This window comes from Mastigoproctus giganteus, chromosome 6 (assembly GCF_048544385.1).
Source record: "Mastigoproctus giganteus isolate SK-2022 chromosome 6, ASM4854438v1, whole genome shotgun sequence".
Classification (NCBI taxonomy): Eukaryota; Metazoa; Arthropoda; class Arachnida; order Uropygi; family Thelyphonidae; genus Mastigoproctus; species Mastigoproctus giganteus.
The window spans coordinates 162,711,060-162,999,417 of record NC_143580.1 but is presented as its reverse complement, the minus strand read 5'-3'; the positions used below and the strand labels follow the sequence as shown (position 1 = coordinate 162,999,417).

The 288,358-nt window shown below is 37.9% G+C and overlaps 2 protein-coding genes across 5 annotated transcripts; one reads left to right on the top strand and one right to left on the bottom strand.

Moving 5' to 3' along the window:
- Window positions 1–87,596: 87,596 nt before the first annotated feature.
- LOC150084711 (general transcription factor II-I repeat domain-containing protein 2B-like) lies at window positions 87,597–88,001 on the bottom strand. The gene has a single exon (XM_090376326.1). It carries the CDS (start codon window positions 87,999–88,001, stop codon window positions 87,597–87,599), a length of 405 nt encoding a protein of 134 aa, XP_090232452.1.
- Window positions 88,002–133,105: 45,104 nt separating this feature from the next.
- On the top strand, window positions 133,106–287,221 carry cni (protein cornichon). 4 transcript variants are annotated; one of them, XM_090375450.1, is made up of 6 exons: window positions 133,106–133,187; window positions 152,362–152,430; window positions 231,048–231,160; window positions 234,745–234,888; window positions 258,318–258,432; window positions 286,868–287,221. In XM_090375450.1, the coding sequence occupies exons 1-5, from the start codon at window positions 133,107–133,109 to the stop codon at window positions 258,346–258,348; spliced, it is 438 nt and encodes a 145-aa protein (XP_090231576.1). In that variant the 5' UTR covers window position 133,106; the 3' UTR covers window positions 258,349–258,432; window positions 286,868–287,221. The 4 variants fall into 4 exon arrangements, with proteins under 4 accessions (XP_090231576.1, XP_090231578.1, XP_090231577.1 ...); XM_090375452.1 differs by lacking the exon at window positions 286,868–287,221 and adding an exon at window positions 285,933–285,966; XM_090375451.1 differs by lacking the exon at window positions 286,868–287,221 and adding an exon at window positions 284,024–284,126.
- The last annotated feature ends 1,137 nt before the right edge of the window (window positions 287,222–288,358 follow it).

Below are 288,358 nucleotides of genomic sequence, written 5' to 3'. Positions count from 1 at the left end.
AGTTTATACATAATATATTATAATGAAACCCAACTGTTCCCTCTTGTTTTTTTATTAGGGACTTGGGATTTATTACAGGATGATTCTAAATTATTGTCGCGGTTTCCGTGGCCTATAATTTTCTAACCGGAAACAACAAAATAAAATTGCTTACCGAATATGAGAGTGTAACTCAAAAAGTTTTTTTATTACCTATAGAATCAATACTGCAGAATGCTAAACAACTTTAACTTGCGCCGCCCCTTTCGTGGCACATAAGATGTCCGAACGATATTCAGTTTCCCTCCAGCATTTGCAATGTAACTGTTTCGATCGCGGCAACAATTCTGAGCTTCAGTATATCGAGGGAGGTCACACGGGTCTTGAACACAATGTCCTTCACGTATCCCCACAGAAAGAAATCAAGCGGCGTAAGATAGGGTGAGCACGGAGGCCACGGAATCGGTCTACCACGCCCAACCCAGCGCCCAGGAAAATGCATGATAAGAAATTCTCGGACAATAAGAGCCCAATGTGGCGGTGCACCATGTTGCTAGAACACCACATTTGGCTGATGATTTTCCAACTGGGGTAACAGATATAGCTGTAGCATGTCCAGATAGGTCACCGCTGTTACTGTTTTTTCCATAAAGAAAAAGGGCCCCAAAACTTCTGAACATGACAAAGCGCACCAGACATTGAACTTTGGACTATCTCTTTCGAATTCTCGAATGGCGTGAGGGTTTTCTGATCCCCATATTCTGCAGTTATGACGATTTACCCTCCCTGATACGTAAAACGTTGCTTCATCACTAATCCATCTCCGAAGGTAATTTTCATCAGCTTCGACGTTTGACAAAATGCCTTGGGCAAATTGGAAACAGCGGGGTTTATCGTTCGGCTTTAAAGCCTGCACAATCTGTAGTTTGTAGGCATGGAGGTGAAGGCAGTCACGAACAACCCTCAAAACAGTCGTTTGTGGTATACTTAACTGCAAAGAAGCTCGTCTAGTTGATTTTTGTGGGCTTCGAGAAAACGCTTCGTAGATTCGATCAACATCTTCCTGCGAAGTGCTCGATCTTCCGCTCCTTTTCGGTATATATAAAAAAAAAAATTTGGTATAAAATTACCCTGCCTTTTCGGTGCAGAACACTACCAGTCTCTTGAAATTGCTTTAACCAACGTTGGATAGCATTATCTGAAGGTGGATCTTTTCCATACTGAGTTCTGTAACGACGTTGCGTTGTGATAACGGACTTTGTTTCGAAAAAACCGAAGTACGCACATTGCCTTCTCTTAAACAGTCGCCATTTTGAAGTAATGCCGTCAATATTTCCCAGACATCAATGCGGCGAGTACAGCGTTGCCAAATAAAATTTTTTGATACACTTTCATATTCCGTAAGCAGTTTTATTTTGTTGTTTCCGGTTTTAAACTTATAGGCTACGGAACCCTGACAATAATTTGGAATCACCCTGTATTATGTACTCACGCAGTATTTCTTATGTACAGTAATGGCAATAAAATTACTCCAGAATAATTTTAAAAGCTTTGTAAACAAAATACATTACATAGTAAAAAAGGCCTACGTGCTCTGGATTCATTACGAAAATTTTATTTTGTTTCTCAGAGCAAACTAAACTAGAATTACAATAAGCTTTCGGCTGGTAGGCAGCCTTCTTCAGATTGAATACATGAATGGCAGTTGGAATAGAGATGTGCACTGCCAGGATGGTGCGTGAGGCGCGTGGTTAATTGTTTGTTGACGTTTGTGGCTGTGACATATGTGGTGACGTGGCCAGCGTTTGTCTATGGATATTCTATCCATAGACAAACGTCTTTGGATAGAATCTATGGAGAATCTATGGACAAACGTCTATGGTTTGTCTATGGATATTCTATATTCTATCCATAGACAAACGCTGGCCACGTCACCACATATGTCACAGCCACAAACGTCAACAAACATGGATAGAATATCTATGGATAGATATTCTAACCATGATATCCATATCCATGGATATTCTATCCATAGACAAACGCTGGCCACGTCACCACCATATGTCACAGCCACAAACGTCAACAAACAATTAACCACGCGCCTCACGCACCATCCTGGCAGTGCACATCTCTATTCCAACTGCCATTCATGTATTCAATCTGAAGAAGGCTGCCTCCCAGCCGAAAGCTTATTGTAATTCTAGTTTAGTTTGCTCTGAGAAACAAAATAAAATTTTCGTAAAATACATTACAGTAATATACTTAATGTACAGAGTGATTATAAATAAAAGTATTTCTTAAAAAGGGAAAATTATAGAATATTCCTATGCTAGACATGCATTCAAGATATACAGTTGGATTTGCATAATCACATAGTTGAGTTTGTGTGGTTAGAGGATCACTATTATTACAGCAAATATAACAGAAAACATTATTCTTTGAAAAATTTTATTACTAGTGTAAACTTTTCAGCAATCTTTCGATATGATCCCCATTAACATCTACAGCACATTGCATCCCGCTGATCATCTGTGAAACAGCTAATGAAAGCTTTTTGATTTGGATGTTTGTTACTTCTTTAAATAAAGCTGCTTTTCAGTTCCGGTACAGTTATGGAAATCTCTGTATAAATTGTATATGTTAGGTATCGCCATAACCAGAAATCCTGGTGTTAAGTCTGGAGAACAAGTAAAGCCAAATACACTGAAATTGGTATAAAATTACCCTGCCAGAAAAGTGTTCCTTGAGGATCTATCCTTGTCTTTGGAAGAAAGTGTAGTGGAACACTTTCTTATCCTGTGCGAAGATAACCTCTCCCGTTTCCTGCCGTTCTTGTGGTGTGTTTGATGGGGCGAATAACAACCTGTGGCACTGTGTTATCATGAGGATTGCACGTTTCTGGTACGTGTGCCATTAGTTACATTAAAAGAGTACGGACTAAGTTTGAAATAAGCAGTGAACCAACATTAAACCTGTCACTTTCACGTCATGAAAAGGGAGGGTTCTGATGGAATCTGTTCCCCCCTTCCCACAATCAGACGATACAGTTTTGTCTGACCAGACCCCATGAAGCGAAGAGAGGGCGAAGTATGCCTCATTTGTACTCAAAATAGACTATGTTGGGCCATCCTCTTCCAATTTGGTATTGGAATATTCATGCTGTATTCACTGTTTGAACTTAGGAGATTTTCAAAAAATATTTGATATAGTGCATACCACGTGTTTTACGAAGAGCCACCTCCAGTTTACGCGAAACATCACGTCACTATCCAAATATTAACGTTCCGTTTATTAAATTTTTCAGATTCTAGGATTAGTTGAGCGTGGCATGACTCGTCGGCGCACTCACCATCACGTAGTCAGGGGCATCCAACCTCTTTTGGATACGAGCCAAAACCGATAATATGCTGAAGGTAGCATATAAATTTACAGTTTACTTACACTGAGCGGCATCAGTTTACTTACACTGAAATAATTCCGACAGATTCTCGTAGGAAATATATTCAAAAACTCATATATGCTTAAAAGGTTCTTATTACCCTCACTGAAATTGGTAGAAAATGTTTCTGCAAGGTGTAGGTTAATGACCGAAAACCAAGACCTGTAGTTGGTTTAATCACCTTTTCCACCTATTCTATTTATTTTTTATTTTTTTCCTAGAACATTCCAGAAATTTCTAGAGCATTGGGGAACTTCCTACAACATTCGAGAATGCTCCGGATCATCTTAGAAAACTGTTACTTAAAGGAAGAAAGGTCGGGATGTTTCTGGAAGGTTCTAGAACTTTCGACGAAGTTCTTTAGAAACATTGTAATTCTTCTAGAAACTTCTCTACCGGTATATAAATGAGTGGGTTTCACACCAAGCAAGCATTTTTGTATTTCAAAAAGTTTTGTGTTTCAGAGAGCGATTGGTGAACATATAATAAATAAATAAATTTTCTGTTTATACTCCGGGACGACCAAATGGTCAGAGGAGTTTACAAGATATCCAGAATACAAGAAACAGCACCGTATTCAGCAGTCACGGGCTTGAACCCCGGTCACTCAAGGCACGTGTGCTTATGCACCCGCGCGCCTGACCACTAGGCTACGGCGGCGTATTAGTGTAAATCGTAAACTGTGTTTAAATTAGAAATAAAAATCTACAATTCCTTAATTGTGTTCTTATGTGCACGTACCTCAACCGTACATGAAATATGTCGCGTTCTTGCCTAAAACTTCTGATAACCTTTGCTACATTTGCGGAGAAGTGGTATTAAAATGGCAGCGGAAGCCACTGTAACAACTTTGAGAACGCCTATGAACTCTATTTTGGATGTAAGGTCGGAGATCAAGATAAAGTATGGGTCCCAAAGATTTCCTGTAGCTCATGTTCAAGGACATTAATAGGCTGGCTTAGAGGTAGTCATAAATCGACGTATTTTTCTGTTTTAGTGATATTAGCAGGAACCTTAAGACCACATAAATGACTGTTACTTTTGCATGACCAATATTTCTGGTTTTTCTGGGAAATCCACGCATAAAGTAGAGCATACCAGCATACTTTCTGCTCCAAAGCCGGTTCCTTACAATAATACAATTCCAGTGGCAAAGCTACCAGAAACTTATGGACTTGACTTTAGTTCAGGAACCGAAAAGGAGTCTCCAGAAGATGCAGAAACCAGAAAGAGTACAGAACCAGACTTTTCAACTCTTGATACTGCAAAACCGCGTCTAATCACTCAGGCAGAATTGAACGATTTGTTCAGAGATTTGGACCTCTCCAAAACCAAGGCTCAATTATTAGGATCCCGGCTTCAGCAGTGGAGTCCTCTTGACAAGGATGTCAAGGTGTCTTTTTATAGGAAGAGGCAATCTAACATAACGACCTATTACTCCATGGATGGTGCTTGGTTTATTGTAACAATGTCCAGGAATTTATGGAAGTTATATCTGGAGCACGTCTCCGAACAGTGAAGGCTTTTCATTGATTCTTCCAGATCAGTTTGAAAGCAGTTTTACTCCGTAACACAAATAAGTATCTACCTATACCATTGGCCCATACAGTTCACATGATGGAAACGTACGAGAACCTACAGGTTATTTTGCATAAAATATGCTATCAAGAATACAAATGGATATTTATGCCGCCTAAAAGTGGTAGCTTTTCTGACTGGGTTGTAAAACAGATACACTAAATACTGTTGCTTTTTATGCGAGTGGGACAGCGAGCGATGGACTGCATTACGGGGTAAAAAAAAATGGCCAGACCTTTCAGAAACTACACTAGGCCAGAAATGTAGCACATCCTCCTTTGATGGATAAGTGTCAAAAATGCATTTACCTGCATTGCACATCAAGATAGGTTTGATAAAATATTTGTGAAAGCGACGGACAAAAAAGGAGAAGGATTTTTCCTTTTTGAGGCAAAAGTTTCCTTGGATCAAGATAAAAGAAGGAATTTTTGTTGGCCCTCAAATCAATCGGCTATTCTAAGATGAGGAATTCACAAAAAAAATTAAATGCTACAGAAATAAGAAAGAGCGTGTAACGCATTCGAAAACGTCTGCCAGAACTTTTTAGGCAATGAGAAATCACAAAATTACAGTGAAATTGTGGATGAGCTAATTTTAGCGTAGAGAGAGTGCGGATGCAACATGTCGTTAAAGCTTAATTTCCTACTTTCCCATTTAGACTTTTTTCCTGAAAACCTGGGAGCGGCCTCCGATGAACATGGGGAAAGGTTTTTGTCAAATGGGGGGATAGTTCCAGGGGGAAAGGAGTCCAAATACGTTGTCAGACTACTATTAGAATCTCGTACGGGAGATTCTAGCAGATAAACATTTTTGTAAATAAAATAAAGTTAACAGACCCCTTGTTCAGTATTTAGTACTGTATATAACATTTTCTTAAAATGTATGAAATCTTGTTTTACTAGAACCTTACTTTTGGTTTTAATCTCTTCTCCGTTAAAACACGCACTAATTAGTGCATGTTACAGCAACATGGTTGCCATATTTGAATTCAGCAACATCAAATCTATAAGATCACTTTGAATTTTAACAGGGAGCGAAAAGAAAAAGTATTTTTGCCGACCAGTGTTATATATATATATATATTTGCATTTAATAATTACATTACGAAAATCCAACAGTTTCTACATGACACTAATAATATTATGTGGTTATAATTATAACGAATAATAATGTTAAATATTGAGGGAGAAGATACCTGAAACATTATAAGAAAACAATACAGAAAATCAAATACTGTATAACTAAGCCCGCCTTTATGCATGCGTTTTGTCTCGCGCAACAGCCGACGTCAAAATGTCGTCCGTTTACGTTGCCGTCGCGTTCTGAAAGACATGCCGTCGTGTCCTACGGAACACCAGCGGCAAAAAGCCGCACGAATTTTCTAAGTACATGGTGTCTAATTGGTCCTTTTATGCAAACGCGCCACTTGTCTTTGGTGCGCTGTCTAGACATCACTGCTGCCAACCGCTCTGTCGGATCATTTCAGTCCAATTGCGTGGAGGTTTCCGTCCAAGTGGGGTTATTGTGTCAGTTGAAGTGATTTTTTTCTCTTATTATGCTAAAAAAAATGGAGGATTTAGATACTGAACGTTTTGTAGATGAGGATTAAGAAAAATAAAGTAATTTGGAATTCATCATCGAAGGAGCACAAAAACAGAAATCTAAAGAAAAGTCAATGGATAGAAGTGTGTACTGCATTTCACCCCGTCTTTTCACTGCAGTGAGCCGATACGTAAAATAGATCACGCACGGATCCATCTTTTACTCTCCAATGCATAAAGGCACTGGCAGCACTGATACGATTTGTCCACCCGCACCATTTTTTTTTTTTTTTTTTTTTTACGGACGACAAATGTTGCGTGCATAAAATAAACCTAGAAAACGCGCGGCAATCTACCGTCAGCTGTTCCGCGACAAAAAACGCATGCATAAAAGCGGGCTAATATACTAATATAACTAAACGAATGTCTTAAAAAAAATCAGTGCGAAACTGTAATTTATTACGCTTGTTTTAAACTTGTCTGATGCATAACACGTAGAGCTGCACAGTATGATGCAACCCAGTGACCACACGTGGTCACTGGTTTAGACATCTCTTGACGTGAACATTTCCGAGACGGGTACGTACTATTTGTTTGTTTAATGTATATTTAATTTATTTGCTTTGGTCGGACGGCTGAATTCTGGAATAATAAAGGTCCTCATATGTGTATACAGTAGTAGCAGTTGGTACTGCATAATGAAAGAATAACAAAATTTTAATTTTATTCTTATCATTTCCACAATATTCCTGCAGTACAGTAGTGTGTACATGTAAAATGACAACACTTGCCAGGGTGTTTTGCCACCCTTGGTTAATAAAAGTATTATACTCTATCTTTGCATCGCCAGCCATCGATAAACATGGTCGCCATAGTGACTAGTATTTTACAAGTACAGTGTACTGTAAGTCTAGTGGCTGTGAGGTTGAACTTTCAATTCTTTGTTTTTACGATAGGTGGTTGCGGTCTGTACCTTGCAAGGATTCGCACGACTTTCTACAAAAGTTACAGGACGATGTGCCCTTAGTACAGACGCTGAACTATTGACAGCATTATTTTATGGAATGAATCTTATTAGTTGAAGGAATGTGGAGAAGAATAATAGACAAACCTGTCATATACGGATTTCGTTTATAGGATAGTGTCAAATTAAAGCTACCAAAGAGCATTTCGAAATTAGTTACTTATTCGGTATACACAGAGCAAACTTTATTCCTTTTAATTGATCAGAAAGAGAAAAAATATATATATTCGAAGTCTGTTCATTCGTGAAAACATTGACTGAGCTTTGTTCACATGCAGGATAATCGTAAATTTGGGAGTGAACCGGTAGGTAATTTATCACCTCTTATGTTTATATTTTCGGTATGCTGGTAATACTCACTATATCATTTATAATTAATTTAACATATAGATAAAATGAACCACGTAAATAAATTTAAATGCTTTAATTGTCACATAATTAACAACGGAGCTTTCAATATCATAGCGTGAGGTTAATATGATGTTGGTTGCTTTGGAAAGCAACCAATTAATTAGCAAAGTATATTATTATTATTATTATTATTAATATCAATTTATTTCGGAAGAAATGTCCTTTTACAGCTATGCAGCTAGAGGACATGAGTTATATACAGAGAAAAAACATAAAATACAGACATATGCATTGCATACAGAGCCAGATACAATATACTGATTAATATGCTGATTAATTCTACAGTTGTATGATTAGTTAATTTCAAAAATGCTCATTTGTCAATTAAATACCTTTTAGATAATTTTTAATGATAGAGAAAGCCTCAGTATTATACCAAACAACTAATTTGATGCAGGATATTAGTACTCTGAATCTTGTTGAGAGTCGTTGAATGGAAACGTTTGTTGAAGGATTCTGAGTCTGTCAAGATTAAACAGTGGTTCCGGCTGCAAATTTTATATATTCTATTGCATGGATATGTCATAATGTTGGTTACATCTGGTGAATCTGTCCTGAATTTGAGAGGAATTTCGCCAAAATTAATGTTTGTCATGTAAATAGTTTTTTTTTTTTTTTTCATGGAATCTACACAAAACATGAATAGTGGGTACTCATAGCAATTGTAAAGCGCGACTTTGTTAAACCAACTAAGTATCCAATATTCGATTATTAGAAAGCATTTAAAATGTGATGTTGCTACAGATGGCCAAATGAGAGAGCCGAATATCGTCACTGAGGCGAGGCACCCTAAGACCTGTACAGGTGTTCAAAGAAAGTGTATGACCTAGGATTTCACATTTCTAACCATTTTTCGCTATGATATGTTACATTAATGACTAGCATCACAAATAAAAATATAAACAAAAGATATTTATTAATAGTTAAGGCAAAGCTAAGTAATATTTGACAGGTGCACTCAAAATATTCCAAAATGAGCATTTGCAACCTTTATACAACAGTTTTGGTAAACACGACAAGTATGGCTGAAATGTTATCAAAAGCCCTTACTTTGCTCCAGTTTATCGTTTTAAGTGGAAAACAAAATGAAAAGTTCACCAGCTGCAATGCAAACTAATATTTAGATGAACCGCCTGTGGCTCTGATGACAGCAGCACACCGTCGAGGCATTGACAAGATCAATTTTTTAAGATAATCAACTGATAGTTCGTGTTTCCAAACACGAATTCTGGCTTTATGGCTTGCTTCCTGGAGTTCACGAAGGGTCTTTTGTTTTCTTTCTGGCAACTGCAGATTCTACACGATGCCAACAGTTCTTATAGAATTCAGGTCCGGGCTGTTTCCTGGACAGCTAAGAGTTGTAATGGACCGTTCTTCCAACCATTTCTTCACCTGTAACAAATGTAAACACATTGATTGTCGAACTTCTGTAGACACTGGTCGTGGGAGAAGACAGAGGGTGGTAATGGGTGCTGCTCTTCGTGGACTAATGTTATTAGTGGAGTCCCACAGGGTTCGGTGTTGGGTCCGCTGTTGTTTTGTATATTTATCAATGATATTGATGAAGGTATATCAGGCTTATCGAGGTTGGCAGGGTTGTTAATGACAGTAATGGCAGTGTGCTACTGCAACAGAATCTAGAAAATTTGGGCAAATGGGCTGAGAAGTGGCAACTTAAATTTAATCTTGACAAATGCAAAGTACTGCATATAGGTAGAAGTAACACAAGAGAAACGCACCAACTGTGTGGTACTACACTTATGGTGGTAGAAAACGAAAAAAACCTGGGAGTAATTGTGCAGTCAGATATGAAGTTTTCTGAGCAATGCAGACAGGCTGCCAGGGCAGGTCATGGGGTGTTGTCAATGATATATAGGAATTTTGCTAGCAGGGAAAAGGAGGTGATTGTCCATCTCTATAAGGCAATGGTCAGGCCATGCCTTGAGTACTGCGTACAGGTCTGGAGGCCTCATTTTAGGAAGGATGTAGATTTGCTTGAGCGTGTACAGAGAAGGGCAACAAGATTGGTGAGGGGAATGAAGGGATCCTCTTACCAAGAGAGGCTTAAGTTCTGCAAATTGCAGCGGCTGGAGACTAGACACCTGTGAGGATCTGATTGAGGTCTACAAGGCCTTGAATGGGCTGTGCACGCTGAATTCTGATGGGATTCTTCCACTTGTTCAGATTACGAACTTAAGGGGGTATAAATTCAAATTAAGGAAAGACAGATGTGTGGAAATTTGCCTTTAGCCAGCGGGTGGTTAATTGCTGGAACAAGCTTCCATCTGTCGTGGAAGTTGATAGGTCAAATAAATTTAAGGAGGAACTGGACAAACATTTAGTGGGATTTGTTTTGTAATTTTTTTTTTTTTTTTTTTTGTGGCAGATGCTGCATAAGCTCATACACTTGCTTTCTTTTATCACATGCCACTACTACTACTCTAATGCAGAAATGAAGCTAAAGTAACTACAGAAGTGCCTACTTGCACTTTTCGCCCGATGACAAGGAGCAGAGTCGTCCTGAAAGATGGAGTTACTTGGCAGGTTGAAATGGTCTCTAATGGTTGGCAGCAATTTGCCTTCCAATATAGCCACATATCCATTGACATTTACGGAACCTTTTATAAACTGCAGGTGATCTATTCGGCGATACGAAATGCACCCCCATATCATTTGGCTGGTAGGGAATTTCACTGTAGACACCATACAGTCTGGATGGTATTCTTCACCACATATACGGCGAATCGTTTGTCTCCCATGAGAGCTATGCAGGTTGAATTTTATCTCATCCTAGAAAATAACTGATTTCCACTACTACGGGGTCCATTTGACATGCTCCTTATACCAAATTAATCGCGCCTTTTTCATTTTTGTGTGATGAGGGGCTTCTTAGGACGATGGGCTACGAGTCCATTTTTGAAGAGGCGTATTTTGGCTGCTACTGCAGTTGCTACCACTCCTGTATGTTCTTCCCATTCTTTTTTCAACTCAGACAAAGAAGCTTTACGGTTTTTAAGGCATAAGCGCTTCAAAACGCGCTTATGAAGAGAGAAAACGCAAAACGCGTTTTCACTACGCAAAAACAGGACCGTAGTCCTGTTTTTGCGTAGAGACTCGTTTGCGTCTGGTTCCTTTTTTCCTATCAGCAGAACCAATATTCTTGAGTTTGGAAAGAAATCTACTCATTGTCGACTGCTTACAAGACACTCTATAAGCAATATGACGTGAAGAACATCCTTCCTCACGTAAAGCAACAATAGCACTCTTTCTTCGTGGCGTCAACTGCACGTAACTCGCCACCCTGACACAAGCAAGGAATGAGTGTAACTCTTGCAGAGCGTGCTTATATAGCTGAAAGTAACAGCTGATGTAATATTTCGTCATCACCTTCGCGTGTCAATGTTATCTGATGCAATCTGTAAGAAATATTGCCATATACTTAGGTTATTCGGACGACAATTACAATTTTAAGGGGGTGATGCACTTTCTTTGAACACCAGTGCATTTTCCTCAAGTGTGTTAGATCGTTTACACAGTTAAGCTCTTGCCTAGTATATCAGTGTCGTCAGTATTTTAGTTTTTGCGTTTGTAAAGAAGCTTTTATAAAGGATTAAGAAAAACAATGTTCCTCTATAACACCTAGGTCCTTGAGTGGATTAAGGATTAAGAAAAACAATGTTCCTCTATAACACCTAGGTCCTTGAGTGTTTTTACTTGTTAATTAGCTGGCCGCTGAGGTATTTAGAAGTTAAAGACAATATGTATACCTTCACAGAAAGCATAATGGCTATGATCACTAGAAAAGGCTATAGTTCGAATAATACTTTGAACGTGAGTTTCTATATATATGTGTGTATATATATATATATATATATATATATATATTTTTTTTTTTTTTTTTTTTTATAAATACCATAGCTGATTTATTCATTCTCAGGCGACTGGTAGTATGATCCCCTCAACTTCCACTGCAACGGGAAACTTGGATTGTTATTCGTGTTAATCCAGCAAACTTGTAATAGAATACTTGCCTCAAACGCAGTCACAACAGTTTGACATAATAAATATCGGATTTAAATATTTTTGGCACTTAACCAAGAGTTTCATACCCACATGCGCCGTTTTTTAAATTTAAAATAAAATAATTTGTGTTTTAGGCAATGTTTACTTCTCCCTCAAGGTAAGTCTCGAACGTATGAATACGTTCGAGATCTGATTTTTGATTCTTGTTGCCGTCAGAAGTTAAAAAATACTTCGCGTCGGCATGGGAGGAATTTTAATGAGTTTTTTTTTTTTTTTTGTGTCATTTGTGGGTGAGGTTATGTCGTTCACCCTCCCCCCACAAACGGTTTTTTTTTTATCTCTAACAACAGACAGACCGATCTTATAGAGCACACACACACACACACACACACCACTCAATTATAACCCCATCCGTAATGGACTATGGCACATAGCTCACAGTATAATAATAAAAAAAAAAAAAAAAAACGAACAGCTTCCTTCGCTAGAGCAGTGGTAATTTGCATCTGTCGTTCAAGTCAAAGTGATAAAGTAGCAGTTATGGGACTAGTAAAGATGTCATCACGGAGTTTCAAAAGGGCATGATTGTGGGAGCTCGTGTGTCGGGTTCTTCCATATCAGAAACGGCACGTCTTGTCGGTTTCTCACGGCCCACTTTGGTTAAGATGTATAAAGGATAATATCAAAAGGGTTAAACCAGCTCCCTCAGACAGAACTGTAAAGGATTATGCAACGTGGATGTATGGTGAGCGAAGGGCGCAACGCGTTGTACGGGCTCACCGGCAGGTCACTGTGCGACAGTTGACATAGCAATTCAATAAAGGAAAGCAGAGCTATATTCCAAATGACTATGCGCCTCAAACTCAGACGTATGGGGTTCCACAGCAGACGGCTCAAGAAATATCCTCTCCTCACCGCTGATCATCGTTGAGGGTGAATGCCCTGGTGTCAATAGCATGCTGGTTAGACACTGGAGGACTAGAAACGAGTGTGCTTGTCGGACGAGCCCATATACCTGGTGTAACACGGTTACGGATGCCTTTTTGTGTGGCGCAAGCAACACGAGTCCATGGATCCATCGTTCATGGTGCTCACTATCAACGCAGATGACAGTGGTTATTATTATTATCTGTTTATTTCCATAAGGAAACCACCCCGGGACGGCAAAGTGCCAGGAGGGTGCTAAGTACATATCAGGGTACGAGATACTACGTGCAGTGGGTTACATATACTGAACACGTAGTCTCGTCCCGAAATATTATATACACATTTTATGTTTAATACATACAGTATTTACACATTTATGATTGTGTACAAACATTATACAGCTCATATATTTACAATTCATTAATAATTCCACATATAACTTACATATTAACATAACTGTTACAGAAGGTATATTTTTACAGTCAACAGATTATTATTGTTCTTAAAGCAGAAAGCTTCACTTTTATTCACAATTCTTTAGTACTTTGCAGCCGATTCATATTTCGGTAAGTCTGTACGAATCCTGGAAGATCTCTTTCCGGTATGTTGTATCCTCACACAGTTTTTCGGCATCTATGTGTAGTGAGTTAAATATTTTCGCTGCATTTGATGGGAAGAATCTTTGCAGGCTACTAAGATTGTTCAGGACTGGACGCAGTGGATTATTTACTTCTCCGCAACGTCTAGCAGTGGCACGCGGTTTGACTAGAATATTATCCAGGACTGGAGCATCCACTCTGCCTGTGAGCATTTGTGCGAGAGTGTGTATGTTCCTGTTAATTGTCCGCTGCATCCAGGGTGTGATGTTAAGGTTTGAGTAGAGAATGGCCCTTGAGATAGTAAAAGGGTGGCCAGCAACTCTGTTAAGCCATCGCAAGAACCAGTACTCGATCCCAAGGACGGACTTATAATGTGAATCTGGAGCTGAAGACCAGATTTGCGAGGCAAACATTGCAATTGGCAGGACACACATTAAAATGTACTTGGTCGCTAGCTGAGGATCCCTAATTCCTACCAGTTCTTGCCTAGTAGCCCATAAAGCGGCGAATATTTTTGTCTTCATATGGGCGAAGTGTTGAGCAAAGGTGAGTCTGTCATCCCACTTAAGACCCAGGTCCAGGTGAGAGTGCACTTTTTCCACACTAGACCCGTTCACAGAGATTGTGATGTCATTTTTATTCTGCTTGTAACTTATGGTCATTTGGGCAGACTTCTGTGCATTAATACGGAGCCCGATGCAATCCAGGTAGCTCTCAAATTCTCGGATTGTGCTATTTGCCATCTGACAAATACTTTCTGCTGATTCATGGTCTTTGGAAGTGATGAAGAATTTTACATCGTCAGCATATGTTATAAAATTGTAGTACCGTGCAAGAAACGGCTCCAGGACGGCCGCGAAGAGAGTAGCCGAAAGAACTCCCCCTTGAGGCACTCCTTGCTAGATGGTAAAGCAAGATTGTAGCTTTTGGTGCTTAACAATAAGTTTCCTATGTTCTAGCAGGCTGGTTATTATAGTTAACAGATTTCCTCTTACATTAAAATAATTCTTTAAAATCGCAATGAGCGCTGGAATTGAGACGTTGTCGTAGGCTGCGGAGATATCCAAAAAAATAATATCAATTTGCTTTTTCTCATTTAGTGCTTTCTGCACGTAAGTTTGTTATTGTTGATCTACCCGAAATAACTGAGTGCAAATGTGGTGGTCTATGGCTGAAGCAGTGTTGATTGATGGTGGGAAGAAGCGCTTTTTCGAATACCTTCTGTAGGGTGCAACTAACAGAAATTGGTCTGTAATCCTTAGCCAATTTTGGGTGTTTAATCTTTGGTATTGGGGTTGTTTAATATGGGGTATGTTTTTCTGGTAAGAACTAGGACTGCCGGTTCTTATCGACTAACGTTTCACTGGTAAGGTGTAATAGCACGTCTTACCTCTTAGGAGACATGTGCGACCTGGCACGTTGCATTTTTTTCCCGGACGAAATTTGATCTTCCAAGACGATAATGCCACGTGTAATCGACCCCGCGCTGTGCACTAGTGGTTCGAGGAACACAGTGAAGATATCCCTCACCTTGATTGGCCTCCAAATTCGCCTGACCTCAATCCAGTTGAATGTTTTGTGGGATGTTTGGGGTTCCACAGCAGACGGCTCAAGAAATAAGCTCAAGAAATAGAAAGAAATAAAGACTCACTTCCCGTTCCAAAACAACCTGTGGGATGTTTTGGAACGGGAAGTGAGTCGTATGGACACGCAACCGTCATCTGTTCTGACCCCCATAGAAAGCCTTGTAGGCAGCATATCTTTGCGGACGTTTTCAGATATATAGTGGAGTCAGTTTCTAGGCGAATTACGACTGTTATCCGTGTGAACGATGGCCCAAGAGGGTATTAGGTAGGTAGTCATGATTCAGTGATCACTCAGTGTGTGTGTATATATATATATGTTGTCTATCCACAATCTGGACGACTTCAACTGGGGCCAACCATCCAGACTGAAGGCAAAAAACGACAACGAGTTCTCTGTTTCTGTAATGATCAATATCTGCTAAGATTCCGAGATTAAGTAAATTAAGTAATTTGAATCTAAACCAATTAAAGATAGTTAAGTTAATTTTTTTTAGAATCAAAAGAAAGATATTATAAATGTAAGCATATATTGATCATTGTTGACCCGACAGAGAACGCAATTTAATAATTAAAATAAGAACAAATGCAAAGTATAAGGCATATCTACCGTATCCAGGACATAATGTAACAACTAGTCGTTATGAAATAATAATCCTTCTAGTGAGTTAATATATATGTGGTGACCCCTATGTGATGGATATGGTAAAAATAAATAATTAATCAATTAATTAAAGTTAACGCAAAGAGAAACATGCAGATAGTAAGAAGAATAAAAACTAATAGAGTAGGAATAATAGAACCTGAACTCCATAAAGACAAAAATATAGTAGTACAGATAAGAAATAGTTTCTCCTAAATGCTCGGATTACCCTAAATAGTTTCTCCTACATCCTCGGATTACCCTAATAATTTCGGAGAAATAAGAACAAAGAGTGTAGGACAGCTTAAAGACAATACAAGAGATAAGTTGTGTAGCTCGGGTATGCCCGGGATCGCAAACCCGTTCCTATAGTAGGACCCTGAGCTGAATTTGCATGTCACCTTAGCGTGAACTTAAGTATATACAGTGTGATTATAAAATAAGATAAGAAAATATCACATAAAATAAAATAAAATAAAATAAATGATACACTATAATTTGCAGGCCAGTGGGTACAAGTTTTCTAAGCCGTAAGACACCAAGAAAGCAAAGCGTATCCTATGTACATAATATACATGGCTCTAAATCAGTAATTATGGTAATTATAACGAAGCAATGGGTTCAGAAAATAAATTTTTGAAATTAATTATATTTATCGCCTCCTGAAGTGGTATTTCAGGTAAGCGATAGGGAAATTATTTATCAACTTATTGTACAATGCTATTATGTTTGCCGCACAGGTTGTGTTTTTATTGCAAATAGAAGCAATCCTCAGGCATTGGGATAAAATGATATTAGCATACACTGATTTCGATATATTAGATCTCCAGTTTGTAAGGCCGAATACATTGAAATTAAATGCGTTTCTTTTATTATATACGTTTACATCTATATTATTATGGAATATTATTATTATATTATGTATACGCTTTGCTTTCTTGGTGTCTTACGGCTTAGAAAACTTGTACCCACCGGCCTGAAATTATAGTGTATCATTTATTTTATTTTATGTGATATTTTCTTATCTTATTTTATAATCACACTGTATATACTTAAGTTCACGCTAAGGTGACATGCAAATTCAGCTCAGGGTCCTACTATAGGAACGGGTTTGCGATCCCGGGCATACCCGAGCTACACAACGTATCTCTTGTATTGTCTTTAAGCTGTCCTACACTTTTTGTTCTTATTTCTCCGAAATTATTAGGGTAATCCGAGGATGTAGGAGAAACTATTTCTTATCTGTACTACTATATTTTCGCCTTTATGGAGTTCAGGTTCTATTATTCCTACTCTATTAGTTTTTATTCTTCTTACTATCTGCATGTTTCTCTTTGCGTTAACTTTAATTAATTGATTAATTATTTATTTTTACCATATCCATCACATAGGGGTCACCACATATATATTAACTCACTAGAAGGATTATTATTTCATAACGACTAGTTGTTACATTATGTCCTGGATACGGTAGATATGCCTTATACTTTGCATTTGTTCTTATTTTAATTATTAAATTGCGTTCTCTGTCGGGTCAACAATGATCAATATATGCTTACATTTATAATATCTTTCTTTTGATTCTAAAAAAAATTAACTTAACTATCTTTAATTGGTTTAGATTCAAATTACTTAATTTACTTAATCTCGGAATCTTAGCAGATATTGATCATTACAGAAACAGAGAACTCGTTGTCGTTTTTTGCCTTCAGTCTGGGTGGTTGGCCCCAGTTGAAGTCGTCTAGATTGTGGGTAGACAACGATACGTTTTATGTGTGTGTGTGTATATATATATATATATTATATTCCTTGCGTTTCTTTAAATCCAACTTGGTATTGTCTGCTTGAATTAACTTCTATATTATTATCTTCAATATTATATAAAATATTTTATACACATTATGGTCGTAATGCATAATTGCTCTAGCAACTACATTGGACCATAAGTATTAGTTACAACTTGATACAATTTATTAACTTTCTTTCCATATTACTCATATATATATATATATATATTATTTAAATAATGGCTTAAAAGTTTAACATAAAATAAGAAAATAAACAAATATTATTATGTTATTATTATTTTTGTATGTTAATTTTCGCTCTACAGTTTTTGCCGTACTACTGGCTTTTGTTTTATTTTATTTTGAATTATTGTGTGGGCACACACACACACACACACACACACACACACACACACACACACACACACACACAATGTGTATATATGTATATATATATATATATATATATACTGTACTCGTGTTCAAAGAAAATGCATCACCCCCTTAAAATTGTAATTGTCGTCCGAATAACGTAAGTATATGGCAATATTTCTTACAGATTGCATCAGATAACCTTAATACGCGTAGATGATGACGTAATATTGCATTAGCTGTTACTTTCAGCTATATAAGCACGTTCTGCAAGAGTTACACTCATTCCTTGCTTGTGTCAGGGTGGCGAGTTACGTGCAGTTGACGCCACGAAGAAAGAGTGCTATTGTTGCTTTTCGTGAGAAAGCATGTTCTTCACGTCATATTGCTTATAGAGTGTCTTGTAAGCAGTCGACAATGAGTAGATTTCTTTCCAAACTCAAGAATATTGATTCTGCTGATAGGAAAAAAGGAACCGGACGCAAACGAGTCTCTACGCCAAAACAGGACCGCGTTTCGAAGCGCTTATGCCCTAAGAACCGTAAAACTTTGTCTGAGCTGAAAAGAGAATGGGAAGAACATACAGGAGTGGTAGCAAGTGCATTAGCAGCCAAAAGACGCCTCTTCAAAAATGGACTCGTAGCCCGTCGTCCTAAGAAGAGGCCCCTAATCATACAAAAAAATGAAAAAAGTCCGATTAAAGGACTTTTTTCACTGATTTAAGGAGCATGTCAAAAGTACCCCCTAGCAGTGGAAGTCAGTTATTTTCTCGGATGAGAAAAAATTCAACCTGCATGGCTCTGATGGGTGACAAACGATTCGATTCGCCGTAGACGTTGTGAAGAATACCATCCAGACTATATGGTGTCTACAGTGAAATTCCCTACCAGCCAAATGATATGGGGGTGCATTTCGTATCGCAGAGTAGGTCACCTGCAGTTTATAAAAGGTTCCGTAAATGTCAATGGATACATGGCTATATCGGAAGCAAATTGCTGCCAACCATTAGAGACCATTTCAACCTGCCAAGTAACTGCATCTTTCAGGACGACTCTGTTCCTTGTCATCGAGCGAAAAGTGAAAGTAGACACTTCTGTAGTTACTTAGCTTCATTTCTGCACTAGAGGTTGAATAGTAATGTGTTTACATATGTTACAGGTGAAAACATGGTTGGAAGAACTGTCCACCACAACTCTTGCTGGCCAGGAAACAGCCTGGACCTGAATCCTATAGAGAACTGTTTGCATCGTGTAGAATCTGCAGTTGCCAGAAAGAAACCAAAGGCTCTTCTTGAACTTCAGGAAGCAAGCCATAATTCGTGTTTGGAACCAGGAACTATTAGTTGATTATCTTCAGAAATTGATCTTGTCAATGCCTTTACGGTGTGCTGCTGTCATCAGAGCCACAGGTGGCTCAGCTAAATATTAGTTTGCATTGCACCTGGCGAACTTTTCATTTTGTTTTCCATTTAAAATGACAAACTGAGGGTATTGATAATATTTCAGCCATAATTGTCGCGTTTACCAAAACTGTTGTATAAAGGTTGCAAATGCTCAATTTGAAATATTTTGAGAGCAACTGTCAAATATTAGTTAGCTTTGCCTTAACTATTAATAAATATATTTTGTTTATATTTGTATTTGTGATGCTAATCATTCATGTAACATACCATCGCGAAAAAGGGTTAGAAATATGAAATTCCTAGGTTATGCACTTTCTTTGAACACCAGTGTATTGCGCAGTCGGTACCTAGGCGAATTACGATTGTTATCCATGTGAACGATGGCCCCACACGGTATTAGATAGATAGTCATAATTCAGTGATCGCTCAGTGTGCGTGTATATATATATATGCTGACGCCTCGGGGACTTGTTCCATTGGTGAACTCAAGTACAACTAGTGCACCATCACAAGTTTCGGTGTTTATCTGTATAGAAGTCATTCTTATAGCGATGTGTTGTAGTAAATTGGATGAAAACAGACTTTTGAGAACTCTATCAGAGAGAACAGAGTATCTCCACAAGCTTTTCGTCCAAAGAGTCAGAATCCTGTAAGTTTCTTTCAGCATGGCATCTTCTATGTCGAAAATAAGAAACTCTTTTATTTCTGCTTTAATATTTATGTCCCTTACTGAAAAGGATGCACAGTCCATGCAGTGGTTTCACGGAGTTGCTAGTCAAGAAAGTATCTACTAATTGACTCTTTTGTTGAATGATATAACATCAGCAAATGAACACTTCTCTTCGGTCACCTCAACTAGTGCTGTCAATTCGAAGAGCACAGCCTAGTTCGTACATCAACAGCTTCAAAATAAATAAATAAATTTTCTGTTTATACTCCGGCACGACAGCCAAGTCAGTAGAGTTTACAATAAATCGGCAATACAAATATTTATCGTATTTAGTAGTCACGGGCTTGAACCCCGGTCACTCAAGGAACGCGTGCTATGCATTCTCGCTCCTGACCACTCGGCTACGGCAGGCCTAAAAAGTCTGCATTGTTAAAGCTAACAATTTATGTGTTGAGTTTTGAAAATATTAACCATATTCCTTCGCAGTGAGAATTTTTGCTCATTAATCCCACAGGAATAAAAGAAAAAAAGATTCTGATAGGTCAGCTTTAGCAATGATATATGATTTCGCCCAGATAAATAACAAAACCTTAGTTTGGAACAGGAGTACGCTGGATTCGGCTCTAACCTCTATATTAAAACTTTGAATATTCGGAAGTTTGTAGCACTGTCATAGATATGATTATTATTAAATCAGTTTTATTAGCCATTTTGTTTAATAAAACTGATTTACACCGTTATAACATTATTAACTATGTTATTAACAACCTTACAGAATACACCGCTGAGATCACGGGAGCAAGTGAAAGCCAAATTACTAAAATTTCTCGGATCGCCCCACTTGCTTGTCGGTGAGGAAATTCTGCAGCGCTCCCCGCGGCGTGAATGGTATCGATATAAAGAATAGCTGTTTCTCTTTCATTACAGGTACTTATACAGAAGCAGTTTTGCACGAGGGGCATTATTTATTGCTTCATTCAAATGCAGCATAGATTATGGACTTTCTCTTATTTCGGCTACTGCTTAATGCAAAATATTCTCGCTCATTTTAAAGATATGGCTGTGCGAAAGTGATCCCACCTTAGTTGAGTATGCACCCCATGGAAAAACCTTACTAATGTTATCAGACATAGTTTAATGAGATCCTCTCTCATTTCTTACATTCAGCAACACGGCAAGCAACGCGTTAGGAGACTCATAAAAGCTTCACTTGTGTGAGCAAAGTGATAGTCGAATCCTCACGGACATAAGTGTTTTAGAATTTTCTCTTCATTTTTAAAGAATTTCTTTCCTTACAAACTCTGCGTGAATCCATTCGAAATTGGCTTTTAGTAGCCGATTTCTTTTGCTCTCTGCATTTAGATTTTTTTGTCTCAGAGAGCTCGTTGGGAATTTTCAGTTGACTTGTACAACGATACTAAAGAAGCCCAGGGTCGAAAACATTTTCTCTGTGTTATGCTTTTTTATTTCTTGAATTTATGCATCACAGAACTGGGTCAAAAAAGTGATTATTAGTTTATTAACGTCAAAATTCTCACAAAATGATTTTGAAAAGTGGAATGTTTTACAGCTCATAACTTTATAAGACTAAGAATACCTTTGAATGAGGGAGAAAACTAGAACGACTCTGTAGATAAATTGGTAGAAAAACATTAAGGTATAAGTGACAGCTGTGCAGTAATTCCCAAATTAAGTGATACAAGTGTCAATGAAATTTCCGTGGAATTGTAATTGTTATGATGCAATAGCACTGGTGCTTTGCCAGTGCTTTACTCAGAAATTAGGAAGAACTCATAAGTTTTTCCTATATTTCATATCTCAGATATGCAAATTAGCTCATGCTTAACAAAGGTAGACCTTAAAAATGAGTATGATTGCTCTGATAGTCAGTATTCAGATTGCTCTGATAGTCAGGCAGTACTCTCATATTATGACTGTTCAACAAACAGTCTTGGTGGTTTTGTTCGCAATTTTTCAAGAGAGCAGTGTTTCCGCTTGGAGCCCTAAAAATGTTAAATCTGCTCTCTGAACCTTATTGTTTAGTTCATTCATTTTAAACGTAATGATCCCCACTACCACGGCCGATCGGCCGATCTTGTGAATTTACAAATAAGACAAATATGTAGAGCGTATAATTTAACCAGGAAATTATTTCTCTTTTCATTATTTGAAAATTTTAACCCCCCCCCCACGCACACCGTTTGTATGGGATCCCTATATGGATATTTTATTGTTGTTCATTTCTATTTTATCTCGAAATTTTCAAAAATTTCTCCAGCTCGATACATAGAGAATACCCAAAGAAGCACGGTCCATTTTTGAACTCTAAAGAAATAGCAGTTAATTCGAGTACTTCACCTGTTCCAGCTTTTCGGCTATGCTGTCGTCATAGGCGTTTTCTCTTCACACAACTTATTTCCAGTCATAATGTGATAAAGTTAAATTTTATTGCATGTATACCCCCCCCCCCTTTTAACACACTGTAGCCTCGATCCCAGATCCTTAAGGAGTGATTTTGAGGATTTTTTTTTATTTAATATAGTAAACTGTAGTTAATATACAGGGTGTTTCAGTTAAACGTTTCAGAACTTCTAAGAGGGGTAGGGTACATCCTGACAACTCGAAATCATATAGCAATGTGGGGGTCGGAAATGCTTTCCTGAAGCGGTGTTGTACACAGAAGCACCATAAAAAGAAAAGAGACAGACCGTAAGTGAGAAATCGTTTTAATAATACATGAAAAGAAGCAAAAGGTACATGGATTAAAGTAAGTGTTCGAAGTTTCTTCAACCTCGTATTGCTTTCGCACAGTGGTACCTTGGAAAATGTGCCCTTTTTCCTGCTGAAGTGTTGTTTTCCGATGAGGCATCCTTCACAAGGGAAGGAATTTTCAACACGCATAACGACCATATCTGGGCGGTCGAGAACCCGCATGCAATACGACGTCGTGCAGCACAGATTCGATTTTCGGTCAATGTATGGGCCGGTATTATGGGAGATCACCTCATCGGACCTTACCTGTTACCGTGTCGTCTAACCGGACCTATCTACTTGATCTTTCTGCAGCAAGTATTGCCACAACTTTTGAGAGATGAACAGATTTCTGCATCGACGCAACAGACAATGTGGTTCCAACACGATGGAGCCCCTGCCCATTATAGCGGAGATGTTCGTAACTACCTGGATGTCACATTTGGTCAACAGTGGATCGGACGTGGTGGTCCCGTGCGTTGGCCTGCTCGGTCACCCGACCTATCATGTCTTGATTTTTATTTCTGGGGTCATATGAAATCGCTAGTTTAAGACACCCCTGTTGACAATGCTGAGGAGCTGGTTGCAAGAATCGCAGTAGCTGCCGAAGAAATTCGAAATTCGCCTGGAGTATTCCAGAATGTTCGGATGTCCATGCGTCGGAGATGTGAGGCATGCATTGTAGCCCGTGGAAGAAACTTCGAACACTTGCTTTAATCCATGTACCTTTTGCTTCTTTTCATGTATTATTAAAACGATTTCTCACTTACGGTCTTTTTTCTTTATGGTGCTTCTGTGTACAACACCGCTTCAGGAAAGCATTTCCGACCCCACATTGCTATATGATTTCGAGTTGTCAGGATGTACCCTACCCCTCTTAGAAGTTCTGAAACACCCTGTATACATGTAGTTTGAATTCCGATAGTCACGGAGGTTAGTTTACTTTTGTATTTGGATAAGTACTTGGAAAGCTACAGCTTAATATTCAGATAGCCTTTGTTATCGATATTTTGGCGGGAACTGCGTAACTGTCTTTCGATGATTTAAATTTAATTTTTCTAGTGGTTGAAGTTTGTTAACAGTTTAATTTCTATAATATATTGTAAATTTAAAATCTTTCTAAAGTTTAAATTTTACTTCAATAATAGTTGCTACAAGATCCACTTATCGTACAAAGTCTAAGGACATCGTGGCTCACACGGATATACCTGCTGGAATTCCCGGTGTGAGTGCGACTTCTTCGTTTGTATAGACTGCGGCATGTATTCTAAGGTTGGTCTAGTAGACAGGCTTGGCCCAACTGACGATTTTTTTCTTTGCACTTAATGTAAGTGCCTGTACCGATCTCAAATTAGAACTTCGTGCGTTACGAGAAGAATTTGAGTCACTGAAGAAACGAGTGCTTGCCCTAGAAACAAATGCAACTTGGAGTTCATCAAGGACTTAAGTATCTCATGACCTGCCAAGTGATGCACCCCTGAGTCGGGTTCCCAGAAAAGAATAGTCAAGTGCAGACTGCTCTGGTCGAAGGTATTTAGTTTTATTGAGAGACTACTGTCAGGGAAACGGATAACATTTTTTGTAATGAAGATAGGTGGACCAGAACCAGAGTGTGTTTGCCAGGAGAAACAGTTGATGATGTTACCAACCGATTGTCAGATTTTAAAGGAGGTAAAGGGAGCATTATTATTCATATGGGCATTAACGATATTAAAACGTACACGAACTGACTATCTGTTGGATAAATAACCATGCTGAAAAATGCCCAGAGTTAGGTCAGAATGTGTATGTGTCTGCAATTCTGCCCAGACACAATAGGAGAAATTATATGCTTCTGTGCCTTGTGGATTAACTCAAGGCTTGAGGGAATCTACAAGGCTCTTTGGGGGGGGGGTATCAGTGTGGACCGCATTTGTAGGTAGAAGGTACATATTTTGTACAGACAATATTCATTTGAACAAAGGTGGTGCAAAAGTTTTTGCAAGTATCATTGAGGATACCCCAAGCATTCAGGGAAACTGCTAATTAAGGAAGATTAAAGTACACTAATATAAACACACTTTTTTCTGATAATATGGGTCAAAGTAATGCTTGCACACAGATCGCAAGAATTCTTGTTTGTTGCCACAGCAACCAATATTGGCAAGATTTTCTGAGGGTGACAACATATCAAATGAGTGGAAAGATAATGCTGGGCAAACAAGCCTAAACTTCAAGTTATGTGTAAGAGTTGTAAGTTGTAGAAAAATACTTGGTCTTAACAGTGTCTACAGTAATGTTAGGAGTGTTTGCAATAAAATGTCTGAATTTCAACTCTGTTTAGGACAACTAATGCTGACATATTGGGACTCATAGAAACGTACTGCTACCCAGAAATTGGGGCTAACTAATTCCACTACGGTATGTATAATGTATTAAGGGAAGATAAAAGGGATGGTGGTGATGTTATGTTTCTTATCAAAAGCAGCCTGAGTGCGAAAATTCTTTTGCCGAGTCTGAAGTTATTTCTACCAACATAGAATTTATGTGGTGTGAGTTATGAGAGTGGAAATAATCTACAGACCTGAAGATTATGAAGAGTTTGACGAGAGTCTACATGTAGACGGAGTGAACAGGCAAACGCGAAAGACTTATTATGAGTGACTTACTTCAGTTTGGTTGGAGTAAGTGGAAGGGAAACTCACCATGGGGAAATTTTTTTTCAGATAAACTAGATGATTATTATATATACCAGCACGTTAGAGAAAGTACTAGGGGTGAGAATATTCTTGACCTCATGGTTACTCACGAATCAGATGACATTACGGGGCTTAAAGTATAGGAACAATTGTCAGGTAGTCATCACGCAATCGCCAGTTGGGAGATGAAGAAAGATGTTGCAGTGGTTAAAGGTAAAGGCACGAGTTTTAACTTCAGAACAGGGGATTTTGAGAGTTTAAGGCGTTACATGGCACCTGTTAATTGGGCAGATTACAGAATGAAGGCGATTACACTTGGATTATGGAATACTTTTAAAGCAAAAATCACAGAAGGCATGAACGCATACATGCCATTAAGAAAATATTGCAGGAGGAGGATACCGAAATGGATGACTATAGAGCTGGCCGGTCAAATAGAGCAGAAAAAGATAGCATGGGATAATTACAGAGCGACTAGAGGTACTGAAGCCTACAGCAGATCCAAGTTGATCTATAATATTACCAAAAATAAGATTAGGGAAGGAGGCCAAGGCTGTTTATGAGAAAGCATTGGCCAAGAGAGCAAAGAATATAGACAAGGAATTTTTCATGTAAGCGAATACAACGAAGAAGAAAGCTAATCAGATCGGAACTTTATGCACTGGGTGTGGGAAAGTCTTAGATAACCCAGCTGATGTTGCAGATGAATTGAACAGGTACCTTGCATTGGTCTTTACTGACTTAAGACTCTTCATGCTGAGTAGAGGTTGTACGAGTGAGGCGGAGCCATATGAAATTAGTGATTTCGTAATTACAGATAACTTCTTATTAAAAAAAATCTTTTGAGGATAAAAGCAAGTAAGGGTTCCAGGATTGATGGCATATACCTGGTAATTTTGAGGGAGACCGCCAGGGAGTGTATTGAACCATTGAGGTTAATTATGAGGGTATCTTTGGACTCAGGAGAGATTCCTTTGGAACTGTAGAAGTGCCAGCGTAGCGTAAATACATAAAAGTGGTTCTAAGGGTGAAACTGGTAACTACAGACCAGTTAGTCTGACTTCAGTGGTAGGGGAAAATCTTAGAGATAATAGTTAAGAGTGAAATCCAGGGACATTTAGATAGATATGGCATTCTGAAGTACAAACAACATGTGTTTGTTAAGGAAAAATCATGTTTAACTAACTTAGTAGGCTATTTTGGCACAGTTACGCATGAGTTGATGTAGGGAACAATTTCGACATAGTTTATTTGTATTTTAGCAAAGCATTAGACTTGGCCCCTCATGAGAGGTTACTGTATAAGCTGGAACAGGTTTGGATTACTGGAAAAATTCTAAGATGGATTGGTGGGTGGCTGCAGAGTAGGATTGTAATTAATGGATATTCGTCAGATTTGTATAACCTCAGCAGTAGGTCCCCCAAGCATGTTGGACCACTGTTGTTTGTCATTTTCATAAATGACATGGACATTATATCTCACAATATGAGATATAACTTAAAACGATGCCGTTTTATAAATAATCTGATTTATTCAGATACAGCTATGTATTCCTGATGCATTTGCACTATATTTATACATAGTCTAGACTCCTTCATAGCTTGAGGCTTATGCCCTAAACGCTTGAGTCTAAATACATGATACACCATCAGGCATCTCTCATATTGTGGAGTTATACTTCATAACTGTTTTGCCATCATTGCATCACTCGGGTACCTACCCACCCACCGAAGAAGGGCCAAATAGCCCTGAAACGGTGCCGTCTGGGTGGTGGTATCCATCTGAGAATAAGTAACACTAGTCTTCTCCTTAGGTGAAGCGTTACTTATTCGAAGTAGTGCAATATCATGGCAACTCGTTGTGAAGGTATTCACAATATGAGATATAACTTAAAACGATGCCGTTTTATTAATAATCTGATTTATTCAGATACAGCTATGTATTCCTGATGCATTTGCACTATATTTATACATAGTCTAGACTCCTTCATAGCTTGAGGCTTATGCCCTAAACGCTTGAGTCTAAATACATGATACACCATCAGGCATCTCTCATATTGTGGAGTTATACTTCATAACTGTTTTGCCATCATTGCATCACTCGGGTACCTACCCACCCACCGAAGAAGGGCCAAATAGCCCTGAAACGGTGCCGTCTGGGTGGTGGTATCCATCTGAGAATAAGTAACACTAGTCTTCTCCTTAGGTGAAGCGTTACTTATTCGAAGTAGTGCAATATCATGGCAACTCGTTGTGAAGGTATTCACAATATGAGATATAACTTAAAACGATGCCGTTTTATTAATAATCTGATTTATTCAGATACAGCTATGTATTCCTGATGCATTTGCACTATATTTATACATAGTCTAGAAGGGGATGTTAAAATTTGCAGATGACGTAAAGGTTAGTAGATCCGTTAATGATCAGTGCCAAGCAGCGGTGCTCCTTCAGGATGATTTGAATAGCTTCAAAAATGGTTAAAGAAGTTTTTTTTTTTTGGTTGTTTGGTAGTTGTTGGCGCATCAGCATCTGTGGCCATAATGCACCTCCCAAGGTTTTTGCAGTACTTTGATCCAAGCCCGAGGCGGGATTCGAACCCGCGACCTTTAGGTTGCCAGGCAGGCACTTTATCCACCCGGCTAGCCCGGTCGACGTTAAAGAAGTGACAGCTATCTTAATGCAGCAAAACGCAAGGTCTTACACTTGAGGAATAGCAACCCCAAAATAAATTATACACGGTTGTGGTAGAATTAAAAATAGTGGAGGAAGAGAGGGATCTGGGAGTTAGGATACGAGCAGATATGAAGTTTTCTGAGCTGTGTAAACAGGCAGTCAGGAAAGCCCATGGTGTCCTATCGATGATTTATCGAACGCTACGGACACAGTGGGATTATTACCTCCGTAACCTGTAGAGATATGGAGGTCATAATCCCACTGTATAAGGCAATAGTGAGACCACATTTGGAATACTGTGTTAAAGTATGGAGACCTCATCTGAAAAAAGACATTAAGCTATTTGAAAGGGTGGCAGAAGGATGGCTGTACGAGAAAAGACTCCGATTATGTGGGGCTGCAGAGCTTGTCAACCAGGCACCTCAGAGGTTATCTGATTGCGGTTTATCAGGTTTTGAGAGGGGTTAGTAAAATGATTTAAGGTGGAATTTTCGCTGTTTTAAAGAATTACAGAAATTCTTCTGTCATAAATTCTAATTACAGAGGATGAGGTTTAGAGTAGATTGTAGGAAGTTTTCATTTAGCCAGCGAGTCGTTTATTACTGAAACAAGTTGCCCTTGCAGGTAGTCGTGGCTTACAGAATAAATTCAAAGGTCAACTGGACAGTAACCTATGTGAGTAGGGAATCATATAATTTGTATTATATGTTTCCAGTGAGAGTAAGGCAGAATTGTTCAGAATGTCACAGTATAGTTGTTATTGGGTTTTAGGAGCATTGTCGACTAAGGCTATGTTACTCCGTGTATATTATCTGTATATCGTGTGTTTTGAGGGCGATTTTCTGTTTACTGGACGAAAAACCCGAGTTTCCGGGAGGGAAAAAACCACGATTTCCTCGCCTGAGACCAACTAACTCAGCCACGTTGTGAAAAAGATCCATAAAAATTTCTCTCGTCATCGACAGGATTCGAACTCGGGTCTTCCCAGTGTGGGGAGGATAGCGATCCTACCAAATGTGTTACGCACGAGGGCCGTCACAATCTATATATATGTGTATCTGTACACGAGGGCCGGCACAATAGAGAGCTGCATACCTGGTTTCATCGATGACAACCAGGCGATGAAATGGAAACCACTTAAAACAGGCCCATACCATCATATCACCACCACCACCACCAAAATTCATTGTTGATTCAGTACAATCTGGGTGAAACCATTCTTTGGCAGGGTTTCCGCAAGAAGAAGAAGAAGCGTATCTTCTGTCCTGCGAATCTCAGTAAACCCAAGTTGCTTGCCAGACCAGTCACTGGGATCGGTGTTTGGGCCACTAATGCGGAGCATAGTTCTGGAGGATCGGTTGTGTAAGGACTTTGAGCACATAGCGATGGTGGTATGTTGATGATCTTGCGTTGTTTATTGAAGGGAATTCACAGATGCAACTAGAAACTAGGTCACAACATATTTAACATGAGCTTAGGAAGTCGTGTTAGTTACACAAATTAACTGTGTCAGGAACTAAAACAAGGACAATAGTTTTTAAGGGCCATTTGTTAATAGAAGACCCATTGTGAGAATAAATGGGTTGAGTCTACCTTCGACAAGGCAATTAAAATATCTGGGAGATATGCTTCATGGTTCTTTAACGTTCAACTTTGACACTGCATATGTATCTGAGAAGGCAAGGAAATTTATTGGATGTATTGGGCTGGGGAATAAAAGGAGAGGCTTACTATACGAACGTGTGCTTATCCCCGTGGTAATGGTATGGTGTCCCAATTTGGTTTGAGGTAGTAAATCGAACAGTATTTCAGTTTGAAGGGTAATGCTACTCAGGGTGTGCATGGCATGTAGGAATTTTGTCTTTGGTGTATTATGTCAAGCTGCACCGGGGGTTCTCCCAACTCTGCGTTGTACCGATGTGATGCAATACAAACTCTGAACGCCAAATAGTGTGTATTGTGTGGTTTGCATCATGCAGTGTTAGGTTGTGTTGGCATATTGTTCATCTGTTCTCTTAGGCCAGGGGCCTATGGAACACCAGTCTCCTATATATGTTGTTCAGTACCACGTCGTGGGCCAGGGCAGTAGATTTGTCTCTGGCGGGGAAAACCCTGGTGTTGCCCGAGCTTACCCAAAGAGAGCCAAAAAAAAAAGAAAAGAAAAGAAAAAAAAAAAAAAAAAAGTTTTTGTTGGAAGGGGCATTGGGATGGGGGGGGGGTGACAGTTTAATTTTTGATAACAGGTGAGGGTGAAGAAGGTGGTCCATAAGAAAGGTTCTGCCAAGAATTGGAAGAATAGGAACAGAAGGGGCAGTTAAGAACAGTAAAATTATTTAAGGTGGTAGGACCACCAGATGAAAGTTTGTAGGGAGGTGAGGGAGATGGGCACTACTCTGGGAATGAAGTGAAGTGGGTGACTTAAAGTTAGAGGGGCCAGGGCGCCCTAGGCGAGGATCCAAGTTATCATCCCGGCTGGTTGGGTAAGAAAAGCCTGACAATCCCACACTAGTCAGACCAGCTGAAATCAGAGTCAACATCCCATACCATTCTGCCTAAGAGGAATCAGCAAGGGCTGTTTGGGAGCTTCCAAAATTTGGTTGCCCCAACTGCAGTCATCGGGAGAGAGAAGCACTTATCCTTCACAGGGGTGTTATTTTTCACATCACCTGCACTCCAATCAGTCATACTTTTATAATACGTACATTCCTGGCTAAAAGTTTGGAATCACATCTTATGACAACAGTTTTCGTTAATTTTTTTGGAATTTGCTGTGAAAAACAACACATTACAAAGTATTTTAAAATTTTTTTTATTAAGCATTGAAAACTTTACAGTAAAAATATTTAAATTATTAATATTAACAACTATACAGATTTTTCATCAAACTATCCTCCACGAGATTTTATCGCTGCCTTACTGTGACATGGCATTCTGGTTATTGATTTTATAATAGTGTCTTGGCTAAAATTATTCCAAGCGATCTACAGTGTTTCCCATAAATTTTGAAAAGATGGGCAGACTTCATGTATTCACGGTCTGTATGATCCCATAAAAACTCTATTGGGTTTAAGTCAGACGATTGGGGTGGCCACACCATAAGTCGTAATATCCATTCCTGTTGTTTAGTTGTTAGAAAGTCCCTGCGCAACTTATAGCTGTGCTTCGGGCCATTCTGTTGTTATTGTATAAAATTTCTTCCACAAAGTCGAAGTCCAGAGGATATTGCATTATCTTGCATCAAGAATGTTTTTATAGTCCTCTTTTCTTAAAATCCCTTCAATTCTGATATGTCACCCATTCCAGAAAATCAGAAGCAACCCCAGATTATGATGAAACCACTATCGTGCTTGACTACACTGAACAGCAAATTTTGGGTCATATCTTGTTACGGGCATGAAAGTAAGTTTACTTTATAGATTTCGGAATGCTAAACATCGAAATCGTGCTTAAAATGGCAGATTAGCTCTTGTTTTCGAAAAAAGTAGTTTTTTGATATTTATACAAGGAATGTATTTATATGGCAGTAAGATGTAGCTACGGACATACCTGTATCAAACACTGGACCTTTTCGCCTTTCACTTGTATTCAGCTTGGGGATCATCCCTTTTCAGCATCCAACAATAATCGCCTAACATGGCGGCTCTCCATTTGCTTTTGTATCTTTGTTCCATCGCTGCGATGTCTTGATAGAAGCGCTCACCATGTTCGTCGCTGACGGCACCACAGTTTGGCGGGAAGAAATCCAGATGTGAGTGCAAGAAATGCATCTTCAATAACTTGTTGCACCCCCAGTTTTTCACAATGAGATCTTCCACAAACTGCCTGTAGTTGCCGGCTTTAACATTTCCAATAAAACCAGTCGAAACATTTCTAAAGGGTTTTCATTCTGATTTATCACTATCATTAAGGGCACATTTGAACTGTTCGTCTTTGAAAAGTTGCCTTGTTTGTGGATCAATGGAAACGCCTGCCTTAATCTTTTTTGTACAAAGTTTTGGGAATTTCTCTTGCAATTATGTGAATGCAGGGGCCATTCACTTCCAAAGCTTTAACGAAATTTTCATGAACCCCAGTTTGATGTGGAGTGGTGGAAGCAAAACTTTATTTGGATCTACAAGAGGTCGAAATGCTACGTTCTTCATTTCAGGTGTTAATGATTTCCGTTGAGGCCAACTCCTCTTCTCGTATTGCCTATCCTTGGCACGACTATCCTACTCGCAGAGAAAGCAACCACATATCTGCCACTCATACTTCTGATAGTGTACACCTAAGAGAACGTTCTCCATATTTGTGTATGTTTCTTTTTTGTAGGCGGCATAAAAAAAAAAAATTCAAATTAATGTATTAGGGCCACCCGTAATTGCGCGCGTTCTCTGGTCGATTTGCCTGTTTGGCTGGACGAAAACACTCCAGTTTCTGGAAGGAAAAAAAAAGGGGGGGGGACAGCGTGTGTATACACGCTGCCTTTTTTTTTTTTTTTTTTTTGTACACACGAAAGATGTTTTATTTTATGTGAAAACATCCTTGGCTTGGGCGATTTGTGTATTTTTTTACGTTTGATGTGAACGTTAACGTAATAATCGTTGTCTATTAATAATTTTATAATTTACAGGAACATTTATAATTTGTCTCAAAATTCCGTATTGACCAAAACCATTTCTTAGTCTTCTAATTTGCATGAATGGTATACGAGGTGAAATGAGTTGCTCGGTTACTAAATCCAATCTAGGCAGATGAAGTGGAATAGCGGGATAAACGAAACCATTGCTCTTCGCAAATGTTGGAATGGAATCATTTTTGAGAGATGGTCAACAAGAATTCCAAGCCTTCGTAGTCGTTACGTCTGCAGTTGGAAATTGTGGATGCACCATTTTACATAATTTTCAAACCATAATCGATCGCAGATATCACAAATATCTCCAAATGTATTTTTCACAAATTTTCGTTCAAATTTGCTATAGGAGTTAAGGTCACGTTCGATGTTCTCGTAAATGATTTCATGCTCAACTACTGTTGAAACCTGTGGAGGTTTCAACAGTAGTTGAGCATGAAACATACAACAGGCGATTGAGCGGAAATATGATTTTGTTTCTTTTTGGATGATCCAATCGAAGCTGGTTGTTACAGTATACTGTGTCTAGCGGGTTAAGGACTCAATTGAAAATCCTCAGTTAATTCATTTGAACTCAAATCTTCTGGATTGAAATCTTCAGGAAGTTCTTGAATATAATTTCGTGATGTCGACGGTCCAGCTTCTTAATGAGAAGTCGATGTAGAAGGTTGATGTAGTAGTAGTGGCATGTGATGCAAGAAAGCAAGTGTTATGAGCTTATGCTGCATCAGCCAAAAAAAAAAAAAAAAAAAAAAAAAAAATTACAAAACAATCTCCTCTAAATATTTGTCCAGTTCCTTCTTAAATTTATTTAACCTATCAACTTCCACAACGGCAGATGGAAGTTTGTTCCAGCAATTAACCACCCACTGGCTAAAGGCAAATTTCCGCACATCTATTCTACATCTGTCCTTCCTCAATTTCAATTTACGCCCCCTTAGGTTCGTAATCTGAACAAGTGGAAGAATCCCATCAGAATTCAGCGTGCTCAACCCATTCAAGGTCTTATACACCTCAATCAGATCACCTCGCAGGTAGGTGCCTAGTCTCCAGCTGCTGCAATTTGCCGAACTTAAGCCTCTCCTGGTAAGAGGATCCCTTCATTCCCCTCACCAATCTTGTTGCGCTTCTCTGTACACGCTCAAGCAAATCTACATCCTTCTTAAAATGAGGCCTCCAGACCTGCACGCAGTACTCAAGGCTTGGCCTGACTATTGCCTTATACAGAGGGACAATCACCTCATTTTCCCTGCTAGCAAAATTCCTGTATATCATTGACAATACTCCATGACTTTCCCTGGCAGCCTGTCTGCATTGCTCAGAAAACTTCATATCTGACTGCACAATTACTCCCAGGTTTTTTTCATTTTCTACCACCTTAAGTGTAGTACCACACAATTGGTACGTTTCTCTGGGGTTACTTCTACCCATATGCAGTACTTTGCATTTTTCAATGTTAAACTTCAGTTGCCAATTCTTAGCCCATCTGCCCAAATTATCTAGATCCTGTTGCAGTAGCACACTGTCATTACTGTCGTTAACAACCCTGACAACCTTTGTATCATCTGCAAACTTCGACACTAAGCCTGATATACCTTCATCAATATCATTGATAAATATACAAAACAACAGTGGACCCAACACAGAACCCTGTGGGACTCCACTAATAACATTAGTCCAAGAAGAGCAGCACCCATTGATTACCACCCTCTATCTTCTCCCACTTAACCATCCTTTTATTCATTGTAGCAACTTACCCTTAATACCATTCTGCTCCAATTTGTACAATAGTCTTCCATGCGCAACAGTGTCAAAAGCTTTCCTGAAATCCAAATATATGATATCAAAATTATTTTTTGCATCCAGTTCCTTTGTAACCACATCATAATATCCTATCAGATTTGTCCGACAAGACTTTCCCTTAACAAACCCATGCTGTGTCCGAATTATTGCTGCAGTCTTGTCTAGATGATCCTGCAATGCATCTTTAACCAGTGACGCCATTATTTTACCCGGAACAGAAGTTAAACTAACTAGTCTGTAATTACTCGTGTCACCCTTCGATCCCCCTTTGTGAATTGGGAATACATTTGCACATCTCCAGTCCGTGGGGGCCTCCCCTGAGTCCAAGGATACTCTCATAATTATGGCTAAGGGTTTGCTTAGATGCTTTGCCGCCCCCTTTTAATATAACTGGAGAGATGCCATCCACTCCAGTTGCCTTTGTTATGTTTAACTTCAACAATTTTATATGTTGATGAGATGTTGTTGTTTTAGGATTTTATGGCGAATTAGCGTCATAAAATGCGCCAATGTTGATCAGAATCTTGAGAAGCAGATTTTATTAAAGTCTGTGTTGTTTCGTTGTCTATATTTTTGAATTTATTTCTTTTCGACACGAGATGCTTCTTCGGTGGCTTCCAAGATTTTATTCTTGCAGAAAGTAATGGCCGCTGCCTGCTCTACTGAATAAACGTTAGTGACTGAGTTGGCATCATTTCCGTATCTTAGTATGAACTAACTCTATGGAATCAACGTTAGTGACTGAGTTAGCATCGTTAGCGCCATTTAGGAAGTGACGTCATCTGCGTCATTTAAAATCTAACAGCCACCTAATAGGAAGTGACGTGAGTTGCGTCATTTCCGTAAGAAAATTTCGTTACCAATCGATTTTACTCCAGTGCCGCCATAGATGTTTTCACATAAAAAAACCTTGCTATCTACGCCTGAGACCGACTAACTCAGCCGCGGAGTGAAAAAAGCTCATTAAACTTCCTCGCGTCATCGACGAGATTCGAACCCGGGCCTTTTCCACCCGGTGTGAGGAGGACGGTGACGGTACCACTGTGCTACCGCGCAGACTGGACGGCATATACCAAGAGGTATTAAAGGCGGTATATTTCCATTGTGCAATAACAGAGTCTTAAGGCTAATCTTAGCAGCGTCTATAAATAGTCGCCATTCTTTGGGAACGTGCCTCATGTTCATTGCTGCCATTAGACCATCAACGTCCTTACAAACAGTGAGTTCTCCTTCAGTTTGATAGAATTTATCATAGTCTTTATTTCGAGTACGAAATTTTGTCACTTTCACAAAATGATCTAGAAGATTCCACTGTTGTAGCCTCGAGGCAAAAAGCTCTGCCTTATTCTTCGGCAGTTGGAGATCCCTGATGAGGTCATTAAACTTGCTTTTTGTGTCTTATGTGGTTCAGAAAGTTTGGACAAAGTGGTGAATCCCTTGACATAGACGGCTGCTGTACTTCTTTGTGTATATCAAGTTGATATTCATCAGTGTCTTCATCTTCATCAGAGTGTACAGAAAATCGGTCGGATGGTTCAGGAATAGGTAGTAAGTACTTCACCGTGAGGCACTGACGAATTGCAGATGGTATATTTGGGTATGTCACTGTCCACTTTTTATTCATTATCATCCCTTTTCTAATTGGAGGCACCATACAGAAGTAACAGTGTGTGACATGATTTGTTGGCTCCCTCTATATCATGGGCATTGCGAAAGGCATAAAATGTCCCCTTCGATTCACCCACGCGTTGAGTTTTGATGAACAGGTAGTGTGTGGAGCCCAGTTCTTGTCCTGGTCGCCTACTTTACACTCAAAGTACAAGAAATAGGCTTTTTTTATGGTTCGAGTTAAGGGACGCTTACACGACACAAATACTGCGCAAAAAGTAGGAATCTCACAGAGAACAATGGTTAATTGAGAGCAAATCACCTGTACCTAGCCGTATTTGAGGATTACTTCAACAGAGTTGAAGACATTTGAGGAGACAACATCACGTGATACAGAAAGAGAGGTGACTGTTGCCGATCACATGATAAGAGCGTGGTGGTTGAGTAATTCGCTAATATGAAACCCCAACTGTAATTTTAAAACAAGAGCCGTCGACAAATTTTAATGCGATTTTCGAGTTCAGCAGCATAAAATTAGTCAAGATTGGGAATTTTCCTTTTCATAACATTTTACATGTTGACCGGTGCTATAGACCCTAAACAGTGTGCCATCAATTTTTCTTCAGTTGGATCGTCTCACATTAACTATTCTTGGATCCAAAAATTTCAAATTTGGATTCATCTGTCCACAGTATGTTTTTTCTCTCTGCAATTGTCCAGTGTTGATGGTTTTTAGCCCAAGCCAACCGTTTCTTTCGATTTTCCGGTTTCAATAATGGTTTTTGGACCGCTACGTGACGACGAAGTCTTGCTAGTTTAAGACGATGTTTTACTGTGGATGTAGACACAGGAGGAGGTATTTCTGTTCGTATTGAATTCAGCTCCGATTTCAGGTGCAGTAAGCCGTTGATTGAGTTTAAAAATCAGTGTTAAAGGCTTATCTTGTGCTTCCGTTATTATTACACGCGTCGTCCTGATCGCGATTTGTCCTTGAATCGTTGTATGGTATGGTAGTTTATACTCCTTTAAATGAAACATCTAGTGTTTTACCAATACTTCTTATGGAATAACTTCCTTTATATAAAGTGCTATAAAAATAGCACTTTTTTTTTTTTTTTTTAATACTCAGTTTCTTATTTCTTGCCATGTTTATCATGAACCACAGAAAACTTACACCAAGCATTCTTTCTGAATGACGGGTTATTCAGAAAGAATGCTTGGTGTATTTCATTCAGCCCTTACTCATCAATTCACCGTATATTATTGCAAACCACTCTAGAATCATCTGAAAATCTTTTGTAATATTGAAACAATACTTACACTTCCAAGAGTATTCTAGAATCATCTACAGTTTCTTAAATATTATTTTAGTTTTTTGATTTTTATACGTAATTGAAAATGTTTTAATAAAAATTGGTAAACCAATTAGTCCTATTTTAATAAAAACTTTGAAAATTAAGAAAAATGAAACGTGATTTTGAACTTTTAGGCGGGAGTGTACATGCACACAAGACATTTTAGTTTTTTTTTTAATTAAAAAATATATTCAGAGTGTACATAAAATAATAGGACTGTTAGCAACACTTGTCTGCTTGGGTAACATAGTGATATCATCACCATCCTCCCCACAACGGGTGGAAAAGGCCCGAGTTCGAATCCCGTCGGTGACGCTAGGAACTTTGATGGATTTTTTTCATTCCGTAGCTGAGTTAGTCGGGCTCAGGCATAGATAGGAAGATTTTTTAGTCCAGCAAAACAGGCAAATCGACCAGAGAACACACGCAATTTACAAACACAAAATATGGAGATAAGTAATGAATTACGGGTTACCCTAATATAATAATAATAATTTTATTGACAACACTTAGCATTCACCCTCCATTTGCTCATTTTCCTCGTTCTTGCACACGGAATACATCGCAGCACCCTGAACTTTGGATGATGTGATGCAAAACTTTGGCAGGGATCGCCTAATACAAAAAAAAAAAAAAAAAAAAAAATCACTCCTCTTGTGAAAGGTGGCTCATTTGTTTTTCCATTCCGTTTCACCTAGTAGCTTTTTTGATGCACCTAATAGCTCTTAATATCTTAAATTTAACTGGTACTATCATTTACATAATTCTGGAATTACCCAGTACTTCTCCTGAGTGAGATGTTTCTGAAGGATAGCTTATTTAAATTCGTTGCATTTTCCATATTTAAGTTGTCTTTAAAAGAGCGTTTTTGATAATCATATTAACAAGGACAAGAATGGAATGAATCAAACTTGAATAAATCGGGTTTTTTTTTGGTTTTTTATACGCTAAAGTTTGCTTGCATTTATGGCAGATGATGGAATTGTTTTGGATTTTTATTAATGGACTTGAATTTTTATTGTCGCTAAACTAGGCTCCTCGACGACTTGCCATATTGAGCCATTATGGATATACCCACAAGTGTGGGTGGGTGTTCACGGACCGATATGTATGTTATGCGTGCTGAAAAACCTGGAATAACTCACGAGGAAAACCCCTACTCCTTTTGCCTGAGATTGGCTAGTTACAGCCTCGATTGAAGAGGACTTTAGAAATTCCTCCAGTCGTCGACGGGACTCGGACCCACCTATTTTGCATAGAACTTAGCTAAATATTTTGTCATCAGAAGGAGTCACAAAGAAAATATAGCTATAATGAGGTTGGGGGGCTTAACATGAGAATAAATGAAAATGTCGTTATTCGTCTGAGGAAATTCGACTCAGTAAGAAGGAAATGATAAGGTGCGCATTAATATATTTGTATTACATCTTGTTAAGGAAGGTTTTGTTTACTAATAACGAATTCATAATATTAATAATGATTTAAGTAACAAGAATTAATAATAGTAAGCCACTCTTGTAATACTGTGTCCAAGTATGGAAGCCTCATCTGAAGAAGACGTCTAGCTTCTTGAACAGGTACAAAGGCAGGGGACACTTCTGGCGAGATGGGCAAAAGGCTGTCCATATGAGGAATGGCTTTGAATATATACGCTACAGAATTTGGTAACTAGGCACCTTAATGGGGGTTAGGTTAAAAGAAAGTAAAATGAATGAGAGCGAAATTTTCCCTGTTATAAATGATTCCAGAATGCGAGGCCATAAATTCGAATTACAAGTAGTTTTATTTTAGTCAGCGAGTTGTTAATTATTGGAATAGTAGATAAACTACAAATTCTGATTCCCCGCGAGATTCGCGAAGAGGCCCCTCCCCTGTGTTAATCATCGAAACGAACTGTCCAGGCTTCCCCCATCCCCGGTGGGGGGGAGCCTGGACAGTTCCGGTGTGAGCCTGACAGCATGATAGTTTCGTAACTGTACTGGACTATTACATTAATATTACCTCGGTGGTTAATTGAACCGACAACTTGAGCAAATTGGAAGGGCAGTACCAATGTGTTGAGGGAAACGCGTAGCTATTTATTTTCTTTTTATTTTTTTTTTATATATATTATTATTTTTATTAAATTTATTTTTATTTAGTTATTTATTTTATTTTATTTTTTGGCCATTGCAGCGAAATCCTGGCTTCCTTGCACTATATGGCTAATACGAATACTAATTGCCCCATTGTGACTGCCTGCGATTTATAATCTCATGTGAGAAATATTCATTGTACGTGAATGCTGTTTTAGTCTCTAGTTTAAGGGGCCGAGAAATAGTGCTTGGCATCGGTTTTAGTACTTTAGAAGACGTTATGTTCGTTGCATGACAGAAAATAAGTAGCAAACAGAGCCTTCGACCTGCCCATTCACGCCTTCAAGGTCCGTCAACTGTACGTGAAGGTTATTTTACTTGACTCCAACAACGAAGCTCCAACAACGAAAACATTCAACTGTTTATAGACACGAGTGGTTCGACAGTCACCTCTGAAAGTCAAGAGGTTCACCATTCTAGGGACGTTAGTGTCAATAAACGTGACATTACATCACGTACAGCGTCATTCCCCTCCGCATCTGCAATTTCCTACATCAGCTTATTCACCCCAGACGCTCTACGACTTAAAGAGCATTAAGTTAATCCTCGAATGGTCATTTACTGCTTCTCTGCCATTATTAGCTAGCCAGACTGAAGTCATTAATTAGTAAAGTAGCGCGAGAGATGCCATGCTTATGCGGATGTTTTATGAACTAATATCTCCAGGAAACGTTGCCACGTTCTCTCTTCTCTGCATCTTGGCTTCCAGAAGCTGCCGAGATATAGCATGTTTTTTTTTCTCCTTTTTATATCGCACCCTTAAATCTCAGAGTGCAGTAAAATCTCCTCTTTCATAATGTTAAACCTTTAAAATGGAATAAAAAATCCGGAGTTCAGTCAGTTGGTATTATGATTCTGTTTATCTTTGCGTCTTTTGGTAATCCACAAAGTTTCAATAATACAGTACCAAAAAAAAAGTTTTTTTGGGTTTTTTATTATGAACTGTTTTTTTTTTTTCTACAGTAAATATAAATAATGATTTGTATTTATTGTAGACATCAAGTCATAGTAAATACGTCTTCAGTACATAGTTTTCTTATTGTATTAACACTATATCATAAGCTCCGCTGGCCGTACTGTAGTGTTAAGTTAAATCGGTATTTTTACTAATTGACTAAAGTTAGCAAACTCTATGGATCATATACTGTTAGATCACTTAATTTAATCACACTCTAATAACCTACCTAATCTTTGATAATAAGAGTAAATATTTTTAAACTTTATAATCACCTGCTCAGTATTATTATTTAATTTTTAATAGTATCGTGGATAGAGTTGCTACCTTCTCTGCTGTGGAAAGGGTCTAAATTGAGTCCCGTGCCGGGCAAATTTGAGAAATCTTTCCTTCAGCATAAGAGGGATTTATGGGCTGCTCTTTAAGGTCTCTTCTTCCAGAAATTCGGGGTTTTCATTCCGAAAAATAGGCAATGACTATAGAAAGCACTCGGATTATAAACACGACACACTGATGCTCGATACATAATATTATGTATTACACACCGATACATAATACTCCTTTCGGCAGCCATTCTAAACAACCCAACTCATTTAATCAGTAAATTTTAAAATTCTGGAGCCCAGATAATTACATAGTTAGAAAATAGTGGGTACCGAAAGACATTTTAATATCAGAACCAAAAGGGTTTTCAGGTATCGGCCGAGGTACAACAGTTAAAATACATTATAAAAAAAAAAAAAAAAAAAAAAAATTATGCACCTCTTTTATAGTAGAATTAAAGAATGAAACAGCATATCCATAGTTTACAGTTTTTTTTTTTAAAGCGTCCTTTAATAATAGATATTTAAGAAACCGTGAATTCCGAAAATTATAGACACGAGAAGTATTGCTAAATAATGCCATGAGCTACAGAACGCAGACAAACACGAATATCTTGAACAATCTCCCTTTCATGCGTTAAATATTGAAGTTATCAACACCGTTAAAAAACTAAAAGGGATGGGGGACAAAATCAGCAATAATTTCAAATGGGTGAAATATGTATTTTAATTATTTCTTTAGTTTTTATTCTTTTGATTTCGGTTCTCTTGATAGGTAGTCAATTTTGTCTTAAGGTATTTCTATTCAGTGAACATGAATCCGTCGGGGGCAGGGGAGAATCACCGTATCACCATTATTGCTGTGCATAAAACTGACTCGGGATACGTTTACGTTTCTGCCATTCGGTTTCTGTTATTTATTTATTTTTAAATGGGTTTAACCGTTACCAGTTTAACAACTGTAAATATTATGTCAAAACAGAAGTACAGTACATATATTATAGAACAGCGGTTTTTTGGAATATATTTTTGTCGCTTTTGATGTACAGTCGAAGCTTTATATAATGACACCCCATGGGACGGGAAAACAGTCGTTACATCGGACGGGTGTTATATCGATTGTTCATAACATAGCATTAGGTTAATAAGAAATTGGCCGAACCAACCACATAGGACGTTCATAACGTGCGAGACGTTAAAAAGAGGGTCGCCATAAAGAACTTCGACTGTACTAAGTAAATTTGTTTATTACTTTCTTTTACGAGAACCCCAAGCACGAGATGTATTAGAACCAGTAATACTTAGTACCGTGGATAGGTTGAAGGTTAAGAAGTTGAAAGAAGATACTTGATGGCATCAGACTTGAATTTTTGTACATTGTAATTTTAGGAAATACGTGTGAAGTCAGGTTGTTCCAGAAAACGAAACTTCAATTAATAAATGAGGAAGAAGAAAAGTTGGTTTTCTGTGAGTTTGAAGTTGGAGAGTAAAGGATGCTGACTGGTTGATGCACGTATTCCGACCGGTTTGGAAGAAAGAGGGGGAATTAGGGAAGCCAATTCAGAAGAACAGTGCCCATGAAAGAATCTATAGAAAAGGCATGCAGCAGAAACATTTGAGACAGAGTGAAAAGACTTTGTTATTGGTAGGTCATTAATTAACCTAACTGCCCTGTTTTGAATAGAATCTAGAAGATTGAGAGAGGTTTGGGGGCACCGCCCCAGATGTGTGAACAATGTTCAGTGGTAGGAACGTTGTTTCTACATCTAGGAACAATGTTCCTACCATGGGATTTGCGATTTGTACAGAGTGAAGTGCTGTTTGAAAGAAAACCCAGTTTTTTTTTATATCAGACGAAGCACTATTTGTTGTGTGTGTGTGTGTGTGTGAGAGAGAGAGAGAGAGAGAGAGAGAGAAAGAAAGAGAGAGATGGCTTCATCTCTCTCTCTCTCTCTCTTCTCTCTCAATGATAATAAGCTTTGAAGGCTCGAATAATGCTCAGCTCATCCTTCGGCTGATGTCCTGAAATCGAAAGATTGTAAGACCAGAGTCGCGTTTTTGCCAAGGAACACAACAGCAGTGATTCAGCCTTTGGAGCAGGGCATTATTCGAACCTTCAAAGCTTACTATCATTGTGAGCTACTTGCTGGTGCTGGTAACTCAAAAATTCAAGTTCTAGAATTTCCAGAAACATTAACACTGAAAGACGTTGCATAAAATATTGCATTAGTGTGGGAGAGTAAGCCTAACAGCAATTGAAAATTATTGGAAAAGAGGGAATTACTATTAATCACCTTGAATTAGCAGCATTTTCAAAACAAGAAACAAAGACTGTTTGTAATGTTACTTAGTGGAAGTCTTGGAGCAAATGATCTGACTGCATGGATTGAGGTGGATGCGGACATGTAGAATATCTTATGTAAGACTGCTCCCAAACGCTAGTTTAACTCCGCCGTGGTAAACTGTGATGAGAAAGGCCTGAAATGCGTGTAATGCTGTATTTGTGCAGTGCATATGTTGTTTCTGGCCACTTTGCTACCAGGAAGCAACAAGCATCAGGGAGGTGCGTCTTCGCCATCAGGATGCGGGCCGCAACTGAGCGCGAACCTCGAGTATCACGTACTGGATGTCTAAACCATTCCAAATATGAACAAATAAAGTAATAAAGACTCTTAAAAGTTTTTTTTTTTTTTTAAAACTTCGCGAAAATTGTGTATCAGTTTGTTTATCGGATTAATCTTTACCCAGATACCTCTCAAATACTAAATCGTACAAGCATTCATCTTCAGCTTGCCTTGCTGTTAGGCATCCACAAGCTTTTAAAACGGTGAGTAGCATAATTCACTGAAATACACTTAGAAAGCCGAAGATGATCAGAAAGATGGCCATCTCGGTTGATTTAATCCAATCCAAGGGTGAAGATTGTCATAAGAGATACATGCAATAAGCTATGTCTCTTAAGGAAATTCGGAGGTCTAGAGAAACAACTGCTTTACTGGATCACACACAGACAGACAGTTAATATTCATTTCTTTATGTGAAAAAAAAAATCTTTACTGCTGAAAGAACAGTTCAATTAATAATATGGCACATTTCTATGCACAGATCTCGTGAAGCTGGTAATGAAATGAAAAGAGGTTATTCTGCTTTAGTATTGGTTTGGAGTTTTGTGCGTTGGCTTCATTAAACAGCGTTCTAAAAAAGTGTGCTAAGAGAATTGCAAAGCCTTGTGGGTGACCTGGTGCATCTTGCGCTAATTCTGCAGAAGGACCAATTGGACCCTTTATAAAGAATATCGACTGGACTCCATCTTTAAATAGTGTTGATAAGAGAAAAACTTCATTTCTCTTACTGCCATTATGAATGCAATCCCTCTGGGCTATCCTAAATCAGCGAATTATCCGTCAAATTATGGTTTGACAAGCAAGCCATTATTTGGTGGACCAAAAAATAAGATGTGAGAAAAACGTGAATCCCATTTTTGTGTATTCTAATACGAGAATTAGGAAGTTTCCTCAGCTGCAAGGCTAAAATTATGAATGACTGTGCCGACCCGATCCGACCCCTCTCACTTTGTCTGTTTCATCTAAACTCTGATTGCCTTAAACCATATTGGAATTATTCCACATATTCCAACAAATTCCTAGACCAATATGGATTCGTTGTCTTCAGAATTAGAGCTGGTTTTCACTACTTTAAGAGGACCAAAGTTGGTCCGCATAAAGTATTGAGAAGAAATTATGTTGGTAATTGTATGTACCAAATTTGTAATAAGTGCGACGCTCGTTCGTACCTTGGCCTAATGATATCTTTCCCAATTTTGTGAAGGATTGCCAAGGCAAACTTCTCTCCTCATCGAATGTTGTTTAAAAAATCTCTTACAGATGATAATTTTCTGGAATCAACCAAGAAGATGAAGCTCACGCTCAGAATAAAAAGACCAGAATGCCACTGGCAACTTTAATAAAATCGCTGTCTTTTGAGTGTAGACAAAATCTTTCTAAATATTCATAAGTACCCCTATCATTGTCTCTATCCCGTTATCCGCATGGAACATAGTTTCTTCACCCGACGAATTTGTTCGTATGGGTACAGCCTTTTAATGCTCCATACCTAATACACGAATGGTTGCTAACGTTTAATACGAGAGATGCAATCAGAAAGTTTAAGGACTGTATTCAAAGAATGTTGTCGCTTGCTGAGTATTACATGTTATTACTCCTGAAATATTAACCTTCAGACAACGCGAGTCTCAGGACTGCTATATAACGGGCTCTGTAGCTATTGCTGCAGAGCACCTGTTTTGTGATATCCTTCAGTACCTGTAGATCTCTAGTCTCTGAAATGTATTATAGTCTCTGTCTTTGAGTACAAAAAATTAGGTTTGAAAACAAGATAACACAGGACCTGGATCTATTAAAGCAGATATGAGGGCGCAGTTATGTTACTGTTGTTCAGAAATTATCATACATTGAGCCTGGCATGAGCAGTGACCGCTCTCCAGGACGTCAATTTAAAACATTTGTGTAGCACATCTTCCAATATCAGCTGTAGAATAATTCGTAGCAATGCTGATTGGCAGTTTTATTAAATGGGATATATTCTGAATGCACAATTTCATCAATGTCACAAAATCACGAACACAGTTTATCTGAGGGCTATGATTTGGCTTTTTTTTTTTTTTTTCTTTTTTTTTTTTGTAGTGGCTTAAGTGTTCTGTCTAGAAATGTGCATGCCATTCACTGATCATCCCCCCCATACTATAACACCAAGTCCCCACTCTAGATTTGATCACATCAAGGACTTGGTGTTATTTTAGAGGCCAGTGATTCTTTTCACAAAGAGATAAACAGTATCAATAAATCAGTCCAGTAATGATGGAGGTCATCATTTTGCCATTTTAACTCTGTGGCCGAGTTATTTGGTCTCGAAAAAGGGTCGCATGGTTTAACCTGCCTAGAAATTTGGGTTTTGCATTCATAAAACAGACACGCCAACCATAGCATACACACAATTTACAGACACAGTATATAGATGCCTTGTGGTTTTAGTAAACCTTGGCACAAAATCAAACACATTAACGATTTATCTTAATAATTTTAATTTCTCTTAAATATTATACCTAATCTTAAAAAACTTTGCGATATTATACGTGATATTTCTTAAAGTATACTGTGGAAATAACATACATCACGACGAGGGGGCTCTTAATTCCATGTATTGTTCAAGTGCTTCTAGACGAGCTAGGAGTTTCATGGCCAGAACCAATAGCCCCTGAGCGCAACAACTTCTCAGGAAAGAGTTAAGACCCCGCCACATTTTTACTCATAAGCAGTTTGATAGTAGCGTGCCACATAACGGGCATTCCTATTTAGCCGAGTGGTTATACGCGCCGGTTCATAAGTACACGTGCCTTGAGTGACCGGGGTTCAAGCCCGTGACTGCTGAATACGGTGTTGTTTCTTGTATTCTCTCTACCTTGTGAACTCCTCTGACCGTGTGGTCGTCCCGGAGTATGAACAGAATTTATTTATTTATTCGCCAGATAGCAGAAAGAGTAGGAGACCCAAAATCTGCTGTTGAAAACATCGTAAGCTAATGGAAGAAAGAGGGTAGCACAACGATTCATCCTAAGTCAGGTAGACTACTAGTAATGATCCCCATAGCGTTTTTACAGTTGAAAGGGACAGTGCGAGGAAATAGCAAAGGCACCTTTCTTGTTGTAATAGGGTTTTAGGAGCATCAGCGACTAAGACCATATTGCTCCGTGTATTCTGTCTATAAATTTCGTTTGTGTTCTGTGGTCGATTTTCTGTTTTGATGGACGAAAAACCCGAGTTTCCGGAAGAAGAAAACCATGCTACCCTCGCCTGAGACCGACTAACTCAGCCACGTTGAATTAGTCGGTCAACTCACCCATAAAAATTCCTCACGTCATTGACGAAACTTGGACTCCGGTTTTTTCTTTCAATCTGGTGTGGGGGAAGACAGCAATTCTCCCAACTGGGCTACCCACGAGGGCAAGGCACCCTTAAGGAGCTGACTCGAGAGATAGTTTACAGAACTGGGATGAGTGTAGGATCAACAACCATCAGAAAAACACTTCATACAATGGGTTACGATTATCGCGCAGATGTCTGCCGGCAGTGCTTATCATCGACTCTCCTGTCGAGAGCAGAAACATTGTACATTACGGTAGTAATAGAATGTGATGTGGAGCGATGAATAACGTTACGCAATCTGGGTATTAAGGCGAACTACATGGATGTGGTATTGGCAAAAAGAACGGTTTCACCCATATTGTATTGAAGCAGTAATGTATTTCGGTGGTGATACGGGTCCACCTGTTGCCTTCTCTAAAACCACAACCTGAGCTGAATTGTGATATTCTGAACAATTCTGTTCTGCCTTAATAATATTGCGAAAATTCTTTGAAAAGACGCAATATCTCTATCGACGTGACAACGCACCAATTCACAAAATATGGCCAGCATGACAGTGGTTTGAGAAGACCAGTGAACCTGCCATTTCTATTTTAGATTTAAATCCAATAGAACACTTTTAAGATATTTCCAGCTCATATCTGAAAGTAGAACAGTCGATGTTTTGGAATAACAGCACTGCAACAGGCCATCGTAGTTCTTAGTATAGTATTAGTCAGGGTCTTACGGGTAGAGTGGCGCAAGATTCCAGTGTCCATATGTTGAAAATGTGTAAAGCCTGTAGAGATAACACTTAATGGGAACAATTTCTTGTTTCTAGTCATCTGGTCCCCCACCCCCGTTTCATTTAGTGATTCAATACGTATATACATAAACAAATAAATTTTCTATTTATACTCACTTCGGAATGGTCACATAGGGTCAGAGGAGTTCACAAGGCACAAAAACTATAGGAACATCACCGTATTTAGCAAGAACGCGGATTTACACTGCAGTCAATTCAAACGCTTGTATGTACTCTTGCGTTTGACCACTCGGTTACCTGTCAGAGATATAGTATGGACCATAGACCATATCAGAACAAATTAACCAATTTTGCCCATTTTGAGCAGCTTCTGTTTCTTAAATGATGCATATGAAAGTGTAGCAGCCAGTTTTTCTCCCCTATCTTCTCTCTTACGTGTTTGTACATCACAAACTTAAACACGTGTATGTTTAAATAAAGGATCTGACACTTTTTGGTTTACCTGTGCGTGTGTGTGTGTGTGCTAAAAATAGACTGGTTGCATGTGTTAAAGGTTTTCTAGGCATATTATGTTTTCTAAAAATATTCCTGTAAACTAATGAATGATTGTTTCCTGTGGTCGACAATCTTCTTTGTGAGTTTCATTTTTGTTTATTAGACTTATAAAAATCTTCACGTTCCACTTATATAGTTGCGTGAACACAGAAATAAGCAATTCGAATAAGTATTATATCATTGGTGTGTCGCAGCAAATCTTCCCTCGTGACACCAGTTGGTACGCGTACCTAGGGTTACCAATTTCCTTATTTGACAATTAAAGCATGGCGTTTTATTTGAATTTGTGGAAGCGTTTCTCCCAGCTGAGAAACTTTGTTCTGCCCACTTTGGTATAGAAAGAGCTAGGGCGAAAACACAGGGTGGGGGGCTATATAGGAGAATGGTGGAGTTCGCACCTGCCCAGAAAAAAGGCTGATTTCTAATACGCTAATATGGGTGTGCTACATTAGAGAGCTACATACACTCCCGATCTGATAAAATTGCTTCACACTGTCTGACTGGAAAACTGAGCAGGTTGTCCTAGTTATCGCAGCTTCCTACGTTCCTGAAGGGCAGATAGAAGCGTATATCATTCAAATGACATGCAGCTTTCTAAAGATGCATGATGTGTATTGCTGCAAGTGCTTCAGGAAAGATACGAAGTGCTTAGAATTACTCCTAAGCACTTCATGTGTTCGAAAAACATAATATAATTGAGAACCACCATCTTTGAACATCGTCAAAAGCTTTACTGAAACCTAAATATATGATGTCAGAATTTTTGCATCCAGTTGCTTTGTTACTGCGTCATAGTAACTATTCAGATTGGTCAGACAAGATCTGACCATTCATGTCAAAATGATTCTATCGGTTTTAACCATTGATTGCTTATTTTCTCTGGACACAAATGAAGTTTATAGGTCTGCAATTACTCACTTCGCCTTTTCAAAATCCAAGGATGCTTTCATATGGCCAAAGATTTGCTTACCTTACTGTTTCTTTTAATATAATTGGACAGATTCCATCAGTCCCAGAAGCTTTATTTGCTTTTAGTTTCTCCTCCATTTTATTTTCAAATGTCACAAAATAATTTAGTTTCCATTATAACTTGGTATACTTCTGGTATTCTCATCTCTAAAAGACTTCTCCGCGCGTGAATGTACATGCAAAATATTTATTGTTTGTCAGCAATGTGAATAGGATCATCAATAGTTATGCCATTCATATACAGTAGGCCAATGTGGTTCATCCATTTCCTTTTAGTGTTAATGTAAGTATGGAATTTTCGTACAGTTGCCAACGAACCATCCGTCCCCCTGGTGCTGGTGGTATTGGTAGTATCGCCACTGCCTCCATCTCTACTGCAGCCTGCATGCTTTGCATCATTCAGCTTTATGAAGTTCTTTCCAAACTGTTTTCCTAGAAACTGGATTGGTATGACTCACATTAAGTTCTGCAGTTATTTTTGAGGCAGTAGTTTTATGTTTTCGGGCTACAATCCTTTTCACTGTCTGGCAGTCTCTTTCAGTTAGTCGATTTTCTACCACATTTCGTTCTATCAGACTGTTTTTTCATACTTGGTAAATGCAGATTTCATTTTGGATAAAGTTGCTTTGTATACATTAAACAAATCACAGTTTTAGTCACCGATGCTCCTGCTAAACCAACAATTTGGCCTCTGGAAATCAGACAGATCTGTCATTTTCTTCATGTACTTTGTACTGTTTTATATCATCTCTGAATAACCCCAGGGGCTCACATCTGGTGAGTATGGGCTTCGCAAACTCAGGGTCCTGAGCTGGATATCATCATTCTTCTCTCTCTCTCTCTCTCTCTCTCTCTCTCTCTCGGGAATTCTTTTTTGGCTGGTGCAACATAAGCCTTAGGCTTCCTCGCACCATATGGCTAATAATAATAATAATAATAATAATCATCATCATCTTTTATTTTCTATCTTCCACAATACTACCCTATCTGCGAGATATAAATAAAAATCAGGTTTTATATCAGGTGTTTCCATTATTTTGTCCCACCCACCCCTTATTACCTAAAAGTTTTCCGGTTGTAAATATTTTTTTTTATTTAACACATGATTTCATTTATCGACATCTTATGGCGTCGTTCCTACGAGGTAGTACTTGTACAGCGATTCTATCCCTGCTGGAAGCATTTTTGAGCCCGTTTATCTCTTACAGTGTCACTTTACGTTTTGTTAGATATTTAAAATGTCATTAATGCCACTGTGCTCAGTGCACCTGACAGATTTTTCCTCGATCCATGAGACATTCTGATTTCCGCTAAAATTCATTAGTGTGTTCCTTTAGGAGAGTCCGGTTGTTCCGCGAAGTCATTGATGGTGAAATTCTTGTTTTCGTGAATTAATTCTTTTGTTTTGGTGAAAAGCTAATTCGGTTTTTTTGGGGGGGAGGGTGGATCTACTTTTAACAGCACATTTACTTTTTTTTTAACAGACGAAATTTATCTATTTTGTTAAAGCAAGCCTACGTTATACCGACTCACAAAAAAAAAAAAAAAAAAAGAAATTACTAATTCAGAATTACAGGCCAATAGTTATGTTGTTAAATCCTGTAGCCAAAATTTTTGATCCTCTTGTAAAATGAAATCTTTTCTCTAATTACTAATTGGTGCCAGTTCTGGCACTGTACCACTGTGAGAATGGATGAAAGAAAACTGATGAAAGTTCGTTGATCTCGTGCATTTGATTCTGTTTGTCTCTTCATGATAGACTTAACCAAACTGGCAGTCAAGACACGTTTCTTAGTTGTTTGAAACTGTATTTTGTAGATCGTACCAATTTTTCTTAAACTGATTCACTTTCAATTTTTTCGTTATCAAGGGGTGTCCCAAAGTGGTCCGCCTTTGACATTAATGATACCACCATACCTCCAGATTCGCCACGGCATGGATCTGACGACTAATTTCGTATGGCCGTTTAAGATCACGTGGTGTCTTTCGGAAACCTCACTGTGGGGATCCCATAAATTATAGTTTCACCCCTGGCCCTCGGTCCGTTGCTTTTCAATATGTACATTAATGATTTTGCAGATTCTCCGATTAAGTTCTCTCATTGCTTTTTAATAAATCGGGCCCTGTCTGAGCTACCAGATTCATTATGTCCATGCAGACATGTATAGTATCTTATGTAAGATGGCACCTGAATGAAAGTTCAACTCCGCCTGGTACTCTGTGATGAATACAGAACTCTGTAAAAGGCCAGAAGTAGGTGTAGTGTTATGTTTGTTCAATAATAATTTATTTTTCCCTATTTTATGTTACACTTTTTTGGGAGATAACAGCAAAAAGGGAGGGAGAACACGTAAGCCAATGGCTTTTTAGGGGGGTGTTCCCTTAAAAAATTGCGCCTCCGTAGCCAGGTGGGAAGGAGCAGCAGTGCGTAGCACACGCTTCTTTATTAGACCGGGGTTCGAGCCCGTCACCACCAAATACGGAGGATGCGGAAAGGTCAGGGAATGACCACCGCATATCCCCGGAGCAACATGGCCTTAGTTGCTAATGCTCCTAAAAACCAAATAACAAACAAACAACTTAAAAAATTATAAATATACAATTGAAAAATGGTACAGTTCTGAAATTGTACAGGTAATGTTCAACAGGAAAGACATAAATAAATTGGAGTTTTTTGTACATTTCTTTACAGAAGACTTCGAAAAGCATCACTACTTATAACATCATTGTGAACATTTTTACAATTAAATGAGGAGACAAAAGAAAAATGATGAGATACATGTACAGAAATTTGCAAGCTATTTGCCAACTGCTTCCTTTAGCATTTGTACATTATTTCCATGTTGGTGTTTTTAAAATCCAGGAGTTGAATGGAAGGTAGTTTGAATCAGACATCCCTAGTTATGTGTTCAATTAGTAGTTTCTTGAATTGATTTAGTGAAGTGACATTTTTGATTTTTGCAGGAAGTTTGTTCCAGGTTTTAGCACCTCTGTATCTTATACTTTTCTGAACAGCGGAATCTTCAGGTTGTCTTCATTTCTTAGATTGTATGATATATCTTCTTCATCTGTGGTTATGAAAATGGATCTGAAGAGAGGGGGAAAGTCTGCTGTCTTTATATCATTGTAAACAAGGATCGCCTCGGCTTTCTGCAATAGCTGGTAGATGCTTAGGAGTCTCACTTCCTTGTATCTCGAACTAACCGATGCGTTCCAGAGAAGGCCCAAAATTGAACGAACGCATCGATTGAGAATGGAGTTGATTCTCGCAAGGTTTTCTTGGCTGGTGGTACCCCATGAGATGATTCCATAGGTGAGGTGCTGCTGAATTAAAGAAAGGAATACTTGTCCGAGAAGAGAAGGAGACACCCAGGCAGAGGCCCTGGCGAGTATTCCCGCTAGTGACGAAGTTTTCTTTCGTAGGGTTATCATTTGTTTTGTCCAACTTAGCTTATCATCTAGCTAGATTCCGAGAAACTTGGTTTCATTCACCCTTTCAAGTTGTTTTTCTTTGTATGTTACGTCTAAATCAATATTTAGTGGTTTGTTTTTCGTTCTAAACACCATATATTTTGATTTTTTCTGGATTCAGTATAAGCTGATTCTTTTGAAGCCAATTATGCATCACAGAAAGCAAGGCAGAGATTTTGAGTTGAAGCTCATTAGGGTCTTTATTTGTGATTAGGATTGGAAATATCATCGGCATACGCTACTAGGCGAGAAGATGGAAGAAGAGAGAAATTCATCGATGTAAAGAACAAATAAAATAGGTCCAAGAAGTGAGCCTTGAGGTACTCCCCTGGAGAAATATCAGATGTCGGAGTATGATTGATTTGTTCTTACGACAAACGGCCGATCGGTAAGGTAGTCTTCAAGAAGGTTAATTTTCCCTCTCAAGCCAAGGTTATTGAGTTTGTTAAGTAGAATAGTATGATTTATGCAATCAAAAGCTTTAGATAAGTCAAGAAACAGTGCTATAGCATAGTGACCTTTTTCAAGACTATTAATGATCCTTGAGTGGAAGTCAACAATTGCAAGATCAGTGGATCTTTTAGAGCGATAAGCACACTGTTGTTGATGGATGAGCTGATTTTCTTCAAGAAAACCCATGAGTTTGCTATGAAGAATTTTTTCGAATAATTTTGCAAACACAGAGTAGAGCTACTGGGCGAAAGTTGTTGATGGAATTACAGCAGTTTTCCTTTGGAACAGGGATGATTATTGCTTTTTTGAATTGAGAAGGGCATTTACCAGATTGAAAGGAGAGATTGAATATATACTTCAGTGGCGTAAGAATTGAACTAGGAATCTTTTTCAGCAGAGACGGAGATATTTCATCAAAACCAGGGGCTCCCTTTTCTTTCAATTGATTCCCTGCTTCTAAAATCTCTTGATCGGAGAGAGGAACGAAAAAAAAAAAAAAAGAGTTTCTGATTGAGTACTTGGCAGATTCTCTCATTTCATTGTCTCTGAAGTCAAGTTCGTCTTTGAAAGAGGTTATTCACACTTGAATTAAAGTGGTTACAGAAGGCAGTAGCTTTTAGCTCGTCATCTGAAATGAAATGAGTACCTCGTTTTCAACTACATCTCCAACGTAGCTCCATGATTTCAGTTTCCTTCCCGGTAATAGTTTGTTCAAAACTGTCCATTTTTTCTTGCTTGTTATGATACCTGTAAGTTGAGAACTATAATATTTTCTTTTTTCTGACCGAATGCAGTTAGTGACTTTGTTTCTGTACGTTGTGTATTTAATTTTATCTGCCTCGATTTCTGTTGCTCTCGCAATTCTTGCGAGGTTTTCTCTTTTCTTTAACATATTACAAATCTTGTTTGAGATAAACGGGCATATTTTCCCTCTTGTCCTGGTGGCCTTTTTTATTCCCTGGGCTCCTGATATATGACACGTATTTTTCATAGCTATTTAGGATATGCTTAAAAAAGCAGTTAGTTGCAATTTCAGAATCACTTGTAGCAAGCACTCCAATCCCACGTTGACTTCTGCAGGTCGTGACAAAGCTGATTGAGAGAGTCTGGAGTGACAGATTTGAAAGTGTGCATGATCTCTGCTTCATTTATTTCATTTTCGATTACCATTAAGATGGGACGATAATCCGAAATAGTTGTATCAAGTATTGCGTACGTGAGAGAACATTCCCCAATTGCGAAGTCAAGAAGGGAATTGTGGGACTCTCCCTTTCTAGTCGGGGTATCTCCATCAGTAAGAACAGAGAAACCATTTGAAGTAATGACATCTAGGAGGTCTTGCACCTGAGAGGATGAGCTTTGAAGATTGTTAATATTAAAGTCACCAATCAGTAGAAGGCTTAGGGATTTGCTTGTGAAATGAGATAGAGTTACAAGGAAGCTGTTAACTGAAGCTGAGGAGGTCGGTATAGACGCCCCGATCACCAAAGAGGCAATGCGGATAAAAGTGAGTTCACAAGCTTGATCAGGCAGATTTGAGATAGGAAAGGCAGAGCATCGCAGATGACTATGAACATAAATAGCAACTCCACCACCTTTTGAATCACCTCTGCAACTTTGAAAAAGAGAGTAGTCTGGAATTTGGATAGAAACCTCAGGAGAGAACCAGGTCTCAGTAAAAACCATCAGGTCTGGATGCAGATTCCATGATGTCAGTTGAGTGAGGATTATATCATTATGTTTTACAAGACTGCGTGCGTTCATATAGAATACAGTAATTGCATCTTTTGATGCTGCAGTAAGGCATAAATTGTTTGGCTTAATTGTTGGCAAGTGACAGGTCATTGAAATTCTGGTAGGCTGAAGAGACAGATGAATCATTTGTAGACGTTATTTCCTAGATATTCAGAGATTCCTGAATATCTGAAAAACGCACGGATTGTCATTCATGCTCTTGTTTCGATAGCTAAGTCAATAGCTGGTAACCTAGGGCCAGGAACAGGGGATCGTCCGTAGAAAGGCCGAATGACAGTTCCCACAGGCCAACAGTGGTCCTTCAGTAATTCATCAAAGTCTGTTTGCTGGCATTGAATGTAGAAAGATCTGTACGTTGTGTGTTGTTGTTATTTAGTTGTTTCTGGCCATTTTGTCACCAGGAAGGCGATCACATGGAAAGCGTGCCCAGTGTCCGTTTACATTACAGGCGGTAGCAACTATGCATGTATCATGGCCAACCTCAACATGCACGCACTGAATGTCCAAAGTGAATTTGGAACCATTCAAAACAACCCCGCAAGCCGGAAATAGAGCGCGCACACACACACAGGAGACCGAACAGCAGAAGACGAAGAAATAAAGAAGAAAATAGCATAAAATGGGGGGGGGGGGAAATAGATGTCTATCCATCATGTCTTTATCCAGTGCTGCTCAAAGCAGCCCACAAAGAGAAAAGGCCTTCAGTCAAACTCAGTCTTCAGCAAGGCAGGAACAAGTTCTCGATGTAAATCTATTAATCTGGAGTGGTATCAGAAGTCACTGGTTGATGGTGGTATCACTATGCAAAGGAAGGATTTAGTTGTGGAGAGTCTTGATAAAGGATGAGCCAGAAAAATGCAATATCTGTTAAAACCGTGTTCTTGAATAACTAGCAATATTTTGTGCATGTCGTCATCAGGACAACAGGTTGTATTTTTATTTATGATGTGTTTTCAGTTTGATTTCTTGCATTAATATTGTGGTTGAAAGTGTTCCCACGATTAAAAGCAGCATTGCAGAAGGTTTAATGGGCCTGAAATCATTGATAGATATGAGTAGCTCCTCACATCCTGGAGACAAATTTGGAACTGTTGTCTTAAGAGCCAGTCTTAGGCCCTCGTAAATGGAGCATTCAAAAAAGGACGTGAGAAGAGTCTTCCGGTAGCCCACATAGACAGGAGACCGTATTAGAAAGTCTGAACTGGCAAAGTTTTGCGTTAAGCGAACTACGTCCAGTTAGTATGTAGGAGGTGAGGGTGAAAACCGTTTTCTGGTGGATGACGGAAGTAGTGTAGTTACGTCAGGAACGAAGTTTTTGGTAATGTATCCTTTTTCGGTAGGATTCCATCTATTCTGCCAAGTGTTGACTAATAAATTCCTGCATCGGGTTCGTTCAGTTTTGGGATCAGCCTGAGAATTCATAATGATCCCCTGAAATTCCGTAGAAATGCCTCGGCGGATGTAAAAGCAAAGACCTCTAAATACAACATGAGGTCAACTGGTATAGTGCTCGCAAGAGTCTGTAGAGCTGGAGTTGATGTGGGGATGCTGTATAAGCTTAGCAGAGGAAAGTGTACCACCTTTATTGATTTTACCACAGATCCTGCTAACACCTATTCCGGGGAAAAAAGCCGATTCCTAACCGACTTGGCAAGCCAGATGATCTGAATCCATCAAAGGGGCCGTCACCCGCAAATTTATACCGGACATAGACAAAGTATATCCTAAATCACCATCCTGGTTCTCCGCAGGCCTTCTAACCACGTACCTCCTAACAGGGCATAGTGCTTTTCGCAGCAGACTGAATCTTCTTGGACTCACCAACAGTTTCCTTTGCACCTCCGGCGCCCAGGAGACATGGGACCACTTGATGTATGACTACCTACTATATGGTGACCTTAGATCTTCTCTCATCCCACAAATCCATTTCATCCCGAGAGACCAGAAGCAACATCTCCTGGAAGACCACCACACCTATACACCTATACAGCCTTTTCTAACTTTGCCCAGGGCCTCTTCACAAGGGGGAAAACCCTGCCATAACATCAGAATCAACCAGGCAATGATACGGTCTAATTAGCCATGTGTCAAGACCATTACTTGCTTCAGCGTACTGCAATCCCTGTGAAGACTTTTAGTCTGCACAATAATCGTGCCTTTACAATGCAGCCTCAACATCACTTCCATTTACTATGACTGCCAGTCCGGCTTCGCCTCCCACCAAGTTGACTCTCCACTGAAATGACCCCACTACCTGGACGGGACCTGTCTGTCCCAGGATTGACACTACTCCAATTTGACCTTCTCAGACTGGACTCTACCAACTATGACTTCACGCAGCATTGCTGCCAACGCCATGTGGCGATCCTGAACCCGTGGTCTCTTGTACGGCCCTATTTCTCCCCTTTTCCCCTGGCGGGGGGGAGGTGACGGTCTCCTTGTCCCCTCTTTCCTTCTACTAGGACACGGGTCTGCCTCACTGATTTTGGGGTCATCTACTCTATTGACCCTATACTTCTGTCTCCCCTTCCCCCTCTAGCTTAGTAGAAGTATTATACTTCTGCCCTAGTAGAAGTATTATAAGATCCCAACATTTAACTTTTAATAGAATTATTGATCGCGGTTGTCCACAAGGATCTGTGTTGGGTCCTATTTTATGGAATCTGGTCTTAAACCAGTGGTTAAGTAGAACAGTCCCTAATTGTTATAAGGTGGCTTATGCTGATGATTTGGTTTTGTGCGTGACAGGAAGATCTAGAGCAGTATTAGAAAGTAGAATGGAGGTTATTGTTCAGGATTTGACTGATTGGGCTACATTAAATAAACTAAAAATTTCATCTTCTAAAACTGTCATGATGTTATTAAAAGGAAAATTAGACTACAACAGACCACCTCGATTATTAGTAAACAGTAAACAAATTCCTCTTGTTTCCCAGGTAAAATATTTAGGGGTTATCTTGGATGACAAGTTATTATTTTCCCAACATTTGAATTATTTAAGTAGGAAAATAAAAAATTACACTGCTTCTATAGTTAGGGTTACCAGAAAAGATTGGGGATTAGGTAAACGCATTTTGTATCTATATTATAAAGCTATTTTTATTCCGATTGTGTCGTATGCTGCATCAATTTGGTATGTTCGTACTGTCAATGTAAAATTTAAACAAAAACTATTATCAATACAAAGAATAATGTTGTTAACTATTTTGCGTGTTTGTAAGACTGTTTCGACTAATGCTCTACAGGTGATTGCGGGGGTATTGCCTTTGGATTTAACAGTCGTGTATAGAGCTTTTTGTTATTTTATAAGAAAAGGAATACAAATTACATTTCTGGGGATTACTAATGAAGTTTCTTCTGCAGTCAGCAAACAGAAGAAAGAAATTTTGGTGAATTTAATTAAATTATGGCAGGTCCGTTGGGATTCCAGTAGTACTGGTAGAGTAACTTATTTATTTATACCTAGTGTTGAATTTAATTTTAATAACAAATTGCATCGCTGGTTTTATCCAAGTATGGAATGCTCATATTTGATTACGGGGCATGGTTCCTTAAAAAGTAAGTTGCATCAGTTTAGTTTAGTGGAAGATCCTTACTGTGTTTGTGGAAGGTTGGAAACATGGGATCATATCTTATATGAATGCAATTTGTATGATGAATTTAGATTAGACTTATTTAATTTGGTACCTAATTTTATTAGGGGTTCTGAATTAATTTGGCTGTCTAATGAAAGGAATTTTGTAGAATTTCAACGGTTTTGCAGGTTGGCATTTAATAAAAGGAGGAGTATACATGTTGTTACTAATACTGACTAAAGACCTGTTTTTTTTTTTTTTGTTTTTTTTTCCCTCCTCTGGATGGATAGGCATTCTGTCTTGGAAGCGGGGAGAAAATTTTTTTTTTTTTTGGCTGGCCTTGAGGAATGACCATGAGGTGGGATTGTTGCACTCACTAGTAAGATGTATTCTCCTAGTTGGTGCATTTTTTTTTTTTTTTTTTTTTTTTTTTGCTGACTCTTGGGTGTGGGCACCCCAGGAGCGGGACTGCTGGCACCCACCAGTCTTACACCCTTACTGGTGGGTGCGGGATTTAGGTGCAATATGCACAGCCAGAACTAATAGATCCAGGCATAGCTCCTTGTGCCAGGGATGGGCACCAGGTGGTAATTGCCCAATGGACTATCACCTGGTGGCAGAGTAGCCTGTTTGACTTATAACACATTACACACACGTGCACACACACTTACACTAACAGGCCATTATGAGAATATGTTATATGATAAATTGGTGGAGATGGATGTATGTCCGGGTGCCACCCTTCGACAGTTAAATACATACATACATACTTCCCTGCCGTCCCCTCTTTCCTTCTACTAGGGCATGGGTCTGCCTCACTGATTTTGGGGTCATCTACTCTATTGACCCTATACTTCTGTCTCCCCTTCCCCCTCTAGCTTTCCAACTCTCATTTATCCCACGTCAAAATTATCCTAGCCTTACACCCAAAATTCTTAATTCCACACTGTATAACTTAAACCTGCTTTGGTCTGACCCAACCTCTATTGCTCCCCCCCCCCCTTTCAATAGGTTCTAACCACTGAAATCTCAGGAAATTAGGTGGCAGGACCTGCCAGAGTACTTATTTAAAAATACTGGTTAGAAAAGGTACATGGCCGGTTTGGTTGATTCAGGACAGTAAGCTGATGGTATCCTCAAGCAGTATCCCCGAGCATCAGTGAAAGAACTATGCCACAATGCGGACGTGGAGTTTTGAGTCAAGTAAAATTAACAGTGGAACAGGGCCTCATAAACTGAATACGGAATCGATGTAGTGAAAGTGAGAAATTATGTCAGATGACGGAGGGAAATACAATTCATTATGTACAGAATACCATATGATTAAGTATCATATGATACTACGATAGCCCTAAGATAGCCCTCGTTGGTAGCGCAGTTGCTGTAATCACCATCCTCCTCACACCGGTTGGAAACGACCCGATTTCGAATCAAATTAATGACGCAAGGAATTTGTGGGCTTTTTCAAAACTTGGCTGAGTTAGTCGGGGCTCAGGCAAGAGTACATACTGTTTTCTACCGGAGACCAGCAAACAGAAAATTAAATACAGAACACACACAATTTACAGATGATACATACGGTGCAGTATGGCCTAAGTTGCTGATGCGCCTTAAACCCTACAACAACCACATAAGATACCATGTTTATTGTGGTCTAAGATTATTTTTCTTCTAAATATCTCAAAGTGCAAAATCATGACCCGCTTAATCAGCATTGCAAAGTGCAAAATCATGCCCAGTGTGCAGGTTCGGGGTTTTTTTTTTTTTTTTTTTTTAATTCAGGAAAGGGCCCATTGTAAAATTTCTCAGGGTCGGAGGGTTCATTATCTTTCTGATCATGTCCCCTTCTACATTTAACTTCTCTATAAATCAGCGTTAAACTGGGAGCGCTTGTGTTAACTATTCATTAACTAAACACTGAAAGGGAAACTGTAACAGAAGCAAAATCCACCAGCAGTCTAAGACCACAATGAGGGGGGGGGACACACATTTTAAGTGACTATAACGGACGGATCAGGTTATCAAAAACAAAGTACAAAACTAAATTGTTCTATGCAGTAATTCCTTGAATATGTAAACAAATTAAATGAATTGTAGCTTTGACCAACTAATGCTGATGATGTAGTGAAGCTTACTGAAACATGGTGTAACTCAGTAATTCGAGGTGGAGAATTTCATTTCAGTGAATATTGTGTATTTAGGAGAAATGGAGGGGTAAGGGAATAATTCTTTCGTTTGCAGTCGAAAGAATCCTGTAAGGGAGGTATTGTTCTACGCTTGGCGAAACAGTGAGATGTTTGTCTTAATTTTAAGTCTTATTTTGTGTGAATCAGTCTAACAGATTAAAGGAATTGCGTGAGGTAGGTTCACTAGAAACTTGAATCGGTTTCCAATTTTCGGTTACCGCAAACAACAAACTTTTGAAGCATTTTATAGCATAAAAGTTTCATTTAATCTGACTTTAGTAGAATAATTTTCTTTCTACTTAATATTTACCATACTTTTTAATGCTGACCACTCGTCTTCCTCTTCCTGGTGTGATTTCTCATTGAAAAGTTACAGATCTCACCCCAAGCAATTATTTGATTATAGTATAACCAGAGAGAGAGGTTTAAGATGTCATGGTCCCCAAGTACAAAGTCGGTTAAGTGCCCTCCTCCCTCATCTTCCCAAGAGAAGTTGCTCTCAGAATCAGCTTTTGCCCCCCCCCCCCGCCATTTAGCCCTTCTTGCACCTATGCATAAATTTACCCTTAAGTCTAACGGCATTCCTCCCTTCCTTATTTTTACCTCAGTATCAAAAAGTCAGATGACTGGCTCCGTTTTTATTGTAGCTGTCTTGAATGAGCTTCAGCATTCTCCTTCAAAACCTAGCTTTTCAATCTTAACTTCTACAGAGCAGTTATCTTTACATATAATTCATATTACTGGTAGCCCTGCTCCTGGGTAATTAAGTTTTTAAATTCAAAATATTATGTCTCCTATTGCATAACTACTTTTTTATTAAATATTCCTACCTTCTACTCCAGCATTACGGATGTTCTGGGGACAAACTGGCAACTTTCGCAGAGCCGAGTACGTTGCTAGAATATCTGAAGCGGTTGGCAACCAGCGTACGTACGGGTTGTCTGAGCAGACGGCCGAGTAGCACAGAGGAGCAAACGGTACACCACACTCAGGTAAAGATGTGTCGAAAGAAGCAAGTCCAGTAACAGTAGTATTTGGGGATGTCTCTGAAGCGCTGCAATTTTCTTTGACCTCCGGCAATTCCAGAATGTCTTTCACACTGAAGCTTGACTTGGAGCTCGTGCTTACAGACATCTCACTTTTAGCAAGTGTCCGATTAATGATCACCTGTGCGGTCAAAGTTCATCCATGAAATCAATATTCAATTAAGAGTCGAAACCTCCCTTTTCTCAAATTAACCGTTACCCGATCTGAAGCATCTCGACTGTCGCGCGTATACACAAGGACTCTGAGTTCGGCCCCGTGTGTTGTCCGCCAGTAGGTCATATGTATGCATCCCTTTGTTTAAACAGTACACACGCGCAGCACGTGCCTCAAAGTCACAAACCGCGAAATCAAAAATTGCCGGACCGAGTTCTCTGCGCACGCGGAGAAGGAGGAGTCGAGGCTGAGGGACAGGCGCCGTGCAAGGATGCGATCAATTTGTCACTCCATTTGCCTCCTCCTCAGTGATTGGAGGTGCAACAAGCCGGCATCTCTCTGAGGTGGAGTCGTCGGACGCTGCAACTACAACCAGGTAAGACACTTGTTTCCAGCTGTATTAGCGCTTACCAATTCCTGCCGAGCACTTTTAATAAGTAGGCAAGGTTTGGATAAGCAATGGAGCATAAATGGAAATGCGATGAGAAGACGTCTTGTCATCATTGATATGATAATCCTGAGTCATCCGGATTACGGTGATTCAAGGTGTTCGTTTTAACATGACTCTTGAACAGCGAATGAACATTTAGTACTAAAATATTATTGCACGAATAGTATTTCACCAACCACAACACAAAATGCTGTGTTGTGTAGTTTAAAGAACATCTGCAGCGGTTCACTTTCTTCTGCCTGTTAAACCTTTTTTTGTCTCATATTTCTTAGTGTTATTCTTTATTTTAATGCCAATCGTAAAGGTGACAGACTTTCTACAAGAAAAGAAAAAGATTTTTTTAAAACATTTATCATGTATTGAATTTGTAAGTTTACGTTAGGACTCAATGCAGATATATCCATTCTGAAAAAAACCCAAAAAACCCAGATATATTTGTATTTTTAATACAACTTGGGACTTTTAGACACTTCAGGAGTTAAAATGCTGTTCTATCAGGAAGTTGGTTGGGAATTTCTTGGCGCAAGGACACTTTTTTCTGGCCATAGTGTGCCTCTATGAATAAGTACGTTGACGTGGTTTGCGTTGTCCAGTCATCTGTTTTGCATGTTGGCAGATGAAAATCGTGGAATAACTTGCTGATTAAACCGTATTTTTATTCCTGCGATCTGTTGACTACGGTCCCCATTGGAGAGGCTTTTAAGATTTCCTCCTGACTGATGTGATTTCAACTTAGACTACTCCAATTAGTGGCAAGTGATGATCACAATACTCTTTCACAAATGATTCAACAGAAAGCTTCTTAACTAGTGGAAAAATTATCTCATTAGCTGTCTGATTTCCACTAGACTGCAATAGCCATCAAATACGATATGGGCTACAAGCTCCAGTGCTGTAAGCAAATAATTTGAATTTGTCAATTCGCAGTTAGCATAACGGAACATCGCTACCCCTTTCCTCTCCGTATGGAAAAAAAAAAAAAAAAAGCTTAGGTTCGAATGTCATGACATATTATTCAGGGAGAGGTTAGCATTGTTCTACTTGCCACCTCTGGGAACTCGGGTTTTTCTTTCGGCAAACCGACAGTAGCATAGACTACCTGCAGTTTATACACACAATTCACTTTGGGTGTATGATATGAGCTGAGGAAATTCTTTAACCTGAAAACCTTTGTTTCTCAGTGGAGATTGCCGAAGTGTAACACTTTCTTTTTTAATGCTGGTGTAATAATGCTTAACGAAGATAAGGTGCACTTCGGAATCATTGTAAGATACAAACACTGGACAAAATATTTGTCATCTGTGTAATTTTTAACTTAATAATGTGTAACCCCCTACTTTAGCACGAATCACTTCATGAATTCTCGCTGGTAGGGATTCAGCTACATCCCTTAAGTAGTTATCACCATTAAATTTTGTGGACGCTGTTGTGTTTTCGCTTTCTGTTCAAGATAGTCCCATGCCTTCTCTATAGGATATAAATCTGGCTGGCCAATTTAAATGCCCTGCTATTCCTTCGTGTTCCTCGTGCCAGTTTAAAACAGTAATAGTTATTTTAAACTGGCACGAGGATCAGAAGAGATCAAAATCATGAGAATCCCTCAAATTTTCAACAAAAGGCACATCCTCTTAATCATTTAAAATTTTTGTATGGCCAGCCTGATTCATCCTGGCTAGCATTCCAATTGAGGCACCCAGTTCATAATAATCAAAACATTCCCAAAGCATAATTGACTTATATCAGCTTGCGACACCTTGAAAACAGACTATATAAAATGCCTCATTGCTGTTCCTATGAACGTTGCGCCTTGCATAGCTAAGAGTATCGGCAAAATTTGGATTCTTCAGGCCACATTACAGCTTTCCGTTCATCAGCAGTCTAGTTTTTATGCCCTTCATCCCATATTAGCCGAGTTGTTTTTATGCTTATCTGTTAGCATTGGTCTTTTTCTGGGTCCCTCCAGATATCTGTGTTATGCTATCTTCACAATGTTCTCTCAGAAATCGGCTGATGAGGTCCTTGGTTAACTGTTTATAGCATTGTCTTGTCTGAACTCGTTTTTCGTTTACTAGATGCAGTATTCGCGCCTGTCACGAACACTTAGCATAGACTTTCAACCACAGTTCTGCCACTGATTTCTGATTGATTTACATCATTCCTTAAAACTTATTACTGCTCTTTCTGAAAAACCTGAAAATTAAGTTGTTTCTTTAACAGATGTGCTTTAGACCCATTCGAATGTTATCACTCCCTTTTGCCATTCACTGACATCTTTTCTGCCTCCCCCCATCTTTCATAATGAAAATCCTTGATTCTTTACAGCTGCTGTAAATAAGTAAAACGGGTTAACCGTATACTCATATTTTAGTGCAGTAAGTAAACAAGCGTAGAAGATACACACATTAAATCTGTTATACGTCCTAAATATCACAAGTGACTAATTTTGTCCAATGTTTGTATGTAAAAAAGTCAGTTTTTTAATTTGTTTCTAATAGTTTGTGCATGATTAGTTGGAGAATTTTTGTTGTCTTTAATTGTACAACACTCCTGAAGAAATGGAAATCCAGACGCAACTCAAAAAACTACCACGTAGGTAAAATATTGAGGCAGGAACCGATGCTCGTAAAACTGGGGGTTACCTCATATCGCCATCAGCCCTAGAGAATTTCAGTTTGGAGCTACGAGAAACCACAGACAATCTTCTAAGTATTTCTAACAAATAGAGAGCCGTATGCCATGAATATTTATGAAGTGCTTGCAGCCCACAAGCTTCTGATAGCAAAAACAAATGCATATAGTCGATTGGCATAGTATAAGGCATAATGAACTTGGATTGTGGATCAATATAAATCGTCCATTGGAGTGATGCTATACCTGTTGCAGTCTGGCAGATGTGCTTGAGTATGAAGGTGTGTTGAGGGAGGAAGTGGCTTTGTACGGATTAGTACAGTTGGTAGGAACGCCATCCTCCCTACACCGGGTGGAAAAGATCAGAGTTCGAATCCCGTCAATGACGGGAGAAATTTTTATGTGCCTTTTCACAACGTGGCTGAGTTAATCGGACTCAGGCGAGTGTAGCACTGTTTTTTCTCCCGGAAATTCGGGTTTTTGGTCCAGCAAACAGAAAATCGATCTCAGAACACAAGCAATTTACAGACATTATACATGGAGTAACATGGCCTTAGTAACTGATGCTCCTAAAACCCAGCCACCACCAAAAACGGATTAGTTCCACTGGTAGAAGTGCATTCAACCATGAATGCTGCAACTGATGTCGGGACAGGTTTGTGTACCATACACTGCGAGATTGTGTGTCCCTTGGTTCTTCTTGCCTGCCTGACATTTTATGTCACAGGTCCACTCAGTAGCAGAGCTTGTGACTCGTGCGGTTATAATTATTGTTCTCCCACGCTGGCTGGAAAGGCCTAAGTGGAATCCCGTCAATGACATGAATTTTTTTGGACATTTCCCGTAATGTGGCTAAGTTAGTTGGTCCCAGGTAAGGATTGCATGGTTTTTATCTCTCGGCGAGTCGTGTGCTTCGGCCAACAAACCACAAACCGACCTAAAGACACACAATTACAGACAATACACTGACGCCTTATAGCATTAGTAGCTGTGGCGCTTAACACACACGAATCGAATCACAAATCTGTTGCTCCTTATTTTTTATAAATATTTCACTTTGGGACTTTGTGTGGGGTGTGCACTCTGCATGTCACCGATTTATACTGAGTGCTCGCCGCCTTATTAGGTACTTCTAGCCATTTTCAGGAAATAGACTGTACCTTCGGTAATAGCATCACTTGTTTGTAACATGCCATATAAAGCAAAGTGTGCAGGTATGTAGGGATGCGGTATGTGAGCATTTCAGTGGGAGAATGGGCATGACGAAAGATTTAAATGACTTTGCATGGTAGTCAGCGCTAGTCGGCCAGTGCAAGCACTCGGAAACTGTAAACCTGCAGGAATTTTCATGTACGGCTGGAATGGTCCAACCATGACAAAGTATGACGAGTTGTGCATTTTGAAATGCCTCTTTAGTTGCAACTGTTATTTGACTCACTTTGTCCTTTTTGTTATTCTGGACAGCTTCCTTTCGCTTCTCTTATCAGCAGTCTGTTTCCGACCATAGAATCGCTGTTGGAGGGATGTTATTTGGTTATTGGACCAATCTCGATACACTAGTAGTGTCTTGGGGACCATTGATGCTTTTAAAGCAATATTCGACATCATAAGTTATCTAGAAATTGTTTTCGACCAGGCGCGCATTCCTTCATGGCTGTAGCGTATCTATTTGCGAATGAGTTCTTCCAAAATGATAATCGCCATGTCAAATAGCCAGAATTGTGCAGAACTGTTTCCTGAAAAATGTGAATGGATTCTGCCTACTGTAGTGATCCTCCCAGTCGCCATAACTCAATCCAATAGAGAACTTTTGGGATGAAGTTGAACTAACTCTTCGTAGTAGAGATCCACAACCGTCCAGTTTGCAATAATTATATGCAAAGTAATTGAGTTAATATGGACCAACATCGTTCCCCACCCCACAAAACACACACGCTAATGAATCTCTTTGGTAACAAAATGGAAATGATGGGGGTTTTGAAGTAAAGGTAACTTCCTTCTCATAAAATATTGGAAGTAAATATGGGAGCAAATTGAAATTCTTTTATCAGTTAAAAATACTTCAGCTCTGCCATCAAACTGTAGCACAGAGATTTGAAAAATTTCTAAGACTCACATTTGACAACTGATATTTATTCAAAGGCGTGAAACTGTTCTTTGCAATGAATCAAATAAATAAAAATTTCAGTTGTATGACTCTAGACACACGTCGAATACTTCACGTCCAGCAGTTTTTCATAAAATGATCATCAGTAATTTTTCTGTAAAAGAATTTAAGCTATTTTGTCTTCTTGAGCGAACAAGAGACAAAAATATTTTCCAGACTGTTAAGAGTTACAGTGCTAAAATGAATATCTTTGAATACTCTATTCTGGTTGACGTAGCCCTCGGGCTACCTTACCAGTTCTTCTTGTAATGGTTCCTGTCTCCTGAAACCTCCGCCTACGAAATGCCCGGCTTCAAGTGGTCCAAAGAATCATCTAAACGACGATGACTTGCCATCCTGAGTACTGCAGATGTGGCTATCCCACTGAGCAAGCAAAAAAAAAAAAAAAAAAAAAGAGGGAAGGGAGTGATGTGGTCGCAACCCGCGTTTTTATAAGCTTGAATAATTTGCATAATGTGCGACTCTCTAAGGTGGTAGGTCGATTTCTATTGGATACTCGGAATTTGCATGCCAGTATGCCTATTATATCAAATATTCGCCTTTGGCGACACACAATAAAATATTCATGAAAAACATTTTGTTCTATTAATTTTGTCGAGCAGTGTAATAATAAACTAACCATGAATGAACTAGTTAGATAGCAGAGGGCACACACTAATGTCATCTTGTCAGTTATGTACCCCCAAGATGGCATTAGTGGATGCAAACAAGTTGTTTAATGGACTCAGTGCGTTGCATGATTGATAACACGGTATATGTTCTTGGAATCTACCGAATTGCTGGTTTGTCGATCTCTGTGTGTGCCGTTTATTTCCCTCCACCGGTTTCTGAGGATTCTGTCCTTAATCTGACAGCATGGCTGTCATCCATAATCATTCATCGGCAAAAGCTCATCATCCTCGGAGACTTTAATCTTCCACTCTCAGCCACAAAGAAGCTCCTAACTACACTGTCATTGAACATGTCCGAAATGGCATTGGTCTTATTCATGTTCCTCCCTCACATGGCGATGCCACCCTGGAGCGCATCTTCTCAAACTGTTTAGTAAAGGAAACACAGACCATAACTGAGAACTTCCTCTCATCCGATCACGTTCCGATTGCTGCTATGATATCTCTGCAGGCACCTAAGGATGAACGTACACAAGTACAAACTACAAACACTGTCAGGAGGGTATACAATCCAAAATACATCAACATTGGACAAGTTACTACCCTTTTCCAACTTTACCCATGGAACATACTGGCTTTGCTCAACATAAATGAGGCTGCCTACTGGCTTTCGAGATGGATGGAATTCATTGCAAGGTCCGCAATGTCCAAAACTTGCATCCTTAGTCCCCACTCAAAGCCATGGTGGAATGACCTCCTGACCACGGCTTTTAGGGAAAAACAGGCAGCCCATGCCTCTTACAAGAAGTTGCCTTCACAACAGTCATACGCCAAATTTTCCAAAGCAAGGATGGATTTCCAGAAGAGTAAACAATTTGCTATTGACAATTTCATGAACGGCTGGCTACCCAGGGGAAAACGTGTGTGGTCCACTAGTCATACTTGCACCCCTCTATCTTTAGATGTCCAGGAATGGTCTGAGCATGTGCTGCGTTTTAACCGAGATCACTGTGTGTCCGAAGCATATCCTTGGAACGAAGCGTTTAACGTTTCTTCACCTTCTAGTAATACAGAAATTTCCGAAGAACAACTAATAAAAATAATAAATTCACTACCTGACTCGTCCACCATAGGAATTGACGCAATACCTCTTTTAGTCTAAAAATTGCTTCTTATTTCATCAGCAAAGACCTCACTCAACTCTACAACAAAGTACTCAAATTTGCACAGGTGCCTTCAAGCTGGTTATCATATAGAGTCGTGGCAGTTCCGAAAAAGCCTTGTGCGAAAAGACCGGCTGACTTCAGGCCAATATCAATTGCCTCTCCCTTCCTTAAATGCCTCGAGAAGTGCATCTATAATGACGTAGCACTCGCAGTCTTTGCGTATAGGCCAGAATATACCCATTATGCCATGCCTAATAGATCTATGTAACCTGCCTACAGTCATTGTCACAGAAAATACTTCACGCCTGGAATGACAACGAAGATCTTCACACCATTTTTCTGGACATGAAATCTGCTTTCGACTCAGTCCAAATAACACCCTTTCTTGCCTTACTTGAGAGATTCTACGGGATATCCGGAAATATGCTCGAGATCCTCAATAATTTGCTATCTAGGAGAATGCTTCACTTCAAAGGCGATGGCATTACAGGCATTAGGGAAAAACAGGCACTAAAAGCGTCGAAGCAGGGATCCCACAAGGTGGTTCTCTCTCAGCCTTGTTATTTGCAGCAATATTCGTTCCACTAATGGATCAAATTCCAGCTTTCCTATCGTATGCTGATGATATTGTTTGCTACTTGCCATGTAAACACCATGTTGGTGATTCACAAGAAAGACAAACCGCCTCTGAATCTGTAAATAGCTACCTAAATACATTCTGTAAGTATGCTAAATTTTTTGGCCAGTCAGTCAATCCAGAGAAGTCAAACTATCTCATCTTTACGCCAAGTCGGATGACTTCTACTGTTACTGCATCTTCTCTACTTCTGGAATTGGCAGGAAATGTTCTGACTCCCACAGACAGTGTCAAATTCCTAGAAGTAATCCTTGATGTCAACCTCACCTATAAAAAACACAAATCCAAGCTCAGTATTCCAAAGCCCTGAGAGCGTTCTGGGGAATGAAAATTGATCTGTGCAAAACGCACAATAAGCAAATAATCAAGAAATATCTCGCAACTTACTTCTGTAGTGTACTCTCCTATGCCGTGGAAGTTTGGTCGGCAGCACCACCTACCAGACTCAGGAAACTATGGGGCCTCGAATTCTGGGTTCAGGAAATTATGGGGTCTCGAATTCTGCAGGTTGCAGCAGAGAGTAAATCTACTCTCTGCTGCAACCTGCAATATACGCCCATTGTCCACAGAGCCCATGTGCTAAAAATAAAATCATTCCTTCATCTGTGCTCAGCTAAGCAGGATCACATCAACATCTGGAACACGGTTGGATGGCGTTTGCCAGGCAGACATCTCCGTAGTGTCCCCTCCTTGTGCTCAAGGCTCCAGCGGTTACAGAATTTCAAGAGACACTTCTCTAATGTGACTCTGGACACTCTCAACTCGCTCAACATCGACATCGATCTGCGGACTATAGACAAGGCATATCGCGATGGTATCTTGCTGTTTGTAAATGACATTTGTGTAAGTGCTGATCTTAGTTAGTTACCCGATGTCATTTCATGTTCTGCTCAACTTGTAGTCCTTTTTCACTGTAATTACTACTTCATTTTTACACATTGATTATCATCTTTGCTTGATCTATTAATTATTATTTAGTTATTATTATTATTATTATTATTATTTATTTATTTATTTTATTTTATTTTATTATTATTTTTTTTATAAAACAAAATCACTTGTATAAACAACAAATTGTAAGATTCCTCTGGCTTTCTGTGTAAGGAATCACTATTGTATAAAATTTATGTTAATAAAGAATCCTATTATTATTATTATATGCGATATGTAATGGGTAAAAAAAAAAAAAAATAATAATAATAATAATGGAGAAGGAGAAATAATGTTGGATTTCTATTGGTCTCATTTTACTGAAATTGGGGATGGCCAGACAAATTATTCTAAAAGAGCAAATATAAAATTTCATGAAAATTCATCCCCTAGGAGCTGGTTGACCGACAAATAAATAATAACTATAATGGCCCTTATTTAGAGATCAAGAGTAAAATAAGATAAATATTTCTACTACACTTTCTGTTTATTGACACCGACAAGACAGAAAGTCCATCTATATAGAAAAAGAATAACAGGAAAAGAAGGAAAAGCCAAAAAAAAACAAAAAAAAAAAAAAAAAAAACTGCGCGCAAACGGTATGTTCCTTTGCAGGTTTTGTTGTTTCCAGAAATGAAAAATTAGATTGAATAGGAAAAAAAAAAAATTCAGAAGTGAAAACTCCGAAACACCAGTGAGACGATATTACTAGCAAAAGCTGTCACAGACAGAAGAAAAGTACTTTCATTCTTCATTAAATTAATGAAGAATAAAAGTACCCGAAAAAGTATAGAAGAGGAATTCAGCCGTCGATGCCCCATCTTTTCAAAGGGAAACTGCAGCGAATTGAACCGTGCGAAGGAAAAATGTAGTTTCGATAACCTCTTAATCCCAAAGAGTTGAGTTGAGCAGTTGTAGCCCCGACACTACGCAACCAATAAGCAGACACAGTCCTGAGCAAAGAAGGGGTTGAAGCGTCAAAAAAAAAAAAAAAAAAAAAAAAACCGCTAAAATAGTATAAATATTCAAAGACAACACCTCTAATCAAAATATTTACAAACTATAAAAATATTTACAAAATACTAAACTATTTACAAATATACAAACTATATCGAGTCCCTTCATCAGCTGACATTACAATGGAACATCAAATGATGCCGGGCGTGATCATGTATTAGCCAGTGAAGCACGTGCACGAGGTTGGTGAATGTTATGGAGGCAGTTGTCTTTCAGTGGAAGACAACAATGTAATTATTTATCTGCGTATTTCTAGTGACATAATTTCCCCTCCCTCTTCTCCCATTGGCCCGAATAAATATCACCAGGAGGAAAATTTAATGTGTATTGCATATTCTGTTTAGAAATATATTCTAAATTATATATCCATTTGGGTACTACATGGGGTAGAATTTTTCTCGGAATGGTTTGTGCATGTTAACAGAAGAGACTGCTTTTACAGGGATGGGATACAGTTAGATAAAAGGGATGTAGGATTACTTTCTGATGCTATCGTAGCAACGTTAGGTGGATCGGAAAATTGCTATTTTAGGGAGATATACAGACTAATAGTTTAACAGCAGCCTCAAGTAGAGGTGAAATTGATTCTTGCGCTGCCTCTATTGCGATATGCAGTAGTTTGAAAAACAAGCGTCGGGAAAATATTAGGCTATAAAGTTCTATCATAATGTGTTTTATTTAGTTTTCCCAAAACACTGCAAAATCGAGGGCATCAGAAATAAATACATGACAAAATTAGTAAATCAGTAGGACTGAAGCAATGGCCAGCAAAAGAAAAAAGTTATACAGATGAAGAAAAGTTGATGATTATCGAAAGAGTTAAGAGTGCAAAACAAAATACAGTATATTTCGCGATGGGGAATTCCAGAAGGAACGATCCGCAATTGAATGAAAGAGGAAGAAAAATTGTGCGTTCATTCGTAGACCACGGTGAAGATGAAGCAGGCCTCAAAAGGAAGAAAACTAGACTGTGAAAACACTGATGGGACCAATGCTTATATACTGTAAATGGTTTCTACATAAGCGTATTATAGGAGTATCGATAAATTGGGTAATATTGAAAGCAGACACTTAACTTTCATAAGTTACTCGGTGGAGGTGATGACACAAAAGCTTCTGAAGGGTGGCTTTGGAGATAGAAAGCTCGTCATGGGATATCCCAGGTTAGTCTTGTAGGCGAATTTGTATTTGGTGACATTATAATAGCAGAAGCGTTTCCTGAATTTCTGTGTAATGTGATTCAAGATGGCGAAATCACAGATGAAACAGTTGAACAACTCTGACGAAACAGCGCTCTACTACGAACTTCTCCCCGAAAAGTCAGTGAATATAAAAAAAAAATAAGGCACTCAACAAAGTGTGCAAGAAAACTAACAAAGAAAGAAAATTACTGTGTTACTGCGCGCAAACAAGACTACTGGAAACCACAAGCTAAAACCATTGTGCATCAGTAAAAGTCAAAGTCTCTGGTGTTTTAAGCATGTCATTATGCACTCTTTATTTGTGACTTATAAAAATAAATCCACGTTTGGATGACGAGTGATATTTTTGCCTCATGGTTTGAAAGTGAGTTTGTGTCGTCGTTGAGACGTCTCTTGCTTTCCAAAAAACTTGAAGGCTCTCTTACTGTTGGATCATTGCTCAGCTCATCCTTCGACTGATGTTCTGAAATGAAAAGATTGCAATATCAAAGTCACTTTTCTGCCAAGGAAACACAACTGCACTAATTTACCCCAGGATCAGGGCATTATTCGAGCCTTCAAAGCTTACTATCATTGTGAGCTACTTGCTGGTGTTGTGAACCCAGAAATTCAGGCTCTAGAATTTCTGAAACATTAATACTGAAAGAAGTTGCATACAATATTGCATTAGCATGGGAGAAAGTCAGCTCAACAGCAATTGAAAATTACTAGAAAAAATGTACTGGAAGAGTGGAGATTACTAATAATAACCTTGAATTAGCAGCATTTTCAAAACAATAAGCAAAGGTTGTCTGTAACTTAATTGGAGGCGGTCATGGAGCAAATAACCTGGCTGCTTGGATTGAGCTGGATGCGGACGCTCTAGTTGCACATTACTTAAGCAAAGAAGAAATCTCAGCCTCTGTGAACAATCTACAAAGAGGCCAGTGACATAGGGAGTTATTGTTGTTATAGGCACATCAGCAACTTAGGCCATATAGCGCCCGCCTTATGTTATACTACATGTGTATATATCTAAATTTCGTGTTTTCCGTGGTTGATTTGCTGTTTGCTAGAAGAAAAAATCAAGCTACCCTTTCCTCAGAGACCCGCTGACTCAGCCGTTGTCAAAAAGACTCATAAAAATTCCTTGCGTCATTGAAGGGATTTGAATTCGGGTCTTTCCCTCCAAGGGTGGAGAGGGCGGTGATTATACCAACTGGGCTACCCACAAGGGCGACATAGTAATGACTGGAGAAGATAATGTGCATGGCTCGTATAAGGAAAAAGCAACAGAAATTAACAGTACTTGAAAATGTAATGAGGTGATGGCGTGGTTAAAACGTCAGAGTGATAGCGAATATTTTAATTTATTGCATTCTGACCACTATTAAGAATTATGTACTTTAAAAAAAATGCCGTCATTAGTTCCGGTAAACTAATTTACACGACTACTTCAGAACGGATGCGTAAAATCTAAGTGCATAACAGCATTGTATATTTGTAGAATACGTGTATAAAGGAATGATATAACCTTTAGTACTTTGTCTTTTATTCTGTATGCTTATAAAACATTTGCAAATAAAGTATTTATTTATTAAGAAAAATGTATTTATGTTAAAAGAAACTGGGAAAAAAATGTTAAGATTTTTTTTTTTTTTTAGGCTATAACGCGGGATATATATATATATATATACTCTATACTGTATATATATTCTTGAACACTACTTTTAAGCCTATGTCCTATTTTTATTAAATTTTCAGTTGTGACTATGCGGCGTTAATGCTATTGTAGAATTAAACAATTAGACATTATACGCGCATTGATATACATAGGTCAAAGTCCCGATTGATTTTTGTTTTGCGATTGATGGTGAAAATTTTTATTGTTTTCGGCGGGAAGCATTTCCGGTAATTAAGGCCTAACTAAGGGCTAGCCATAGTTCTAGCAGTTGTTGGTTCTCCTATAGTTCCATGGTTAACAATTAACATGGAATCAAGTTTATAAATATAAAGTTTGGAAAGATTTAAAGTAAGAGGAGAGAGGAAATAAAGGGTATTATTAAAGATTGAGTCAAGAAATATTAGGAATAGAGCTCGGAAGAATTGAAGGTAACATTCCTTCACATTGCCATCTCTCTGCTACTTCCTCAGGGGCTTTGAGCAGACAGATAGCCATACTAAAGGAATGTCTAATGCACACCCGTTTCTGTAGTCTCAATAACAGTTTTGCTTAGTAAGTACAGTACTCATGTTTAGTTATAGATGTCCTAATGTAATAAGGCAAATAAAATTTAATTATTAATTTATTTTTAATTAATTTAGTTTTAAATTTTTGGATTATTATCTCCCATAACTACATAAGTATGTAGTTATGGGAGACAGCATCTACGTGAAAGGTAGGAGGGTGGCAATGGGAGCAAGCAGCTCGAGTTCCATTATCAACCTTTACTTACTTGCGCTGCTACGAAAACAAAATTAAAGACGACATAATTTTCTTCAGATACATTGTCGACTGACGATGTCTTAGTTGTCAATTGTGATAAATTCGACAGATTAGCACTGGAAATATATCCCACAGACCTGACCATCGAACGCACCAACCCTAAAAGCCACCTACAAGCCATATACCTCGACAGCGAAATAATTATCAAAGAAAATAAAGTCTGCACAGGACACTGACAAAAGAGACCATTTCAACTCCCAAGCTATTAGACTCACAAACTGGGAGACCAATTTAACAAAACAAATACGTGGTAAATGTAATCAGAAATCAAACTAACAGAATAATACACATCTGTAGTAACCAGGAAAACATACTGGACGCATAACAAAAACTGAAAACTAATTTAATCCAGAAAAAAAATGCCTGTTAAGTTCTTCAGATACCATATTAAAGCAGCCATCCAAGCCAATTTAATTCTACATCACTCCATCGCTAACCCTAATAGGGTCACAGAGCAACGGTTTGGGCCCCTATTAGAACCTCGGGTTCATTGCGCTCAGACAAGGCTCGTTGTCTGACCGCACTGCAACCCAGGCATCCAAATTTAACCTCTAATACAACAATAACTATAATAGAAGTTCTCATGCTGACCCTGGCTACATTAAACCCCATACCGATTCCAACCCTCTACAGTACTAACTTCACTGGATATTATAAACTATAAAAATGACAGCAAAGTGATATAAACGGCAACAAAAACAAACACACTACACCTCTCCTTCTGATTATAATAAAGTCCAAAGCACCACAAGGTTAAAATTACCGATGGGGGGTATGTAAATATGTATGTGGTTATCCTACTGGGCATACACGGGCTGTTAGGTTGTAGAAAGGTTATACCAGTCCTTGTCCATTGATACCAATTTGATTAAAAAAAAAAAAAGAAGAGAATTTTAAAATGTATTAACCCAAACATCTATATAGGTATTCGTCGTAATCCCTAACCATCGATTACAAATTTAACACAGGTCGCATAATCACTAACGAACAGATTAACCCATCCCTTAAACATATATAATTATTAATAACAGACTAACCAACAAATCAGAGCAGATGGCGCCCCGGCCTCCTATAAAGCGGCTCCCGGACATAGTAGTAGTAGTAGTAGTGGCACATGATGCAAGAAAGCAAGTGTAGGAGCTTATGCAGCATCAGCCAAAAAAAAATCACACCATTCCCTCCAAATGCCTGTCCAGTTCCTCCTTAAATTTATTTAACCTATCAACTTCTACAACGACAGATGGAAGTTTGTTCCAGCAATTAACCACCCGCTGGCTAAAGGCAAATTTCCGCACATCTATTCTACATCTGTCCTTTCTTAATTTGAACTTATGTCCCCGTAGGTTGGTAATCTGAACAAGTGGAAGGATCCCATCAGAATTCAGCGTGCTCAACCTATTCAAGGCCTTATAGACCTCAATCAGATCACCGCGCAGGTGCCTAGTCTCCAGCCACTGCAATTTGCAGAACTTAAGCCTCTCTTGGTAAGAGAATCCCTTCATTCCCCTCACCAATCGTGTTGCTCTTCTCTGTACACGCTCAAGCAAATCTACATCCTTCCTAAAATGAGGCCTCCAGACCTGTACGCAGTACTCAAGGCGTGGCCTGACCATTGCCTTATACAGAGGGACAATCACCTCCTTTTCCCTGCTAGCAAAATTCCTATATATCATTGACAAAACCCCATGACCCGCCCTAGCAGCCTGTCTGCACTGCTCAGAAAACTTCATATCTGACTGCACAATTACCCCCAGGTCTTTTTCATTTTCTACCACCTTAAGTGTAGTACCACACAGTTGGTACGTTTCTCTGGGGTTACTTCTACCCATATGCAGTACTTTGCATTTGTCAAGGTTGAACTTCAGTTGCCACTTCTTAGCCCATCTGCCCAAATTATCTAGATCCTGTTGCAGTAGCACACTGCCATTACTGTCATTAACAACCCTGCCAACCTTTGTGTCATCTGCAAACTTCGACATTAAGCCTGATATACCTTCATCAATATCATTGATAAATACACAAAACAACAGTGGACCCAACACCGAACTCTGTGGGACTCCACTAATAACATTAGTCCACGAAGAGCAGCAGCCATTGATTACCACCCTCTGTCTTCTCCCACTTAACCATCCTTTTATCCATTGTAGCAACTTACCCTTAATACCATTCTGCTCCAATTTGTGCAGTAGTCTTCCATGCGCAACAGTGTCAAAAGCTTTCCTGAAATCCAAGTATATGATATCAAAATTATTTTTTGCATCCAGTTCCTTTGTGACCACATCATAATAACCAATCAAATTTGTCAGACAAGACTTTCCCTTAACAAACCCATGCTGTGTTTGAATTATTGCTGCAGTCTTGTCTAGATGATCCTGCAATGCATCTTTAACCAGCGACTCCATTATTTTACCCGGAACAGAAGTTAAACTAACTGGTCTGTAATTACTCGTGTCGCCCTTCGATCCACCTTTGTGAATTGGGGACACATTTGCACATCTCCAGTCCGTGGGAACCTCCCCTGAGTCCAAGGATGCTCTCATAATTATGGCTAAGGGTTTGCTTAGTTGCTTTGCCGCCTCCTTTAAAATAACTGGATAGATCCCATCCACCCCAGGTGCCTTTCTTATGTTTAACTTCAACAATTTCTCCTCCACTTTGCTCTCAGTTATTACAAAATCATTAAGCACACTGCTACAATTTGATAACCTTCTTCCATTTTCAAATTGTAATAATTCCTCACGTGTGAATGTAGATGCAAAATACTCATTCAGTTTGTTTGCTATCTGAGCAGGATCATCAATAGTCGAACCATCGATGTCAAGTGGACCAATCATATTCATCCCCTTCCTTTTAGAGTTTATATAAGTAAAGAAATCCTTGCTGTTTTTCTTAGCATCTTTTGCCAAAGATTTCTCATAATCCGCCTTCGCCTGCCGAACCTACTTTGTGACCTGATTACAGACTAGCTTATATCTGCCACAGGCTTCTGCGTCACCTGATAATTTATATGCATCCCATGCATTTTTCTTCTCTGTCACGAGTCTCATTAGTTCATTTGATAACCATTTAGGCCTAAACCTTGAACGATATTTCTTAATCGGTATATAAAGTCTAGTCGCTTCCACGATTAATTCTTTGAATGCTTCCCACTTAGAATTTACTGTTTGTAACATCGTCAGTTGATCCCACTGTACAGAATTTAAAAACTGTCTGAGACCACTGTACTCCCCTTTACGGAAGCAAAAACCCTTTCCTTTACCCCTGACGGTAGTTACCTCTTTGAGTAAATCCCACTTCAGCACACTGTGATCACTGCCACCTAGTGGTTCCTTTATCTGCAAATTCTTAATACACGAATGATCACTGCTGATAACCAGGTCAAGAGTGTTACTTTCTCTGGTTGCCTCTCGAACATGCTGCTGCAGAAAACAATCATCCAATAACTCCACAAAAGTCTGACTAGTGTGTGAGTGACCAACCCACAAGTTCCAGTCAATATCTGGGAAGTTAAAATCCCCCATTATAAGACATATTGCACGTGCTTTCTCGTACCAACCACCAGCTATAGTGATCACAGGTAAATGCCTATATATATTTTTTTTATATTTACTCTGATGCATACCTGTCGGGCTCTGGGTTTCAATCCCAGTTTGCAGCTAATTATAATCCAAAAATTTAAAACTAAATTAATTAAAAATAAATTAACAATTAAAATGTATTTGCCTTATTACATTAGGACACCCATAACTAAACATGAGTACTTACTAAGCAAGACTGTTATTGAGACTACAGAATCGGAAATATGCATGAGACATTCTTTTAGTATGGCCATCTGTCTGCTCAAAGCCTCTGAGGAAGCAGCAGAGAGACGGCCATGTGAAGGAATGTTACCTTTCTAATTCTTCCTAGTTCTATTCCTAATATTTCTTGACTCAGTCTTTATTAATTCCCTTTATTTCCTCTCCCCTCTTACCTTAAATCTTTCCGAACTTTACATTTATATATTTGTTAACTTGATTCCATGTTAATTATTAACATGGAACTATAGGCGAACCAACAACTGCTAGAACAACTATGGTTAGCCAGTTAGTTAGGCCTTAATTACTGAGAGAGAGAGCGAGAGCGAGCGCGCTTCCCGCCGAAAACAATAAAAATTTTCACCATCACTCGCAAAACAAAAATCACTCGGGACTTGTGCACAGTGCTGGCCAGATGACACGGCGCATTATCGTCTTGGAAGATCACGTTTCGGTTCGTGGGGGGGGGGAGCAACATGGCAGAATCACATGATCTCCTAAGAGTTTCGGGTGAAAGTCCACGGACCAACCTCACCAGTGAAGTTGGTCCGTGAACTTGTGTTGCTCGCGCCACACAAGAAGGCATCCGTCGTGTTGCACTAGGCATTTGAACTTATCCGATCAGCATAAGAGCAAGCTAACAGTCTGCTGGCTGTCCGAACCATGCAAATTGAATTTTTATTCATCAGAGAAATTAACACATTTCCACTGGTCCTCAGACCAACTAGCATGTCCTTTTGCCCACTCTAGACGCTGGGCTTTCATTATTTGCGCTTTCTTTTTTCTTGGTACACCTGCTAGTGATCCCGATGAGAAAAGGTGTCTACGTATTGTAGCAGTAGTTGCCTTTACTCCTGTAACCTCCTCTTAGGCTGTTTTAAGATCTGTCAATGAGGACCTTCTATTTCGGACGCACAGATGGTCCAGAAATATAACCTGCGCTGTAGAAGAAATTCGTGGGCGTTGACCACTTCCTTTCTTTCTCTTTGGATTGCCAGCGTCTGATGATTTTCGTAATAAACGTGGCACTATTGACTGATTGCAGTGAATTCTTTTAACTGTTTTATGTGTGGAATGTCCCTCTGAATTCAACATAGCGGAAACATGGTGTTAAAAACTTGTAGGAAAAGCAGAAACAGATTGCGGATAGTATTGGAGAGATCGTGAAATAAAGGCTCTGGAAATGCTTCGACAGTGATAGCAAGGAGTACCGGTGAATGATTTAATTGTTTTAATTGATACAGTCCGGGAACTTTTTGATCACACATTTTAAATAACACTTCTTAAATATTTAGAAAATCGCAGTACATGTGAAATTTCCTTGTAGAAACCAAACGGTTTACAAAATTGGAGAGTCGAATGGAATTAAGTAGGCAAGTGTACTAAGATTTTTATCAGCACTCAACACGCCACTTTATTAGCTTACTTTTAGTGTGTGTGTGTGTGTGTGTGTCCATACCAACACGACGGCTACCACGGTTCGACTGTTGACTTTACGTCACGATTGCTCTGCCGAACCGATGGCTGACCCTCTGCCTCGGGGACCATTTATTGCCAGGGATCTTTCGTGTCACTCCCTTAGCTTAGTGACGAACATTTTAACCTGGAAGGAGGTTGAGGGCGCGTGGCACACAAAACCCGAGGAACAGACCGGTAATCAATTTTCCTTTCCACACCGACAAATTTGTCTCCGTCAATAAATAATGTAAACGTACCGCAGAGATGCCGACAACTAATGTAGTACACCCAACCTTTCTTCCGTTGAGCTGTGTGAACACTTGTCGCCTTCGCCTCGCTATTACGGTCGCCTGCCGACCACAAATACCGTCAACCGCGAAAATAAACGCCACCCGTTCCATTAAACCTTCTTTTATGGCGGTTTTCCTGAGCGAGATGAAAGCCATAAATTACTAGCTGCTGTACGAACTCAACAAATAGCTGAGAAGCACAAACCACGTGACTGTAGAACACAAGTACACATTGTCCGCTTGCAGTGATAGTGACCGGATGCGAGGGGAAAGTCTATTGACTGCACTCTGGAGGAACAGTTATGAGCCTATACAGATGCTTATTAGGCTAAAGGCAGCCTATATTCCCAACATCCTCGCACCACTACATCTGTCCATCCACTTTCAGAGTGCAGCCGAGGTGGTTTGGAAAGACCCGGTAATTTGACCATTAGACCTTGTCGACCTCTTTGTGTGAAGGTGGGGGGAGGCGTTAGGAAGAGTAATGATTTCTTAGTTAAAATTGAATGTAAATTTGTAGACGAAGCAAATTTATTTATGCTTTCACGTAATACAATATATATAGTTGTTTATTCATTATTAAGAAGGGTTGAAATTTGGGTATGGCTAGTGGCATACGCTTTAAATAAAAAGCAATATGCTTCTCCATTGAGTAACGCTTTTAATTCAGAAAAGTGCAATGCCAAGGCAACTTGTGGCGGAGTGCCTCCACAAATGAATCGATGTACTGAATAGTAAACCCAGTTTGCTTACAGCTATGTAAAAGAGGTTGTACGTGTACAACACGTACAAAAAAGTATCACATATCTTCTGTGTGATGCAACACACACTTCAGTCTAGAAAAGTATATTTTTGCTCGCTAAGGAACAGTTATGAGTTAAATTTGTGTAAGAACAATTATATAAATTGTATTTCTATACAACAGCACAGAATAACATAGAGTTACGACATTTTCTTTCCTCAAACGTACTTCAGTTACATCATCGCGTTGATCTCACAAAATTACTGTCGAGTTAATTTCCCCCCCCCCCTCCTCGTATAACATTTTTCAGTGTTAGCCATTTTCAAACGAAACTATCAGCCCATATTTTAAATTATAACAGACCAGAATTGCAAACGTTTAGTAAGGATGTTAATTTATTCTTCTTCGTTTTATTATTATTTTTTTTTTCTGAGACAAAAGTGTAATTTTATCTTTACATGTCAATAAATTATAAAAGGATGTAGTTATAACGCTGTTTCAATATAGTAGATGGTTTTCTACAACTTAAGTGATCCCATAGTCACTATACATGAAGTCTTTTCAGTTAGTGTACCAGGTGGGCAGGAGCAGCAGTGCGTAGCACATGCTTCTTGATTAGGCCGGGGTTCAAGCCCGTGACCACCAAATACGGAGGATGCGGAAAGGTCAGGGAATGACCACCGCATATCCCCGAAGAAATATGGCCTTAGTTGCTAATGCTCCTAAAAACAAAATGACAACAACAACAGTTAGTGTAATGAAAAGAAAGAAACTTCGTTTATTACTTTGCACTGCGCTCCTGGTTTTGAAATGATTTTATAAAATACTATATACTTCTTGAGAGTAGTTTATCTCATCTCCCTCTGCTTGGCTAAATTGAATTAAAGTTTGGAACTGCCCTACATAAAGCACAACACGTCCTCCGTCAACATGTCCTCTGTCGGTTAAGTGCATTTGAAAAGTGCGAAAAATTTTATAATTAATTGAAGATGGGGAAAACACACACACACACAGAATATTCCATGAATCTAACGCAACATATTTCGTCTCCTTTGCCTAGGTAACTTAGTGAGAAAAACAGCAGGCGATTCAAGGTCATGATCTTGGTTTCTTGTACTCAGCACAAAGGAAGGGAAAGCCTAGTGAGTGAGTGAGATTGAGCCCCACCTTGTTTTTCTCCCTACTGGAGGGAGAAAAACAACACATCATTTCATATAAATTTCCAAATTTATGTGAACATTATAGTGTGTTGTAGGGCGGCCCATAAGCGTTAGTTCAACTGCTCCTTGTTACTCTGTGATGATATACAAAACCTGTAAAATGACCAGAAATGAGTGTTGAGCAGCGTGTGTATGTGTGTTGTTTAGTTGTTTCTGGCCGCTGCTGCTGGAAAGCAGCGATCACCAGGAGGGCTGACCACACATGAGGAAGCGGACCACAACTGTTTGCACGTAGTCTTTTGTGGATTAAATCCTACACCCACAGGTAGTAAGTAGTGCGAGTCTCATGTGTGCCAGAATTCATGTCCCTTTGAGGCCAAATAAATGGTACCAGAAAAAGTTCCGCCCCTGCAAAAGAATGAAAAGTTGAATTAAAAAAAAAAAAAAAAAAAGCAAACAAACAGAGAAAGAAAAAACCCCAAAGATAATAATAATAAATAAATAAAATTAATTAAAAATACGGATAAAATAGGAAAATGAATAAAATAAATAAATTAGTAAAAATAAGTATGTATGTATGTATGTATGTATTTGTGTAGGAACCTGGAATGTTAGTTCATCTCTGCCTCGTTTCACTTTTACGATACAGGACTCCGGATTAGTTTGAGTTTGGTCAACTTGCAAATGAGTGATTGTTCAGAAATGACACAAATTACAATACACTGCATCTTTACTTTCACGAGCTCTGTTTGTTGGCTGCATCAGAAACTCTTAGGATAGTTTGGGAGTGTTATATCATTGTGAAATATTTTACACCATAATCTGTTTGCTGAGAGTCTTGATTAGACTGGGGTTCGAGCCCGTCACCACCAAATACGGAGGATGCGGAAAGGTCAGGGGATGACCATCGCATATCCCGGAGCAATATGGCCTTAGTTGCTAATGCTCCTAAAAACCAAATAACAATAACAATAACAACCGTAGAAATGGCCTGAAATGAACTGTGTTAGGCTATCCGGAATCAGCAGATCGGAAACGCGCCGCCAAGAGCCCAGCAAGGTTCGAACTAAAGACTCTAGCCAAAAATTGTTAAAAAAAAAAAAAAAAAAAAAAAATGAAAAAGAAAAGAAAAAAAAAGAAAAGAAAATAAAATAAGTAGACAACAACAAAAAAAAAAATTCGCACCCATAGGGAGTAAGTGACCAGTGGAGACCTACATCCTGGGTACCAGCAAAAGTTCCGCCTCTTGAAGGTACAAGAGGCCACAATTTCTTCCCTCTGTGTGGCTGGGGAGAAACGGAAAATAAAATATCCAATCCATGTTATTATTTGGTTTTTAGGAGCATTAGCAACTAAGACCATATTGCTCCGGGGATATGCGGTGGTCATTCCCTGACCTTTCCGCATCCTCCGTATTTGGTGGTCACGGGCTCGAACCCCGGTCTAATCAAGAAGCGTGTGTTACGCACTGCTGCTCCTGGCTACGGAGGCGCCATCCAATCCATTAAAGGAGAAGCAAGTCCACATCATCAGGTAAGTGCAAGCCAGTAAAGTCAAATTGGGTTGTCCAATCAGATGCGTCCTATCGTAAATCAGCTCAGTTAAGGCCAGATTGAAATAAGTTCCGTGAAAAGAGAATATCCGAAAAGTATTTTAATTATGTGCGTCGTGTCAGGTAGGCTTATTTTATAATTATAATAACAGTGATAGGTACGGAGAATTCGCAAGTAATAGTTTTAATAGAATCCAAGAGCCTAAATCAAGTATCAGTTTGAGATTTCTTTCGTGCTTTGAAGTTTAAGGATACATTTCCTATTCACTGCAAGCTCTGCATTTTAGTATACATATGGATATGCTTCTAGCATTGTGATAAGTCTGTGGAACAGTTAAGTTAACATACACATTAAGTTTAAGGGATAGCTGTAGAAGGCGTGGATATGCTTGCCAGAGGTCCGAATATAAACAGATTAGTTTATATCTACCATAAGCCTCTGTATCTCCTGCTAATTTATACGCACGCCATGCATTTTTCTTCCCTTCCATCCATTTAGGCCTTGAACAGTATTTCTTAGTCGGTATGAAAAGCCTAGCAGCTTCTACGATTACTTCCCTGATTGCTTCCCATTTTGAATTTGCTGTTGGTAACATCAAGAGTTAATCCCACTGTATAGAATTTAAAAGCTGTCTGAAACCACTGTTGTCATCTTTACGAAAGCAGAAGTCCATTCCTCTACTCTTGACAATGGTTAAGTCTTTAAGTAAATTCCACATCAGTACTGTGTGATTTCTGCGACCCAGTGAGTGTTCTCCTGCAGATTCTTACTGCATTAAGAATCGTTTCTGATAGTCATATCAACAGTATTGCTTTCTCAGGTTGCCTGTCTGGCATGCTGCTACAACAGTCAACAGCCTTGCTAATGTGTCAGTGACCAGCCCAAGTTTCATTCAATATCTGGATTTACTGACCCGTTCTGTTCGTTGTTATTGTTTTTGTTGTTGTTGTTGTTATTATTAGGGTTTTAGGCTCATTAGCAACTGAAGCCGTATATTACAGTTTACAGACATAAGAGCGCATGCATCGTTTCTTATGTCTACAAATTGCGTGTGTTCTATGGTCGATTTGCTGTTTTCTGGACGAAAAACCCGAGTTTTCTGGAGTGAAAAACATGCTACCATGAGACCGGCTGCTTAGCCACTTTGTAGAAAAGACCTATAAAAATTCCTTGCGTAATTGACGGGATTATAATTGTTTTTTATACTTATCACAGTAATTAGGCCTATGACACATGCCTGCTGTAATTTTCTTTTTTCCTAGTGGTTATGTCACACCAGACTGACCCATCAACAGACTTACCGCCGATGTCAACTGGATGAACTGCCTTATACACTGGTGTGCAAAACTTAAGGACCAACACTATTTCTAAGGGTTACAACTACAAAGTAATCCTTCCCCATGTCGTCTGTTCCGAGGTGCCAGTGGCCCCGAGTTCGTGTTTATGGATAATAACGTCACACCTCATCGCACTTCAGCTGTTGATATGCTTTTGGAAAGTGAGGACATTGTTCGTATGGATTGGCCTGCCCGTTCTTATCGATCTAAATCCCATCGAACACATATGGGACGCTCTGGGGAGACGCCTAGCGGCACGTCCACACCCACCAGAAAATGTTCACCAGCTGAAGATGGCACTGACAGAGGAATGGACGATGTTACTGCAAGAACTTATCAACAACATTGTTTAAAGTACAAATGTATGGACAGGCGGTGCAAAGCCTGCATCGACATTAGGGGTGGCCATATCTCCTACTGAGGACCACCTCTTCCTTTTGTTTTATCTTTGCAGTGATGCATCTATATCTGTACCGTATTGTTTCCGTTGTTGTGTCGGTGTTGTAGGGTATCTGGATTCAGCCATTGAGTTAGGTGCAGTGGGGAGGTCTCCTTAGGTGAGGTGGGGGCTCCTTGCTTGCTGCGTCATTCTTTTAGCATAAGACGGTGCCTCTCTGCTTGCCTGAGTGTGTGTTGGTCGCTGCTTATCTATTCTGCATTTTCAATTAATTCATTTTATTTGGTCGTTTGATTTTTAGGCGCGTTAGCGTATATGCATAATGTGTTTGTTTTCTTTACCATGTCCGCCTATAACAGCTTGACTCTCGGTGGATGAATTTTCATAAAATTTTATATTTGGCCAGTATCAGACCAATAGAAATCCGATAATTATTATTTCTTTCTTTTCCGTCCTCATGTAATAACTCTACTCCCGGTGGATGAATTTTCATAAAATTTTACATTTCAGCCTTTTAAAAAATTCATTTCGTCGAGCAATCCCAAATTTCATTAAAATCGCACCAATAGAAATCCGACAATGATTATTTCTTTGTCCTTCCATCCGTCCCAATGGATTTTCATGAAATTTTATATTTGTGGTTTAACGAATGATTTACCGAACCATCCCAAATTTCATTAAAATCATCCGAATTGAAATCCGGAAATTATTATTTTCTTATATATCACATAGGCTATCAGTACACCTTATATCAGGAGTGTCAAACTCATTTGGGCCACGGGCCATTTCCCGTATTAGTGTCTACCTCACGCGGGCCGCACACGACCTACAAACTTTGCCATTGCTAAGCCTGAAGACGCTTGTTGCTGATTGCTACTCGCAGTTGAGAATGCACTAATAACTAATTGAAAGGAAATAAAAGTCTGAATAAACAACAGAACGAATAATGAAAAGCAAGTTTATTCCAGATAATACAATATTTCAACGAGGGAATACACATGAAATTAGGTAATCTAGGCCTTTTTGCCAGACACTTGACTCCGTTTGCTTGCAACCATCATCGCGAGATTTGGAGTCAAAGATTGAGAAGACACGACCTTCATTATGGAAGAAAGATTGGCGTTGGTTAACCTTGATCTGTGGGCTGTTTTGTTAGCTTTCATACGTGAAAACAGTTTTTTTACATAAATATGTGCCCACAAAGTAACAGAATTTGTGCTGCAAACTTTCTTATCTCTGGGTATTTTTGCCCTAAATACGAGTAGATTTTTGGAATCCCAACTTCTCGGTATTTCTCTTTTAAAATTGAGTCATTCTGCAGATTAATTACAGTAGTTCCATTTGTATGGAAATGGGAGCTCTCTCAACATTAAAAGAAAAGGACCCGTGAAAAGAGAAAAATCTTCTTCTTGGTGCTCCTTGAAATCTAGGCCTTTTTGGTTAAAAAGGCCTAGATTTCAGGCCTAGAAAAGATAAAAATACGGTTAAAGCGCCTATCTAATTCGTCTTTAATCTTTTGTATTCTGTCACAATATTTTGAAAAGGTACTTTTGTATAACTTTGACTCTGATTTTCCAACTGTTCACACATAGAAAAGTAAGTCAGAGTACCCTCTTTTAATTGATTTTTCCACACACAACTTTTTTGAAAACTAGCTAGTGCATCGTGCATGTCTGTTATCAACTGATCTTTCCCTTGTAGTTTGATGTTTAGATCGTTTAGGTAACCCGTAAATATCTACTAGGAAGACCAGATCTTGTACCCAAGACTGATCCTTCAGAAGCGATACATCCTGACCTTTCATTTCTAGGAACAGTAAGTAAAAAACAAAAACGAAAACCTCTTTAGTACATTGTGGCAAGACAACTAACGAACTTCTGTGTAGTACGGCAGCTCTTCGAATTCACTTTCAAGTCCTTAAGAAGGAGAGCAAACTGGCGGTGATTCAGTCCTCTGGACCGGATGAAGTTCACAGTCTTGAGCACATAGTCCATTTTCAGTATTTTCGAACACAGAACCTGCTGATGAATAATGCAGTGGAAAGATTGCAATTTTTGTTTGTCCGGATACTCGTCCTTCAGTTTTGCTTCTAGTGTTGATACAAATCCTTTGACTTTGCATGTCATTGCTGGAGCGGCATCGGTAGTCACAGCCACGAGTCTCTTGAGAGGAAGCTTGTATTTCTCCAGAATGCTCCATTCGGCGTCACAAATATCTTCCCCAGTAGTAGTTCCATGGATGGAAATCATTTCCAAAAACTCTACAGTTACAGTACTTTCAAATTGTCATCGCAGGCGCGAAGAAACAGTGCAACTTGCGCCACGTCTTGAATATCGTTACTTTCGTCAAGTGCAATTGAAAAACATTGAAACGTTTCGGATGCTTCTTGCAGTTGTTCATGACAGTTGTCTGCTATCTCGGTTATTCTTTCAGCCACTGTGTTTCTTGACAACGAAATTTCTTGGAACACATTTCTTTCACATTTCTGGGGCAGATATTTTCAGCCGCTTTTATCATGCATCCTTAACCACGGAACCTTCACTGAAAGGTTTGGAATGTTTTGCCAGTAAATAGCTGATTCCATAACTGGCTTTTACTATCGATTCACTGCCTTCGTTAATTTTTGTAATTACATTTTGCTGCTTTTGAAGTGAGTTCTTCATATCCTTTAGTTTTTCTTTCTTGATTTACCCACGAAGCGGGAAAATTTTTCTTTGTATCATAGTTTCGTTTAAAGCTGTACTCTTTGACGACACTAATCGATTTATTGGAAATAATACACACAATTTTACCCTTTCCATCTGTGAAAAAGTAACTCAATTCCCATCTTTCTTGGAATTGTCTACCCTCATCAACAACCTTTCTTTTTCTGATTGGCTTGGAAAGCGACATCACGTCGGAATCACGTGTATATAAGAGTCACAACATAAAACTGTTTGCTTCCTGACTTTATTAAATAGAAACGGCAACACAAATATTAGCTCACTCGCATTACGATGTAACCGACTAGAACAGTATGAAAGCCGCAGTAAAACTGTCAGCGCGCGAAACGATCGCTTAAATAGGCCATGGAAAATTCTGGAAATTGCGCGATCATAGAAAGCAGTAGACAGCAGTGGAAAGTGGTAGAAACGCATTTTAGAAACATCATTATTTTCCATGGAGGCGGCGCGGGCCGCAAAAAACCCGTCGCGGGCCGTCAGTTTGTTACCCCTGCCTTATATTATAACTGAAGCACCGGATATTATGTTTGTTGCGATGCCATGGTTGGAGGAGTGAATGGGCAATGTAGCTGATGCACAGAAACGAATTTTTCTTGGTTCGCGCATAAAAGCTGTTGCCTTTTTGCTCGTTGTTTTTTTTTTTTTTTTTTTTTTGACTAATGAATTATTACTTTTTTCCAACGCGCCTGAATGTAACGCACTGTGTACATTATCTAGTTTAATTTTCGGATGAAGGTGGGAATATCATTTCTTTAGCATGACCTGGTGCAATTTACAACGGTTCCCCTTAACGTAGTATAATAGTATTTAATTTTGTATAAATCATTACTTGATCATACCACGTTTAATTTGAAATTTTAAAAGTGTTTTAAGTGAACAGTCTTCATATTTTCCAGCCGTTTAGGAAGCGAAACCTTGTTGTTATTTAGAGTAGAAGCTTATTTGTACTACTGTTTCTAATAGTAATGCTGCCTGTACGCTTCTATTATACTGTAATTCAAACTGATTTGAAAAATTGAACAACTGTACATTGGAGTTGAAAAAAGTTGCTGATACACCAATGTGGGAAGCTTAGTAAACAAATTTGATGAATTTGAATTACTGGCTAAATCAACAAATGTTCACATAATAGCGATATCAGAAATATAGTGTCATTCTTGTATTAAAAATAGAGAGGAAACGGTAATGTCTGAAAGAGCCATCGTGAAAAAGCTTGAAGAATGGGCCCATGCTTCAAGCTCTTCACAATGGCTCTTTCCATTTCTGAGGAAAAGGAAGAGATATTGTGCTGAAATTATTATTTTTATTATTAATTTACCAGAGTGAGGTTAGCAGTTATAGTAAGGCTAACAATATATTTATGGAAGTGGTTAAATATATTTCAAGTGGTTAAATCATTATCAGGAATCCTACCAGGGAATCCTCCTTAGGAAATCTCGAGGGGGGAAGGGTGTACTAGTGCAATACACTCAGGTCTCAGACTGAAAATGATCTCAAATCCCAACTCGAGGGGAACTCAATCCAAGCAAGGATGGCTTGCTTTTTTTTTTTTTTTTTTTTTTTTAACCGAACATTAACTCACATCCAGACCCTCAGGGCTGGTCCTGGACTGAAGTCCAGGAACAGCCCTGAATCATAGATCCCGAAATCAACTTGTTAATCGCTATCGTTCCTGCTCACCTCACATTCCCCGTCCTTTCAAAGAAATTTACAACAAAATTCCTAGAAAATTTATTCACACCATAAAAATACACCATCAAATTACTTGGGGAATACTTTTTATTTATGAATTTCCCAAAAAATTCATGAATTTTCGACATAATTTTATTCTAGTTTGGATATTACAACCTATTACATTTGACGTATACAAATTGCAAATAGGTTCTGTCTTAAAAGTTCATTTGTTAAAGCGATCCTTCTGAACGCATTTTCCCATAGAAAAATAGTAGTTAGTTCCTCAGAATAACCCATAAAAGCCTATTTGATTCAATTGTAGCTAAAATAAGGGTCAATTTAAGTAGACTTTGTGTACGGTCTGGGCACAACTTTCGGACTCCCAAGATTGGCTGAATGTATAAGTAAAATTTTGAGCCCAATACTACAGCTGGGCTGGGACTGCAGTCCCCTCACCTTCTCCTTTGCAAAGATACTGTACTATACATTTGAAATGAAAAATAGTAGAAATCAGTAATGTAATTAAATTTTGTTTTCCCACAATTTTCGACAATTTCGAAAATTAAACCAAACAACAAAACACACAGAGATAAAGTATGAATATAAGTACAGTACTTATAAATCAGTTAAAAAGAGCCTGTGGTGGCCTCGGAGAAGCTATAGAGGAAGTATTTAACTGTTAGGAAACAGTGATATGGAAATGGAAACTGAAGTTTAATAGAAATGAATGTGCTGCTCCTAAGCAAAAGACGCTGAATACTTACTATTCGCAGTATCAGAAACTTTCACCTGTCGTCTCGCATGTCACATCAACAACAAGATTTCCTTAGGCACTTCTGTTATCATGCTACTAATCTATCACTTCACTCTCTACCTGGTAGTATCACCTTCTGCAATCAATAAGAGAAACCATCCCGCCCTCCCCATTACTGCACTTCTAAAACTGCTACAGGAACTTGAAGTAATACGGTCGTTAAATGTGAGTCACTTAACTCGTCGTGTGTGCCAGTTAAAAGGTGTAACACAAATGCTTCTTCTATTATATTCCCGCTTTCTCTCACATGTACACTAAATTAGTCATTCTCTGGAACTACTCCTCCCAACATGCATGGCATCGTAAATCAGCCGGCTCTTCTCTAAAACTCACACTTGTTTCTCGCCACGAGTATTTCTAGAGTTCTTGCTGCAACGGGCGGAGTACTTTCCTTTTTGCTTTATTAACAGGTGCTTTCTGTTTTTTTTTTTTTTTCTTTTCAATAATTGCCTATTTTTAACGCACTTTCCATTCTCTCTCTCTCTCTCTCTCTCTCTCTCTCTCTCTCTCTCTCTCTCTCTCTCTCTCTCTCTCTCACACACACACACACACACACACACACACACCCGATATTAAGTATAAAATCAAAATTAAAACATATGTCAGTAGTATGGCAAAACTGTATAGCGAAAATTTAGCATAAAAATAAAACAACAGGGAGGAGGAAAGAAAAGGTAAGACAGAAACTGTAGCCGAAAGCCTCCAAATAATTTAGAAATTGAGTTAAAATCCAATTCAAAGTAAATTCATATTAAAATTTAAAATATAAAGCCAATTGTATTGAAATTTAGCGATACTGCCCCCAGTAAGCTCCAGTTCCGAGAAATGTGAAATATCACCAGAAGAGACTAAACAAACTACTAAAATAAAACAAAGTAACAAAATAATAGACTAACCATTATGCCCCATATCGACAGAGGACCACGAGGCCTGTAATGGTCATTATAGGCCTCGTGGTCCTATAATGACCTCTTTCTCCTATATATATATATATATATATATATATAAGTAGATTTAAATAATGTTAAAAAAGGAATATTACATAAGAAAAATAAAAAAGGAGGGTACAGCACACATCAGGGGCAGCAAAACGCATAATCCTCTACATGATGCTTGAAATATAATCATATAAATTAGAATAAAGTTATATAATGAAATAAAATAATGCCAGCAGTAGTTCATTATTCATTATTCATTTCATTCATAGTTATAGTTCATTATTCATAGTTCATTATTCATTTATATAAACGGGTTAAATTTGCTTTTGTCAGTAGTGTGGCTTTGCACTGGAGTGCTAATGTCTGTTCTATCTTTGATTTTCGCTGCATCAGGACCACCGCTGTTCAATTCCCTGCATTGGCGATTCGATCTGGGGATCGGTGTGGCGGACTGATCTTGCGATCGTTTCTCCTTTGCGGTGATTTGTTTAGTGTTCGAAATGCAGCGATTCCCTGACCATTATTGGCCTTGTGGTCCTCTGTTGAGATGGGGCATAATGGTCAGTCTATTTTTGTTTTGTTTGGTTTTGTTGTAGCAGTTTAAATCTCTGTTTGGTGATATTTCACATAAATTTGGACCTGGTGCCCATCAGAGGGGGCACCGCTAAATTTCATTTAATTGGCTTTTAAATTTCAAAGAATGATTATTTGTATATTTAAATTTTCTAAATTAATTTAGAGTTTTCGCTGCAATATTTTTACTCTTGTTACATTTCTCTTCCCTTCCTGTTTAATTTGAATTTAAGTTTAATTTTGTTTTTTCGCTCTTGTCTTGCCGTACTGCTGGCATTATTTTATTTCATTATATAACTTTATTCTAATTTATATGATTATATATATATATATATATATATATATATATATATATATATATATATATAGGAGAAAGAGAAATGAGACTTAAAAGTATATATATTTTTATTTATTCAAGTAAAGGAAAAGTTACATCCATCCCTAAACACAACTATAACAGATGAATACAATATTACAATATCTATTATATTGGATAACATAAAAGATACACAGATCCAGAATCACTAAATTAATTACAGAAGGCTAAGACAGAATATGTTCAACATAAGTGCTCTAAATTAATTCAGAGTCCGTGCAGAAGAGTGCGCAGATGCTGGCAAGATGGTGTAGGCTGTCCGGAACAGGAGAATGCGCGCAGATCACCCTCAAACACAGAAAAGCCGTGAAAAGCGATGGTGAAATGAAAGGTCTAAAATTGCAAGATTCTGAAAGTATCAGCGAAAACTTTTGATCTTTGGCCTTGTCTACGCAAATCGCCCCAGGATTGATATTTAAGTCGTTCAGGAGTCCAGTCGTGTTTGCTCGGAACCTATGACTAAGCGAGCTGATTTGGTTGAGGGCAGGTCGGATCGTAGATGTTTGTCGGTTAGTTATTCTTGGGCAGGATGATTAGGCTATCGATGCTGGGAGCATCTAGTATACCCGAAATGAGATTAGAGAGAGAGTAGTTATGTTGCGAGTGGTGATGATTTGCTTCCAAGGGGTCATTCCACGCAGCGAATGTAGTATAGCCCGAGAGATAGTAAGGGGATGTCCTAAAGTCCGATTGAGGGATGGAAGAAGCCAATACTCAAACATCAAAAACTTCCGCAGGCAGGCTGGAGGGGCAGAGGACCAGATTTCTGATGCGTAGTGCCACCGGTACAGCACAAGTTCGGACAAACCTAGCTTGCTATAGCTGTAACCCACCACTTCCTGTCGATCTGACCAAAGAGCTGCGAAGAATTTGTTTCTAGTTTCCTTGCAGTGCTCCTGAAAAGACAGATTTGAATCCCAGGCCAAACCTAGGTCCTTGTGAGAGTTGACGAATCTAATTTGATGTCCATTTATAGAGACGTGCATTGGGTTTATTCTTCTCCTCTTTGTAAACGTTATCTGGGCAGATTTTTCGTCATTAAGCTCAAGACCAATGTATTGAAGAAAGGTGCTTATCTCTGAAATTTGTTTTGTCGCGGCTCTTTGGAGAGAGAGAGTGCTTGCTGCGGCTGATCCGAATGAATGAGAAGCTTCAGATCATCGGCGTACGATATCATGTGTAGGAAATTTACTAGAAGAGGTTCCAAAGCTATTGCAAACAACGAAGCTGACAAAACGCTACCCTGTGGAATCCCTCTGAAGACAGTAAAGGATCTTGAGAGACCATTGCGCTCAACAAGGAGCCATCTTTCCTGATTTTTTTTTTTTTTTTTTTTTGAGTACAGTGAGGCGGTTATCGGAGATCCTAAAGTAGGTCTTCAGGATGTTAAGTAAAGATGAGATGGAAATCCTGTCATATGCAGGTTTAACGTCGAGAAAAATTATGTCGAGCTGCATTCTAGAATTCAAAGCTTCCGGTATGTGAAACAGCGTTTGAAGGATATTGGCGGTAGTAGATCTTTCAGGAACAACATTGTGTAGGTGGCAGCTTCTGTGATGAAAACAGTACTCAATCAGTTGCCCTAGGATAACTCTACCGACCTTGAAGTTTCTCGACTGCTCAGTTTAGCCCTTGATGAGTGGCAGCTCTCTTGGGATGACTCTTCCCTTGGCAGAATTACTTTCTCCTTCCTTCCTAAAGTCTTTGTAAAATCTAAGAATCTTTCCTGGCTTCAACCTGGACTTTTTTTCCTCTTTTCTCCTTACGGGTCACGGCCTTAACTCCCGCCTTTTTAGGTTTGGACTGGTCCCCTCTCCTCTTTGTCATTGTGGAGCTGAGGAGACGGTGGAACATTTAGTCCTAAATTGCAACATATATTTAGATTTACGTTACCAGCTCATGTTAGACACTAATGTTTACACCCTAGATGATTTCCCAAAATTTTTGGAAACATCAGAATCCTTCTCAGCTTTTTGTAACTCTGTGTTTAGAAGACGAAAGATGCTAAACACAGCTCATCCTGTTTAACTCAAAATTTTGGATTAAAAAAAAAAAAAAAAAAAATTATTGTTTAGAATTACAACTTCCTCTTTTTATGTAATTGTGATCTTAATTTTATTATGACTCTCGGAGTTAATAGCCTTGTTAAATCTCAAGTTTTCCTAATTGTGTGTTAAGATACTAGAATTGCAGTTCTAACAAAATCACTGAAGGTTATTAGATTGCTTGTTATTTAGTGTAACTGTTTAAAACTCTTACCAACTATTGTTCAGACAAGTTCTTCTGGGCTTCTCAGAAGTCTCGTCTTCTCACTGTAAATTTTTGGAAAATTTTGTAATTAGATGCTAAGTTAAGTTAAGTTATTTTCTTGGTGTCTCAGACACAATTAAATTTGTTTCTTGAGTTTTCCTTTCTCTGGCTGGCCGAGGTTGGGCTCCTCTTCCAGTCGGAGAAAACCTAACTTTCCTCTCTGTTCTTAGTTGTTAATTCATCCTACGGTTTTCTGCTCCTTTCTTAAGAGAATATCTTTCTTTGTCCTACTTCTCCTTCCCATAACTTTCACGGGTTTACCACTGGTTGGAAACCCTCTTTGCGGTTATTAACCCCTGGAGCGCCTCCTCGTGGCAAGGTACGGGAGTCTGGACGCAGGTGGCTTCCCCCCCCCTGCATCCAGGCTACAAAGTCTCCAGGGCCGGCAAACAACACCCATCAGAACCTACACTAAAACATACACACATACATTTACACACACTTGCCGGCTATAAATAAACTACAGAAGATACAGCGGTATATAGGGGAAACCCTGGAGGCCGCAATCATTACACGAATACCTTGTACCTTTTCAAACACCTAAAGGAGTGATGAGCCTACTGAGATCAGACGAAAATCCTTTGCGGTTTTAAGCCTCGTTTTCTTTAGAATGTGTTTGACGCAGTGGTGTGTCCAAATTTGAGGCACCGAAGATGTTGGCAAAATTTTATCAAAGATATATAAAAGAACATCCACAATGAAGATGCAGGATATTTTAATGATAAATAAGGGAAACCTATGGGGCCCGACTGTAGCTTTGTTTGGTAACTCGTTAATAACTTTCATCAGATTTTCCTTTGTGATATTGAGTGTAGACAGGGGAGTCAAATCACGTAAAGGGATGGAGAGGAGGCGATTAGATTCTTCCTTGACGCAACTTTCACCAAACGCATTGTCCGCTCATTCGAAGAAGAAGCACTCATCCATCTAAATATCCTTGTAGTGCTTTGCAAATGTCCGCTTCGAGCATACTAATCTGTTAGCTATATATTTATTGTTGCGTGTCGTTTTTGGTTCAAAAAAGATGCGTGTTTCTTTTTAAAGTTATTAAAATCGTGTGCAGTTTCAGAACTCTTTCCATTTCCTGAAGTCACGCTGCTTATCCAGAAAGGCGGGCTTCAGGTCTCTTGAGAACCATAGTTTTGTCTATTTAGAGATTCTGATGATTTTTGAAGCTCCTTGAATTGCCATCAGGAGAGAAGCAAGACCATTAGTGGCTTCATCGATCGGCAGGGTGGAAAGTGCATCCGAGTTTATTGAGGTGAAAAACCTCATAATTACATCTTGCTTGATGAAATTAACTGGGGGGGGGGGGGAAGAATTGGGTTAGGACTTCATCGCTAGGTTGCATCGACTGGAACATAAAGCAGAGGTAATGGTCTGTGGTGGTTTGTGGTCTGAATTAAAGGCAGTGGTCTGGATTCTGGGCTTCAAATCTGCAGTACGATGAAATACACTGAGTGATCACTGAATTATGACTACCCCCCCCCTGAAAACTGAGTGCGACCCGTTGACCACGTGAAGTTCGAGAGTGCGCAGTTAGTCGATCTACGTAGTATAGATAAGGTGTCAGTAGGTAGTAAAATTCCGAGCGTGATGGGTAAAAGGAAGGATTTATCGGACTTTGATAAAGGACAGATTGTGGGTGCTCGACGAGCTGGTACCTCGATTTTCCAAACGGCTGAACTGGTGAGGTGTTCGAGAGCCGCCGTTGTTAAAGTGTACCAGGACTGGCGTCAAAATGGTCAAACAACGACCCGACGGCAAAACTGCAAAGTTCAGCGAAAGGTTGATGATAGAGGTGAACGCCTGGTCCGACAACTCATACAGGCGAACAGGCACAGCACTGTTCAAGAGTTGACTACCCAATACAACATGGGCCAACCCAGAATATCTGGCATGACCATGCGTCGCACATTCGCACGTATGGGCTATACCAGCAGGCGACCCTTACAGCATCCTCTCCTAATCAAGGTTGATCGGCGTAAAAGACTCGCCTGACGCACAGAGCATGCAAATTGGATGTTAGAAGACTGGAAGAAAGTGTGCCGGTCGGATGAGTCACGTTATTTACTCCACACTGTTGATGGTGGTGTACGGATTTGGCGTCAACATGAGGCTCTTGATCCATCATGCATGGTATCAAAAGTGCAGGCTGGTGAAGGTGGTTGTATGGTGTGGGGCATGTTTCACTGGCAAGAACTTGGAGCCCTGGTGCATGTGGAACAACGTATCAGTGGTCTCCGCTATCGTCAGCTGCTTGCTGACTGTGTACACACCCCGCTATGTTACACTTTTTCTCGAATGGCGATGGTGTCTTCCATAATGACAATGCGCCGAGCCATTGAGCACTTGTTGTAGGAATGGTTTGAGGAACACAGTTCTGACTTCCAGCATATCGATTGGCCTCCGAACTCCTACGATATCAATCCCATAGAGCACTTGTGGGAGACTATGGAAAGGCACATCAGGCGTCTGGATACACCAATCACCTCCATACCTGCATTGCTGACCACATTACACACAGCTTGGTTGACCATATCTCCCGAACGCTTCCGACATCTTGTTGAATCAATGCCACGTCGGATGGCTGCTGTACTGAGGGAAAAAGGAGGACCTACGAAGTATTAGGTAGGTGTTCATAATTCAGTGATAACTCAGTGTAAAAGGTCTAATGCTGGTTGCCCCTTGTAGGCTATGATTCAAAGAAATCTAGCCCTAAGCTTTCAAGTTTTATTAAGTGTTCTATAAAGTTATAATTAAGTGTTCTATAAAGTTATAATTAAGTGTTCTATAAAGTTATTAGTAATTTATTGAAAAATGAAAAGTATTTACTTTTCAGTGTTGTTGATTACAGAAAAAGAAAGAAAAAAAAATCAATAAATTTAAGGGAGAAAAAAAAAAAAAAAAATCGAACTTGCCTGAAACGTAACGTACTGTGTTCATTACTCCAACTTGTTAATTTCCTTGAATGCTGTGCAGAGATTTCATCTTAGAGCCATAAAAGTTGATACCGAAGTTCTTCAACGCTCTGAACTCATAATAATTATTTGAAGATCGTGAGATTTAATTTCGCCTCTAAACAGACGGACAGGTTTTTTTTTTTCTTTTGTCCCAAGCTCATCACTTCTTGTTCCGCTCCTGTTTTGTTGTTACTGAGGCGTATCTCTATGCCGTTTTTGTGGTATTCAATAAACAAACAAAGTTAATCAAAATAATTTCATAATCGAAAGCAGCAATGTCCGTGTCAGAATTTCATGAGTTTTGGACTAGTAGTTTTTTATTTTCTTAGGGTATCTGAATATTTTCAACCTTAAACAAACCGTTGTATGTTATAACTAAATTTCAATATTATTTTTCGTTATCAAGAATTTTGTATTAATAATTTAATATTATTATAATCGCAAGGTATGAATCACGTTTAGTTTTCTGATAGTGCTATTAATACTCCACTGAAAAATAGTTATTTCTTTCTTTTAAAATCTTCACATGGAAAGTGCATAGACACTTCGAAAAATTGTCCACCCATTGATAGATATTTCCAAAGCAGCTGGTCATGATTTAAAAGGTCAAAGAGGGCTGATGCAGCTCACGGAAGACATCATTCATTTTAACTGCCAATTTTTCACACAATAGTGTCTCCATCGCCTTCAGCCATCTAATGCATCATTATCTGGCCGTCCCATTTGTACACTAACCCAGATAGTGGCGCTGCACCGACAAGACCGCTTAATCGCTCTTCCGCAATATCTGACTAGCTGCTGACGTCCGTTGACCACATATCAGATAAGGTTGCACAAACGGAAAATCTTTTCTCTCGGCTCTTACAGCGACGTTGATGTGAATCACAGTTACGGGCAGTGTCGGGAAACGAGGGACGATGACGAATGACCGGCTGAACGAAAGTGTTGGCTATCTTCCATTCTGCATGACGTATTTCTATACCGCATATTATCGTTCAAGAAGCAGATGTCATCATAAAACATAGAGCTGGACAAACCTCCATCAGAAACGACCACTCACAGAAGACACTTGCGGAACTTATACTGTGTCCATTTGTTAAAAGTGTTTCAGAGTGTTTTAAACATTAGGGAGAGTAACCAAGCTGTGCGAGAAAGATGTGAAGATTTTGGAAAATTTCGGCAGTTGTTGGACTTAGCAGCACTTTAAAATGTAAATGTTTTCATATAAAAATATTTTTCCAAACTTTGAAGAGAATTAAAAAATAAAATTCGTAATGGTTGATTTACATGCTAAACTTTTAGAGCAAGATACCCCCTCCTCCAGGAATGATTAATGACTTGCCGAAAATTATGCAAGGTAGTTGTGATAATTGCCCTATTAAAAAAAAATTGGAATTAGTGGATATTGGTTCTTTTCAGGATTTCAAAGCAAATTTTGGCAAAATATGTATGGTCATCAGGATTTCTTATTTGATATGAATTCTATTAAATTTTATCTAGAATAGAGTGAGGCCATTCTTTCTTATTGATTAACAAAGGCTAATAAACATGACTATCTGTTTTGTTTTTTGAGCTCCTCTCCTTGAAGGTTTTGAATATTCTTGATAAGAAAGCCCGTCTAGTACGTTGCTGTCTTAAGGCATGTATATTTTTAAACTATAGTAAATGAAACCGCACCGTTTTATAATAGAAAAATTGGTGATAGTTTTGATTTTTATACTATTAATACTAACCGCATAGGTTCCAAGTGACCTGTAGTCCCATTCACTTTATTATGTTTGTTTCCAAACATAAAAAGCGAATTGGGTTATACGCCATTCGGAAAAATTTACGGGTACCTAGAAAACTAGTAAAATTAAAACATTAGAAAGATTAATTCTAAGCTGAATCTCACCCGAAAATTCTGTTTTTGAGTTGGAAGATTATACCTTTTTATTATATGAAGATTATACCATATTATACCTTTTTACCTTCCAAGTAGAGAATATAATTTTTATTTGATTGTTAACCCCATCAGTATTTCTGTGAGTGAATCATGTCAGTAACCCCGTCAGTAAATCGGGAATTATTACTAGAATAATTCACGATGATGTGTGAATTATTCTAGTAATAATTCTCATAAATAGTTCTGTCATCTGAGTAAATAAAGATAATAATAGTTCCTTGGTTTTCGAGCGAATTTGCTGCTGTTACCAACATTCTAGTAGCATATCTATTGACTAGGGTTTAAACTTTATTAGCGTGTCATGTCAGATAACGAATAATGAGATAATTATTCAATCGTCATATTCTGGATTCCTACTACTTACAGTGTCTTTCAGTACGAATGTCCAATGTATAATTTTGCGAATTTTTTTCTGGCTTAATGAAGAGCTTAATTGTAATCAGTATTCAGGAGCCCTGTATTACGCAGACTTCAAACTGATAAAGTGCTATTTACTTTGGTGGCGGTCTGCCTTTCTCCTCCTGTAAATAGACTACAATTTTAATATGAAAAGTATATGAAAAATTATATTAATATGAAAGTATATTATTATGAAAAGTACACTGAGTGGACAGGAATCATCGGATACCAACCTAGTAACGGGTAGGCCCACCATTAGCCCGTATAAGGGCAGTCACACGGCGAGGCATTGAGTCCACTAGTTCACGGAAGCGTTCCACAGGTATTTCCATCCATGCTTGCTGCACGGCTGTCCATAATTTCATCACATTCCTGGGTGAAGGATCCAAAGCTCGAACGGACCTTTCCACAACATTACAAAGATGCTGCACAGGATTAATGTCTGGTGAACAGGGAGGCCACTCCATGGTGGTAAAATCTGCGGAATGCTCTTCGAACCATGTTCTAGTCACCACGGCTCTGTGGGGAGGCGCATTGTTCTGTTGGAAGAGTCCATTGCCCTGTGGATGCACGATGACCATAAAGGGATGCAGATGGTCTGCAAGGATGGACACATAACCTGGACCGTTCAGAGATGCGTCTAGACGTACCAGAGGTCCCAACGTGTTCCAGTTGAACACGCCCCAGACCATTACCGTCCGTCCACCTGCCTGAACAGTTCCTTGTTGACAGTTCCTCACGAAACTATGACGGGTGCATAGTTTCGTGAGGTTTCCGCCAAATACACACCCTCTCATCCGCTCGAAATAACTGGAAACGGGACTCATTGGACCAGGAGACCCGTCTCCAGTCATCCAAGATCCAGTGCCGATGTTCTTTCGCCCAGTTGAGGTGTATAGTCCTGTGTCGTGGTGTTAGCAATGGGACCCTGGTGGGTCGGCGGCTCCCATAACCTATTGCGGCTAATGTTCGCTTGATGATCTTGGTGGAGATGTTTCTGGCACCTCCCTCGTTGAAGTCGGCGGTGATTTGTGCCACCTTTCTGCTATTACCACATTTCTGTTATTCCGGAAATGGTGTATTTCCGATACACTCCTTGATACTGTCGAACGGGGATAGTGCAATTTCTGTACCACCTCCGCGATAGAGTGACCCATCCGTCGTGTACACACTATCATCTCTCTTTCAAAGTCGATTAACTCACGACTTTTATCCATGCTGACATCGAATTACCCGTCTACGTGAATGCAGTGTACCTATGTACCTGCCTATCCATTAGCGAGAGGGTTTGGCGGCGTCGCTTTGTCCATAAATCAGGTATCCCATGAATTCTGTCCTTTCAGTATACTTTATAAAGACAACTAACTAATGTCTATTTTAACATATTTTAATTTTAATGTTTTAATTCTGCTCTTGCATTAATCATTATTAAAGAAATATTACAAAAATATCAAAATATAAACAGAGTATATTCATTATAATCCAGTGATGTACTTTTAAAATATCTTACGCTATAATTTATAATATACAGTAGTTTAATTTTAATTTATAATATGTTTTCTTGGCACACTTTGGGTCCATTGATACCCATAGAATCTTACCTAATTTCACTCTACTCTTCACTTTCCATGGACATAGAAGAATCTGTCAATTACCTTGAGTTTGCTGTGGACTTTTTGAGGTTCTAAATCGATACTTATAACCTCTGACGTCAATGCAAAATCCCAATTTTGGTACAAGCCTTGCTCGGACTCTCGTGGGCTTCTCCTGGAGGACCTTATTCTCACCCGCAATCTGGCAGTCCACAATCAACCTAACCAACTCCCCACTTATTGCAGTTCTATGGACAATCTAACATATTAGGTTAGGGGCATCCACTGTCCCTGACTGTACGCTGAATGATCATAGGGTCATCCTGTTTCATGTTGCTCCTGCCAGTTGCGTCCATCCCTCTCATTCCAGAATGCCTCACTTTGTCCCTTTCTCCACAAAGTCAATTGACTGGGCAGCCTTTGATGAATCAATTGAGCACGGCTTCCCACTTTCCATGCTGGACTACCTTGACACTGCTTCGGCCACTGAACTATGTGATCTCGTTCAGCAATCTTTAACTAAAGCCTCATACAAATCAGCCAAGAAGAAGACATTCACTCTCAGGGCCTGCTCTTGGTGGACAGTGGAACTCGCTAAACTGCGTAAAGATGTCCATTATGCCCGGAAACAGTACCAGCGGCATTGTAGATGGCCTCCTCCAGATGTTGCCCGACTCTATAATGAATACATCATTAAAAAGAAACGAGGACCAACTTTGTCAAGGACTCTGGCAATGCGAATCCCTGGGGGCTCCTCTACAAAATTACTCGGGAGAAGACTTTTACCTCAAAATTCTTAGGGTCTGTGGTCATAGGAATGAATGAATCAACTAATTGGTACGATTCTCTCAATCTCATTCTGGACAATCTTTTCCTAATGGATGACCCCTTGGAAGATCTTCTTGAACATGCTGATCTTCTAGCACAAAATGCTAATTACTATTTTCAGTCCTCAGCTGACACCTGTACCATGCTAGAACTGGATACAGCACTGAAAAAATCAATCCCAGGAAATTCCCGGGAATGGACCTTATTGAATATGTCTTCATCCTCAGGTTCTATAAATTAAGGCCATCACACCTCTTGCTTCTGTTTAACAAGTGTCTACGAGACAGCCAGTTCCCTAAATGTTGGAAAGAGGCGTTGCTCCGGCTGATTAAAAAACCAATCAGTTTTTTAATGAGCCGGACAAATAAGCTTTCAACTGAAACACAGGCCTATTGCACTACTGCCAAACCTTGGAAAAATATTAGAGCGGCTAATGGCCCACAGAGTTATCACTTTGTTCCTTTCACAGGATGATTTAATCTCCCCATCCAGTATGGCTTCACACCAGGCCGCTCCTGTGGGTGGCCTGGTGGCTCCTGCAAAGAGACCCTCTTTGATCTGGTCCTGCACCTGGAGAATTCTACCTCCAAATACGAATTAGCTATTTTCATCGACTTCGAAGGAGCCTTCGACACTGTATGGTGGGAAAGTGCCCTTGAACGTCTCCGTGCCGCCAGATGCCCTTCCAATTTGTACAAGCTGTTCCAGAACTACTTTTCAGAGCTCTCCTTAGTAGTAAAATCAGAATTTCTTCCAATCACAAGGCCTGTCTACCGGGGTTGGTCTCAGGGCTCCATCCTGGGACCTCTGGTCTGGAACATAGTTCTCCAAAATTAGCTTGGTAATTCCTTTGACAACATAAAAATTGTAGCATTTGCAGACGATCTCACCATCATCGTGTCTGGAAACTCACGCTCTGCTCTGGAAGCTAATGCTCTGCATGTTTAGTCCAATCTCTCCATATGGACCAGATTAAACAAGCTCCACATAAATCCAGCTAAATCCAAAATGATGATCTTCAAGAACAAGGGTTTGACTTGCTGGGGTTTCCGGAGGTCAAGAACTTTCTTGATCTGTGGAAACCCCAGCAAGTGAAGATCTCTGGTGTGCAACTGCCTTTACTTACGCAAACAAGGGTCTTGGGGGTCACTATTGACCACAAACTGTGCTTCCTCCAACACCCCAACACCAAAGTTAAAGGTTTTTCTGCCTCCGTTTTCAGAGTCTCTCAAAGTGATTGGGGTTTGTCTAAGAGAACGTTATCGCCGCCGGTGTGCGGTTCCACCATGCAGTTATTATAAAAATGAGAAACAAACTCAACTCCATTCAAAGAGGAATGATCCTGGCCACCCACCGAATATACAGGGCTGTCTCCACTTGATTTGTTTACAGTCTTCCGTGGGCTCTCATTCAGAATCAAAAAGAAAATACTAACCTGTATTGTGGATATTGAGCTTAATCTCACTGCAGATGATAAGCGAGAAATGTTACTTCGAACTGGTAAACATCTGGCAAACCAGGTGGAATACGTTGCCACAAGGCACAGTAGCCAAAACATTCCTCCCCAAGGTAAAGTTTGCAATGACTAAAACTACTAGATCCTGGTTCTCTCTGTCTCAGCCTTGAGATGTCCTGCTTGGTGACCGGCCACGGCTTTCTGAATGAAAAGCTATATCAACTGGGGCTTCTCGCTACTAGAAAAATGGTACCATCTTCTTTTTAATTGCGACTTGTACGAGGATCTCAGAGATCAACTTCAGAGAGGAATTCCCAATTTCTCCCCAAACCATGTGGATCAACTAATCCAGACTCCAGTCAATCTTCCTTCCTTGCAGGACTTTAAATCTGGCATTTTTACTCGGCAAAAGACCTTGTATGCCAATGACAAACGAAACCAGACAAACAGTTCTACAGCCTAGTTTTCACACTTGTGAAAAGGAAGGCTAAATTCAAATTTTATATATATATTTATTTTAGTTTTTTTTTTTTTTTTGCTAAATTTGCCATACTTATCAATTTTTTAATTTTTTAATTAACTTATTAATTTTTTTTAAAAAAATAATTATTGTTTTATTTTATTTTTCCTATATATATATTATTTTATATTCTAGGTGGTAGATGACTCTCATCAAGTGGTGGAACCCATGTTTAGTCTCCAGAGCTAAGTTTCGGTGAACCCTTCCCATCTCTTCCACCAGGCAGTATGACTGATGACTTTGGAGATTCTGATGAACATCATGGCGAGATCCAACCTTCTTTACATTTCGAGGGTACAGCTTTAAAACGGTATTCGCAGGCCGGCCGCTGGTTAGTTCACTGGACTTGCACCTATTGGTAACTCTCTAGGAGGCTCCCGGATCAGCTAGTGTATAATCTCTGGCGGAAGTCCGAGTAGTGTGTATACGGGGGGGGGGGGCATTGTCGAGGCCACGTTATGTCAACGATCTAGGTATATTCTTACCATGTGCATGGCATATCCAAAAATTTCATTACTCCATGTCCCTCCACGTTTTGTTACTAATGAATACACCATGAATTGTCAAACTAATAGAGTAAGCTATCTGCGAAAAGATCTAAATCTCCCAAACACTTCCTAGTTCATTTCACAAATATTCGTGGTCTCAGTTCTAATCTTAATGATGTCCATTTCCACTTGCAGTCTGCCAAACCCCACGTACTTTTTCTGACAGAATCTCAGTTATCGGTTGATTCAACCACTGCTCATCTCAGTTGCCCAAATTATTCGCTGTAAGATTCTTTTCACCTCAAATGTGGTACTTGTGTATAGTCCGTTCTGATATTCCCTGTCAGAGACTTGGTAATTTGGAATCTCCTCTTTTCAATCTTCTCTGAATTAAAATCTCTCTACCTCATTGTGTCAAATTCATCTGTTGTCTCTACCGTTCTCCCAACTCCAGTAATCACTTGGAGCTCTTTGACTCCTCTCTTTGCAACTTGACTTTCTCCAGTCCAACTTTCCTAAGAGTGAGGTAATTTTCCTTGGTGATTTTAATGTTCACAACTCCAGCTGGCTTCTGTTTTCTAGTCACACCGACCCAACTGATCGAGATGCTGATGTTTTTGCAATTACTAATTACCACGCAAAGATTGTTCATTTACCTACCAGAATACTGTACAATTCTAACGATATAGCCAACACGCTTGATCTTTTTCTTACAAACAACACTTCTAAGTATACGGTCGATGTGAGTGGTCCTTTAGGAACCTCAATTCACAACTTGGTGATTGTCTCTTCTCCAATGGAGCCTTTATCTCATGGCTATTCCCAACCTCGTGTTGTTTGGCTTTACAAGGATGCAAAATGGGATGACATTTTGCATCCTTTTGGGAAAAGGAGGTGATTGTCCCTCTGTATAAGGCAGTGGTCAGGCCACGCCTTGAGTACTGCGTACAGGTCTGGAGGCCTCATTTTAGGAATGATGTAGATTTGCTTGAGCGTTTACAGAGAAGGGCAACAAGATTGGTGAGGGGAATGAAGGGATCCTCTTACCAAGAGAGGCTTAAGTTCTACAAATTGCAGTGGCTGGAGACTAGGCACCTGCGCGGTGATCTGATTGAGATATATAAGGCCTTGAATGGGTTGAGCACGCTGAATTCTGATGGGATATTTCCACTTGTTCAGATTACGAACCTAAGGGGGCATAAATTGAAATTAAGGAAGGACAGATGTAGATGTGCGGAAATTTGCCTTTAGCCAGCGGGTTGTTAATTGCTGGCACAAATTTCGATGTGTCGTTGTGGAAGTTGATAGGTTAAATAAATTTAAGGAGGAACTGGACAGGCATTTGGAGGGAATGATATGATGTTTTTTTTTTTTTTTTTTGGCTGATGCTGCATAAGCTCATACACTTGCTTTCTTGCATCACATGCTACTACTACTACTACTACATGCGAAATTTATTTTCTTCTTTTCTTTGGTCGGATTACTGTTTCAAAACTTCTGAAGTCAGTGTTTGCTCAGATCATGTCAGTGAAATTATTCTTGTAGGAATGGAATCCTTTATTTCACATTCCACTTTAAAATCTCGTCCTTTATCTAAGCAGTGGAATGACAGATGTAGGATCCTTGGTTTTCCAATAAATGTGTTAAGGCTGTTCAAGAGAAGAATGTTGCATATCGTAACTGGCTACTTTCAAATTCTTCAGTTTCATTTTCTGCCTACACCAAAGCTCGCAACAATTATATAGCAGTTATTAATAGTCAAAACTAGATTTTAAACAGGCTAAGAGTAGAAAACTTGCTTCTTGCCCTAATGGTAGCCGAGGATTCTAATCTCTTACCAAAGGTATTGACTGCAACTTTTGCCCCTCTCTGCTCCCACCTCTGTCAAAACCAGATGGTTCTGTTGTCACTTCAGCCAAGGATAAAGCTGACCTGATAGCATCCCATTTTTCTTCCAACTCATGTATTAATGATCTTGGTAAAACACATCCCACCACACTCCATTCAGTGCCTCCTGTGGTTTTCCATCAAAAGGATGTCAGAAGGATTTTGACGAAACTTGATGCTCAGAAAGCTCCAGATCCTGACGGCATTTCTCCATTTGTTCTCAAAACCTGTGCTCTTGAACTTACTCCTGTACTTTGCCGCCTTTTTTTCACTTTCTTATTCTAAAGATGGTTTTCCTTCTGCTTGGAAATTTGCTCATATCGATCCCTAAAAAGGGTGACAAATCCCTCCCATCCAATTATCGTCCCATTGCAATTACTTCTACTCATTCTAAAGTAATGGACAAATCAATTAACTCCCAACTCTTAAACTACCTAGAAACCTTCCGTCTGATCAACGATCACCAGTATGGATTCCGTCAGTGTCGATCCATTGGTGATATTCTGGCGTATGTTACCCATTTATGGACAAATTCAATGGAAAAGTTTGGTGAAACACAAGCAGTTGCTCGTGACATCTCAAAGGCTTTCGATCGTGTTTGGCCTAAAGGTCTTCTAAACAAGCTTCCATCTTATGGTTTGTTAACAGTTTTTTTGTAATTGGTTATCCAGTTTTCTCTCTGATCACTCACTGAGAGTGATGGTAGATGGCTCTCTGTCTTCTAACTTCTCCACTAATGCTGGTGTCTCCCAAGGTTCAGTTCTTTCACCCACTATTTTCCTCTTGTGTATTAAAGGCCTTCTTTCATTGACTGAAAATCCCATCCATAGTTTTTCCGATGATAGCACATTGTATTCAACTTTCCAGTTTGAGAAACCTTGCCCTGCTCAATCAGCTTCAACTTCTCGAATGTCCGCTACCAATCCCTTAAATGCCAATGTCCAGATAATTCTCCAGTGGGGCAAGGACAACTAAGTTGATTTCATTCCTTCTAAAACTCAGTCTTGTCTTATATTTCGCCAAAAGGATTCTACTGCCTCTATGCTTATCTTTGGTGACACTCCGATTTCTAGGCAAAATGATATATATATATCTCTTTTGGGGATTAACCTGACTTCTAATCTCTCTTGGCACAAGCACATTACAAATATTGCTTCCTCTGCATCTAAAAAACTTGGTTTTCTCTTTCACTCTCGTCATTACTTTTCTTCCAAACAGCTGTTCACTCTGTACAAATCGCAAATCCCCCCCCCCCTACCATGGAATATTGATCCCACATTTGGGGCGGTGCCCCCAAAACCTCTCTGAGGCTTCTAGATTCTATTCAGAAGAGGGCAGTTAGGTTAATTAATGACTCATCTCTAACAGAGTCTCTCCACTCGCTGTCTCATAGACGTACTGTTTCTGCTGCATGCCTTTTCTACAGATGCTTCCATGGGCACTGTTCTTCTGAATTGGCTTCTATAATTCCTGCTCTCTCTTTCAAAACAGTCCAAGCACGTGCTTCCCCCAGCTAACATCCATGTACTGTCCAACTTCAAACTCACAGAACCAACTTTTCATCTTCCTCGTTTATTCTTTCAACTGCCGTTTTCTGGAACAACCTTCCTTCATACGTATTTCCTGAAATTTACAGTCTTTAGAATCTCTAGTCTAATGTCAGCAAATATCTTCTTTCATCTTCTCAACCTGCAACCCAAGCACAGTACTAAAGTACTATAGGTTCTAATATCTCTCGTGTTTGGGGTTTTCATAAAAAAAAAAAAAAAAAAAAAAAAAAATACCTGCAGCACTAGCTTTTATTATTATTATTATGTTTTATTTATTTATTTTTAGATTTAATTTAATTGTTTATTTATTTTTTTATTTTACCTGCACTTTTTTTTTTATTACTACCTGAACCACGGGCGTTTTTTTTTTTTTTTTTCTCTTTCTTCTCTCTGCCCTCTGGAATGGACTCCCAGAGATTTCTGGCCTACCTGCTGACAACACCAGGTAGTCAGAGTCTCATTCAAGACGGTACGTGTTTTGCTGGAATTGGCTCACCTTCCCGTGGTGTGGACGAGACGAGTACCCAGAATCATTTGTCCAGGTGACTGATTCTTCTGGGTAGCCAAGAGGCCAGAACACACACATAATACACATAAACCTGTGTCACACACACATATCTGGCTCATTTGTAGTGATACTGTTCTTCACAGAAATACGAGGCGGAGTTGAACAAACTTTCTAGCTGCCGCTCTTTCATATCCACATGTTATCATTAGGAGGATGCAGCAAAGTATTGGTGTTTCTTTTTTACCCTCAGCAATAGTATCTCAATTCATATTTTCCTTTGTATATTTGTCTTCTTGGCTAATTAATTAACAGCTAATTAACTGAATTATTTTGCTATCAGCATGAGTATCATTAATGAGTTTATTTGTAAATGAATTTGAGCAAGGTAAGTGGCTCCACACAAAATATAAAAGTTGGGATTGTAAAAGAAAGTAAAAACCATTCCTTTTTGTAATCAGTGGTTCTTAATACTATAAATGTTAGTCCTCTTTTGTACACTGTTAAATTTTGTATATTTATTGGAGTTTCCAGAGATACCCAGAATTGACTACCTAACCACTGAATGTTCCCGGTTTTTGGAATGTGTGCCCGGAAAGGAGATTCATCCTAACTGGAAATCATCACATACTTGAGACGACTCTTTAGGTCAATATTCTTTACATTACATAATGTTTTTCTTGAAATGTTCAACGATAACATCTCACCTTTCCACAACTCTGGCTGCATCAATGTGAATGTGAGTGGCTTAAAAAGGCTGTGACAAATGTGGCCTCACACTGCAGAACATACTTTACCTTCACAAGTTGCCTAGGTATTGTTTTGCTTTCAAACACAGTTGTTTGAAACTAGTGGATAGTGCAGTTGGCAGATTAAACCTTTTTTTTTTTTTTAGAGATGACATTATATCACCAAAGGTTAATTTACTGTTTAGCCATTGTCTTATCTTTTAAATAAATGGCGGGTTAAACTTTAAAAACGAAATAACATCGGAAAAAGTGTCATTTGGTTGAAAACAGGGGAATACCAGTGCAACCCCATGTAAGGAAAGGTTTGTTCTGCTGTTAACACCATTGCGTTAAAATCCTGCTGCATGCATGCAAAAAGAAAAAGAAAAGTAGTCGGATTTTTCTACTAACTCCATATAATTTAATTATAATTTTATTTTATCCGTTTATTTTATTTATTAAAATTATTAATTAAATTAAGAATTTCATTAATTTAATCATAATTATTATTTATCTCTCTGGGAATACAGAATGGTATATGTTTATTTGACATGTTCTTTACGTTTAATCCATTTTTCTTTCTTGGCTCCCGCATTCAATCGATCTTAATCCTATTGAGAGAGCTATTCGACAACGATGTGCTCTTCCTTCAACTGTGTCGCAGATATGCGATATTTTGCTGGAAGATTGGTTATAATCAGAACGCACTAAAACACATTACCGTTTGGTCGTCCCGGAGTATAAACAGAAAATTTATTTTTATTTTATTAAAGAATTCATTCCGCTCCGCATACTTTCCTTATTATAATAATAATTTTCTGTTTATACTCCGGGACGATCAAATGATCAGAGGAGTTCACAAGATAGACAGAATACAAGAAACAGCACCGTATTCAACAGTCACGGGCTTGAACCCCGGTCACTCAAGGCACGTGTACTTATGCACCCGCGCGCCTGACCACTAGGCTACGGCGGCCCGATTCGATACTGAATAAAGGTTCTCAAATATTTTTGGCCACTGTGTGTATTTTATTTTCTTTACATGAAATCAGTGTACTTTCGTTTTAAAAGTACACCAGTGACATTTTTATACTAAGCTGAAGATGGCAAGCAAATTTCCTATTGAAAAAGACAGTTGATTAGTGAAACTTTAAATTTAGAAATCATAAAATTTAAATGGTAACACAGTCTTTAACATCAAATTCAAAACTTCAGGCCAAGTATGAAAAATAATTGAAACAAGCTGTATATTAGGATCTCTACAGATTCGCGTTATAAGGATCACTTAATCACTGGATTATGTAGTCATGTAGAACTGGTTATTGGTAGCTTAGTGAACTTGTAAAATGAAGCATTATTTTATTCACATATCGAGAATGTCACAAGTGACTGTAAATTACTTACACTTAATTAAATAATATGGGAGAAGTAAAAAAAAACAAAAAAAAAAAAACACCAATGCTGTTTCTGGTTTGGTAGTTCCATTTATATAAGTTATATAAATTATAAAATTATATAAATACAATTTATATAAAAATGCACGAACTGTATAAAAATAATAAAAAACATTTAACAAAAAATCAAATTTTATATTATTCATAAAAATGAGAGATAGAATTGAAAATAAATATTTCAAGCTTAGAGATGAAAATTATTTTCCATTTTCAGATATAGATTGGTTATAAAGACAAGGAAAGCTCCAAAGTATATTTTCTCAGCATAAATACGAAATTGCATATTTGAAACAGTAAAAGTTTTATCTTCAGAAAATCGGGCGATTCCATTTTTTTTTTTTTTTTAGTAGCAATTGGTTTCTGTTTCATCCGCCAGATGGAAGCACTATTCTATTCTTCAATTTTAGAGGCAAAACTGCTGATCCCCAAATTTGGGTTGCTAAACGCTGAGAACATATTTACTCTGTCTCTTACACTTACACACACACACAGGCGACCTAAATTTAATTTATGCCTTTAGCCAAACAGTAATTTACTGTTGGAATAAACCTCCATTTAGCCTTGTGAGGTGGGAACTATCTAAATTTAGTGGGATTGAACTGAGTATTTAGTTGGTTTTAGTGAACAGTTATTAATATACTGTATAAAATATATATTCTGTGTACATCAGGACGAAATAAATAAACTGCATAAATAAACGAAGGTCAGAAGAATTTGCAACATAAGTATAACAGTGCTTTTTTTGTAAAAAAAATAGGTGCCGATACTCATTCTTTGCTAACAAGAAAAATTAAAAATTAAAAGGACATGAAAATTACAGTACTCTAAGAAAGTATTTCCTGATATTGTTACTTAGTAGTAATGTTTTTGGAATAAGAACAACAAATGAAATATATTAACACAGTTTATTAAGCATAAATTTATTATTCAAGTATATAAAAATAAATGAAATGTGTAAAAAATAGGTAATAAGTAAAAATAATTTCATAATAAAGTTTTCATAGAATATTCCACATTTTTATTGAGTTCTCATCCAACACACTATGCCGACTTCTTTTCTTACTGTTTGTGCCTGTTGATGAATGACGTTTCCGAAGCAGACACCAATCGACATATTTGCTGGATCGAAGTGTACACCGGTGGGCCTACAATTTTAAGAAATAGAAATGAAGAAATTGTTTTTGTCATCAACGAAGCTTTGGTTGGGTTGACGATCAGATTCATTTGTGAAATACCTCGTTCATATTCATTCGAAATTGGTATCGTACTTAGAGCGTTCATCAAATGTTCTTCAATTTTTCCGAAACCGTCTTTTCGATTAGGTATTCTCAAAATCCATTAATTGTATCTCTTTCATTTAATTGAAGCCCAGTTGACAATTTTCTAACTTCATTTTCGCCAAATGCCAACATTTCACGTTTAGAAGGTTTAATACCTTCGTTGTCCTCATTTTCCTTCTCTCGTCATCGATATTGTCAGTAGTTCTTAAATTTGAAATTTTTTTTCTTTTTTTTTTTTTTTAACTGTTCAAAATGTAATTTTCATTTGGATATTCAGCTACTGTGACCACGTAAACAGAGATAAGAAAAATTTATGGAAAAATGTGGATAACGCACTTCCGCCAAGCAACCGATGATTATTTGTCAAAGTAAAATTAAATCACTCTCCTAATTCTCAAACGGGGCGCTTACACTTGATTCACAGTGGTGTCCAACCTACGGCCCCCGCGGAAAGTGAAAACAGCATTTTAAATTTTGCTAATTATCAAAAAAAATTCTCATTAAATGTTTTGTTTAGTAAATGTAATCTTGCATTGTACTTAATAAAATTTTCGAATATTTTCAATTTTAGGTTCATCATTGTTTTTATTTATTCACCTTATTCAACTTAAGCAGTGATCCTTTCGGGTTGTAAATTTTCTAAAGTGAGAATTTAAAAGCAAAAGTAAGGTGTTTGTTTTTTGTTTTTCAAAAAAAAAAAAAAAAAAAAGTCATATTTTTATGAATTTAATAAAATCTAAAATATAAATTAGTGACATAGATTTGTTACACATAAAAAAAAAGTATTGGGAATTTGCATTTTTTATATATAGCCTGAAAATAAAAAACGGTAACATGAAAACAGAAACTTCCTTTTACATGTAACAAGATATGGAAAATGTAACGTACTAATTTTTATCGAATCACTCAGTGCTAGCCCCGAAAAAATCCAACTTTGAATATGGCACCTGTACCGGGAAAGGTTGGATGCCACTGCAGTTGAAGGTGAACCAGAGCCCATTGGGAATACCCCTTGATCTGCTCACTGTTGACCAGCGCGATATCTCCGTATGTGGGACAGATGGTCGGATAGGTTTTTTCCAGGTACCCAGTGGCATAGCTACCATGTAGGCAGGCAAGGAAACTTCCTCCGGGCTCTTTAGGGGTCCGGCGTCTTTTGCTGTCTCCTGTTTTTGCAATTTTCATTAATTAAGTAGGGGCCCGAACATGTTCTTTGCCTCCGGGCCCAAAAAAGGGTAGCTACGCTACTGCAGGTACCCCTAAGTTGTAGAATGATGATTCCTTTAGCTCTCTCAATTCTTGCTTAGCAGCATCACTAATTTCCTAAGTTGCCTGAAGGCCAGAAGTGTGAACAGTGCGTACCCAGTTAAGTCTCTCCTAAGCCGTTCGTTATATGAAAATTTTCTTCGCTCAACGGAAACTATTTTAAATATAATTTCCAAGTTTATTTGAAAAGTAGGTAAACGTGTGAAAAAATTTACGGAATATTACAAATTTCGAAGTGTACAGTATCCAAATGTCACAGGAATACGATTAATAAAGGTGCCGGTACGCCGTACCGGGACATTGCTTCCAGTCCCAAAAAAGCACTGAGTATAATACAAGAACATTACTGTTTTAGTAGTCACGTTGGTTTGTGCCATAATAATAATTTATTTATCCCTATTTTATGTTACACTTTTTTGGGAGATAACAGCCATCTTTTTGAGATCTTAGCGAATGCTCTGGTTCGATACCCGATATATGTGCAAATTGCACGAGAGTTACTTTGGAATTTTTTATGGATTTGGACGCGTCCAATGGAGCAGAAAAATTGCGAGACAGCTGAGTCTGATCACAGTAAGACTGAATGATTAATGGTTCCTGTTGAAATGCCATTGATTTCATTTAGAAAGATTTTTTTGTCAAGGTTTTTTTTTTTTTTGTTTGACTACCCATTAATGAGTTATCTGTTGGCGAAGTTGCGTAAGAGTCACTGGCCTTCAGAAGTGCAGTCCTGTACTTTTGGTTTTTGATAAGGTTATGAGGATAACTTTGTACCAAGAGCTGAGCACACTAATCATAAAGGCAAAATATCTCAAACTGATAAGAAAGCAGAGCTTTCAGGTAGAGGAAGAGTCTTGACGAAATCTGAGGTACTCAAACTTTCCTGAAATTTACTGCAGCTTCGCAGCCAAGCTTGTGGAACTAGTCACGGGAAACAGCAGACTGAATATTTATTGGTTCTGAGGAGAACGAAATCAGTCGGTCTTTTGTTTTTAAGACGGTAAGGTCAGTCAATTGAATACGAAAGCGAAACATAAAAGACTAATTGAAATATAGTAGGATTGGACATTCCAAGTGACGGTATATAATTTCATTTTTCCTTCATAATCATGAACAAAAATAAAAACTTATATATGAACATAAAAATCAAAAATAAATTTCTTTCCCAAAAGGGGTGTTTTTTTTTTTTTTTTTTTAACGGTTTGGTGAAGTGTACACTTTCCCACATTTCATTTAGATTTTAATCACCATTTTTTTTAGGGCATAACTTTTTTTGCGATTGAGCAGTTGAGTGTCACGGATTCAGAGAACAATTTCAAATAACAGAGTATGTTTTACATTTACGTTGTTTATAAAACGCAATATTCGCAAATCAGCATGTTTGCCATTTGCTACTGTTGAGTAGCTCAATTGTTTCCCAAGTTTCGAACTTAGCATTTTTAAGGCTCTCTTGTCAGAAATATTTTTTGTATCCCATTTGGTGAAAATACATGCTTATATTCACCATTCCTAAGAAACTCAAGCTGGCACAATTTTAATATACATACTGTATATGTAAATATAAATATTAATATATTATACATATGTGTATATTATACACACTCAGTGATCACTGAATAGTGCCTACTTACCTAATACCGTATTCAGCCACCGTTCGCATGGATAACAGCCGTTGACTCCACTAGATGTCTGAAGACGGCCGCAGGGATCTGCAGCCATGCTGCTTGCAAAGCTTTCCACAAAATATCCTACAGGTGTTCAATTGGATTGAGGTCAGACGAATTTTGAGACCAAACAGATGGATGATATCTTCACTGTATTCTTCGAACCTCACAATAAATAAATAAAAAAAAACCATTCCCACCCAGGTTAATCAGTACAAATGAGAATGTAAGGAATGATCACCTGTGCAAACTATGCAGGCTGTGTGAATATACTGTGGTTTGTGTGTGTAAAATGTGTTTTCATAGTTGTCCTCAATTCGGTGGCACTTGCGTCTGGTCTGAGTGTGTCATAATGGATGACGGTGCAAGCTCGGGCGCAGCCCAGGGTTCTCCCTCTGCAGAGAACTTTCTCCTAATCTACCTGGCTGCTTCCCCGAGGCGGTGGACGGAAACACGGGGTCCCACTACGTGCCCTGGCGGCTAAATGTCAGAGGAACAACAGACCAACATAACCCACTACTACACAACGCAAACTTACACTAAAACACATACTATCTCTGTCATTTACAGAGTTTGTGTTGTGACAGAGTATAGCTCTCCCTACAGTTTGTAGAGAGAACTCCGAGTGCCGCTGGACAATATACATTTAGTGACTATGTGTTTGTCTGGCTGCACCGGGGATCTTCTCAACTCTGCGTAGTACTCTGTGATGCGTACAGTTCCTTGTAAAGGCGAGAATGTGTAAGTGTAGGGTTGAGCAGTGTAGTGTTGGGTTGTGTGTTGTTTTTCTGGCCGTTTAGCCTGAGACCCCCCACGTTGTCCGTCACTAACACCTCCATGGAGTGCAATCAAGGTAAAGAACTCTGGTTAGGCAACACTTAGAGTTGCCTGAGCTTTCTAGGGTTTCTTTAAAAAAAAAAAAAAGAAAAGAAAATTAAAGTGAGTGCAGTGCAGGAGACAGTTTGAGAGTAGGAAGTAGTAAAGGTAGGCGAGAAGAGGAGGAGGACAAAGAAAGAATGTACCGGTATCCTATATGAGAGGTAGGGAGGGGCGAAGTGTTTGAATGACCCTGGTTGGGAAGTCCACCCAGGCCCAGTTAAAGGATAAAAGATTGCATGGCTAGGGTGCTGCACAAAGATGAGTGCCATAATGGTATGGGTCATTCAAAGATGACAGTTCCACCTGTCCCCAACAAGGTATAAAGGTGAAGATCTACCCTGTGTGGGTTAGATGATTATATAGTCAAGTCCGTGTAGATTGTTGAGTTTAGTGTTAATCTTCAGATTGAACTGGAATCAAGTTGGCCTAGATCAGGGGTCGTCAACCTTTTAATACCTACCGCCCACTTTTGTATCTTTGTTGATGGTAAAATTTCCTTACCGCCCGCCGGTGCCGCAGTAACTCAATTTAGCGCAAGTGCGCAGTAATTTTTAGAGGGGAGGGTTTGTAAAAAATATGTACTTAAATTTATCTTTTCATTTATACTTTATGTATGTGTATACATAGATAATTTAAATTTAATGAATTTTTGCATCTCCATCGATACAGCATTCTAGTGCAGCAGCTGCTTAAATTGAAGAAAAAGAAATTTAAATGTGAAAAAAAAAATAAAGTTTATTGAAATTACCTTTAATTAATGATTAACGAGATCCTTGAGGCTGATGCTGCGAGACTAAATATTTGATATCTGGTTCGATTTTCGTAAGGAACAAACGAAGGTCTCTTCTTTCGGTGATATTCAGACGGTTTCTCTGTTTGATGACAATATGATTAACAGCACCAAAGCCTGATTCTATAAGATATGAATTTGGGAAAGGTATCAATAAATTAAATATTTTCCCCATATTTGGATATAACGCAGGCATTTTTTTTTATTTTGCCAGAGTTTTGGGTATCCACCCCTATCTAAATTATATTTGCTCTCTTCATCGTATTTAAGTTCTAATAGTTCTTCTTGGTATGTTATATCAACCTCAGCAAAATTGGCAGTAAAAGGATTTATCATCCAGTCATACACCTTCAAGTTCAAAATATCTTTAAATCGTTTTTCCATATCCAATTTAAGTTCGTTTAGGTGGCTACAGGCGCGCGGGTGCATAAGTACACGTGCCTTGAGTGACCGGGGTTCAAGCCCGTGACCACCGAATACGGTGCTGTTTCTTGTATTCTATCTATCTTGTGAACTCCTCTGACCGTTTGGTCGTCCCGGAGTATAAATAGAAAATTTATTTTATTTATTACTGAACCTTTCAATCTCCTCTGGAGTTACATCATCTTTTATAGATGACAATTCGGGAAACTGATGAAATTCTCTCTTCAAAAGATTATGAAGGAGAAGATCAAGTTTTTCGATAAATAATGACCCAATATTTTTGCAACTGATAAGAGTTATATTGGCTCCTTGAAGCTGCAAATTAATTTCATTAAATCTCTTGAAAATGTCTGACAAATAAAAGGCATCATTCTTTACTGTTTTTAATTGTTGACAGAGACCAGCCTCATTATTACTTTCAAAAAACTATAATACTATCATATAATGCTACAAAACGAGACAAGCATGTACCCTTTGAGAGCCATCGAACTTCCGTGTGTAAAAGTAACCTAATAAATTGCTAATTATTGTCCTGGCACAGCTGTCGAAACATTCTATCATCTTTGGCATTAGATTTGATCTTATTTACAGCTTTAATTATTATGATGAATGGAGACTTATACTTTCCTACAAGATGTCTGTGCACCACACAATGAATACACAAAACGTTTGGCACTTCTTCCTTCAAATAAGCAACAAATCCACGACAGCAACCTACCATTGATGGTGCTCCATCAGTAGTGCATGCAACACTATTGTTCAAGGGTATATCATTTTTTGCAAAGTATGATTTCACAGCATTAAATATTGATAATCCTTTTGTATCTGTAATAAGATTTCTTCTTGCAATGTATTGTTTTCATCAAGGTACCGTACATATGTCATCAATAGAGCATTATTATCTGCAGTGGTAGACTCGTCCAACTGTATAGAAAATGAAGAGTTTTGGAGAATACCTATAAGTTAATTTCCAACATTAACCGCCATTTCGTCAATGCGTCGCTTTACTGTGCTATCGCTAATGCAATGTTTTTACAACTTCAGGTATATCCTGATGCATTACTGTTGAGATAAATTCTTTGATACTGGGTATTATCAAAGTTTCTCCAATATTATGGCTTTTACCATTTTTTGCAATTAATTGTGATATACGATAAGCTGCAGTTAATCCATCTTCGTTCTTTGCATGTTGTTTCTTAGACTTAAATGATGCAGTTATTGTTGAACGATTTTGAAATATTTTATACATTTCTTGAAATGTTCAATGGGCTTTATCTTTTGAATGCTTCCTAGCAAGATATTCTCGCAATCGACTTAGCGTCATTGCTTGATTGGGTAATGTCTTGTGACAGTAAATACCTATGCACATTGGAAGCTGTTTATTTGTAACAGATGTGAAGAAACCCGTCTTCAGACACTCTGGTAAATAGCCACGATCGTATTTCTTTTTTTTGAGACATGGCTTCACAATTTGTTGCACAATTTATCAACTCCTTCCAAGCCGGGGACGCGTGCTTACTCCCACAAATCTAACCACGTACTGCGCCCCCACCATGAAAGAGGTACAGCTCGAAGACCGAGTGATGGCCGGTGTAAGCTCCGCCCTCGTTATGCGCATTAAACTCGTGCCTTTGGCTACGGAGCTCATTCCTTGCTCCCTCGTCCACGAGTATGCTTCGAGAAGTTTCCGGTGAATTATTATCTATATTCAAAGTTTAGAGATGGAATTCAAAAGTAAATTGCAAAAGCATATTTTAAAAAGTCAAACTCGCGAAGTTGTTAGCAATGTATTCGATATATTGAGGAAGAACAAAATTTGGAACAACCGACAAAAATCCCCCACCGCCCACCATTAAAGCTTGAATCACCCACTCCACTAGTGGGTGGTAGAGACCAGGCTGACGACCACTGGCCTATATTAGCAGGTTCCTATGTTTGGTGAACACTTACTGGGCGAACTGTGAGAGCGCGATGAAACTGTTCTGGTCAGCGAGGAAAAAGTGATCTTGTCCAGATGGAAGCCCTGGCATGGATGTGGTAAGGTGCGCTCCAGAGTCTTCATAATATGGGCAGTGATACAAAATATGCTCCCGGCTTTCTGGGAACCCACAGGAGCAGTGAGGATTCTCAATGATGCCAAGTTTATCGTTTAGGGAGACATGGCCAATGAGAATCAAGAAGGTAAAGAGACTAGGGTGGGGAGGAGAGGCCTAGGGCTGGTGAAGGTTATTTGGGGGAATGATGGGTAGCACAGTGGTATCGTCACCGTCCTCCCCACACCGGGTGGAAAAGGACCGTGTTCGAATCCCGTCGACGCAAGGAACTTTAATGGGCTTTTTTTACTCCGTGGCTGAGTTAGTCGGTCTTAGGCGTGGATAGCAACGTTTTTCCCCCAGAAAATCGGGTTTTTCGTCCAGCAAACAGACAAATCGACCATAGACCACACGCAATTAACAGACATAAGACACCGCATGGCAGATGAATTTAATTATTCTGGTGGCCTAAATATAATAGTTTAGGTTTTTTTTTTTTTTTTTGTGAGAAGACTTTTAGGAGGGGAATCCCAACGCTCTTGCCAGATCTGATAAAAGTAATTTACGATGTTTCTTTTTTAAATTTTCGGGTCAGTTGCTAGGTTCACAGTGTAATTTACGATAGTGGTTGGAATATTTTAATTAAGACAGTAGGATAGCCCTGTTCACATGACCCTCAGATCAAAGGGAAGGAAGTCAACCAAGACCTGGAGGGCAGGAGCACTAACAGTACAGCATGCTCTACAGATGGTGAGTAGCCTGGTACCTCGTATTGATTGCAGCTTCTTTGAATTCCTGATAACTGTTGTCCTTATAAGTCCAGGCGTCAGCCCATAACGAATGATAGACAAGAAAACCGCCTTGTGAGGGAACGACTGCGGAGGCCCTAGTCCTTGCACTTAATCCTTTTCACAAAGACAGTATTTTCTAATCTTTGTTCCAAGATATTGGAGGTGTGGAATAAAAGTGATGTTTCTGTCAATAATAATTCCAAGTTATTTTAATTCGGTGACTGAATGAATGGTAGTTCCACCAATCTTAATACCAGGGGTAACTCTAATGTCAAGTCTTCCCTTTAACAAAATTGCCTTTGTTTTGTCTCCTGCTATGGAGAGTTTGCATTCCTCAAACCATTTGGAAAGGAGGCCAATAGCAGTGTTAGCCCGATCTTCAAGGAGGCATCTAGTGCCTGCCCGAATGACGAGGCCAGCTAAATGAAAACTAAATTATTGCATTAGCTGTAGTAGAATTTAAGGAGCATCAGTAACTAAGGCCATTGTAAGCCTTTGGCTTACTGACTTGGGTAATCTCCTATGGAATGTGGCGCATATCTTAATTAACGAAGGTCAAGGGTTGCCGTTGTCCTTGGAAGCGATGTTAGGAACTATCTAGTGGGTAAAAACGGAAATCTTGGAAGTGTAGGAGGGGAAAAGGTAAATGAATTAGAAATTTAATAAGGGTAACTAGTGATTTGAAAATTTTGGCTGATTTTTCTGGGGAGAGCATCAGTCTTACACGGAGAGTTAACTGAAGTGGTGGGGAAAAGGAAGTTGGCGCGGTAAAGGGGTTACCAAAATAGTGGGGAAGTCGATTATGTGTTGTAAATGGTGCCCTAAGGATGTTTTTTTTTTTTTTTTTGGTGATGAAGGAGTTGCAGTGGTAAAAAGAAAAAAGGGATTGCAAAAGGCTTGCTGAGACACATGATTTCAAAGAACAAAAGGGACCTGCCAATCTGGGACCGAAGAAGTGGTCGGAAGCCCCGACGACTCTCCCTTTTTAAGAGAAAAAAAAAAGGGGGAGGGTTGATAGCATAACAGCAAACTGCCTGTGTCACACAATACTTGATTGTTTATTAGTGGTAGAACTAAAGTTAAGTAGATTGTAAGCTGAGACATACAGTACTGAATCAGTGTAACAAGGTGTTTGTAGTAATATACGGGACAATACAAGAAGACTATGTATGCTGAAGTAAGCCTAGCACCAAATCCTGTCAGCGAGTATAAGTACATGATACTAGCCTTATTTTTCCTGTTATAATATGTTGAGAAAACAGGATACTTTATAATAAAGAAAAAAGGAGTTGATGTTGTTTATTGTAAAATACTGGACTGTACCTGAAGATTATGTGTGAGGAAGAGAATTTTGATAAGTATCGTCAAACCTTGTATATATTGTTATAAAAATGTCTCATTAAAGAATTTGTATAGATTTGTCAATTATTGTTCCTCTGCTCAATTACGTACTTAACGAAAGGAATCTTCTAGCAGTCAACTAACTGGTGAGCTAGGGTACCTGAGTATATAAAGTACAATTGTTTAACCCAAACTCTTGGACTCCCGCGAATTGTAGCGGGGAGGAGCATCTGGAAGTATTAACCAGAGGTTACTACCTAAAATTGTCGAGCCAGCTAGGGACAGCCTGGCCAATGTGATAAAATAGCAGAGTGGAACAATAGTTTTGAGAAATTGGTTAATAAGCTGAAAGTGGCAAATAATATGATTTATGTATTGACTGAGTAAGGTATGAGGAATTTGTATAATTAGTAAAATATAAAAAAATAATAATAAATAGGGGAAATTTCACAAAAGTTGCTGGACTTACAAACCAAGTGGTGAGCCAGAATATTAGTAGTGGATTATTGTGAAATGAGTGTCTGTGGAGTAATAGTTGAATGATTTAAGGAATGTATAGTGGGTTTATAACTGTTCAATTTAAATGAAAATTGAGTGAATTAATGAGTTGCCCAGTATTTCATTATTACTGGATAGATATAATAAGGTTTCAAATAATTTATGGATTTTATGAATGGGAAATTGATTGATGATTTGGTAAGGTAAAGAAAGATAGAATTAATTATTGATAGGAAAAAAAAAAATGATGAATCTGAGATCACAGAGTGTTAGAGGGAGAGGGGAGAGAATAGTAATGAAAGGGGTCCTCAGGGACAAATTCTAACGTAGGGAATAGCTTTAGCGGATCCCTAAGACTTAGTAAATACTTAAAAACTTTTAAGGGAGAGCCATCGGAAAGAGTAGAAAATTTTCTGAAAAAACTATGGATGATTAAAAAAAATATATTATTTTAGGGTTACCCGTAATTAAATACATTAACCCGTATTTGTGTCTGTAAATTGCGTATGTTCTATGGTTGATTTGCCTGCTTTGCTGGACGAAAAAACCCCAGTTACTGGGGAGAAAAACCTTGCTATCTACGCCTGAGACCAACTAACTCAGCCACGGAGTGAAAAAAGCCCATTAAAGTTCCTCGCGTCATCGACGGGATTCGAACCCAGGCCTTTTCCACTCGGTGTGGGGAGGACGGTGACGATACCACTGTGCTACCGGCGCAGACTACGGATGATTAAGGAGAATGGAGGGTTATCGGACATAAAAGCGGTTACTATGGCCTAATTTAAGCTAGAGGGTGCAGCTCATCAAAAATTACTGGACGCCACACAGTCAATAGAGGTGGAAACCCTAGACCAATTCGATAAGGTAATGAGGAAGCTGTTCTCTTCAAAAAACACGTTTTTCACAAAAAGTTCATTGAAGTTAAGCTGTCTACAGAGATATTTCAGGTAGAGCAGAAAGCTTTTGGCAAAATTTTAATGGGGAAATTTTTGGCCGGCATTAAAGACAAGTACTGTAAAGACGTTTTGCGGAGGAACCCGAATGACAGGCCTTGGAATTAGCAATGGAGGAAGAGAAACTAGAGAACTATTACCGTCGAAACACAAAACGGGAAACAAACCATGAATGTTAGTAAAGTGGACGAAAAGGAAGCGAAGGAAACCCAGAAAAGGGGGAACCCGGCTAGATGAACTAGAAAAGAAGATTGATTGGCTAGTAGACAAATTTCGTGAGATGAGCAAGTAGGAACACAGGCGCAAAGGGGGAAATATAAGGGGGGGAGGCAAATTAACAACACCCTATCAGCAGCAAAGAAGGGAATGGAAAGGAACCGATGGGTGCTGTATATGCAATAACCCGAACCACTGGGCAAGATTTTGCCCAACCAGATGGAGGAGGGTGGAACCGAGACGGGATACAGAAGGAACATACGAAGGGAACCTGTATTACCCGAAAGCCGCGATACGACAAACTCCAAACTATTCAGAGGGGAAAGAGAGAAATCAAAGTAATGAGGCACCTTTAAACTAGAAAGGCTACCCCAGGAAGCCCAGCTGGGAGCGACCCCATCAAATCTTAGACAGGGCCATGCCAACGACTCCAATAGTGACTTTGGACAAGATGGTGGTAAATAAAGACCTAATATACGTGGAAGGCAGGATTGGTAAATTGCAAGGAAAGTATTTAGTAGACATGGGGGCCAAAAAGTTCGTCCTAACGGAATATTTTTCACAATTCAGGAGAAAGGGAGAATCGGGAATCAAGCCTTGCAGTAGCTATATTCTGCAAGGGAGAGGAAGCACTGAGATAGTGTCAGGTTATGAAGTCACGGCCCCAGTAACTCTGGAGGTAGGAGGCACTCTGATCCTGCACAACGTTTTGGTGTCAAAAGAGGGAAAGGGATACAATGCATTTTAGGGCTAGATTTTTGGCAGGAAGCGGGGTTCTGCATTGATTGCACAACAACACCGTATGGGAAACGATGAGCAGCAGGAGAAGGAAAAAAGCGGGGAAGCAAAATATGTTTGTAGCAACAATCTGAAAGAAATAAACTTAAGGGAAAGAGTAAAGGGGTTGTTAGAGCAATACAACCACATTTTTGCGGAAAAAAAATAAGTGGGAGTAACCACGGTGATGGAACACAGTGCACCTCACTCAGCGACCCAAAAGTTACCAGGCAAAAGAACAACACCCTAACCCAAGCGCTGTTAGAAAAGTTACGGCAAGAACTGAAAGGCATGGAGGCGAATGGTATAATTGAAAGGTCAACCTCATACTGGAATAGTCCAGTACAGTATTAGTTGTAAACAAACCAGAAGGGTCTAGGGATAAGATTAGTATTAGACCTCAGAAAAATTAATAAGATTACTAGACTGGTTGATTTCCCATTACTCCCATATAACAGATAATGAGCAGCCTATAGGGAGCCAAGGTGTTTTCTAAGATTGACTTAAATGCTGGATATTCCACTGAAAGCAGAGAGAAATCTTTGCGTTCAGCACACCTTTCGAAAAATTTTATTTAACAAGAATGCGCCAGGGAGCAAAAAATTAAGCAGCCTTATTCCAAAGTCTGATGAGTAACATGCTATCTGAATTATTGGGCCAAGGAGTGATCTGTTTTCTTGACTATCTTCTGATTTACTTAGAATCAGGAAAAAGGCACTTAGAACTGCTAAAGAGATTGTTTCACGAGATGGAGCAGGCAAATTTAAAGTTAAAGAAATCAAAATGCAAATTTTTAGTAGAAGTCGAGTATATGGGGCATAAATTTCTCGAGAGGGTGTTCGCCCTAGTGATAGAAATATAGTGGCCATCTCCCAAATAAAGCCCCCCAGAAATGTGAGGGAAGATAGAAGGCTTTTAGGAACAGTAAATGTTTGCAAAAGATACTTAACAAACAGCGCAGAGTTGCTGAGACCTTTAACAGTACTGAAAAAAAAAGGGTGAAAAATTCCATTTAACTGAAGAAGCTGAAAGAGCATTTGCTGAAGTAAAAAAATTACTAACAGACCAATCTTGGTCCACCCTGACCCCAACAAGAGATTTTATTTGATATGCGATGCTTCGTTGATTGGGATTTCCGGGGTTTTAGAGAAGGGGTGGAGGAAACCTATTGGGTATTGTGGGCGACCTTTAAACAAACATGAGCGAAATTACTCTACACGTGAACTAGAGGCGTTGGCTGTAGCATTCGCCCTGGGAAAATTTAGGTATTTAATTTATTGAAAGCCAGTAATTGTGTTGTCCGATCACCCACCGTTGAAAATACTGGATTAGATAAACGATAAAAATTCCAGGCTGATCGGCTGAAGCCTACAATCCAGGAATACGATCTAGAGATTACTTATATCCTGGGTAGGAAGAATGCGGTGGTCGATTATTTAAGTAGGGCCGAATATGAAAATACAGAGGACATTTCCAATAGGTAATGCTGACTGGGACTTAGAGGCTATAAGGAAGGCCCAACTGGAGGACCCCAAGCTAAGCCAGTTAAGAGAAGGAGAGGGGAACTTACGCCGTAGTGGAGTAAGGAAAGACTATCGGGCGAACCCCAGGGTCTATTCGTGCAAGTGGGAGCGTCAGATGGAAGGGGGAACAAAAGGTTAAGCTAGTGGTACCTAGGAAAATGAAACAGTGGGTACTAGAGACCTACCACGAGAGCAACATTATGGAACATTACTGAAGCGAAAAGGCTCGAAAAAAACATACTCGACAATTACACGTGGAAAGGTCTAAACACTGACGACAACCATTTCTGAAGGACGCCATGTGTGTCCGGTCAGAGAGCCTTTCAGATGCCAGACCCCATTGGAACAGCACATTCAACCAACCCAAGCCTTCGAGGCCGTGGCATTAGACATAATAGGACTTTTAACAACACGGAACGGGGTAATTGGTGTGTTTTGACGGTGGCGAACATGCTCACCCGTTTCCCAGAAGCAATAGCTATAAAAGACCAGAGCGCGGAAACGGTGACAAAAGCCTTTGTAGAGTATAGCGTGTGTAGATATGGATGCTGTAGAAAAATACTGACCGACAGAAGAACAAATTTCCAGGCGAGCTGACAATACAATTGTGCGAAATGGTCCAAATAAAAAAGTTGAGCACGACGCGATAGAGACCCCAGAGTAATGGGGCTATGTGATCGGATAAATGGGAATATTAAGGAGAGATATTGGCTTCCTTAACGAATAATTCGGGAAATGATTGGGATGTGCAGTTGCCCTACTGCCTATTTGCGGTTCGCAACAGAGTACATAAGAGTGTGAAAGAGAAGCCTAGTTTTTTTGTTAATGGGTTTCGACCCGTTGCTACCTACAAATCTCGAAGTACAGGGGAAACAGGATGGAATTTAAGGATGTGCAGGAGTTTAAGGAAAGGATAGCGTCTAGATTTGAGAGGGCTAGAAGGTTGGCGATAATACGCAGCGAGGCAAGCAGTCATAAACAGAGGAATAGATTAAACATGGGGCGAAAGCATAAGAGTTTCTCTGTGGGGGGACTGGGTGTTGGTAAGTCTGCGCGAATAGCACTGTGGTATTGTCACCATCCTTCCCCCACACTGGGTGGAAAAGGTCCGGGTTCGAATCCCGTCGATGAAGCAAGGACCTTTAGTGGGCTTTTTTCACTCTGTGGCTGAGTTAGTTGGTCTCAGGCGTAGATAGCAAGGTTTTTTCCCAGAAAACGGGTTTTTCGTCCAGCAAACAGTCAAATCGACCATGGAACACACGCAATTAACAGACCTAAGATAACACGGCAGATGAATTTAATTATTCCGGTGGCCTAAGTATAATAGTTTTAGTTCGGATGTTGGTAAAGGAAGGCAACCAGAAGAAGGGGGGTTGGAATCGGAAGGCTAGGGGGCTATACAGGTTATTAGACAGATTATCCGACGTTACTTTTTTAAGTTACAGGAGCTGGTGTGAGACCAGCGTGGAGCATGAGGACAGACTAAAGAACTACTTTTTAGGGGGAAGGATGTTTCAGCCTTCATGGTCAGTAGGAGGCAGAGAAGGGGGAAGAACGAGCTGCCACAGAAAACACTCCAGAGTGATGGAGAAGGCGGAGAATCAGTGCACCAGGCCAAACACAGGGTACCCCCGGCGAACCGATTACTTCAGGCTAAATATAGGGGGAACTCTGTGTCACGAGCTAAGAGAGTGGACTTTCCCAAGGAAACTCTCGCCTCATTAAGAAGATGGAGAGCGCTAGTGTCTTCGCGGGTCGCACAGTGGTATCGTCACCGTCCTCCCCACACCGGGTGGAAATGGCCCGGGTTCGAATCCCTGACGAGGGAAATTTAATGGGCTTTTTCACTCCATGGCTGAGTTAGTCGGTCTCAGACGTAGATAGCAAGGTTTTCTTCCCAGAAACTGGGGTTTTTCTTCCAGCAAACAGAGAAATCGACCATAGAACGCTCACAATTAACAGACATAAGACAGCACAGCAGATGAATTTAATTATTCAGGTGGCCTAAATATAATAGTTTCGTTTTTTTTTTCTTCTTCTTTAGTTTGGAGAGTGCTAGTGCGAATTTCAGAAAATTCTTGAAGAATTTTCTGCTGCCAAGGAGAGGGGAATGTAAGCCTTTGGTTTACTAACTTGGGTAATCTATGGAATGTATGGAATGCAGTGCTCTGCTTAATTAACGAACGTCAAGGGTTGTCATTGTCCTTGGAATGGCCGATATTAGGAACTATCTAGTGGGTAGAACCAACACGGAAACCTTGAAAGTGTAGGAGGGAGATAGGTAAATGAATTGTAAAATTAATAGGGGGAGCTAGTGATTTGAAAGTTTTGGCTGGTTTTTCTGGGGAGACCAGTCGCACGCGGAGTGAAATGAAGTGGTGATGAAAAGGATGTTGGCGCAGGCAAGGGGTTGCCGAAGTAGTGGGGAAGTCTATTATGTGTTGTGAATGGTGCCTTCAGGATGTTGTTTTGGTGATGAAGGAGTTGCAGCAGTAAAAAAAAAAAAAAAGATTGCGAAAGGCTTGCTGACACCAGATTTCAAAGAACAAACGGGACCCGCTAATCCGATGCCAAAGAAGTCGTGGGAAGTCCAGACGTCGGATTACAGGGAACATGAAAACTAAAGATTTTCGAGTACCTGAATTAACTTTTAAATCGAAAATACCTCTAATGGCGACCGCTGTCGCCGGAATTAAGGTTGTTTCCCCAAGGCATATTCTCTCTCCCTTCGGAAGAAAAAAAAAGGGGGGGGGGTAATAGAATAACAGCAAACTGCCTGTATCACAATATTTGATTGTTTATTAGTGGTAGAACTAAAGTTAAGTAAATTGTAAGCTGAGACATACAATACTGCATCAGTGTAAATAACAATTAAGGTGTTTGTAGTAATATAAGGGACAGTACAAGAAGACTATGTATGCTGAAGTAAGCCTAGCACCAAATGCTATCAGCGAGAATAAGTACATGATACTAGCTTTATTTTGCCTGTTATATGTTGATCATTATAATATGTTGATCAGAAACAGAATAATTTCTGATAAAGAAAAAGGGAGTTGATGTTTATTGTAAAATACTGGACTGTGCCTGAAGATTATGTGTGAGGAAGAGAATTGTGATAAGTATTGTCAAACCCTGTATGTATTGTTATAAAAAATGTCTCATTAAAGATTTTGTATAGATTTGTGAATTATTGTACCTCTGCTCAATAACGTACTTAACGAAGGGAATCTATCAGTCTGCTAACTGGTGAGCTTGGGTTTAGTAATATAAAGTAGTACAATTGTTTAACCCAACTCTTAAGGTGGGACTTGGACTCCCGGGAATTGGAGTGGGGTGGGTATATGGAAGTATTAGCCAGAGTAAAGGATACCGCTTACACCATATTGCTCCGTGCATGCTGTCTGTAAAGGGCGTATGTTCTGTAGTCGATTTTCTGGACGAAAAACCCCACTTCCGGGAGAAAAAACCGTGTTGCTTTCGCATGAGACCGACTAACCCAGCTACGTTGTAAAAAAGGCCCATAAAAGACAGAGTTCTAGTCCACGTCATCGAATGGACTAGAACTCTGTCTTTTCCACCTGGTGTGGGGAGTACGGCGATTCTACCAACTGTGCTACCCACGAGGGCCTATTACATTCGAGTCACTTGAAAAGGTACTTTTAACAACCCATGTGTATTGTGACTGTAAATTTGCGTGTATACTCTGGTCGATTGCCTGTTTTGCTGGATGAACTACCCCAATGTTTCCAAGGATAAACTTTGCTATCTACGCCTTAGCCCGAGAAACTCAACCATATACTGAAAAAAACCATACACTTGAAATTTTTGAACTCCATTGAATAAAAAACACACAAAAAATTCAATATTAATATATTAACTTAATTGAAAGAATCGCAATTTTCTGAGTCAGAAACAACTGTCATATGGAGGGAGAGGTGTTAATTCCTTGCTAGTATTGGGTTCTGGTCAAATAGGTCCAGTTGATGAAGTGGTCTTGCAGAGATCATCAAGCTTCACTTGCCTTACACCTTGGTGCTGCTTCCTTATTACTGTAGATCGAAATTCTTTAAAATGTTCATAATAAGGAAGGACATCAGGCAGTGGCGAACTGGTCAGGGTGTCAGCTTGCCCGATGGCAAGTGGGTCCCCTTGCAATAACATTAGACAATATGTTAATGACCTTTTAGTAGCTTGCAAATATAATACAAGTTCCAGTATTATTACTGTATGCAACTAAAATTTACGTTGTATTACTATTTTAATAAAAATAAAAATTTAATAAAATCATTTTTATTAAAGGGTGGGCCCACTTTGCCTCCTGGCAACCAATATTTTTAGACCCAGTTCGACACTGCCATCAGGGTCTGATGATGATTCAATATAATGTATGATGACATCCATATGTTGTCTTATAACAGACAATTTAGGATGAGTTGGAAATGCTTCTTCTTTGTCATCATCATCCTTTTGTTCTCCATGAAGAACATTTTCCGCAATCTCTCCCTCAGAAAAAATTCGGTAGCCTGTATCAACTTTATCATTTTCGAGCCACTGTTCCATATCATTCTCAGGTGCATTTTTGTTGCCGGTACTCAGAAGAGTGTCCAGAAAATTAGACGCCACAACTCCCTCAAAGTCCATTTCAGGTTCTATGTCGTACAACAACTTCTTCCAAACAGTGGCCAAAGTAGTATTCATATCTTTCCACGCAGCTGCTAAATTGAAGATAGCAGATCTGATGTATGCATGTAAATTTTGCAGTGTCCTGGTACCTGTTGTCTCTTTTTCTGCTTCTTCCAAAAACAACCTTCACCTCTTCGAAAAACTTCTTCTTATACAACCTCTTACAAGCAACGATTACACCGTGATCCACCGGCTGTATCAGTGAAGTAGTGTTTGGTGGCAGAAAAACACATTTAATTATTAGCTACATAGTGCAAGGAAGCCTGAGGCTTATGCTGCACCAGCCAAAACAAAAATTCCCGAGTTACCCTGAAAAGAGAGAGAGAGAGAGAGAGAGAGAGAGAGAGAGAGAGAGAGAGAGAGAGAGAGAGAGTAGAACGGAAAGTAGAAGGGAATCACCAAGAAAGAAGAATGATGATATCCAGCTCAGGACCCTGGGCGCTGCAAGCCCATAACTCACCAGATGTGAGCCCCTGGGGTTCTCTCAACCCTGCTAACTTACCTCTTAACATTACGGTGAGATGTTATCTAGCAGTAAAACAGCCTTTATTTCATTAGGAGGAATTTTCAGCACATCTGCTTGAAAACGTCGAACATTAGACAGATGTGGTGTCTGACGTGCAACGCTATCAGATATAAATAGGTTCTAAAATTTTTTGTCCGTTAAATCCGAAGTCCGTTAAATCGAGAGCCTACTGTATACAGATTTGTTTGTAACATATACATACACTGTGCTGCCACTTTATGAGGTACACACGTAGTAGCGTGTCGAGCCTGCTTTAGCTTTCAAAACAGCCTGAATTCGTCTAGGCATGGATTGAACAAGATGCTGAAATGGGTAGGAATGGAGTACCATGCAGACATGAGTGTGTCATGCAGTACCTTGAGATTCGACTGAGGTCTAGGCCTGCAGCGAACAGCCCTTTCCAGCTCATCCCAAAGATGTTCAATAAGAGTGAGATCCCTGGACTGAGCAGACCACTGCAGGAAAGAAAAGTCATTGTCATGTTCCTGGAACCATTCCATAGTGATTCGGGCTTTGTGCACTGGTGCATTGTCCTGGTGGAAGTAACCACCTGACTGTCAACATGAACGGATTCTCTTAGTCAGATTTAGGTACGATGTGGCATTCAGATTTACATGTATGTGTAACAATGGATCCAACGTGTGTCAAGAAAACATTCCCCACACCAAAACATAAACGTGCCCCCCCCACCACTTTGCACAATAGTCGTCAGACATGATGGGTCCATGGATTCATGTTATTTTCGCCAATTCAAAATTTGAGCCTTCCATCACCATGATGCACCAGGAATTTCGACTCGTCAGACCAAGCAATTGTTTTCCAATCCTCGATATTCCAGTGCTGGTGTTGCTGTGCCCGCAGGTGGCATGCCCTCTTGTTTTTAATTGATAAGAAATGTACGCGATGTGGCCGTCTGCTTTTGTAGCTCATTCTCTACAAAGTGCGACTAGTGTCCATTGCGATATTTTGTTGTGCGCACTAGGTTGTATTCTGACGTGATGTGCGACATTGTGGCCCGTCTGTTTGCTTGCACAATTCTAGCCATCCTGCTCTGACCTGTCTGATCAACAAGCGATTTTCTTCCACAGAAGTGCCATTGAGAGGATGTTTTCTGTTCGTTGCACCATTCTCGATACACCTTCGAAACTGTGGTGCGTGAAAAGTTCAGAACTGCCGTTTTAGAGACGCTTTGTCCAGCACGGCTTGCACATACTACCATACCATGTCCGTTAGATCACTCCTTTCCTCTTCCCCCCCAATTCTTGTTATGGCTTGTACGCTTAACTGATATTGGAATGGTTATTCTGCTGCATTTATATCCACAACTGTGGTCATGTGACTTGCAATGGGACAAACCATTTGGGTGCACAGCAGGGGTGCACCTAATAAAGTGGCAGCACTGTGTATGTTGTAAATATTAAATAATAATAAAAAAATATACTACATGTACCCCCCCCCCCCCCGAAGTTTACATTCTTTTCCCCGGTGCATGTAACCCCGAAGTTTACATTCTCTCCTTCGGTGGAAACGTTCTGGATTCACACTGGTTTGGCGTGTGAAGAATTTAATTCAGTAAAATTCTACACCCTTTTAGGCGAATGTCTGCCTCGGGTTGACTGTAATGAATAAACAGATTTCAGTGTTAACCAAAGGAATCCCCCCCCCTCTGTCTCTTTCCTTTCCTCCACTGTAGGAATATATGTGGAAATACTGTATTGTGTCTTTTGGCTAATGTTTTGGATAAGACATGTTCTGTAAACAGCACGGTAGGCCAATGAATGTGCGGCGTATTTTATTTATAAAACGAAGAGTAGCTGTCAGTCGCTTTGCTGTTTTCTCTCAATTTTGCCAGTAATGCTCTTTTTGAAAATGATAAAAATTAAATAAAAGAAAACATGTAGAGTAATTTATTTATTAATCACTCACTAAATAGACATTATTTACATATAAGAGGGTAGCGCCAGTCCGTTGTCATATAAACAGAGAATATGGCATTCACGTTTGCTGCATTTTGCTATATATTGGCATTAATACTTACTGCTTTCTTAATATTTTTTGCCGTGTTTCACGTAAGTTTCTTTTCCTGTATGTTAGAGTATCCTGTGTGAGTGTGTTCTTTTTAAATTATTATTTAAATGTTTACTGCCTTTCTGGTTAAGTGAATAAAGCTCAAATTGAGAACATGAATGCGCCGCGCACATGGATGTTTGTAAACTTGCCGACCGCCCGGTGCTTTCTAAGTTATAAAAATGAAAATTTTTAAAATTTCATTTGCAATCATTACCTACGCAGATATTAGTTATTCCCGTTATTTAATTCATTTTTTTTTTTTTTTTTTTTAATTTCCTGCTGTTGATTTTTTTAAAAAGTATGCTAATCTTGTTCCTGTCAGCTGTATCGGGTATAGATAAATTTGAGTGTTTTAAAATATTTCTTCACTGTAGCTGACCTTTTCCTATCATGCTTGACTTTTATAACTGCTTTTCTACTAAGAAACTGATATAGTAATGGTGGGAGGTATCTGTATTCAGATTCTGACTCTCAACTAGCTTTGGTTATAAACACGGGCCTCCCACACCGAGTGAAAAAAAAAACTGGCCCGAGTTCGAATTCCATTAACCGTATTGTAATGATTTTTTAAGGTTTTTTTTTTTTTTTTTTTCACATTTTGGCTGGATTAGTCTCAGATGAGGGGTGTATATGAGATTTATCGTTCAATAAATGGCCAACTCTCGAAGAATACATGAAATCACAATATATGATGCCTTGGTGCAGAGGCGGACTGGGACCAAAACCAACGTTTCTAACTGCAGTACCAAATTTATGATTGGATGTATGGCCGTGGTGAGGATTTTGTTCCTTTTATTGAAAAATATTTTGGCTAAAGACAACCATTTACTGCTACTGTTCCCTCCGCCCACCCTCATCTCCTTACAGAGGGAAAGGGGAGCCATAAGGAGAAATTTCAAATAACAATGCTTAAAATAATTTGAGGCCACTTATTATTATTTTTTTAAATGGCATAACGATTCTAACCTGTAGTAGTAATGGCAAATGATGCAAGAAAGTAAGCTTATATAGCACAGCCAAAAAAAAAAAAAAAAAAACAGTTCACCCATCCTTGCCTTCCAAGAATTTATCTAGTTCTCCCTTGAATTTATTCAACCCATACACTTTACCAACAACAAATTAGAAGGCATGTTCCAACAATCAACCATCCTTATCAACTGTGTAGTACTAAACTCAGGGTAGTGGAAAATGAAAATGATCTGGGGTAATTGTGCACGAGGGGGGGGGGGCAACTTGAATTTATGCCCCCTCATGCACAATTACCTCTGGTCTTTTTCATTTTCCACTATCCTGAGTGTCAATAACAGTATCAACAATGTACTATACGGTTGATAAGTTACTCTGGGGTTATTGCTACCCATGTGCAGCACCTTGCATTTGTCAATGTTAAAACTTCAGCTGCAATTTTTGTAGATTTTTTACAGTAGCTCACCCTGATGAGTGTTATTAACCACCCAGCTAACCTTTGTATCTTCTGCAAACTTAGATGTTAAGCTTGATGTCTTTATTAATATCATTGATAAATATTGAAAACAGTGATGGACAAAGCACTGAACCCTGGAGAACTGAAGTAATAATATTAGTCCACGAAGAAGTGTGCCATTGATCACCACTCTGTCTTATTATTATTAGCCATATGGTACAAGGAAGTCTGAGGCTTATGCTGCACCAGCCAAAAAAAAAAAAAAAATTCTTAATTACCCTGAGAGAGAGAGAAAACAAGAGTCAGAAGTAGAAAGGAATCATCAAGAAAGAGAAGAATTATGATATCCAGCTCAGGACCCTTGGTGTTCTAAGCCCATACTAACCAGATGTGAGCCCCTGGGGTTCTCCCACTTAACCATTTCTTTATCCCTAGTAGAAACTTGGCCTTAATGCCACATTGCTCCAGTTTGTACAGCAGTCTTTTATGTGCAACAGTATCAAAAGCCTTCCTGAAATCCAAGCACACAATGATAGAATTATTTTTTGCATCCAGTTCCTTGTTCACTACGTCATAGTAATTTATCAAATTGGTTAGACACGACTCCCTTGACAAATCCATCCTGTAATTGCAGTATAATTGCATGCCTATCCAAATGGTGCTGCATTACTTCTTTAACCAGCGATCCTTATTTTCCCTGGAACAGATATTAAGCTAACAGGTCTGTAATTCCTAATGTGGTCTTTTGATCCCCCCCCCTTATGAATTGGGGAATATGTTCTCACTTCTCCAGCCCGTGGGGACCTCCCCCTCAATCCAAGGATGCTCTCATAATTTGAGAGTTAAGTGTCAAACAATGTTAACTACAAAATTGCATTTTTGTTTTGAGATAACTTTAGTTTTTATATATACAAATAATAATGCATATCATGTTATAGAACTGTTACTCTATAGTACTTTACAAGTTAGCTTAGGCTATAAGCACATTTCTGGTTAATCAAGGAAATGTTAAATGACTTTTTCTTGGTTAATTACAAAAACGTTTACTACAAAATGATTTTGTAGTTAACATTGTTTGACACTGAACCCTTGAATTATGGCTAATGGTTTGCTTGCCTCTCTTAATATAATTGAATAGATTCCATCTGCCCTGGGTGCCTTTTTTTTTATGTCCATCTTCGACAATTTCTCCTCCACTTTCCTTTCAATTATCAGAGTCATTTAGCTTCTCATTAGAGTTTGATAAACTTCTGGCATCTCCTTTCCGAAAGAATTCCCCTGTGTGAATGTAGATGCAAATTACCTATTCAATTTGTCCATAACCTGAGCAGTTTCATCAACAGGTAACTCATAGATATCAAGTGGTCCAATTTTTGATTCAACCTCTTCCTTCTCTACTGTTAATATAAGTATAGAAGCCTTTGTTGCTTTTCTTTACATTGTTTTCCAGAGACTTCTCATAATCTACCTTAGTCTGCCTAACCTCCTTTGTGACTTGATTACAGACTAATTTACAAATGTATATCTACCATAGGCTTCTGCATCACCTGATAATTTATATGCATCCCATGTACTTTTCTTCTCTGCCATGTATCTCAGTAGTTCATCTGACATCCATTTAGGTCTAAGCCTTGAGCAGTATTTCTTTGTTGGTATGAAAAGCTTAGTAACTTCTTTGATTACTTCCCATTTAGAATTTACTGTTGGTAACATCATCAGTTGGTTCCACCGCACAAAATTTAAAAACTGTCTGAGACCTCTGTAGTCACCCTTATGAAAGCAAAAGCCTTTACCCTTGACAGTGGTTATGTATTTAATTAAATTCCACATTAATACACTATGATCACTGCCACCGAGCGGGTCTTTTATCTGCAGATTCTTAATGCATGAAGAATCACTACCGATAGCCAGATCAAGAGTATTGCTTCTTGTTGTCTCTGTAACATGCTGCTGTAGAAAACAGTCATCAAATAAATTCATAAGTCTTGTTGGACCAACCCACAAATTCCAGTCAACATCTGGAAAGTTAAAATGCCCCTTTATGAAACTTTCTGATTTTGTCGCCCATTCTACTTTCCTGTATAGCTGTTTAGTATACTGATCACAGTCATTAGGCCTATATATACTCCTACTCGTTTTCGTTTTCTCAGTGCATATGTCACACCAAAGTGACTCTCAACATTGCACAGGCCACCCATGTAGACTGAACGCACTGCCTTAAATTTATTCTTAACTAAGAGTTCTTAACCCTGAACCTCTCCTGTCCTGTTTGTTCTTTCCTGTATACTTTGTACTCCCCATGTTCAAATTCACCATCACTTATGTCTCAGCTATTCTAAAATGTCTCTGCTGTTTCTAGAATGCTTGCATTCACCAACTTAATCAATGCTTCAGATTCATCAAATTTATTTACAATGCTCCTAGAACTAGTGTATATGCACATGTTTTACTCTTAGTTACCCTAACACATCCTGTGTATTCATTTGTCCATGGCCTGTATTCCCAAATACTTTGCTTTCCAGGCTGCTGTATGTACCAAAGTAGCAATGCAAGAATCACTTTCAGCTCTACCTGTAGCTCTAGTTAGTCTGTGTATCCCTCCTCCCCCAAGCTGGTAGTTGTCCGACCCACCTATCACTGCCTTCATAGCATCAGCAAATATTCTTGAACTTCTATTCAAGTGTATGGTGCCTCTGTAGCCAGGTGGGCAGGAGCAGCAGTGCGTAGCACACGCTCCTTGATTAGACCAGGGTTCGAGCCCGTGACCACCAAATACGGAGGATGCAGAAAGGTCAGGGAATGACCACCGCATATCCCTGGAGCAATATGGCCTTAGTTGCTAATGCTCCTAAAAACCAAATAGCAAAACAAAAAAAAAAAAATTCAAGTGTATTCCATCCCTGTAAAAACAGTCTCTCCTGTTAACAAACACAGACCACTCTGTTCTTGGTAACAGGAGGGTATAAAGCAACTCTTCAAAAGATAGCGCTGGTCAACACGTAAAATGTTATGAAAATAGCCAATCTTGACTAATTTTATGCTGCTGAACACAAAAATCACATTAAAATTTGTTAATTGGCTCTTGTTTTCAAATTACAGTTGGGGTCTCACATTAGTGATTTACACTGTAAATCACTAATGTGAGACTAATGTGTAGAATCTATATTATCAACTACGACTCTCGGCAAAACGCTTGGCAACACCACAGTTTCAACCACCTCACTCTTCATCACATGATTGGCAACTGTCACCTTGCTCTGCATCACTGGATAAATTGTCGTCTCAAATGCTCAACTCTTGTAGTAAGTCTTGAATATGGCCAGGTACTCAGTTAATGGTTGTTCTCTTTGAGATTCCTTTTTGCCTAGTATTTATGTCATGTAAGATTAATATTCCTCATAATTGTGTGAATAGTTCGGATGAGTTCTGTATATATGTGGAGAAGTCATGTTAGCTTCAAGAAAGTGTTCCTTAATTCGAGCCATAAAAAAGGCCTACTTCTTTTACTTTGGGTGTAAAGTTCAAGAACTTGGTTCCAAACATGTGCTGCACTACTTGTTCATCAAAACTCACTCAACGCGTGGGTGAATCAAAAGGGACGTTTTATGCCTTTTGCAGTGCCCATGATGTGGAGGGAGCCAAAAAATCATGTCACAGGGTGTTACTTCTGTATGGTGCCTCTTATTAGAAAAGAGATGACAAATGAAGAAAAATGGACAGTGACATACCCAAATATACCATCTGCAATTTGTCCCGTGCCTCATGGTGAAGTATTACCTTTTCCTGAAAGACAGGACTGTTTTTTTGTACATTCTGATGAAGACACTGATAAACATCAACTTGATATATGCAAAGAAGTACAGCAGCCATCTACTTCAAGGGATCCACTGTTTTGTCCAAACCTTTTATCCTTCTGAACCACATAAGATCACAGAAAGTGAGCTTAATCAGGGATATTGAACTGCCGAAGAATAAAGGCAGAGCTTTTGACTTTGAGGCTGCAACAGTAGAATCTTCTAGATCAATGGTTCCCACACTACTAAGATCTACGGACCCATTCAAAAATCAAAAAAAGGTTTATGGACCTGTGTATGAACACTGGGTTTTCTGAAAATAAAATTCAAAGTTTTATGTTTAAAACAACTAAACTTTATTCTTATTTTTACATAAATATATAATAATAACTTTATTTATCATCAATTGGCCTCTGTTTCGCAGACCCCCTGGAACTAGTCTGTGGACCCCAGTTTGGGAAACACTGTTCTAGATCTCTGTGAAAGTAACAAAATTTCGTACTCAAAATAAAGATTATAATAAATTCTATCAAATAGAAGGTGAACTCGCTGTTTGTAAGGATGTTTGTGGTCGAATGGCAGCAATGAACATGAGACATGTTTCCGAAGAATTGAGACAATTTATAGATGCTTCTAAAATATCAAGTGAACTAATCTGATTCATCCCCTTCCTTCTGGAGTTTACATATGTTAAGCACTCTCTGCTGTTTTTCTTTGCATTGTTTGTCAAAGATTCCTCATAATCTGCCTTCGCCTGCCTAACCTCCTTTGTGACTTGATTACAGACCAGCTTATATCTAACATAGACTTCTGTGTCACCTGATAATTTGTATACATCCCATGCATTTTTCTTCTCTGCCACAAGTCTCAGTTCATCTGATATCCATTTAGGCCTAAACTTTGAACAGTATTTCTTAGTTGATATGAAAAGCCTAGTAGCTTCCAAGGTTAATTTTTTGAATGCTTCCCATTTAGAATTTGCTGTTGGTAACATTATCAGTTGGTCCCACTGTATAGAACTTAAAAACTGTCTCAGAACACCGTAGTCACTTTTATGAAAGCAAAAACCCTTTCCTTTACCTCTGAGGTAGTTAGATCTTTGAGTGACTCCTACATCAGCACACTGTGATTGCTGCCACCTGGTGGTTCCTTTATCTGCAGATTCTTAATGCATGAAGAATCGCTACTGATAATCAGATCAACAGTATTACTCCCTCTGGTTGCCTCTGAAACATGCTGCTATAGAAAACAATCATCCAATAAATCCACAAAAGCCTTGCTAGTGTGGGAGTGACCAACCAACAAATTCCCATCAATATCTGGGAAGTTTAAATCCCCCATTATAAGACAATCTGACTTCCTCGCCCACTCTATTTTCCTGTACAGTTGTTCATTGTACTTATCAGAGTCATTAGGCCTATAACACACTCCTACTCTCTCAATTTTGCTTTCCCAGTGCTTATGTCACACCAAACTGACTCAATATTGTACTTCCAACCCATATCAACTGGATGCACTTCCTTAGATTTTGTTTCTTAACTAACAGCATAACCCCTCCTTTCTTCCTATCATGTCTATCCTTTTTGTACACATTTTACTCTCCCAACTACAATTCTGCCTTTCTGATATCTGTGACACCACGTCTTGGATATCCCAACAGTATCTGCCTTTAATGTTTTGACCAGCACCTCAAACTCATCAAATTTATTTACTAAACACCTAGAATTGGTATATATGCAAGTATACACAGCACATGTTCTTATTCTTAGCTCCACTTACCCAGCCCATGTATTTACTTGTTCCACGATGACTCCCAGCAGTCCTTGAAATCCCCAGCACCTTGTTTTCTAGGCTTCTGCTCATTCCAGTAGAAGCAGTGTAAGAATGACTTTCACTTTTGCCAGTGGCTACTGTTAATCTACACTGGTGTTCAAAGAAAATGCATCACTTAGAAATTTCACATTTCTAACTCTTTTTCATGATGGTATGTTACATTAATGACTAGCAACACAAATAGAAACAAAAAAAAACAAAAAAAAAACAATTTATTTATAGTTAAGGCAAAGCTAAGTAATATTTGACAGGTGCACTCAAAATATTCCAAAATGAGCATTTGCAACCTTTATACATCATGTTTTAGTAAACATGTCAATTATAGCTGAAATGTTATCAGAAGCCCTCAGTTTGCTTCAGTGCATCATTTTAAATGGAAAACAAAATGAAAAGTTCACCAGGTGCAAACTAATATTTAGTTGAACCGCCTCTGGTCCTGATGATAGCAGCACATCGTCGAGGCATTGACAAGGTCTGTTTCTGAAGAACTGACAGTTCGTGGTTCCAAACACTAATTATGGCTTTCTGAAGTTCACAAAGGGTCTTTGGTTTCTTTCTGGCAACTGCAGATTCCACACGATGCCAACAGTTCTATATAGAATTCAGGTCCGGGCTGTTTCCTGGCCAGCTAACAGTTGTAATGGACCATTCTTCCAACCATTTTTTAACCTGTAACAAATGTAAACACATTATGTAAACTGCATTAGAGGTTCGACAATTACTGTCAAACCTCTAATGCAGAAATGAAGCTAAAGTAACTACAGAAGTGCCTACTTTTCGCCCGATGACAAGGAGCAGAGTCTTCCTGAAAGATGCAGTTACTTGGCAGGTTGAAATGGTCTCTAATGGTTGGCAGCAATTTGCCATCCAATTTAGTCAGGTATCCATTGACATTTACGGAACCTTTTATAAACTACAGGTGACCTACTCCATGATACGAAATGCACCCCCATATATTATTTGGCTGGTAGGGAATTTTACTGTAGACACCATACAGTCTGGATGGTATTCTTCACCACGTCTATGGCGAATCATTTGTCTCCCATCAGGGCCATGCAGGTTGAATTTCTTCTCATCCGAGAAAATAACTGACTTTCACTGCTAGGGGGTCCATTTGACATGCTCCTTACACCAAATTAATCCAGCCCTTTTCATTTTTTTGTGTGAGCAGGGGCTTAGGACAACAGGCTACATGTCCATTTTTGAAGAGGTGTCTTCTGACTGTTACCGCACTTGCTAACACTCCTGTATGTTTTCCCATTCTCTTTTCAGCTCAGACGAAGAAGTTTTACGGTTTTTAAGGCATAAGCGCTTCAAAACGCGGTCCTGTTTTGGCGTAGAAACTCGTTTGCATCTGGTTTCTTTTTTCCTATCAGCGGAACCAGTATTCTTGAGTTTGGAAAGAAATCTACTCATCGGCGACTGATTACAGACACTGTTAGCAATATGATGGGAAGAACTACCTTCCTCACATAAAGCAACAAAAGCACTCTTTCTTCGTGGCGTCAACTGCACGTAACTCACCACCCTGACACAGTCAAGGAATGACTGCAACACTTGCAGAGCATGCTTATATAGCTGCAAGTAACAGCTGATGCAATATTAAATCATCACCTATGCGTGTCAATTTTATCTGATGCAATCTGTAAGAAATATTGCCATATACTTACGTTATTCGGAAGAAAATTACAATTTTAAAGGGCGATGCACTTTCTTTGAACATCACTGTATTTCTGTGTATGCCGCCAAGCTAGCAGTTTTCCAACCCACCTAACTTTGCCCCGATATCATCAGCAAATATTCTTGCACCCTTTGTATCCCATCCCTGTAGAAGCAGTCTCTCCTTGTATTGAGTGAAATAAAGTGTGTCCTGGACTTAGTGATATGAAAATAAGAGAATATTCACTACTGTACAAATCAAGATGTTAAAGACAAATTTTTTTTATATATATATATATATATATATATATATATATATGACATCCTCAATGTATACAAAAAAAAAGAACAGAATGGAATGCTTTCAAGTCACTCTGCCAGAATTTTATAGGAAATCAAAGAAAAATATGTGTAGCTTATCGACCAACTTTTTATTGATGAACTGAGTCGTAATATTAGCTTAAAAATTCATTTTCTATGTTTGCTTATTTATTATTATTATTTTTTTTTTTTTCTGTGCATGTTAAACAATTTTTGAATAAATTTGTAAAACAACTATGTTAAGTTTTTCAAAAACCAGATAGAAAGCAAAATTTTAATGTCAGTAATGTACGTTACATTATAAAATATATATGGATAACATTTTATTGTGCAAAAAAGCAAATTTTAAATTTGTTGATGAACATTACTAATAGGTTGCCAATAAAAGTAACTGTTGGGAGGATCACATTTAAGGTTTATGTTAAATTGCAAGTTAGTGCTTGATATAATACTTGTCCTGTGCAGTCATATCATTCCCTCTTCTTATATCTAAGGAATGGTTGGTTAGCTTCTAGGTTGGTGCGTATTGCAAAGAATATGTAATCTGAATTCCTGAAGGATTTTCAGCCAATATCTCTTAGTCCTGTACTACTCAACTAATATAAATTTATTTTCTAAAGGTATTTGAGATGTCTCTTTTAACTGTTATCACTTGCTCCTCTTAGGTGAATAAGCAGAGTGTGTTATTCACATTAGCATTAGTAGAGACATATGATGCAAGAAAGCAAGCTTATGCAGCATCAGCCAAAAAAAAAAAACTTCCACTTCACCCCTCCATTCGATCGAAATACCTGTCCAGCTGAGCCTTAAATTTATTTAGGTTATCAACTTCCCCAACAAGGGATGGAAGTCTATTCCACCAACCAACTACCCGCTGGCTAAAGGCAAATTTCCGCACATCTATCTTTCCTCAACTTGAATTTATGCCTTCTCAGGTGATTATTCTGAGCAAGAGGAAGAATCCCATCAGCATTGAGCATGCTCAAACCATTCAAGGCTTTATACACCTCTATCAGATCACCTCGCCGGTGTCTAGTCTCCAGACACTGTAATTTGCAAAACTTAAGCCTTTCTTCGTAAGAGCAACCCTTTGTTCCATTCACTAATCTTGTTGCCCTTCTCTGTACTCGTTCCAGCAGCTTTACATCCTTCTTGAAATGAGGCCTCCAGACCTGTATACAGTACTCAAGGTGTGTATTGCCTTATAGAAGGGGATAATCACTTCCTTATCCCTGCTAGAAAAATTCCTGTATATCATTGACAAGACACCATGAGCTACTCTTGCAGCCTGTCTGCACTGCTCAGAGAACTTCATATCTGTCTGCACAGTTACCCCCAGGTCCTTTTCATTCTCTACCACTGTCAGTGTAGTACCACAGAGTTGATATGTTGCTCTGGGGTTGCTGTTTCCCATATGTAGTACTTTACATTTGTCAATGTTAAACTTCATTTGCCACCTCTCAGCCCATCTGCTCAACCTTTCCAGATCCTTTTGCAGCAGCATAGTGTCAGTAGTGTCCTTGACAACCCTGTCAACCTGTGTATCGTCTGCAAACTTGGACATTAAGCTTGATATACCATCATCAATATCATTTATAAATACAGTAATACCCCGAAGTTACGCGATAGGTGGGTCCGACGAAAATCGCGTAAGTCGAATTCGCGTAAGTCGGGGTACAACTTTGCATATAAATACATATAAATTTTGCTTAATTGGGACCAAGGACTAACAAAAACACTAGTTTAGAAGAAAAATATTAATAAAATTGCAGTTATTTATACATATTAATACAAAATATGTATTAAAAAAAACAAATGACTTACGTAAAAAAGTTATTTCGATGTCGATGGCTTCATAAAATCTAACAAATTCGTCTGACGACACAGCGCGTTCTTTTTTTCACGCAGAATTTCTTCGTAGCAAGCTAATAATTTTTTTTATTCCTTGCTTTGTAGCTATAACGCGTTCTTCGTTGGAGGCTATGTTTTCTAAAATTTTTAAGCCCTTTACAATTGAGCCCTTTTCAATTTTCAACTGTCAAGTTTGCAATTGTCATGTGTTTTTCGCCGTTGCTTCATTTAGGCCTGTAGCACGTGCAATATCACATGGTCTTTCATTTCGCTCAAAGCGTTTCACAATTTCATATTTTTTCTCCATCGACAGAGGTGGACTGGCCATAAGCCTTACCGGGGAAACCCCGGTGGGCCAGTGTGATTTTGGCCATAAACCATAGTATGAGGCCACTATAAATTTTCCCGGGTAAGAATCTTTGACCCAGACTGCCTCTGTTTATTGCTTTATAATTGCTTTTCTTTTTCTCTCTGATTCTGCAGTGTCTTCACCAGGACGCTTCCTTTTCACACCTTTTAATTAAGTATTTTACTCATTTTTAGGGAATAAAGAACAATTACAAAACGAGGAGGCACGCTGGATACGCATAAACAAAGCTGCGCGCATGTAGCAACTGAATAAACAACACCATAAAGGCAGAGATACACTATTAACACCTCGCATTTCTAGGGGTTACTACCATAAAACAATAAAAATCCAGTTGCGTTTCTGCTAGTGAAATCTGTTATAAACTGGTAGTAAACTCTATCTAATTGCATTTGCGATTATACCGATAGCTGGAATTGTGTTGGTTTTTACGTTATTATGGTGAAATGTGTTTTCCCTTCACTGATATAAAAAACATAAAAGCAACAAAGTTGAATTTTGTTCATCTTTCGCTCTCATTCTCCGCCGTCGCACCGTATATGGATAACATATGAAAAACGACCTTGAAGATAGTGGGCGGCAGCGTTGCCAAACGAGAACCGCGTAACTCCGAGTTCGTGTAAGTCGGGGTAGCGTAAGTCGGGGTATTACTGTACAGAAAACAATAATGGACCCAACACTGAGCCCTGAGGGACTCCACTAATAACATTAGTCCACGATGAGCAGTGTCCATTGATTACCACTCTCTGTCTTCTCCCCCTCAACCACCCCTTTATCCATAGCAGCAATTTGCCTCCAATGTCACACTGCTCCAATTTGTGTAGCAGTCTTCCATGTGCAACAGTATCAAAAGCCTTTCTAAGATCCAAGTATATAATATCAAAGTTATTCCCTGCATCCAGTTCTTTTGTGACTGCATCATAGTATCCAATCAGGTTGGTCAGGCAAGACTTCCCCTTAACAAAACCATGCTGTGTCTGAGCTATAACTGAAGTCTTGTCTAAATGATCCTGCAGTGCTTCTTTAACCAGTGCCTCCATTAATTTTCCTGGAACAGAAGTTAAACTCACAGGTCTATAATTACTTGTCAGCCTTTGATCCTCCTTTGTGTATTGGGGTCACATTGGCACATCTCCAGTCTATGAGTACCTCCCCTGAGTCCAAGGAAGCTCTCATAATTATGGCTAAGGGTTTGCTTACTTCCTTTGCTGCCTGCTTTAATATTTATTTATTTTATTATTAGCTATATGGTGCAAGGAGGCCTGAGGCTTATGCTGCACCAGCCAAAAGAAAATTCCCCAATTACTGTGTGTGTGTGTGTGTGTGTGTGTGTGTGTGTGTGTGTGTGTGTGTGTGTGTCAAAAGTAGAAGGGAATCACCAAGAAAGAGAAGAATGATGATATCCAGCGACCCTGGGTGTCTCAAGCCTATACTCCCCAGATGTGGGCCCCTGGGGTTATGATCTTAAGTCAGGGGGGTACCTTTTACTTTTCTTCATAGCTTCACAGGATTCATATTTGAAGGTAATTTTTATATTAGAGTGGTCTTTGTGCCTTGTTTTTGGATGTTACAACACTTTGATTGTGTGAGGATTGGCTGTTTTGTTGTTCTTTTCATTAATTAGGACTGTTTTGAATTTCATCAAGTTTACATCCTTAGCAACGTCCTGAAGATCTTAAGTCTCTTATCTAGAATTTGATCATTTGGTGTGTTGGTATGCCACAATAGGGCCAGTGGTTTGCTCTTTTTTACTTTTTAAGGAACATTCTAGTATTAGTAGAGTCAAATAATGCAAGGAAGTGTGCATAAACAAAAAAAACTTCCCATATCACCTACCCATCCCCTCTAATTTTTCTTATTTTATTAAAAGTATTCACTTCCACAATACCAGATGGAAGTTTGTTCCAATGACAATCTACCCACTAGCTGAAAGAAAATTTCTGTACATCTATCATGCAACCCTCCTTTTTGAGTTAAAATTTATGCCCTCTTATGTGCATAGTCTGAGCAAGAGGAGGTATGCCATCAGCATTGAGCTTCCTCTTCTGTTCTTTCTTTTCCTATAAAGTTTTTCTTTTTTTACAGTTTTTGCTGTAAAGTTTTTCCTCTTAGAAGAGATGGGACATTGGTAGCAAAATTATTCCTTTTACTTTTGCAGTTATTTTTCTTTATTCTTCATTAGATGAGCTTATTTTTGTTCTTTTTATTTTTGAGAATAATATATATATATATCTGATAATTAAAATAAATATGATATTTAAAATAAAAACATCAGCCAGTAGTACGGCAATAATACAGAGCGAAACAAAACGCAAAATAATATAAAATAAACAAACAGGGAAGGGAAAGTAGAGATAATAGGACCAAAAGGTAGTCGATAATCCCCTGTATAATTTAGTCAATTAAGTCATTAAACCCAATTAATAAAAAATGTAAATTTAAAATAATGCCAATTATAAATAATTTAGCGGTACCCCCCTCGAAGGTACCAGTTCCAAAAGACGTGAAATATCACCAAAAAAAGATTAAAGAAACTACCAAAAAACTAAAATATCAAAATAATAAATCAAAAAGATAGACTGGCCATCATGCCCCATATCGACAGAGGACCACGAGGCCAATAATGGTCATGGAATCGCTGCATTTCAATCGTCATACAAATCATCGCAACGGCAGAAATACCGAAGAACCAAACCACCCTTCCATTCTCCGATAGATCAACCAATGCAGAGGATCTGCATGGCGGTGGTCCTTATGCAGCGAAAAATAATCTATAGAACAGACAGCACTCTAGATCAGAGCCACACCACTGACATAATGCAAGCTTAACCAGCTTATATAATAGAAAGGAAAAGAATAGATGGCGGCACAGGCGCTGCTTATTTAGCATATCAACCCACTACTACCACTAATTTATATTATGTGAGGTAAAAGTTAGGCAAATGTAATAAAAATAAATAAATATGGCTGTGCCGCCATCTATTCTTTTCGTCAGGGAAACGGGGAACATGCTTTGTAAAAAGGATAGGTGGAATAGGACCAGGGTATGTCTGCCAGGGGCAAAGGTTGATGACGTTGTAGAGCGGATATCATCTTTTAAGGGCACAAAAGGTGATATAGTTGTACACGTTGGCACTAATGATATTAAGAGTAGGAGACCGGCGGAATTACTTATCAAGTACAGGTCACTGTTGAAAAAAAGCCGTGAATTAGGGTTGAACTTGAAAGTGTCTGCAATTCTGCCCAGACACGATAGGAGGGAGTATATGATGAGAGCCTTGTCGATCAATTTGGCCCTGGAGGGATTGTGCAAGGCTCAAGGGGTAGAATTTTTTTCAGCCTGGACTGTACTTGTTAACAGGAGAGATAGCTTCTACAGGGATGGGATACACTTAAATAGAAAGGGTGCAAGAATTTTTGCTGATGCTGTCGAGGCAGTGTTAGGTGGGTCGGAAAACTGCTAGTTGGGGGGGGGATACAAGGACTAATAGATTAACAGTAGCCACTGGCAGAGGTGGAAGTGATTCTTGCTGCTTCTATTGAAATGAGCAGAAGCCTGGAAAACAAGATGCAGGATATTTCAGAGACTGCTGGTAGTCATTGCGGTACAAGTAAACACATGGGTTGTGTTAGGGTAGCTAAGAATAGAAACAGGTGCATGTATACCTGCGTGTACACCAATGCTAGGAGTTTGGTAAATAAATTTGATGAATTTGAGGTATTGCTCAAAACATCAAAGGCAGATATTGTTGGGATATCAGAGACGTGGTGTCACACAGATATAAGTAATGCGGAACTGGAATTTGGGGAATACAATGTGTATAGAAAGGATAGACAGGACAGGAGGGGAGGAGGGGTTATGCTATTAATTAAGAAACACGTAAAGTCCAAGGAAGTGAAGCCAGTCGACATCGATGGACAGGGCAGTGTCGAGTCAGTCTGGTGTGACATAAGCATAGGGAAATTAAAATTGAGAGTAGGAGTGTACTATAGGCCTAATGACTCTGAGTATAATAAGATATTGTACAGGGAAATAGAGTGGGCCAGTAAATCAGAGAGTCTTATAATGGGGGATTTTAATTTCCCAGATATTGACTGGAATTTGTGGATTGGTCACTCGCACACAAGCAAGGCTTTTGTGGATTTATTGGATGATTGTTTTCTACATCAGCATGTTCGTGAGGCAACAAGAGGGAGCAATACTCTTGATCTGATTATCAGTAGTGATTCTTCATGCATTAAGAATCTGCAGATAAATGATCCACTAGGTGGCAGTGATCACAGTGTGTTGAAGTGGGATTTACTCAAGGAGGTAACTACCATCAGAGGTAAAGGGAAGGGTTTTTGTTTTCGTAAAGGCGACTATGATGGTCTGAGACAGTATTTAAATTCTATACAGTGGGACCAACTGATGATGTTACCAACAGCAAACTCAAAATGGGAAGCATTCAAGGAACTAATCTTGGAGGCTACCAGGCTTTACATACCAACTAAGAAATATTGTTCAAGGTTTAGGCCTAAATGGTTGTCAGATGAATTAATGAGACATGTGGCAGAGAGGAAAAATGCATGGGATACATACAAATTAATGGGTGACATGGAAGCCTATGATAGATATAAGTTGGTCTGTAACCAAGTCACAAAGGAGATTAGGCAGGCAAAGGCAGACTACGAAAAATCCTTGGCAAAGGATGCAAAGAAAAACAGAAAAGAGTTCTTTACATATTTGAACTCGAGAAGGAAAGGGATGAATCAGATTGGTCCACTGGATATTGATGGTTCAACAGTTGAGGATCCTGCTCAGGTGGCTAACAATCTAAACGAGTATTTTGCATCTACATTCACGCATGAGGAGTTATTCAGGAAGGAGAATGATGTAGGTAAAGTAAACATTGGCAGTGAGCTGGATGATTTTGTAATAACTGAGAGGAAAGTGGAGGAGAGATTGTTGAGGATAAACATAAAAAAGGCACCTGGGGTGGATGGGATCTATCCAGTTATATTAAAGGAGGCAGCAAAGGAAGTATGCAAACCCCTAGCCATAATTATGAGAGCTTCTTTGAACTCAGGGGAGGTACCCATAGACTGGAGATGTGCAAATGTAACCCCAATTCACAAAGGAGGATCAAAGGCTGACACAAGTAATTATAGACCTGTTAGTTTAACTTCTGTTCCAGGTAAATTAATGGAGGCACTGGTTAAAGAAGCACTGCAGGATCATCTAGACAAGAATTCAGTTATAGCTCAGACGCAGCATGGTTTTGTTAAGGGCAGGTCTTGCCTGACCAATTTGATTGGATACTATGATGTAGTCACAAAAGAACTGGATGCAGGGAATAACTTTGATATTATATATTTGGATCTTAGAAAGGCTTTTGATACTGTTGCACATGGAAGACTGCTGCACAAATTGGAGCAGTGTGGCATTGGAGGCAAATTGCTGCTATGGATAAGGGGTTGGTTGAGTGGCAGAAGACAGAGAGTGGTAATCAATGGACACTGCTCAACGTGGACTAATGTTATTAGTGGAGTTCCTCAAGGTTCAGTGTTGGGTCCGTTGTTGTTTTCGGTGTTTATGAATGATATTGATGATGGGATATCAAGTTTAATGTCCAAGTTTGCAGATGATACAAAGGTTGGCAGGGTCGTTAAGGACACTACTGACGCTATGCTGCTGCAACAGGATCTGGAAAGGTTGAACAGATGGGCTGAGAGGTGGCAAATGAAGTTTAACATTGACAAATGTAAAGTACTACATATGGGAAACAGTAACCCCAGAGCAACGTATCAACTCTGCGGTACTACACTGTCAGTGGTGGAGAATGAAAAGGACCTGGGGGTAATTGTGCAGGCAGATATGAAGTTCTCTGAGCAGTGCAGACGAGCTGCAAGAGTAGCTCATGGTGTCTTGTCAATGATATACAGGAATTTTTCTAGCAGGGATAAGGAGGTGATTATTCCTTTGTATAAGGCAATGGTTAGGCCACATCTTGAGTACTGTATACAAGGTCTGGAGGCCTCATTTCAAGAAGGATGTAGAACTGCTGGAACGGGTACAGAGAAGGGCAACAAGATTAGTGAATGGAACAAAGGGTTGCTCTTACGAAGAAAGGCTTAAGTTTTGCAAATTACAGAGTCTGGAGACTAGGCACCGGCGAGGTGATCTGATAGAGGTGTATAAGGCTTTGAATGGTTTGAGCATGCTCAATGCCAATGGGATTCTTCATCTTGCTCAGAATAATCACCTCAGAGGGCATAAATTCAAATTGAGGAAGGACGGATGTCGGATAGATGTGCGGAAATTTGCCTTTGGCCAGCGGGTGGTTGGTTGGTGGAACCGACTTCCATCACTTGTTGTAGAAGTTGATAGCCTAAACAAATTTAAAGCTCAACTGGACAGGTATTTCGAACGAACAGATATGTGAAATGGGAGTGGGGTTTTTTTTTTGGCTGATGCTGAATAAGCTTGCTTTCTTGCATCATATGCCTCTACTAATGCTAATGCTAATATATATATATATATGTTTTTTTTTTTTTTTTTTTTTACTTTATGCTATTCTCATCCTTATTTCTTCGTCTTCTGCTGTTCTGTCTCCTGGGAGTGTGTGTGTGTGTATTGTTGCTGGCACAGGGTTCTTTTGAATGACTCCAAACTATCTTTGGACATTCAGTGCGTGACTGTTGAGGTTGGCCATGGTTCATGCTGAGTTGTGGCCTACCTCCCCGTGGTGTAGACGGACACTGGCCAGGCTTTCCAGGTGATCGCCTGCCTGGTGACAAAACGGCCGGAAACAAGTAAGTAAACAACACACACACTGCACGAACGTAACATTTCACACATTTCTGGCCTGTTACAGTGCTCTGTAACTATCACAGTGTACAAAGACAGAGTTGAACTTTCGTTCAAGTGCTGTCCTACATAAGATACTATTTGGAAAATTAAATGCACAGGGCATAATCCTTATGGGTTTTGATAATTAACTATATAGTATCGGTGTAAATACACCATAGTTAACCCATATATTTGAACTACGTATGTAGCATAGAGGGCATCGTTTTAATTGTATCTCATAATGGGGTTGCCTTCACAGCGAGATAGCTACTATTGCATTACTTCAAATAAGTAATGCTTCTCTAGTAGAGAAGACTACTGTTATTTATTTTCAGCGGTACCACCACCCAGACGATCGTTTCGAAGCTGTGTGGCTTCATCATCAGTGGGCGGGCAGGTACCCAGGTAATACAACAAGTCATCACAACAAAATTAAATGCACAGGGCATTTAATTTTTCAAATACATTACCACCACACCCTTTTGGCATCTCTCATAATGTGGATATAACTTCGCAACTGTGATGGCTTGTTGTATTACCTGGGTACCTGCCCGCCCACTGATGATGAAGCCGCACAGTTTCGAAATGATCGTCTGGGTGGTGGTATCGCTGAAAATAAATAACAGTAGAGAAGCGTTATTTATTTGAAGTAATGCAATAGTAGCTATCTCGTTGTGAAGGCAACCACATTATGAGATGCAATTAAAACGATGCCCTCTACGCTACATATGTAGTTCAAATATATGGGTTAAGTATGGTGTATTTACGCCGATACTATATAAATAAGACACTATACATGTCTACATTAGATTACCTTCATTTTATTCTCTTTAAATTTCAGTTTGCTGGCATTCTGAAATTTACAGTTTTCTTTTGCCAGTCATTGTGTTGTTGTTTTTTTTTTTTTTATATATATATATATATATATATGCAGATGTGCTGTGTGGTCAGTGTGTATGCATTTTATCATGATCTACCAATGTTGCTGTACTTCTAGAGTGGTACCATACACTGGTGATATTCCTTCTATCTCTTTCTCCACATGCATGCACTCACACTTTTTAACTTTTTTTTTTTTTTTTTTTTTTAACAGGTTATTGCTTTTGATGAGCTGAAGTCTGATTATAAGAATCCTATAGATCAGTGCAACAGTTTAAATCCAGTAAGTTTTCAGATTTTGTCCCTGAAGTAGCAGATATGGAGTTTCTTTCACCTTTTTTTTGTAGTTTATTTCTGCAATTTGAAAAGATATGTACAATTTTTTTATGTGCTTTTATAATTAGCATAAGTAATTACTGTATTATGTGAAATCATTTATCATGTTGCTGCTTATGTCTTAGCAGGGGTTTGTAATTTAGTTTGTTCTCATCTAATAATGTTGAATAATATAAATTTTAATAATAACGAAAATATCATATATTCAAATGTTATAGGTATAAGGGGTGTCTCAGGTATAAGGGGTGTCTCACAAGTTTGTAATGACTTCAGAGGGTGATTTCTGAGCTCTTTCTAATTGAAAGTGCTATAACAGTATGAGTTTGGTTCTTGACTGTTATTGAAATTATTTGAAATGTAGTGTCTTGAAGGGGTCTGTTATTGGAAAAAAATATTTTTATTGGGAAAAAGATGGCATTACTTGTATATTACATTGAAAAAAAAAATTGGAAAATTTTTACATTGGACAGTCTACATTATTTAGATTACAGTAATTGCTCAGAATGTTGGCCTGGATGCAAAATCAGTTTTATTTTACTGGTGAATTTAATGTTTTAGATATTAACTGAACAGTGGCTTGATAGCCACTGTTCGATTAATATTTACAAACTATATTTTATGCAAAAGTGTCTTGCAAGCTTAGGAAGGAACCTCCCCCATTTCCCATAGGCCCTTGCTCTGCTACTTGCAGATATTTTCAGGTATGTAACCCCGTGAAAGCAAGATTCTGTTGTATTCTTAATAAACAGTTTTGAGAATTACCATTGCTATTTAAAAAAATCTTTCTGAAAAGAAAATATAAAAATGAATATACACTAAAATTTTATTTTTATATAAACTCACACAATATATAAAAACTCACAATCAGACTTCTCTCTAATGAACTTCCATATAACGAAATTTTCTGTATAGCAAACTTTTTTTTTTTTTTTTTTTTTTCTATTTCCCCTTGGTCATTACATTGAAATTTGTTTCCGTATAACGAACTAATTTCAAGAGACCTCCATATGCATCGTTCACACCTCTGGCCTTTAGGCAATAAAGCTGATACTGTAGAAAGTGCGAATTAAGAGCTGAAAGGGTTAAGCATTAATCCCTTTAGCTTTTAATAAAGCCATTAATTCCACGAATAAGAGCTAAAACATTTTACAATTTAATGGTGCCTGTAAAACCCTGCAGGGGAAAACTGGCCAACCACGGCACGGGATAGAAAATGTTGGAAGGTTTTGTGAGAGGCCTTTGCCCAGCAGTGGGTCAGCAATGGCTATAAAGAAGTAAAACCTATACAACTTATGCACTACTACACTGAGAAGTCCTGTTGGTCAGCTGTCCACAGCCATTGGCATATTCTCAACGTGGGCATTGGCTTTGATCAACCTGTTTTCTACCAGAAGCATCCTATTAGATTATTAGGGGGGGGAGAGGGAGAGAGAGCGATTTTTCCTTTATCTCTGAAATTCACGGCGTTTTGAAGAAATGAATCGTCCACACTTTCACTAAATTTCACCTGTCTGTTTACATGGTAGCTACAAGTGGTCCCTAATTTCAGCTTTGTTTTTACTGCTGTGCGAGTAACCTTAGTGTGTAAGAGGAAATCCTTGAGTGTAGTGTGAAAAAGTGGAAGTGCTTAATAGTGTAGATCGGAGTGTTAAAAAAGGAAAAAGAAATTGCTTTAAAATTTGGTATTCCTGCCAGGTAGTGTGTCAACCATTCTGATAAACCCTTTTTTGATCCTCAAACTGTTTGAGGAAACGGGACCCGATTGGAAGCGTGTGAAATTATGCATTTGGGAAGATGTAGATGAAGCAGTTTTTAAGTGGATGTAGTTGATTCGGGACTAAAACATGCTGATATCAGGGCCATTAATTAAAGAAAAGGCTATGGAGTACGCATCTTTTCTGGGACACAAAACATTCCAAGCCAGTTCTGGTTGGCTGGACAAATTTAAAGAGCATCATGGCTTACTTGAAAAAGTTATTTCTGATTGAAGTGGAGTTGCAATTGAAGAAGACTATACCAATTGGAAAGAAACAGTTTTTTGAAAAAATTATATGGGACTAAGAGTCCAAAGACATATTCAGCGTTGATGAAACATATCTATTTTTTAAATGTTTGCTGAACAAGACACTGACTTTTAAGGGTGATAAATGTTTAGGTGGTAAAATTAGTAAGGAGAGAATTAGTCTTGGTTATTGCCAATATAATGAAAAACTGGCTTTTGGTAATAGGCAAAAGTAAACAACCCCAATGTTTCAAAACAAGTAAAGTTGTTAGAGTTGGCCTACAACTACCACAAAAAATCTTGGATGATAAGTTAAATTTGTGAGCAGTGGATTTTAAATTTCGATAGAAAGATGACAAAAGAAAACAGAAAAATTGTGTTGATTGTTGACAACTGCCCTGCCCACCTTCAATTGGTTATTTCGAAACTTACAAGTATGAAGCTTGTTTTCTTCCTTCTGAATAATTTGTCTTAACTGCAGGCAGTGCCGGATTTACATATAAGCTAAACAAGCTACAGCTTAGGGCCTCACATTGCAAGGGGCCTTGCTCCATTTAAAAAAAAATCCTTTTTTAATATTGTCACAGGTAAACAGTAAGGGAGAAGGATCTCATACATATTATAGCTTAGGGCACAAAAAGTTTAAATCTGGCCATGACTGCAGCCAGTGGACCAAGGCATTACAGGAATTTGAAAATGCACTACCGAAGGTGCATACTGAAAAAAATATATATACTGAGTATAGAAACCAACCGACCTATAGATTCTGTTATAGATTTGTGGATGTGCATATCAGAGTTGGCGAAAGTGAGGAGTCAAGATGTATTGAAAACAACGATTAAGAATTGTTTTGCAAAAGCAGGTTTTGCTAAAATGCTAATTAACAGAGATAAAAGGGATGAACTACTAGATGACATTGAGAAATCTTGGGAAGAGTTCCAAGCAAGGTTTGATTTGTGGAGAAATTGTTCTTGACGAATTTTTAAGTTGATAATGATGTCGCAGTAGCTGAATATCTGAGTGACTCCAACGTTTTGGAGTGTATTTAAAGAATTAGTGACAATATTGACAATGAGTTGGATAAAAATGAGAACAATATTAAACCTTCCAAACAAATGTTGGTAGCACTTTGCATCGAGACCCTTAGTAGGAAGAAAATATAACAGAAAATATATCTGAGTGTTTTAAAGTTTAAACAAATTCAAACATTTTTATGAATGGTGTACAGTACAATCCAGTGTACAACAAAAAATAACCAAATATTTTAAGACAATTCTTAAAAGTGTACTAATAAATTGTGGGCATCGTGTAAGTAGTAATTTCTTAATATGTATGTATTAATAAATTGTTTTCAAATGTTAGAAAATTTATTCATTCCCATTTATTTCTGATTTATTTCTCATCTTTTACTATATTTCTGAATTTACAGTATTTTTTATTGTTGAAAAGATCATATTTCTGTATAATGAATTTTTTCAAGGGAACAATCAATTTTGTTATATATATATATATATATATATATATATATATATATATAGAGAGAGAGAGAGAGAGGGGGGTGTGTGTGATCTCTGAATTATGACCACCCCTATGAAAACTGAATGCGACCCGTTGACCACGTGAGGTACGAGTGCAGAGTTAGACTTACATAGCATATGTAAGGTGTCAGTGGTTCAGTAGGTAGTAAAATTCTGAGCATGATGGGTAAAAGGAAGGATTTATCGGACTTTGATAAAGGAGAGATTGTGGGAAATTGACGAGTTGGTGCCTCCGATTTCCCAAACTGATGAACTGGTGGGGTGTTTGAGAGCCGCCGTAGTTAGTGTACCAGGACTGGCGTCAAAATGGTCAAATAACAACTGGATGGCAAAACTGCAAAGGTCAGCAAAAGGTTGATGTTAGAGGTGAGTGCCGGGTCCAACGACTCACACAGGCGCAGGACTGTTGACTACCCAATACAAAATACAACGTGGGCCAACCCGGAACGATATCTGGCATGATCATGCGTCGCATGCTTGCATGTATGGGCTATACCAGCAGACTACCCCTACGGTATCCTCTCCTAATCAAGGTTCATTGCTGTAATAGACTCGCCTGATGCAAAGAGCATGCAAGTTGGATGTTAAAAAACTGGAAGGTGTGCTGCGCGATGAGTCAAGTTATTTACTCCACACCATGGTAGTGTATGGATTTTGCGTCAACAACATGAGGCTCTTGATCCATCGTGCATGGTATCAAAAGTGTAGGCCGGTGGAGGCGGTTGTATGATGTGGGGCATGTTTCACTGGCAGGAACTTGGACCCCTGGTGCATGTGGAAAAAAATATCACTGATCTCTGCTGTTGTCAACTGCTTGCTGACTGTGTACATCCTGGTATGTTATATTTTTTCACAAATGGCGATGGTGTCTTCCAAGATGGCTATGTGCTAAACCATCAGGCACTTGTTGTGCAGGAATGGTTTGAGGAACACAGTTCTGACTTCTAGCATATCAGTTGGCCTCTGAACTCCCACAATATCAATCCCATAGAGCACTTGTAGGACACTATGGAAAGGCATATCAGGTGTCTGGATACACCAATCATTTCCATACCTGAATTTCTAATCGCATTACACAGCTTGGTTGGCCATACCTCCCGAACTCTTCCAACGTCTTGTTGAATCAATGCCACATTGGATAGCTGTTGTACCGAGGGCAAAAGGAGGACCTACTAAGTATTAGGTAGGTAGTCATAATTCAGTGCTCACTCACACTCTCACTCACTCTCTCTCTGTGTAAAGATAAAGATGCAATGAAATTACGAAAGTTTTATCAAACAGGAATGGGCTATAAGTGTTTATGCAAAACTTATAAATGTATATAAGACCAGGTTATGGATCCGGGAACTACGGTAGATGCAGAAAGGACTGGCAACCATAATGAATAATAGACAAAAAGGTAAAAATCAGTATATTTGTGTATATGATAGTGGAGTTGAGTTATAATGTGTAGTAATTGTGGAAGAATAGTGAGAACCTGTAAGTAAAAAATCAATTTACCTGAAATAAATATAAAATGCAATTAATAATTGTAAGAACCAAAAGCTGTGGATCCTAGGACTTTAACTACTTCTTCAGAGAGTCAGCAGCGAAAATTGTAGGAGCCACAACAATAATCCAGGTCTCTATTTCTGTTTGATGTAAACGGTATACATCATAGTCGACCCGACAGAGAACAGAAGGAAGAATCAAATAAAAACCTGTGGAAAGAAAAGTATAAAATTTTTAAACTGAAAAATATCTAAGAGATGGGGCAAAAACAAGAGAACTTACTGTCTGTATGTACTGGAAGATGTTATTGTCAATGGTGATTGAAGGAGAGCTAAGTGTTCACTTGTGATATATATGTGTATGTATGTATGTCAGTTGAAGTAGCCCCTTGTGGGGGGGGGGGAGTGTAAAATCGTGATCTGGCACTGTACCCATGTGACAGAGAAGTGAGCAATTAAACAGATGAAGCAAAAAGCCAGCAGAAGGAGAAACAAAAACTAACAAAGCAGTGTGGAAAAGACACTAAACTTTGTAATAGAAGAAACAAGTAATGATAGTAGAGAGACAGCATCTCGATATTGCTTTCGGCCAGCCTAATTGCTCACGAGAAATAAAATGTAGTGAAAAGAATGGCTGAAAGTAATTGAAATGGAGGTGAATAAAGTAGTGCTCGGGAAGTCCGGGGTTGCAAGCCCATACCACAGGTGGCCCCTGGACGGATGACTGGACAGTTACCTTATGTTTAAGTCAATAGTGGCAATTTTTAAAGAAATCAAAATCATAAGAATACACAAAAATGATGACAAGACAAGAAACATAATACTTCCATCAATAGACAAACCATGGGCACGAGCTTTCCACACTGTGAGACATGACAGAGTCAAGGGGCTATGAAACTATACAATATGTACAAGCCAGAATGTAATGTAAAGGAGATTAGTGAACTGGGTCGTAGTTTGTAATATTTTTAAATTTAATAACGTTAAATGCTTTTGTGAAGTGATGTCAGAGGAATGCAGCCGGGAATTTATTATGTATTAATTTATTGTAGAGTATTAATTTAATGTTGTCTGAAAATAGGCTGATTCTATTGCATATTGTAGCAATTCTTATACATTGGGAAAGAATTATGTTTGCCTGAACATTTTTAGAAATGTTAGAGTTCCAATGGGTAAGATTGACTAGCTTGAAGCTAAAAGCTTCTCTTTTGTTGTATATGTTGATAGTAGTATGGGGGCTGTCGATTTTGTAGGTTATTACTTAGTATCGGTAAGGGTATCCAATCCACGTGTTACAAGTTTTGCAGCTCCGCTGAACGAGAAGTTTTTTAGCCATGTTTAGCCGCTTTATTAACCAATTGTTATATTAAATTATTTTGGAAGTTAATTAATACTTACCGTATTTCCCCATGTATAAGACTCGCCGTTTTTCGAAAAATTTGGGGTGTAAAAACTGGGTGCGTCTTATACAGTGGTTGTAGATTTTTTTTTTACTTGTATTTCCCGCTTTTTTGCGCTTGTTGTCTTTGCGCTTATTGTTTCGCGCTTGTTACCGGTATATTAAGTTACGTTCTGCTCAGAAAAGAATTCAGCACTGAATTCAAGTTAAAAGTGATCCAGTTTGCAAAAGTGAATGGAAATCGTGCTGCTGAACATAAGTTTGGTCCTCCTCCAACTGAAAAAACAATCAGACTGGCTACGGGAAGAAGAAGAAACCCTACTGAAAACGCCGGGACAGAAGAAGGCCATGAGAGGCAAGTCAGCAAAATGGCCTGATTTTGAGAGGGAATTGAAGATATGGATTGAGGTGCAAAGGGCAATTGGAATTCCTGTGTCCACAAAGATGGTTCAGCATGAGGCAAGAAGAATTGCTGATGAAAAAGAAGTTACTGATTTCAAAGGAGGACACAATTGGTGCTTTAGGTTCATGAAACGGAATGGACTAAGCATGCATACACGCACCAGACTTGCCCAAAAGATGCCTGAAAGCTATGAGCAGAAGGTCCTTGAATTTCATCATTTTATCATTCAATGTCGGAAGACACATCAGTTTGAGTTGGGACAGATTGCAAATATGGACCAAGTCCCCCTTCAATTTGATGTCCCAAGTAACAGAACTGTTGATAAGAAGGGGGTGAAAACTGTAACTGTGAAGACAAGTGGACATGAAAAGAACCATTATACAGTTGTTCCAGCTTGTTGGGCCGACGGAACCAAGCTGCCTCCTATACTGATTTTCAAACGCAAAACAATGCCAAAAGAAGACATTCCTCGAGTTCATGACAAGGATTGGATGGATCAGGATGGGATGAAGATCTTGTTTGAGAAAGTTTGGAGCAGGAGACCAGGTGGGCTCTTACGCAAACCTGCCCTATTGGTGCTTGATCAGTTCAGGGCACACATAACAAAAAATACAAAGAAGATTGCTGCATAGCAAAAAACAAAACTTGCCGTTATACTTTGATATCCCAGCTCCAACCACTTGATGTCAGCATTAACAAACCCTTCAAAGCTGCCATGAGAGACGAATGGAACCAATGGATGAAGTCTTCCGGGGACAATTTGACACCAGCAGGAAGAGTGAAGAAACCAACTATAGGAGAAGTTTGTACCTGGGTGAAAAGATCCTGGGATAATATCAAGATTGAGATCGTTGTCAAGTCATTTAAGAAGTGTGGCATTTCAAATGCCATAGATGGAACTAAGGACGAGGCAATATGTGAAGACAGTGATTAGTCATCAGTCACATATGAGGACAAGCTAATGGATGGGAGTTTTGACAGTGATGAGGAGTTGTATGAATTTTATGATGAATAAAACTGGAGTTCAATAACTTTGTAATACATTTTTTTTTTTTTTTTCAAATTTAGGGCCCCAAAATTAAGGTGCGTCTTATACATGGGGAAATACACTAAGTGTCCGTAGATTTACCATTCGTAACTTGCTGCCATTGTTATACGATACAATGTTATATTCCAAACTAGATAGCGTTAGTATAGTATATTATATAATATTGTCAATTAATCAGTAAAATCTGTTAATCTTGATAAACTTCATTGTCAATTAAATTGTACTTTTTAACTAAATACATATAACGACTTAGATTTTACAAACTTAACATAATTAATTAATACATAACTTGGTACGGAAGTTATATAAACGGAACTCGTAGATAATACTCGATACTGAAAAGTATATATAGATATAGTGTTATAACTGTGTTGAGATACAAGTTTAGGATTATAATTTTGTACTGAAATTGAAATTTTATTGAAATTAAATCGAAATCATGACTCAGACCAGAACAGCAAAGCAAAAGCACTCAAGCTAATGGGAGTGCTGTGACTCAGGGAAGAACTGAGTGCGGCAGTTTCCCTCTGAATCACAGCCTTTTAAAATGCACTGCTTGCTTGATGTTTGTGGAGTAATCGGGTATGGGACATGATATTGCCATGCGGGATGTCTTTGTGTGTGTGTGCGCGATGTAAGGAGTGTAAGGAAATCGGGCAACAACTCAGCATTGTTATGGGCCTGTATGAGAGCTTGAAGAACAGGGTGGATGCCCTCGAAGGATCAAAATTGACGGGCCCATCAAGCTCTCATCTGCCCACATCAACGCCAGAATTTGCACTTGGTCATCACGCAACACAGCGGCAACCCCCAAGGCAGAATGCACTAGTCCCACAGGAACTAGTAGTTGTTGGTGACTATTGTCACGGAAATGGGGAACATGTTATGTAAAAAGGATAGGTGGAACAGGACCAGGTTTTGTCTACCAGGGACAAAGGTTGATGACATTCTAGAGTGGATATCATCTTTTAAGGGCACAACAGGTGATATTGTTGTACACGTTGGCACTAATGATATTAAGAGTAGGAGACCGGCGGAATTACTTAACAAGTACAGGTCACTGTTGAAAAAACGCCGTGAATTAGGGTTGAATTTGAAAGTGTCTGCAATTCGGCCCAGACACGACAGGAAGGAGTATATGAGAGCCTTGTCGATCAATTCGGGCCTGGAAAGATTGTGCAAGGCTCAAGGGGTAGAATTTTTTTCAGCCTGGTGTGTACTTGTTAACTTGCTTCTACAGGGATGAGATACACTTAAATAGGAAGGGTGCAAGAATATTTTCTTCTACAGGGATGGGATACACTTAAATAGGAAGGGTGCAAGAATATTTGCTGATGCTATTGAGGCAGTGTTAGTGGGATTGGAAAACTACTACTTTGGGGGGATACAAGGACTAATAGATTAACAGTAGCCACTGGCGAGGTGAAAGTGATTCTTGCACTGCTTCTATTTGAATGATCAGAAGCCTGAAAAATGAGATGCAGGGTATTTCAGAGATTGCTGGAAGTCATTGCGATGCAAGTAAACACATGGGTTGTGTTAGGGTAGCTAGGAACAGGTGCATGTATACTTGCGTGTACACCAAAACTAGGAGTCAAAACATCAAAGGTAGATATTGTTGTGATATCAGAGACGTGGTGTCACACAGATATAAGGAATGCAGAACTGGAATTTGGGGAGTACAATGTGTACAGAAAGGATAGGAAGGTAGGAGGGGTTATGCTATTAGTTAAGAAACACATAAAATCCAAAGAAGTGAAGCCAGTCGACATCACGGGACAGTGCAGTGCCGAGTCAGTTTGGTGTGGCATAAGCATTGGGAGATCAAAATTGAGAGTAGGAGTGTGCTATAGGCCTAATGACTGATGAGTATAATAAGAAACTATACAGGGAAATAGAGGGGCCCAGTAAATCACAGAGTCTTATAATGGAGGATTTTAATTTCCCGGATATTGACTGGAATTTGTGGGTTGGTCACTCCACACTAGCAAGGCTTTTGTGGATTTATTGGATGATTGTTTTCGACATTAGCATGTTTGGGAGGCAACCAGAGGGAGTAATACTCTTGATCTGATCTTCAGATCAAGAGTATTTCTTTATCTGTAGTGATTCTTCATGCATTAAGAATCTGCAGATAAAGGAACCACTAGGTGGCAGTGATCACAGTGTGCTGAAGTGGGATTTACTCAAAGATCTAACTACCATCAGGGGTAAAGGGAAGGGTTTTTGCTTTTGTAAAGGTGACTACCGTGGTCTGAGACAGTATTTAAATTCTATACTGTGGAACCAACTGATGATGTTACCAACAGAAAATTCAAAATGGGAAGCATTCAAAGGATTAATCTTGAAAGCTACTAGGCTTTTCGTACCAACAAAGAAGTATTGTTCAAGGTTTAGGCCAAAATGGATGCCAGATGAACTAATTAGACATGTGACAGAGAAGAAAAATGCATGGGATACATATAAATTAACATATGTTACAGAAGCCTATGATAGATATAAGCTGGTCTGTAACATAGTTAGAAAGGAGGTTAGGCAGGCGAAGGAAGATTATGAGAAATCTTTGGCAAAAGGATGTAAAGAACAACAGCAAAGAGTTCTTTACTTATGTAAACTCTAGAAGGAAAGGAGTGGGATGAATCAGATTGGTCCACTTGATATCGATGGTTCAACTGTTGATGATCCTGCCCATGTAGCTAACAAACTAAATGAATATTTTGCATCAACATTCACACATAAGGAGTTATTCAGCAAGGGGAATGCCAGAGGTGTATTCAACTCTGGCAGTAAGCTAGATAATCTTGTAATAACTGAGTAAAGTGGAAGAGAAACACAAGAAAGGCACCTGTGGTGAATGGAATCTATCCAGTTATATTAAAGGAGGCAGTAAAGGAAGTAAACAAACCCTTAGCCATAATTATGAGTGCTTCCCTGGACACAGGGAGGTACCCACGGACTGGAAATGTGCAAATGTGACCCCAATCTTCATAGGAGGATCAAAGGGAGACACAGGTAATTACAGACCTATCAGTTTAATTTCTGTTCCAGGGAAATTAATGGAGGCACTGGTTAAAGAAACATTGAAGGATCATCTAGACAGGACTTCAGTTATAGCTCGGATACAGCATAAGTTTGTTAGGGGGAAGTCTTGTCCGACTAATTTGATTCGATACTATGATGTAGTAACAAATGAACTGGATGCAAAGAATAACTTTTATATCATATATTTGGATCTTAGAAAAGCCTTTGATACTGTTGCACATGGAAGACTGCTGCACAAATTGGAGCTGAGTGGCATTGGAGGCAAATTGCTGCTATGGATAAAGGGATGGTTGAGTGGGAGAAGACAGAGTGGCAATCAATGGACACTGCTCTTCGTGGACTAATGTTATTAGTGGAGTCCCTCAGGGTTCAGTGTTGCGTCCATTGTTGTTTTCTGTATTTATAAATGATATTGATGATGGTACATCAGGCTTATTGTCCAAGTTTACAGACTATATGAAGGTTGGCAGGGTTGTTAATGACACTAATGACAGTACACTGCTGCAACAGGATCTAGAAAAGTTGAGCAGATGGGCTGAGAGGTGGCATATGAAGTTTAACATTGACAAATGTAAAGTACTACATATGGGAAGCAGTAATCCCATAGTAACATATCAACCCTGTGGTACCACACTGACAGTGGTAGAGAATGAAAGGACGAGTGGTAATTTTGCAGGCAGATATGAAGTTTTCTGAGCAATGTAGATGGTTTGCAAGAGTAGTTCATGCTGGCTTGTCAATGATATCCAGGAATTTTTCTAGCAGGGATAAGGTGGTGATTATCCCCTTGTATAAGGCAATGGTCAGGCCACAACTTGGGTACTGTATACAGGTCTGGAGGCCTCATTTCAAGAAGGATGTAGAGCTGCTGGAACGAGTACAGAGAAGGGCAACTACATAAGTGAATGGAACAAAGGGTTGCTCTTATGAAGAAAGACTTAAGTTTTGCAAATTACAGTGTCTGGAGACTAGGCACTGGCAATATGATCTAATAGAGGTCTATAAAGTCTTGAATAGTTTGAGCATGCTCATTGCTGATGGGATATTTCCTCTTGCTCAGAATAATCACCTGAGAGGGTATAAATTCAAATTGAGGAAAGACAGATGTAGGATAGATGTGCGGAAATTTGCCTTTAGCCAGTGGGTAGTTGGTTGGTGGGACAGACTTCCATCCCTTGTTGTTGAAGTTGATAGTCTAAATAAATTTAAGGCTCAACTGGACATGTATTTCGAAAGAACGGAGGGGTGAAATGGAAGTTTTTTTTTTTTTTTTTTTTTTTGGCTGATCCTGCATAAGCTTACTTTCTTGCCTCTACTAATGCTAATTTTTATGTCTAGGTAGTTAGCTGAAAGGTCATTATTATTTGTTTTATCCAGGGTTAGTTCTGCGGGGTAAAAACCAGCAAAGTCTGTTTAAAAGTTGGATAGTTGAAAATGATCAAGTCGTCAATGTATCTATAAAGCCGTGTCTAAGGGTAGGGCTGTCTTGGCCCTGTATCGGTTAGCTGAGACGCAGCTAGAAGGGGTACCCATGGTTTGTAAGTAGATAGATTTACTGTCAAAAATGTTGGAAACACCGAGATTTAACTAGGTTATTCCAAAAGATAGACTTGCACCCAATAATATTTAAGTAGTTGTAAATTATAATTAGCACAGATTTTAAGTTAGCTTGGTTTATGCTGGTGAATAGACTGTTGAAGTCAAATGTTTGTACATGAGTGATGTTATTAGTTTTTAGAGTCTTTAAGACCGGTGGATTGTTATTAATAATTCTGCTATTGGGAAGGATGTCCATAATAGGTTTTAGTAACCGTTCAGTGTTTTTCCAGGTTTATGAGCATTGGTGAACAGGCGAAGTTTTTACGGCGCCAGCAAATAGAGAAGTTTTTGCTTTTTTATTGATTTAAATTGGCATATTAATTTATTTTGTAGAGTTGCTTTATATTCCTAGTAACAATACTTTAGTTTAAATTGAATTTAGATAGATTTTGTAGGTTATTACTTAGTATCGGTAAGGGTATCAAATCCACGTGTGGACAGGTTTTGCAGCTCCCGCGAAAGAAAATTTTTTAATTACACTTAATCGCTTTATTGACTTAATTGTTAGATTAAATTATTTTCCATAAGTAGCTTATAGACTTAGTCAAGCCCCGTGGTTTATTTTGAATTTAGATAGCGCGATTTGGAAAGTAAATAATACCTCGTGTCCGTAGATTAACTGTTCGTAATTTGCCACCATTGTTATACAATACGTGTGCTAATGTAAGGTTTAACGGAAAACTAGATAGCGAGTATAGTAGTATCAATTAATCAGTAAAATTTATTAATCTTATTAAATTTCATTGTCAATTGAATTGTACTTTTTTTAACTAAATAAATATAGTTATTACAAACGTAACATCATAAATTAATACATATAAGTTGACGGGATAAGAAAGTCATATAACGTAACTCGGAGATAACATTCGATACTGAAATACACGTATGTAGTGTTATAACTGCATTGGGATATAGGCTTAAGGTTATCTTTTGTATTGAAATTTTATTGAACTTGAATAGTAATCATGACTCAGACCAGACCACAGCAGCAAAGCAAAACGCCCAAACTAGTGGAAGTGCTGTGGCTCAGAGGAGAACTGAGGTGGGGGGGGGGTTGTCCTCTGAATGACAGTCTATTGAAATGCACTGCTTGTTTGATGTTTGTGGAGCAATCAGGAACGGGACATGATATTGCCAAGGGGAATGTCTGTGTGTGCGCACACGATGTAAGGAGTGCGAGGAAATCAGGTGCCAACTCGGTATTGTTATGGGCTTATATGAGAGCTTGAAGGATAGGGTGGATGCCCTCAAAGGATTTAAATTGAGAGGGCATAAATTCAAATTGAGGAAAGGCGGTTGTAGGATAGATGTGTGGAAGTTTTCATTTAGCCAGCGGGTGGTTGATTAATGGAACAAACTTCCATGTATCGTTGTAGAAGTTGATAGCTTAAATAGTCAAGGCAGAACTTGATGAACATTTGGAGCTAGTGGATGGGTGAAATAAGGGGTTTTTTTTTTTTTTGGGTGATGCTATATAAGCTTGGTTTCTTGCATCATGTGCCTATGCTAAACTGTATTTGCAGGAATGATGAACCTGAAGCCTATGGGGTTTTTATGGTACTTAGGAATAAAATAAATATTGCAATTTGTAATAGCTAAAGCTGATATTGAGTTTCTTGCTGAAAGCCATCAACCTTTTTAGTAATGATGCTGCTATTGTTGGTGATGAACTTGTAGGTGGTACTGGAATTTAATTCTGCATTTAATGTATGGAAATAAAAGGTTTTGCAGATAATGGTGTAATTGCAGGCAGCTTTATCAACAGGGGTGATAATGAAGTGTTTCTGTAGGTCAGCCAATTGCTGTTTTAAAGTGAAAGAATTGAATTTGATTCCTGAAGGCAGTTGTACCTGTGGAAAAAATGATTTGCAATGTTGTAGCATAGTCTTTAATACAGAATTAATCCATAATTAGAAGACTTCAATGGGAATGGTGTGGAGGTAGGAGAGCTTGAAACAGAAGTTGAGCAGATCTTGGTATAACTGTTTTTTGAATCATCTGATATCAAATACAGGACATATCTTCTGATATGTCTTGTATTTGAAGCCATAAGTCATGATGTTTCTGAGTTGTTTATTGTGGATGATTTGGTTCTTGCAATTATTAATTGCATTTTATATTTATTTCAGATAAATTGGTTTTTTACTTACAGGTTCTCCCTATTCTTCCATGATTACTACACTATAGCCAGTGGTGGGATTCAAATAATTTAACAACCGGTTCGCTGCCCTAATGACCGTTCTAAGTATAAAAAAACTATATATCAAAAGGTAGTTTATTATTTCATGCAGTTAATACTTAAATAAGAACAATTAAAGAGGTCCACACAACTAGATTATGTTATAAGAAAGAGTTTTAAAATATTAAATAATACCTGGCAAAAAACAATAAAACTGTTATTTAAGATATTTCCATATTGCTTCTTGATTGGCGTCCTCACTTGCAATTTTCTTCGCTTTTATCCGAGAATCATCGGCTGAGTGATTTATCCTTAACCATCTTTTCTCTGTAGGAGTAGGATCCCATTCCTTTAGAGGTAGGCTGATTAGACTAATAGTCATTGTGTTTGATATATTAGAAACAGTTAGACAACTTCTCTTCTCTGAACATATTATGTTCATCTTTGAAAAACCCCTTTCCGCTTCTGCTGAACTTACAGCAGTTGTTCTGACAAAATTTTAACTCTTTGAACACTTTCAGGAATTGCGTAATTATGACAATTTTTTAAAACGTTTTCCACGAAATCTCGATAATCATTAATATCAATTTGGTAATTAAAAATGTCGTTAAATACGAGCAATTGTTCTTCAGCTTCTTTCCAGGAATTAGTACCACTTCAATATTCCAGTAATCTGGCTCCAAAAAATTGAGAAATTATAATTTATTCCTATCTTGAAATTGGCTACAACTTGCTTTTAAATGTTCACAATCCATTAGTCTTTTTTTCAAATTTGTTATGATATTTTCTAAAAGTCTTTCCTGAGGAAGCCCGACAAATTGATTATTTTCTACAAATTTTATATTTTTGAAGGTTTCTGAAGTAATTAATTCATCAACTTTTTTTCGTATGGATCCTTTTCCTTTCCAAGCATTTGAAATGCTTTAATAGGTCTTATCACAAGTTTTTCAGCCTTTATTATATCTATATTTCTTGCTTGCAGTGCATTTGAAAGAAAGAAGAGAAATTTCGTTTAAAATTTTCAAGACCGGCAGCCATACCTAAGTACTTTTTATTTGAATAAAAATAGTGATGTAGCGCTTGATAAGTGTGCCACACAGATAGGGTTGATCTTAAACTACAGGCAGCCCATCTTGGTCCCAGAACTCTACCAATCTTTATAATTTCAATTCCAAGTTGTTCGGATATTTTGGAAATTTAAATTTGGTTCTTATTGGACTAATGAAAAATAATATATATCTTATCAGTAAATATTTTAAAATGATTTACTTGCTTTATTTCCTATATCGAATCATCTAAAACAAGATTGAGGCGATGATTTAAACAGTGCCATATTATGTGTGGAAACTCTTTTACAGTTCGCCCCTGGAAAGATTGTGTAAGTCTCAAGGGGTAGAAATTTTTTTCAGTCTGGTCTGTACTTGTTAACAGAAGAGACTGCTTCTACAGGGATGAGATACACATAAATAGAAAGGGTGCAAGAATATTTGCTGATGCTATCGAGGCAGTGTTAGGTGGGTCGGAAAACTGCTAGCTTGGGGGGATACAAGGACTAATAGATTAACAGTAGACACTGGCAGAGGTGAAAGTGATTCTTGCACTGCTTCTATTGGAATGAGCAGAAGCCTGGGAAACAAGATGCAGGATATTTCAAAGACTGCTGGGAGTCATTGTGGTACAAGTAAGCACATGGGTTGTGTTAGGGTAGCTAAGAATAGGAACAGGTGCATGTATACTTGTGTGTACACCAATACTAGGAGTTGGATAAATGAATTTGAGGTATTGCTCAAAGCATCAAAGGCGGATATTGTTGCGATATCTGAGACATGGTGTCACACAGATATAAGGAATGCAGAACTGGAATTTGGGGAGTACAACATCTACAAAAAGGATAGACAGAATAGGAAGGGTTATGCTAGTAGTTAAGAAACACATAAAATCCAAAGAAGTGAAGCCAGTCGACATCACTGGACAGTGCAGTGTCGAGTCAGTTTGGTGTGACATAAGCATTGGGAGATCAAAATTGAGAGTAGGAGTGTGCTACAGGCCTAATGATTCTGATGAGTATAATAAGAAACTGTACAGGGAAATAGAGTGGGCCAGTAAATCAGAGTGTCTTATAATGGGGGATTTTAATTTCCCAGATATTGACTGGAATTTGTGGGTTGGTCACTCACACACTAGCAAGGCTTTTGTGGATTTATTGGATGATTGTTTTCTACATCAGCATGTTCGGGAGGCAACCAGAGGGATTAATACTCTTGATCTGATTATCAGTAGCTATTCTTCATGCATTAAGAATCTGCAGATAAAGGAACCACTAGGTGGCAGTGATCACAGTGTGGTGAAGTGGGATTTACTCAGAGGTAACTACCATCAGGGGTAAAGCGAAGGGTTATTGCTTTCGTAAAGGCGACAACGATGGTCTGAGACATTATTTAAATTCTATACAGTGGGACCAACTGTTGATGTTACCAACAGCAAATTCAAAATGGGAAGCATTCAAAGAACTTACCTTGGAAGCTACTAGGCTTTATATACCAACTAAGAAATATTGTTCAAGGTTTAGGCCTAAATGGATGCCAGATGAATTAATGAGACATATGGCAGAGAAGAAAAATGCATGGGATACATATAAATTGACACGTGTCACAGAAGTCTATGATAGATATAAGCTGATCTGTAACCAAGTTAAAAAGGAGGTTAGGCAGGCGAAGGCAGATTACGAGAAATCTTTAGCAAGGGATGCAAAGAAAAACAGCAAAGTTCTTTACTTATGTAAACTCTAGAAGGAAGGGGATGAATCAGATTGGTCCACTTATTATCGATGGTTCAACTGTTGATGATCCTGCTCAGGTAGCTAACAAACTAAATGAATATTTTGCATCGACATTCACATGTGAGGAGTTATTCAGCGAGGGGAATGCCAGATGTGTATTCAACTCTGGCAGTAAGCTAGATAATCTTGTAATAACTGAGAGTAAAGTGGAGGAGAAATTGTTGAAGATAAACACAAGAAAGGCACTTGGGTGGACAGGATCTATCCAGTTATATTAAAGGAGGCAGCAAAGGAAGTAAGCAAACCCTTAGCCATAATTAAGAGCTTCCTTGGACTCAGGGGAGGTACCCATAGACTGGAGATGTGCAAATGTAACCCCAATTCACAAAGGAGGATCAAAGGTTGACACAAGTAATTATAGACCTGTGAGTTTAACTTCTGTTCCAGGAAAATTAATGGAGGTACTGGTGAAAGAAGCACTGCAGAATCATCTAGACAAGACTTCAGTTAAAGCTCAGACACAGCATGGTTTTGTTAAGGGGAAGTCTTGCCTGACCAATTTGATTGGATACTATGATGCAGTCACAAAAGAACTGGATGTAGGGAATAACTTTGATATTAAATACTTGGATCTTAGAAAGGCTTTTGATACTGTTGCACATGGAAGACTGTGCACAAATTGGAGCAGTGTGGCATTGGAGGCAAATTGCTGCTGTGGATAAAGGGGTGGTTGAGGGGGAGAAGACAGAGTGGTAATCAATGGACACTGCTCATCGTGGACTAATGTTATTAGTGGAGTCCTTCAAGGTTCAGTGTTGGGTCCATTATTGTTTTCTGTATTTATCAATAATATCGATGATGGTATATCAAGCTTAATGTCGAAGTTTGCAGACGATACAAAGGTTGGCAGGGTTGTTAAGGACACTACTGATGCTATGCTGCTGCAACAGGATCTGGAAAGGTTGAGCAGTTGGGCTGAGAGGTGGCAAATGAAGTTTAACATTGACAAATGTAAAGTACTACATATGGGAAACAGCAAACCCAGAGCAACGTATCAACTCTGTGGTACTACACTGACAGCGGTAGAGAATGAAAAGGTCCTGGGGGTAATTGTGCAGGCAGATATGAAGTTATCTGAGCAGTGCAGACGGGCTGCAAGAGTAGCTCATGGTGTATTGTCAATGATATATAGGAATTTTTCTAGCAGGGATAAGGAGGTGATTATTCCCTAGTATAAGGCAATGGTCAGGCCACACCTTGAGTACTGTATACAGGTCTGGAGGCCTCATTTCAGGAAGGATGTAGAGCTGCTGGAACGAGTACAGAGAAGGGCAACAAGATTAGTGAATGGAACAAAGGGGTGCTCTTACAAAGAAAGGCTTAAGTTTTGCAAATTACAGTGTCTGGAGACTAGGCACCTGCGAGGGATCTGATAGAAGTGTATAAAGCCTTGAATGGTTTGAGCATGCTCAATGCTGATGGGATTTTTCCTCTCGCTCAGAATAATCACCTGAGAGGGCATAAATTCAAATTGAGGAAGACAGATGTAGGATAGAAGTGCGGAAATTTGCCTTTAGCCAGCGGGTGGTTGGTTGGTGGAACAGACTTCCATCCCTTGTCGTGGAAGTTGATAGCCTAAATAAGTTTAAGGCTCAGCTGGACAGGTATTTTGAACCAACAGAGGGGTGAAGTGGAAGTGGTTTCTTTTTTTTTTTTTTTTTGGCTGATGCTGCATAAGCTTGCTTTCTTGGATCAAATGCCTATGCTAATGCTTATAGCGAATGGTGAGCTGTGAATATTTTAACAATGGGCTCGCAGTTTTTCCGACTTTCTACCGAGTAATTTGATCGGTCACGGAAGTGATGTCATCCGCGGTTTCCACCAGAGGGGCTTCCCACACTTGCACTTCTAGTAGGTGCGGATTAGTGCATGTGATGCATTTTTAGTGACTGCTGGTATGATGATATCCCGCGTCAGGAGAGTATTCAAGGGGGGTGGACAGATGGGGTTTGTTAACCAATTAACCATGCATATCAGTGTATGTATATAAGGTCTATCTAAAAAAAATATAATAAAAGCCTGGTCCTCATGCCTCCCCTTACGATGATACCTGGATACAATAGAATCTGGATTTCCTTTTAGAATTTTTGAATAGTATGACGTCACAGTCATACTTTCTGAAGTTACTACTGCAGTAAGTTTGATTACAACAATACAAGTATTTGTCATATGACTGTGAGAATACAAGTGTTTATCATATGACTGTAACAATACAAATATTTGTGAACAATTTCATTTTTTCGTCTCGCATTTTTGTTACATTCCATTGTTAGGTGCTCTTAACAGCTGCATATGTCGCTTCAATTGGTGCTATTTTATAGATATTTAGATACTTTGCACTCGGAAGTATACATCTCTTACTTTAGTTGTCATAAATCCATTGTATCTTGTCTTCCAGAAATTATGAAATTTTGTGAATGTTCAATACAAAAGCTCTTTTATTTCGTAATCAATAAACAAATCAAAATACTGTACCTAAAAGAAACGCTAAGGTTGTTTCACATAAACCATCTACCGTGTGTGCTCGGCACATACGCAACTTTTTTGTCTTTTTTTTTTTTTTTTTAACAACAAGGGAAATATAATGGATACATTTTTTCATGATAAAATTCTAATATTGCGAATAAAAAATAACACTAAATATTTCCCATATCACAAATTACCCCAGGGACTCACATCTGGTGAGTATGGGCTTGGCACACCCAGGATCCTGAGCTGGATATGATCATTCTTCTCTTTCGTGATGATTTCCTTCTACTTATGGCTTTTTTTTTCTCTCTCTCTCTCTCTCTCTCTCAGGGTAATTTGGGAATTTTTTTTTTTTGGCTGGTGCAGCATAAGCCACATGCTTCCTTGCACCATATAGCTAATAATAATAAAAAAAATAACATAACAACTATCACAAAGCATTCCACAATATTTATTACGTGAAAAAAAGAATGATTACACAAATATTCAAGAAAAATTTATTCTAAAAATTGCCACATACCATTTACTTCTTTATTAATATTTGTTGTCGATCTGCTTTGCTCAATAGCTGAGCGATGAATTGACGTAACAATCTGGATCCAGGCGAAGGAATGATTTTAAATGTAGATGTCATAATCTGCAACTTGTTTAATTGTCAACAATATTCATTCATTCATTCACTCAATATTATTCATTACGCTGAAAGCTCGCTCAGCTTCTTCACTGCTAATCGCAATGGTTTCAAATATATTTCTGGCTTTCTTAATTGAAAAGGGAATTTCACTCGATTTTAAAGATAAACTGTCTTTGACAAAACTTCTAAAATCATTAATTTTTATTTCGTATTTTATCAGAAAACTTTAAAATTTCTTTGAAAACCGAAAAATTTCTTATTCAGTTTTCACTGTCTATCCACTGAGACAAAAGTTCTTTCACGTTCCAAAATTCTGGGTAGCATATGCTTAAAATTTCTTTCAATTCCTCATCGTCAATGGAATCATTATTTTCATTATTTAATTTAAAATTGCTGTGTTGCATTAATAACTTATCCTTTAAGGATAAAACAATTATTTAATAACTAGTCAAGAGGTAATTTTTTAAATGTGTTTTTACTTTCGATTTTGATTCCTTAAAATTCTTTCCACTTTAACATGCTCAACAAGTGTCATAATTTCCTTTGGAATTTTTTAAATTAGCAATAGCATTGATAGTTTGAATAATTAATTTATCTGCTTTTACCATAGTAGTAGTAGTAGTAGTGGCATGTGATGCAAGTGTATGAGCTTATGCAGCATCAGCCAAAAAAAAAAAAAAAAAAATCACACCATTCCCTCCAAATGCCTGTCCAGTTCCTCCTTAAATTTATTTAACCTGTCAACTTCCACAACGACAGATGGAAGTTTGTTCCAGCAATTAACCACCCCCTGGCTGAACCCAAATTTCCGCACATTTATTCTACGTCTGTCTTTTCTTAATTTGAATTTGTGCCCCTTAGGTTCGTAATCTGAACAAGTGGAAGGATTTCATCAGAATTCAGCGTGCTCAACCCATATACACCTCAATCAGATCACTGCGCAGGTGCCTAGTCTCCAGCCACTGCAATTTGCAGAACTTAAGCCTCTCTTGGTAAGAGGATCCCTTCATTCCCCTCACTAATCTTGTTGCCCTTCTCTGTACACGCTGAAGTAAATCTACATCCTTCCTAAAATGAGGCCTCCAGACCTGTACGCAGTACTCAAGGCGTGGCCTGACCATTGCCTTATACAGAGGGACAATCACCTCCTTCTCCCTGCTAGCAAAATTCCTATATATCATTGACAAAACCCCATGACCTGCCCTGGCAGCCTGTCTGCATTGCTCAGAAAACTTATCTGACTGCACAATTACTCCCAGGTCTTTCTCATTTTCTACCACCTTAAGTGTAGTACCACACAGTTGTTACGTTTCTCCGGGGTTACTTCTACCCATATGCAGTACTTTGCAATTGTCAAGGTTAAACTTCAGTTGCCACTTATTAGCCCATCTGCCCAAATTATCTAGATCCTGTTACAGTAGCACACTGCCATTATTGTAATTAACAACCCTGCCAACCTTTGTATCATCTGCAAACTTCGACATTAAGCCTGATATACCTTCATCAATATCATTGATAAATATACAAAACAACAGTGGACCTAACACCGAACTCTGTAGGACTCCACTAATAACATTAGTCCACGAAGAGCAGCACCCATTGATTACCACCCTCTGTCTTCTCCCACTTAACCATCCTTTTATCCATTGTAGCAACTTACCCTTAATACCATTCTGCTCCAATTTGTACAATAGTCTTCCATGCGCAACAGTGTCAAAAGCTTTCCTGAAATCCAAATATATGATATCAAAATTGTTTTTTGCATCCAGTTCCTTTGTAACCACATCATAATATCCTATCAAATTTGTCAGACAAGACTTTCCCTTTAACAAACCCATGCTGTGTCTGAATTATTGCTGCAATCTTGTCTAGATGATCCTGCAATGCATCTTAAACCAGTGACCCATTATTTTACCCAGAACAGAAGTTAAACTCACAGGCCTGTAATTACTCGTGTCACCCTTCGATCCCCCTTTGTGAATTGGGGATACATTTGCACATCTCCAGTCCATGGGAACCTCCCCTGAGTCCAAGGATGCTCTCATAATTATGGCTAAGGGTTTGCTTAGTTGCTTTGCTGCCTCCTCCACTTTGCTTTCAGGTATTACAAAATCATTAAGTATCCTGCTACAATTTGATAACCTTCTGCCATATTCAAATCTTAATAATTCCTCATGTGTGAATGTAGATGCAAAATACTCATTCAGTTTGTTTGCTCTCTGAGCAGGATCATCAACAGTCGAACCATTGATGTCAAGTGGACCAATCTGATTCATCCCCTTCCTTCTAGAGTTTACATAAGTAAAGAACTTTGCTGTTTTTCTTTGCATCCCTTGCTAAAGATTTCTCGTAATCTGCCTTCGCCTGCCTAACCTCCTTTGTGACCTGATTACAGACTAGCTTATATCTGCCATAGGCTTCTGAGTCGCTTGATAATTTATATGCATCCCATGCATTTTTCTTCTCTGTTACAAGTCTCATTAGTTCATTAGATTACCATTTAGGCCTAATCTTTGAACAATATTTCTTAATAGGTATGAAACCTTTAGTAGCATCCACGATTAATTCCTTGAATGCTTTCCACTTAGAATTTACTATTGGTAACATCGTCAGTTGATCCCACTGTACAGAGTTTAAAAACTGTTGGAGACCACTGCACTCCCCCTTACGGAAGCAAAAACCCTTTCCTTTATCCCTGATGGTAATTAAATCTTTAAGGAAATCCCACATCAGTACACTGTGATCACTGCCACCTAGTGGTTCCTTTATCTGCAAATCCTTAATACACGAATGATCACTGCTGATAACCAGATCAAGAGTATTACTTTCTCTGGTTGCCTCTCAAACATGCTGCTGCTGCAGAAAACAATCATCCGATAAATCCACAAAAGTCTGACTAGTGTGTGAGTGACCAACCCACAAGTTCCAGTCAATATCTGGGAAGTTAAAATCCCCCATTATAAGACATTCCGATTTACTAGCCCACTCTATTTCTCTGTACAATTGTTCATTCGAGTCATTAGGCCTATAACACACTTCTACTCTTATTTTTGCTTTCGCAGTGCTTATGTCACACCAAACTTACTCAACAGTGCACTGTTCATCTATATCAACTGGATGCACTTCTTTTGATTTTGTTTTCTTAATTAACAGCATAACACCTCCTCCCTTTCTATCCTGTCTATCCTTTCTGTACACATTGTACTCCCCAAATTCCAGTTCAGCATTCCTTATATCTGTACAAAATGTGACACCACGTCTCTGCTATCCCAACAGTATCCGCCTTTGATGTCTTGACCAACACTTCAAATTTATTTACTATACTTCTAGCATTGGTATACATGCAAGCATACATACTCCTATTCCTAGTTACCCTAATACATCCCATATACTCACCTATTTCAGGATGACTGCCATCCGTCCCTGAAACCCCCAACACCCCACGCTCCATGTCGCTACTTATTCTAATAGAAGTTGTGCAAGAATCACCTTCACCTCTGCCTACGGCTACTGTTAAACTATTAGTCCTTGTATCCCCCCAAAGCTATCAGTTTTCTGACCCACCTAACACTGCCTCGATAGCATCAGCAAATATTCTTGCACCCTTTCTATTTAAGTGTATTCCATCCCTATAGAAGCAGTCTCTCCTGTTAACAAGTACAGTCCAGGCTGAAAAAAAAATTCTACCCCTTGTTAATCTTCTGAGTGGCTATGGAAAGCATATTGATGAGCGCGACTTCTCGGTATATGACTGCAGGTTTTAGGGACACCACTAACATTGTGAAACGGTAATTGCTTTCACCCTTAATTCGCACTTTCTAATTACCTAAAGGCGAAAGGTGAGAACGATGCATACACAGTTGTCTCTCCTAATCTGTTTGTTTCATGGAAATTTTCTTCGTTCAACGGAAACTATTTTGAATGTAATTACCAAGGAATAAAAAAAAAATCGCTATAAAGAAGTTCTGTTAAACAGAGTTCAGACTGTAATTAAATAAAAAATGAAGCAATTTTAAAATACATAAAATGCATAACTGGGGATTAAAATACGAATGCTGGAGATGGTGTCCTGCTGGTCGCAATGGCTCTGGATACTCAATAATTGCATTCAGGATTTCATCTGTAAAATAAATGATCTTCTCAACAATGGGCTCGCAAATTTTCAAAAAAAAAAAATAAATAACAATGGGCTCGCCCAAGCTCAGCACTGCTTATACCATTGATAAACATCAGTGAGAACATACATTTTCTTTATTTTATCGATACTAAACGAAAATTTCTTGTTGAATTAATAAATGGCATAGGCCAGTGATTTTCAACTGGGGTGGCACTTCACCTTAGGGTGCTGCAACAACATTCCAGGGGTGTCACGTAATTTGGGTTTAAGTTATAAACTTATTATTTTTTTAAAATTTATATGTTTATTTCATTATAAAAAGGTGTACAGTATCTTTTTAATTTTGTGGTGATCTATAATTGATGTTTACTTAGTACCTTTATATAAAGAATAAAATTATTATAAAGTATATATAATTTGTATTATTAAATGTACTTTTTTATAATTATATTATTGTAATAACTATCATATATATATTATGTACACACACACACACACACAGAGAATCGGATCTAACAGGCAGAAAATTGAGTAGGGGTGCCACAAAATAAAATAAATTACTTAGGGGTGCCATTATTAAAAGAAGGTTGAAAACCACTGGCATAGGCTATGCAGATTAAATACGATAGAATAATGTGTATGACAAACCTGTTTGTCACGGGAAAGTTGTGATAAAAACGTCTTAATTACCACGTGCACACTGGCATAAGGATTCCAACATGGAAGAACATTCTTCCATGGCTTCCGAAACGGGCGATAAGATAACCCTTGAAATCTATATTTTTATTGGTTCGTTGTGTCCTAGCTTCCTATTGTTTTTATTGATCGGGAAACACCAACGCACTCATAATATCTCGTGTGAATTTAAGACGTAACACAAAGCTGAAACAAATGACAGCGTGTCACCCCCTGGTTGTTTGGCACTTTTTCTCTTTACGTTATGTTTGTTTACTTAAGTAACAAACGCGAGGGAATAAAAAGTTAGTATTTCATCAAAGGTATAATGAGTTTTATGAAATGAATAAATAAATATTACAAGCATAGTTCCATCTCTAATTTTTTTCACCTATAAATGGAATGAACATTACTACGGGCACTTGGAATAAGCTGTTGCATAGATGAACATTAAAAACGAGTAAGGAATGTAAATTTGTGATTTCCACATTGGGTGGCTGCCCAGGTGCCCACCTTAGAGAGAACCCTGATCACAAGTGCCATTTTAACAACCGGTTCGCCGAACTCAACAAAAAATTAGGTATCGGTTCTGCCGAACCGGTGCGAACCGGCTGAATCCCACCACTGACTATAGCTCAACTCCACTACCATATACTGATTTTTACCTTTTTTGTCTATTATTCATTATGGTTGCCAGTCCTTTCTTCGTCTACCGTAGCTCCCTGATCAATAACCTGTCTTATATACATTTTATAAATTTTGCATAAACTCTTATAGCCCATTCCTGTTTGATAAGACTTTCGTAATTTCATTGCATCTTTATATATATATATGTGTGTGTGTGTGTGTGTGGGTAACCATAGCCGTTATACTTAAGAAATCCATATTTGTGTCTAACGCTCTTATACTATTGGTCCCTGCAAACATTGTCAGTCAAACTGTTATGTAGAAACATAAAAATGTGTATGTCTTGGTATTTTAGTGATGGTTGGAAAAAAACTTTATTGCTTCTCTGAGAATTTAACAAATTTCACTTAAGTGACCTTATAAATATGATGCATTTTGATAAGCATGCAATCAAGAAATGCAGGTAAAAATTTAAATTATTATGTTTGTGGTTGTAATATTTCAGTAGTGGCTGTAAGTTAAAATTAATGATTAAGCACCAGCAGGGGTGGGCAGAGGGGGGCATATGTCCCACTTAACCAAATTTGAAATGAAAGAAAAAGAATGCAGGAGGCGTTCTAAAAAAAACTCAAAAGCCTGGTCTCCATGCCCCCCCCTCCCCCTTAAGATGATACCTGAATATCCCACTGAGCACCAGTAATATTCAAATAGAGATTTTGATTGTTGTATAATTGACCAATTGTTGTATAATTGACCTGAAAGTATCTTTCAGGATACTTTTCTACTCGGTTAATTTCAGAGTTTCCTGAACCTTCTTGTGGAAACTGTTTTTACACTTTTGCTGCTGATTTCACAGTCACTTAGCAGTAACTGTGACCACTGAAAAACTTCTTTTTTTTTTTTTTTTTTTAATTATGAAATGTGTAGCAACAAAAGCAAGGTTACAGAACAATTGGTCAGTTACACCAATATTGATGAATTTCTTTGCATTATTACATTGGATTTTTTTTTTTTTTTTTAGGAGCATTAGCAACTAAGGCCATATTGCTCCGGGATATGCGGTGGTCATTCCCTGACCTTTCCGCATCCTCCGTATTTGGTGGTGACGGGCTCGAACCCCAGTCTAATCAAGAAGCGTGTGCTATGCACTGCTGCTCCTTCCCACCTGGCTACGGAGGCGCCGGTTATTACATTGGAAAAGAAAGAATTGTAGGCTTAGTTGAAATAGTAGCAGCACCACTGGTAAAAGAGGCAAATGTGCACATTTTATTGCAATATCTTCAGAGAACACAAGTTTAAAGGAGAATGGTGTAAGGAACTTGAATGTCTTAACTTTAATTACACAATGATATTTCAAGAGGAAAGACTTGTGCATTCTTTACTGATTTATCTGACTCCATTTCCAAAGTTGTTAATAGGTTTAGCGCCTTTTTTTATCTGGCAGTAGTGGCATCCCAAAGTGTTTCAAAAATAGTGGTGGGTCACCAAGAAGGTGCCCAAAGTGTCATTTTAATTTCTGGAAAATGCTTAAACATATTTTTTATTTTCAAAAAAAAAAAAAAAAAAAGTTAATTCTGCTGAAAATTGCAAAAAAAACATTTTAAACATAAAATTCAACTGTTACATTCTGTTATTCCATTTCATTTTCCAGTTTAAAAGACCAATAAGCCTGCAAAATTTCAATCAATGTGCATATATTTTTGCTTTTTTTTGTGTATATCAATATTATTAAAATTACATATTTAGCATTATTATCTACTCCTCTTTTCAGGTTTAATTCAGTTTGAAACTACATATCTTTCTTCGAGCAGTGTAGCGACTATCTTGAGAAAACACTGGGTTTCATATTCCTGTCTTTACTATGTCAGATTAATAAATCTTTCAGAAACAACTAGAGTAAGGTTGTAGATGCTTGTTGAACTAGTGGTAGAAGAAAAACAATTAACCCAAAACTATAAACATATTCAGCTTAATCACCTGAGTGTTTCTCACATGCAATTTCTCTGTGAAAATCACAAGAAAATCATTTCAGAAACTATTTCAGTAAAAGTTTAAAAAGAATTTCAGATTTTTAATTGTTGTTTAATGCAGGAAGGCTTCCGTAGCAGAGTGGTCAGCAGCTTAAGTGCAGTAGCACATGCTCTTTGAGTAGACCGGGGTTAAAGCCTAGTCTACTCAAAGATTGCTAAGGATGGTCGATCTGCTAATCTGCACTGGACCTGTGTGTGTGTTTTTTTTTTTTTTTTTTTTATGTGGACCCCAAACACGAGAGGTATTAGAACCTATAGTACTTAGTACCGTGCTTGGGTTGGAGATTGAGAAGACGAAAGAAGATATTTGTTGACATTGGACTTGAACTTCTGTAGATTGTAATTTTCAGGAAATACGTATGAAGGAAGGTTGTTCCAGAAAACGGCAGTTGAATGAATAAATGAGGAAGATGAAAAATTGGTTCTGTGGGTTTGAAGTTGGACAGTAAACGGATGTTGGCTGGTGGCGGCACGTGTTCGGACTGTTTTGAAAGAGAGAGCGGGAATTATAGAAGCCAATTCAGAAGAACAGTGCCCATGGAAGTATCTGTAGAAGAGGCATGCAGCAGAAACAGTGCGTCTATGAGACAGCGAGTGGAGAGGCTCTGTTAGAGATGAATCATTAATTAACCTAACTGCCCTCTCCTGAGAGAGGTTTTGGGGGCACCACCCCAGATGTGGGAACAATATTCCATGGCAGGGCGGTTTTGCGATTTATACAGAGTGAGCAGCTGTTTGGAAGAAAAGTAACGCAGAGAGCGAAAGAGAAAACCAAGTTTTTTAGATGCAGAGAAAGCAATATTTGTAATGTGCTTGTGCCAAGAGAGATTAGAAGTCAGGGTAATCCCCAAAAGAGATATATCCTTTTGCCTAGAAATTGGAATGTCACTAAAGATAAGCATAGGAGCAGAAGAATCTTTTTTGCGAGATATAAGACAAGACTGAGTTTTAGAAGGGTTGAAGTCAACTAAGTTGTCTTTGCCCCACTGGAGAATTACCTGAAGATCAGCATTTAAGGAATTGGTAGCAGATTTTCGAGAAGTTGAAGCTGATTGAGCAGGACAAGGTTTCTCAAAATGGAAAGTTGAATGCAATGTGCTATCATCGGCAAAACTATGGGTAGGATTTCCAGTCAATGGAAGAAGGTCATTGATATACAAGAGGAAAAGAGTGGGGGAAAGAACTGAACTTTGGGGGACACCGGCATTAGTGGAGAAGTTAGAAGACAGAGAGCCATCACCCTCAGTGAGCGATCAGAGAGAAAACTGGATAACCAATTGCTAAAAACAGTTGGCAAACCATAAGATGGAAGCTTGTTTAGAAGACCTTTAAACACGATCAAAAAGCCTTTGAGATGTCAAGAGCAACTACTTGTGTTTCACCGAACCTTTCCATTGAATTAGTCCATAAATGTGTAACATAAGCCAGAATATCACCAGTGAATCGACACTGACGGAATCCATACTGGTGATCGTTGATCAGACGGAAGGTTTCTAGGTAGTTTAAGAGTTGGCGGTTAATTGATTTCTCCATTACTTTAGAAAGAGTAGAAGTAATTGCAATGGGACGATAATTGGATGGGAGGGATTTGTCACCCTTTTTAGGAACTGGCTGGATATGAGCAAATTTCCAAGCAGAAGGAAAAACACCTTTAGAATAAGAAAGTGAAAAAAGGCGGCAAAGAATAGGAGTGAGTTCAGGAGCACAGGTTTTGAGAACAAGTGGAGAAATACCATCAGGACCTGGAGCTTTCTTAGCATCGAGATTCATCAAAATCCTTCTGATATCCTTTTGACGGAAGACCACAGGAGGCATTGAATGGAGTGTGTTGGGAATGGTGGGTGGTGTTTTACCAAGATCATTAATACATGAGCTGGAAGAAAAATGGGATGCTAGCAGGTCAGCTGTATCCTTGGCTGAAGTGACAACAGAACCATCTGGTTTGGACAGAGGTGGGAGCAGAGATGGGCAAAAGTTGCGGCCAATAGCTTTGGCAAGAGACCAGAATGCTCGGCTACCATTAGGGCAAGAAGCAAGTTTTCTACTCTTAGCCTGTTCAAACTCTAGTTTGGACTGATTAATAACTGCTTTACAATTATTGCGAGCTTTGGTGTAGGCAGAAAATGAAACTGAAGAATTAGAAACGAGCCAATTATGGTATGCAACATTCTTCTCTTGAACAGCCTTAGCACATTTATTGGAAAACCAAGGTTTAGATAAAGGACGAGATTTTAAAGTTGAGTGTAGGATAAAGGATTCCATTCCTGCAAGAATAATTTCACTGACACGATCTGAGCAAACGTTGACATCAGAACTTTTGAAACAGTAATCCGACCAAGGAAAAGAAGAAAAGAAGTCTCGCAGGTCATCCCATTTTGCATTTTTGTAATGCCAAACAACACGAGGTTGGGAATAGCCATGAGATAAAGGTTCCATTGGAGAAGAGACAATCAATAAGTTGTGATCTGAAGTGCCTAAAAGAGCTCTCACTTCGACCATGTACTTAGAAGGTTTGTTTGTGAGAAAAAGATCGAGCGTATTGGCTGTATGATTAGGATTGTCCGGTATTCTTGTAGGTAAATGAACAATCTGTGCTAGGTCATTAGTAATTGCAAAAGCCTCAGCATCTCGACCTGCTGGGTCGGTGTGACTAGAAAACGGAAGCCAGCTGGGGTTGTGAACATTAAAATCACCAAGGAAAATTACCTCACTGTTAGGACAGTTGGACTGGAGAAAGTCAAGTTGCAACAAGAGGAAGTCAAAGATCTCCAAGTGATTAGTCGAGTTGGGAGAACGGTAGAGACAACAGATGAATTTGACGCAATGAGGTAGAGAGATTTTAATCCAGAGAAGATCAAAGAGAGGAGATTCCAAATTGCCAAGTCTCTGACAGGGAATATCAGAATGGACATATGCACAAGTACCACCTTTGAGGCGAAAGGAATCATACAGCGAATAATTTGGCCATCTGAGATGAGCAGTAGTTGAATCAACCGATAACTGAGATTCTGTCAGAAAAAGTACATGAGGTTTGGCAGATTGCAAGTGGAAATGGACATCGTTGAGATTAGAATTGAGACCACGTATATTTGTGAAATGAATTAGGAAGTCCTTGGGAGGTTTAGATCTTTTCGCAGATAAGCTTGCTCTATTAGTTTGACAATTCATGGTGTATTCAATAGTAAGAAAAAGTGGGTGGGACATGCTGTATGAAGTAATGAAATTTTTGGATATGGCGTACATGTGGTAAGAATATACCCAGATCCTTGACATAACGTGGCCTCGACAATGCTTCCCGCATACACACTACTCGGACTCCCTCCAGTCACTATCTGGCAGAGTAGTGGTAGCAAGATTATACACTAGCTGATCCGGAAGCCTCCTAGAGAGTTACCAATAGGTCTGGTCCAGTGTACTAGCGGCCGGCCTGCGAAAACCGTTTTAGAGCTGTACCCTCGAAATGTAAGGAATATTGGATCTCGCCATGACGTTCATCATAACCTCAAGTCATCAATCATACTGCATGATGGAAGAGATAGGAAAGGGTTGACCGGAACTTAGCTCTAGAGACTAAACATGGGTTCCACCACTTCAAGCCTCCAATAAGCAAAGTGGTGGTATTTCACCGGTTGATGAGAGTCATCTACCACCTAGTACTGCCTGGTAACATAGAGGGGCGGCGTTCCTCCATGTGGTGTGGGTACCACACCTCGACCCCTGCTTACGTTGGTTCACACCTGGGTGGTCACCCACCATGTACTTGTGCATGGGGGTTATACCCAGGATTACTAACAGTCCCACCATCGTGAAGGTGCAAGCAGAGGATTTAGCTGTCACAGACCATCCGGACTTCGCCGAAATTGGGTCCACTTGACTTGAGTGTCACCCGTATATCAGTTCCATCAGCGTTTTAGACTCCCAGGTAGCAAGTACAGCTTGTCTGGCATATCTGAGAGAATGTCTGTGACAACCTCAAGGACCAGTGTGGCAGATTATGGTCCATTTCTCTCAACATGAATTGTTGAGGAGGCTTCCATTCTGCAGTCGATTAATAACAGCTGCTGCTTACCTTACCTTTTTTATTTAATGCAGTAACGTTTTTCCACAGTCACCTGTCAGGTGTACCACCACCATCACCACTGGGTTAAGATGCTTTCAAAAAAGCTTCAAGTCTTTTGCCTTGCAGCATAGAATACATTAACTTTTTCAGAATCCACTCCTCTAACAGTTCGTAGAAATATAAATTATTTAATGTATGTAGCGCATTACATTTCAGGCACATTCAATTTTTTTTTTTTTTTTTTTTTCTCTTAAATTAAATGATTTTTTTTCTGTGATAGAAGTGAAAAGTAAGTACAGTAGGCCCTTGATTTATCGGACTTCAATGTTTAATGGGAAAAAAATTTCCGTCCTAAAGGAAAAATTTAGGTTTTTTTTTTTTTCCCCCATTCACAAATAGAGCACGCTAGAAGGTTGGGTCAATGAGTCAGCATTATCTTATCATGCAGGCAGCATTGGGCTCGGTGTATTACCTAATCTAGGAGAGAGGGTTAATAGAGGGGAGTGATTAGCGGTGTGTGTCAACACTGTCAGTCTTCCGGTGCAGTTCATCCTAATCTATTGTTAGTTTTGGTTGGCTTTGCATTTTGCTTAATTATGATTTTTACATATTTTATAATAAATACGTAATATTTGTGTATCGTTATGGTCTCGTGGGATAAAGAAGTAAAGCTTAAATGTGTTAACTTCTGAACAACCAACCCAGGTGGTAGGAATGAAGGTAGGTCATAAGAAAAGGGATCCCTATGCTAGAGTGCATGTATTGCTCTATCTGACACTGACCAAGGGTGGGGAGTGGCAAGACATGCTGGCCAGTGTCTGCATCCCACACCATGTCGGCACCAAGTAGCCATCACGAGGAGCAGGTGGTCATAATAAGCCATCCGCCCATCATCCTATCCAGGAAAGGGGGGGGGAGTGAGAGAGACAATTTAATTCCCTTAACTCTTCATTCACACTGCTTCCATTCTATTTTATGCTTTTTTATATATATATATATATATATATATATAAGATAAATGAACCAATTTATTTAGTGCAGAATATAATATATGATAAAAGGCAGAAGCAAAGAAAGTACAGAGCACCCCGGTAGCGAAAGGCTGTGTGAACGAAGTAGGGGGGGGGTAAAGAATTAAGCAAGGGTAATAATAGAAAGAATATGTACCAAGTGAAAATTTGAACAAACGACCAAGGAGGAAATACATTGCCAAGTCTTTCATAATTTTTGTGTCTTCGTCAGAGGTCATCCACCAAAATTATGAAAAAATATAGCAATGCTCTTACTTCTGTTTCCGACATGTTCTGTATGCCAAAGCACGTGTAAGGGAACACGTGGTAAAATAATTTTGATAGGTAAAAGTTAAAATTAATTATGGTAGGTAAAAAGTTAAAATTAATTATGATAGGTAAAAAGTAATTATGATAGGTAAAAAGTTAAAATTAAGGAAATGCATACAGAACAAGGATGACCTTACAGAAGTAAGTACAACCATATGAAAGTTGAGAACAAAGGGAAAGCACTACGACAGTTAAGTAGTATACGAAAGACTGGGCGCCTCCGTAGCCAGGTGGGAAGGAGCAGCAGTGCGTAGCATACGCTTCTTGATTAGACCGGGGTTCGAGCCCGTCACCACCAAATACGGAGGATGCGGAAAGGTCAGGGAATGACCACCGCATATCCCCCGAGCAATATGGCCTTAGTTGCTAATGCTCCTAAAAACCAAATAACTAACTAATAACTAACGAAAGACTGACTTACCGCTGTTGGCAGGACTGACCGAAAAGTGTATGTCGGTGTGATACGCTAGTATTTATGTGCGGGTACGCTAGCGGCGCCTAGCGTATACGAATTTTGGTGTACGTAAATAAGTGGGCGGAGGGTTACGGTAGGTTAAATACATGATGTCCAAACTGCCCAGGATAGGTAAGAAATATGATAACTGACAAAGTAGCTGTTGAGGGAAGCTAAACTTTGTTTAAGGCGAAAAAAGTATGGGTAAAGATAGAAAAATAGAGCCCTGGTGTTGCGGTCGATAAACTAATGGCGCACAGGGCATAAAAAGGTAGAAGCTAGTAAAGTGGAAAGATGATTGAGGTAGAGATTTGTAGTGGTGCTCGGGTAGTTCGGGGTTGCTAGCCCGTTCCTTTAGATAGGACCCTGAACGAATGTCTGGGAGTGTGTGCATCATGTATTTAAAGTCAGTTGTGTTAAATAAATACATAAAGATATGTTAGAACATAATAATAATAAGATGAATATTAAATTATTAAATTATATTTACAAGATAAATACACGGAAGTAGGCCAATTGGTGGGTACAAGTTTTTCAGACTGTAAGACACCACAGAGGCCTCGTGTATTGTATATACACTATATACATACTTGATGTTAATTAGGGATAATTATATGTCAATAACACTGGTGATATCGATATCCTTTATTTTATTATACCTCAATATGTTGAGGGCTTTGCGGATGTGATGGCGTAAATAAGCTTTTGGAAAGAGGTTGTTCAAAAGTTTATTACATAATATCCTTATGTTATGGATTGTGGTTTCTGTATTGCTGCAAATAGTAGCTATACGAATGCATTGAGCTAGAATAACGTTGGCATGAATTCTTTTGGATATGTTAGAATTCCATTGTGTAAGGCTGACTATGTTGAAATTGAAAGCTTCACGTTTGTTGTACAAGTTTATAGTGGCTATATCATTCGTTACATTGATATCCAGATCCAAGAAATGGGCTGCTGTATCCGAGACGTTTGTTTTTTCCAATATAAGTTCTGCTGGGTACAAGTGTCCATACTCCATGATGAAGTTCGGGCAGTTGATCACAATGAGATCATCGATGTATCTGTATAGTATTAGGTCCTGTGGAAAAGCGGTTTCTGACCAAAATAGATATAAGTTGGCTATTACACATGAGGCTGGGCTGCCCATAGGTGTTCCTATAATTTGCTGATATATAGTATTACCATCGTATATAAAATTATTAGAAATACACAGGTTTAGTAAGTTGTTCCAGTGATGAACATTGCAGGTTATACTATCTTTGTATTTTGTATAAATGTCTTTTAGTACTGATTTTAGATTTGTTTGATCAATACTTGTAAATAGGCTTTGGAAGTCAAAAGTTTGAATGTTATTAACTTTATTATTCTGTAAAAATTTTAATACGGGTAGGTTATTGCCTATGATTTTGCTGTTCTGTAAATTATTTAGCAGTGGTTGCAGTAGATGTTCAAGCATTTTACCCGGTTTGTGCACATAGCTATTTTTGCAGGAGGTTATGAATCTGAAACTTATGGGTTGTTTGTGAAATTTAGGAATGAAGTATATGTAAGGTAAGCTGTAGTTGTTCATGTTTAGCTTTAGTTTTTTATTGAAGGCTATGAGTTTTTTGGTTATAGTATTGCAGGTACTGGAAATAGGCTTGTAAGTATTACTTGAGTTCAGTTCAGTGGCTAAGGTTTGTGCATAGAAGGATTTGCAAATAAATGCATAATTGTTAGCTGCTTTATCTATAGGTGTGATGATGAAGTTTCTGTGTATTTCCTGTAGTTTTTGCTTTAGATTAGCCAGGTTGTAATATTTATTCTGACTATACATATTTGAACTGGATAAAGTAAATTTATGCTTTAATAGGGTGAAAGTATGGCTGATCCACATTTGGTATGCCTCTATGGGTGTGTTATATTTGTAAGCTTGTTGAAAGCAGTAGTTTAACAGGTCATGATAAAGCTGTTTATTGAAAGTGGTAATATTTATTCGTGTGCAAGGCCTGAATTTGAAACCTTGTGATAGAATGTGTCTGAGTATAGGGTCTGCAACTATATTTAAATTACCAGTAATGATGTGTCCATAGTCAGGATTGATATATTGTTGCATGCCATTGAGCTTGCATATGCAGTTGTTGGTGTCTGTATACTGGGATATTAAATTGGTAGCTACCGATTTGTAGTTACATGCTAGTAATCCAAATGGTTTCATATATTTGTATCTGACTTTTATATAACTATGGCTGTTATTAGGAAGCAGATGATTGTGCTGATTTATGAGTTTATTGATATTTACATTGTCCATAAATTGCCTGTTGAAATTTACGATTATGATAGAATCATTATTGGCTGTAGTGGAGCTCAGGTTTTTCAGATTGAATTTCAGAATATCGTTCAATAGGTGAAACAAATGTTTGGACTTAAAGTTGAAAGTACCTATAAACTTGTGCAGTGCTTTCAGTACACTGTGCTTAGTGCTGAAGAGTAAGTTGTGTATGTATTGCACATCTATGATGTTTTTATCCCAGTCTATGAGGGTGGCCTCAAAATTGCCTAAAGTAGGCTTATGTATGATGCTATTTTTGGATTTTTTGGAACGCTTGCGTAGGTTATTATGGTATTTATGGTATTTAATAATACTGAATTTGTCATATATGCAGCAGTCTGTCAGGTTGTTGGTAATAATTTTATGGTTGAATTTGTTGTTTAGACCATATGGGTATAAGGTTTTTAATTTTAACATAAATACGAACGGCTTATACATAACTGCTTATTATATAACATCCCTATTTTAGATCGTACAGTTTACCCCCAGTCGCGTCCACACTTCTTTCTTTGAGTATATATATATATTATTTTAATGTTAAATTCTGATTATCTTATGTATGGAGACAGATGATAAAGATAACATACTACATGGGCAGAGTAGGATAAATTTGACCCCGGGGACACATGCTCTGTACTGTACCCCGCAACATAGCAATAATTCTATACATGCACATATAACACACACAACACAGGGCGCAACAGCATATAATGCTTCCTACCTTGATAAATTTGGGATCCATAACCTTAAATTTAACACTTGTAATAATAAACTATGTTTAACCTGTCCTTATATGCACCCACTGCACAAGACACACAAGATAATACTAAACCCACTTTTTGTAAAACTATTAACGTCATTTACCTTATAACTTGCAATACCTGCAACATAAAATACGTTGGACAAACCAGCAATAAACTACATTTGAGATTAAATCAACACAGATCAGACATCAACAACTACCAGCACAGGAAATCTAATAATATAGAACATGAAATAGAATATATGCACTTTCAGTCTCACTGCTTCAGTATTATTTATATTTCCATACTAGCACATATTGATAATGCCAATATTAGAACCATACAAGAAGAGCTATTTATGTTAAAATTAAAAACCTTATACCCATATGGTCTAAACAACAAATTCAACCATAAAATTATTACCAACAACCTGACAGACTGCTGCATATATGACAAATTCAGTATTATTAAATACCATAAATACCATAATAACCTACGCAAGCGTTCCAAAAAATCCAAAAATAGCATCATACATAAGCCTACTTTAGGCAATTTTGAGGCCACCCTCATAGACTGGGATAAAAACATCATAGATGTGCAATACATACACAACTTACTCTTCAGCACTAAGCACAGTGTACTGAAAGCACTGCACAAGTTTATAGGTACTTTCAACTTTAAGTCCAAACATTTGTTTCACCTATTGAACGATATTCTGAAATTCAATCTGAAAAACCTGAGCTCCACTACAGCCAATAATGATTCTATCATAATCGTAAATTTCAACAGGCAATTTATGGACAATGTAAATATCAATAAACTCATAAATCAGCACAATCATCTGCTTCCTAATAACAGCCATAGTTATATAAAAGTCAGATACAAATATATGAAACCATTTGGATTACTAGCATGTAACTACAAATCGGTAGCTACCAATTTAATATCCCAGTATACAGACACCAACAACTGCATATGCAAGCTCAATGGCATGCAACAATATATCAATCCTGACTATGGACACATCATTACTGGTAATTTAAATATAGTTGCAGACCCTATACTCAGACACATTCTATCACAAGGTTTCAAATTCAGGCCTTGCACACGAATAAATATTACCACTTTCAATAAACAGCTTTATCATGACCTGTTAAACTACTGCTTTCAACAAGCTTACAAATATAACACACCCATAGAGGCATACCAAATGTGGATCAGCCATACTTTCACCCTATTAAAGCATAAATTTACTTTATCCAGTTCAAATATGTATAGTCAGAATAAATATTACAACCTGGCTAATCTAAAGCAAAAACTACAGGAAATACACAGAAACTTCATCATCACACCTATAGATAAAGCAGCTAACAATTATGCATTTATTTGCAAATCCTTCTATGCACAAACCTTAGCCACTGAACTGAACTCAAGTAATACTTACAAGCCTATTTCCAGTACCTGCAATACTATAACCAAAAAACTCATAGCCTTCAATAAAAAACTAAAGCTAAACATGAACAACTACAGCTTACCTTACATATACTTCATTCCTAAATTTCACAAACAACCCATAAGTTTCAGATTCATAACCTCCTGCAAAAATAGCTATGTGCACAAACCGGGTAAAATGCTTGAACATCTACTGCAACCACTGCTAAATAATTTACAGAACAGCAAAATCATAGGCAATAACCTACCCGTATTAAAATTTTTACAGAATAATAAAGTTAATAACATTCAAACTTTTGACTTCCAAAGCCTATTTACAAGTATTGATCAAACAAATCTAAAATCAGTACTAAAAGACATTTATACAAAATACAAAGATAGTATAACCTGCAATGTTCATCACTGGAACAACTTACTAAACCTGTGTATTTCTAATAATTTTATATACGATGGTAATACTATATATCAGCAAATTATAGGAACACCTATGGGCAGCCCAGCCTCATGTGTAATAGCCAACTTATATCTATTTTGGTCAGAAACCGCTTTTCCACAGGACCTAATACTATACAGATACATCGATGATCTCATTGTGATCAACTGCCCGAACTTCATCATGGAGTATGGACACTTGTACCCAGCAGAACTTATATTGGAAAAAACAAACGTCTCGGATACAGCAGCCCATTTCTTGGATCTGGATATCAATGTAACGAATGATATAGCCACTATAAACTTGTACAACAAATGTGAAGCTTTCAATTTCAACATAGTCAGCCTTACACAATGGAATTCTAACATATCCAAAAGAATTCATGCCAACGTTATTCTAGCTCAATGCATTCGTATAGCTACTATTTGCAGCAATACAGAAACCACAATCCATAACATAAGGATATTATGTAATAAACTTTTGAACAACCTCTTTCCAAAAGCTTATTTACGCCATCACATCCGCAAAGCCCTCAACATATTGAGGTATAATAAAATAAAGGATATCGATATCACCAGTGTTATTGACATATAATTATCCCTAATTAACATCAAGTATGTATATAGTGTATATACAATACACGAGGCCTCTGTTGGTGTCTTACAGTCTGAAAAACTTGTACCCACCAATTGGCCTACTTCCGTGTATTTATCTTGTAAATATAATTTAATAATTTAATATTCATCTTATTATTATTATGTTCTAACATATCTTTATGTATTTATTTAACACAACTGACTTTAAATACATGATGCACACACTCCCAGACATTCGTTCAGGGTCCTATCTAAAGGAACGGGCTAGCAACCCCGAACTACCCGAGCACCACTACAAATCTCTACCTCAATCATCTTTCCACTTTACTAGCTTCTACCTTTTTATGCCCTGTGCGCCATTAGTTTATCGACCGCAACACCAGGGCTCTATTTTTCTATCTTTACCCATACTTTTTTCGCCTTAAACAAAGTTTAGCTTCCCTCAACAGCTACTTTGTCAGTTATCATATTTCTTACCTATCCTGGGCAGTTTGGACATCATGTATTTAACCTACCGTAACCCTCCGCCCACTTATTTACGTACACCAAAATTCGTATACGCTAGGCGCCGCTAGCGTACCCGCACATAAATACTAGCGTATCACACCGACATACACTTTTCGGTCAGTCCTGCCAACAGCGGTAAGTCAGTCTTTCGTATACTACTTAACTGTCGTAGTGCTTTCCCTTTGTTCTCAACTTTCATATGGTTGTACTTACTTCTGTAAGGTCATCCTTGTTCTGTATGCATTTCCTTAATTTTAACTTTTTACCTATCATAATTACTTTTTACCTATCATAATTAATTTTAACTTTTTACCTACCATAATTAATTTTAACTTTTACCTATCAAAATTATTTTACCACGTGTTCCCTTACACGTGCTTTGGCATACAGAACATGTCGGAAACAGAAGTAAGAGCATTGCTATATTTTTTCATAATTTTGGTGGATGACCTCTGACGAAGACACAAAAATTATGAAAGACTTGGCAATGTATTTCCTCCTTGGTCGTTTGTTCAAATTTTCACTTGGTACATATTCTTTCTATTATTACCCTTGCTTAATTCTTTACCCCCACCTACTTCGTTCACACAGCCTTTCGCTACCGGGGTGCTCTGTACTTTCTTTGCTTCTGCCTTTTATCATATATTATATTCTGTACTAAATAAATTGGTTCATTTATCTTATAGACATTATGGCTGTAGGGTACTTTTTGCGATAGCAGTGTCCCTGAGCCATAACTTATTCTATTATAACTCTGTCTTATCTCTTTCTGCTTTCCTACATCTTTTCTATTACTTTATTATTATTATTATTATTATTATATATATATATATATATATATATGCTGTTTTGTAGTGTTTTTTTTTTTTTTATATATATATAAATTTTTTTTATTTTACCTACATCCATTCTCTTTTTCACACCAGGGGTAGGGAAATGCAATAGTGTGTAGTATAAATTAGTATACTAATAACTAGGATTATGACAGAGTTATCTAAAAGAATAGTTGGTTAGTACAGTAAGTCCCTGACGTACGTAAGAGATACGTTCAGGATTTTTTGTGTAAGTCTAGTTTGATATAACTTGGGAATGACTAATAAAATATTGCTACTATATTCCTGATATGCCAAAATTACAAAACCCACATATCCTCAGAAGAAAGAAGAAAAATAGTTATATATTTTTCAATTAATTAGTTATAAATTTTTTTATATATATTAGTTACATATGTAGAAAAATAGTTATATTTTTAATTAGTTCAATTAAAAACTTCATCTGGGGACAGTGGTGAAAGAGCCAGAGTGGCACATAAGAAAAGAAAATATAAAAGGAAGAAAAAATGGATGTTATTGTACTGTAAAAACTGATATGTATTTTGTAGTCTTGGTTATTATAGTTGACTTTATTAGTGTCGATCCCTTCACTGTTTCTTGTATTCTCTCTTTGTCCTTTATTATTGTGTTCAAACTGACAAATCTAAATTCCGTCCGATACTTGTTATGTGTGATCATTTTCATACATCCTTATTATATTAATTTTCTGATCCAAATCGATCTCTTTCCTTTTCTAGGTAGATTTACTAGTATTGCTGTCACCAATTTGTATTCTCTTATTCAAAGGCATTGAGGCGCATTATAGCCAAAGTAGCTTATGCGCCATCAAACCTCCATATCAACAACAACAACATATCAATGCCATTGATGGTCAAAATTTCATTTTGGTCATCAATGGTAATTGATGACATGATGGTCAAAATGAAATTTTCTGTAAAGAACTTCACAGGGTTAAGGTGGAAACACTATGATCACCTCGCACGAGCTCACATTTTACAGGTCACTACCATAAAACAAAGAGGCGCCTCCGCAGCCAGGTGGAAAGGAGCAGCAGTGCGTAACACATGCTTCTTGATTAGACTGGGGTTCAATCCCATCACCACCAAATACAGAGTATGCGGAAAGGTCAGGGAATGACCACTGCATATTCCCAGAGCAATATGGCCTTTGTTGCTAATGCTCCTAAAAAAAAACCAAAAAAAAAAAAAAACAAACAAACCATGAAACAACAATAATTTGCAGTTTCCAGTTTATTGGGCTTTTCTGTTAGTGCAGTGGTTTTCAACCTTTTTTTTTTAATAATGGCACCCTTAAGTAATTTATTTTATTTTGCTGTACCCCTACTCAATTTTCTGCCTGTTAGTTCCGATTTTTTTTTCTCTCTCTCTCTGTCTCTGTGTGTGTGTGTAATATGATCTTTATTACAATAATATAATTATAAAAATTACATTTCATAATACAAATTTTATTCTTTATATAGAGGTACTACAAAGGGTACTAGGAAAGTTTTGCAATATGACGCAACAATGAATCACAGGAAGCTGCTTGTTGCTGCATGTTGAGACATGTTCATACGTGCATAGTAGCCGCCGCGCCAAGTCGATGGGCTCAGTTATTCATTAGTAGTGAGAGTGTAAAGTGCTTGAAATGAGATAAGGACAGTTTTGCGGTATAATTTCGTGCGTGGTTTAACCATAGACCAGTGCTTAGAAGAAATGACTCTTGCACTAGATGATGATTGTCCACATTGTACAACGATATTCAGGTGGTATAGAGAATTCCAAAGGGGAAATTTCACTCTGGAGGATTCTGAGAGGCCGGGAAGGCCACGAACGTCAGTTACGGAGGAAAACGTTACTGCTGTGAGGAAAATGCTTGACAAAAACAGGCGAGTGACCTACCAACAGATAGAGGATACTTTGGGCCTAAATGCACCAGCAATTCGTTCGATTCTGCAAGATCATTTGCACGTGAAGAAACTTTGTTCTCTCTGGGTGCCGCATCAACTGACTGAAGAGCAGATGACACGACGTGTGACTTGGTGCCGGGAGATGTTAAAAAAGTTTGATAAGGGACAATCTCGGTATGTGAACAACATCTTGACAGGTGACGAGACTTGGCTGTACTATTACGATCTGCTGACCAAGGCTCAAAACAAAGTTTGGGTCTTTGATGATGACGACACACCCGTAATTGTCAGAAAATCCTGATCTGTAAAGAAGAAAATGATAGCTGTATTTTTCAAATCGAGTGGAATTGTGGAACGTGTCGTTTTGGACACGCAGAAGACAGTCACAGCTAAGTGGTATACTGAACAATGCCTGCCTAAAGTCATTGGATCTATGAAGAACCTGCGGCCAAAGTCAAGAATGGACACCTGGTACCTCTATCACGATAATGCTCCAGCTCACCGCGCCAAAGCCTGCACCGAATATTTGACCACGACAGGACTGAAACTTCTCGAGCACCCTCCCTACAGACCAGACCTTGCTCCCTATGACTTTGCACTGTTCCCGCATGTGAAAATGAAGCTAAAAGGGAGGCGGTTTTCCAGTGATGAGGACCTTCTACGGGCTTGGGACAACGAGTGTCTTTACTCCCTAGTGAAACTTGGCAGAACTGGTTTAAAGATTGGTTTCGGAGGATGGAGAGGTGTATTGAATGTAGAGGAAATTACTTTGAAAAAATTAAATAAACAAAGCTGTATTGCAGAACTTTCCTAGTACCCTTTGTAAGTAAACATCAGTTATAGATCACCACAAAATTAAAAAGATACTGTACTTTTTTTTATAACGAAATAAACATAAATTAAAAAATAATAATAAGTTAAGTAACTTTAACCCAAATTACGTTGCACCCTTGGAATGTTGTTGTGGCATCCCGGTTGAAAACCACTGTGTTAGGGCAATTCAATATATAAATGGATAGTAAACTTGATCTTATTGCATATGCGATAATACAGATAGCTGGAATTCTGTGGGTTTTTACGTTATTATGGTGAAATGTGTGTCTGCTTCACTGAAATCTTCAGTCATATAAAAAACAAATTTTCAGAATCTTCTCTTTATTGCTATTTTTTAAGCTTCCTAAACTTAATGATGGGAGCATATTCCTGTTTTTTAAGCTTCATAAACTTGTTACGCTGTATCCCACTATTGCAATTTTTGCATGCTGTGTTTGTTGTTATTGACTGCTTATTTTTATTTGATTTTTTTTTTTTTTTACTGTTTTAAATTTTACAATCCTAAAAAAAAAAATTTGAGTGAAAAAAAATTATGTAAGTCTGAATTTACGTAACTCTGGGACTTACCGTAATTAATTATATATGTGTTACTAATAGTATGTGTTTTGTGTTCTTTCATACTCATAGAAATGTTCTCATTCATTCATTCTTTTGGCATTCAGCTCATTTATTCAGTTCTTTCTTTCTGCTCTGCACTCCAACTTACTAATATTTTTTTTTCAGTTGCATTGCAGCCCCAGCTGCATAACTGCAGGCCAGGGAGGAGTAGCATGCGTGTTGGTGTTGTTAGTATATAGATCAGATTATGTTAGTATCTTAAGCTAAATAAATTATTTTTAACTGTTTATTCATGCAGCCAATTACATTCATTCCTTCACTCACTCCTGTTTACCACAGCACTCATTCACTCTCTCTTGTTCCCTTACTTTGTCCCTCTCTTTCACCAAAACTAACATTCATTCCCTTTCACCGCAATTCCTATTTCACTCTTTTCTTTCAGTGCCCATCCCATTCACTCAATCTTCTCCACTCTTTCATTCAACATTGCATCCCCATGCTACTAATTTACTAATATTTTTCAGCTAAGCTGCTTCCCTGGCTGCCTGTACAAGTGGCCCCCAGTGCAATTCATCCCCATCCTTCTAGTAAAGAAGTCTACTGGTTTCTTTTTTTTTTTGTTTTCATCCTTTGCCAAAGACTTCTCGTAATCTGCCTTACATAACGTCCTTTGACTTGACTGTAGACATAATTTAGTTTGTCCACCATTGGCTTCTGTATCACCTCATAATTTATATGCATCACTGCATTTCTTCTCTGAGCCACCAGTCATATCGCCGGAATAGCAGAAGGCATCGATTTATGACTACCTCTAAGCCAGCCTGTTAATGTCCTTGAACAGTGAGCTACATGAAATCATCGGAGCCCATACTTAATATTGATCTCTGACCTTGCATCCAAAATAGAGTTCATAGGCTTTTCTCAAAAGTTGCAACAGTGGATTTCACTGCAATTTTAATACCACTTCTCCAAAAATAAAGCAAAAGGTATCAGGCTCATTTCGGCAAGAATGCAACATATATCATGTGCAGTTGAGGTACTCGTTCATAAGAACAATTAAGAAATTGTAGATTTTTATTTTTAATTTAAACACGGTTTATGATTTACACTAATGCACACATCTGTTTACAAACACTAATTCATTAAAACCACTCCTCTGAAACACACTTTTTGAAATACGAAAATGCTTGCTTGGTGCAGAACACACTCTTGTATGTATACCAGTAGAGAAGTTTCTAGAAGGCTCACAGTGTTTCTACAGAACTCTGTTGAAAGTTCTAAAACCTTTTGGAAAAACATCACTACCTTTATTCTGCACATAACAATATTCTAGAATGTTCCGGAACATTCTCAAATGTTGTAGAAAGCTCCTGAATGCTCAAGAAATCTCCCAAATGTTATAGAAAAAAAAAATAAAAACTAGATGGAAAAGGTGATTAAACCAACTACAGGTCTTGGTTTTTGGTTATTAACCTACAATATTTGAAAACTGAGTGTGATGAGAATTCAAGCACATATCTCAGTTTTGTTTTTCAGCATATTTGCTAAGAGAATCTGTCGACATTATTTTAGGGAGGAAATTGATGCCAGCCAATGTAATTGCATTGTCTGCAGAAATTTGATCTTTCTTTCAGAAGTTCTTATTCTCATCAAATTTTCTATAATTAGTGGACTCTGTTGCTTTTATATACTCCCACATATGATCTTTAAACCTTAGATAGTATGAACCAGAGCTGTAATGCTCAATACGGTCTACGTTGATATAAATATTTATAAAATAATAAGTTTACCTCAATATAGTACGTAGAACACTTCCGTATGATACTCTCCAGAAATTAAAACGAAAAAATCGAAAAACTTACATTAGAGTAACAAATAATTTAAAAAATAATTAAAACTCAATTTAACACAGTTAAAAATCAATTTAAGAAAATTAATTAAAAGAATTTAACAAAAAAATTGCAAAATGATTTTCCTTCCTGAAGCTGATAATGCTTTTCGACCTATGTTGTGATCACAGGAACGAAAATTACCAAATAGGGGTGAGTACAAAACTTAAATAGGGATTATTTGTCTTCATGTATGCGCTTTTACCCGAATGAATCGGAGATGAGATATGGCTGAACATTAACAGAATTTTCGTGTAATTTAATTTCGTCGGTTTCTGCACTTAATAGTTGCATATAATTACGTTGGACGCTATTTTGGCCTCGTTAAATAAAAAAGGTATGTTTTTCGTTAACGGCGCGAAGGGCTAATTCTGACGCTGTTGAACGAGAAGTACGAACTGAGGCCACATGTTGATTAACACGAATATTCAAAGGAAAACTCAAACCTTGGTAAGACTAGTTGCAATCACTGCAAGAAATGTATACCAGGTCATTAATTTGTGTTGCGAATGAGGAAAGGACTGAGCAATTGTTCAGTATAGTGTGTAATTTCCGTATTGGCCTGGCCACAATTTTAAATTCGGTATCTTTAAAGAATCTGTTTAAGCTGTTTGTGCCACTGTTCAACATATGGGACAGAAACAAAGTTATTTTTTGACATTACTATTGTTGGTTGGTAGTATTTTGTATCCTATCCTTAGCTTGTACCCTAATTCGGTTTATTGTAGCAAGGGGATAACCCCTGTTTAAGAATCTGCCGGTTAATATTTGTATTTCTGAGCCCAGAGCAGATTCCGTCGTTAAATATTTGAGGCATTTAGAAATTGATTAAAGATAATTGACCTTTTGTAGGATGTGAACGGATGATAGCTGTTATAATGTAGGAGCATACCGGTGTTTGTAGGTTTTCGATAGATGTTAAACTGGATTTTATTTGAGTCCCGAGTAAGCGTGAAATTTAGAAAATTTAATGACTTTGTATCCGTATCCTCTCTTTCCAATGTAAATTTGAGTCTAGAATGAATATTATTAAACAAATGTAAAATGTCTTGGATAGTACTACTATCAGTAATAACTAGAAACATCATCTAAATACCTCCCATGTGATATGGGAAGTATTTAGACGATGAGTATGTGATACGGGGGTCAAAGTCGTCAAATGTATATGCTCAATCGTTGAGAGATAGATCTCCAATATTAAGCCGCTCAGGCTCAATCCCATTGGCAAACCAAAATTTGTTTGTACACTTTGTCTCGAAAGGTGATATAGTTGGCCTCAACTAATAGTGTAATTAAGTGAAAAATATCCTCAATTTTTCACTTAATAAATATCTTGATACCAACCATATAATTAACTCGATCCCAATTAATTATAGCTTTATATAATTAATTGGTATCGAGTTATTATTTAACATATCCCAAATAATATCTAATGTGCATTCAATGTTTATATTCGTATATAATGAGGTAACATCTAGTGAGAATAAATTGTCACTGTCACCAAGTATACAGTCTTTACGGTTATTAAATAATGTATCGTAGTTCTTAATCCCAAATTGTATTGCCTGTCTAAAGGGTTTTATAATGCTATATACATGTGTGGCCAAGGATGAAAATGCAGAGTTTCTGTAGGAAACAATAGGCTGAATAGGAAATCCAGTTTTGTGTAATTTTACCTGACCGAAAAGTGCAGGAATATTGTATGTTCTGGCCTTCAATTCCTTTAACTGAGCCATAGTAATGTAGTAACTTTTTCGATATGTGGTTAACATTTTATTGTATTGATTGACTAAATTGGTAAATAGTGCCGGGTCTACTTCAAGATAAGTGGTTCTAACTTGTTAATATAATCAGGTTTATCGAGTATTACCACTGTATCTCCTTTATCTGCCCTCTGTATAATAATGTTTTTATTTTCCTGAAGTCTTTTTGTGGAACATTACGAAGTGCAAATTCAATATGAATTACACACTGTTTTTTAGGTAGTTTTCGAGGTGGTAAATTATAATTTAATCCTTTGGATAAAAGTGAAATCTGGTCCTGCAATAGCAGATACGAGGAAAGATCCCTATTTAAGTTTCATACTCGTCTCTATTCAGTAATTTTCATTCCTGTGATCACGACACACGGTCGAAGTGTTGTCAGCTTCAGGAAGGAAAATCGCTTTGAAATTTTTTTGTTAAATTCTTTTAATTAATTTTCTTATTTTTAATTGTGTTAAATTAAGTTTTATTGTGTTAAATTGATTTTTAATTATTTTTTAAATTTGTTACTGTGATGTAAGTTTTTAGATTTTTTTTTTGTTTTAATTTCTGGAGAGTATCATACGGAAGTGTTCTACATGCTTAATACCACTTCTGTATTAAGCTGGCTGTATATAACACTCCTTACAATCCAGACATTTGATCTCAAGATCAAATACAGAACATAACACCATTATTAGAGACAGGGGAGTACATATTCATCCCATCTTCGAGACATCGATCTTTGAATAGGATGAATAGTTCTGCATAACATGCCCCCGGGCTGGTCTCTATCCACATGTGGAAGATAATTCCCATGCTCCTCTAGTAACTTGTATCAAGAGCCGTGATTCTGCTAGTGTTATTTAAGGCTGCACCGTGACTGTAAAGTTCCACTTTTGTCAAAGGTTGCCTTCGAAACTGCAGTGTGTGTGTGTGTGTGTTTTTTTTTTTTATTCCTTTTAACTCTGTAATATTCATATAGTTTTAATCTACTTATTATTTTTATTACTTTGAACTCCATAGTTTTCTCAGTGTATTCTACTTTTATATTAAATATACAGTCTTATCCAGTGTTTAATCTATGTATATATTAAGTGCAATAGCATCATTAATACACAGCCAGAAGAAGGGCCAAATAGCCCTGAAACGGTGCCGTCTGGGTGGTGGTACCTATCTGAGAATAAGTAACATTAGTCTTCTCCTTAGGTGAAGCATTACTTATTCGAAGTAGTGCAATATCATGGCAACTCGTTGTGAAGGTATTCACAATATGAGATATAACTTAAAATGATGCTGCCTTATAAATATTCTGTTTATTCAGAAATGGCTGTGTATTAATGATGCTATTGCACTTAATATACACATAGTCTAAATTTGCTCGCAGCTTGAGGCTTTAGCCCTAAATGCATCTTAGTCCAGTGTTTAATTTAATTTTATTTGATTAAAATTAGTCTGTCATATATATGAGTTGGTGTATTTATTACACTTATTATGACAGTTATTTTCCCAACCTCCAAAACCTGTTTGATGAAGAAGAGATTGTGATGGTGCTAAAAAAGATGCCATTTTCAACCTATACATGTGCAGTAATTAAAGTGATTCCAAGCTATATTTAATTGTAATGACCTTTTCTAATTAAAAGAAAAAAAGTCAAATTGAAAGCAGCCAAAGTAAATCTAGTCTGATCCAAAACCATTTTAAAAGAAGACCCCCCCCCCCTTGAGAAAAATTTCTAAATTGCATCTTTTAGTGAAAGCAATCCTAAACTGGCTAAGCAAGTCTTTAGGCATATAATCTTCACTTGAGTGAAACATCTGTTCACATTTTTTTCCTTGATCTTGCTCAATGAGATCGGTTAACTACAGCCCATATAAAGAAGCCCTTAAAAATTCCTCCATTCTCTGATGGGATTTGAAACCAGACTCTTCCAAATGAGTGACTTATTAAAACCACTGTACTGCCAAGGAGGACAATATATTATGTACAGCAGTGGTTCTCCATATTTTGTGACTGGTCACACTTCAAGTTAAAGGATGCATATTTTTAGCGCATATAAATAGTGAATGCCATTGCATTCAATGGAGTTTTTCCTAATCTTGCGGCACACTTAAAAAGGGTCTTGGCACACCATTTGACAACCAGTGATGTACAGTATTAACAAATAGTACTGTAAATAATGAAGTCCCCCCCCACCACACTTTGGTAAAGATACTTCAGATTCTATTGATAGACTTGGGCAATTAGAATTTTAGAGCAAAGATACACTAGTAAGCTTTTTATAACATAACTGTGTTCATAACCCCCCTCCCCCCAAAAGCTATCAATTCCTTCATCAACAGGTTTGGAAAACCAATTTAACCCTCCACCCAACCATCTTGAAATAAGTGATGTTAAGATGCTCTGGAATTTACTATAGAGCAAGCTTATTTTTCTTTAAACAGAAGATCTTTGTTCAAAGAGGAGGCCTTAGTGCAGGTAACCCCTTTTCCCAATTTTAACAGACATCTACATGGGTGATTTTGAACACTTGGAATCAACTAACCAATCCCAAAATTATGATTAAGGTTTGTGGACAAATATATTCTGTGTGTGGAACTATAGAGCAAAAAATGCTCAACATGTTTCACAAAACACATCAACAGTCTCGACGCATTGTTTTCAACAGTCCAGCATTATTTTCACTGTCTTCCCCATGCAGTCCAGCTCTATCAATCAAACAAATGACTAGTTGAAAATAACATGATGTTCAAAAATTTTATTTATTTTTAGGTTTGCATGAGCTAATATATAAAACAGCATGACAAAACAATTTGAAAGCTCTAATGCAATATTTCTTGCTTGAAGAAAATATTCATAAAACCTTCCATCTGGATAATTTACAAATTTTTTTTTACTTTAGAGCCCCCTACTTTCGTAGCCGAGTGGTCAGGAGCGGGAGTGCAGTAGCACACACTCTTTGAGTAGACTGGGGTTCTAGTCCCTGACTGCTAAATACAGTCGATCTGCCAACCCGCACTGGACCAGCGTGGCAGATTATGGTCCCTTTCCCTCAGCATGAATTGTCGAGGAGGCTTCCATCCTGCAGTGGGTTGATAATAGCTGCAGTTTACCTTTTACTTTGAATTCTTGTTTGGTCTTAGAAAGGGTGGGCAGAAATGCAACATTCAAAATATCTGCAGAAATTTCTTCCTGTTAAATGCATTCTTGAAAAATTTAATTCATTCTGTCCATTCTTCAGACCAATATTTCTTTTATATCAGTTTTTTTTCATTTAGTCCCATGTTGATAACTCCAAAAATTTAATTTAGAGAAACATAAACCTGGTCACATCATATGGAACAGTCAGAAACTATCTTATTTGTAAGAGTTTCCTTACCCCCTTCAATTTTTTCAGGGCGCCTCCATAGCCAGGTGGGCAGGAGCAGCAGTGCGTAGCACACGCTTCTTGATTAGACCTGGGTTCGAGCCCGTGACCACCAAATACAGAGGATGCAGAAAGGTCAGGGAATGACCACTGCATATCCACGGAGCAACATGGCCTTAGTTGCTAATGCTCCTAAAAACCAAATAACATCAATTTCTTCAGAAAGGTTAACAATATCTCAGTTTTCCCATCAGAAAGGCCCTTTACTAGATCTTGATGCACGTATAAATACTTTAGTCTCACACAGAGTATAAGTTAATTTGTGACTTCTACACTGGAGAGAAAAAAAAAAAAAAAATTGCTGCCTACATTAGTAATTGAGCATAAATATCTACTTAGTTTTTCAGATTGTTTATATGAAGTATAAATGAATGGCAGTGCAGCAGGAAAACCAATTTTATAATTGGAAATGGCAACAGTTGTGCTGGTTTCTGCATTGGACGGAAAAAAAAAAAAACCACTTGTCGTTAACTGTTCAATATAATATCGTTTTATATAAATATGAAGTTTAAATAAATGGCAGTATACCAGGAAAACAAATTTTGTAATCGGAAACGCTGATGGTTGTGCCAGTTGAAACATTCGGATTTAGGGACAAAAAAAAACCTCACTCATTCAATTACTTAATAATTGAATATAAACAGAGATAATTTTTCAGATTCTTTATATGAAGTACAAATAGACTGCAGTACAATAATTGATTCAGTACAGTGGGAAAACAAATTTGAAATGCTGACATTCTCAGTGCCAACAACATCCAACTGAAAGAGAACTTAAAAAAAAACAGTGCTGCATGCAATTTAATAATTGAATATAAACATTAGCAAACATGGATTTAGCTTTTCAGTTTATTTATGTAAATAGAGTAGTACAGTGTACAATAATTGTGGGTGGAAAACAAATTTTGTAATCAGAAATGTGAATGGTGTGCTGGATGCGACATTGGACGAAGTGTAATTTTGCAGTGTCTCCCCCAGCATGACGTTGGACTGCAAAGAGTTCTTTTTCAATAGAAAAAGATGATAAAACCCTTGCTTTTTAGATGTAAATGTTTGCATTAAAAGTATACTCAGCACTCCTCTTAATAGAAAATATACTAATATGCTTTCAGTTTTATAATCATTCTAACCATCCTATATTAGTAAAGAGCATTATAAAAAGTATGACCCTCGATACTCTCAGAATCTTCTCAATGGAAAACTTACAGCAAGAACTTAATAAATGCATAGCTGTCAACTCTCTGAATTTGCGATGGCGAATTCATCTTTTTTTACCCTTCTCTGTCTCAGCATTGTAATGTGGTTGGTTATAATGTTTGTGAAATACTGAGTTTTTTTTTTTTCCCCCAAAAACTCAGTTCTCTTCCTTTTTACAAAAAAAAAAAAAAAAAAAACCCCTACATTAAAATTGGAATATTTAAAAATTTTCTGGCCCCAGGTGCCAAGCGAATGTGACTGAGCGATTTCTCTGTGCTATTACTGCGATTTCTCTGTGCTATTACTGCGATTTCCCAAAAGTGATCTACAGTTATTTTATTTTCTTGATGTTAATAAATTTATTCATTTAAAACCAGCTCTTGTAACAAAAACACTTGTACAGAGCAAGAAAGGAAAGGCACCTTTCTTTATTTCTTCTAGTTTACTACGAACCAGTTACTACTTTTCGCTTGGTCACACGAGGCACTGCTCCTGCCTCCCCATGGCGTGGCCGGTAACCTTGGCAGAAAAGTCCATCTGCCAGGGGCTAAGAGGAGCTAACATGGAACAAAATGTTTCCAACTTTAGAGCCGTCAAGCTGTCGGCCAAACACAGAAAATGACCATGATTCGTCGCAAGCAAAGAGGTTGAAAACCAATCCCTTGGCGACAGACTTACCTGCATTCTTAATAATGCACTCACTATCTGAACAGCCTCTCAGTAAGCTATCCCCCTTTTTAATTTAAAAACATCTGGAAAGTATTGCAGGGTCTCCCAAGACGGTTAAGAGACTGCAATCAGGGGACTTACTTATTGAAACTCTAAATAGCAGGCACTCTGAGAAATTACTAAAAAAGACAACTTTTGCTGGTATTCCAGTGAAAGTAACTCCACATGCAACCCTAAATACATCAAAGGGTGTAATATCTAGTTGGGACCTGATGAATGTGACGGAGGAAGAAATTAAAGAAGAGCTTCAGGAACAAAATGTAATAGCTGTAAAAAGAATAATGATAAAAAAAGACAATGTTCTCACACCTACCAGAAATATCATTCTTACCTTCAACAGTCCAAACCTGCCCCCATCAGTAAAAGCTGGATATCTACTTTGCCGCACTTGTCCTTTCATACCAAATCCGTTGAGATGTTATAAATGCCAAAAGTATGGCTACTCTCAAACGACATGCAGAAGCAACCCAGTTTGTCCCAACTGGGGATCCTCCGATCACATTCAAAGTGATTGTTTGGCGAAAGAAATGATATGTCCCAATTGCAAAGGGAACCATCCTGCCTACTCTAAGACGTGTGCGAGGTGGAAAACAGAGAAAAAAATTGTAAAATATAAAGTTGAAAACAGAGTTAGTTATCAAGAGGTAAGAAAATTAATTGCACCCAGTATGCCTAACCGTACCTATGCCAATATTGCAAAAATATATCAAACCATTGCCACACAAACCAATGTTACCGTTCCTTCAAACACTTCCATCTCTGACTGGGCTCGGGCTGTCATCTCTCAGCAACAGTCCAGTCCCATTAAGCACCCAGACCAAGCAAATAATACGCCTCTCACAATACCAGCAAAATCTCAATCTCCGCCAGTGAATGCCACTATTACAAATAATGATAGTTCGACTTCAAAAAAGATTATTCGGGACACATCGATGGAGGCAGAGTACCCATCCAAACAGGAAGATCCAATTCTGGAAATATTTGCAGAAGAAGAGATGGACACTGGTTGCCCTTCCTTTCCAAAAAGAGACAAACCAAAGCTAGAACGCCATAAGACAGCCACGTCAGGTACAGCTTCTTCTTCTAAATTCAAGTAATGCCTAACATCTTGCAATGGAATTGCAGAGGCTTTCGTAGAAACATTGACGACATCCATTACTTGATTAATCGCTACTCTCCAGTTGGTTTCTGCCTGCAAGAAACCTATTTAACTACTCAAATTTCCATTTCCATAAAAAACTACTCAGTCTATAGACGAGATCGGAATACATCCGATTCTGCTCGTGGTGGTGTAGCTATTTTAATTAGTACAAAGATTCCAGCTAGGCAAATCACTCTCCAAATCGAAGCTGTCGCTGTGCGTCTGATTACTCAGACTGCATTAAGTCTAGTCTCAGTTTATCTCCCACCAAATCATACTTACTCTTATAATGATCTTAAAGAACTTTTATTACAGCTACCCTCCCCTATCTGCCTGCTAGGGGATTTCAGTGGCCACCACCCTTTATGGGGTTCATCTAAATTAGACAGACACGGCCGACAGATTGAAACTTTACTGGAAAAAGAAAACCTCACTCTTCTTAACAGTGGCTCGCACACCCATATACAGTTACCTAATGGACAGACTTCTGCCATTGACCTATCGATTTGCTCCCCGATACTGTTTTCAGCTATGCAATGGTCCACTCTGGATGATCCCATGGGCAGTGATCATTTTCCAATTGTTTGTAATCTGTTGACTACACAACCACAATTACAACAGCCCTGCAGGAAATGGAAATTCTCTAAAGCCAATTGGGCCAAATTTCAGTCAGCAATCACTCTTGACAAAAAAACTATTCAACTACAGCCCATAGATGAAGTTACTGATTATATTACATCCCGCCTTTTAGTTGCAACTAAGTATTCAACTCCGTTATCAAATCCCCCGTCCCGATGGCATTTCAACTACTGGTGGAACGAAGAGTGCACAAAAGTAAAGGAGGAAAAAAATAAAGCATTTAGTTTATTCCGTCGATCTCCAACCACAGCTAATCTAATTAGCTACAAGAAACTAAGGGCAAAGGTGCGTTACATTCAAAAGCAGGCCAAGAAAGATTCTTGGACTAGGATCGCATCAACTATTAATAGGAACACTGACTCCAGACTAATATGGAAAAAAATTAGGCAGCTTTCTGGGAAGTTTCCAGCTGTTCCTTCCCCAATTCTCTCTTGCAATGGGCAAGAACTCTGCTCCTCGGGCAAAACGTCTGCCCGAGGAGCAGAGAGTTCAAATGCCTTGGGCAAAACGTTTGCTCAAATATCGGCTGCATCAAACTACACTCCAAAATTCCAGAAAATTAAGACTGCCAACGAACAGAGACCTATCAACTTTCGAACCTCACTGTCACTTCCATATAATCAGCCTCTGCAATATTGTGAACTTTTACAGGCCATCAGAACAACACGAAACAGTGCCTCTGGGCCAAACGGCATATATTATGTCATGCTGCAGCATCTTGATGAGAAAAACTTACAACTGCTTCTAATCTTTTTTAACCGGATCTTCCTGGAAAATATTCATCCAACCTCTTGGCACCATGCTACAGTTTTGGCCTTTTTGAAACCTGGAAAAGATCCCTCCAGTTCTAATAGTTACAGACCAATATCTCTGTCAAGTTGCCTTGGTAAAATTCTTGAAAAAATGATCCATAGTCGACTATATCATTGAAACTCAACGTCTACTGAGTAATTGTCAACATGGCTTTCGCAAAAACAGGTCATCCCTAGATCTGATGATCAAGGTGGAATCTGAAATTCGCAATGCCTTTGTGAAAAACGAACACCTTGTAATGGTCTCCATTGATATACAGGGTGTTTCAGTTAAACGTTTCAGAACTTCTAAGAGTAAGTGTTCGAAGTTTCTTCCATGGGCTACAATGCACGCCTCACATCTCCGACGCATGGACATCCGAACATTCTGGAATACTCCAGGCGAATTTCGAATTTCTTCGGCAGCTACTGCGATTCTTGCAACCAGCTCCTCAGCATTGTCAACAGGGGTGTCATAAACTAGGGATTTCATATCACCCCAGAAATAAAAATCAAGACATGATAGGTCGGGTGACCGAGCAGGCCAACGCACGGGACCACCACGTCCGATCCACTGTTGACCAAATGTGACATCCAGGTAGTTACGAACATCTCCGCTATAATGGGCAGGGGCTCCATCGTGTTGGAACCACATTGTCTGTTGCGTCGATGCAGAAATCTGTTCATCTCTCAAAAGTTGTGGCAATACTTGCTGCAGAAAGATCAAGTAGATAGGTCCGGTTAGACGACACGGTAACAGGTAAGGTCCGATGAGGTGATCTCCCATAATACCGGCCCATATTTAGAATCAGGAGTTTGTTATTGACCGAAAATCGAATCTGTGCTGCACGACGTCTTCTGTGTACAATACCGCTTCAGGAAAGCATTTCCGACCCCACATTGCTATATGATTTCGAGTTGTCAGGATATACCCTACCCCTCTTAGAAGTTTTGAAACGTTTAACTGAAACACCCTGTAGAGAAGGCATTTGATACTACCTGGCGGTATGGCATTCTCAGTGACCTATATAATCTTGGTCTACGAGGCAACCTACCCATATTTATTAGGAACTTCCTCAAGAGCCGATCTTTCCAGGTGAGATATCAAAATTCCCTTTCTGCTACATTCTCGCAGGAAGAAGGAGTACCACAAGGATCAGTTTTGAGTGCAACAGTGTTTGCCCTTAAAATTGATTCCATTACAAAAGTACTCCCAAATACTGTAGAGGCTTACCTTTACGCTGACTATCTCGCTATTTCTTGCCATTCTCAGAACATGAGATCTATCGAAAGGCAATTGCAGATGTCCCTCAATAAAGTTCAAAAGTGGGCTGAGCTCAATGGATATCGTCTTTCCCAACAGAAAACAGTTGCGATCCACTTTTGCTGTCAACGCAAATTGCATGCAGATCCTGAACTTTGGATTTCAAATTCCACAATTCCGATTGCCAGCAATATGAAATTCTTGGGACTAATCCTGGACAGTAAGCTCAACTTCTTAGAGCATGTTAAATTAATACGTACTGCCTGTCTTAAAAAGATCAACATGCTAAGAGCTTTATCTGCCCTCTCTTGGGGAGCAGATCGTACAACTTTGCTGCTCTTATATAGAGCACTGATTAGATCCCGTTTAGATTATGGTGCTCCAGTTTATGATTCTGCCCGTTGGAGTGTGCTATGCTGGTTGGATCTTATTCAACATAATGCACTGCGGATTGCAATTGGTGCATACAGGACATCTCCAACTCAGAGTCTATACATTGAAGCTAATGAGCCCCCTTTGCATCTTCGTAGAAAAATGTTACTACTTAAATATGCAGCCAAAATACAGACTTCCTATTCAGCCATACCTTTTTAATCACCACTAGTTAATCTCTATAGAAATAAACCAAGTAAAATCCAACCAGCTGGCCTACAGCTCCTTGAAATATCACAGAACTGGAATGTTTCTCTCCACAATAGGCAACAGATAAAGAATTACTCTCATCCACCATGGACCACCTTTCCTGAACTGACCTCTGATACCTATTTTCTTCAATTGGGAAAGAATTGCCTACCGGCAGTGACTGTGCAACAACTCCATGCTAGCCATATTCAAATCTATGCCGACTTTTTGCAGATATATACGGATGGTTCCAAATCTCTGTCAACTGTTGGAGCAGCAGCAGTGTTTCCCTCTGCTATCATATCAGCTTCTCTTCCACCTGAGTATAGCAAATTTTCAGCAGAACTGTATGCAATACAGTTAGCTCCAGAAAATTTGACTCTACATCCATCTGCAAAATATATAGTTTATACTGACTCTCTCAGCTCACATCTCAAAAGAATCACCATATTGTAATGAAAATCAGGAGTTTGTTATTGCAGATTTAACATCGTCAACAACTAGTGAAGTTTTGCTGGATTCCAGCACATTCAGGCATAAAGGGGAATGAAGTGGCTGATATATCTGCCAAAAGTCCCAGTTCAGACCTAACTTCAGTATTCCAGCGCCCGATTATTATAATATCTTAATTCAAGCAGCATGCACATGTCATGCACAGTGGACAGAATTATGGCATAACCAAACGAATAACAAACTTTTCCAGCTGAAACAATACCCAAAGTTCTGGCACTCCAGCAATCAGGCAGTGCGGCGGGAAGAAGTGGTACTCACACGAATGAGAATAGGACACACCCATCTGACTCACCTCCATCTACTAATGGGCTATGATCCTCCTCAGTGTCCACATTGCTTAGAATATCTAACAGTCAAACGCATTCTGATTGACTGTCCACAGTATCAACAACATCGAGCTGCAATACTTCAAAATATGGCTAATCGTCGAGAACCATTGACTTTACATCATATCATTGGAGAGGACGCAAATGTTAACAAGCTTTTCTGCTTTTTAAAACAAATTGGAGTGTATCATCTTTTATAAATAGGCTTTAGAACTGAAACTAATTTAAACTGGATTATTTTTTAATATTCCTACGAATAGGCGCACTATAGCCATAGCAGCTAATGTGCCAATAAACACCCATACCACACACACACACACACACACACACACACACACACACACACACACACACACACACACACACACACACACACACACACACACACATTTAAAAATTTTCTATGAATTTTTGTTAACAAATTGGCTGTCACATACTGTGTAAATCTGTTGCAAATTAAAAACACAGGATAATGGCATTGTTATGTGTATTTATTTCACAGTAACTGTATGGTGAAACTTATTTAACATTCGGTAAGATGCCAAAGAAATACACGATTTACGATTTTAGAAGACATATGCAAGATTTTCCGTGTATTGGAAAATCTGAAAAAAAAAAAAAGGTAACTCATTTGCCCCGTGTACTGTGTATATTTCAAGTAGCGGGAAATATGATGTAATCAGAAATTTGCAAACAAATAAGCCTGAGGACAGTAAGAAGTATGTAGAAAGAAGTGCAGATGTAGTGATGATGATGTTAAACACATACCAAATGTTATTTGCATCTTTTGTTCATAGAAGATAATCTTCTAAGTTGTGCTATTTTGCAGGTACTGTTCAGAAATATGTTTATCATTAGCAGAATTGCTAAAAAATAAATTTGGAAGAACAAAAACTATAGACATTGTGAAATTGCACAGATAGGGAAAGAAGAGGTAGTGATGGCTCTGAAAAATGGTGCATTTTCAATTACTTAATCAAAGTGATTCCAAGCTCTATACACTGTAACCCTTTCTGGTGATCTTTTGTAATTAAAAAAAAAATAAATAAATAAATTGAAACTGCTTACTCAGTGGCAGCATTGGAAGGTGACTCTATAGGATACATCTTCTGAACAACTTGAAAGCATGTGGGATTCTAAGAAAGAAAGAAAGAAAGAAAAAAAAAAAAAAAAAAAACAACTGTTTGTCACTTAGTCTTGATAGTGCAGCCATTATGGTAGGCCTTAAAACAAGTAGAATGGGTATTAAAAGAGGAGCTTGAGCACTTGGTGGTAGTAATATATTGTCCTTGTTATCTTATTAATTTTTGTGCTTAAAAGGGAGCTTCATGCCTTCCTGTGAATGGATTGATGAATACTTGGTAGAGATTTATTAATATCTAGAAAGAAATGCTAAAGGGATAGAGATTTAAACAATTCAACTGATGCATGCTGCTGAATTAAAAATATTAAGTATGTGTATACCCGTCAACTGTTAAATATGTAACTATACTGAAAAAACAGTGGCAACATTTTGAAAAGTCTATTTAAAAAAGGTGTTAGAAGCAGTCAGAAAACCCATATGAGCACTTTGCTTAAGTTATTAAATTGAAAAGTACTTCAGGTGATCATTAGTGAGTGACACTGACTTGATACACTTAAATAGAAAGGGTGCAAGAATGTTTGCTGATGCTATCGAGGCAGTGTTAGGTGGGTCGGAAAACTGCTAGATTGGGGGGATACAAGGACTAATAGATTAACAGTAGCCACTGGCAGAGGTGAAAGTGATTCTTCCACTGCTTCTATTGGAATGAGCCGTAGCCTGGAAAATAAGATGCAGGATATTTCAGAGACTGCTGGGAATCATAGGGGTACAAGTAAACACATCGGTTGTGTTAGGGTAGCTAAGAAAAAGAACAGGTGCATGTATACTTGAGTGTACACCAATGCTAGGAGTTTAGTAAACAAATTTGAGGTATTGCTCAAAACATCAAAGGCAGATATTGTGGGGATTTCAGAGACATGGTGTCACACAGATATAAGGAATGCAGAACTGGATTTTGGGGAGTACAACGTCTACAGAAAGGATAGACAGGATAGGAAGGGGGGAGGGGTTATGCTATTAGTTAAGAAACACATAAAATCCAAGGAAGTGAAGCCAGGTCGACACTGCTGGACAGTGCAGTGTTGAGTCAGTTTGGTGTGACATAAGCATTGGGAGATCAAAATTGAGAGTAGGAGTGTGCTATAGGCCTAATGACTCTGATGAGTATAATAAGAACCTGTACGGGGAAATAGAGTGGGCCAGTAAATCAGAGAGTCTTATAATGGGGGATTTTAATTTCCCAGATATTGACTGGAATTTGGGGGCTGGTCACTCACACACTAGCAAGGCTTTTGCGGATTTATTGGATGATTGTTTTCTACATCAGCATGTTCGGGAGGCAACTAGAGGGAGTAATACTCTTGATTTGATTATCAGTAGTGATTCTTCATGCATTAAGAATCTGCAGGTAAATGAACCACTAGGTGGCAGTGATCACAGTGTGCTGAAGTGGTATTTACTCAAAGAGGTAACTACCATTAGGGGTAAAGGGAAGGGTTATTGCTTTCGTAAAGGCGACTACGATGGACTGAGACAGTATTTAAATTCTATACAGTGGGACCAACTGATGATGTTACCAACAGCAAATTCAAAATGGGAAGCATTCAAAGAACTTATCTTGGAAGCTACTAGGCTTTACATACCAACTAAGAAATATTGTTCAAGGTTTAGGCCTAAGTGGATGTCAGATGAACTAATGAGACATATGGCAGAGAAGAAAAATGCATGGGATACATACAAATTAACACGTGACACAGAAGCCTATGATAGATACAAGTTGATCTGTAACCAAGTTACAAAGGAGGTTAGGCAGGCGAAGGCAGATTACGAGAAATCTTTGGCAAGGGATGCAAAGAAAAACAGTAAAGAGTTCTTTACTTATGTAAACTCTAGAAGGAAGGGGATGAATCAGATTGGTCCACTTGATATCGATGGGTCAACTGTTGATGGTCATGCTCAGGTAGCTAACAAACTAAATGAATATTTTGCATCGACATTCACACATGAGGAGTTATTCAGCGAGGGGAATGCCAGAGGTGTATTCAAGTCTGGCACTAAGCTAGAGAATCTTGTAATAACTGAGAGTAAAGTGGAGGAGAAATTGTTGAAGATAAATACAAGAAAGGCACCTGGAGTGGTTGGGATCTATCCAGTTATATTAAAGGAGGCAGCAAAGGAAGTAAGCAAACCCTTAGCTATAATTATGAGAGCTTCCTTGGACTCAGGGGAAGTACCCATGGACTGGAAATGTGCAAATGTGACCCCAATTCACAAAGGAGGATCAAAGGGCGACACAAGTAATTATAGACCTGTTAGTTTAACTTCTGTTCCAGGAAAATTAATGGAGGCACTGGTTAAAGAAGCACTGCAGGATCATCTAGACAAGACTTCAGTTATAGCTCAGACACAGCATGGTTTTGTTAAGGGGAAGTCTTGCCTGACCAATTTGATTGGATACTATGATGCAGTCACAAAAGAACTGGATGCAGGGAATAACTTTGATATTATATATTTGGATCTTAGAAAGGCTTTTGATACTGTTGCACATGGAAGACTGCTGCACAAATTGGAGCAGTGTGGCATTGGAGGCAAATTGCTGCTATGAATAAAGGGGTGGCTGGGGGGAGAAGACAGAGAGTGGTAATCAATGGACACTGCTCATCATGGACTAATGTTATTAGTGGAGTCCCTCAGGGTTCAGTATTGGGTCCGTTATTGTTTTCTGTATTTATAAATGATATTGATGATGGTATATCAAGCTTAATGTCCAAGTTTGCAGATGATACAAAGGTTGGCAGGGTTGTCAAGGACACTATTGACACTATGCTACTGCAACAGGATCTGGAAAGGTTGAGCAGATGGGCTGAGAGGTGGCAAATGAAGTTTAACATTGACAAATGTAAAGTACTACGTATGGGAAACAGAAACCCCAGAGCAACGTATCAACTCTGTGGTACTACACTGACAGTGGTAGAGAATGAAAGAGACCTGGGGGTGGTTGTGCAGGCAGATATGAAGTTTTCTGAGCAGTGCAGACGGGCTGCAAGAATAGCTCATGGTGTATTGTCGATGATATATAGGAATTTTTCTAGCAGGGATAAGGAGTTGATTATTCCCTTGTATAAGGCATTGGTCAGGCCACACCTAGAGTACTGTATACAGGTCTGGAGGCCTCATTTCAAGAAGGATGTAGGGGTGCTGGAACGAGTACAGAGAAGGGCAACAAGATTGGTGAATGGAACAAAGGGGTGCTCTTACGAAGAAAGGCTTAAGTTTTGCAAATTACAGTGTCTGGAGACTAGGCAGCAGCGAGGTGATCTGATTGAGGTGTATAAAGCCTTGAATGGTTTGAGCATGCTCAATGCTGATGGGATTCTTCCTCTTGCTCAGAATAATCACCTGAGAGGGCATAAATATAAATTGAGGAAAGACAGATGTAGGATAGACGTGAGGAAATTTGCCTTTAGCCAGCTGGTGGTTGGTTGGTGGAACAGACTTCCATCCCTTGTCATGGAAGTTGATAGCCTAAATAAGTTTAAGGCTCAGCTGGACAGGTATTTAGAATGAACAGAGGGGTGAAGTGGAAGTGGTTATTTTTTATTTATTTATTTTTATTTTATTTTATTATTTTATTATTTTTTTTTTTTTGGCTGATGCTGCATAAGCTTGCTTTCTTGCATCAAATGCCTCTGCTAATGCTAATGCTAAATCCAAAAGGAGTTCTGAACGAAGACAAAAAATTAGTATTATCACTGAATTCTTCAAGAAAAAGAATTTCTAAATTGCCGACTTCTGGTGAGAGCAGGCCGAGGAAGCTGATGCATGTTATTCTTACTGTTTTCTGACAATAACATGCATAGACATGTTATTGTCTATGCATGTTATTCTTACTTGTGCAGAAGTCTGTTCACGTTTTTCTCTTCTGCCTTGAATAAAGCAATTTGTATTTTTCCCTTTAAATGTAGTGCCAATGTTTAAAAATCCGAACATAGCTCTTCAATCTAGTGTATATCACATCCATATAATAAGGTCATTACTTCTAGATATATTGAAGAATGTTATGTGCAAATTTATTTTGCCAAAGGTTTTCAAATCTTTCACTTTTGAAAGTTAGTCCGTTGGAAACTAAACTAGAAGGATCTCCATCTGTTTCTAGGGCAGAACCTGGCCCATAACTTAAACTATTACATGTATAGCAGCCACCGTCTCTTTTCCACTTTTGCTGCCAGTGAGGTGCTACCATCTTGTTTTCCCTTCTCTAACCCCCTTGAACTCACCCCCCCCCCCCCGCCATGGTTGGAGCCACCTCTGTTCTAATTTCATAAATTTACTAATTATCATATCTAATTTTTGTTCTAACTTGTCTACTCAGGTTCCACTTCCCTGTATTGATTCTCCCTTTCCTGAGGTTCCTTCCCTCTCCTTTCGTCCCCCTTGCTCACATTAATAGTGTTTGTTTCCCATCTGGTTTCATTTTTATATGCTATCTCCAAATTCTCCTCTTCTTCGGCATACAAAAAGGCCTGGTTCAGGATTTCTGGTTTCCTGCAAAAGACTTCTTTCCTAAACTTAACATTTAGCCCCTTAAACTGCCCCATCAATTTTTCAAATGCGCCTTGTTCAGTTGCGTCGAGGTGGGTGTTCATTTTTACCTCTTTTATTCTATGTAAAAATTCAGTCACTGATTCTCCACGTGCCTGGGTATACCCACCCTAGTTTATTTACTGCCGTGAGGAAAGATTCTTTTTTAGAAAATAACTTCTGCATTATTTTATTAAATTTCCCCAGCGAGTTTACCTTTTCATACAAAGTTTCCTGTTAATATTTATTTAACACTATGCCCTCCAATTTTTAAATTCTCTGAAAATCAATATATTTTCTTCATTTAAGCCGTCTACCCTCTATCTTCTCTAATTTATTTAAAAATACCTCCACATTCTCGTGTTTCTCCCCTTTGAACACCCTTAGGTAGTCTCTACCCTTGAAGTTTAAAATTTCATCCCTCCCCCGCAGTATAGCACTTGAGGCTCTTCCGAAAATCCATTTCCTGTACTTGTTGATTGGCTGGTCCTCGTGCGCTGGCCCTACCTGGTTCCCGTTTACGATTTTTCTATTCCCATCCCCCCAGGCATATTCTGTCTTCCTTTACAACTTTTTTCCACAATTTAACAAAAACTTAGTTCAAATCTTCTCTTTCTTGGGAAGTTTTCCACTTGAGAGCAAATGGTTTTTTTTTTTTTTTTAATAAAATCTCAAAACATGAAAGGTATTAGAATGTATAGTACGATGCATGGGTTAGCATTATTAGAGACATATGATGCAAGAAAGCAAGCTTATGCAGAATCAGCTAAAAAAAAAAAAAAAAAAAATGCATCCATTTCACCCCTCTGTTCGTTCCAAATACCTGTCCATTTCACCCCTCTGTTCGTTCCAAATACCTGTCCAGCTCAGCCTTAAATTTATTTAGGCTATCAACTTCCATTACAAAGGATGGAAGTCTGTTCCACCAACCAACCACCTGCTGGTTAAAGGTAAACTTCCGCACATCTATCCTACATTGCTAATTATTGCTAATGAGAACTCTCTTTGAAACAGTGGCCTCAGTTTATTTATAAAGCTGATGTGCAAAGTTTTTTTTTTTTTTTTAATGGGAAGAAAATAAAAAAATAATTTCTAACAGTATGTAATCATAAATCAAAGTGAAGATCATGGATTCAGTACAAAAAATTCTCGATTTCAGAAAATTACAAATAACTACATACTGCTACAAACTTGTAAGCAATATTTCACTTTCTCACTACTCATTCAAAACTAGTTGTTGAAACTTGGATATTAGCATTAGCAAAGGCACATGATGCAAGAAAGCAAGCTTATATAGCATCAGCCAAACAAAAAAAAAAAAAAAAAAAAAAACCCTTATTTCACCCATCCACTCACTCCAAATGTTTGTCAAGTTTTGCCACGAATCTATTTTTTTTTTTTTTTATGAAAACCCCGAACACAAAAGGTATCAAAACCTATAGTACTTAGTACCGTGCATGGGTTGAAGGAGAAGTATGGGGGGGGGGGGAATGCCGGAAACTTTGCTCTAGAGACTAAACATGGGTTTCACAACTTCAAGGCTCCAATAAGCAAAGTGGTGGTATTTCACCGGTTGATGAAAGTCATCTACCACCTCCATGTGCCAGGCACTCTGATGTCTACCACCTACCTACCTACCTAAACATCATTGCTGACCTGGTACACCCTTTTATGGCAACGGTCTTCCCCTCCGGTGGTGCCATTTTCAGCAGGATAATGCGCCATGCCACACCACCCAAATTGTTCGAGACTGATTCGCAGAACATGAGGAAGACTTCCATGTATTGCCCTGGACTCTACATTCCCCAGACATCAGTCCCATCGAGCATCTGTGGTTTGTTTTGAAACAGCAACTCCGAACTGCGTCGTCTTAACCACGTCCTTTACAGGAATTAAAGGACCTTACAGGATGTTTTGGCTCATCGGTGTATATGTGTTGATTTTTGAAGATTAATGTGATTTCGAAAGTATTTAACACTAGAGGTGATACAGAGATGGCCCAAAACTTCACATCATTAGCATATGGAAAGAGGTACACATTCAAGAAGGGGGGGCAATGATAGAAAATGCAATGGCAGATAGAAAATCCCATTGAGGAATCCCAGCAGATTCACTCTCAAGCACTAAATCAGAAATTCTCATCTGCAAGAATGTTATTATAAAGTAAGTTTCTAATAAAAATTTTAAGCTACCAACTTCTACAACGACAGATGGAAGTTTGTTCCACCAATCAACCACCCTCTGGCTAAAGGCAAACTTCTGCACATCTATCCTACAACTGCCTTTCCTCAATTTGAATTTCTGCCCTCTCAGGCGATTATTCTGAGCAAGAGGAAGATTCCCATTCACATTGAGCATGCTCAAACCATTCAATGCTTTATACACCTCAATCAGGTCACCTTGCAGGTGCCTAGTGTCTAGACACTGTAATTTGCAAAACTTAAGTCTTTCTTCGTAAGAGCAACCCTTTGCGCCATTCACTAATCTTGTTGCCCTTCTCTGTACTTATTCCAACAGCTCTACATCCTTCTTAAAATGAGGCTTCTAGACCTGTATACAGTACTCAAGGTGTGGCCTGACCATTGCCTTGTACAAGTGGATAATCATCTCCTTATCCCTGCTAGAAAAATTACTGTATATCATTTAAAGACACCATGAGCTACACTTGCAGACCGTCTGCACTGCTCAGTAAACTTCATATCTGCCTGCACAATTACCCCCAGGTCTCCTTTTCATTCTCTACCACTGTCAGTGTGGTACCACAGAGTTGATACGTTACTATGGGATTACTGCTTCCCATAGTAACGTTGTTACATCTGTATTTGTCGATCTGTTGTTACAGATCAGCAAATGAAGTTTAACATTGACATTTGTCAATGTTAACTTCATTTGTCACCTCTCAGCTCATCTGCTAAACTTTTCCAAATCCTGTTGCAGCAGCGTACTGTCATTAACAACCCTGCCAACCTTTGTATCGTCTGCAAACTTGGACATTAAGCCTGATATGCAATCATCAATATCATTTATAAATACAGAAAACAACAATGGATCCAACACTGAACCCTGAGGGACTCCACTAATAACATTAGTCCACGAAGAGCAGTGTCCATTGATTACCACTCTGTCTTCTCCCACTCAACCATCCCTTTATCCATGGCAGCAGGGGCTCACATCTGGTGAGTATGGGCTTGGCACACCCAGGGTCCTGAGCTGGATATCATCATTCTTCTCTCTCTTGGTGATTCCCTTCTCTCTCTCTCTCTCTCTCTCTCTCTCTCTCTCTCAGGGTAACTCAGGGAATTTTTTTTTTTTTTTTTTGGCTGGTGCAGCATAAGCCTCGGGCTTCCTTGCACCATACAGCTAATAATAATAATAATAGTTTGCCTCCAATGCCGCACTGCTCCAATTTTTGCAGCAGTCTTCCATTTGCAACAGTATCAAAGGCTTTTCTAAGATCCATATATATGATATCAAAGTTATTCTTTTCATCAGTTTGTGTCTACATCATAGTATCTAATCAAATTAGTGAGACAAGACTTTCCCCTTAAACAAACCCATGTTGTGTCCGAGCTATAACTGAAGTCTTGTCTAGATGATCCTGTAATGCTTCTTTAACCAGTGCCTCCATTAATTTCCCTGGAACAGAAGTTAAACTGACAGGTCTAATTACCTGTGTCTCTCTCTAATCCTCCTTTGTGGATTAGGGTCACAATTGCACATCTCCAGTCCATGGGGAGGACTGGAGATGTGTAATCCACTGAGTCCAGGGAAGCTCTCATAATTATGGCTAAGGGTTTGCTTACTTTCTTTGCAGCCTCCTTTAATATAACTGGATAGATTCCATCCACCACAGGTGCCTTTCTTGTGTTTATCTTCAACAATTTCTCCTCCACTTTACTCTCAGTTATTACAAGATTATCTAGCGTACTGCCAGAGTTCAATACACCTCTGGCATTCCCCTCCCTGAATAACTCCTCGTGTGTGAATGTCAATGCAAAATATTCATTTAGTTTGTTAACTACCTGAGCAGGATCATCAACAGTTGAACCATCGATATCAAGTGTACCAATCTGATTCATCCCCTTCCTCCTAGAGTTTACCTAAGTAAAGAACTCTTTGTTGTTTTTCTTTGCATCCTTTGCCAAATATTTCTCGTAATCTGTCTTCGCCTGCCTAACCTCCTTTGTAACTTGATTACAGATCAGCTTATATCTATCATAAGCTTCTGTGTCACGTGTTAATTTATATGTATCCCATGCATTTTTCTTCTCTGCCATATGTCTCATTAGTTCATCTGGCATCCATTTAGGCCTAAACCTTGAACAGTATTTCTTAGTTGGTATGTAAAGCCTAGTAGCTTCCAAGATAAGTTCTTTGAATGCTTCCCATTTTGAATTTGCTGTTGGTAACATCATGAGTTGGTCCCACTGTATAGAATTTAAATACTGTCTCAGACAAGTGAGTCACCTTTGCGAGAGCAAAAACCCTTCCCTTTACCCTTGATGGTAGTTACCTCTTTGAGTAAATCCCACTTCAGCACACTATGATCACTGCCACCTAGTGGTTCCTTTATCTGCAGATTCTTGATGCATGAAGAATCACTACTGATAATCATATCAAGAGTATTACCTCCTCTAGTTGCCTCCCGAACATGCTGCTATAGAAAACAATCGTCCAATAAATCCACAAAAGCCTTGCTAAGGTGTGAGTGACCAATCCACAAATTACAGTCAATATCCGGGAAATTAAAATCCCCCATTATAAGACTCTCTGATTTACTGGCCCAATCTATTTCTCTGCACAATTGCTCATTATACTCATCAGATTCATTAGGTCTATAACACACATCCTCTCTCATTTTTCCTTTCCCAGTGCTTATGTCACACCAAACACTCAGCATTGCATTGTGCACCCACATCAATTGGATGTACTTCCTTAGATTTTATGTGTTTCTTAACTAACAGCACCCCTCCTCCCTTTCTGTCCTGTCTATCTTTCTGTACACATTGTACTCCCCAAATTCCAGTTCTTCACTGCTTATGTCTGTGTGACACCATGTCTCTGATATCCCAACAATATCTGGCTTTGATGTCTTGACTAGTACTTCAAGCTCATCGAATTTATTAACTATACACCTAGCATTGGTGTACATGTATGTATACATGCACTTGTTTCTACTCTTAGTTAACACAGCCCATGTATTTACTTGTTCCACTGTGACTTCCAGCAGTCCTGGAAATTTCAATTGCCTTGCTTTCCAGGCTGCTGCTCATTGCATTTCAATAGAAGTGGTGCAAGAATCACTTTTACTTCTGCCAGCGGCTACTGTTAATCTATTAGTCCGTGTATCCCCCCCCCCCAAGCTAGCAGTTTTCTGACCCACCTAACTCTGCCTCGATAGCATCAGCAAATATTCTTGCACCCTTTCTATTTAAGTGTATCGCATCCCTGTAGAAGCCGTCCCTCCTGTTAACAAGCACAGACCAAGCTGAGAAAAATTCTACCCCCTTGTGCAAAGCTCAAATCTCTCCAGGGCAGAATTGATCGACAAGGCTCTCATCATATACTCCCTCCTATCGTGTCTGGGCAGAATTGCAGACACTTTCAAATTCAACCCTAACTCACGGCTTTTTTTCAGCATTGTCTTGTACTTGTTAAGTAAATCTGCCGATCTCCTACTCTTAATATCATTAGTGCCAACGTGTACAACAATATCACCAGGAGCGGATTAAGGTCGGTTGAGGCCCCAGGTGCAGAAGAAAATATTGGGCTCCTTAAAAAAAAAGAGAGAGAGAGACAGGGAAAATAAAAATACATGTTAACCATTTTTTTAAATAAATAAAAAATATTATGCACTATTAATGTTTTATTTCCAATAAAATTTGAATATAATATATGTATAATATAATTAATAATAGCATAATAATAATCACAAAGTTTTGAACTAATATGTTCAACTAATTTGTTGTGGTTTTGCATGGGCCCTTCAGAAGTCGGGGCCCGGGGCGCGCGCCTGGTGCGCCCGCCATTAAATCCTCCTCTGAATATCACCCTTTGTGCCCTTGAAGGATGATATCTTCCAGAACGTCATCAACCTTTGCCCCTGGCAGACATAACTTGGTCCTGTTCCATCTATCCTTTTTGCACAATATGTTCCCCATTTCTGTGACAATAGAGTCAACTGGTGCCTCCGTAGCCAGGTGGGAAGGAGCAGCAGTGCGTAGCTCACGCTTCTTGATTAGACCGGGGTTCGAGCCAGTCATCACCAAATACGGAGGATGCGGAAAGGTCAGGGAATGACCACCGCATATCCCGGAGCAATATGGCCTTAGTTGCTAATGCTCCTAAAAACCAAAATAACAAACAACATAACATAGTTAACTACAACTGGTTCCTTTGGGACCAGTGCATTCTGCCTTGGGGGTTGCCATTGTGTTGTGTGATGTGCAAGCCCTGGCATTGATGTGGGCAGTTGAGAGCTTGATGGGCCCCTCGATTTAAATCCTTCAAGGGCATCCACCCTGTCCTTCAAGCTGTCATATAAGCCCACAACAATGCCAAGTTGGCGCCTGATTTCCCCACACTCCTTACATTGCATGCACACACACAAAGACATTCCCCTGTCAATATCATGCCCCATTCCTGATTGCCCCACAAACATCAAACAAGCAATGCATTTCAGTAGACTGTCATTCAGAGGACAACCCCCCCCCCAGTTCTCCCCTTAACCATAGCACTTCCACTAGTTTGAGCCTTTTGCTTTGCTGCTCTGGTCTAAATCATGATTTCTGTTCAAGTTCAATAAAATTCCAATACAAAATATAACCCTAAACCTATATCCCAGTGCAGTTATAACACACACACACACATATATATATATATATATATATATATATATATATATGTGTGTGTATTTTGGTATTGAATATTATCTCCGACTTATGTTATGACTTTCTTATCCCCTGTCAACTTATATGTATTAATTTATGATGTTACGTTTGTAATAACTAGGTTGCTATATTTATTTAGTTAAAAAAGTACAATTCAATTGACAATAAAATTTAATAAGATTAATAAATTTTACTGATTAATTGATACTATATACTCGCTATCTAGTTTTCCTTTAAACCTTACGCTAGCACACGTTGTTTAATTTAATTTAACAATTAAGTCAATAAAGCGGCTAAGTATAATTAAAAACTTTTCTTTCGCAGTAGCTGCAAAACCTGTCCATACGTGGATTTGATACCCTTACTGATACTAAGTAATAACCTACAAAATCTCTATCTAAATTCAATTTAAACTAAAATATTGTTACTAGGAATATAAAGCAACTTTAAAAAATAAATTAATATGCCAATTTAAGTCAATAAAAAAGCAAAAACTTCTCTATTTGCTGGAGCCATAAAAACTTTGCCTGTTCTCATGTACTCTTGCACCCATTCTCCAAGATCTGAAACAAGATACTTGTTGACATTAGACTTGAACTTTAGATTATAATTTTCAGAAAATCATTGTGAAGGGAGGTTGTTACAGTGAATGGAAGTTGAAGGAATAAATAGGGAAGAAAAGAAGTTAGTTCTGTGAGTTGAAAGTTGGAGAGTAAATGGATATTGACTGGTGATGTGTTCAGATTGGTTTGGAGGGTGGGGGAGAATTAGATGCCAATTTAAAAGAACTGTGCCCATGGAAATATGTATAGAGAAGGCATACGGCAGAAACAAAACATCTCTGAGACAGAATGGAGTGTAAGCGAATGGGTTATTAACTAACTGCCCTCTTTTGGATGGAGTCTAAGCCTGTGAGAGATTATTGGGCACTGCCCGAATTTGAGATTTGTACAGAGAGAGTTTTTCAGAAGAAAAGTAAATCTGAGAGCTAAAGAGAAAACCCAGATTTTTAGATGTAGAGGAAACAATATTTGTGATGTGCTTAGGGAGGGAGGGAGAGAGAGAGAGAGAGAGAGAGAGAGATCTGAGTGTCATTGAAGATGAGCATAAGAGCTGAAGAATCTTTTTAGTAGTGGCAAATGATACAAATTACATCATTAGGCAAATTACAGTATTAGCAAAAAAACTGTTCTTAGCATTGGTTTACATTCAAGTATTCATATATCTGTTCTTACTCTTAGTTACCATGACATAGCTCAAGTATTTCCTTGTTCCAAAATGACCTACACGACCTTGAAAAACTCCAGTACTTTGCTTTCTGAGCTGCTGCATATTCCAGTGTAAATATAGGCGCCTCCGTAGCCAGGTGGGAAGGAGCTGCAGTGCGTAGCACACACTTCTTGATTAGACCGGGGTTCAAGCCCGTCACCACCAAATACGGAGGATGCGGAAAGGTCAGGGAATGACCACCGCATATCCTGGAGCAATATGGCCTTAGTTGCTAATGCTCCTAAAAACCAAACAAACAAACCAGTGTAAATAGTGCAAGAATCATTTTTTAATTCTGCCCATGGCTATTGTTAATATATCAGTCTGTGTATTCCTCCAAGCTAGCAGTTTCTGACCCACCTAACCTTGCATCAATAGCATCAGCAAATATTCTTGTACTTTTTCTTTTTAGTGTATCCCATCCCTGTAGAAGTAGTTTACTCTGTTAACAAGCACAGACCATGCTGAGAAAAATTGTACCCTGGGAGCCTTGCATGATCTCTCCAGAGCCAAATTTGATTGACAAGGCTCTCATTATATATTCCCTCTTATCATTTCTGGGCAAAATTGCACACACTTTCAAATTTAACCCTAACTCACGACTTTTTCTCAATATTTCCCTGTACTGAACATCCATTTGTGCCGTGTTCATAGTATCACCTTTTGTGTCCTTAAAAGATGATATTTGCTCTCAGTCATCATCATGGTCAAAACCCGATGACCTGCCAGGGCAGGTCATGTGGTTTTGTCAGTGATATATAGGAATTTTTCTAGCAGGGAAAAGGAGGTGATTGTCCCTCATTTTAGGAAGGATGTAGATTTGCTTGAGCGTGTACAGAGAAGGGCAACAAGATTGGTGCGGGGAATGATGGGATCCTCTTACCAAGAGAGGCTTAAGTTCTGCAAATTGCAGTGGCTGGAGACCAGGCACCTGTGCGGTGATCTGATTGAGGTGTATAAGGCCTTGAATGGGTTGAGCACGCTGAATTCTGATGGGATCCTTCCACTTGTTCAGATTACGAACCTAAGGGGGCATAAATTCAAATTAAGAAAAGACAGGTGTAGAATAGATGTGCGGAAATTTGCCTTTAGCCAGTGGGTGGTTAATTGCTGGAACAAACTTCCATCTGTCGTTGTGGAAGTTGATAGGTTAAATAAATTTAAGAAGGACCCGGACAGGCATTTGGAGGGAATGGTGTGATGATTTTTTTTTATTTATTTTTATTTTTATTTTTTGGTTGATGCTGCCTAAGCTCATACACTTGCTTTCTTACATCACATGCCACTACTACTACTACTTTTGCACCTGGCAGACATACCTTGGTCCTATTCCACCTATCTTTTTTGCACAATATATTTCCCCGACTATAGAGTCACAGAAGATAGCTACCTTCTGTGGGAATGGTGTATTCTGTCTTAGAGGTTGCTGTTGTGTTGCCTGAGGTAAAAACACAAGCTTTGGCATTGATGTGGGCTACTAGTTTAATTCCTTTGGGGGGCATCCACCCTGTTTTTCAATTTTTCTTAAATGCCCATCAGAATGCTGAGTTTATGCATAATATCCTCGCACTCTTTACGTTGAACACACACAAAGGCATCCCCCTTGGCTGTATCATGTCCCATTCCAATAGATCTGCAAACATCCAACAAGTAGTACATTTCGTAAGGCCTTGATTCTGAGGATAACCCCCCTCAATTTTTCCCTAAGCCAAAGCACTCCCACTACTTTGAGCCCTTTGCTTTGTTGCTCTTGTCTGAGGCATGATTTCCTGTGAAATTCAGTTTAATTGAGAATAGTACACTAAACTAATATACTGAAATGCAGCAATAATGCTTTGCACTGGTTATGCAGCAATAATACTTGTTATGCTATAAGTTTGTTATTAAATACAGTAAGTGCCGTTATAGTGATTATGTTTGCAAATTGAATTGTGATTCTAATAAAAGAAAATTGACAAATATTATCCAGAGACAATAAAGATAAAGCACCAATTTACACTCTATTACCAAAGGTTTATTACCAATTAAATGATAAGTGAAAATCGGAAGAAATGATATGTGAAAATCATAAGTATAAAAATAAATTTATACTTACATACATAGCTTAATTAACATAACACTTTAATTATACATAACACTTTGTAATATGGTTATAATTTAAAATAGTCACTTGTTTTAGATTGCTCTAAATTATCACTACAATGTCTATTTATAGATTTTATATAGATTTTATCAATCTTGTGTAACAGTATATTCATGATCACTTATACCAGTTTCTTCCAACACCCTCCTCATGATGGCTATGGCTTCACGAGTTTGCCAGTTTTGTAACTGGAATTCGTTCGGATTCATCTTCATTTTCCTCCTCCTCCTCCTTAGTGAAATTATCTAATTATGAAAAATTATGAAATTAGCAAAATTATGAAAAAATTGCTCGGTAACTGACCGGGCAATTTTTTCATATGTTAAAGCTGTAGTAACTTGTAGATTGCCATCTGTGTCCACCCAATCATTAAACTCCTGTTCACCCATGTCTTCAGGCTTTTCGACGTGATCAGTATTGTGACTCAGTTTGAACATCATGAATAATTAATCCAAATTTTTTGAAACAGTTGCTAATGCAGGTTTCGGAAACTTCATTCGAGGCACTCATTGTCATATAAAGTGCATCTAGAACAGTTATCTGCTTTGCGATATTGGATGATGTTCCCAAACCTTCATCTATAGACTGGATGATTCTTTGCCTCATATCCAATCTATAAAAGGTCTTAAAGGTTTTTATTATTCCCTGGCTGAGAGGTTGAATCAGTGATGTGGTATTTGAAGGTAGAAAAAGTAATTCAATGTTTTTGAAAGTCAACTTTGGATGAGCTGAGCAGTTGTCCAAAGCCAATGCATTTTTTTCTGTTTTTCTTATCCAATTGCAAATCCCATTTACGAAGATAATCTTCAAATAAAGAAGCTGTCATCCAAAGCCTTGGCATTATTGGCATATTGAATTGGCAGCAGTTTAACTCCTTTAAAACATCTAGGCGATTTACTCTTGCCGATAACTAATGGCTTCATCTTGATTGTTCCCATGTTACATGTTAAAAGAACTGTAATCCTGTCCTTTTTATTATTTTCTGCAGACACAGGAATTTTTAAAAATCATGCAGTGGCCTGGGGTAGCCTTGTAGTACAACCCTGTTTCATCTGTATTAAAAATGTCTTCAAGATTATAAGTGCTTAGCACAGTTTGCCAAGAGGCCAAGTGTCAGCTCCAGAACTATTGGAATCCTGTTTTTCTTTGAAGTTTTTTGTAAATAATATCATGCCTCTCCTTCCATCTTGTCAGCCATCTGTCCATCGCCTTAAACTTTTTGTGTAGTTTTTCAGAAAAATCATTAGCCTTTTTGAAGAAGAATGCTACAATTTATTGGTGCATTAAATGAGCTGGCCTGTTTTAACCAAACGAACAGAGCTTCATCTACTGTTTGGCATTTCCCTTCACACTTCCTTTTTCTGGTTTCACTAATCACATTAGTGTTTAATGTATGACGTGGTGTTAATAATTTTGATAAAGATGACTGAGACACTCCTAATTTTACTGCTGCTTCTCGTTGACAAGACAGGTTTAATTTATTGTACGTTTCTATAATTCACTGATTTTTTTTTTTTGCTAGTAAAATGTAAAACACAGTAAAAAAGATAAGCGTCAATCAATAACAAAGCACACGGCACACACAAATTGGAAATAGTGCGACACATGGAAGTGAGACGAAGTTTAGATATAGAAATGAAGAGCAGATTTCGGCGAAGGGGTAAAACTTTTACCATCATGACGTTAAAACACAGAATTCGAGCAATTGGAATTATTGCAAATGTAATAAGATAGTTTATTGCATTAACAGAAGAGCCCAATAAACCAGAAACTGCAAATTGATTTTATTGTTTTACGGATATGACCTCCAGAAATGTGCTTTAGAAAAATATCAGAGGCATTCAAAATTGATTCTAATAAACGATGAAAGTGTATTGCATTTTATTGATTTGAATCGGTTCTTCGAAATTTTATTCTGTAAAGCAGCTGATCCAATAACCAGTGATCACTATAACCAGCACTTATTGTGTGTGTGTAGTCAATTCCGGTTATTTGGGACACATTGGGACTAGTGCATTTTGGCTCGATTAAGTGGCTGCCCCAATTATGCGAAGTTTCACATAAATAGTTAAAAATACAGTGGACCCCTGCTTTACAATTGGTTCACTGTACGATGTGTAGTAAGCACTGGTCATTGTGATCACGTTTGTGAATTGAATTTTAATTCTATTAAACAGCGATTCTAATTAGCGAAAATAGGAGGAATATTATCCACAGGCTATAAAAGTAAGGATACATCAAGCACAAATTTACACTTTATTACCTTACCAATTAAAAAATTAAATGATACTTGAAAATCGGAAAAATATACGTTATAATCAGAATAATCAATACATACTGTAATATGTGCATACTAACTAGTTGACATTTGTGGGTGTGGGTTAAAATTTAAAACAGTAAAAAGATGAGCAATCAATAACAAATAACATGGCATACACACATTTCAAGTAACACGATACGCACAAGTGAGAACGGAGTAACAAGTTATGAAGCTTTACTGGGGTTCGAGCCCGTCACCACGAAATACGGAGGATGCGGAAAGGTCAAGGGAATGACCACTGCATATTCCCGGAGCAATATGGTCTTAGTTGCTAATGCTCCTAAAAAAAAAAAAAAAAAAAAACCAAAGCAACACACAACGAAGCTTTAAAAATAGGAATGAAGAGAAAATTCTGAAATTTTTTTTTTATATATATGCTTGAAGATTTCATGGAAGTGTAAACACACTTCACCATAATAACCCACAGAATTCGAGCTGTCGGTATTATGGCAAATTCAATAAGATTGAGTTTACTATCTGTTTATGACAGATTGCACTAACAGAAAAGCCCAATAAACAGTGACTGCTAATTGTTTTATGGTTGTGACCTCCAGAAATCTGACTGTACCTTGTGTTTCGGTTGGAGACAATCGTATGGACATCTCGAATGCTGCAGTCTCCTGCTCCTATTAAATGACATGTCCCAATTAAGCAAAGTAAACCCTGGCTATTTTCTTGATTTGGTTCTATTTTTTAAGATTTGTCCCAAATAAATGGTTGCCCCCAATTAACTGGTGGCCCTAATATTATTACTTAGCCCACTCTGGGTTATCACTTTTTTTCTTTTCACTTGTAATGTGATAGCCTTTCTGCTACCTTTATTAACAACACATCAGGTGAATGCCGACCTTTCCTTTACATCCTTAAAATTGTCAGCATTTTTAAGAATGAAATGCCAAACATACACTGATATTTAGCACTTGGAGTTTGTTGAGAATAACTGACTGGGTAATCTATGTTTCTTTGTGTGGAAGTGCAGAAACAAAACTGTAGCAACATTATGCAGTAAGTGCAATTAGTAACTATGTATAAATATAGTGCAAGTGCATCAGAAATACATAGCTATATCTGAATAAATCAGAATATTAATAAAACTGCATCGTTTTAAGTTATCTCATATTGTGAATACCTTCACAACGAGTTGCCATGATATTGCACTACTTCGAATAAGTAAAGCTTCACCTAAGGAGAAGACTAATGTTACTTATTCTCGGATGGATACTACCACCCATGCTTTAGAGTGCAATTAGTAAATAATAGTTTTCTTTTTTTAAGTCATTATTAAGGATGAAATAAACCAAAATGCCAAATGTACTCGAGCATTTAAGAGTAGTACTAGAGCACACTGGAAGGCAAAGCTGCCTGAGTGATGTATGTTTCTTTGTGTGTACAACTGGAAGAAAAACTGTATCAGCAACATGCAATGAGTGTGAGTAAGACTGCCAGAAATAATAACGGTGGTGGTAATTAAGTTGTAAATGTGGATCATCAAAAATTGAGCTATCATAAATCAGATGTGAATCTGAAATTTAAGATTGTGTTTCTTTTTCAAATTCTGAAACTATAAATTTGAAATAGGGATAGAGCAAAACGTAATTTCTCTCATTTTTTTAAATCATCAAATTTTTTAATTATTATTTGTATGAAGAATGTTACATGTGGTATAAAACTTATAGAACATAAATAGAAAGATTTTTACCATATTTAATAATCTTGAGGTTTTACCAAAAAAAAAAAAAAAAAAAAAGAAAGAAAAGAAAAGAGGGGTTATTCTGGTTTAAGTTAACTTCATTAGCAGAAATTTGAGCATATTTTGCATTTATTTTCAGTTAGATTAATTTTTTTATGATAACATTTGCTTAATTTGATTTGCAGCTTGTGCTTCCTGAATATGCACTTCAAATTTTTTTTAGTGTGCTATTTCTTTTTGCTGGTGAATGGATTACAGTTCTCTTGAATCTTCCACTCATTGTATATCACATTAATAGGTAAGGAATAAAGTCTTGAGTCTTATTATGGATTTTTATATGGTTGACTTTGATTTAATTTATTATGAATGATAACATTTTTAACAGAACCACATCCTCATTCCAGTGATTTATTTTTTAAGATAATTTTACATGCATTGATGCTTTACTAAAATTCGCTTTTCAGATGCCTATTTCAGGATTGGCACCAGCTACTCTGACAGTTCTAGTATACAAAGTAGATCACAGATTTCTTGGCATTCATTTGGAGAATTTAGTTATTAGATTGCAAACAATAGTTCACACTTAAATTCACTTTAGCATTTTTGCATAAATACTTAAAAATAAAGGTCATAAATTTGATTGCCGTCTTGGGTGTGGGTATTGTTCCAATATTTTTTAATAAAAGGTATAAATAATGCAATATTATTTCAATAATTGAATTATCTTAGAAACTAAATACATACTGCTGTACTATACTATGAACTAGTATTGAAAGTTTTGCAGAATTAATGCTTTTATGTGTTGGAAATACATAGTAACAATGACATACAATATAGAAAAATGGAAAGGAATTGATGTTTGGAAGTATTAATCAAACATAATGTGTGAATTGACACCTGCAGTGTGTGTTTGTTTTTTTTTTTTTTTAGGTCTGGTCATCCTGTTTTCTCACTGCCCAAGGGCAGTGTATTCAAAAAGTTCCAGATTTTTGAGATTCTACTATAATAATAATATAGAAATTCCACTGTTAATAGCTGTTGCTTTGGTATTGTAAATTATACACACAGTGGGAGTCTTTGCCATTGTTTCCGGAAGTGAGGTATGTTTCATTGGTTTGAACAGCTGCTGGTACTCAGACTGAATCATGAACTTGGGAAGTAAGCAGTTTCATTTATGTTTTTAATATAGTCCTGGAAGTTGTTTCACTGTGCATTTGTCTCAATTGCAGTGCTAAATCAGTGCACAATTTATTGCTCATTTTGGGAAACTTTCCACTGCTGCCAAAGCAACAGTTTAGAATGTGATGCTTATGAAGCATAAACTTCTAAACATGAAGTTAGGGCTGCCTGCTTCAAAAAGTTCATATCATATATCGCATGGATAATATGCACAAGCCATGAATTGGAGAAAGAATTTAGAGGCAGCTGTTTTGGGAAGCCACGCCAAGGTTTCCTGTGGTTATATTTACATAGCCCAATAAATTATTATTAATATGGTTTGTGTTATTATATACAGTCAACCCTTGTATAGCACGATAGTTGTGTTCCTAGAAACCCTAGTGCAATCTAAACAACAGGCCCTATGGGAAAAATAGGGTTAGATGCCGACCACCCAAGATTGAACACACATTTGTAACCAAAACATTAACAAACACAATAAATAATCGTAATAAAATACGTAAGTATTTTATTATGTAATAGTCGTAATAAAATACTTACATATTTTATTATGACTATTACATAATAAAATATTGCTAATGCTTTTGCTTCTATCGTAAGCAAACTTGTTCTTTATTTGATTTTCTATCCAAACAGATGACAGCCGTTCCATCTCTTCCAATTCTTTGTCTTGATCTTATGAATTTTAATTACACTTTGAGTTGTTCCTGCTATGAAAGTTGTTTTTATTTTCTCTGCATTCTTTCTAATTCTTGGCGTTGCCTCATTTAGCCTGTAGCACATGCAATATCACATGGTCTTTCATTTTGCTCAAAGCGTCTTTCAATTTCATATTTTATTTATTTTTTTCTCTATCGACAGAGGCGGACTGGCCACAAGCCTTAGCGGGGAAACCCCGATGGACCAGAGGCCAGTGTGTGATTTTGGCCATAAACCCTAGTATGAGGCCACTACAAATTTTCTCGGGTAAGAATTTTTTTACCCAGTCCGCCTCTGTTTATCGATATTGCTTTTCTTTTTCTCTCTGAATTTGTAGTATCTTCACCAGGACCCTTCCTTTTTACTCATTTTTAAGGAATAAAGCACAATTACAAAATGAGGAGGCACGTGTGATACACATAAACAAAGCTGTGCATGTGTAGCAACTGAATAAACAACACCGTAAAGGCACTAGGTGCCTCTGTAGCCAGGTGGGAAGGAGCAGCAGTGTGCAGCACACGCTTCTTGATTAGACCGGGGTTCGAGCCAGTCACCACCAAATACGGAGGATGCGGAAAGGTCAGGGAATGACCACTGCATATCCCGGAGCAATATGGCCTTAGTTGCTAATGTTCCTTAAAAAAAAAAAAAAAAAAAAAAAAAAAAAACAAGAGACACAATATTAACACCTCACTAGCTCACATTTTACTAAAGCATATTTCTGGGGATTACTGCCATTAAACAATAAAAACAATTTCCAGTTGCATTTCCGCTAGTGGAATCTGTTGTAAACTCGATCTAATTGCATTTGCGATAATACCGATAGCTGGAATTGGGTGGGTTTTTATGTTATTATGGTGAAATGTGTTTCCCCTTCATTGATATAAAAAACATAAATACACTTTCTGAATCTTCTCTTCATTCCTATCGTGTTGCATTCAGTTGGGGTGATTCCACGTTCGACTGCAATTTCTTGTAAACACAAAGGCGAATCGTGCATAAGCAAGTTCGGTTCATGTTATATATGATATCGATCCCCTATTTATAAATCGTGTATAATCGAATTCATGTAGTGTAAACATGTGTTATACGAGGACTGACTGTATTCATATTCCATAATTGTACAAGTAAAAAAGTACTCTTGTTTTGTACATAACTATGAGCAAACCAAGTTTTCCACAAAATGCATTGATCTCATATTGCAGTGAGTAGTTAACATGAATTGCCTTGGTATTGCAGTAACACTTCAAATAAAATGCAACCACTCCAGGATAAATAATTGTTATTTATTTTTACTTTGTCCATAGAGTGAGCAGTTTTTTTTTTTTTTTTTTATTTGAAGTGTTGATGTGCAACTCATGGGCACTTGTCTTTGCAATATGAATGATTCGTTTTGCAGTACTTACTTTTTTCCTAGTTATATACAAAACTGTTTTAACGTACATGCCACAGATGCATTCGTATGGGGAAACTAAAACTATTATTATTAAAGCTCCCTCGAGAGCATTTTGTTTTTTATATGTATACCATCACTTTTTCATATTTGTAAAAGTAGCCAATATGAATGTATGATAAAATTATTATTAGAGCATTTTGTTTTATTTTTGTTTTCTAACAATATGAATGCACAAGCCCCCTCCCCAAACAATTTTTCTGGGTGTACCAATGCTGCCTACACTGCTTTATAGCTCTTAATACACCTGAGGCTGTAAATTTACTTGTGTTTGTATTATATATTAATTAATTCATCTATATTCATTGTTATTTATATAATAATTAATGTTGATAATATTAATAAATCATACTAATACCTTGCTAGTTTTATTATTATTAATTTGGAAGTAACTGTGCTGAATGGTATTCAGCACAGGATGGATTTATATTTATTCATTTCCAGAGTCAGATTTCTAAGATTTGGCACATGGTTTATTATTAGTGAAATTTTGGTGATGTGATTTTTTTTTTTTATTTAACAGTGTTATTTTATAATATTTTAAAATAAAGGTACAGAACAAGACCAGTAATGAGTGGACATGGCCTGTACGATCCCACCACTATAATGAATGCAGAACAACTAAATCGAGCAATGAAGGAGGGTTGGGTCAAACTTGGATTTTATATCTTATCCTTCTTTTACTACCTCTATGGGTAAGTAGCACATGTATGTGATTTTCAGTATTATACATGTGATTTATATACTCAAGTGCAGAGCTGCACTTGAGTATATAAATGCATGCCCCTTGAGATAGGTTTCTGTGGCCCTCAAAAGTTACTTTTCAATTATTTGCTGAATTCAACCACACACACACACACACACACACACACACACACACACACACACACACACACACACACACACACACACACACACACACACACACTGAGTTGTGTGAACAAGTAAAAAATGTGGAATGCCTAGCACCTTTCAGCTTTATGCTATAGAAAAGTATATCAAAAGTGAATGAAACAAATGATGTTATACGTGGTTTGATCAAAAAGTTCAGGGATTTAACCAGCAGTGTGCCTACAGTCTTTTGCACCTAGGGTGGATCCTTCTGGTGTCACTCCATAAATAATGTTATCAACTTGAAAAAAAAATGTCTTAAAGCTTAATTTATTTTATGAAATCACAGAAAAATAAGGAATGTTAAACATTCAGTGAATAAAAGTACAGTGTATTTACATAGTATTTAATGTAACAAAAAGAGAAAAAGATACAAAATGTGAAAATCCATAACACAAGAGATTTATAGTTTCCATTTTTGTGTCTTCATTTCGGCAAATTTATCAATAACCTCATCAAAATCTATTTTACTGGCATATTTATTTTCAATAGATAATATAGCTAGATTTGATAATCTAGTCTGGCCTATTGATGAGTAGAAGTAATTTTTAATTAATTTTAATTTGGAAAAGTTTGTTTTGCAAGAAGCTGCAGATACACTACTGTTAAAAAGAACCTTAACCATAATAATAAATTTGTTAGGGATACTGAAAAATCCCACTTTATAATTAACTCTATGAACTGCAAGACTGTCCACTGTTTTGCTTCCACAACAGTTATTTTTGCAACTTGTAAGTGGCATCTTAGTCGATCAATTTCTAATAAGATTTTTTGATGACGAAATTCTTCTTTCTTCACAACTAAATTATACGGTTGAATAATGGCAAACGTTGAAAGAATTTCGTCAATTGCTTTTAAATGAACCTCCAATTCTCAACGGAACCTTTCCAGGCATTTGTATGTTGCTCATTTTAATTCTTCTTGGAGAGACAGTGCAGCATCCTTTGCCATTTCTCCTGGCATTTCTTTTTTATCTTCATCCTTCCTATTGAAATGCCCATTTCCTCACAAGTTGTATTTGCGAATTGAAGAGTAATTTCTATAATTTTATTTCTTTCTATATTAATAAATAATTTTAAAGTTCAACTTTACAACACATTTTTCCAGGGTTATTTTGACTATTTGTAAAATACAGTCGGACCTCTCTTTAACGAGTTCCATATAGCGAATTTTTGTATTCAGCAAATTTGTTTTAATTTCCCCTTGGTCATTAAATTGAAAATATAGTTTCCATATAATGAAGAAAATTTCCATATAACTAACAGATTTCGAGAGAACTGAGTATGTATTGTTCACACCTCTGGCCTTTAGGCAATAGAGCTGATGATGTAAAAAGCACAAATTAAGAGTTAAAACATTCCACAATTTGATGGTGCCTGTAAAACCTATACAACTGCCTCTACTGTACTGAGAAGTCATGCTGTTCAACTGCTATCTGTGTCCAAAGCCATTGGCAAAGGTTAAGGCATATTTCCGACAAGGACATTGGCTCTGGTCAACCTTTTCTACTGTTAACACCCTGTTACAGAATTAATAGAGAATGATTTTCCTTCATCCAGGAAACTAATCTGTTTTGCAGAATCGCGTCATCCACAGTTTTGCTAAATTTCACCTGTCTGTTTACATGGTAGGTATACAAGTGGTCCCTAAATCAGTTTTGTTTTAGCTGCTGTGCAAGTAACCTTACAACATCTAAGAGGTAATTGAGTGTAGTTAAAAAAGTGGAAGTGCTTAATAGTGTAAATCGGGGTGTTAAGAGAAAAGAAAAAAAGAAATCAATTTGGTATCCCTGCAAGTAGTGTGTCAACCATTCTGAAAAACATTGTTTCGATTTACAAACTGTTTGAAGAAACTGAGACCCAGTCGGAAGCGTGTGAAACTGTGCCTGTATGAAGATGTAGATAAAGCCCCTTTTAAGTGGGTGAAGTTGATTCGAGATCAAAAGATGCCGATATCAGGGCCATTAATAAAAGAAAAGGCTTTGGAGTAAGCATCTTTTCTGGAAGGCATAAAACATTCCAAGATAGTTCTTGTTTGCCGGACAAATTTAAAAAGCACCATGTCTTACTCGAAATCGATGTACTCATCGGAAAGAAACAGTTTTTAAAAAAACTTCTGGACTAAGAGCCCAAAGACATATTCAACGTTGATTTTCATCAACGTTGAACATGTCTATTTTTTAAATGTTTGCCGAACAAGACACTGACTTTTAAAGGTGATAAATGTTAAGGTAGTAAAAATAATGAGTGGATTACTTGGTTGGTGCAAATATGGCTGGTAAAGAAAAACTTAAGCGTTTGGTAATAGGCAAAAGTAAACAACCCCGATGTTTAGCATTAGTAGAGGCATATAATGCAAGAAAGCAAGCTTATGCAGCATCAGCCGAAAAAAAAAAATTCCACTTCACCCCTCCATTCGTTCGAAATACCTGTCCAGCTGAGCCTTAAATTTATTTAGGCTATCAGCTTCCACAACAAGGGATGGAAGTCTGTTCCACCAACCAACTACCCGCTGGCTAAAGGCAAATTTCCGCACATCTATCCTACCTCTGTCTTTCCTCAATTAGAATTTATGCTCTCTCAGGTGATTATTCTGAGCAAGAGGAAGAATCCCATCAGCATTGAGCATGCTCAAGCCATTCAAGGCTTTATACACCTCTATCAGATCACCTCGCCGGTGCCTAGTCTCCAGACACTGTAATTTGCAAAACTTAAGCCTTTCTTCGTACGAGTAACCCTTTGTTCCATTCACTAACCTTGTTGCCCTTCTCTCTGCTTGTTCCAGCAGCTCTACATCCTTCTTGAAATGAGGCCTCCAGACCTGTATACAGTACTCAAGGTGTGGCCTGACCATTGCCTTATACAAGGGAATAATCACCTCCTTATCCCTGCTAGAAAAATTCCTGTATATCATTGACAAGACACCATGAGCTACTCTTGCAGCCGTCTGCACTGCTCAGAGAACTTCATATCTGCCTGCACAATTACCCCCAAGTCCTTTTCATTCTCTACCACTGTCAGTGTAGTACCACAGAGTTGATACTAAATTCGTTGCTCTGGGGTTGCTGTTTCCCATATGTAGTACTTTACATTTGTCAATGTTAAACTTCATTTGCCACCTCTCAGCCCAACTGCTCAACCTTTCCAGATCCTGTTGCAGCAGCATAGCGTCAGTCCTTAACAACCCTGCCAACCTTTGTATCGTCTGCAAACGTGGCCATTAAGCTTGATATACCATCACCGATATTATTTATAAATACAGAAAACAATAATGGACCCAACACTGAACCTTGAGGGACTCCACTAATAACATTAGTCCACGATGAGCGGTGTTCATTGATTACCACTCTCTGTGTTCTCCCCCTCAACCACCCCTTTATCCATAGCAGCAATTTGCCTCCAATGCCACATTGCTCCAATTTGTGCAGCAGTCTTCCATGTTTCAAAGGAGTAAAGTCGTTAGATTTGGCCTACAACAAAAAATCTTGGATGGCAAAATTTTTGAACAGTGGTTTTAAAATTAAATGTTAGTTGTCAACAAGTGCCCTGCCCACCTTAACTCGGTAATTTCGAAACTTACAAGTATGAAGCTTGTTTTCTTCAGCCCAAATACCTCGTCTAAACTGTAGCCAATGGTTCAAGAATTCAAAGCACTATCGAGGGCACCTACTGAAAAAAATTATACTGAAAATAGAAACCAACCTACATAGATTCTGTTATAAATTTGTGTATGTGCAGATCAGAGTTGTCGAAGGTGTGGAGTCAAGATGTGACAGAAACAGTGATTAAGAACTTTCACAAAAGCAGGTTTTGCTAAAGCACCAATTAACAGCGATGAGATGGATGAACTACTACAAGATATTGAGCAATCTTGGGAAGAATTCCAAGCAAGGTTTTGATCAGTTCTTGAGAGAGATTGTTCTTGACTAATTTTTAGCAATTGATAATGATGTCATAGTAGCTGAATATCTGAGTGACTCCAAATTTTTGAGTGTATTCAAAGAACTAGTCACAAATATCTATGATGAGTTGTATGAAATTGAGGTCAACAAAGGTAATGAGGGCAACATTTAAACCTTCCAGCATTTGAAACTTTGCAGCGAGGCCTTCAGTGTGAAGAAAATGTGCTCAAAAATATATTTGAGTGTTTAAACAAATGCGAACATTTTTATGAATGATGTACAGTAAAATCCAATGTAAAACAAAAAACAACCAAATATATTACAAAATAATTCTTGAAAGTGTACTAATATAAGTTGCTTTCTTGCATTATATGCCTCTACTGATTCTAATGATTCTATGCTAATATATTGTACACATTGTGTAAGTAATCATTTCTTAAATTTATTATTTATAATTCAGAAATAATATAATATTAAGAAATTGTTTTAAAATGTTAGAAAATTTATTCATTCCCACTTATTTTTGATTTATTTCCTATCTTTTACTATGTTTCTGAATTGGAGTACAGGAATACCTCGCATAGTGCGGTTTCGAACAGTGCGGGTTTCACTATAGTGCAGTTTACAAATTGAAAAAAAAATTAACTGCGTTAGGCACCAATACATTTCATATGTATGCGAGTATTATGCCAGCACGTAGGCCAATGCATTATGGATTCAAGACCACACTGACTGTTGTCGCAACTCACATTATATACGGACTCTGCTAGCATTCATACATTACTAAACACTAGATTCCGAGTGGTGAGGTCATTGACTGTGCGTAAGCCGTACAAATATTTATATTAAAGATTATTTTTTAAAAACGTTACACCTTTATATGCAAATGGAAATGAGTGGAAAGAAGAAATGTAATGGTGCTGAGTGTTCTTCTAGATCCAAACATCGAACGAGGTATGAAAGTAAGGCAGGCGTTGCAAAATGACATTCGATGTTATAAAGAGATAAAAAGAATAAAAAAAAAACTGTACAAACTAAGCTGATCAGTTATTTTTCAAAATAAAAATACAGTACATACTTCACTGATATTCTTTTGGTATGTACATAGTGTTTAAAAATCATTCGAACTGTACTTACTAGTATTTTTCATTTTTATCATTTTAGTTTGTTCGTGTGTATCAATTTATAGTAAACAAATACTCATATTTTTGCAACTCAACCCGTATAATCAAATTGTTGGAACACATTGCATTAAAATACATAATAATAATACCTCACATAGTGCGGTATATTTTTCGCACGAATTAATCGCGCTATGCAAGGTATTCCTGTATTTTTCATTGTTGAAAAGGTCATATTTCTGTTTAACAGAAGATAACATATCACTAACAGAAGATATATCATGAATAATGTTACCGTCCTGAACAAGTTTGAGGAGAAAACAGAAGAGGAGAAAAAGTGGTATGTACTGGAACTTAAGAACAAATTTGAGCTTCTGCAGACTGTTCAGGACCAAGATATCGATGAGGAATACTAACACTTGCTGAAAGTGATAAAACCCAAGGAATCTATAGGTAAAAAGAAATCCAAAGAAGAAAAATTTAGTCAGGAAACACTTTTCATGATGAACCGAAGACGACAAATGAAGAGCAAGATAAAAAAAAACACTGACAAGGACAAAATTGAGTATACTGAGTTATGGAAAGCCATTAGAAAGAGACCTAGAGAGGACATAAGAAGATTTAACACAAGAAAATTAGAACAAGCATTAAGGGAAAACAAAGGATTTAGATCAGCAGCTATGAGCAGTAATACAGGAAAACAAATGAAACTGAAAAATAGAGATGGTGTACTTATAAATAGCAGAATACTACTATAGAGAATTATACAAGGAGCAAGGGGAAGATGGATCACAAATTGGTAACACATACGACATACCTGATATGCTTTCTGATGAGGTAGAACATGTGTTGAAGAATCAGAAAGCCCTGTGCCAGGGGAAGATGAAGTTACTGTAGAATTGTTAAAATTGGTAGGAAGAGACATGACATAGAAACTGGCAAGATTCTTTGCAAAATGCATTAGAAAAGGCGTGACACCTAAGGAGTGGAATAATTCCATCATAGTTTTGCTGCATAAGAAAGGAGATAAATTGGAAATTATAGACCAATTAGCTTGTTATTCCACATCTACAAGTTGTTCACAAGGGTCATTACTAACAGATTAGAAAGAATACTTGATGAGAATCAACCAAAAGAGCAACTGGCTTTAGGACAGGATTCTGAACTATGGACCACCATCATGTAATATCACAGCTAATGGAGAAAGCAAATGAATATAAAACACCATTATGCCTGGCATTTGTGGATTATGAAAAGGCATTTGACTCCTTACAGAATAAGGCAATGTTTCGGACACTGGAAAGACAAGGCATAGATACCCTATATATTATGATTTTGAAGAAAATATATGAGAACACTACCTCCTTTATTAGACTAGACAAAGACAGGAGAAAATTCAAAATTGAGAAAGGAGTTCGACAAGGAGATACATCTCCGAAGTTATTTACTGCTGCCCTTGAGGAAGCTTTCAGAAGATTAGACTGGTTGCAGAAAAGAGTCGATGTGAATGGAGAGTACCTAAACCATTTACGATTTGCAGATGACATTGTGGTCATAAGCCACGATCCCAACGAATTAGAGGAAAATCTTAATCAGTTATGCAGAGTTAGTAAGGATTTTGGACTAAAGATGAATATGGCTAAAACAAAAGTAATGATGAACAAGTATGCCACAGAAAGGTATATAATCATTGAAGGAGCAGTGATTGAAAAGGTGGATTCGTATACTTATCTGGGACAAGCAATATCCCAATTTGTCTGAAATGTAAAATAATGATCCAGTGTATACTCCCCACCATGACTTATGGAAGTGAAACTTGCTTGGGCACTCACCAAAAGAATAGAAGAGAAGCCGAAAACTACACGGCGAAGAATGGAATGAATCATATTGGGAATCACTGTTAGATAAGAAGAGAAACACATGCATTAGGCAGAAAACTCAAGTAAAGGACATTCTTATCAGAACTAAAGAACTAAAATGGTCTTAGGCAGGACACATAGCTCGAAGGCATGATGACAGATGGACTAAGAAAATAACAGAATGGTACCAAAGAGGAGCTAGAAGAAAATCTGGAAGACAACAACGGAGATGGACCGATGAAATTCACGAGTTTATGGATAGTAAATGGATATTCATTGCACAAAACAGAAGGAACTGGAAAGTTGCTGGAGAGGCCTTCATCCTGCAGTGGATTGAAAATGGCTGGCAGTGATGATCTCTTTAACGAATTTTTCAAGTGAACTATCGATTTCGTTATATGGAGCTCCAACTGTATTTTTTGTGTAAGGTTAACTGCTTGTAGAATTTCGTGCCAGAAAGATAACTTAGAAAAGAAGAATCACATATGGATGACAATAAAATTTAAGATTCTTCATTCTTCTGAGGATATTACGTAGATTTTGTAATTTTGGCATATCAGGGATATAGTAGCAATATTTTATTAGTCATTCCCGAGTTACGTAAAACTCGACTTGTGTAAGAAGTCCTGGAACGTGGTATCTATATTCTCTTGAGGTTTGCAAAATGTTTGTAGATTGGAAGTTATTTTTTCAAAATTCATTTTGACTCTATTTACAGATTCATTATGTGCATTTCACCGTCTGGGCAAGTCTTTTGACTGTCATTCCTGTATGTTTTCATTATTTCCCAGTGGTGTGGAGAGACTGAAAACAAAGGTGTTCCAAAGAAGGTTATGCATGACGAAACTCTTGCAATTAATGCACTCCGCATAAATTTAATTGGTGGTTTGCACAGAACATAAACAATGCTTTGGGATTAATTTCCTTTATTTTAGATGGGACCCCACCATGAATTCATGCTATGGTTGATGCATCATCTTGACCATGGTACAGATTTATATCCAGTCCATCCTTTTCTAAATTTTTCAATTTCTTTTGTGAGTTCGGCAGTGGTCTTTCCAACAATGGGGAAGAAGCCTAAAAATGGCTCCTTCACTTCAATCTTGTTACCTACAGTGTGAACATATCTAATTTCACACATTTGATCAGTGTGGGATATGTCTAGTGTACTGTCAAATAGAACTTCAGAATATTGTTTTATATTATCGGCTACTATTTTTTCTCTCACATAATTTCCTGAAATGTTAATAAACTTGGTTTGAATCTTTCACAAGAAATACGAAGGTTCTTTCCTATCAGATGAATGCTCATTTCATCTGAGTGTTCTGACTACGCTTTTTGGCAGAGCTTCGTAAAAAAAAGCAATGTCGGAATACTTTAAAAATATCTTTATTTTCTCTTCCTTTTTAGAATCTTCTCTCTGCTCAAGTGTATTTTCACTAGATTCTTCTCCACTAGTGGATAAGAATCTAGTGAAAATTTGAACTTTCTCAGCTCAATCCTCTTGAGAAGATGACTCTTGTACTTGCTCTTCTGATTTATCATGCTGAATATCTATTGCACTAAATGTTGATGGTGTAACATACTTCACCAGTGATCCAGACATTGCTTGAATAACTTCTTCAGTTGCTTTCTTTGCTTTTCTCTGTTGAAATTTGTTGGGTCAATATATTATATGTAGGGACCTATATAAAGAAGTTCATTAAAAAAAAGGAAAATATCTGTAAAATGAAAAATGAGTTTTCAGGAAATACAAAGGCTTGCCTGTATACTTCATATAAATCCTTTCACCAAAAAATCTGGTGTGAACTTAATGACTTTTAAGATGAACATTTGTAAAAAAAAAAATGTGGGTAAACTAAATGCATTTGTAAAGGCTGAATATTGTTTTTTTCCCCCAGTTTTATGTGCCTTAATAACATACTAAAAATTTAAATGCAAGTATTACAGTGCAGTTTGTTAATATAAAAATCAAAGTATCTTGTCATTAATTAACTTGTGTCAAATAGAAATTTCAGCTAACAACTGTAAATTTAAGTGGAGAAAGATAAATTTTTAAAAAAAGTTTAAATTATTTTGTTAAAGTTAATACTTTCCTTCTCATATTGTCATATTTTCAAGTGATGGCACCCCTTTCAGCTGGCATTTGGGGCAATAGAGTAGTATCCATGACACCACATACACAAATTCCAATGCTTCTGTAACTTTGGAGGCAATCCTGATAGGCTTCTTTTGGAACTTATGATAATTTCCTCAGTCACTGCTGACCTGTTTGTTTTTTTTTCTTTTTTTCAAAGGGATTTTAAGCATTGTGGGGGGGGGGATCATAGGGAGCAATATACAGTAGGGCCCACTCATATGGAAGGTTAGGTTCCAGGCCCCCCCCCACACCGAAAAGCAAAAATCGCTGAAAAGTGGAACGTAGCCTTTTTTTCACTTGTGAATGCATATAAAAGCCTAATAACATGTTTAAACTATTATATATTTAATGAGCAACAAGAGCTGGGCCGCTGAGAAACAAATGAATATACAGTACACGCATTGCGTTGATACTTTTGCCCTTAGCTTATAGTGATTGACAAATGTAAATTTGAAAAAAATTAATACAATAGACTCAATTTTCTGGGATACATGGTAAAAAAACTTCCCAAATAATCGATTTCCAGGTTAATCCAAAAATACAGTGTCTCCGACATACATAAGAGATACGTTCCAGGACTTCTTATATAAGTCGTAACTTGGGAATGACTAATAAAATATTGCTACTATATCCTTGATATGCCAAAATTACAAAAACTACGTAATATCCTCAGAAGAATGAAGGAAAATAGTTATATATTTTTAATTAGTTCAGTTAAAAACTTTATCTGGGGACAGCGGTGGAGTTGAGGACGAGAGTTGCCGGGGCGGACGTGCCTTTCTGCCGCTCTTGGAACAGAGAAGTTTTTTCTGATTTATTTTCTGCTTTATTAGTTTAAATTGACATATTAACTTATTTTCTAGAGTAGCTTAATATTCCTATTTATGGTACTTAAGTTTACAGTAACTTAGATAGAGATTTTGTAGGTATTACTTAGTATCTGAAAGGGTATCAAATCCACGTGTTTACCGTTCGTAAATAGCCACCATTGTTACAGGAAAATTAATCAGTAAAATCTATTAATCTTGTCGAACTTCATTGGCAATTAAATTGTACTTTTAACTATACATATAACCACTTAGGTTACGGAACATAAATAGTTAGTAAAAATAAATAATTAATACATAACTTGATACGGAAGTTATATAAAGGGATTTCATAGATAATACTCGTTACTGAAACAAATATTTCGTAGATAACACTCGTTACTGAAACATAAATATTTCGTAGATAACACTCGTTACTGAAACATAAATATAGCGTTATAACTGTGTTGGGATACAAATTTAGGATTTAATTTTGTACTGAAATTGAAAATTTATTAAAAGTAAATCGAAAATATTGACTCAAACCAGAGCAGCAAAGCAAAAGGCTCAAGCTAATGGGAATGCTGTGGCTCAGGGGAGAACTGAGGGGGGCAGTTGCCCTCTGAATCACAGCCTTTTAAGATGCACTATTTGCTTTTTGCTTGATGTTTGCGGAGCTGTCAGGCATGGGACATGATACTGCCATGGGGGATGTCTTTGTGTGTGCGCGATGCAAGGAGTGTAAGGAAATCAGACGACAACTCAGCGTTGTTATGGGCCTATATCAGAGCTTGAAGGACAGGGTGGATGCCCTCGAAGGATTACAAGTGAGGGGCCAATCAAGCTCTCAGCTGCCCACACCAATGCCAGAGCTTGCACTTGGTCATCGCGCAACACAGCGGCAACCCCCAAGGCAGAATGCGTTGGTCCCAAAGGAACTAGTAGTTGTTGGTGACTCTATTGTCAGGGAAATGGGAAACATGCTTTGTAAAAAGGATAGGTGGAACAGGACCAGGGTATGTCTGCCAGGGGCAAAGGTTGATGACGTTGTAGAGTGGATATCATCTTTTAAGGGCACAAAAGGTGATATAGTTGTACACGTTGGCACAAATGATATTAAGAGTAGGAGACCGGTGGAATTACTTAACAAGTACAGGTCACTGATAAAAAAAAAAAAAAAAAAAAAATGCCGTGAATTAGGGTTGAATTTGAAAGTGTCTGCAATTCTGCCCAGACACGATAGGAGGGAATATATGATGAGAGCCCTGTTGATCAGTTCGGCCCTGGAAAGATTGTGCAAGGCTCAAGGGGTAGAATTTTTTTCAGCCTGGTCTGTACTTGTTAACAGGAGAGACTGCTTCTACAGGTATGGGATACACTTAAATAGAAAGAGTGCAAGAATGTTTGCTGATGCTATCGAGGCAGTGTTAGGTGGGTCGGAAAACTGCTAGATTGGGGGGATAGCCGCTGGCAGAGGAGAAAGTGATTCTTGCACTGCTTCTATTGGAATGAGCAGCAGCCTGCAAAATAAGATGCAGGATATTTCAGAGACTGCTGGGAATCATGGGGGTACAAGTAAACACATGGGTTGTGTTAAGGTGGCTAAGAGGAAGAGCAGGTGCATGTATACTTGCGTATACACCAATGCTAGGAGTTTAGTAAATAAATTTGATGAATTTGAGGTATTGCTCAAAACATCAAAGGCAGATATTGTTGGGATTTCAGAGATGTGGTGTCACACAGATATAAGTAATGCAGAACTGGAATTTGGGGAGTACAATGTCTACAGAAAGGATAGACAGGATAGGAAGGGAGGAGGGGTTATGCTATTAGTTAAGAAACACATAAAATCCGAGGAAGTGAAGCCAGTCGACATCGCTGGACAGTGCAGTGTCGAGTCAGTTTGGTGTGACATAAGCATTGGGAGATCAAAATTGAGAGTAGGAGTGTGCTATAGGCCTAATGACTCTGATGAGTATAATAAGAAACTGTACAGAGAAATAGAATGGGCCAGTAAATCAGAGTGTCTTATAATGGGGGATTTTAATTTCCCAGATATTGACTGGAATTTCGGGGCTGGTCACTCACACACTAGCAAGGCTTTTGTGAATTTATTGGATGATTGTTTTCTACATCAGCATGTTCGGGAGGCAACTAGATGGAGTAATACTCTTGATTTGATTATCAGTAGTGATTCTTCATGCATTAAGAATCTGCAGATAAATGAACCACTAGGTGGCAGTGATCACAGTGTTCTGAAGTGGGAGTTATTCAAAGAGGTAACTAATATTAGGGGTAAAGGAAAGGTATTGCTTTCGTAAAGGCGACTACGATGGACTGAGACTGTATTTAAATTCTATACAGTGGGATCAACTGATGATGTTACCAACAGCAAATTCAAAATGGGAAGCATTCAAAGAACTTATCTTGCAAGCTACTAGGTTTACATACCAACTAAGAAATATTGTTCAAGGTTTAGGCCTAAATGGATGTCAGATGAACTAATGAGGCATATGGCAGAGAAGAAAAATGCATGGGATACATACAAATTAACACGTGACAGAAGCCTATGATAGATGCAACTTGATCTGTAACCAAGTTACAAAGGAGGTTAGGCAGGCGAAGGCAGATTACGAGATATCCTTGGCAAGGGATGAGAAGAAAAACAGCAAAGAGTTCTTTACTTATGTAAACTCTAGAAGGAAGGGGATGAATCAGATTAGTCCACTTGATATCGATGGGTCAACTGTTGATGACCCTGCTCAGGTAGCTAACGAACTAAATGAATATTTTGCATCGACATTCATATATGAGGAGTTATTCAGCGAGGGGAATGCCAGAGGTGTATTCAACTCTAGCAGTAAGCTAGAGAATTTTGTAATAACTGAGAGTAAGGTGGAGGAGAAATTGTTGAAGATAAACACAAGAAAGGCACCTGGGGTGGATGGGATCTATCCAGTTATATTAAAGGAGGCAGCAAAGGAAGTAAGCAAACCCTTAGCCATAATTATGAGAGCTTCCTTGGACTCAGGGGAGGTACCCATGGACTGGAGATGTGCAAATGTGACCCCAATTCACAAGGGAGGATCAAAGGCTGACACAAGTAATTATAGACCTGTGAGTTTAACTTCTGTTCCCGGAAAATTAATGGAGACAATGATTAAAGAAGCACTGCAGGATCATTTAGACAAGACTTCAGTTATAGCTTGGACACAGCATGGTTTTGTTAAGGGGAAGTCTTGCCTGACCAATTTGATTGGATACTATGATACAGTCACAAAAGAACTGGATGCAGGGAATAACTTTGATATTATATACTTGGATCTTAGAAAGGCTTTTGATACTGTTGCACATGGAAGACTGCTGCACAAATTGGAGCAGTGTGGCATTGGAGGCAAATTGCTGCTATGGATAAAGGGGTGGTTGAGGGGGAGAAGACAGAGAGTGGTAATCAATGGACACTGCTCATCGTGGACTAATGTTATTAGTGGAGTCCCTCAGGGTTCAGTATTGGGTCCTTTATTGTTTTCTGTATTTATAAATGATATTGATGGTGGTATATCAAGCTTAATGTCCAAGTTTGCAGACGATACGAAGGTTGGCAGGGTTGTCAAGGACACTACTGACACTATGCTGCTGCAACAGGATCTGGAAAGGTTGAGCAGATGGTCTGAGAGGTGGCAAATGAAGTTTAACATTGACAAATGTAAAGTACTACATATAGGAAACAGCAACCCCAGAGCAACATATCAACTCTGTGGTACTACACTGACAGTGGTAGAGAATGAAAGGGACCTGGGGGTGGTTGTGCAGGCAGATATGAAGTTCTCTGAGCAGTGCAGACGGGCTGCAAGAGTAGCTCATGGTGTCTTGTCAATGATATATAGGAATTTTTCTAGCAGGGATAAGGAGGTGATTATTCCCTTGTATAAGGCAATGGTCAGGCAACTCCTAGAGTACTGTATACAGGCCTGGAGGCCTCATTTCAAGAAGGATGTAGAGCTGCTGGAAAGAGTACAGAGAAGGGCAACAAGATTAGTGAATGGAACAAAGGGGTGCTCTTACGAAGAAAGGCTTAAGTTTTGTGAATTAGTGTCTGGAGACTAGGCACCAGCGAGGTGATCTGATTAGAGGTGTACAAAGCCTTGAATGGTTTGAGCATGCTCTATGCTGATGGGATTCTTCCTCTTGCTCAGAATAATCACCTGAGAGGGCATAAATTCAAATTGGGGAAAGACAGATGTAGGATAGATGTGCGGAAATTTGCCTTTAGCCAGCGGGTGGTTGGTAGGTGGAACAGACTTCCATCCCTTGTCATGGAAGTTCATAGCCTAAATAAGTTTAAGGCTCAGCTGGACAGGTATTTCGAACGAACAGAAGGGTGAAGTGGAAATGGTTATTTTTTATTTATTTATTTTACTTTATTTTTTTATTTTATTTTTTTATTTTTTTGGCTGATGCTGCATAAGCTTGCTTTCTTGCATCAAATGCCTCTACTAATGCTAATGCTAAAGTAGCCAGGATGGCACATAAGAAAAGAAAACATAAAAGGAACTAAAAACACATGTTATTGTACTGTAAAAACTGATATGTATTTTGTGACCCTGGTTATTATAGTTGACTTTATTGGTGCTGATCACTTCTTGTATTTTGTCTTTCTCCTTTATGATTATGTTCACCATTGCCACTGACAAGTCTGAATTCTGCGTGATACTTGTTAATATTTGGCCATTTTCATACATCCTTATTATTTTAATTTTCTGATCAAACTCAATTGCTTTCCTTTTCTTGATAGATTTACTAGTACCACTATCACTTATTCTCTTAGTTGGCACCATGATAACAGTCAAAATTAAGTTTTCTGAAAAGAACTTCACAGGGTTAAGGCGAAAACTCACTACTGAATTATCACCGCACGTGAGCTCACATTTTACTAAATCTCATTTTGGAGGTCACTGCCATAAAACAATAAAAACAATTTGCAATTTCTGGATTATTGGGCTTTTCTGTTAGCACAATCTATTATAAATGATTAGTAAACTTGATCTTATTGCATTTGCGATGATACCGATAGATGGAATTCTGTGGGTTTTTACATTATTATGAAATATAAATAACATAATTTAAGTCGGAATCTATGTAAGTCAGGGACTTACTGAGCAACCTACATAAAAAGTATGGCGATATATAAAAAATGAAAAACTTGTCACGTACTACTGCATGTCCATTTTTTACAATGTTGTGTGTGGTTTGGTCACCAACATTATAATAGTTCTTTAGAGATTTAACAGATGCACCATTTTTAAACTTTTGAATAATTTAGTTTTTGTTTAATTGAAAGCGTAACTCTTGCATTTGCCTATCATTTTCATGATTTCTAAAAAAAAAAAAAAAAAAAATCCGACATCCCTGAAAGAAATAATGAAAGAAAATTTGTACTTTTGCAGTGCGACGCACTAAAAAAAACTAAACATTTGGTCTCTTCTTTTGATCAGGGGTTGCAAGATAATAGGCACACTAATCTCCCAGTGACTACTTATAATGCCGCTTCTTGTCGTTTATTTATGACTTGCAAAACATCTGTTTATACCTATTCTAGTTATTACTTGAATTTTATGATTTCTGGTTGTTTTTTTTTAATTTGGAGTCTTTAAGTGTCCCGGTAAATTGAGAGTCTGCTGTACATTTATCGTAGGAAAGATGTAGGCACATTTTCATCATCTGACTCATTAACAAATCTTATTTGTTTTGACAGTGAGTTGAAGCTCTTGCAGAGATTTGTGTTGCTGTTGACGTTGATGATTGTTCATGGCTAGCTGTTGCTTTCAAAGGTTGCGATGGTACTTTCGTAAAGTAGTAAAACAATGAACTTTGCCTCAGAATTTCTGTCTCCTTTCCTTTATAATTTCTTTATAGCATGCAATATCATCTAGAAGTCTTACATTCATTTTAGAACTTCTTTCGAAATTTGGATCAATTCTCTCAAAAGCTGCCATCCCGTTTTTATACAGTTGATGGTTTCTTCCAGTTCCTCAGTGGTCATTTCTCTAGGGATAGCAGGAATATCATCAGGATGGGACTCCTCTTCGTGAAACATCCTTCTTTGCTCTTCAAACAGAAGAAGATCTTCTGATTGACATGAATATTTACAGATCTGTTAGCTTAACTTCTGTTCCAAGAAAAACAGTGGAGTCACTGGTCAAAGAGGTAGCACAGGTCCACTAGACAGAAGTGTTTTATAATTCAGACACAAGATGGGTCTTGTTTTGACCAATTTCATTGGATACTAGGATGCAGTCACAAAGGAACTGGATACAAAATATAATCAAAAAATAATCTGTTTCTATTGGAATGAGCAGAAGCCTGAAAAACAAGATGCAGGATATTTCAGAGACTGCTAGGAGTCATTGCGGTACAAGTAAACACATGGGTTGTGTTAGGGTAGCTAAGAATAGAAACAGGTGCATGTACACTTGCGTATACACCAATGCTAGGAGTTTGGTAAATAAATTTGAATTTGAGGTATTGCTCAAAGCATCAAAGGCAGATATTGTTGGGATATCAGAGACGTGGTGTCACACAGATATAAGGAATGCAGAACTGGAATTTGGGAAGTACAATGTCTACAGAAAGGATAGACAGGATAGGAAGGGAGGAGGGGTTATGCTATTAGTTAAGAAACATATAAAATCCAAGGAAGTGAAGCCAGTCGACATCGCTGGACATTGCAGTGTCGAGTCAGTTTGCTGCGACATAAGCAGTGGGATATCAAAATTGAGAGTAGGAGTGTGCTATAGGCCTAATGACTCTGATGAGTATAATAAGAAACTGTACAGGGAAATTGTGGGCCAGTACATCAGAGAGTCTTATAATGGGGGATTTTAATTTCCCAGATATTGACTGGAATTTGTGGGTTGGTCACTCGCACACAAGCAAGGCTTTTGTGGATTTATTGGATGATTGTTTTCTACATCAGCATGTTTGGGAGGCAACTAGAGGGAGTAATACTCTTGATTTGATTATCAGTAGTGATTCTTCATGCATTAAGAATCTGCAGATAAAAGGAACCACTAGGTGGCAGTGATCAGTGTGCTGAAGTGGGATTTACTCAAAGAGGTAACTATCATCAGGGGTAAAGGGAAGGGTTATTGCTTTCGTAAAGGCGACTACGATGGTCTGAGACAGTATTTTAATTCTATACAGTGGGACCAACTGAAGATGTTACCAACAGCAAATTCAGAATGGGAAGCATTCAAAGAACTTATCTTGGAAGCTACTAGGCTTTACATACCAACTAAGAAATATTGTTCAAGGTTTAGGCCTAAATGGATATCAGATGAACTAATGAGACATATGAGAGAGAAGAAAAATGCATGGAATACATATAAATTAACAAGTGACACAGAAGCCTATGATAGATACAACTTTATCTGTAACCAAGTTACAAAGGAGGTTAGGCAGGCAAAGGCAGATTACGAGAAATCTTTGGCAAGGGATGCAAAGAAAAAACAGCAGAGTTCTTTACTTATGTAAACTCTAGAAGGAAGCGGATGAATCAGATTGGTCCACTTGATATTGATGGGTCAACTATTGATGATCCTGCTCAGGTAGCTAACAAACTAAATGAATATTTTGCATCGACATTCACACATGAGGAGTTATTTAGCGAGGGGAAAGCCAGAGGTGTATTCAACTCTAGCAGTAAGCTACAGAATCTTGAAATATCTGGGAGTAAAGTGGAGGAGAAACTGTTGAAGATAAACACAAGAAAGGCACCCGGGGTGGATGGGATCTATCCAGTTATATTAAAGGAGGTAGCAAAGGAAGTAAGCAAACCCTTAGCCATAATTATGAGAGCTTCCTTGGACTCAGGGGAGATACCCACAGACTAGAGATGTGCAAAATGTGACCCAAATTCATTAAGGAGGATCAAAGACTGACACAAGTAATTACAGACCTGTCAGTTTAACTTCTGTTCCAGGGAAATTAATGTAGGCACTGGTTAAAGAAACATTGAAGGATCATCTAGACAAGACTTCAGTTATAGCTCGGACATAGCATGAGTTTGTTAGGGGGAAGTCTTATCCGACTAATTTGATTGGATACTATGATGTAGTCACAAAAGAACTGGATGCAGGGAATAACTTTGATATTATATACTTGGATCTTAGAAAGGCTTTTGATACTGTTGCACATGGAAGACTGCTGCTCAAATTGGAGCAATGTGGCATTGGAGGCAAATTGCTGCTATGGATAAAGGGGTGGTTGAGGGGGAGAACACAGAGAGTGGTAATCAATGGACACTGCTCGTTGTGGACTAATGTTATTAATGGAGTCCCTCAGGGTTCAGTGTTGGGTCCATTATTGTTTTCTGTATTTATAAATGATATTGATGATGGTATATCAAGCTTAATGTCCAAGTTTGCAGACGATACAAAGGTTGGCAGGGTCGTCAAGGACACTACTGACACTGTGCTGCTGCAACAGGATCTGGAAAGGTTTTTTATTTCTTGTATTTCTTCCCTCTCATCACTATTAATTGACGTTTTAGCAAATCTTGCTTTTGCAAAACATTTCTTAATCGTTGTTTCCGTCACATCTTGACTCCACTCGGCAACTCTGATATGCACATCTGCAAATCTAACAGAATCTATAGGTTGGTTGGTTGGTTGGTTTCTATTCTAAGTATAATTTTTTTGAGTAGTGTATTTTCAAATTCTTGTTAATGCCTTGATCCATTGGCTGCAGTTTAGACAAGGTATTTGGAGGGAAGAAAACAAGCTTCACACTCGTACGTTTCAAAATTACCGAGTGAAAGTGGGCAAGGCAGTTGTTGACAGTCAACGCAATTATTATTATTATTTTTTCTTTCTATGGTGAAAATCCACTGTTCAAAAATTTCACTTGTCATTCAAGTTTTTTGTTGTTATTGTAGTCCAATGGCTTTACTCCTTTGAAACATCAGGGTTGTTTACTTTTGCCTATTACCAAAAGCCTCAGTTTTTCATTACTAGCCATATTTGTATCAACCAATACTGTAATTCTCTCCTTCCTATTTTTACCACCTAAACATATATCACCTTCTAAAGTCGGTGTCGTTTGGCAAACATTTAAAAAATAGATTTGTTTCATCAATGTTGAATATGTCTTTGGGCTTGTAGTCTACCATAATTTTTTTAAAAACTTTCTTTCCAACGGGTACAGTCTTCTTAGATTACAATTGCATTTTCCATAAATAACTTTTTGAAGTAAGCCATGGTGCTTTTTAAATTTGTCCAGCCAACCAAAACTGGCTTGGAATGTTTTGTGTCCCCCCCCCCCCGGAGAAAAGATGCCTACTCCATAGCTTTTTCTTTTATTGATGGCCCTGATATCGCATCTTTTGGGCTCAAATCAACTTCACTCACTTAAAAAAACGGCTTCATCTACTTCTTTATACAAGCATAATTTTGCACTTTTCCGACTAGTTTCAGTTTCCTCAACAAGTTTGTGAATCGAAGAAATGTTTTTCAGAATGGTTGACACACTACTTGCAGGAAAAACAAATTTTAAAAAGATTTCTTTTTTAACACCCTGATTGTAAGGTTGCTTGCACAGCAGCTAAAAACTGATTTAGGGACCATGTGCACCAATCATTTAACAGAGACAGGTGAAACTTATTAAAAATGTGAATGACTCGTTTCTACGAAACAACAGAATTTATGGGATAAAGGAAAATTACGCTTCCCTAATTCTCTAATAGGGTGCTTACAGTAGAAAACAGGTTGATCAGAGCCAGTGTTTGCATCGGGAATATGCCTTAATCTTTGCCAATGGCTGTGGACACATAGCAATTGACCAGTGCAACTTCTCGGTACAGTAGAGGTGGCTGCATAGGTTTTACAGGCACCACTGAATTGTGGTATGTTTTAGCTCTTAATTCGTGCCTTAAAAATTAATCCCTTTATCTCTTAAAAGCTAAGAGATTAAATTTTAATTGTTTTAGCTCTTAATTCATGCTTTCTACAGCATCAGCTCTATTGCCTAAAGGCCAGAGGTGCGAATATTGTGTACCTTGGTATCTCGAAATCAGTTCATTATATGGAAATTTCTTTATTATATAGAAACTATTTTCAATGTAATGACCAAGGAGGAATAAAAAAAAAAAAAATTCACTAGATAGAAAACTTCGCTATGTGGAAGTTTGTTAGAGAGGTCTGACTGTATATATTTATATGTATATATATTTTTTTTTTGCCTGATATATTAGCCAACGTGATCTTAATTTTCAGTTTTGAATATATATTGATAGCAGTCATTAGCATTAGCATGATGCAAGAAAGCAAGCTTTATATAGCATGAGCCGGCGAAGGTAAAGAAAGCCTGCACGAGAAGCACGCAAAAGTTCAATGAAATTTACTGGTAAAAGTACTTTGCTGTAACGGCATTTGTATTGTTGCTTGTTCAGTAATCATATATTGGGTGTTATTGGTCAGGAGTAGAAATTGAATCCCATGGGAGATTGAAACCCTCCCGAAGTGTGGAGGGGAGGGTAACCTGGCCTTTTTTCTTTAGAATCATTGGTGGACTCGTGGATAAATTTTTTATTAAGGGAAAAAAAAAAAAAAAAAACACAAAGGCAAAGGAGGCCCACACAAGAAGCATGGCAAACTTTGAAAAAGTTTACTGGTAAAACTGCGTTGCGAACATTTTTTACGATGCCAGAACTTCCAATATGACTGTTCGTGATTCAGTTAGTTAATTCAATTAGTGATTCTGAAGGGAAAAAAGGTCAGGTTAACCCCCCTCCCAACACACACTTTTGGGAGGGTTTCAAGCTCCGTGGGATTTAACTTCTACTCCAGGCCGATAACACCCACAGTCTGTTTACTGAGTGAGCAAAAATACAAATGCCGTTACGGCAAAGTACTTTTACCGGTAAAGTAAATTTCATTGAACTTTTGCATTCTTCTTGTGCAGACTTCCTTTACCTTAGCCCATCAGCCAAAAAAAAAAAAAAAAACCCCCTTCTCATTTCACCCATCCACTTGCTCCAAATGTATGTCTTAGTTCTGCCTTGAATCTATTGCTAGATTTGATAGCATTTTTAAAATTATTAAATAATATCAAAAAAGAAAAAAAAAATTCTTACAATTTTCGTCTATTTCATTAATTTATGCATAAGGCTCCATTGAATCCCCCACCACTTTTTCCTTAGATTCCAATTTGATTTTCTAAAATTTGGATAAATTTAAGGAGGCTTTGAAGTTGGTTAATTCAGAGCAGTTCAAGCAACAATTTAAACATAACTGATGATGAGACTTGTGGTTGAGAAGAAAAAATGCATGGTTGCATATAAATTATCAGGTGATACAGAAGCCTATGGTAGATATGAACAACTCTGTTAATATACTTGTAAATAAACTTCTTTATTTACAAGTATATTAACAGTAGAAGGTACTGACCGGGCTAGCCGGGTGGGTAAAATGCCTGCCTGGCAACCCAAAGGTCATGGGTTTGAATCCTGCCTTGGGCTTGGATCAGAGTAGAAAATGCAAAACCTTGGTAGGTGCAGTATGGCCACAGAAGCCGGTGTGCCAACAACTAACAACAAAAAAAAAAAAAAAAAACCAGTAGAAGGAAGGGATTAACTCACATTGGATCAGTTGATGATCTGCTCAAGTTGCTGACAAACTGAAGAATAGGCATTTTGCATCTACATTCACACATGCGGAGTTCTTTATGGAGAGGAATGTCAAAAGTTCAAGCTCTAACAGGGAGCTACATGAATTTTTGATAAATGAGAGGAAAGTAGAAGAGAAATTGTTGAAACTTAACATAAAAATTGATGCCTAGGGTGGATGAGATCTACCAATTAAATTAAGGGAGGCAGCAAATGAGGTAAGCAAACCCTGAGCCAATAATTAGGAGAGCATTTTTTGGATTTAGGGAATGTTGTCCCTATGGACTGGAGATGTGCAAATATATTCACAAGGGGCAGGAAAATCAAAAGGTGACATGAATAATTAAAGATCTATTAACTTCTGTTCCAGGAAAAATAATGTTGGACCATCCAGACAAGAATGCATTTATACTGTAGTCACAGCATAGATTTGTTAAGGGGCAATTCTTCTCTGATCAATCTGATTGGATACTATGATGCAATAACAAAGGAACTGGATGCAAAAAAAATAATTTTGATATCATATTCATATACTCAGATTTCAGGAAAGCTTTTGATATTATTGCACATAAAAGACTGCTGTACAAATTGGAGCAGTGTCGCATTAAGGGCACGTTACTGTTCTGGATATTGGGATGGTTGAGTAGAAGACAGAGTAGTTATTAATGGACACTGCTCTTTGTGGACAAATGTTTATTAGTGTAGTTTTTCCGGGGTTCAGGGCTGGGCCCATTGTTGCTTTCTATATTTATTAATGATGTTAATGAAGGTATATCAAGCTTAAAGTTAGCAGATGATACACAGGTTGACTGGGTGGTTAATGACAGTAATAGGTTAAGCTGTTATAAATGAAAAAGACCTGTGAGTAAATGTGTAGTCAGATCTGAAGTTCCCTGTGGAGTGCAGACAGGCTGCCAGGACAGTTAATGGGGTTTTGTCAGTGATATACAGGCACTTTGCAATGGGGTTTAAGGAGGTGATTTCTCCTGTTGTACAAGACAATGGTTTCACCATAAGGCTTCATCTTGAGTACTACATACAGGTCTGGAGGCCTCATTTTTGGAAGGATGTAGATTGGCTGGAGCAGGTCCAGAGAATGGCAAGATTGGTGAAGGGGACAAAAGGCTTCAGTTTGGAAAATTTCAGCATTTGGAGACTATGCAACTGCAAGGTGATCTGATTGAGGTGTTTAAGGCTTTGAATGGATTGATTCAATCCATTCAAAGCTCAATGCTGATGGGATTCTTACTCCGACTACACACGAGAAGGGCTTAAATTCAAATGGAGGAAGGATGGTTAGATAGATGTGTGGAGGGTAGATATATGGATAGATGTGTGGAGGTTTGCCTTCAGCCAGTGGGTGTGTTAAGTGTTGGAACAATGTCCATCTATTGTGGAAGTGAGTAGTTTGAAGGAAGAACTAGACAAATTATTGGAGGGGATAAACAGGTGATGTGGGAAGGTTTACTTTATAAGCTTTCTTTCTTGCATCACATGCTACTACTACTAATAACTGCTTGGTGACGTATAGCATATTTATACTAAGTTTACTACAATTTCATTACATTTTTTTTCTTATTTGAATGGATGAAGATTACATTCAAGTGTAGAAATGCATGCCATTATCTGCCATTTATTACTACCTATGGAGAGGGATGTGGAATACATTTTTATTATATGATGAAATTGCATTTATAATGTGAACTTTTAAAATATTTCAAAAACTTTTTTTTTTTATTTACAGGATGATATATGTTTTAATAACAACAGTATGATGCTAAGAATTCTTATCTCATACCAAGGAGAATCAAATGTGATCATTAATTTTATTTGCCTGAAAGATTTTTTTAAAGAAAAGGGTAATTATGCTCACATTGTTTGTTGGTTAATTTAGTCACCTTGAACTTTTATGGGGACAGAGCAAGTAAAATATTATGTTGCTTGCTAGCAATAATGTGGGGGAAAAAAAAAAAAGTCTGTATTTCTTAGTTTTTTCACTTAGACTGAAAATTGTTTTGGAGCCATTTTAATTTCCTATGAGTTACTTTTTTTGTTCTAATCTTTTATTGAAAACTATTATTACCAATGATAGAAAAGCAATTGAATAATTTTGTTGCAAGTTTTTTAATTTCCATTAGAATGTATAAATTTTAATAATGAGCTTGTCATTCCTTCATATAAGAAAATCTTTATTCATTTTAAAAGGTATATTTTCAGGATATGTTTTTCAAATACTGACTTACCAAATTCATAAGTATAGTTTTTAAGTAGCTATTGGTGGCTATGCACATTTTTAATGAAAAGTAAGGCACATTCCAAGCTTGATTGACTATGTAGTTTAATTCATTTTAGTGTTTCAGGATGTCAGTTCCGGCAGCTCAGTGTTTTGTGAGATTTCCGTTCTTGCCAGGACCTATCTTAAGCCTAGGAAACTAGGCATGTGCCTAGGGCCCGTACTTTGGGGAGGGCCTGTAAATTGGCAATGGACACAGCCAAAATCATAATGCGCGACATTGTAGGAGCTACAATGGGGGTTCTCGAAGGAGTGTTGATATTTTTGTCAACACTCCTTTGAGATATGGTAAAAGTATTATGTTTAGGTCGATATGGTAAAAGCATTATGTTTAGGTCTTATTTCTCACTCCTTCTGCAACCCCCAATGAGGTCGGGACTCACGGGTAGGGAACTTCTGTTTTTCACACTATTATTTGTATATTTGTATATATACAAATATATACCATATATTTGTATATATACCATATATACAAATATATGGTATATATTTGTTTTCTGTAGTGAATTTTTATATTTTGTGTCTTGATTTTGTTTTGTAGATATTAGTTGTTTCAAATCATTGGAATAATTGAATAAACATCTTATTTTGCAATATAACTGAGTCTCTAAGTAACTAATATTATTCTAATTAGTCACTTTTCTGTGTTTGATATTCTGCAAGTTAATTTTTGTTTTGTGAAATATATTCATCTGTATCAAATAAGTATTAAACTGTATGGTATTGAACAAACAGCTGCCTCATCTTAGAGCAGAATAGTATATCAGTAATTTAACGAGCAGTTTCAAGAAAGAATTATTGACAAGATGACTTTTTAAGTGTTATTAGTGCCATGACTTCACAAAACGGTACCAAAACCTTTATCATTATTATTAATCCAAAAAAATTACATGTCATTCCATAATAATCATTTTTACAGGGGCACAAAAAAAACTTGCCCAGGGCTCACATATCCTCAAGTTAGGCCCTGACTCTTGTATAATTTTTTAAACTGTTTTAAAAGTTGATTCTTTCTGTTGTTTGCTCTTGGGGAAAAAGATGTTGGAAGTGTGAGCTTATCTGAATATTGATTTATTTTCTGTGTGTATATGTTTTCTCCAAGATATGTGGGGTGTCAGATGTATTTTAGGGGGGAAAAATATGTGAGGAGTAATAGAAATACAATGTACAGCTCTTCAGCTGGATATTTCAGCATCTATATCAAAAGAAAATAGTGTTGATACAAAATTGGGTAGATGGATGTACATGGAGCAAGTAGAAATTTTACTGTATATTACCTAAAATTGGTTTGTCCGTCTGTACTGTACCTCACAGTAATGCAAAATGGGAGTATGTGTTCAGCTTATCAAAAAGAACAGTGTACAGTCTGCTTTGGTGTTCCACATCAAGGCTTGTCTGTTGGATTAGCATTAGGATTAGTAGAGGCATTTGATGCAAGAAAGCAAGCTTATGCAGCATCAGCCAAAAAAAAAAATAAATAAAGTAAAATAAATAAATAAAAAATAACCACTTCCACTTCACCCCTCTGTTCGTTCGAAATACCTGTCCAGCTGAGCCTTAAACTTATTTAGGCTATCAACTTCCACGACAAGGGATGGAAGTCTGTTCCACCTACCAACCACCCGCTGGCTAAAGGAAAATTTCCGCACATCTATCCTACATCTGTCTTTCCTCAATTTGAATTTATGCCCTCTCAGGTGATTATTCTGAGCAAGAGGAAGAATCCCATCAGCATTGAGCATGCTCAAACCATTCGAGGCTTTGTACACCTCTATCAGATCACCTCACTGGTGCCTAGTCTCCAAACACTGTAATTCGCAAAACTTAAGCCTTTCTTCGTAAGAGCACCCCTTTGTTCCATTCACTAATCTTGTTGCCCTTCTCTGTACTCGTTCCAGCAGCTCTACATCCTTCTTGAAATGAGGTCTCCAGGCCTGTATACAGTACTCTAGGTGTGGCCTGACCATTGCCTTATACAAGGGAATAATCACCTCCTTATCCCTGCTAGAAAAATTCCTATATATCATTGACAATACACCATGAGCTACTCTTGCAGCCTGTCTGCACTGCTCAGAGAACTTCATATCTGACTGCACAACCACCCCCAGGTCCCGTTCATTCTCTACCACTGTCAGTGTAGTACCACAGAGTTGATACGTTGCTCTGGGGTTGCTGTTTCCCATATGTAGTACTTTACATTTGTCAATGTTAAACTTAATTTCCCACCTCTCAGCCCATCTGCTCAACCTTTCCAGATCCTGTTGCAGCAGCATAGTGTCAGTAGTGTCCTTGACAACCCTGCCAACCTTCGTATCATCTGCAAACTTGGACATTAAGCTTGATATACCATCATCAATATCATTTATGAATACAGAAAACAATAATGGACCCAATACTGAACCCTCAGGGACTCCACTAATAACATTAGTCCACGATGAGCAGTGTCCATTGATTACCACTCTCTGTCTTCTCCCCCTCAACCACCCCTTTATCCATAGCAGCAATTTGCCTCCAATGCCACACTGCTCCAATTTGTGCAGCAGTCTTCCATGTGCAACAGTATCAAAAGCCTTTCTAAGATCCAAGTATATAATATCAAAGTTATTCAGTTTAACTGAAGTCTTGTCTAGATGATCCTGCAGTGCTTCTTTAACCAGTGCCTCCATTAATTTTCCGGGAACAGAAGTTAAACTCACAGGTCTATAATTACTTGTGTCAGCCTTTGATCCTCCCTTGATATTCTTTTTATATAGATTTATCCTTAAAACAGAAAAATGTGCCATTTTGTAAGTAGCATGAATCAATCATTTTGGCCTTCTTTACATGCTATATGTATTTGCAGGGGAGATGCCCTTTTGTTTCTGGAGAACAGCCTCCCCAAAAAAGCCAAATGGTTGAAATTTCCTTAGATGCAGAAATTTTCAGTGACTCACACAGTATAGGGCATTTCTGAGGAATAATAGCCAGACTTTGAGGTTATATTATGCGATTTTGAGTCAAAAATGCTATATGAATGTTTATTTCATTTTCAAGCATTATAGTACTATAATCATGTATAGTTTTGTACATGTGTTGTTGATAAAAAGTACATAAATTTAAAGGAAATTGGAATCATTTTAAAAAATATTTTTGACTTTGTTTGATTTCAGTAGGTAATAGCAGTAGGAAAGAGTAATTTTTTTTACTTGGCATAATTATGCGATATTTAGATAAATACTATCACAATGTCACACTTCAGTTATGTAATATACTGTTCAAAATGGCCACCACAGCACTGTATGCACCACCTTATATATGCGTGTGCGTGTTATATTTTATGTAGAAAGTGTGAGGAAGAGTTTGGTTTAAACCTATTTGAATTTATGGTATACACTGTGAGCTCGACTGAAGTGAACTCGACTAAATGGATAAGGAATGTAGCAATATATGGTATGAAATAGACAGGAAAATAAAAATAAGATGCGAAAAGGCAACCAAAATAAGATTACATTGCAGTGTTTTTCACAATTTCAGTGTCATCAGAGGTCATCCACGTGTTGAGAACAAAAATTTTTTTTAAAAGGGTTTTTTTTTTTTTTTTTTTTTTTTTTTTAGATTTGCGATAAGAATAAGGTCAAATAGATTGTGCCAATAAATGTAGTTATATTAAGTAGTGCATACAGATCATGGATGACCTTACAGAAGCAAGTGAAAAGAATTGAAAAAACTAAGGTAATGAATATCGGAATAGGCAGGAAGAAAGGGACTTACCCGTTACCTTGTAAAACTGACCAAATGACCAAGATGGCGGCGTGTCGGTATATTTATGTGTAGGTACACTAGTGGCTCCTAGTGTTAGAAGATGGTGTGGGAAAAAAAAAAAATTATGGTATGGTGTCTGTATAAATTGTTACGACACCATACCATAATTCCCCCCCCCCCACCATCTTCTAACGCTAGGAGCTGCTAGTGTACCTACACATAAATATACCGACACGCCGCTATCTTGGTCATTTGGTCAGTTTTACAAGGTAATGGGCAAGTCCCTTTCTTCCTGCCTATTCCGATATTCATTACCTTAGTTTTTTCGATTCTTTTCACTTGCTTCTGTAAGGTTATCCATGATCTGTATGTACTACGTAATATAACTACATTTATTGGCACACTCTATTTGACCTTATTTTTACCAAATTTGACCAAATTTTAAAAAATTGTTCTCAACACGTGGATACAGCACACGTGTACCGTAGCATACAGAACATGTCGGAAACAGAAGCAAGAACATTGCTGTCTTTCTCATAATTTTGGTGGATGACCTCTGATGATGACACTGAAATTGTGAAAAACACTGTAATGTAATCTTATTTTGGTTGCCTTTTCGTATCTCATTTTTATTTTTAATTTCCTATCTATTTCTTCTTCTTTTTCATACCATATATCGCTACATTCCTTATCCATTGAGTCGAGTTCACCTTAGTCGAGCTCGCAGTGTATACCGTAAATTCAATAGGTTTAAACCAAACTCTTCTTCTTCACACTTTATATATATATATATATATATATACACACGAACATTATGGCTGTAGGGTACGTTTTGCTAATGCACTGTCCCTGATCCATAATCAATGTTATCTTCCTTTTCGTACAGTCATATTCCACCCTCCATGATTAATTAGCTTCTTAATACAATTATTCTTTATTATATATAGACAAATGTATTTGATCAGTGTATTGAGTAGTTACAATGGAATAAATTGAGAATGCCTGCAAGGTAAAAGCAGATTACCTGAAATTAAATGAAATTAAGATTAACTTAAAAATAATAAAAATGGTACCTAATACTGTTAAGTCCTAGGACTTTAACTACATCTCCAGAGGGTCAGCAGCCAAAACCATAGGAGCCACAGCAATAAGCAGGGTTTTTGTTTCTGTTATGATGTACAGTAATACCCCGAAGTTACGCGATAGGTGGGTCCGACGAAAATAGCGTAAGTCGAATTCGCGTAAGTCGGGGTACAACTTTGCATATAAATACATATAAATTTTACTTAATTGGGACCAAGGACTAACAAAAACACTAGTTTAGAAGAAAAATATTAATAAAATTGCAGTTCTTTATACATATTAATACAAAATATGTATTAAAAAAACAAATGACTTACGTTAAAAAGTTATTTCGATGTCGATGGCTTCATAAAATCTAACAAATTCGTCTGACGACACAGCGCCTTCTTTTTTTCACGCAGAATTTCTTCGTAGCAAGCTAATTTTTTTATTCCTTGCTTTGTAGCTATAACGCGTTCTTCGTTAGAGTCTATGTTTTCTAAAAATTTTAAGCCCTTTACAATTGAGCCCTTTTCAATTTTCAACCTGTCAAGTTTGCAATTGTCATGTGCTTTTCGCCGTTGCTTCATTTAGGCCTGTAGCACGTGCAATATCACATGGTCTTTCATTTCGCTCAAAGCGTTTCACAATTTCATATTTTTTCTCTATCGACAGAGGCGGACTGGCCATAAGCCTTACCGGGGAAACCCCGGTGGGCCGGTGTGATTTTGGCCATAAACCATAGTATGAGGCCACTATAAATTTTCCCAGGTAAGAATTTTTGACCCAGTCCGCCTCTGTTTATCGATAATTGCTTTTCTTTTTCTCTCTGAATCAGCAGTGTCTTCACCAGGACGCTTCCTTTTCACACCTTTTAATTAAGTATTTTACTCATTTTTAGGGAATAAAGCACAATTACAAAACGAGGAGGCACGCTTGATACGCATAAACAAAGCTGCGCGCATGTAGCAACTGAATAAACAACACCATAAAGGCACTATTAACATACACTATTAACACCTCACATTTCTAGGGGTTACTACCATAAAACAATAAAAATCCAGTTGCGTTTCTGCTAGTGAAATCTGTTATAAACTAGTAGTAAACTCGATCTAATTGCATTTGCGATTATATCGATAGCTGGAATTGTGTTGGTTTTTACGTTATTATGGTGAAATGTGTTTCCCCTTCACTGATATAAAAAACATAAAAGCAGCAAAGTTGAATTTTGTTCATCTTTCGCTCTCATCCTCCGCCGTCGCACCGTATATCGATAACATATGAAAAACGACCTTGAAGATACGGGCGGCAGCGTTGCCAAACGAAAAAATCAAGAACCGCGTAACTCCGAGTTCGCGTAAGTCGGGGTAGCGTAAGTCGGGGTATTACTGTATATGTACAAAACGTATACATCATAGCCGACCTGACAGAGACCAAAAAGGAAGGAATAAAAAGAATATAATTCAAAAATAAATAAAAGTAAAATGCTAAAATAAAACCGATTAAATTCTGTCAAATGGGGGGGGGTGAAAGAAGGCAAAATGCCTGGTTTGAAATTTAAACAAAGTAAACTTAAGATGAAAGAATAAAGTCAGGTTTTTTGACAACTTATTGTAGTATTAAAATTACTGTAACACAGAGCGAAATACTATCACAATATCTGTGTTACAGTAATTTTAATTTTGATAATAATGAAACCAGAGCACACAGACCTCCTTTAATCATAAACGTATTGTAGGGCTGTATGGGAGACCAAAGAAATGAGCTGATAGTTCCATGTATATATATATATCAGTTGAAGTAATCCCAAGTGTGTGTGTGTGTGTAGGGGGGGTGAAATGGTCAAAGTGAACCATGCCCATGTGACAGGGAAGTAAGCAATTAAACAAATGAAGCAGATGTGTCAGCAAAGGGAGAATAAGTGACTATCAAAGTAGAGTTGAAAAGACATTCAACTTTGCTTAAGGCAAAAAAAGAAGTGATAGCAGAAGGATAGCATATATACGTTTTGTATGTATACATCATAACAGAAACCTTGCTTATTGCTGTTGCTCCTACATTAGGCCTTAATGCCGACCCTCTGAAGATGTAAAGTCCTAGCCATTTTTATATTATTTTTAAGTTAATCTTGGCTTCTTTTAATTTCAGGTAATCTGCTTTTACCTTGCAGGCATAATCAATCAATTCCATTGTAATTACACTTGACAGGTCAGCAACCCCACTCAATACACATATCAAATACATTTGTCTATATTTCATTATGGTTGCTGGTTGTACTATAACTAGTAGTGTCACAAATCCATAATCCGATTAAATAAATTAATAACTTCTTCATTCTTTTTTAGATGTTCAGTTTTATCAATACATCCTATTATTTATATTATATATATAATCCAATTAATCCAAAAATTAAATAGACAGATAGAAATTAATAAAAATATATATTAAAAATAAATAAGAAAAATAGTAGGAAAGCTAACATCAGTGGCAGCAGAAAAGCACTATCTACTAAATGTTGCTTATAATAAGCTAAATTAAAATAGGATATTTGCCAGTATCATGACAAACCAGTAGAGTGAAAAAGAACTTAACCAAATGAAATAATATAACAATAACAGAAAAATATATATAAGAGGGAGATAAAGAAGAAGAGGGTAGTGTTGAAGCAACTTTCCTAAAATAATTTAGAAAATTAAGCCAATTAAAAGAAATTTAGCGGCACCCCCCCAAAGGTACCTGTTTTTGAATTATGTGAAATCTCACTAAGGTGGAAATGTAGACTAACAACATTACATGACCAATTAATAAAATAAAATAGACTGACCATTATGCCCCATCTCGACAGAGGACTACAAGGCCAATAATATTTGGGGAATCACTGCCTTTCGAACGCTAAACAAATTCCTGCAACGACGGAATGATACCAAGATCAGACTGCCGATGCAATAGATTTGCATAGCGGTGGTCTTTATGCAGAGAAAAATAATAAAACAGAAAGCCTAGTACTCGCATGGCTAAACCACACCACTGACAAAACAATAGTTGAACTGAAAATATATAGAAACAAATTAGGCTAATTTGTTTCTATATATTTTCTTATTCTTTATCCCCCCCTCCCCGTTTATATATATTTAGCATTAGCATTAGCAGAGGCATATGATGCAAGAAAGCAAGCTTATTCAGCATCAGCCAAAAAAAACAAAAAAAAAAAAAAAAAAAAAACCCACTCCCATTTCACCCCTCCGTTCGTTCGAAATACCTGTCCAGTTGAGCTTTAAATTTGTTTAGGCTATCAACTTCAACAACCAGTGATGGAAGTCGGTTCCACCAACCAACCACCTGCTGGCCAAAGGCAAATTTCCGCACATCTATCCGACATCCGTCCTTCCTCAATTTGAATTTATGCCCTCTGAGGTGATTATTCTGAGAAAGATGAAGAATCCCATTGGCATTGAGCATGCTCAAACCATTCAAAGCCTTATACACCTCTATCAGATCACCTCGCCGGTGCCTAGTCTCCAGACTCTGTAATTTGCAAAACTTAAGCCTTTCTTCGTAAGTGCAACCCTTTGTTCCATTTACTAATCTTGTTGCCCTTCTCTGTACCCGTTCCAGCAGCTCTACATCCTTCTTGAAATGAGGCCTCCAGACCTGTATACAGTACTCAAGATGTGGCCTTACCATTGCCTTATACAAGGGAATAATCACCTCCTTATCCCTGCTAGAAAAATTCCTGTATATCATTGACAAGACACCATGAGCTACTCTTGCAGCTCGTCTGCACTGCTCAGAGAACTTCATATCTGCCTGCACAATTACCCCCAGGTCCTTTTCATTCTCCACCACTGTCAGTGTAGTACCGCAGAGTTGATACGTTGCTCTGGGGTTACTGTTTCCCATATGCAGCACTTTACATTTGTCGATGTTAAACCTCATTTGCCACCTCTCAGCCCATCTGTTCAACCTGTCCAGATCCTGTTGCAGCAGCATAGCGTCAGTATTGTCCTTAACGACCCTGCCAACCTTTGTATCATCTGCAAACTTGGACATTAAACTTGATATCCCATCATCAATATCATTCATAAACACCGAAAACAACAACGGACCCAACACTGAACCTTGAGGAACTCCACTAATAACATTAGTCCACGTTGAGCAGTGTCCATTGATTACCACTCTCTGTCTTCTGCCACTCAACCATCCCCTTATCCATAGCAGCAATTTGCCTCCAATGCCACACTGCTCCAATTTGTGCAGCAGTCTTCCATGTGCAACAGTATCAAAAGCCTTTCTAAGATCCAAATATATAATATCAAAGTTATTCCCTGCATCCAGTTCTTTTGCGACTACATCATAGTATCCAATCAAATTGGTCAGGCAAGACCTGCCCTTAACAAAACCATGCTGCGTCTGAGCTATAACTGAATTCTTGTCTAGATGATCCTGCAGTGCTTCTTTAACCAGTGCCTCCATTAATTTACCTGGAACAGAAGTTAAACTAACAGGTCTATAATTACTTGTGTCAGCCTTTGAACCTCCTTTGTGAATTGGGGTCACATTTGCACATCTCCAGTCCATAGGTACCTCCCCTGAGTCCAAGGAAGCTCTCATAATTATGGCTAAGGGTTTGCTTACTTGCTTTGCTGCCTCCTTTAATACAACTGGACAGATCCCATCCACCCCAGGCGCCTTTCCTATGTTTATCCTCAACAATCTCTCCTCCACTTTCCTCTCAGTTATTACAAAATCATCCAGCTCACTGCCAATGTTTACTTTACCTACATCATTCTCCTTCGTGAATAACTCCTCATGCGTGAATGTAGATGCAAAATACTCGTTTAGATTGTTAGCCACCTGAGCAGGATCCTCAACTGTTGAACCATCAATATCCAGTGGACCAATCTGATTCATCCCTTTCCTTTTCGAGTTCAAGTATGTAAAGAACTCTTTTCTGTTTTTCTTTGCATCCTTTGCCAAGGATTTTTCATAGTCTGCCTTTGCCTGCCTAATCTTTGTGACTTGGTTACAGACCAACTTATATCTATCATAGGCTTCCATGTCACCCATTAATTTGTATGTATCCCATGCATTTTTCTTCTCTGCCACATGTCTCATTAGTTCATCTGACAACCATTTAGGCCTAAACCTTGAACAATATTTCTTAGTTGGTATGTAAAGCCTGGTAGCCTCCAAGATTAGTTCCTTGAATGCTTCCCATTTTGAGTTTGCTGTTGGTAACATCATCAGTTGGTCCCACTGTATAGAATTTAAATACTGTCTCAGACCATCATAGTCGCCTTTACGAAAACAAAAACCCTTCCCTTTACCTCTGATGGTAGTTACCTCCTTGAGTAAATCCCACTTCAACACACTGTGATCACTGCCACCTAGTGGTTCATTTATCTGCAGGTTCTTAATGCATGAAGAATCACTACTGATAATCAGATCAAGAGTATTGCTCCCTCTTGTTGCCTCACGAACATGCTGATGTAGAAAACAATCATCCAATAAATCCACAAAAGCCTTGCTAGTGTGCGAGCGAGTGACCAACCCACAAATTCCAGTCAATATCTGGGAAATTAAAGTCCCCCATTATAAGACTCTCTGATTTACTGGCCCACTCTATTTCCCTGTACAATATCTTATTATACTCATCAGAGTCATTAGGCCTATAGCACACTCCTACTCTCAATTTTGATTTCCCTATGCTTATGTCACACCAAACTGACTCGACGCTGCCCTGTCCATCGATGTCGACTGGCTTCACTTCCTTGGACTTTATGTGTTTCTTAATTAATAGCATGACCCCTCCTCCCCTCCTGTCCTGTCTATCCTTTCTATACACATTGTATTCCCCAAATTCCAGTTCCGCATTACTTATATCTGTGTGACACCACGTCTCTGATATCCCAACAATATCTGCCTTTGATGTTTTGAGCAATACCTCAAATTCATTAAATTTATTTACCAAACTCCTAGCATTGGTGTACACGCAGGTATACATGCACCTGTTTCTATTCTTAGCTACCCTAACACAACCCATGTGTTTACTTGTACCGCAATGACTACCAGCAGTCTCTGAAATATCCTGCATCCTGTTTTTCAGACTTCTGCTCATTTCAATAGAAGCAGTGCAAGAATCACTTCCACCTCTGCCACTGGCTACTGTTAATCTATTAGTCCTTGTATCCCCCCCAACTAGCAGTTTTCCGACCCACCTAACACTGCCTCGACAGCATCAGCAAAAATTCTTGCACCCTTTCTATTTAAGTGTATCCCATCCCTGTAGAAGCAATCTCTCCTGTTAACAAGTACAGTCCAGGCTGAAAAAAATTCTACCCCTTGAGCCTTGCACAATCCCTCCAGGGCCAAATTGATCGACAAGGCTCTCATCATATACTCCCTCCTATCGTGTCTGGGCAGAATTGCAGACACTTTCAAGTTCAACCCTAATTCACGGCTTTTTTTCAACAGTGACCTGTACTTGCTAAGTAATTCCGCCGGTCTCCTACTCTTAATATCATTAGTGCCAACGTGTACAACTATATCACCTTTTGTGCCCTTAAAAGATGATATCCGCTCTACAATGTCATCAACCTTTGCCCCTGGCAGACATACCCTGGTCCTATTCCACCTATCCTTTTTACAAAGGATGTTCCCCGTTTCCCTGACAATAGAGTCACCAACAACTACTAGTTCCTGTGGGACCAGCGCATTCTGCCTAGGGGGCTGCTTCTGTGTTGCTTGATGACCAAGTGCAAGCTCTGTTATTGTTATGTTATTTCATTTGGTTAAGTTCTTTTTCACTACTGGTTTGCCATGCTACTGGCAAGTGTCCTATTTTAATTTAATTTAGCTTATATATATACTGCTTGCACAGCAAATTGCTAGTCAGCACCATTAGGCCTTAATGACTGAAATGCGTTCCATCCAAGGTATAAATACACAGCAAACACAATAACAGTTCATTTCTTTACAGCACATGAAACATAAAATAAATAATAAAGTTTATAAGATGCTATTAGTACCCTTGTTCTGCTAGTAGTTACAGGGACAACAGTCCAAATAGAACTGAATACATAGTAATAAACTTGAACTTGTAACATATTGAATCTGAATATGAAAAGTTGAACTTGAAATTAAATTATCCAAGTATTAAACATTTAGCTCAACTTTTTCGGCCTTTAACAGAAAGCATTAAAGACATTAGCAAGCCTTCAGCCTTAAATTCTAACCTTTTTATAAGCTACCACGTGATGCACAAAGGTAAGTAATGACATGCTGTATGGGTATCACAGAAAAAACTTGCGCCTCTGACTTAGATAAGACTGCAAAGGACCCACTAAATCCTGATATGGGTCATGCAGCATTCAATGCCTGATTATCCATAAATGATTAATAAGACTCTTGAGGGTATTAATGGAAGCAAAATCTTCCTTTATATAGAAGATTATATAAACTGTCTTTACCAGCAGAACCAGTTAAAATTTAGAAAATGCAAAAGTAAGTTATGTATGATATGTCCATACATGCGCATTAAACATAACATTCCAGTTTTTTGCAAAATGCTATATACAGTAATGATGTAGAGGAACTCCCCAGTTTGCATAATACTCAACTTAACGTAAGTTTTTACTGGCTGGTGGAAACTTATTTTGCATCCCGTAGGAATAAATGGAGGTATTGTGAAAATATTGTAATGTGAGCCCAATAATACATTGTTTTTTTTTTTTTTTTTTTTTTTTTTGTAATTTGTTCCAAGATCTCGGAAGTTGAAATTTTTTTTGTATAACTAAGCTATTTATCTCTCTAAAAGATCATTTTTATAACAGAAATTGCCATACACTTTCATTGTTATCATATGTTATCATTATAAGAATCAGTTTTGAACACCTTTGTGATATTTTTCTAAAACGCATTTCTGGTGGTCATTACCATAAAACAATAAAAACAATTTAACTTTCCAGTTTATTAGGTCTTTTCTGTTAGCGAAATCTATTATAAACGGGTAGTAAACTGAATATTATTGCATTTGCGATAATCCCTATAACTGGAATTGCGTGGGTTTTTACGTTATTATGGTGAAATGCGTTCCCCTTCAATCATATAAAAAACAAATTTTCAGAATCTTCTCTTTGTTCCTATTTACTTATTACAATGGTGAAGGGAAAGGGATCAACGGAAAGTGCAAGTTCTGGCATTGTGCTAGGAAACAAAACAAAATTGATTTAGAAATGAAGATGATTAATTAAGAAGTATGACGCAGGACAAAGTTTGTCATCTGTTGCACAGAATTAGGTCTTGCCACTTCAGCAGTGAATGCTATTTCAAAGGACAGTGTGTATAAAAGAACATGTTAAAGGATCAACGCATTTAAGATCAACAGTGATCACAAAACAGTGTTCTGTTGCTATATTGAAGATGGAAAAGCTATTAATAATATGGATGGAAAATCAGATTCAGAAGGAAGGTGCCTCCGTAGCCAGGTGGGAAGGTGCAGCAGTGCGTAACACACACTTCTTGATTAGACCGGGGTTCAAGCCCGTCACCACCAAATATGGAGGATGCAGAAAGGTCAGGGAATGACCACTGCATATTTCCAGAGCAATATGGCCTTAGTTGCTAATGCTCCTAAAAACCAAAAATAACAAATATTCAGAAGCGACTGCCCCTGAGTCCAATGGCCATTCAAGCAAAAGCAAGAAGTATTTATGAAGATATTGAGGATAAGTACGGCAAACCCCAAGTACAGTTCGTGGAAAGCAATGAGTGGTTTAATATGTTCAAGCATCACGCTGGTTTCCAAAACATTAAAATATGCAGTGAAGTCGCCAGTGGCGATTCTGCAGCTGCAGAAATTTTGTGATGTGTTGGAAAAAACCCCTTCAAAATCTCCACAGCCCTCGACTTCTGCAGCGGCGGCGTGCTTATCAGCTGGAGAGTTAATTCATTCTGGCAACGATGCTCGAAAGGTAAAACTTGCCAACAGCCTGTCTCCCTCTCTTTTTGTAATTTTTCCTGCATATGAGATAAAAAAAAATTAATAAATAATTTTTTGCTTCAATCAAATTTGCAAGTGCTGCATAAGCATTTAGGGACATTCCGACTTACGTAGAGTTCTGCGGAACGTGACTCTTACAGCCACTACTTTTAGGAGTGGCTGTATATAGCATTTATGATTAAACTTTCACAAATTAAAAAATATGGGGAAAGACCCACGAACAGTAATATAACAAAAGTCTCAGGTAAATACACCAAGCAGATTGAACTAAAGCACTTTCAAAAATACAAGTTCAGCAATATAGCTATACTAACTATAGAAGAAAACACTGAGAAAAGGGAAATCATGGAAGACCTCTTTATAATACACTATAAATCACTTTATTCTTATAGGTGGCGCCTCCGTAGCCAGGTGGGAAGGAGCAGCAGTGCATAGCACACGCTTCTTGATTAGACCGGGGTTCGAGCCCGTCACCACCAAATACGGAGAATGCGGAAAGGTCAGGGAAGGACCACCGCATATCCCGGAGCAATATGGCCTTAGTTGCTAATGCTCCTAAAAACCAAATAACAAACTAACAAACAAATCTTATAGGCTAAATAATAGATTAATGGTAGGAACTTCACCTACAACAGCACCAAACAGTGTACTTATACAGTATTTCAACTTACTAAAAATATATGTGGCAAAACACTAAAAAAACTATAAAAAAATGTACTGAAGTTGGATAAGAATACAGCATTTACAGCAGAGCCAGTTCACAAAGCCTTAACAGCTTTGAAACACTTGCTCACTGAATGGAATAACAATCCTATTAACATTAACTTTATTCATAACACTATTTACACTAAAACACAGCAAACTAAAAGCCCTAAAAAATATCTGCCTATGATACCCATTCAAAAGCTTGCATATAAAGCACACTGTAGAAGATATAATTAAATTTAAAATAGGATACACAAGCCCCAAAAATAAAGAAAAAGTACATTGTAGAATAAAATACAAAAATAGCATATTTGGCCATGTCAATCTAAAAGATATTATTGATAAAACCACAAAATATTTGCCTACTGACAGAAGAAACAAGGGAATTCATTCTTATTAAGGTCTGCTAATGTGTTTTTGTAATTGCATATAGCCAATACAATGGGTCATACATACCTATGTCTAATCTCTATGTTAATAATGTCAGTAGGCAAATATTTTGTGGTTTTATCAATAATATCTTTTAGATTGACATGGCCAAATATGCTATTTTTGTATTTTATTCTACAATGTACTTTTTCTTTATTTTTACAGGTGACCTTATTATAGTCAAGGATGATACATTAAGAGAAATTATGAAAAAAAAGAATGAAATTCAGAACTAGCACCACACTAACCTAAATTACATACAAAGATTCATTAGATTGGATCTACTACAGTTTGCATACACAATGGCCTACAAATATAATACACCCATGGAAGCATTTCAAAGGTGGATTAATACCACTTCAAATTACACCATGGCAAATTTCATAAACAATACACAGTATCAGTATAATTACAAACAATATAATATGAAATGTTTAAATAAAAAATTAAAGATTTGCAAAATAAATTTATTTCCAGCACTGACAAAGCTAACAACAACTTCAATATAATTTGCAAAAAATTTACTCAGACATACTAAAAAAGGAATTGAGCAACATCAAAATGTTTAAAATCAACAACTCCACCTTTAGTACCAATACAAAAAAAAATCAATGGCACTACACAAAAAAGCTAAATTAATCAATAATTCAAGATTTTTCTAAGTCCCAGTAGGAAGTAGAATTATTACCTCATTTTGAACTAGCTATATTAAAAGGCCTAGTAAAAAACTGGAGGCTAAACTAAATCTAATTATCACCAATACTAAATTTATTAATGATAACAAACTGTATAGAATAAGTTGAAAACAATAACATCAACAAAGTATGTACCTACGATTTCAAAAAATCTATTTACCAGTATTTCACAATAATTTTAAAAAAAGTATTACTATACTATTATGGAGAATTTCAGGAAATTGATTGCAGTAAATGATACTAGCTAGATCTGATTTCTTTGTGTGCTTAACAATAACATACTAATGGGCAATAGCATCTACATGCAAATTAGAGGTGTGGCAATGGGTGTGGGTTGCTTGTGCTCCATTGCCAACCTCTACTTACACTACTATGAATATAAAATGAAAACAGTATTAAATTCTTCAGATACATTGACAATATTTTGGTTATTGAGTGCAATAAATTCGATAATATGGCATTGGAAATGTATCCCACAGACCTGAATATTGAATGCTCTAATCCGAATAGCCATCTTCAGGCCATATACCTTGATAGTGAAAGCATAATTAAAGAAAAGAAAATTTACACCCTGCACTATGACAAACGAGAGCACTTCAGTTTTCAGGCTATTAAATTAGGAAACAAATTTAGCCAAGCAGATACATGGCAATGTAATTAGAAACCAAACCAGTAGAATAATATGCATTTGTAATACCCTGGAAAATATGCTGTGTGCATTAGTAAAATTAAAAGCCAATTTAGTTACGAATAATATGCCTGTTAAATTCATCAAATTCCATACGATGGAATTTGAATTGTCCATTCAGGCCAGTGTAGTTGACCATCATTGTGATATTAAACCAAATTGGAGCACAGAATGCCTTTAACCGCCATTAGTTCCCCCGGGTTTATTGTGCTCAGACAAGGCTTGTGTACTGACTGAACTGTAACCCAGATGTCCATATTTTAAGCTCTGTAGCAACTAATCCTACAATTCACTTTAGAAAGCAATAATACTCTGGTTGACCCTGTCTGGATTATTCCACCCACCTCTTTTCCCCTTTTTACCTTTTATCCTTTATAAATTTCTCCATAAATTTTTCCTCAATAGTTTGTGTGTTATTTTCCAGTTTCTGGCATATTATTTGGTATAAACAAAATCATATGATAAATATACACATGCCTGCTTCACCCCACTATTCGATTCAGTGTAGTTAATTATAGATTTTCCCAAACAGTGAAATTGATTCCAATGTATCATAGGCCTAGAAAAAAAAAATTCGCCACTGTGGGAGGATCTAAATATGTAAATAGTTATCCCACTGGGCATAGTAATTATATCAAAAATGACTTTACATTAATATTTACAAATTTATTAGTTAATATCAAAATTATCTGTTAATCTAAAATTGCCATTCATCCAATATTAACATAGAGTTGTGAAAACCTAGATAAGATAAGATAATTATAATTACTGCCAGTCCGGCAACCAATTTCCTGGTCTCTAGCTACAGATGCATAAAAATTTAGTATTTAACTAGTAAAATTAGGATTTAACAAAAAAATAAATAAATAAATAAAATAAAATAGGTGAACCAGCTACTGTTAGCACATAAAATTTCTAGTCAGCACCATTAGGCCTTAATGACTGAAATACCTTCCATCCAAGTTATAAATACACAGCAAACACAAATCCAGAAATAAATAGGATTGTGCACGAAGTAAGACAGTGTGCTTATAATGTTTAATTGATAACTATTACAATAGCATTAATGCCACATATCTACAGCACCAATCTGAAAATTAAGTTTATTTCTTTATAGCACATGAAACATAAAATAAATAATAAAGTTGGTTTTTTATATATATATATATATATATATATATATACAGCAGGCCCCCATTATAACGTGGTACGCTGATTCGCTGTTCTTATATTATAACCCGTATCTGACTATAACGCTGTCAGAGATCACTATAATGCTCTTTTACAGATTGCATCTTTGGCATCGAAATGGTTTCATTTGATGGAGTCAATAGCTTGAAAATGAATACCAAAACAGCATTAAAACATTTCCACGCCAACTTGAGAAATTTTCCCACTCTCAGTGAAATTTTCTGGCATGCTAAATTAATTGCAGTACAGTGACTTGTTACGTAGTTCCAAGATCAACATTTTAAAAAAACGACCAAGTATATTGCTTGTAATATTTGCATTATATTCATTTATCCGAAGTCTAGTCATCACTCAGTGCAGTATTAGACATCGTGCATAACAGACAGTTTAATTGAACATTGTATCATAATTAATGCAACCAATGCAGTTACATTTTCAAAGAGTTAATAATGGCCGATAAGAATGAAAAAGCAACGTCTGGGTGCAGTACGAATAGACTATAGATGGTAAAAAAAAAAAAAAAAGACTGAATTTGAAAATTAAATTAGACGTTTTGAAGGGAATCGATTCCGGTCAACGATAAGCAGATGTGTGCCATAATTTAGGACTTGCAAGTTTAACTGTAAGAACAATTATAAAAAAAAATAAACAATTAATTTTAGCAGCGGGAAAGATAGCTGTTCCACTGCCAGCAACTAGGGCTAGGCCAACTATTAGAATTGAAATGGGAAAACTAATTTTATTGAAGATAATATCCAATGCAGAATTCAGTTAAGTTAAATATTATAAAAGAGAAAGAGAGATTAGCCAATATGATGATCTGAAGAAAACTCACCTAAAAAAAAAAAAAAAAAAAAAAAAAAAATGTAGAATCATTTAAAACTGGTAAGGGCTGGTTGAATAGATTTAAAATCCAGGGAGAAGTCGCAAGTGCAGGTGGAGCCGAAACTTTCAAAAAAGAAACTTGTTAAAATTATTGAAGAGGGGTATTATGTGTTATACTTCTCAACAAGTTTTTAACATAGATGAAGCAGGACTTTTGTGGAAACGAATGCCTAAAAGAAGTTTCATATTGAAAGGGGGAAAAAAAAAAAAAAAAAAAAAAAACAAGCTAGATTTCAAAGTGGGGAAGGATCGGTTGACTTTATTGTTGGGTGGTAACAGTGCGGGGGATTTAAAATTAATACCCCTTTTAGTTTATTTGGAAGAGGGGCCAAAGTTCAACCCAAAATCGACACATTTTTTCATGATTAAATTCATTAATTAAATTTATGATTTTAATTGGAATTTTAAGTTTAATTTTGATATGTAAGTAGTTACCACATAATTATATACCTACGTAATGCAGAATATTTTATATGTACAAATATTTGAATATTAAATATTTGACCGACATCTGTGCATCTTTTCACTACCGTTTATTATTGATTAGGAAATATCCTATGGCACCGACCGCAACTTACAAATACATATGTTACCTATGGGAATGTGGCGCTCGCTTAGCGTGGATTCACTTAGCGCTCTGTTTTTCAGCAATGAATTGTCAGCGTTAAGCGGGAGTTACCTGTGTGTGTGTGTGTGTGTGTGTATATAATTATATTTAAATAATGTTGAAAAAGAAGTATTACTTAATAAAAATAAAAAGGAGGGTACAGCACACATCAGAGGCAGCAAAAAGCAAATTCCTCTACATGATGCTGGAAATATAGTCATATAAATTAGAATAAGGGTTAAAATAATAAAATAATACCAGCAAGACAAGAGCGTGAAAACAAAGTTAAACCTAAATTCAAATCTAACAGGGAAGGAAGCGAAAGGTAGCAAGAATAAAAATATTGCAGCGGAAACTCTAAATTAATTTAGAAAATCTAATTATACGAATAATAATTCATTGAAATTTAAAAGCCAATTAAATAGAAATTTAGCGGTGCCCCCTCTGATGGGCACCAGGTCCAAATTTATGTGAAATATCACCAAACAGAGATTTAAACCACTAACAATAAAACAAAACAAAAAAATAGACTGACCATTATGCCCCATCTCAACAGAGGACCACAAGGCCAATAATGGTCAGGGAATCGCTGCATTTCGAGCACTAAACAAATCGCTGCAAAGGAGAAACGATCGCAAGATCAGTCCGCCACACCGATCCCCAAATCGAACCGCCAATGCAGGGAATTGAACAGCGGTGATCCTGCGATTCCCTAACCATTATTGGCCTTGTGGTCCTCTGTTGAGATGTGGCATAATGGTCAGTCTATTTTTTCTATTTTTTTTTGTTTTGTTTTATTGTTAGTGGTTTTAAATCTCTGTTTGGTGATATTTCACATAAATTTGGACCTGGTGGCCCCATCAGAGGGGCCACCGCTAAATTTCTATTTAATTGGCTTTTAGATTTTCTAAATTAATTTAGAGTTTCCGCTGCAATATTTTTATTCTTGCTACCTTTCTCTTCCCTCCCTGTTAGATTTGAATTTAGGTTTAACTTTGTTTTCACGCTCTTGTCTTGCTGTACTGCTGGCATTATTTTATTATTTTAACCCTTTTTATAATTTATATGACTCTATATATATATGTGTGTGTGTGTGTGTGTGTGTGTGTGTGTGTGTGTGTATATATATACAGTGGTACCTCGGTATACGTCCTTAATCCGTTCCAGATCCTTGGACGTATACCAAACGAATTTTCCCATAAGAAATAAAGGGAAAATGATTAATCCGTTCCCGTGAAAAAAAATCCTATTGTTATTGGTATATTATACAATGTCCCTGATCTTTGTTTGGTAATCAATTTCACCCCCTTCGCAACGCTAGCAGATTTAATAACGTCTTTGTTTTTCACAATTGTGGATACCGTCGTTCTCGGCATACGGTATGCAGCAGCCAAGTCCCGGATATGCATGCCACCTTCATACTTATCAACAATCTCTTTTTTTTCACCTCTGTGGTGATCCTGCCCCATTTTCTTCGTTGCTTGGCTCTTCTTATTAACTTTCTTAGAACTCACGGTTAATGAATTTACAAAACATTTACGCGAAAAAATACAAAATCATGTGAAAATTCGCGGAGAGTTATAGCGCGGGCTGTTCACTGAATGGTAGAAACTGTCGTACTGATGCTCGTGGGCAGTCATGGCAGAGATGCCAGATCTTACCCCCTCTCCAAAAACCGAATTCAGTCGATCGAGGGCGTGTGCGTGCATATGTCCTCGGTGAGTTTTATTTGGAAAGCCGAGTGAGGACGGGCACGCGTACTTTGCTAGCGTCCGTCCTTGGTCGGCTTTTATTCGGTTTTTGGAGAGGGGGTTAAGATCTGGCATCTGAATCGTGGCTTTGTCTTGAGAGAGGTAAACAAGGGTAGCGCGCGGTGTCGTGACTCATTTTGACGCACGCGAGTCGTATTCCAAACAAAGATCTTATACCAAACAAAATTATTCGCGTCCAAACTGGATGTATATCAAGTTGGACTTATTCCAAAGCGGACGTATACCGAGGTACCACTGTATGTATATTCGCCTTTAAAATGCTTCTATTGTGTTCTTCCACTATGTGTGATTTTTGCTGAATTCCTATAACTTTCTTTTCATTTACCACTTTTGATCAACAACGTGTGTACTACTTTAATTGTTCATAGCTCTCCATCTTGTGAATAGGATTTGTGGTTATACATTATCTGTTCAAAATTGCTAACTGACAGTCTTCTGAAGTTTGATTATCTCTCCATGGAACACTATATAATCAGGAGAAGGGAGAAAAATTTGGAAAATTAAATGTCTTTTTGAAGATATAAACAAAGGAAATAAATTAGAATACTGTTTACCCCATTTCATGCCTATTTTCTCCTTGTCATATGTAATACTATTCACTTATTATTATTATCACTATCACTAATTTGGAAGAACATTGCAGTGAAAGATAATTTTGTGTTAAAAGTATTCTGGATTTTGCTTCTAAAAGTTTGGCAGGTTTGAAAATTTAACTTGAATATATTAAGAGTAAATATATGTTATATTACTAAAAGTATTTGAACACATATACACACAAAGATAGTTCCAAAAAGCACTTCTCATTCAAAAATTAATACATAGTTAGATGTATTAATTTTTGAATGAGATGTTGTGATGGTTTTGTGATGATCTGTGTGATGGTTTTGCCCCCAACTGGGCATACCTTCTACCAACTTTTTCTAGGTGTTGGAATTCATTTTTCTTGCACAGTGGCTGCCACAGCCAGTTCGGAGAAAGGCTGTTTCACCAGCAACCTAATCTGACCCTACAGTCATCCCATAGGTGTTCAGTTTGGTTGAGGTTCAGGCTCTAAGCTGGTCAGACCAACTGATGTCATTTTTATTTTCATTGTCACAACATTGTGCATTGTCATGCTGATACTGACAGGGATTGTTTATGCAGTACTGTCACAGCGTTAGTAGTGCATAATTATCTAAAATGTCCAAGTAGATTGTGGACTTTGCATTTTCAGGCACTATCGCCAATGGTCCAAGTTGGAACCAGATGAGCCTGTACCAACTTCTAGGAAATTTCCACTGCAAAACAAAATCATGTGTAGTGAGAACAGTCACCCCACAGCACCTTCTGCCACTGTTCTAGAGTCAGTGAATATTAGGAATGACACCACTCCAGATACTGTTTCACATTGGTGACAGGACAGTAATGTTTGGTTTATGCACAGCAGTCTGCCCATTGAACTGAAGGCTGTGAGTTCCCTGCAGTTGGTGGACTTATTGAAGGATGTTCTTGTGGTATCTTGAACTTGCTCTTTAATGATTTTTTGCAGTTGTATGAGGTACAAGCTACCTTTTTGTGGTTTTTCAAGCATGCTCTATAAGTTTGTGAGATCATCCAAAACTTCCTTTCACTGTGGTCTTACATCTTTGAATAACATCCATGGAGTGGATTTTGGGAGGTTCAGATGTTGCATGCACAGAAGGGGGGGGGGTTACTGATGTGGTTACCATTTTTTTCAACATCTGTAAATTTCATGACCCACACTGCTTTCTAATGTGCTTCTGCATAGATGCTCATGTGCAGAGGATTTTCAAGTACAGCACACAGTATGTTTGAAAAGATGCCTCAATATTTTTATAGTGTATGCAAGAGATCAAAGATTTCACAAAATAAATTGTAAAATTGGACTGAAATAAAAGCAACTATATATATGATGTGGTGATGAGAGTATTAAACAGCATAACTCCAGGTTCCTCAATTGTGCTGTAAGTGAAAAAATGATTTGCTAATTTTTATTTTGATAAATTCATAAAAATGTAATATAAATCAACATCCACGGTGCCCACAAAATTTTTTGGAAAGTTGCAAGAGTCCTGGCAAGGCAAACAAATTTTTTTGTGTAAATTGGTAAACTTTATTAATGTTCTAAAGTCACAAAAATAGTTTCTTGGTAGCCGAGTGGGTAAAGTACCTGCCCGGCAATCCAAAGGTCGCAGGTTCGATTCCCGCCTCGGGCTTGGATCAAAGTACTGCAAAAACCTTGGGAGGTGCAATATGGCCACAGAAGCCGATGCGCCAACAACTACCAAATCAAAATCAATCAGTTTCTTGGAAAAGGATGTAAATCTTACATGAGTTTAGTGTAGTTTAAAATTATATATTTTTACATAGCTTTTTCAATTTTTAGTAGACTGTTGATTTGTTTTGGATTTATTTAACCCACATTTTCTTACTTAATTACAGTGCAAGACTTCTAGTTTTGTAGTAATTATTGATATACAAACATATGGAATGCCTCTCTTAAAGATGTAATTTACCTGAACTAATTGCTGCAGTTCATGAAGTTGATTTAAAATAATTAAAACAAAAGTACTGAAATTTCCCAAGAAGCATGCTTCTTGCAGGATTTTGGCTGTATGTGTAGATATATTAATAACAATGAAAATATTCGTTGGGTTTCACAGGAATTAAAATATAATTTTTGTTTTTGTGTATTTTGTATAATTAGCTAAAACACTTTGCGTTAGATTGTATAAATGTCCTTTTTAAAATTGTAGTGTGCGTGCATGTGTGTGTTATTATGTCAACACATACAAGGTTATTCATTTGTGGGTTTAGGGCCACTTTTTCAAAATCTGATCCTGAGATCAGTTTTTTTTTTTTTTTTTTTTTTTTTTTGTGGGAGGGAGGATTGAAAACAATCCTCAAATTTTATTGTAAATGCACATTTTTTAGATGCAACTAACTTTGTAACTAAAAATTAATTTGTTAGCCTTCTATTCTTTATAAGATAAATTATTACTGCAAGGGCTTCTGTTTGATAACTACAGTAGAACCCGTATAAGAAATTCCCGCATAAGGTTTCCCCTATACTAGATTTGGTTTATTAAATTCCAATTTCATCTCTATATGTTGTAATATATTATTTTCCCAGGTAAAAAGTTTTCTCACATAAAAGTTCATGCTAAAGAATACACAGTATTATTATAATGATGTTTTCCCGCTTAATACATTTTTTAAATATAGAAATGATTTATTTTTAATATTAAAAAATATTAAACAATATAAACATTTGGTAATCGAACAAGTTAGTGCCAAGCATCATTTTAGTTCATAGTAAACCACCAAAGTAGGTAAAATGGCATCGTTTTTGTTATATCTCATATTGTGAATGCCTTCACAACGAGTTGCCCTGATATTGCACTGCCTCCAATAAGCAACGCTTTGCCAATGGAGAAGCCTAATGTTACTTATTCTCGGCTGATACCACCACCCAGGGGTGGTAGGATGGTAGTATCTGCCCAGAATCCATTGTCAAAGTGTTGCTGATTCAAGGTAGTTCAGGACAACGCGTTGTGAAGCCATTCACAATATGAGATATAACGATGCCATTCATCTACTTTGGTCTTTTACTACGAACTAAAATGATGCTATGCGCTAACTTGTTTGATTAGTGAATTTTCCGTAGTTTGCGACTATCAGCACTAAAACCTTTTTAGTATAAACATTTTGATATAATGGAAGTGACGTAGCCGAGTGGTCAGGAGCTGGAGTGCAGTAGCATGTGCTCTTTGAGTGGACTGGGGTTCAAGCTTGTGACTGCTAAATATGATTAATGTTTGTATTGAGTGATTTATTGTAAACTCCACTGACCTAGTGGTCATGCCAGAGTATAAACAAGAACATTAATGTTAATATTGCAATTGTTTTCATCGATATCCATAATTGGATACATAGACCTCGTTAAGTTCTGATGGTTGTGAAGAGTTCTGAATTACTTAGTGAATTATTGCTCTGTCTTATTGTAATTTGACCTTTTAAGGTATGTTGAAACTCCAAAGGAGCTCATTCTTCCAACTTGGTAACGAGTTTACCAATAGCAGAATGTTAAGTAATTAGAAATCTTCAGTTTAAAAATGCTTCCCATAAGCAGAGTAAAATATTTATAAATTCTAAAATAGTACTTAAAAATCATCTTTAACTTATGTATGTGTATCTTTTCATTTTTATTTGTGTAGTTAATATTTTATACCCTTAGGTTGCTTTCCCTTCCAAGAAGTTTTCCCATGTAAGAAATTCTAAACCTCCAGTCCCTTGGAAAACTTGTTATCCGGGTTCTACTGTATTTACTTCTATAGATTTCTAATCTAAAGTAAATAAAAATTTCTATTTACTTGTAGAGATTTCCAATTAAGGATCTTTTCAATGCCATAGTTTAAAATGGGGGCCAGCAGATGGTTGACTGCAGTGCATAGAAATAAAAATAATTTTTTGGAGAAACACCATTGCCAGAAATCTCATTAATTGCTTACTTAGTTTAGTTTTTAAGATTACTTCAGATTTGTATGTACTTATTTCTTAATGTGTTTTTAATAATAATAAAAAAATTATAATAATTTTGTGACTAGCTTATTTTATTTAAAATAGAGACACGCTTCTAAAAAATTGTTAGATTTATTTTTAAAGTATTTTATATTATGGGAAAGGCTGCCTTCCCCCTAATTTTAAAACAACATTAGAACTAGCAATATCTTGCAACAAATTTGAAGTGTGTGTGTGTGTTCTAAAACAGCCTATAATACAGTATTGTCACACACACTTCACAATGGAATAGAAATTTTATTTTTTCTCTACCATTCTTTCCCAGAGAAATTACAGTACCGAGAGCCCAAACATGGCAAGCTTAATCCTGAAAGACTGAGCTAAATTGGAGAGTTGGCAACACTGTGTGGGTGTGACATACATAGGGAAAACATGTGGGTTTTCCTATGTTGATGTATTTTTTTCAGGAGAAGCCCAATGTGCAAGAATTAAAATAATGCAAATTTAAAACTTTGAAATTATTTATTAATAATGCTTTTTATAGAAGTATATATATTAATATAACAAGCTTCAGTGTTCTGTTAAGTTTCTCAAAGGGTTGTGAATTTTTGCTATACATTTTTGTTTTCTTTTAACATTTTCCACAAAAAAAAATAACCAGAGGTGACACAGAAATTTGTAGGGAATGCAATGACCATAATCCTTCCCATATAATGCATTGATCAAAAAATTGTTTCAGCAGATTCATAGCCAAATTGGCTGTATTGCAGGTGGTAACATGTTAGAATTAGCAATATCTTGCAACAAATTTGTCTCCTGGTATCACTCTGTGTTTATTTTGAAAAACATTAGCTGAATAATTTACTATAGCAACAGTGCACTGTACTCCAGTTTTAACTGGTTGCAAGGGTTCTTTCAAAAATGGTGGGATTCACAATGTGATTTTTTTTTACTGTTTCCATAATCAGACAAATTAAACCATGCTTCATCAGAGAGAAAACAAAATCATAGCCTAGGGCAGGGGTGTTTCTGTGCTTCATCAGACAGAAAGCAAAAACGTAGCACAGGGCAGGGATTTCTCAAACTTTGTGACACTGCAACCTTCCTCTGTGAGTAAAACTAATGATTATGTTGAGGTTAAAATTGAGCAATAAATAAATAAATATCCCAATAACTTTGATAGATAATATTTTATTGGAATAAACAGAAAATATCAATTTTGAAAACGGGTAGTAAGAAATATAAATAAGATTAACTAATGAACAGCCATCAAATAAAACTTCATTAGCCAGAGATATTTTTACCACAACTACACCTACCAACACTATGCTAAAAATAGAAACAAAATATAATAGCATAAATAGCATGTGAGCAGAAAACGGATTTGGTTAATCAAGTGAGTTTTAATAATTGAGATTTAACCCTTTTTTTTTACTGTAAATGAAGGTGATTCTTTAAACTATATCCAAGCGTGACCCCCCCCCCTCTAAAATGCTTGCAACCTTTTTGGGGGGTCACACCCCACAATTTGAGAAATGCTGGCCTGTGTATTGGAGCCTTTCCAATACACATACCAAGACAGCCAGCATGTCTGACAGATGCCACTTTTTAAATTTTTTCTGTTATTTTTAAAAGTAGGGAATAAAATCAAATCCTCCCATGTGCCTTTCCCCACCAATATATTCTAAACAATTATACAGAATTTTTTGTTTTTATTTTGATGTAGTATGAATTATAAGAAATTAATTTTTGTGTTTGTCATTGAATAGACCCCCAATTGAACCATGGTTGGTGTCCATGCTGAAAAATACTCTTGTACCTGAGATGAAAGAAATTACTTAATGACAAATAGATAAGAATACATTTACAATTCTAAAAAAAACTCAAAATTCTAGCCACACATATTTATAATCTCAAAATGCACTGACAATGCAAATGAAACAGAGAAATTAACTAGTAGTTTCCAAGGTAAAGTCCAAGACCACATGTTGCTTGTGTAGTGGCAAGTTGAAACTCATCTTAGTTTGAGTAATGTGGAATATCAAAACAGCTGAAAAAAAATTAGCTGCTGTTTTATCACTAAAGTTGCCTGCTTGCAAACATGGCAGTACACTTTCTAATAAAAGACAACACAGAAAACACTTAATGAATCATGAAATTTCGTGCATAATGGCACTAAAAAATGTTTCATTCATCGTGTTTTACTTCAATGAATTGAAAATGGAAGAAAATTTTTAAAATACTACTAATTATAGGTGCACTTTAAAAGAAAAACTAATTTTTCATTTGAGAGAGAGAGAGCTCATCAACCCATGCAAAATCCACCCCAAAATAAACCTTATTTAGATAATGGTGAAACTAATAGTAAAATAGCACTGGTCTAATCTTCCATGGCACTTTGGTTTCACTGGTTATGCAGAAATAAAGTATGAAAAGCTGTGGGTGTTTAACAGATGCCATGTGAGCACCTGTTTCAGATTGCTGGATGAGTGACATTGAAAATTCTAAAAAAAAACTCAAAATGTTATTATTGACTTCTCATTTATTTTTATTTGATATTTTGTAAATGACTTTTTTTGTAAATCATAGTTAATAATACTCTTTATTTTAATAAAAGAAAAAAAAAAAGAGCTAAATTATTTCTTTATAATTAAAAAAACATAAAGGTGTTTAACAAATGTGAAAGTGTATCTGTTCCATACAGGGAGCAAGATGCAGAGGGCTAAATGTAGAAGCACTTGGAAATTGAGAAGTGTTAAAGGAAATATCCTGTTGAACCAGAATATTCTGTACTAATTCATTTTGGTTTGAATATATATTATTCAATCAGTCAAAGGCTATCAAATAAACAAGCCATGATTAGCAGTTTTCTAATCCCATCCCACTTGCTCCCAAACATTAACCTTGAATGCCCCTGTTTCATCAGTACGTTTTGTACTAAATGTGTGATATGTCTTACTGGATAATGAAATTTTAATTTTTCAGGTTAATTTGTAAACATTGAAAATTATTCCTCATTACAACTGTAGTTTTCTGTTATCAGGATTATATTATGTAATTATCCCTCGCCTTATTTTAAATTTACCATTTATCTAAAAGTGGAATTGCTAAATATGATTTATTTTTACAGGTTTTACAGGTGCTTCATAACTGTGGTTTATCAATTTTTATATTTGTTGTTTTAAAGTTTTCGTAATATTAAAAAATAAAATTTTGAAGGTTTCTTGATATTACAAAAGGATTTTGTAATATCAAGAAACCTTCAAAATTTTATTTAAGAAAGGCATGTTAGCATATATCTTTCATGTATATTAGGGACATTTAACTTAATATTAAAATATTTTATCAATTCTATGAAAGTTTGTATAATGAAAATTCTGCACTTTTAAGACTGTTTGAATTAAATATTTATACTGTTACAAACTGTTTTTAAAAGTGATATATGAAACACTGAATTTTTTGAATAAGTTTTGTGAATTTCTGATTAGTATATTTTGATTTCCATCCAGTAGTCATAATCCTTTTGTATGTTATATTTGATTTAACCCATAAACTGGAAAGTTAACAGTAAAAGAAGAGAGAATAGCTGAATGAAATGAAAGTATTTTGTCATAATTTTGTTAGGAGTAGAAAAAAATAAAAGTTGAAATTGAATTTTATGCGAATCTCTGAAGGAGATAATGTGTAAAATCTAAATTTACAAGTTCTGTGCATTTAGTATATGAACTTTATTAGAATAAACATCGCAATATGTTAATTATATTTTTAACTTTAGTAATTTACTTCAGAAATTTTTCTTTAGAAAAATTTGAGGCAAGGCATATTAAGCTAAATTAAATTTTGAAAAAAATTCAAAATTACATAAATGTGTTAAGAGAAGGCTAACATGGTTGTTCATAATGAATTAAATGAGTGACACTAAACCACATTTTGTTTGTGAAAATTTTATTGTGTAAAAAAAGTATTACACATTTTGTACTAAATGTGTAATTTCATTGGCTTACTGAATAATGAAATTTTAATAAATTCGAGATTAATAATGAACTTTTATATTTTTTCTAAATATAAAAGATTATTCCCCATTATAACTAGTTTTCTGTTGTAGCTGTAATAAGTTTGAACTTCCACAGATAAAACTACTCAATGAGGAATCCAGAAAGGTTTCCAGTTATTAAGTAGTTCTATATTATGTTTG

What these genes read in the sequence shown, in the direction of transcription:
- LOC150084711 (XM_090376326.1), bottom strand. Translation starts at nt 88,001, where the DNA reads ATGATTTCCATCCATGGAACTACTACTGGGGAAGATATTTGTGACGCC.
- cni (XM_090375450.1), top strand. Translation starts at nt 133,107, where the DNA reads ATGGCATTCACGTTTGCTGCATTTTGCTATATATTGGCATTAATACTT. An exon ending in AGTGCAACAGTTTAAATCCA is followed by an intron (nt 152,431 to 231,047) that starts GTAAGTTTTCAG and finishes TTTGATTTGCAG; the next exon opens with CTTGTGCTTCCTGAATATGC. An exon ending in ATTGTATATCACATTAATAG is followed by an intron (nt 231,161 to 234,744) that starts GTAAGGAATAAA and finishes TTTAAAATAAAG; the next exon opens with GTACAGAACAAGACCAGTAA.